Raw genomic sequence first — 288,358 nt, 5'->3', positions numbered from 1 at the left:
GCTGTCTGACGGCCTCTTGCCCTGCTTGGGAGCAGTTGCCGCCCTGGGGCTGGCGAGCTGGCATGGAGGCTGCGGAGCCAGCCTGCCAGCTGTCCTGAGCTGCTTCACGCTGTCGGGGCCGCAGCCTCAGTGGCCCTCTGGCCTTTCCTGTTTGGAGGCTGCCCTGTTGGATGCCCTCCTGCAACCCGGGACACCGTGGTGCCCACAAGGTCCTCAGCTGCCCCCAGCCCCGGCTGTCACAGGGCAGAGCCCCACAGGGCCCACTGCCTCCCAGGTGGTCCCAGTGCCCCGGGGCCACAGAGGTCGGAGGGGCTGCCTCCCTCCCTCTGTCCTTGGTGACCTCCGGCCCTGGTGCTGGCCAGGCCCTGCGTGGTCACGACCCTCCTCCCATGCAAGGCCACTCGGGGTCCCTCCTCAGCCCCCCGAGGCGCCCAGGAAGCCATCCCCGGCCTGTGGGGACAGTTGTCGGCCAACCCCTCCCTCTCCAAAGACCCCCTTCCCAAATTCTCCCCTCGTGCCACCTGACCTTGAGTGATCTTCAGGCAGCCGCGGCCGGGGGCTTGCAGGCGTGCTGCTTGGACCTTTACAAATGCACCTTCCTCCTGGCGCCTTGTTCGAGGGTCTCATTTCTATCTGCTGAAACGGAGTCGGGACAAGCCCCATTTAACACCGTGACCCGCACGGGTTCATTCTACCTTGCTTTGTAACATTTCTTCCTCTCTGTCATCACAGGTCACAAGAATAAAGCCCCTTATATTTAGGGGCCGTCAGCATCCCGCCACACTCCATCCCATCCGATTCCTGGGCACGCCGCGGGGGGCAGGGGGCAGTTACTCTCGTTTCATGGAGAGAAGGGTTCTGGGAGGGGAGTGGTCTTTTCGAGCCCCCAGCTCGTCAGTGGCCCACAGGAGGGACAGGCCTGCAGACACGCTGTGTGGCCACCCCACCACGCCCGCCTGCTGGGGAGAGCCAGAAAGTGGTTTTGGTCAAAATATGTTTGTAATGGTATTAATTACAACAGGAAAAAAGAGTAACCCAAGTGTCCCTGTGGGTCGAGGACACTCTGGGGCTCTGGAAGGATGACACAGGTCAGTAAAGAGCTCTAACGACTTTGCAAAATCATGAGAGATTCTTGCGATGTAATGTGAAGGAAGAGAAAAGAACCCAGAATTCTGTCCATGTGTGTAGCCTAGAAGTTGACCCAGAGGGGAAGACAATCCTGAGGAACAGAGGAAAAATGCACCACAGACCTCGGCCCTGCGGGGCCCAGGCAGGAAACGCCCCCACTCGCCTCCTCCTGAAAGGCACTGGGGTGGGGGCCAGGTACGCGCATCTCCAGGGCTGAGGGGATCGTACCCTGTTTACAGAGGGGAGACTGAGGCACAGAAAGCCTGCCAGCAGCATCCAGTGTCTGACACGCAGCCAGACCAGACCCCGGCGTGCGCAGCGCTGCTGCTTTCCTCCCACACGCTGGCTCCTGGGCTGTGCTGGGGGCCCTGGGAGAGGGGACCGGTGTGGGCTGGACCCCAGGGCTTGAGCTGTGGGGGAGAAGTGCCTGCCAGGAGCAGCCCAAGGGAGGAGGCCCCCCAGGCCAGGCTGGGCACCACCCAGGGCCACCCTCGGGTCTCGGCCCAGGCCCCAGGGCCAGGCTCTTGTCAACTGTGTAGTTGGCGAGGTGGGCACAGGCCTGGGCCCTGGGGAGGCCGGGCAGTGTGGCAGACGGGACCACCTGTTGGTAGAGAGCACCCTGCCACTCTCCCTGTGGAGGGTGAGCTGCATGGGGGCTTCGCCGGCACCCAGGAGCCCTGTGCTGCTCTGAGGACCATCTGCCTGGGGGAGGCTGGGGGTGCAGGGTGAGACTGGGGTGCAGAGCGAGGCTGGCACCCGAGGTAGCTGCCTGCTTCCCTGAGGTGCAGAAGGAAGACCCTCTGGGCCTGGGCTGCTCTCCCCGCTCCCCTGCCTCTCTGTGGAAACCTCAGCCTGGAAAACGTTTTCCAAATGAGAGGCTTGCCCGAGTCAGGGCTGAGGGCCCTTCTGGGCCAGGACGCAGCATTGTCTGGGGCAGAAGCACTTCCTCTTCAACCCCCAACAGTGCCCGTGATGCTGCCCCCCTCGTGGGGCAGAGTGAGGGGTGCTGGGCAGACTGTCCCTCTGGGAGGTCGCCCATGCTGGTTCCACCGCTGGGGGCAGCCCGTGTGGTCTCAGGGCAGGGGTCAGCCGAGGCCAAGCTGGAGCATGGCACTGCAGCGTCTGGTCATTTTGTCCCTGTCTGGGGCTGTGCGTCTGGTGAGGGGGACGAGCCCCCAAATCCCCCAGGCGGGAGCTGTGGCTGGTTTTTCAGTTGGGAACAGGGTCTGAGAGCTCCAGAGAGGAAAGGGCTGGTTCAGGGTGTGTGTGCACACGTGCTACATGCAGGGGTGTGTGTAGTGCATGTGTGTGGTGTGTGCCTGTGTGTGGTGTGTACATGGTGTGCATGTGTGGTATGTGCGTGTACATGTGAGTGTGTGTGGCATGCACATGTGTGGTGTGTGTGCATGTGTGTGATGTGTGTGTAGGGGTGCCCGGGGGGAGAGAGAATGCATCCCAGTTGCCTTGGCTTTGAGCCTGGTCCTCTGTCCCCTTGGGTCCACCACCTGGACACGCTTGGGGAGCCGCCTGCACACAGTGGGGTGCTCGCCTGCTGGCTGGGGCTGCTGGGGAGACTTGGTCTGGGCACACCTGGATCTTGCACACCTGCAGCAAGTTCCCTGCTGGGGCGTCCCTGCCACCCTCGGCCCGGGCACCCCCAGAGCAGCTGGCAGGGGCCTGGGCTCCATGTCCAGCCCCAGTTCTGACTCGTCCGGCCCGTTGGCTGTTACTGTCACCCTGACAAGCCCCCTCCCTAACTCCCTAACCCTAACCCTAACCCTAACAAGCCCCCTCCCTAACTCCTTGACAAGCCCCCTCCCTAACTCCCTAACCCTAACCCTAACCCTAACAGTTGGCAGTTCTGACGCTGCCTCGTCCGGCCCGTTGGCTGTTACTGTCACCCTGACAAGCCCCCTCCCCACCTTCCCTCCCTGTCCCCAGCACCCCTCCTGCTCACTGGCTGCTTGCCGGGAGGTGCTGGTGACACAGCTGTCTGTGACCTCGCATTTGGGGAGGCCTTTCTCCCTCCCCTCCCAGCTCAGCGAGGCCCAGGGCTCGAGCCCCACTTGCAGGACACACAGGCCCCGATGGGCTACGATTCTGGGGCTTCACCAGGCACAGTGGTAAGGACGTTCTTCTAAGACTCAGTCTGACTTGTTGGATGACAATACTAAAAATTGGGCAATAAGAAATTTCATTTGTGGAAACATGACCCTTCCTGCCCTTTTTTAGCTCCCTGAGTCTGGAATAGAGGAGCACCCCACCCTCAGGAGGGTCCAGTAGCCCCTGACCCTCACCAGTACCGTGTGCTCGGAGCTGGTTTTCTCTGGTGGGGGTTGGTTCTGGGTGAGGGTGGGGGTGAAGCTCGTGGTGGGAGCAGGGGTGTGCGGGTGGGGTGGGGTGGTGGTGGTAGTGGGGGGCGTAATGCGGTGGGGGTGAAGCTGGTGGTGGTGAGGGTGGGGGGTGGGAACTGTCCTTGGGACAGGGTCATGGGGTTGGGACAAGTCCAGTTCCCCCAGCAGAGAGCAGGAGGGCCGGCCCCCTGTTCCTGAGCCCCTGGCGGGTTCGGGTCAGAGGCGCCTCTGAACGGCCCCCACGGCCTGGAGCTGCGGCCAGAGCCCCTCGCGGCAGTCACGGGGACCTGGGACCTGCGTCCAGCGCTGGGGAACCCGGCCATCGTCTCGCTGGTTGGCGCCCTCCCGCGCCTGCCGATGGCCATGCATGTCTTCCTCCACAACCTGTCCTTCCTGGAGGTCCTGTTCACCTGGCCTGTGTCCCCAAGACCCCAGCCCACTTGGCCGCCCCAAACCGGGCCGTTTCCTCCGCTGGCTGCTCCGCACAGCTGTGCTTTCCTCCTCCCTGGCTGCGCAGAGCACCTGCTGCTGGCCGTGATGGCCGCGACCCCAGCTGGCCATCTGCGCCCACTGTGCGACTGCCGCGTCCTGACGCCCGGCCCTCGGCGCGCTGGCCCTGGCCCCTGGCTGTCACCGTGCGCGCTGCCCGGCCCTCCTCCTGCGGCTCACACGTCATCAACCACTTTTCTGCGACAAGTGGGCCATGGAGGTGGCCTCCTCTGGCGTCGTCTTCTGCGTCCTCCCGGCTCCTGCGTGGTCGGGCTCGCCTCCTACGCCTACGTCGGGGCCACCGGTGTCGGGGCGCACTTGGCCAGGGCCACCCGGCACAGCCCGTTCTCCACCTGCTCGTCCTCTTTCAGTTCGGCTCCTCCATCTTTCCGCACCTGCGCACCGCCCTGGAGAGCTCGCCGGACGGCGCCAAGCGTCCCCCTCCTCAACGCCATCGTCCCCCGGTGCTGAGCCCCTTCATCTACACCCCGAGGCGCGGGTGGGCGCAGGCCACCCCGTCCCCCTCACCGGGGCTGATCTGCGGGGCTGGGCACACCGCCCTCTCTCCGGTGCACGGCGGGCGCACTCCTGGGCACCTCTCCACCCACATGGCTGAAAGACTTGGGTCTTCCAGGGCGGAGGGGTCGATGGAGAGAGACCGGGCGGCTGGAGCAGAGGAGTCGCGCTGCGCTCTCCGCCGTCCGTGGAGGTCGCCTCTCTGCCTGGTCTCGTGGGAGTTGACCATCCTCCAACAGGCCTTGCCAAGGGGTATCAGGTCCCCAGGGTCCTGGGCATGGTTCTGGAAGAGAAACGGGGACACGCAGCCCTCCGAGGAGGTGCCTCCTTCGCGCCTGAGGACGTCCTCCCCTCACCGAGTCCACAGGCCCTGGGCCAGCCTGGGACCGCCCTCCCCCGCCCCATGGGGTCCGGCCTTCGGGGGTGACAGTTGCCTTGTGGGTTTGAGTGGGCTGCTCCTCTTTCCAGACATCTGTGACTGGCCAGGCCATGTCTCCTGAGATGCCTTGTGGTCCTCGTGCTGAGAGCGTCCCTTGACCCTGGAGGGTGGAGGGTGGAGGCCGGCGGTGTAAGATATGGAGGGCCAGGGAGCGCCCCGCGAAGCCCTTTGCAGTCAGCATGTGGGTTTGTCTCCTGTCCGGCAGTCTCGGAGAACACCGCCAGGGCTTGTGCTGGCCTGAGGTCCTGACCATGACAGGAGTCAGGGGGAGGACATGCTGGCTGTGGGATCTGGGACTCTGGAGGGGCCTGGTCTGACATGGAGATTGCTCACAACAAATGCTACTTATTTTCATAATTTAGTAGATAAAATGAGTCACAGATGGTCCCATAGCCTCTCTCCTTTCGCCTCAAGCACTGATTGGGCAGAACCGATGTGCGTTGCGTCTGTGACCCCGTGTCCAGGCTGCCTCCTGCCCATCCCTGATCCAAGGTAATTGGGCTCTCTCCTGCCAGTGGGATCAAGAATGAGAGGCTGGCACCTGTCCCCTGTCCCCCGGCCTCCCTGTCCCTGTCCCCTGTCCCCTGGCCTCCCTGTGGGCTCCCCATTGCCCTCAGTAGGATCTGACACCCACATGCTTCACTGTTGTGTTTATCGTCTGCTGCCCCTTCCAGAAGGGGAGCCCACCAGGGTGGCTGTCACGGGTTCGTCTCTTTACACCTCAAACCTGTGATCCCCATTAGAAAAGGCCTGAGCCTCATCAGGTCAGAATCAGTCCGTTTGGGCTTCATCAGGTAACCTCCCACCCAATTAAGAGTATAGTAACAGACAGTGGTAAAGAGCACTTAAGACAAGAGTTCAAATTTAATGCATTTTTACTGAAGGCGCACTTAAGGTAAAAGGAACAAGTTTACAATGAAAAATTAATTGATACACTACCAAGTCTGGGAGCCCCCACTCCCCCAGACACAGCTGGACATGGGATCAGAGAGCTCCTCCTTATCTGAGTTACAGAAAATTTATAGCATCTTGATTTAGAGTACCTTTAATTAAGTCATATTCTATTTTTATATTAAATGATGCTTCGTGAACATGAACGACTCACAAAGCGAAATGTCTTGATCTTGAGTGGATCAAGATCAAAGGAGGGTGTCCTCGCTGTCACAGACTTAGCCTTGAATGCCCGTAAAACTCTACTGATAATATTTTTACTAATTAAGCTCTGACTTCTCTAAGCACAATATAACATACTTGGGTAAAGTCTAAAAATTAGAAAAGAGATTACTATTATTTGTTTCCAACTTAATATAGTTTTCTCATTTTATTCTATGATTAGTTTAGCCATTTCACCATATTCATATACACTTGATTAGGACTGTATTCATACTTGCTACGTTATTTATGATTTATTTATGATTAAAATAACAGCTGCAGCTTCATCCTGTTTTCACAGAGGACCAGATAATTTCATGTCATCTGTATCTAAGAAGGTTGAGAAGTCTTTCTGCTTTCTTGAAAATTTTCACAGCTTTTTAAAATGTTTGGCTTCTCCTTCAGTATAATCTTCTAATATGGGACTTGAAGGGTATGAACATCTGTCCCAGTTATTATAGTAAGGCCTTTCCAGTTTTTATCATTTGGAAATTGTACTTGACTGTTTTTAGGTAAAAGTCCTGTTAAATATGGTTCTATAACAGAAGGAATAACTGGTTCTTCACTGTCAGAACAGAAAGCATCAGGTGGTCTATGAGAGCAGCATGGAGAGAAGGAGTCAGTGTCCTCATTATTAGACTCCTTAGTAGAGATAATATCTGGCAATACCCTCTCCTGCTGATTTCTCTCTCCTAATTGTATAGAACTCATTCCATCATTAATCTGATTCATAACTGGATCTTCTTATTTTCCTATGTTCATTCCATAAGGACTACTCAACATTGCTCTCTGAAGTTCTTGCCCTTTCAGAAATTGGCCATTCCTGTGAGTAAGATGTATTCAATTAGGGGCAGTAGCTCATCTATTCAAAATAGAGACTGCATTATCCATATATTTTGACAGTTGAATTTTTATACCTGGATTAAAATCTAAAGGATGTTTACAATATTCTGTAATTGGTTTATCTAATTCAGGGTGATCACAATCCAAATACTGTATAATTGCTTTGTTCCCTTCTTTGAGGAAGTTCCAAAACCAGTAATTATAGTATACGGCAAAACATTGTTTAGTATTACATTTAGATTTAAACTTACCACCACACCAACTGGCATTTTTACAGCAAAGAAAATCAAAGTTCCATGTGTGGTTACAGTCACTGTCACATCCCCAAGCCCCGGTGATTTGAAGGCTATTGAGACTGTCGTCCCGGAAGACCTCCTGCATGGCGATGGACTCGGGACCTCCCGTGTGGCTGCCTACATGTTCTGGCACTTCAGAGTGCTCAGCAGATGCGGTCGCTTGCTTGGCAGAGGAAATGGTGTTGTTGCCAGGATATATGGGCTTGATATCATCGCCAGTCATGCTCGTTTGCAAAGCTCTGTGTTCGGTTGGTTGTCCTCCTATCTCCTAGAACTCTAACTAGAAGGATGGGTAATGGCAAAGCAAAGTGCACATCATGACAATTGATTAAGTGTCTCTTTAACTCTTGAATAGTAACCTGGGTGCTATATTCCATTTTTATTGGAAGGAAGCACTCAGAATTTGGATTGGTATTATAAAACAAGTATTTTTTTACCCAGGAACTCTTCCGTACATATTTTACTCATATATTTCAGACTAAGTTGGTTAGTCTTAGTTACAATAAAGAAACTATTCAAATGATGTATTACATTCCTAACAGTATGAGGAGTGTACAGAGTTAATAGGGCAGATTGAAGTTTCCACTTACATTCTTCACCACTAAGGCCCTGTAGTGAGGTTTTACGAAGTGGCTGTGAAACAGCAGCATTTCCTTGTCTCTCTCCAGGTCACTTACTCTTCCTTCTTTTTCTGAGAATTTGGAAGCCATGTCAGAATCCTGAAAATAATACTGTAAGTACAGTAATAATTATTAGGATGACTATGGGCTTAGCATAAGTTAATATAAAAATCACTCCACCAAAGATGCCTTTGGCAGCAGCACTCACAAAGCTGGCAACTGTTAGCGGCTGAGGCAGCAGCAGGCCAGACGTCCTCCAGTGCTTCTCCTCATTGCTTGATCCGCTCTGGAGTGTCGCCTTCATGTAAATCCAGTCTGAGAAGGTGTTTTATCTGCTCTTCAATGCTAGTCCATGCATCAGTGACCTTGACTCCAATCTTCTTCAGCTTAGCTAAGATTCCAATTAGGAGTGGTGACCTTAGTTGTATTTTTGGTATTTGAAAGTTACCTAAAACAACAATTTGCTCTTTAGGCAAAGGTTTCTTTAATATTTTTGCAAAGCATGTTACTGTAACATTGACATTGACAGGTGAGGATTGATATGGAGGTATATTACAGTCTGTAGTGTCTGATGTAACTTCATAACTGCCTTCTTTAAAGGAATGAGTTCTAAGTAAGGAGATGAAACTGCTTTTCAAGTTACTGGACATTTACTCCCAGTTTTATTGCCACAAGGTTGATGAAGATTACTTTCTTCACAAATAAGATAATCTCTTTCTTCACATCCTCTAGGTTCTAAATAATATAACTCAGAACATTCTTGACTAATTTGGGTGTAAAGTTGGTGTATCTTTATTAAAGGGAGTTGAGTTCCTGTTTTTACTAAATGTCCAACATTTAATACTTGCTAGTTAGTATAGAATACTTTGTTAGGTAGAATTATTTGGTAATAAATCCCTATTTCCCAGATACTTTTATTTGGAGATGTGTAAGTTTTCCTTATATCATATATATTACTGCATGCTGTTCACTTAACTATTTGCATACCATGTTGAGGAATACTAAGACCTTCATTAATCCATGTTCCATTTAATATTCTCCAGTCAATTCTCCCTTCTGTGGAGAGCATTCTGGAATTTTGTGTATGAGATAGTATCAGCAAGGCTGTGGTTAATTCATCCATATGCTGAGTGTCCTCCATGGTGGCTTCCACGAGAGTCACCACATGGTCTTCTAATGTCTGTAATCCATCAGCCGACAGACTCTCATTTATGTCAGAAGGTTTAGACACTGTTGCTATTGAATCGGCCACCATGAGGCTGACTTTCTGAAGTCTTTGAGTGTTGGTGAGGCTTCTTCATCCTTGTTTTAAGGGACAAGGATTTGCTTCCTTTTGTTTACTCTTAATTTGTATATTAGACATATTGCCTTCATTAATCCCCACATCTTATCTTCAGTTGGAAGTTCTTTAATATTAATAGTGTGATTCTCTATTTAAGTTATAAAAAGTTCATATAATGAGTAAACCACATTCTCTATGTGACTTTTTTTTAGCTTCTGCTATACATTTCTGATATAGTGAGTATACCTTATATTTAGGCTCTACAATTTTCCTTTCCTGTTTACATATTGGTGCAGGGAACATTTTAGAATATGCTAATTGTCCCCAATTCCTTTTAATTTTGGAGACAGTCCATTTTGGATAATAAAGGCAGAATTCACCTGGAGAAGACTCTGATTCATATTGACATTTAATTTGTTCTTCCTATATATTGTATGGGTCAGGGAATTGTCTCCAATATTGACATACATAAGGATGAACATTCTTAGCTTTAATAAAGTTAATACATTCAGGTAATATGCTGCTTATATTCTTTTGAAAATATCCACAATCTCCTTCCCACAAGGAATAAGCAGTATATGTGGTATTTAGGAAGTAAATTAACTCAGGATGATTACAAAATTGAGTAATAGTGGGAGCTTTGAATAACCTCCCTGAAGGTTCTCCATTAGAACTATTATTCTTTTTTCCACTCTGAAGGCAGGGCATAATCATACAATGGGCCAGTTACATTATTTTCAGTCACTGGTAATAATTCCTTATTTAGAACTTGTTCTTGTTCAACTATAGTTCCAGCAGCCTGCCACCAACTATCATACATTTAGGTGGAAAAAAAAGATAGCCTGTTTATATGTAGCATTGCCTCCAGGCTTACCATATGCACCAGTTTGTGCATAATTTTGCTCAGCAATAGTCCAATCTCTTGGTCTCATTATTTGTGGTTGAATGTAATACTTCCAGCATTCAGTCTGGTGGTATCAGAGATGCCACTAGATGGCGGCATAAGGCAATGATCCTGGATAATTTCAGAATATGGCCAAATTCTGTCTAAATAATATTTTACTAAATATCAATGCCAAAATTCTTGAAGACACCTCTTTTGTTGATGTTGTTCCTGAGTGCATGGCCGATTTAGAGGTAAAGTAAAAGGCAAGACAATTTCTTGCAATTGGGCAAATTCATTATTAGTTAACGGAGTCAAGATTTATTGTCCTTGAGTGTTTTTTATTTGATTATCTTGTGCCTAACTAGAGGTATCTATCGAGGATTTGTGAGATACCCAGAGTTCATTTCTTGTGTATAATAGGCTTAGGGAATGGTTCCCCAAAACACACCTTGTTAAAGAACATGTATTTCTAAATGAGCTTTCCTAGGAGCAGGAGGGATGGCTCATTGTTCTTGATGATATTGTGTGAGAGCATATCAGTCATGGGTGTGACACGAGTTAAATTCCAAGAGATTATCAGACCAGGGTGATGTAGAGCATTTTTCTATCACAATCTAAACACTGCTGATAGAATAAACCCTAGGAAAAGTCCAATAATTATCAGTCCAAAAAAGAACCGGCAAAGTATTTGTGTAGATGTGACACAAAAGGTATACAAAAAATGTCTGAACCTCACCTGTGCAGTGGGTTTTGAGATTTCTTCACTTTCCCATCCTGGATCCTCTAGATCAATATTGGGGTCTTTCTTCATAAAAATTCTATATTTTTTGCCCTATTCCAAATCACCCAATCCTGTAGATTGAGGACTGGTGTATATCTTTCCATAATGAGCAGTGGGCTTCAGATTATCAATGCTGACCTTTTGTTGTTGGCCAAGAAGGTCCAATATCTCGACAGTATGATCATCAAATACTGTAAGAATTTTAGTGGGCTTTTTCCAATGTGGACATAGGGGAGTAAACTTCTGTACCTTCTCCTGGATGAATTGCCCAGTGAAGGGTTTCAACCAGAAGTGCAGGAGGATGATGCAGCAGGTGCAAGCTCCTCTCTGAGTTCCTGTAGTAAAGATAATTGTTCTTCTCTAGACAAATTGGCATCATCTACATTTGCAAAAGGCAAATAGAATCAACACCAAACATTAACTTATGAGGTGTGTATAGCTACATATGTAAAGGATGAGGAGCAGAGGTGCTGCCGAGCATGTCCCTGTGGCCTCACCCAAAGGTTGATATATAATATCTAAATAATAGAGGTCTGTGGAAACATGGACATAAAACTTAGTGTTCCATATCCTTAGAAACAAAGCATCCTAAATAACACCAAAAACATCATGGGGGAGTCTTGCTTTGGAGACGTGAAGTCTGGCCAGCTTCAGTTTCAGGGGAACACTCTTAATTATGACAATTGTATTTTGAGCTTTAAAAGGGAAAGCCCCTCTTGGATTCCCTGAGGGCCTCACCTGCAAGGTGAGCACACTTTGCACGGCTGATGAATTCCCTTTGGGGCTCCAGGGACCACTCTAGAGTGAAGGGCTTCCAGGCGTCTTGCTTTTTAAACCCGTGGATGTTGCTGCCTGACTGGTGATGTATTCTTATTCTTTCTCTTCTGTTCTATTTCTGTAATGTTTGAGCTAGTCATTTAATTCTAATCATTTAATTTCTTTAATATTTTCTTAATTTTGCTAATATCAATAAAATTAGCTTTTGAATTCTAAAGTAGTGTGAGGGTGTTTATTTCTTTCTTTTGCATCTGATCCTATCAATTAAGCAAAACGGAGGTGTTTGATGCATCTGTGAGGATTGTATGTTATTACTGGAAAGCTGAACAAAAGGGATAAGTGGATACCACTTTCAAGGCTGTCCATACAGTAGTTTAGTTAAGACTCATTTTATTTCACTGTTTTTCCTTTCCACCTTTCCAGAACTTTGGGGGTGGCAGGGGGTGCTAAATTCCAACTGTAGACCTCTGTCCTTGGTCCACAGTCACAAGGTGGCAGAAGTGAATTCTGAGCCTTGATCAGGATGCAGCCCCTTAGGAATTGCAGCACCTGATGAGAAGTTGGGAGCTTTAACAGTTGCTTTAGCACTTTGGGTCTTGGTTGGGAATAACCAGCAGTACCCTGTTCCAGCATCTACAAGAAGAAGAATGTGTTCAGGACCATGAAATAAGGGTAACAGACAGATATAATCCAAATAAAACTTTTCAAAAGGTTTATCAGGATGAATAATTGTTTTTGGAGGAGTAGGAATTTGGGAGGAAGCATTAGTTACTTGGCACACCTCACAACTGGCTACAACAGGTCTGACTCTTTTATTATTAGGCCACCAGTATTTACTTTTTAGTTTAATTAAGATGGTTTCCCATCCTCCATAAATAGTTCCAAATGTATTGTGGGCCTGCTGGGCCAATTTTCCTCTTTCCATAACTGTAGGAATAATCCTTTTCCTTCATCTCATTCAATAACAACATTATCATTTTCCAAGATTATATACATATTTTACAGGGTACCCCATAGAGTTAGGACTCTTTGAGTCCAACACTTTTTCCAGCTCCTTGTCCAGGCTTGGTAACTTTGTAACATTTCCTCCCATATGACTGCCTTGTGATCTGCTGAGAGGTTACCTTCAGTATGAACAGAAGTTGCTTGTTTCTGGTGCCCTGGCTTGTGTACCGTGTGGCTACTGGCTTATTTTGCTTACAATTAGCAATAACTTTCTGTTTACTTATATATTGCAGAGATTTTTTTCTTATTATTAACAAACTCATTGGATATCCAAATATCCAATTCTCCATTAAAGCTTTTGGCTAAATACATGCTGTCTGTAACTATTAAAACTAACCCTTTGTCCATCATAGCTTCTTTGACAGCAAATTCTAGGGCACTTATTTCAGCATATTGTGCAGTATGATCCCCTAAGGGAAACCTCCATTGTTTAATAATGGAGAAATCAGGGTCAAATTTACTTTTCACTATTCCTATGCCAGCAGAATGTGACTTCTGAGGACTAGGATTTTTAATAGCTGACCCATCAGTATAATATACTGCTGTATATGAGGTTAAGTCATTTTTTGGGAACACCTGCATCTTATCATCTAACAAAGGCTGCCATAAATTCTGAATGTCTGGAAATGTAGGATCACGGTGAAATATTAGTTGAGGGTTTTCAAAATGTGTCATCCACGTAATACATTGGGAATGCAAAGGTTTTCTTTCTGGCAAGGTTGTTTTTTAAATATGTGTGGGTGAGGCTAAACTTGAGTAAATATGTACTTGTGCACCTTATGCTGAGTCTAGACCCTTAATTATTGCTTTATGCATTGTTGTGACTAACTTTTCAGTAGACTTAAATGTTATTTTGGCATGGGTAAATATGAAATTAACATATTGAATAGGTTTTTTACCCTCTTCATTATACATTAGAATATATCCTGCTGTTGGTGAACTGTGAAGTTTAATTATTAAGGGTTTCTGAATGTCCCTGTTTTCTAAATAAGAGGCATCATTCAATTTTTAAATTATTTCTTGTAATGCCAACCTTCTTTCTCCATCCATTGAATGTGTTGCCCTTCTGCTCTGCTAATAACCAGATACAAAGTTTTAGTCAATTCAGCAAAATCGGTAATAAAATTGTGAGCAAAGTTAAAAACCCCATTATTCTTTGTAATTGTTTCAAGGTTTTAGTAGCTGAGATATCTAGAAGTTTTTCTGTAAACTCTGCAATTAAACAATGATCTTCCTTAGTAATACTGAAACCAAGAAATGTAACTTCTTCTTTTGCTCTCTCTGACTTTTTAAAAGAAACAGTATACCCACTCTTTAATAAAATTTCAAGCACTTGTTCTAGTTTGAATAAATGTTTTTCTTCTGTTACATTAGAAAAAATATATATCATCCACATAAACCTCTATATCTAGTATTTCTTTTAATATATCCACTACATTAGCAGTATATGATGCTGGACTATTAATGAAACCCTGAGGTAACCTTGTCCACAGTAATTGTTTTTGTTCCCATGTACATGTTGTTAGCCAGTAACTTTCTTTTGTAACGGGATGTGCCCAGAATCCATTTGATAGATCCAGTGTAGTTTTATATCACTATCTCTGCATCTGAGTTATTGAATGTTGGTTTTGAACTGCTATTAAAGGAACAGCTTTATTAACTGCTCTAAAGTCTAAAACCATCCTGTAAGATCCATAAGGTTTGGGGACTGGATAGATGAGCATATTCATAGAACTATTCTGATGGAGTAATACTTCTTGTTTTATTAAATCATTTATCACAGTCTGCATAGCAAGTTTTGCCTTGTAATTTATATGACACTGCTTCTGTGGCTTTGGTGCAATAGTTCCTGTTGCAATGTGATGAAGAGAAATTGTTCTATAACAGGCTTGATTTTCCCACTTTTGACATAAGGAATCATATTTATGTAAAAGTAACCTTAGTTTATCCTTCCCTTGTTCAGAGAGGTTAGAACTCTTAATAATATCAGTTTTTGTATTCCTCAAGTGGTAATTTAATAGTTAAGTTCTACTTCACAATTTGTTAGTTTAATCCAAGGCACAACTTTGATTAGCAGCTATTAAAGCATAATCCAATTCTATGAGGATGACTTGCCCACAACCTTGTCTCCATCCAAAAGATTAAGTAGTACATAGGCATTTTTTGTTTACCATGAATAGTTTGTATTTCCTCATAGTCTACTGGATCATCATAATTTAAAAATTCCTTTTGAAAGCAAGAAACCTCTGCCACTGAGACATAATGTCCTTTAAATATTTTGCCCCTGTGTTGGACCTGAAGTTCCATTACTAAATAGGAGAGGGAGGTGAATGTACTTGTTGCACTAAGTGCACAATCCTATTATTTCCTCCTGATCTTTGGGACTATAGGTTACTTTGAGCTCCTCTGTCTTTTCACTGGTCTTGTGATTTTTGTTGTTCTTGATATTTTCATTGCCTATAGGGATTTGGAGAGCTTCCTGCTGGTCTATCAAACCATCAAGGATGATTCATGTTGGGTCTCAGATTGTAGCATCTCAGCTGTCTGGGAGGATCTTCTCCATGATTCTGAGGATGTTGGTGTTTCTGATCCTTCTCAGTCCTGTTGTCCTCTATTACCTCCAAAGTTCCCTCTAATTCCAGGAAGAAGGTTCTGGAGGCTGTGAAGGATGTTGGGATGGATGAGAGGATCTGAAGCCTCCTCTATTTTGATTCCCTGTTTGTTATTGCCTTCTTCCATTGCCTCCCTGTTGATTAGAACACTGCTGAGGACCGGGTGGAGTTGCATAGGTTGTCCAAGAATGTTAAGTCAAGGGTTTGATATAGTTCAGTGACAATTTCAGGAAAAGCACTTGCTTTAGCATTATCATCTGGAAGTATATCTAATTAGGCTTGAACAGCAACTACTGCTGCTTGCCCCTGGAAGTGATAGTCAAACTATGTCACTAACTAGGGCACAGTCATCATTAGAGAACATCATTCCCATAGTAAGAGTCACTATAACACCATCAGAATTAGCAATATCCTTCAACACTGTGGGCAAATGATGTAATGCCAAAGTTCCATTAGCTGTTTGATAAATAGCAGCTATGGTGCTATTCCAACCCTGTGCTTCTTGTCTGTGACATACAATGTGGCATGTGAGGCTAATAAAGCATTAACAACCCATATTTGCTGAGGTCCATTGTTAATAGGCATTACACCTTCTATAGCCTGTACATTTCATCTGAGCCACAATGGCCCATGGGTTGTTAGGTGTAGTTCCTACAATAGCTCAAAGATGATTCATAGGCAAGGCTAATGCTGTTAGCCAGGAACTCTTTTGTAACCTTCTTTTGTTGAGGTTGTGTAATAACCTGTGGCTGAAGGGGAGGATTTTGTGGCTCAGGTGCCCCCATAGCTTGCCACTGTTGAAATCTACATATTATTTCTCTCAGAAGTGCTACTTCTTCTTGTATCTGCTGGTTATTTAATAGTGCTAATTCAGCCACTGTTATAGGTAGGAAATGATGGCTTAAATAATCCTCTGGTAATCAATGACCAATATGTAATTGTCTATGTCTATATACTCCAGTTAAAAATGGTAATTCCTTAGTTTGGCCATTAATTATGCATAGGAAACATTCAGTAAGATATTTGTAGTTAAATCAGCAGGTCCAGGTGCAGGTGTATTGGTTGATTGTGGTAACTGCTATCTGTTTCCATCCTGAAGATCAATTTGAATCCTAGCAAACCCGCTGCCCACTCCCCATGGCCCTGCATCAGCTCTTACAGTAAGAATATCCCAATGCCCTGGAGTCCTGGCCCCTGACAGGCCTATTAACACTTGTCATTCACAATATCTAATTTTGAGGTTGAGCCATTACTTTACACAAGGCCTAAAGTCCCAAGGGAAAATTAACTAAGGTGGAAAATCAAAATTATTCTTGTCTTGAGACCCACATTGGGCACCAATTGTTATGCATTTGTCTCTTTACACCTCAAACCTGTGATCTCCATTAGGAAAGGCCTGAGCCTTATCAGGTCATGAGTCAATGGGCTCGGGCTTCATCAGGTAACCTCCCACTCAACTAAGAGTCTAGGAACAGACAGTGGTTTAAAAGTAGAAAGAATTCAAGACACGAATTCACCATCGACACATTTTTACTGAGGGAGCGCTTAAGGTAAATGGAGCAAGTTTACAATGTAAAAACTAATTGATACATTTCCAAGCCTGGGAGACCCACTCCTGCAGACACAGCCCAACATGAGATCAGAGAGCTCCCCCTTGTCTGAGTTAGAGAAAATTTATAGCACCTTAATTTAGAGTACCTTTAATTAAGTCATATTCTAATTTACATTAAATGATGGTTCCTGTACATGAATGACTCATGAAGCAAAGTGTCTTGATCCATAAGTGGGTCAAGATCAAAGGAGGGTGTCCTCGTTATCAGAGACTTAGCCTTGAATGCCTGTAAAACTCTACTGATAATATTTTTACTAATTAAGCTATGACTTCTCTAAGAGCAATATAATATACTTGTATAAAGTCTAAAAATTAGAAAAGAGATTACTATTACTTATTTCTAACTTAATATAGTTTCTCATTTTATCCTATGATTAGTTTAGCCATTTCCTCATATTGATATACATTTGATTAGGACTGTATTCAACCTTGCTACATTATTTATGATTTATTTATGATTAAAGTAGCAGCTGCAGCCCATCCTGTTTTCACAGAGGACCAGATGATTGCATGTCATCTATATCTAAGAAGGTTGAGAAACCTTTCTGCTTTTTTGAAAATATTCACAGCTTTTTTAACTGTTTAGCTTCTCCTTCAAGTATAATCTTCTAATATGGGACTTGAAGGGTCTAAATCATCTGTCCCAGTTAATATAGTAAGGCCTTTCCACTTTCTATCATTTGGAAATTGTACTTTGGTGTTTTTAGGTAAAAGTCCTGTTAAATATGCTTCTATATCAGAAGGAATAACCATTTCCTTTCTATCAGAACAGTTGGCATCAGGTGGTGTATGAAAGCAGCATGGGGAGAAGGAGTCAGTGTCCTCCTTATCAGATTCCTCAGTGGAGAGATTGTTCTGCGATACAGGGACTTCCGACGGTTTCCCCCCGTGGTCCCTCCAGTGTCCCAAGCAGGGCTGTCTGCAGGTGCCCCTTGCCCTGCAGGTTGAAGGACCATCTCCCACCAGCGAGGAAGTCAGAGCTCTGGGAGGCCGAGAGAGAGGCAGGCTTTGTTTTTGGACCCGCACACATCTCCTGGTCTCAGAAGTATAGCGAATTACTGTGTGTAGACTTTGTGTCTTTGTGGAGTTACTGTCAAAGTAACCAACTAAGGAACGTCCGCATCAGGTTCGTTTAAGTAGCTTGTGGTGGTAAAACGCACGTAATGTGACACCCGCCGCTTCAGCCCTTCGGTCACCCGCAGGGCCGCCCCGCCAGCACCCCCACCCCGTTCGCGTCCCTTTCCTCCCTCCCTCCCTTCCCTTCAGGGGAGAAGGAGCGCGTTTCCTCATTACACACTCTCACACTCTCGCTCCTTGGGAGGGGGCCCAGAGGGAAGCACACGGTGTCGTCAGTGCGTCCAGGCCGGTTCAAGCGCCCTCCTAGGCCCATCCTCACTGCTCTGGCGCACGTGCCGCGGCACCCCGGAAGTTTGCCGCAGTGTTTCCACCTAATAGTGGAGTATTTTCCGCGTCTACAAATGCACTTCCGAGTCTCAGTTATTAAGAGGCACTTGGCATTTGTGTAGATGGGCAAGCGAGAATTGACTTCGCCAGCTCTCTAGGGCCGGGCCTTTGTGTTACAGCGCCCGAGAGACACCCCTGCTGCTCCGGGCCTCGCAGCGCGCAGTGCGGTGGGTCCACCCCGCCCGGCCCAGTCCCCGCACGCAGAGGCCGCGCTTGGCGGACCCTGCGCCTGGTTCCTCGCACGCGGCCAGGCACGTGCCATCACCGTGCTCCACACACGCGGGACCATCACCGTGCTCCACATGCGCGGGAGCGAGGCCAGGCGGCTGCGGCCACCCACAGCCCCCGTCACCACCGCGCACCCCTGGGTGACCGAGACCGCGGAGATCCGCGAGGACAGGGCGTGCGGAGCAGATGTGCCGACTGGGACCGGGGAGACCGAGAGCTCAGAGAGCCTCCTCCACAGCTAGGTCACCCATCAGCATCCCCTTTTTTTTTTTTTTTTCCTTAATTAGAGAAGTTGTCAGTTTACAACTTCATGCATTGAACACCGAGTTCTGATACAGCTGCTTTATTGTCAACACCTTGCATTATTGTGGTACATTGTTGATGAAAGAACATTTTTATAATTGTATTATTAACTATATCCATGGTTTAAATTAGCATTCACTATTTGTGTTGGTCAGTCCTATGTTTTTTAAAAATTGTATTCCAGTAATGTTTATACAACCTAAAATTTCCCCTTCTAACCACATTCAAATATATAATTCAGTGCTGTTAATTATGTTCATGATTTTGTGTTACCATCACCACTATCCATTACCAAAAATTTTCCGTCAACCCAAACAGAAACTCTTTAAAGGTTGAGTATAAGCTCCCCATTCCCTACCCTCACCCCAGCCCCTGGTAACCCAGATGCTAGTTTCTGACTCCATGAACTTGCTTATTTTAATTATTCCATATGTGAGATCATGCAATATCTGTCCTATCTGTCCTTTTGTGTCTGACTATTTCACTCAACACGATGTCTTCAGGGTTCATCCACATTGTTGCATGCATCAGAACTTCATTCCTTATTATGGCTGAATAATATTCTTTTGTATGTATATGCCACATTTTGTTTATCCACTCATCTGTTGATGGGCACTTGGGTCACTTCCATCTTTTAGCAATTGTGAATACACCACTATGGACATCAAGGTGCAAATATCTGAGTCCCTACCTTCAGTTCTTTTGCATATATATCCAGAAGTGGGATTGCTGGGTCATGTGGTAATTCTAAACTTAACTGAGGAAGCACCAAAGGGTCCCACAGAGGCTGCACCAGTTTACACCCTGTCAGCAGTGAATGAGTGTTCCTGTTTTTCCACATCATCTCCCAAACTTGTAATTTTCCATTTTTTAAATGGTAGACATTCTAGTGGGTGTGAAGTGGCATCTCATTGTGGTTTTGATTTGCATTTCCCTGATGGCTAATGATGTTGAATACCTTTTCACGTGCTTTTTGGCCATTCGTATTTCTTTTTTGGAGAAATGTCTGTTCAAGTATTTTGCCCATTTTTAAATTGCATTGTTTATCTTTTTGTTGTTGAGTTGCAGAATTTCTTTATATATTCTGGATATTTAACCCTTACTGGGTATGTGACTTCCAAATATTTTCTCCCATTGTGTAGGATGTCTTTTCGCTTTCATGGTATCTGAAAGCGTTTAATTTTGATGAGGTCCTATTTGTCTATTTTTAATTTTGTTGCCCATGTTTTGAGTATAAAGTCTAAGAAGCTGTTGCCTAGCACAAAGCTCCAAAGATGCTTCCCTATGTTTTCTTCCAAGAGTTTTGTAGTTCTGATTCTTATTACTAGGCATTTGATCCTTTTTGAGTTGATTTTTGTATATGGTGTGAGGTAGAGGTCCATCTTCATTTATTTCCATATAGATATCCAGCTTCCCCAGGGTCATCTGAAGAAATGAATCTTTCCCAATTGAATGACCTATGCCACCTTGTGAAAAATCACTTGGCTGGCTCCCCCCATCCGGGGAAGGCATTAGGGCCAATAAGGGAACGAGGAGCTTCTATGGCTTTTGAAGCTGCATTTTCTCAATGTGGCACTCACCCAGTCACTGCAACTCTTTCACTGTTTTCTGTAGCTTTGAGGAAGGGTACTGTCCTTAAGATTCCTCTGCTGCTTTCATGTGAGGGGGATTGGAGTGATGGCTGCCCTCATGGCCAGCCCCCAGCGATCTGAAGTGGCTGATCTAACTCAGTGGTCAGTGAACAGACCATGGACCCCTGGAGTTCGGGGGAGTAGTTAAAGCTGCACCAGGAGCAGCTGCAGCCTCACTGCAGTCCCCATTGCTGCCTGGCACGTGGCTGGGGGTGGGGGGTGGTGGCTGCTGCAGGAAGGGTGAAATTCACCAGCATTTACGGCAATTTACCAGTCTCTTTCTCCAGCTTTTCCCTGGATGCTGCACAGTGCTCCACTAGACTCTGGAGTTTCAAAATACTTGATTCAGACACTTTCTGCCAGTTCAGTAATTGTTTTGGTGAGGAAACTGATCCATGTAGCTTCCTACAATCTTCCCACAATCTTCTTATCCACTAGCATCTTTTTTTTTTATTTTGAAATAAATTCAAAGTTACAGGAACAATTGCAAAAACAATACTAACCCCATACACAGAATTCCATCATACCCTGACCCCCCTCCCCCGATAGCTCAATCCACCAACTTTAAGATGCTGTCACATGGCTATTTCTTTCCCTCCCTATCTATCATCCATCATCTGTTGCTCTGTCTTCTGAACATGTGAGCGCTAGCTGCACACATCCTTGAACATACACTGTAATTCACGTATACACTTCCCATGAACAAGAACATTCTTTTATGAAATTCCATTAAGTGAAGCTAAGAAGTACAAGAGATTCAACAATGATACGAAGCTTACATTCTATATTTCCTTTTCCTTATGTCTCAACTGTGTCCTGTTGTGCCACCTGTCCTCTATCCTCCAATCCCATCCAAGTTCATCCTTGGCATTCAATTGTCATCTATTTAGACTGTCTTTTTTTTTTTTTTTCAATTCTGGAGACATATATACAACCTAAATCTTCCCATTCCACCCCCTCCCTAGCCCTCCATTAGTGGGATTAATCACATTTAGAATTTTGTAATGCTCTTTCCCACCATCCATTACTAGAAATTTCCTTCACCTCAAACAGCAACCCTACACTCATTTCTTGACTCCCCATTGCCCCTTCCCCCATTTCTCTTAACCCAAACTCTACTTTTCATCTCTATGGTTATATTCTCTGATAATTTCTTTGTGTTTACTGTGGGGCTTAAAATTAACCTCTTAAACCCATATCAATCTTGTTTTTCTTTGATACCACCTTACTTCAATAGGACACATAAACTATGTTCCTATACTCCTCCATTCCCCCACCTTTATATAGTTGTCTAAAATTACATATTTTACATTGAGTTCAAAATCACTGATTTGTCATTAGAGTTTGTGTATTTTATATCATGTAGGAAGTAAATAATGGAGCTATAGTTCAAAAATTATTGACTTCTATTTGTATTCCATTGTGGTTGGAGAATGTGCTTTGAGTATATTCAATTTTTTTTTTTAATTTCTTGAGGCTTCTTTTATGTCCCAGCTTATGGTCCCTTCTGGAGAAAGATCCGTGATTACTGGAGAAAAGTGAGCGTCCTGGTGATTTGGGATGTAAAGTACTATATATGTCTGTTAAAATTCTCTATATCTCTTTCTCCTTCCTTTGTTTCTCTGTCTGTAGGGCTCCCTTTAGAATCTGAAGTAAGGCAGGTCTTTTATTGGCAAACTCTCTCAGCATTTGTTTGTCTGTGAAAAATTTAAGCTCTCCCTCAAATTTGAAGGAGAGTTTTGCTGGATAAAGTATTCTTGGTTGGAAATTTTTCTCTCTCAGAATTTTAAATATGTCATGTCACTGCCTTCTTGCCTCCATGGTGGCCGCTGAGTAGTCACAGCTTAGTATTATGTTGTTTCCTTTGTATGTGGTGAATTGCTTTTCTCTTGCTGCTTTCAGAACTTGCTCCTTCTCTTCAGTATTTGAGAGTCTGATCAGAATACATCTCATAGTGGGTTTATTTGGATTTATTCTATTTGGAGTTCGCTGGGTATTTATGCTTTGTGTATTTATATTGTGTATAAGGTTGGGGAAGTTTTCTCCAACAATTTCTTTGAATACTCTTTCTAGACATTTACCCTTCTCTTCGCCTTCTGGGACACCAATGAGTCTTAAGTTTGGACATTTTATTTTATCTATTGTATCCCTGAGATCCATTTTGATTTTTTTGATTTTTTCTCCATTCTTTCTTTTGTTCTTTCATTTTCTGTTCTGTGGACTTCTAGGACACTGAGACGTTGTTCAGCTCCCTCTAGTCTTGTATTGTGAATATCCAGAGTCTTTTTAATTTGGCCAACAGTTTCTTTTATTTCCATAAGATCTTCTATTGTTTTATTTACTCTTGCAATGTCTTCTTTATGCTCTTCTAGGGTCTTCTTTATGTTGCTTATATCCTGGGCTGTGGTCTTCTTGATGTCCTTTAAATGCTTTGCCATGTTTTTGTTCCTCAATTGTAGTTCTTTGATTAATTGTGTGAGGTACTCTGTCTCTTCTGATATCTTGATTTGTGTGTTTGGAGATGGATTCTCCTTATCATCTGGTTTTATCATATGCATTACGATTTTCTGTTGTTTTTGGCCTCTTGGCATTTGCTTTGCTTGATAGGGTTCTTTCAAGTTGTAAAAAAAAATATCTAATTTTTCAGAAACACAGTTTGGTGATGTACACTTTCTCTAACTACCCAGCAGATGGCGTCTGTGAGTCACCTGTACCCCTCAAGTCAGTTCTCCACCTTGTCCCTGCAGTGTGTGGGGAAATGATTCTTGTGGGGTTCAGTTGGAGAACTCAGTTTGGGTGTGTTGCTGGAGCTGTCCACCCTGAATGTGGGGCATTTGTACAGGTGGCCAGGGAGGAAGGGCAGTTTTAATGTTCAAATATCCCAGGTTCCCGGAGATTCAAGGCTGCTGCAAGAGTCTAAGCCTTCATTTCATTTCAGCCCTAGACCCTCTCTCTCGCTGTCCCTCAAACCACTGGACTTGGTGTAGTGTCCCTGGGTTTTCCGAATGGGTACCCCCAGCCAGCCGCGATCCTCCAGGACCTCTGCCGAGGGAATGCTGTGCTACATCACCAGTGTGCGCCGTCCCTCAAGGGAAACCCCAGGTTGCCAGGCCGTGGAGGGGCGCTCTCAGCCTGATGCAAAGATGGCCAAATGGGGCATCTCCACACCCCTGTCCTCACACAGTTCCTCCTTCCCAGCTCTAGGACAACTGGCGGGGCTCTGGGCTGTGGGCACGGCCCCGGGCAGGACTTTATCCAGCCCTCCGGGGGCTAGCTGCTAGCCGCGGGGTTTCTTTCTGCTTCTGGATCTCCCCTCTGTTCCCCCAGCCCCGAGGGTATCTGCAATGGGCTATCTTCCAGGCCAGACACCAAGAGACCGGCCCAGCACCCTCTTGCTGTGTTTTACTGTGTGGTTCCCACTATTGCAGCTGCAGCTGCTCCTGGGTTTTTCCCCCGTTTTTTAAAAAAAGAGCTTGTTGGTCTCCAAACGCCAAACCCTGGCTTCCCCAGACTGCCGCTTGGCTGCGGGTCTTCCAGCTAGCTTACACACTCATTTCAGAGTTCAGACTCCCGGTTTCACCAAGTTATATGGCCTCTGTGGAACTAGAAGACCTTGTCCAGCTGGCGCGTCGCTGTAACCAGTATTCTGGGTCACTTTCTAGTTTCTATCTAGTGTTTTTCATGGGGGTGTATTTTTGCCCTGTCTCACCTAGCCACCATCTTAGTTTTTTCCCTCCACTAAATAAAAATCCAGCAATCTGTGTTTTATGGCTTTGATATATCATCCATAGGCTTGTTTTCCTTTAATTCACAGAAGTAGGAAGAGAGAGAAAAAAGGATCACAGTTGCCCAGCCCACTGACCTCTACCTCTAGAAAATAAACAGGGAAATTCAAAGTTAAAACAGTCGAAGGCACAAGATGAAACTTGTGCCCCCACTTGGTGCTGCTCCAGCCTCCAGCCCCCCTCCTGAAAGGGACCTCTGATGTGGAGTGAGAGATTCCCCCCACCATCCCATTGCCCATGGCCAAGGCCTCCACCGCCACTCTACCTGGGGCTGTTGCTCTTTATTTTGTCCCTCAACCTCTCCACCCTCCTGTGAAAGCTCCCCAGGATGGACAGTCTATGTGTGAAGAAGCACAGGGGGCTTTGGAGCTTGTCCAGGTCCCATGTAGGGCATGGGCCCCTGCACTGACCTCAGACTTCCTCAATCCGCTGCTGAGGTCTGCTTGTAGCAAAGGGTCTGTCTTCTTCCTGCACCTGCATCCTGGAATGATGCTGCCCATCCTGGCATCTCTTAGCTTCTTCTGCTCACTGATGACCCCAAAGGCTTCAAGTTCAGTTCCCACCTTTTTCCAGAACCCCAGACTCAGATACCCATCTGCCTAGTGAATGTCCAGTTGGATTTCAATTTCAACAGGTGTGCTGGTTTGAATGTATTGTGTCCCCCAGAAAAAGCCATATTCTTTGATGTAGTCTTGTGGGGCAGACATTTTGGTGCTGATTAGATTTGCTTGGAATTTGCCCCACCCATCTGTGGGTGATGACTCTGATGAGATATTCCCATGGAGGCATGGCCCCACCCATTCAGGGTGGGCCTTGATCAGTGGAGCCATATAAATGAGCTGACTCAAAGAAAGGGAACTCAGTTCAGTGCCACTGTGAGTGATGTTTTGAAGAGGAACAAGCTTGCTAGAGAGGAACGTCCTGGGAGAAAGCCATTTTGAAACCAGAACTTTGGAGCAGATGCCAGCCATGTGCCTTCCCAGCTAACAGAGGTTTTCCAGATGCCATTGGCCATCCTCCAGTGAAGGTACCCGATTACTGATGTGTTACCGTGGACACTTTATGGCCTTAAGACTGTAACTGTGTAGCCAAATAAACCCTCTTTTTATAAAAGCCAGTCCATCTCTGGTGTTTTGCATTCTGCAGCATTAGCAAACTGGAATAGATTTTGGTACCAGAAGTGGGGTGCTTTTGATGCTGAGTCTGCAAGTACCAAACATGTTGCAATGGCTTTTCAAATGGATAAGGGGAAGATTCTGGAAGAATTGTGAGGAGCTTGATAGAAAAGGCCAAAACTGCTTTAAAGAGACTGTTTATGGAAATATGGACTCTAAAGATACTTCTGATGAGGACTTGAGCAGAAATGATGAATGTGTTGTTGCAAACTGGAAGAAAGGTGATCCTTGTTTTAAAGTGGCAGAGAATTTGGCAAAATTGAGTCCTGGTGTCAGATGGAAGGAAGAATTTGAAAGCGACAACCTGGAATACTTAGCTGAGGAGATCTCCAGACTACATGTGGAGGATGTACCCTGGCTTCTTCTTGCAGCTTATAGTAAAATGCGAGTGGAGAGAGATAAACTTAGAACTGAACTCTTGGATTCAAAGAAACCAGAAACTGATGGTTTGGAAAATTCCAGGCTTCCAGGAGGTGGATCCCCAGAAGCTACAGCTCAACATGAGGATGTAACCAAACATGGAACCCAGCCACCATTTCAGTACAAGCCAAGATTGGAGATGGAATTATCCAGAAAGGATCTGTGGAAACTGCTATTGTCTGATGGCTTTGATCCCTGCATGCTTCATACGAAGCCAACAGAATTTTTGCGAGATCTTTACAGACAGAGCCACTGCCAGTCGGGACTGGAGGAGAAAGACAAGGAACAAATTGAAGGAAAAATTTCTTCAAGGACAGAGCCATGGAGGTTGAGGTCTGGAGTCAAGAGGTCTCGGGCTGGGAGAGTGGAGCAGCCCACATGCATGGAAAGGGTGAGTTTGCCCCGAAGGTCGAGGGCGGGCTTTCCGCCTCGATGCTCTGGAAGAGTTTTGCCACCCAAGGTCCCAAAGAGGGTGGAGCACATTCCCAGGGAATTGGGGAGAGCCTGGCTGCCACCACACTGTTCTGAAGGGGTTGAGCATGTGCCCCAGAGATGGAAGGGAATCCGGGAGCTGTCCCGATGTTTGAGGAGGGTGGGGCCGAGAAGGTGGTCTCCCCAATGTGTGGATATGTTGGAGCACTCACCTAAGCGTTTAGAGGGGAAAGGGCTGCAACAAAGGCCCTCAGGAAGGGTTAGGCTCCCGCTCTCTCAAGCCCCAAGGATGCAACATTGTTCTGTAAATGACTCTCAGACTTTGAAATCTAATGGAGTTTGTCCTGCGGGTTTTAGGAACTGTTTTGGTCCTGTTACCCTGTTTCCCTTACTGTTTCTCCTTATGGCAATGGAAATGTTTATCCTATGAATGTCCCTCCTTTGTATATTGCGAGCACATAACTTGTTCTAAGTTCACAGATCCACAGCTAAAGGAAAATTATGCCTTAGGACTGGCCACACCTATAATTGATTTTCATGGGATCTTGTACTTAACTATTGTTACTGAAATGATTTAAGTTTTTGTGATATTGTGATGGGATGAATGTATTTTGTATTTGGAAAGAAAATGTTTTTCTGCGGTCCAGGGGGTGGAATGTGCTGGTTTGAATGTACTATGTCCCCCAGAAAAAGCCATATTCTTTGATGTAGTCTTGTGGGGCAGACATTTTGGTGCTGATTAGATTTGCTTGGAATTTGCCCCACCCAACTGTGGGTGATGACTCTGATGAGATATTCCCATGGAGGCATGGCCCCACCCATTCAGGGTGGGCCTTGATCAGTGGAGCCATATAAATGAGCTGACTCAAAGGGAAGGAACTCAGTGCAGTGCCACTGTGAGTGATGTTTTGAAGAGGAACAAGCTTGCTAGAGAGGAACGTCCTGGGAGAAAGCCATTTTGAAACCAGAACTTCGGAGCAGATGCCAGCCACATGCCTTCCCAGCTAACAGAGGTTTTCCAGATGCCATTGGCCATCCTCCAGTGAAGGTACCCAATTACTGATGTGTTACCGTGGACACTTTATGGCCTTAAGACTGTAACTGTGTAGCCAAATAAACCCCCTTTTTATAAAAGCCAGTCCATCTCTGGTGTTTTGCATTCTGCAGCATTAGCAAACTAGAACAACAGGTCCCAGATGGAATTCACTCCTCCCACAAGTCAGCTCACTCTCCTGCATTCCCAGTCCTCATGACAGCAACCCATGCAGCATGGTAGACTCAGTCATGTGATCAAACATTTTGGTCTGTACTGTGTGCCAGGTGCTGAGTCTGGACTTGGGGAGATCCCAATGCACACATATGTACATAAGATCCAGTGGAAGAGAGACAGGGAGCAATTAGGACAGACCATGGGAGGTGCCAGGACTGACAAAGCCGAGATGCCATGGGGACCCAGAGCAGGGCACACCGTCTCAGTGGGAACATCAGGGAATGTGACATTCCAGCTGGGGCCAAGTGGGAGCAGGGATAACTGATACAGGGTCAGCAGGTGTGACTGTCACACATCTCACCATCTTCATCAGAAGTGCAGGGACAGGTGTTGTTACAGTCCCACATTACAGATGAGAAAACAGTGGCAGAGGTGATTCTCCACAGTCACATGGCCAGTGGGATCCAAGTCCAGGCAGGCAGTAGAGCTCCCTGGAAGCTCCGTCTGGAGTGAGGGGTGGTGGGCTGATACTGCGAGCCTCAGGGAGTCACTGGGTTGAACCTGAGCTCCAAAAGTTACTCTTTCTCAGTCTGGGAGACAGACTCAGGGCTCATGGGACACTGGATCCAGTTAGGAGGCTCCTGTGTCATCGGGGGAATAGGTGTGGCTGAGGCACCCAGGGGCTGCAGCTCTGGCCCATGGCTCCTCTTTCACCCCATGAAGCCTGGGGCTTTGGACCACACTGGTAATTCCCCAAGGACCAGCAGGGAAACGTGGGCTGGTTCCCCTGGATTTGAGAGCCCAGATGCCTGCGTTTACCCCCCAAAGAGCTCTGGAAGTGCACAGCACCTTGGTCTGCTTCTCAGCACAATTTAATGTCCTGCCTTCAAGCTTTGCCACATTCCTCATCCAGGCCCGTTAGACTTCTTGTTAGTTTCTAGCCTAACCCTGGTGTTAGCTGTGGACGCCCCTCTCCTAAAGTCTGTGTGACACTAGCCTTGACCATTCACTAATTCTGGCAACCCTGAACATCCTAATTTTACTTAGGTATTAAGAGTTAGTGAGGCCTTGTCTATATCCCATTATTTTTTCTGGGTATGTTGCTGTGATAGAACTTTAAGTCAATCAACAAACTGTCTTCCCTCAGTGGAAAGGTGAACTGTGGGATTCACTGTGATGCCTGCTGGGCTGACGTCTGGAGCCAGAGTCCACGGGTCACAGGTGGAATGTATACTTCTATTCCCAGTTGCTAAATATCTCTAAATTCAGAAATTCTTATTAAATGTTATTGATTTTTCTATCTATGGCTTTGTGCTTTCTCTTCTTTATTCTGGTTATATGGAAATCTTATTAGTAGATTTGTTAATATAGAATCTTGGCTCTTGGGACAAGCCCAAATTGTTTTTTGTCCTCTGGTATTCTTTTAATATTCTTCTGGGATTCGTTCTCCTTGAGTTATTTGGGGCACCTCTTTGTGAGCAATCACCGTAGGCTAAGTGTGGTGTCAGAGAAGCGTGTCTAACACTGGGACAGAAGTTCTTGCTCCTGTGAAGTCCAATGACATATGGGTGGGGGGCTCTCCTGGGCAGCCTCCCCATGGGCAACCCAGAGGCCCAGGCCCCCCACCAGGGTCACCTCAGGGTTGTCCTACCTGGAAATGTGGGTGTGTGGTGGTGGGAGGGCATCACGGGGCCCTCCAACTAGTGGTGATGGCACCTGGGGCTGGGGAGCATGCACCTGGGGCTCAGGCAAGCTTCCCGTTTGCCTTTTTATCACATTTTATGGCATTGTCATGTTTTGCCACTAGGGTTATGCTGGCTTATTAGACCCCTGCTTAATCTATTGGAACCAATAACTATCAACAATCAAAGTAAAACTTAAACCCCAGCTGAGGGAGGCAGCCCCGGCAGGCCAGGCTACTGCCTGAGATGGCCTGTGGACACTCACACTGGGGGCAGGACTGAGAGATTCCCGACCCTCGGCCACAGTCCTCCTTGCGATGTCTGCCTACCCTATAATGGCTTTGATTTATTGTATGATGTGGTGGACTTGCTGCCTGTGGATGGACGGATGAAGGAGTTAAATCCGGCTTCTCAGAATGAAAAGCTCCAGTGCTAAAGGGCTCAGCCACTCCTGCACAAACAAAACCCAAGCCGGCAAGACTTCAGCTGTAGCCCACAGTCGTCAGGCCTCACGGAGCCTGAGGACAAATTTAGAAGAGTTTGGGAAGCCCTTGCTCAGGGCCCAGACTCAGACAGGGGCTGCCCCCACCCAGGAGCTGTAGAACCAAATCCCAGGCAGGTCCTGCTGGAGAGCAGGGGCACCCTCCCAAGGCCCAGGGGCCTGGCCTCTCGGAAATGGTGCAGCATCTCCCATGCTGAAGACCCAGGTGTTCCGAGGCCTGAGTGTCGATTTGTTCTTGAAAATGAGTGAACAGTTTCTAGGCAGAGTGTGGGTGTGAAGCCCCAAGCCGGGAGAATTTGTAGTTCTCCCCTGGGAGTTGCATGAGGCTCTGGGAGGTCAGTTCTTCCCCCAGGAGGGGAAATGAGGAGCCCATGTCTCCACTTTATGGGATCGGCTTTTATGAAAGGACACCACAGAGCGGTCCCTGGGCCTAGAGGGTAATCCAGGGGTGTCGTTCAAATTGCCTTTCTCTGATCTGATGAGGGAACCGGAGGGCAGAGATGACAAGTTTAAACAGACCCCCTCCATGGGTTTCCCAAAAAGAGACAAGTGATTCATGTAGAAGGCAGGTTGCCTGAGCTCAGGGCCCGTCTTTACTTGTCTGAGATGGAACCCTCCACCCTCAAGTCTGATCAAATCCAGGTTTGTGATAATGGTGGAGCCATAAACAGCCCTAGGGCAGATACTGACAGTTCTCATTTTACATCCTGGGGAAGCAGTAAATTAACTTGCAGTGAAGTCTCTTTTCTCTTCTCTCTGCCCACACTCCCTCCCCTGCCCTTCTCCAGAACCGCTGTCTTCTGGTTTATAGAAACTTGGTGTGACTGCTAGTTTGAGGCAGGGGCTTGGTTTTCTCAGCTCACTTCCCAGTGGCTTCATCAATCCGCTTCTGACAGTGTCTGAACCACACCCAGGGCAAAGTGTGCTTGTTTTTGACAGATTTGCTTTATGGTGGAGGTTGAGGCTGGATTTCAAGCAGAAAGTTGGCATGAAAAGCTTCCAACCGTGGGGCTGTCCTTTGGTACAGAGGTAGAGGGTTAACTGAGGAGAATGGCGATAAAGAGGCCAGACGCCCTTTGAGGGCAAAAGTGGCCCGAGAGTGTGTGGACTAAGCCATGCAGTGGGAAGAAAGTGCCCCTTCCAGACATGGGGATGAGAGGTGTCTGGCTGGGGCTGGGGCCTGCGGTGGGGACAAGCCACTTCCAGATGTGGGGGCTACTGGACGATGGTGCAAGTAACCAGGATGGAATTCAAGAGTTCAGCATAAACAAGCCCTTTTATTTTGGAAATTTTCAAACACGGAAGCAGTGGGAATAGTATAATGAACCCTTTTGTACTCAACAAATCAGCACACACTCAGTCTCCTTTTGTCTATGCTTTCTCCCTCCCACTGCCCTGCTGGCTTATTTTAAAGAAAATTCAATACATACAATGATTTTATCCATAAGGAGAGTACTTAAGAGACAAAGACACTTAGGAAAACATAACCCCAAGTTTATTACACCTAAAATAATGGTCGTCCCTCGGTCTCATCATGCATCCCGTGTCCTGTTTCACTGTCTTGGGATTGTCTTTGTGGTTGGGCCGTTTGATCAGGGTCCAAAGGGGGTTTACATGTGAACATGAGGTTGGAGGTGCTGGTGAGCAACCCAGGGAGGAGGGCAGGGGGCAGGGCCATGTCCAAACTGTGTAACTGTGTGGTCTTCTTGGTGGGGGCTGTAAGAAATTTTGGGGTGCACAGTAACAAAGGGCATGGAGACCAGTCAGCTCCAGGCAGGGAAGCTGTATTCGTGTATCAGCATGGCGGGGGTGTGAAGTAAAGCTTCAGCCCACCCGAGACAAGGGGAGAGCTGTATTTATGCTTTGCTTTTGTGTGGGGGGACTTGGTAAAGATGGACCGAGGTTTAGCTGATGGGTCAAGTGGTGACTGGACCCTGGGGTCTGTCGGGGTGGGAATTGGGAAGGAGTGGAATTGAGCCAATGAAGTGAGTAGTGGGTTTTTATGTCCTTTTAAGGACTTGAATGTATATAGCTGGGAAAGGGGTTTTGGGGCAGGGGGCAGTGACCACAGCATGTTATTCTGTCCACCAGGAAGTTTTACATAAAAATGCCTTGCCTAAAGTGCTCTTTGTGAGAGCCAGTATATGAAATGGAATTTTCCAACATTTCCAACCCTTCATTTATATAAGAAAAAGAAAAAGAATGGGGCAGATATACATTGGGAAGTAAGGATAGGATTTTGGGTGTCAATCTTTTCTGGCTGCTCCCTGCTGTTAAGGGATGGCACAGGGTTTTTTCCCATCTTCCCAGTGTATGTCCATCTGTCCACTTTAACGGCATGGCTGGAGGTGTTGGTACTGAAACTCTCGTAGCAGGAGGATGTTGTCAGCATGTTCTTGAGTGAGGTTCTGTATTGACCTGTGAATGAAGCTGGTGAGAAGCTTAAGGAGGCAAGGCCCTGTAAGCAACACAAATACAATTACTATTAAAGGGGTTGGGGTATAAGGATGGTGCAGAGTGGAAAAACAGCAAGTTTTATTAAGCAATGTACAGGTTTTACCTGCAAGAAAATTTAAGGCTTATCTGTTTTGTAGAACCATGACTTCTAGACTGTCTATGGAATGTTGACTTTCAGGTTTTTCTTTGGCAGACAGCCTATTATTTGGATTTTAGCACCTAATGCTTTTAAAAGATTTCTTCCTAGAAGTGCGGTGGGACACTCTGGTATTATTAGAATTTGATGACTTAAAAAAATACTACCAATTTGGCAAGGGAGAGATGGGGTAAAGGCTTGAGCTTGAGATTTTTTATCCACTCCCACTATGGGACAGGTTTTAGACAAGAGAGGGCTGGAGTGAGAGTTTTAGACAGAATAGGTAGCTCCCATATTAATTAAAAAAATTAATTGTCTTACTTGCCACATAAAGAGATACCTGGGGCTTGATGATCTTGACATCCTTTGGTGAGATCCAGGGAGCAATTTGCCCTGGGCTCCTTCAGTCCTGATCAGGGGCAGACAACAGGGCTTTTGGGGAGGCCTCGCTCCTCCTTGGGGGCTCAATGCACCCTCAGGCTCAGTGTTCTGGCTTCCCACACTGTGGACAGGGCCCTGGAGCCTCTCTCTGTCCTTGGGGCTCCTTTCATCCTTGGGGGCACCCTCATTTCCAGTGCTCTGTCTCTCTGTATTGATGACAGGATCCTGGTGGCTTCTGCCTCCAGGTGATCCTGAGGTGGCTGATTCCCAGTTACAGCTAAAGCTATGAGCCTCGCCTTATTCTAGTCCCTCCTTGCTCTCTCCTCCTCTGCAGTCCAGTCCTGATTATTAAAGACAGAAAAGGCAGTATTTATATGTCCGGCGCCCTCTCGATCTGTCCCGCGCGTCCTGTCCTCGGCCGGCGAGGAGAACAGAGGGAGAGAGAGAGAGACACAGACAAACTAACACTCGAGGCACACAATGGCTGTGAGCGCAAGCCTTTTACTGGAGTCAGGAAGAAACTTTCTCTGTTACATTTCCCACACGAGGCCTCATACCCCGTGGGAGAACAACCTCTGTGCGGCCGTCAGGCACGGCTCCTTGTGGGCTGTCTCCCCGAGGCTAGCCCGGGTAATCTCTTATATACAATAGTCACAACCAATAAGCTGGCACTACGTAAGCGTGTACAATAGGCTAGCAGCAACCGCTGCCTCATGCGTCATATGCGGAAGCAGGATGTGAGCGCCATCTTGGCTCACTCGATGGGAGGGTGTACTCTAGAGCAGGCTGCAGCGTGTCCACTAGGCCCTAACCCGGAAAGCGGCTCTCCACATCTCCCCCTTTTTATTTATTTCAACCCAGTGTCTCCATTGATGAGTGTACTCCCGTGGGCCTGAGTGACCCACTACATGTTTTGGTGCTTTGGGGAGTCTGGACTAGGCCCCTGCCATTTTACGGCGGAACCTCTGGCACCGACCAGAATGCTTACCTCATATAGAGACCGGAGAGCCCGTGAGCTGGAAACAACGTGACTCTCCGTGCAGTACTTTACCTCGCAACTGGGGAAAGACGGTTGGGGCAGGAGAGTGGCAATCAGCGTCAAGGACGTCACTAGGCGTCTCTGTGCAATGGCCAGAGTCCAGTCTGGCCACAACTGGAACTCCACCTAAGAGACTCGCCTGAGACAAAATTTAAGACTGCTGGAGTCATATGCTATATCCGGGATACGGCCATGGACTTTGCTGCGAACCTAGCCCCAGAGCGCCCCACCCCGAGTGGTTGGGATGGGGATTGATCAATATAGAAGCTACTGTCAGGAGTATTATGGGTTGAAGACATAGCCATCATAGCGGTAACGCGCAGTCGCTGCTGTGCTTGAAACAAACGTTCTAACAGGCATTTAACGATTACTAAACCCACCAACAATCCTATAGCGAGGAGAACCCAAGAAGTCAGATTGGGCCATGAAAACCAAGAGGTGACTTGGTCCCACAGATTTTTTACAGTCTCGCCCAGTGTGGAAAGGTCGAAACTAACAGGCTTCAATTTCCTAATGTTCTCAAGTCCCTGAAGGTCGGATTTCACTTGGTCGGAGAGATTGGTGAAGTTGGGGAGATAAGTGTCCTTGAGCCACTCGGCGACATCTTGCTGCTCCTCTGTCAAGTTCACCCTAACCGGGGTGACACAAAGCCTCCCGAATAACCATCGGGTATCACACGTCTGCTGGAGAACTCTCCAGAGTCCATCTATTTCTAGTCCAAGTTCATCTATCTCCGCTAGGAGTTTCTGAATGGCCTGGAAATTTAAGTTCAGCATCTGATTGTGGCGGCGTAGCACGTCTCGGGTAAGGTATGCCTCTTGGACGCCTAGACTTAGAGAAGGGGATATTGTTAAGTGAAACAACTTGAGAAACAGGGCCAACCCAGTCGGTTGCCTTGACGGGGAGCCAGACATAACTTGGGCAATACACTAGGATAGCGGGGCGGCGAGGCATCCGGGTCTTTGGAACGGTTGCAGACTGTAGGAGCAAACCCCGGAAGGAAAAGGCACCTTTGAGTCTCATTTTTACTCAAGATCCCTTCACAAGACTGGCGGCTCTTCCCTGTAACGTTAAGAAATTCAAGCAAGACTCCCTTACTTAACTCGCCATTACCAGTTTCACAAGTAGCATTCGCCGCAACTGTGGTGTTGACAACCTTGACAGAGAGGTTCAGTGTGTCATTGGTGAGGGGGAAGGACTCGTTGAAGCTTGTGGAGGAAATATTTCTGTCAGAAGGCAGGTGGTGGAGACCTAGAGACAGGGTACGAGTGAAAAACACAGGAGAGGCGGGAGACCCAGCAGAGAATGGGGCCAGGGTCGGGGGATGATGCCACAGGCCCCAAAGACCACTCTCCTGCGCTACCACAGTTCCACTAAAAAAAGAAAAAGGCAGATTAGAAGGATTGCTATAGGAGAGCAAAGAACAGAGTTACCGATCCTCTTTTTGGGCAACCGCGGGGTGGTCAGTCCTACTATTATCGTCTTGTCGGTCGTCGCCATCATCAGCAGGGTCGGAGGCTTGGTCTAATGGTTCAGGTTGTATATTCGTTGGCGTTTCTGACAGCTGTTCCTTGGCTTCTTCAGGTGATGTCACGGTTCTCACCAGTCTTTCCGGAACCCACACTGGTTGACGTCCTGGTTCCTGGGGAAAAACACAAACAGAGCCTCTGGCCCAGCTGAGCACCGGGTCAGGGCCTTTGTGGCAACGGCCACACGGCCTGGTTACTGCACCTGGTTCGCCAAACCGTTGAGTGGCAGGGGGCTGACGTCTATTGGGACAATCTCTCTTAAAGTGCCCTGATTGGCCACAGCCATAGCACCCGTTAGACTTGCCCCTAAGGTTCTCGGGCCTTTTGTAGCCACCTGTAGGGAGCTAGCTAGCATGGCAGCTAGACCTGCATTAGTTAAAGGGCTGCCAGTATCTCTACAGAGCCTGACCCACTCTGTCAAATTTTTTGCTCTGTTTTGTGCCAGGATAACTTTGCACTCCTTGTTGCACTGCTCAAAAATCATTTGCTTAACCACAGTCTCTGCTACTCCTGGATCTGAGAAGATTCTCTCAGCTGCGGTTTGCATCCTGGCTACAAAATCCGCAAATGGTTCTGTGGGGCCTTGGTGTATATTGCTGAGTGAGGCCTGAGCCTCTCCCTTACCTGTTAGCTTTTTCCAGGCACCCACAAAACAGCGGAAGATCTGGGCGTAGACCTCTTGTGGGAAACCCGTTTGGTTCTGGGCATGGGCGCCTCTCCCCAACAGCATGTCAGCATTCCACCCGCCACGTCTCCCCGCCGCATTCCTTGCAGCCTGCTCTTCAGCTAACTCCTCAAACCATGCTTTCCAATCTATGAATCGGCCTGACGGCAAGCAAGCACGGGCTAGCTGAAAAATATCTGCGGGTGTATGATTTAGAGCAGAGAGGTTCTCGATCATGTTCAAGGTATAAGGGGCATTGGGACCGTACTGATGAACGGCCTGCCTCAGCTCCTTCAAGAGTTTGTAATCATATGCCTCATATTGGTTGTTGCCTTGGCGGCTAATAATGACCGGGAACATTTCTGTGGTTGATTCAGGCTTAAGCGGTTGATACCCACCTAGTACACCGAAAGGTCTAAAGGTTAAAGAGGGGACCCATTTCCAGAAATGCCTCCTCCCATCTTTTATTGATATGGGGTCTAAGGGGCCTGGGTACTCTGGTGGGGGAAGCAGTTGTGGATACCCCTCCCCCGGCCCGTCTGCAAGGGGTTCCCGGCTCCGCAAAGGTGGATCAGCGAAATTACCGGATTCGGGCACTAGGGGGAGCCCCCGGTAGGAGCCTTTAGCGGGGCCGCTCAACCCGCCCACCGGAAGCTGCGGCGTTTTTTGTGACGCGGCGACAGATGCCGGCGGGGCGGAAGGCCTCGTGGGTGGGGCGGAAGGCTCCTCCCAATCAATTAATGGAGGCGCTTCCACTCCCTCACCGTCATCGCTATCCGATTCTGAGGCAGAGGTGTCCGAGCTACCACCACTCAACTCTGGCTGCTTGCCTTTATGGGAGCCAGCCGCAGATGACACCGACTGGGCTTCCTGGAGAGCGTGCCGCGCCTCTTGCAAGGCGGAAGACGGAGTTAGGCCTGTAGCTGACTCCAGTTCAAGGACCGCGCGGACGGTCTCCCATATAGGGACTAGAATCGGATCTAAGCAAATGCCCGTCTGACGCGCCCGGTCTATATCGCGACCAAGCTTCATCCAAGAGGGTAGACTGAGGCCGCCGGTGGAGGGAAACCAGGGGGCAAAAGTTTCAATATCATCAAGAAACCTCTGTAGGGAGTTTTTCTTAACTGAGATACCCCTCTGCTTCAGGAGGGTTTTTAAAGGAGCTAACAGAGGTGAACTTCCAGACTGCCCCATGCTTGCAGTCGGCACTGTACTTTAACCACTCGGAGAGCTCTTCCGAGTCCCCGGGATCGCCTGAGAACCCACGGGCCCTGACCCTCACGTAAAAGAAACACTCACCCTCTCGCGCTGATCAGGCGCGGGAAGTCCGCTGGTGCCGAGGTCCCCGTACGGGCCACCACTTGTCCGGCGCCCTCTCGATCTGTCCCGCGCGTCCTGTCCTCGGCCGGCGAGGAGAACAGAGGGAGAGAGAGAGAGACACAGACAAACTAACACTCGAGGCACACAATGGCTGTGAGCGCAAGCCTTTTACTGGAGTCAGGAAGAAACTTTCTCTGTTACATTTCCCACACGAGGCCTCATACCCCGTGGGAGAACAACCTCTGTGCGGCCGTCAGGCACGGCTCCTTGTGGGCTGTCTCCCCGAGGCTAGCCCGGGTAATCTCTTATATACAATAGTCACAACCAATAAGCTGGCACTACGTAAGCGTGTACAATAGGCTAGCAGCAACCGCTGCCTCATGCGTCATATGCGGAAGCAGGATGTGAGCGCCATCTTGGCTCACTCGATGGGAGGGGTGTACTCTAGAGCAGGCTGCAGCGTGTCCACTAGGCCCTAACCCGGAAAGCGGCTCTCCACATTTATAAGATAATTCATATGTGTTCGAGGTTCTGAGGATATTTTTGCATTTTTTCCCTTATATCTGAAGCTGACTGTCCTGTAAAGTAGGTTTTTTTTAACATGACTTGATTTTTACCTTCTATTAGGCAAGTAATCATATGGTCCTTTCCTCCAAATTTTATTGTTCCCTCTGATAGTTTTAGACAGGGCCTGTGCTAGGGACAGTTTCAGTCTCGCCCTATATCATATGGGGTGTTTCCCTTGAAGTTTATTTGCATACCCTTGGGCCTTTGCCCAGATCCTCTGCTTTCCCTTGGGAGTGCAGCAGGAGGAAGGAATAACTTGAATGTCTCCCCAAGTAAACTCATAAGTTAAGTCTAGATTTTTGAACTCCTACATAAATTGGGAGGGGTTTTCAGAAAATACTTTCAACTGTCTTTCACACTGTGTTAAGTCTGTCATAGAAAAAGGGGCAAGGATCCTAGTAGTTCCTATACTCCCATTTGCTAATAGTCTGGGGGGCTCAGAGTTTAGGTTTAGAGGATTTTTGTTACTGAGCCTTTTTGATGCTTCAAGTTGTGGCAGTCTGACTACTTGAGATAAAAGGATTTATTTCTTATTTTACCTATAAGATAATATACTTTACAAGCTCCCTTCATGGTCATGCCCTGACAGAGGATTATAAAAAGTTGGACATGCGGAATTTCAGACTATTTCCCTTTTCTTTTGCAAAAAAGATTTAATTGACATATGGTATTAAAGTCAAGAGTGCCATTTTGTGGTTACTTTTCCCATCTTTTAATGAGGAGTTACTGCTGGGGTGTTGGCAGCTGCCCCACCCTCTTCCCTCCTTGGGGGATTGGGGTGTTGAATTTCTGCTGTTATGCACAGCTTTTAAGAATAGCCAGGCATTATTAAGCAGTGATATTGCTAGTTTTTACCATCCTCTAGTTTTTGACCACAGAAATAAATTTCCTTTTCTGCAAACTTTTTGCAACTTTCTGTATACATTTTAGGTTTGTTTTACATTTTTAAAAATAATAACCAGTCATTCAGGACACAACTACTTTCCTTTTTTAAAAATAAAAACATCTCTCATACCCTTTACTTTTAAGTTATTAAAACAATCTTGGAAACTGTTCTTAAGCAAGTATTTCATAACATACTATTACCATTAAAACTAAACTTGTCAGAATAATGCTAAATACGTAAAACACTGTGGTTAATGCCTCATTGAAACAGAAATACATATTTTTTTTTGACAAGGATTCCCAGAATAGGAGTGGGACATTTTGGGGTTATTAAGAAGGAGTGAGAAAAAGGTATACTATGGAGGGCATAAGGCAGTGGAGGGGTTTGTGGGGGCCTAGAGGTTATACCATCTATTCCCATAATAGAGACTGAGAAGTGGGTCAGTAGCTTGGAGAATAAAGGAATGAAACATTTTTACCTGTGATTGAGAGCATTACCCTTGGTTCCATCAGTGTGACTGTGGTGACTGGAGCTTTTTTCAGTACCCGGGCATTTCCAGTTGTCCACGGCTAGCCCCAGGAGATTTGGGAGCTGGAGACGTGGATTGGATTGGCTTTGGGAGTTTGATGTTCTCTGGCTTGGAGGGGCATGAGAGCAGTCAGGCTTTCAGTGGCTTCACTGTTTGCAAGTGGACAGGGCTTGAGGGTTTTTTCCTTTAAGGCTTTTGCTGGTAATTGGCATGCCTGCTTTAGAGAGTTAGTCTTGGCTTTTGTTTTCTCCTGCTTCTGCTGAGAATGCTCCAGGTTTCTATTATTAAACACCCTGAAGGTTAGGTTTTTGGAGCTTGGGGGCCAGAATGTAACTTTTGGAGTTTGTGGTGTATATCAGAAGTGGCTTGAGAAATGCAGTGCATGTTTAGGAGTAGGGCAGCCTCAGACATGTCAGGAAAGAGATTAGCATAGCACAAGAGGGCATTTCTGAGACAGGAGAGAAAAAAGGGTGGGGTTTTTTAGAGTATGAGTCTAAGTGCTATTTAATGTGGGAAAGGTCAGAAGAGAGAAGGGAACATGGATGTGGATGGGCGCCTCTGGTCCAGACACTTCTCACAAGGGGCAGATAGGCTGAGGTTGAGAGGAGCAGGTTTTTCACAGGAAGGAAAGGAGGGTTGAGACTCTGAGGTGGAATTTAGAGATGGGGGAGGGTGTTTTACTGGCTGTAGCTTAACAGCAGTTTCAGCTTGGCTAGGAGAGGCTGCATAAGGGGGAGGAGGAGGAGAATTGTGGTGGTGATGGTGGTGACTACAGCCCTGGCAGGGGTGGGGGGAGGCAGCAGTGGTGGTGTGGAGCTCTGGCAGGGCTGGGCCAGCACTGAGTGCAGCAAAGGCTGGGGGATGGAGCCAGGTGGTAAGCTTTAGGATTGAAGAAAGTGTTGGGAGGAGGAGGAGGAGAAGGATTTGATGAGTGGAACAAGTTTGGCAGAGAGATAGGGGCAGAGAGAGGAAAAGAGAAGAGGGGCACCTGCGCAGGTTGAAAAGGACCTGGACATGTGGGACTTCACTCCACTTGCCGAGACACTGACAATAATTGTCAAGGTTAAAAGAATTTGGGGATCAAGTGTTCCATTTTCTGGCCAGGTTGATCCATTATCTAATTTGTATTGTGGCCATGTGTCCCGTGATTAGAATGAGAGTGTATAGGATAAGGAGAAATCCCAGCTCTCAAGCTTCGGAGCGTTCCCCCTTGAGAGTTCCCAAGCTCCAGTGCAGTGATGGAGGAGCAGATAGTGATACCCTACCCACCTACTCATCCCTAGAGTCCAGGACCCGGCAGTAGCACCTCCTACCTAGTACTAGGATTCCCGTGAATGTTCCTGGACAACACAGAGAGTGCTGGAGAGAGAAGGCGCTTTCCCCTTACCCTGAGGTGATTTTCCAGTGGTGGGTGTTGGAGTCAGGCAAGTGGGTTCCAACTCATCTGATGGATATTTCATCTCTTTTCTCAATCCCATGTTTTGGCACCAAAATGTTAGGTTTTATAATTGAGAAGAGAAGAGACATAAACTCGGTTAAAAGGGTTTTTATTATCTGGTCATGCACAGGTGGGCTGAAGCCTAAGAAAATGGAGACAGCCCTGAGCCAAGAGAACAGCAGGGCTTATAAAGGATGGTTGGTGGGAAGTTCCTTGTCCAGGGATGAGTAGGCCGGCAAGTATAGATTTGCAGTCTTTCAGTGGATACTTTTGGGAAAGGGGGTAGTTGGCAGATTTCCATTGACTGGTTTGAGAGCAGGGGTTTAGGAGTGGGAAAGTTTACAGTTTTAAACTTTCAGGATTCCTAAGGGCAGGGGAGGTGGCTTACTGTGGACCTGCAGTGTTCTTAGGGTGGGGGCTGGTGGTGGCTTTATCTCAAACTCAGAATTCATAAGGTGGGGTGGGTTGAGGACCCAGGGCCTAAACCTAACAGGGGCTGCTGACCTTCCCAAGCTGGAAAATGAGAGTCACTGTCAGCTCAGGTTGTAAAGGGTGCCCAGTGGGCATGGAGAGCAGCCCCCCTGCTGGCTGGATGCCCTCTAGCTCCCCTGGGGCAGCTCCTTCCTCCCTGGCACAGAGGGCCCTGGACACCCCTGAGTCTCCCCTAGGACTGGTTTCAGGCCTTAGAACCTCAGCCTTCCCTGACTGGCCTGCAGCCTTGGCAGTGACTGGACAGTTTTCACCTGGAGGAACCCAAGATCCAAGGTCTTGGCCTGCAATTGCCAAAGCCACCTCTGCTTCCTCTGGGCTGCCCGTCAACACATCCCAGCTGCTCATGCAGCAATGCCTGGAGTCCTCTTCCCTGACTCCTCTGTGACCTGCCCCTCCTGAGGAGCAGCCAGCTTGGCACGAGGAGCGACTTTCATTCTGAGCCCTGTTTCTGAGAAAAAGTTTGTGTTCTGCAGGCAACTGGGGAATAGTCACAAACCTCTTGATGCCCAATCAAATTTCCATTTTATAGATTCCAGCCAACTTTAATGGAAGAAGTTTTTAGTGCTGGGACACCACTGTGCTGCTTCCCCCAGGGCATCATTAGAATGAAAGCAGGAGAGGCCTGGGGGAGGCTGAGCTGCAGAGCCTGGGGAGGCCCCTGGCCAGGCTCCTGATCCATTAAAAAGTTGGGAGGTTCTGGCTCATTAGCCTGCAGTCAGACACAGGGGCATGGAGAGGTCCAGGCCCTGGAGGCCTAGCTCTGATGCCCCTGCCCTGCTCTAGGGTAGAACTTTGTGAAGTCAGTTAACACCATTAAATTTGCCCAGGACATCAGCTGGAGGGGTCATTAATTTCAAACCTGGCAATTAGGTCTCCTGAGGGCTGGGATGCCTGCAGCTGAGGCAAGAGGCAAGGAGACAGTGTCAACAGTGCATCTGGAGCTGGGGCTTCCTCACTTTAAAATTAGACTAGGGTGAGGGGGCTCATGGTGAGGCATTTCAAGACTTTTGCTGCCTCAGCAGCCTCCTGGATTCCCAGGTCTTTGTGGAGTCGCACCAGCTCTGTAGCTTCACCAGAGCACACTTTGAAGTCTGCTTATCTTTATTACATAACAAAGACATGAAACACCCACAGGACCCAGATCACGCCTGGGACATCAGGGTTCCCTCTGCCCAGAGGTCCCTGGCTACAACCAGAACACATTCAAGCCTCGGGAGGGGCTGGCTGGACCTTCCCTGCCTTTGACCTGAACTCCATTATGTGATGTATTAATTTTCAGCCATTTCTGCATCTTGCTCTATCTAGACTTTAAAGGGAGTAGGCCATTTTTTTGTGTGTGTTAATGTGTTATTGAAGTGCAGCACACACATAGAAAGTGCCCAAATCATTAAATGTGTAAGTGGATGATTTTTCAGGAACTGAGCACACCCCTGATCAAGAAGCAGATACTTCCAGAACCCCAGAAGCCCCCAGTGCTCCCTCCACCCATAGCCCCATGCCCTGGCTGCAATCTCCACCACCTAACCCCAGAGAGTGTTTTGCCTGTTTTTTATCTTCATATGAATGGAACCACACAGCATGTGCCCTTCCATGTCAGCCTTTTGTGCTCTCTACATTATGTTTGGAATAAAGTAAATGTTACCTAAGGTCATAGGTAACAATATATGACAAAGATTAAATAAATTGTCACAGCTACTAAGTGACAGAGCAGAGTTTGAATGCAGACTGTCTGGTATCTGAACTCTAAGCCTCTCTGCTATACTGTCTCTTCTCCAGACAGAAGTTGCAAGGGTTGCAGAGATTAAAAATAGCACAAATGTGCACAGCACTTCACAGTTTGCAAAGTGATTTTGATGTATGTGATATCATTTCAGCCCAAGGATGTTGGTGATATTGTTGTTATTCCCATTTTATAATCAGGCAAACTGAGGTTCACTGGAGTTTAATGACCTCCACGGTTGTGGAGGGATGGACAGTAATAAAATGTCAAAGGGAGACAATTAACTTTTGTCAAGTGCCTTCTACATGCCAGACACTTCCAAATATGCATAATTTAATTCTCACAGCAGCTCTGGGGTCTCCAAACACTGCCTCAAGAAGGAGTGAGTGGGAAGTGCTTTTGGTCTCTCTGGGCCATGATGCACCAGGCTGGTTGATAATGTTTGGAGCTGAGTAGCCAGAGCTGCTTCCAGTTAGCGGGACTCGGTGCTGTCCAAGGTGCTGACATGGTTGGCCCATTCTTCTCTGTCCTCCAGGCCATGGGGCTGCACCTTAGTGCTTTCCTTTCACCATTAAAAATAGAATTTCAAGCAAATGTTAAAAACACACAGATTGGAAGGGAAAGGGGCCTGAAATTGCCAAAAACATTCTAAAGAAGAAGAACAAAGTGGGAGGACTTACACTTCCAGACTTGAAAGCCTACTATAAAGCCACAGTGGTCAAAACAGCATGGTACTGGCACAAAGACAGACACATTGATAAATGGAATTGAATTGAGAGTTTGGAAATAGACCCCTTGGATCCATGGTCAACTCATTATTATTTTTTAAAATTCATTTTTATTGAGATATATTCACATACCATACAATCATCTGTGGTGTACAATCATATAGTACCATCATATAGTTGTGCATTCATCACCCCGATCAATTTTTTAACATTTTCTTTTACACCAGAAAGACTAAAAATAAGAATAAAAATTAAAAGTAAAAGAGAACACCTAAATCACCCCCACCCTATTTTTTTGTTTAGTTTTGTCCCCATTTTTCTATTCATCCATCCATACACTGGATAAAGGGAGTGTGAGCCACCAGATTTTCACAATTACACCATCACCCCATGTAAGCTCCATAGTTATACAATTGTCTTCAAGAATCATGGCTGCTGGATTGCAGTTTGATAGTTTCAGGTATTTACTTCCAGCTATTCCAATACACTAAAACCTAAAATGGGATATCTGTATAGTGCATAAGGATGCCCTCCAGAGTGACCTCTCAACGCCATTTGAAATCTCTCAGCTACTGAAAATTTATTTTGTTTAATTTTGATTCCCCCTTCTGGTCAAGAAGATTTTCTCAATCCCACAATGCCAGGTCCAGGCTCATCCCTGGGGGTCATATCCTGCATTGCCAGGGAGATTTACACCCATGGGAGTCAGGTCCCACATAGTGGGGAGGGCAGTGAGTTCACCTGCCAAGTTGCCTTAGCTAGAGAAAGGGCCACATCTGAGAAACAAAGCAGCACTCTGGGGGAGATTCTTAGGCATCACCACAAGTAGGCTGAGCCTCTCCCTTGCAGCAACAAGCTTCATAAGGGCAAGACCCAAGATTGAGGGCTCAGCACACCAAATTGTCAGTCCTCAATGTTTGTGAGAATATCAGTAATAACCCAGGTGGAGACATCCAACATTTCCACATTTCCCCCCAACTCCCCAGGGGTCCCTGGATATATATTTTTATTCACTGCCCAAATTACTTTGGGGTGTGTTGCTATTTCACACTAACCTGTAAAAACCTACCAGATCTCACTTCCTATTCAAAGTTCCATGTAATTTGGTGTTTGAATAAACTGACTGACCAAGTTTAATTATTTAGTGTGCTGTAGAAGATATACATCCTGCACCAAATAAACATCTCTTCCCTTGGTCTCACACAGAGGTTGAAGTTTTAAATCAAAGTCTGTATCATCCTTTACCCATTGGCCTGATTTGCCTAAGTCCTAATCAGTTCTGCTTTATTCAAATCTCTAATTGAAGTCTGGACTCTTTGTCGGCTTTTTTTTTTAGCAGTTGCTGTATGTGCTAATACTGACATTCATATCTGCTGAGATCTAGCTCTGAGTTTCAGGTGTCACACAGATACCCAAAGTTCCAGAGACCAACAGGGTTATACACAAAGGGATCAGCATCTCAGAATTTGGAGATAGTCATTACAACTCAGGAATAGATGTGACTGCTGTAAGAGCTTACAATCTAGGGACCATTACAATAAGCATTCCCCTGATAAGCTGTGCTCTAAGATTCAATTATGAGTTTACACATTGTAGTTAGTCCACATTAGTGAAGAATTGTAATGTTTGTCTTTTCTTTCTGGCATACTTCACTTAAAATGCTGTCCACCAGATCCATTCACCTAGTTGGATATCTCACAGCTTCACTCCTCACAGTTGCCCAATATTCCATTGTATGCATACACCACAGTTCACCACTCTGTTCATCAGTCAATATACTCTTAGGCCATCTCCACCCATTGCAAATCTTGAATACTGCCTCCATAAACACCAGTGTCAAATGTCCATTCACATCCCTGCTCTCAGATCTTCCAAGTATATACCCCATAATGAGGTTGCAGGACCTTATGGCACCCACATACTTAGTTTCTTGCAGAACCACCACACTGTCCTCCAGATAGGCTACACCATTCTGCCTCCCCACCAATAGCAAATAGGTACATTCTTCTCTCCATGTTTTCTCCAGCACTTTTATCCCTATTTATATTTTTTCATACAATTTTATAGAGATGTATTTATATATCATACAATCATCCACAGTGAACAATCAGTTGTTCATGGTATCATCATATAGTTGTGCATTTATCACCACAATCAGCACATGAACAAATTACTATGAAAAATTTTTTTAAGAATAATAAAAAAGATAATAAGAAGAAAATAAAATACCATACAATACAATGTAATAGTAAGGTCAGACAACAACACCACTACCAAGAATCCCATATCGTTCCCTTATATCCCCATTTCATACACATTTAGTTTGGTATATTGCCTTTGTTACATTTAACGGAAACATATTACAATGTTACTGTTGACCATAGACTCCAGTTTGCTTTGATTATGTTTTTTCCCCAATACCATCCCTTTTTCAGCACTTTGCATGGTTAACATTCATTTGTTCTCCCACATGTAAAAGCATTTTTATATTTGTACATTTAGTCACAATCATTAACCACTCTAGTTTTTGCTAAGTTATACAGTCCCAGTCTTTATCATCCATCTTTACCTCTGGTGTCATACATGCTCCCTATCCCTCCTCTTTCAGCCTTACTCACAGACATCTTTGTTCAGTGTACTTACAATATTGTGCTACCATCACACAGTATTATGCTATCTATTTCTGGATCTATACAATCAAACATGTTGAAAATTCTGTAGTCCTTCAGCATCAAATGCCCAATCTCTACCCTCTTTCTATCTCCTGATAAACTGTGTTCCCAGCTTTTAACTCTCAAAGTTTGCTCATTAATGTTAGTTTATATTAGTGAGACTGTACAGTATTTGTCCTTTTGTTTCTGGTTAACTTCACTCAACATAATGTCCTCAAGTTTCATACATGTTATTATATGTTCTGTGACTTCGTTCTGTCTTATAGCTGCATAATATTCCATTGTGTGTATGTCTTCATTGTGTCTTTCATCTCTTGTGTTGTGCTTTTCATTTCTGTAGATTCTGCCAGTTGTTTTTGAACTTTTGATTTCTACCTTATGTTCACCCAGTGTTTTCATTATGCACTTCATTTCTTTTGCCATATCTTCCCTAAACTTTTTGAATTGATTTAGCATTAGTTGTTTAAATTCCTGTATCTCAGTTGAAGTGTAAATTTATTCCTTTGACTGGGCCATAACTTCATTTTTCTTAGTGTAGGTTGCAGTTTTCTGTTGTCTAGGCATCTGGATTCCTTGGTTACCCCAGTCAGGTTTTCCCAGACCAGAACCATCTCAGGTCTCAGAAGGAGGCAATATTCAATATCAGGTTTCCCTGAGGATGTGTCTTAGAAGATTGACACAACCTGTGAGGCCTCAAGCTGCTGTACCTTTCCTAACTTGCCCAGCAGGTTCCACCTGTCAGCCTGTTGCCCCTGACTAGTGTAAGGAGGTGTGGCCCTCCTTTAGTCCTTAGTTTCTGTTTTGGATTTTCTCCCCCAGGCTCTGGGGTCTGGTTCTGAATGGAAGGCTGGCAGTAGAGCTAGGCACCACATCCTTCCTCTTAGGGAAGATACACCCCCTAGGGAATTATCATCTGCATTTAAATAGGTCCTTTTTCTTTCTGACTCTGCTATCTCCACCCTTGTCTGGGTCAGAGTGCTGTGAACTGAAAATGGCTAGGCTTTCTCCACTGAGCCACTCAGGTTGAAAGACAGAAAAAGGCACAGAAAGCTCCCTTTCAGGGCCAGTCCACAACCCACCCACCCAGTTTCACCCATTGGCCAGAGATAGCACCTGGTCCTCTGGGCTCTCCCTCTTGGGACTGAGAAGTCTTCTGTATCTTTAAGGTCAGTCATCACTGAAAGCCTCTGCATGCTTGTTGGGGATTTGTAGTTTGTATTGAGCAGCCCACATTTGTTCATTAAAACCTCAGCTGAAACTGGACTGAGGTATATTCACTTGTTCACAGTGCTGCTTTCTACTACAGTGAGGTTTTGCAGTTTGGGTTGCCATGGGGGGAGGGGGACCCTGGCTCAGGCATGCAGTTTTTACTTACAGATTTTATGCTGTGATCTCAGGCATTCCTCTCAATCCAGGTTGGTGTATGATGTATGGACAGTAATGTTTGTCTCCCAGCAGTTATTCCAGATTATTTACTAGTTGTTCCTGGTTGTTTATTAGTTATTCCAGGGGGACTAACTAAATTCCACTTCTCTCTATGCTGTCATCTTCTTCCTCCCCATTGTGTGTAAATATCACAGTTTGTTTATCCACTTGTCTGTTGATGGACATTTGGGCTGTTTCCATCTCCTGGCAATCATGAATAATGCTGCTATAAACATCAGTTTACAAATGTCCATTCATTTCTTAACTTTTATTTCCTCTGAGTATATACCTAGTAATGGAATAACTGGGTCACATGACAAATCTATACTTAGCTTCCTGAGGAACTGCCACATTGTCTTCCAGAGTGGCTTCACCAATCTACATTCCCATATAGTCAACTTTTTTTTGACAAGGCCCCCAAATCCACTGAACTGGGACAGAAAAGTCTCTTCCACTAATGGGGCTGGGAGAACTGGATATCCATATCCAAAAAGAATGAAAGAGGATGCCTACCTTACACCCTACACAAAAATTAACTCAAAATGGATCAAAGACCTAAATATAAGAGCAAGTTCCATAAAACTCCTAGAAGATAATATAGGACAAATCTTCAAGACCTAATAATAGGAGGTAGCTTCTTAGATCTTACATCCAAAGAATAAGCAATGAAAGAAAAAATAGATAAATGGGAACTCCCCAAACCAAAAGCTTCTATGCCTCAAAGGAGTTTGTCAAAAAGGTGAAAAGGTGGCTAACTCAATGGGAGAAAATATTTGGAAACCAAATGTCTGATAAGAGACTGATATCCAGCAAATATAAAGAAATCCTACAACTCAACAACAATAGTACAAACAACCCAATAATAAAATGGACAAAAGATATGAAAAGACATTTTTTTCTAAAGAGGAAATACAAATGGCTAAAAAACACATGAAAAAATGTTCATCTTCACTAGCTATTAGGAAAAATGCAAATCAAAACCACAATGAGATATCATCTCACACCAATAAGAATGGCTGCCATTAAACAAACAGGAAACTACAAATGCTGGAGAGGATGTGGAGAAATCGGGACTCTTATCCACTGCTGGTGGGAATGTATAATGGTACAGTCACTGTGGAAGACAGTTTGGCAGTTCCTCAAAAAACTAAATATCAAGTTACCCTACGATCTGGCAATTCTACTACTTGGTATATACCCAGAAGATTTGAAAGCAGTGACATGAACAGACATTTGCACACTGATGTTCATAGTGGCATCATTCACAATTGCTAAAAGATGAAAACCATCCAGGTGTCCTTGTACAGATAAGTGTATAAACAAAATGTGGTATATATATGCAGTGGAATACTTTGCAGCAGTAAGAAGGAATGAGGTCTTGAAGCAGGAGACAACATGGATGAACCTTGAAGACACAGTGCTGACTGAAATAAGTCAGACACAAAGGGAGAGATATTGTATATTATCACCAGTATGAACTCCCTGAATAATATGAAATTAGTGTCTTCAGTATCTTATAATGTAGAATATAGGGGACCTAGAGATAGAAGTTAGAGAAGGGAGAATGATTACCTAATATGTACAGACCTATTAACAAGGCTGAACTTAAAGATATGGGAATGGACAGGGGTGATGATAGTTCATTAATGGGACTGTAAGTATCAGTGCGACATGATTGAAGGGGGTTGACTAAAAGCATATATCCCACAGATTAGCACTAAAATATAAATGAGTGCTTGCGTGATCTCCTTCTAAGGTGTGACACTGGTAAGAAGTTAACAAGGGAGTGGTATGTGGGAAAAACTACCTGTTGCATACTATGGGCTCTATTTAATGGGAATATCTTACTAGTACCACACTAATACAAGAGATAAATAATTAGGGGGGTGATAAAAGCTTTGGAGTGTTTTGGGTTATGATAATTATTTAAAATTGGGAGTGATGATGATTGTAACTAAGTGAAGATAATGTGAGGCATTGCATGTTTATTTGGACAGAATATATGCTATGTGAAATTAGGAAACCCCTATTTAATAAGTCAAGCCCTTGAGCTTGAGGCTTGTGCCAGTGAAAGTTATGGTTGTAAAGGGGTATATATAATTATGCCTGAGTCACTTCCAGAGAACCTCTTTTGTTGCTAGATGTGGCCGTTCTCTCTCTAAGCTCACCTCTGCAAATAAATTCATCACCCTCCCCCTGACATGGGACATGACTCCCAGGGGAGTTAGTCTCCCTGGCAACATGGGCCACAACTTCCAGGAATGAGCCTGGTATGGGCATCAAGGGATTGAGAATGACTTTTTGACCAAAAAGAGGGAAAAAAGGTAAGTTTTCAGTGACTGAGTTTTCAATAGAGTCGAGAGGCTATCATGGGGGTTACTCTTATGCAATCTTCAGCTAGATATTCCAAATCACCACAGTAAGCCAAGCTTAAATCAACAGTAATCCTAGAAATCCTAAAAAATGCCCAGGTTCCTATCAGAGACTCTATAAAAGTTTCAGTCATTGAATGTTCCTGTTTGCTAAAGCTGCTGGATATGCAATATACCAGAAATGGACTGGCTTTTGCAATGGGGGTTTGTTCATTCATGAGTTTACAGCTCTAAGGCCATAAAAGTTTCCAAACTAAGGCATCAACAAGAGGATACCATCACTGAGGAAAGGCCAATGGCATCCAGAACACCTCTGTCAGCTGGGAAGGCACGTGGCTAGCATCTCCTGGTCCTTCTCTCCTGGGCTCCTGTTTCAAAATGGCTTCTCCAAAATGTCTCTGGGCTTCTATCTAAGTGTCTCTCTCTCAGCTCCTGTTTGTCCTTGCTTGTTTCTCCCAGGGCATTTCTCTAAGCATCTAAGAGCCCTCTCATAGCTTCTCCCAGGGGCAAGCTCTGGATTACATATTGTTCCGGTTTGCTAATGCTGCCAGAATGCAAAATACCAGATATGGACTGGCTTTCATAAAGGGGGTTTATTTGGTTACACAGCTACAGTCTTAAGGCCATAAAATGTCCCAGGTAATGCATCAACAATTGGGTACTGTGCTGGTTTGAATGTATTATGTCCCCCAGAAAAAGCCATATTCTTTGATGCAATCTTGTGGGGCAGACATATTAGTGGGGATTAAGTTGGAATGTTTGGATTAGGTTGTTGCATCAAAATGCACCCCACCCAACTGCAGGTGATAACTGATGAGATATTTCCATGGAGGCATGGCCCCACCTATTCAGGGTGGGCCTTGATCAGTGGAGCCATATAAATGAGCTGATAGGCAAAGGGAACTGGTGCAGCTGTGAGTGACATTTTGAAGTGCAGCTGAGAGTGAACATTTGAAGAGGAGCTACAGCCAAGAGGGACACTTTGAAGACAGCACAGGAGCTGCAGATGAGAGACAGTTTGAAGATGGCCATTGAAAGCAGACTCTTGCTCCAGAGAAGCTGAGAGAGGACAAATATCCTAAGTGCAACTTAGAGTGACATTTTTGAGGAACTGCAGCCTAGAGAGGAACGTCCTGGGAGAAAGCCATTTTGAAACCAGAACTTTGGAGCAGACACCAGCCACGTGCCTTCCCAGCTAACAGAGGTTTTCTGGACACCATTGGCCATCCTCCAGTGAAGGTACCCGATTACTGATGTGTTACCGTGGACACTTTATGGCCTTAAGACTGTAACTATGTAACCAAATAACCCCCTTTTTATAAAAGCTGATCCATTTCTGGTGTTTTGCATTCTGGCAGCATTAGCAAACTAGAACAGATACCTTCACTGGAGGATGGCCAATGGCATTTGGAAAACCTCTGTTAGCTGGGAAGGCACGTGGCTGGTGTCTGCTCCAAGTTCTCATTTCAAAATGGCTTTCTCCCAGGATGTTCCTCTCTAGGTCACAGCTTCTCTTCAAAATGTCATTCTCAGGTGCTCTTGGGGTGTTTGTCCTCTCTTAGCTTCTCTGGAGCAAGAGTCTGCTTTCAACGGCCATCTTCAAACTGTCTCTTATCTGAAGCTCCTCTCTCAGTTCCTGGGTGTTCTTCAGAGTTCCCTCTTGGCTATAGCAAGCTTGCTCCTTCTGTCTGAGCTTATACAGTGCTCCAGTAAACTAATCAAGGCCCATGCTGAATGGGCGGGGCCACATCTCCATGGAAATTCTTCAATGAACTATCTTGCCCACAATTGAGTGATCACATCTCCATGAAAATATCCAATAAAAAGTCTCCAACCCAATCAACACCAATATGTTTCCTGCCTACACAAGACTGCATCAAAGATAATGTCATTTTGGGGGACATAATACATCCAAACCAGCACACATATCTTAGCTTCTCTCCAAAATTTCTCTCCCAGCTTCTGTAAGCATCTGGGTCTGGGTGGGCTCTCTTAAGGGCTCTAGTAAACTAATTAAAACCCACCTTGAATGAGTGGGATCACATCTCCATGGAAATAGTCTAATCAAAAGTTACCACCCACAATAAGTCTGCTCCCAGATGATTGGATTAAAAGATCATGGCTTTTCTGGGGACATTATAGATCCAAACCAGTATACTGAGTTTATTTTTCAGAAACTTAAATCTACCAGAGTGTTCCCATGCCAGATAAGTCCCAGAATCCAGAGGCAAGAGCCTCTCCAAGAACATCAACCAGATGCAGCCCCCTCCCCATAATGTTGACACCCCTTTTCAATATGAACAAGTTAGGTGGTCACTGCCCAGATACCCCTGAAGATTGAGACAGTGATCAAATGAGAGAGAGGGGTAGTTACTGACAAGATAAGTTTTAACAAAGGATAATGAACACTGAATCTTTATATAATTTTTTTTTAGTCTCTGGAGTATCAGAACAGCTAGAAGGAAATAACCGAATTTGTGGAACTGTAACCCATAAGATTCTTTGAAATTTGCTGTATAATCGCTTGTTAAATTGTACTTTGAAAGTTATCACATTTCTGTATATGTTATATTTCACCATAAAAAATGTTAAAAAAATGAAGGTGAAATAAAGATATTTTCTGATAAATGGAAAAAACCCACAAAGATAGAAACTGGGGTTCTGTTTTCAGTTAACCCTTCAGATTTTCTCTGCATCTGAGAAAACTAGAAAAGCTGAGTAACAACAATGTAACTCTCTGTTGGTAAGACAGTGAATACTTCAAGGCCAAGATCCAAGAGACAGGGAAGCCCAGAGAGGGAATACTAGCATTTGAGGCCATTTGGACCTGAGGTATCTGCTGTTTCTGGTGGAGGCAGCTGAAAATCAAGCAAAGCTTGATTCATGGGTCTGGGGATAGGGGGGTGTTCCGGTTTGCTGATGCTGCCTTTTTGCAAAATACCAGAAATGGATTTGCTTTTATAAAGGGGCTTTATTTGGTTACACAGTTACAGTCTTAAGGACATAAAGTGTCCAAGATAAGAGGGTAACAATACAGTACCTTCACTGGAGGATGGCCAATGGTGTCTGGAAAACCTCTGTTAAATGGGAAGGTACGTGGCTGGCATCTGTGCCAGAGTTCTGGTTTCAAAATGAGTTTTGCCCAGGACATTCCTCTCTAGGCTGTAGCTCCTGAAAAGTGTCACTCTTAGTTTCTCTTGGGGTGTTTTTCCTCTCTTAGCTTATCCGGAGCAAAAGTCTGCTTTCAAAAGCCATCTCCAAAATGTCTCTGTAAGCTGAAGCGCCTCTCTCAGTTTCTGTGCATTCTTCAAAGTGTCCCTCTTGGCTGTAGCAAGCTCACTCCTTCTGTCTGAGCTTATATAGTGCTCCAGTAAACTAATCAAGGCCATGCTGAATGGGCAGGGCCACACCTCCATGGAAATTTTCTAAAGAGTCATCACCTACAGTTGGGTGGGTCACATCTCCATGGAAACACACAAAGAATTACAATCTAATCAACACTAATACATCTGCCCACACAAGACTGCATCAAAGATAATGTCATTTTGGGGGACATGATACATTCAAACTGGCACAGGGTGGGATGCACAAGATTGGATTGAGGGTCTGCCAGGGAGCAGACCCCTGTTACTCAGGCTTTGGGCTGGGAACACAGTGGGCTGTTTAGTTGGAGGGAGGCTGAACTACATGTAGACCAGCTCTCTTGATGATGGGAGCTTTGGGTCATCTCAGCCACTGAAGGATCCCGGTGATCTGGGATTATTTGTGCCTCTTCCAGGTGCCAGCCAGAGGCAAAGGTAAAGCTTCTCTGGAGGACAAACCTGTGATGTGGTCATGAGACGTTGCATCTGGTGCTCTTGCCTGCCTCACACTGTGGCTCTGAAGGGAATTTCTAAGTGTGGGGTGAGTGTGTGGTGCCTCACGTTGCCCTGCTTGACTGGCAACCTCCATCTGGCCCCTGCACGCTGACATTTGTCTTCAGTTTCTGACAACTCTCCATGTGGGACCAAGGGCTGAGCACTGGCCACAAATGCTTGGCCTGAGTACAGAATTCACATGGAGTGAGGTGAGGAGGGACCAGGGGCTTGGTGGGGAGGTGCAGTGGGTGAGCTGTAGATACAGACCCCGAAGCAGCGGTCCCAGTGTGCCCACATGCACGGGCATTCCAGAGGCTGGGCACTCTTGTTGGAACATTTCCAATTGTCCTGTGTCCTCAGGGAGCCAAGTCTCTCTGTGTATGTTCCAGGCTTGTCTGGGAGCCCTTGCACCTGCCACAACCATGCATTTGTTCCCTGCAGGTCTTGTTCATCTCTCTCCATGTTGGGCTGTGAATCTTTCCTTGGAGGGCAGCGCCTGGATCGTTCCTGCTTCACCTGCAAACACGTGGACATGGTCTGTAGAGAGGAGCTACCACCAGGAGGGGTGGACCTGATGTCCCAAGGAAAAGCTCTGAAGAGAAACATTGAGTGGAGAGAACCAAGACATCCTCATTAAGGATGGCCTACCTGAATGTCCTCATGTGGTTATTTTAAAAAGTACTTTTCAAACTTTTTCTAAAATTTTGAGATAAAATATGCAAATAAAAATGCATACTTCATAAGTGCACAACATGACAAATGGTGTTGCAAAGGGAACAGCACAGAAAACACACTCCCAGGAGGGAGCAGAGCACAGTGGGGGTCTCGGCAAGCTTCAGCGTGCTTCCCTGGTTATGACCCCACCCTCTCCTGAAGCAACCACTATCCTGACTTTGTAGCACTGCTTTGATTTTTTAAAAATGCAATTTTATTGAGATATATTCACACACATTATAATCCATCCAAAGTTTACAATCAATGGCTCACAGTTTCACCATATAGTTGTGTATTCATTACCACAATCAATTTTAGAACATTATCATTACTCAACCCAAAAATAATAACAATAAAAAAATAAAAAAGAACACCAAAAACATCCCATATCCTTATCCTCTTGTGCCAGTTTGGATGTATTATGTCCCCCAAAATGACATGTTCTTTGATACAATCTTGTGTGGGCAAATGTATTAGTGTTGACTAGATTGGAATCTTTGGATTAGGTTGTTTCCATGGAGATGTGACCCACCCAACTGTAGGTGATAACTCTGAATTATTTCCATGGAGGTGTGGCCCTGCCCTTTCAGTGTGGGTCTTGATTTAATCACTGGAGTCCTTTAAAAATGCTGGCACAGGCCCAGAAGATAGCTGGCTTAGCTCGGAGATGCTTGGAGTTGTGGACCCCTGACATTGGCTGTAGCTTAGAGAGATACTTTGAAGATGGCCCTTGAAAGCTGACACTGATGTTTTGGAGAACGCCATTTTGAAACACAACCTGGGAGCAAGCAGATGCCAATCCAATCCATTTCTGGTATTTTGCGTAATGGCAGCATTAGCAAACTGGAACACCTCCTCTCTCTCTCTCTCTTTATTTGTCTTTTTATTACTCATCTGCCCATACACTGGATCCAGGGAGTGTCAGTTACAAGGTTTTCACAATCATACAGTCACACAATAAAAGCTATATATTTATACAATCGTCAAGAATCAAGGCTACTGGATTGCAGTTAAACAGATTCAGGTATTTCCTTTTAGCTATTCTAATACTAGAAACTAAAAAGGAATAGCTATATAATGCATAAGAATAACCTCTAGATTGAGCTCTTGACTATTTGAAATCTCTTAGCCAAAAAAACTTTATTTTGTTCCATTTCTTTCCCTGCTTTTGGTCAAGAAGGCATTTCAATCCCATGATGTCAGGGCCATGCTCATCCCTGAAGTCATGTCCCTCATAGGGGAGAGGATAATGAGTTTATTTGCAGAGTTGACTTAGAGAGAGAGGCCACATCTGAGCAACAAAAGAGTTTCTCTGGTGGTGACTCTTAGTAATAGTTTTAAGTAGGCTTAGCACTGCCATTGCAGAACATTGTCTTGTTCTTTTTTTTAAATTCAATTTTATTGAGATACATTCACATACCACACAATCACCCCAGTGTACAATTGTTCACAGCACCATTATACAGTTGTGCATTTATTACCACATTCATTTCTCAAACATTTTCACTACCATACATGAAAAAGAATAAGAACAAAAGTTAAAGTGAAAAAGAATACCCAAAACATCCCATGCTCCCCATCTATCCCTATTATTTCTTTACATTTTGTCCTCATTTTTCTATGCATCTGTCCATACACTGCATAAAGAGAGTGGGAGCCACAAGGTTTTCACAATCACAGAGTCACACAGTGTAAGTATATAGTTATACAACCATCTTCAAGAATCAAGGCTACTGGGTTGTAGTTCAACAGTTTCAGGTATTTCCTTCCAGCCATTCCAATACACAAAAGACTAAAAAGGGATATCTATACAATGTATAAGAATAACCCCCAGAGTGACTTCTCGACTATTTGAGATTTCTCAGACACTGAAACTTTACCTTGCTTCATTTTGCTTCCCTCTTCTGGTCCAAGAAGGCCTTCTCAATCCCATGATGCCAGGGCCAAGCTCATCCCTATGAGTCATGTTCCACATTGCCAGGGAGATCCATACCCCCAGGAGTCACATCCTACATGGGGGGAGGGCAGTGAGTTTACCTGAAGAGTTGGTTTAGAGAGAAGCCACACCTGAACAAAAGAGAGGTTCTCTGGGGGTGACTCACAGGCATAATTTTAAATAGGCTTAGCCTCTCCCTTGCAGTAACAAACTTCATAAAGGTAAGCCCCAAGATTGAGGGCTAGACCTTCTAATTTGGTAGCCCCCACAATTCCACAGGTGGAAAAGTTTCATATTTCCACATTTTCCCCCAGACCCTCAAGGGAGTTTTGCAAATATATTTTTATACTCTGCCATAATTATTCTGGGATGTATTGGAGTTTCACACTAACCTGCACAGACCAACCAGAGCTCACTCTCCAATCAACTCTTCATGTAATTATGTTGCTTGAATAAACTGACCATATAAGTCAAATTATATATTGTGTTACAAAAAATATAGATCTTGCACCTAATAAACATCTCTTCCTTTGGTCCCACAAAGAAGCTGAAGCTTCAAAAATGCCATCAATATCATGCTGACATTCATAGCTGCCAGACTCTGGCTGAGTCTCAGGTATCACACAGATACCCAAAGTTTCAGGGACTGACCAGGTTATACACAAAAAGCTCAGCATCTCAGAGTTTAGAAATAACAATTACAACTCAGGAATAGGTGTATCTGCTGTAAGAGTTTATAATCTAGGAACCTTTATGTTAAGCCTTCCCCTGATAACAGAGGGTGTCAGAAGCTGAGCCTAAGTTGTTTCTGGGTTGTTCCCCCCAGGCCCTGGGATCTGAGTTCTCTGAGGGAGGGCTGCCACTTGAGCTGGGCCCTGCCCCCCTTTTCTTAGGGAAGATAAACGCCCCAGGGAGTTACCCTTTATACTTGAATTCCTCCTTTGTCTCTCTGATTCCCTTAACTCCACCTTTGCCTGGGTCAGCAGTTGAAAATGCCCAAGGCTTTCTCTAATAAGCTGCTTAGAATGAGAGAGAAAAAAAAGGAAAAAGAGCAAAAGCCCCTTTTCAGAGCCAGTCCCCAACTCCTCAGCTTCACCAGTCAACCGGTATTTGTACTCAGTTCTCTGTGTCCCTTTTCTTGGGACACAGCCATTTTCCAGTACTCTGAGCTCAGCTGTTTCCAAAAGCCTCTGTGTGTATATATATGTGTGTTCATATATATATATGTATATATATATATATATATATATATATATATATATATATATATATTTTTTTTTTTCCTTCAGCTCTGCCTCCTCTCTGCTGGGAGGAACATCAAATTTCTGCTTGCTCAGGGCTTATCTGTGTGTGTTGCTTGTTTTTACTAGTCTAAATTTGTTAAATTAAAACTGCAATTGGAGCTTGGTTGAGCTACAATCCCTTGCTCCCAGCAGGGACTGCTTTTTTATCCCACAGTGAAGTTTTGCAGTTCAGCTTGTCATGCCAGATGGAGGGGCACCAGTCTGCAGTTTCACTTACAGTTTTTATGCTGTGATCTCAGCTGTTCCATCCATTCCTTACTGCTGTACGATGTGTGAGCAGTCACAGATGTCCCCCAACAGTTGTTCCAGACTATTTACTAGTTGTTCCTGCCTATTTACTGGTTGCTCTAGAGGACTAGCTAAATTCCACACCTCTTTATACTGCCATCTTGCCCTGCCCCATATTGCCTTGTTCTCCATATTAGCATGAAAGCATTCAGGCTTTCACCATTGTTTGATATTAATTAGACTTTTTGTAGGTGCCATATATTAGATTGAGGAAGCTTTATTGTATTCTTAATTTACTGAGAGCTTTTATCAAGAATGGATACTAGAAGACTGTGGGAAGATAGCATAGTAGGAAGTACCAGAAAACCTCCTTCCACCAAAACAGCTACTGAACTGGCAGGAACTGTCTGAATCAACCACTTTGAAATTCTGGAGTCTAAGGGAACACTCTGCAGCATCCAGGGATGAGCAGAAGGAAGAGGCTGGTAAACTGTCATAAATATCCATGACTTTTACCCTCTCTGCTGTGGCTACCATCTTCCTTCCCCCAGCCTCATGGTCACCAGCAGTGGGGACTGGAGCTCCAGCTCCTGGCACAGCTTGTTGATGCCAGGGTGGGACATAAAGAACTAGTCCTCCACACTCTGGGGATGTATGGTCTGATCCCAAATATCTGCCTTTGATCAATTACTTCAGGTTGCTGGGGGCTGGCGTGGAGGGCACCCACTGTTCCAACCTCCTGGGGCAAAGGTGGCCAAGGAATCTTAAAGACAGTACCCTTCCTCAAAACTACAGAAAAGAGTTAAAGGGCTGCATTAACTGGGCAAGGGAAGAACCAAGAAAACACAGCTCAAAAGTCATAGAAGCTCCTGGTGCCCTTGCTGTCACCTCTCTCACCTGCTCCCCAATGCAGGGTGCAGCCAGCTTTTGCTCTCATTGTGGGTCCCTGGCCCTTTGCCAGAGGGAGCAGAGTGTTTGCTGTGCACATGCTAGGGTGTGTGTATGTCAGTGCCAATCTGTCAGATGGAAGTCTGGGAGACTGAGCTGGGGAAGTTGTCCCAGGCTTGCCCTCCCAGAGTTTTTCCTGAGGGCAGAGAAGCCACTTGCTGACAGCTGGGACAGCATGAGAAACAAGTTGAAGTGGCCTGGGGCAAAGGACTACCTGCATTAAGTCCCTCAAGATAGCACCCAGGAAGGGGAGGAGGTCTAGTTCAGAGGGAGTGCAGCGGGATTTCACTCAAACTTCTGTAAAGTAAACAGGGAATTCCTAGGACCCCTAGCAAGCACAAGCCCAGGAAAAGAAGCAGGTTCTAGGCTCCAGGCAGGCTCAGATAGAAACAGAGAACCCTGCACTTCCCAGTTGCCTCAGGCTGATCTTCTTGATAGGAGGGCAAAGTTCTGAAGGAGACAACCAGCCAAAGCAGAGCCAATTTGCAGAGACAGTTAAAGGTGATTTTTGCTTTGGTTTGTTTTAAATAGCTCTTGGCATTCATGAAAGTCTATGACATATCACCAGCTGGAGACAAACTTAAGGGAGAGTCCAAGGATTAAAGCCCAGAGATAACACCTTACAATATTAAAATACACAGCGTGCAACAAAATAATGCAAGACAAAGAAACAGGAAATTATGGCCCATCCAAAGGAACAAGATAAAAATCCAGAAGCCATCAGTGAAGAGGATCAGACATTGGACATACTAGACAGAAACTTTATAATAATGATCCTTAATATGTTCAAGGAGCTAGAGGAAGGCATGGAGAAAGAACTAAAGGCTATGAGGAAAACAGTGAATGAACAATATGGGAATCCCTCCTGAGAAATACTGGAGTTGAAGAGCACAATAACTGAAATAAAAATTTCCCTAGGTGGTTTCAAAAGCAGATTGGAGGTGGCAGAAGAAAGAATCAGTGAACTAGAAGGCAAGACAACTGAAATGATTCTGGCTGAGGAGCAGAAAGGAAAAAAGAATAAAACAGAGTGACCAGAGCTTATCAGGCCTGTGGGACACCAAGTGTTTCAATATATGTATTATGTGAGTTCTAGAGGAAGAAGAAAGAGAAAAAGGGACAGAAGGAATATTCAAAGAAAAGTCCTCAAATCTAATGAAAGACAAGAATATGCACATTGAAGAATCCCAGTAACCCCAAACAGAATAAACTCAAAGAGAATCGTGCCCCCCCACACAGTGATCACACTGTTCAATGCCAAGGAGAAGGAGAGAGTTCTTACAAACTACAAGGGAAAAGCAGTGAGTTATGTATGAGGGATTCCCAATAAAGTTGTGTGGTTTTTCATCAGAAATCATGGAGGCAAGAAGGCAGTGGCATGGGATATTTAAAGTGCAGAAAGACAACAACTGCCAACCAAGAATTTTATATCTGGCAAGTTTTTCTTTCAAAAATGAGGGCACAATTAAGATATTCCCAGATAAACAAAAAATAGAGGGAATTTATCACCACTAGATCTGTCCTGCGAGAAATACTAAAGGGAGTTTTTCAACCTGAAGTGAAAAGACACTAGACAGTGGATCAAAGCAGCATAAAGAAATAACATCCTCTGGTAAAAGTAACCATATGGATAATTATAAAAACCAGCACTATAGTATTGTATTGTTTGTTATATAACTACACTTCTTGCTTATTAAAGGTACAAAATGCATAGAAAGTATGATAAATTGATGGTTATGGCCTTACAATGTACAAAGATATAAGTTGTAACAAGTTCAAAAAAGGTGGGGGGATGGAAGGGTAGGGGGACAGTATACACACACACACACACACACACACACACACACACATGCTATTGAACATAAGCAGGTATCAAATCATATATGAATGCTATAAATTTAGGATGCTAAATTTTAACCGCATGTTAACCGCAAACAAACTACTGAAAATATATTCAGAAACAAATGAGAAGGAACTCAAAATGGTACAATACAAAAAATCAAATAAACATGAAGTAGGCATTAACAGAAGAATTGAGGGTCAAAAAAGATATAAGACTTACAAACATAAAACAGAAAATGGCAGAAGAAAGTCCTGCATTACTGGTAGTTAATTTAAATGTGAATGAATAAAACTCCCCAGTCAAAAGACACAGATTTTCAGAACAGATAAAAAAGCATGACCCAACTGTATGCTGCTTAAAAGAGACTCATCTTAAATTTAAAGACATAAGTAGGTTAAAAATATACCATGCAAATGTTAACTAAAAGAGAGCAGGGGCAATTACTAATATCATATAAATTAGACTTTTAAATCAAAAGCTGTAATGAAGGACAAAGAGGGTCATTATATACTGAAGGGATCAATTCAACCAGAAGACATAACAATTATAAATATCTATGCACCTAACAGCAGAGCTCCAAAATATATCAAGCTAATATAGAAAAATTTGAAGGGAGAAATTGATGGTTCTATATTAATAGTAGGAGATTACAGTACACCATTTTCAATAACGGATAGAACACGCTGACAGAAGATCAGTGAGGAAATGGAAGACTTGAATGAAACTCTAAACTAGCTAGCCCTAACAGACATATATAGAATACTTCACAAAACAGCAGCAGAAAACATGTTCTTCTCTAGAGCACATTCTCCAGGATGGACTATATATTAGGTCACAAAAGAAGTCCCAATGAATTAAAAATATTTAAATCTTACAATGTATCTTCTCTAACCACAGTAGAATGAAGCTAGAAATCAACAACAGAGGGAGAAATGGAAAAGTCACATATATGTAGAAATCAATGTACTATTAAACAACTTATGAGTCAAAGAAATAATCACAAGGGAACTTAGAAAATATTTTGAGGCAAATGAAAATGAAAACACAACATACCAAAACCTATGTGATAAGCAAAGGCAGTGCTGAGAGGGAAATTTATAGCTCTAAATGCTTACATTAAAGAAACAAAGTTTCAATCAGAGACTTAACCACAAATCTGGAAGAATTAGAAAAAGGAGCAAACTAAACCAAAAGCAAACAGAAGGAAAGAAATAACAAAAATTAGTGCAGAGATACATGAAATAGAGAACTAAAAATAACAGAATCAACAGAAGCAAAATTGGTTCTTTGAAAAGATCAATAAAACTGACAATCCTTTAGCTAGACTGGTGAAGAAAATATAAGAGAGGACACAAATAACAAAAACCAGAAATCAAAAGGAGGACATTACTACTGACCCCACTGAAATAAAGAAGACTATAAGAGGATACTATGAACAATTGTATGCCAACAAATTACATCTACAAAACCTTGATTAAATGGACAAATCCTTAGAAACACATAAACTACCTATACTGACTGAAGAAGAAATAGAAGATCTCAACAAACCAATAACGAATAAAGAGATTGGACCAGTAACAAAAAAAATCTTCAAAACAAAGAAAAGTCCAGGGCCAGATGACCTCACAGGTGAACTTCACCAAACATTCCATGAAGAATTAACACCTGTCCTGCTCAAAGTCTTCCAAGAAATTGAAGAGGAGGGAAAACTCCCTAACTTATTCTATGACACCAACATCACACTCATACCAAAGCCAGATAAAGATACCAAAAGAAGGAAAATGATGAACCAATATCCCTATGAATATAATTGCAAAATTCCTCAAAAATTACTAGCAAACTGAGTCAAACAGCTCATTAAAGACTTATACACCATGATCAAGTGAGATTTATCACAGGCATGCAAGGGTGGTTCAACATAAGAAAACCAATAACAAAACAAAGGAAAAAATACATGATCATCTCAACTGATGCAGAAGAGGCTTTTGACAAAATTCAGCACCACTCCCTGATAGACATACTTAGACAACTAGGAATAAGAGGAAACTTCCTCAAGACAATAAAGAGCATATATTAAAAACCTACCACTGACATTATACTCAATGGTGAAAAACTGAAAACTTTCCCTTTAAGATCAGGAACAAGACAAGTACGCCCACTGTCACCACTGTTATTCAACATTTACTGGAAGTTCTTTCCAGAGCAAATAGGAAAGAAAAGGAAACAAAAATCATCCAAATTGGAAAGGAAGAAGTAAAACTTTCCCTATTTGCAGATGACATGATTCTATGTACAGAAAATCCTAAAAATCCATAAGAAAGCAACTGGAACTAAGTGAATTCAGCAAAGTGGCAGGGTACAATATCAGCAAGCAAAAATCAGTAGTGTTTCTATATACTAGTAATGACCAATATGAAGAAAAAATCAGTAAAACAGATTCCATTCACAATAGCAGCTAAAAGAATCAAATATCTAGGAATAAATCTAACCAAGGATTAAAAGGACTTTACACAGAAAACTACAAGATATTGCTAAAAGAAATCAAAGATGACCTAAATAAATGGAAGGACATTCTGTGTTCAGGGATTGGAAGACTAAATATTGTTAAGATGTCAAGTCTACTCAAAGCAATTTACCAATTCAATATAATCCTAATCAAAATTCCAACAGCCTTTTTTTGCCAAAATGGAAAAATCAATCATCAAATTTACATGGAAGTGTAAGGGACCCCAAAGAGCAAAAGCCATCTTGAAAAAGAAGAACAAAGTTGGAGGGCTCATACTTCCTGATCTTAAAACTTATTACAAAGCCATAGTAATCAAAAGAGCATGTTACTGGCACAAGGACAGACATGGACCAATAATAGAATTGAGAGTTCAGAAATCAACTCTCACATTTACGGCCAACTAATTTTTGACAAGGTGGCAAAGACCACCCTATTGGGAAAGAATAGTTTTTTCAACAAATGGTGCTGGTAAAACTGGAGCTCCATTTGCAAAAAAAAAAAAAATAAGGACCCCTACCTCACACCACATACAAAAAATCAGCTCAAAATGGATCAAAGACCTTAATATTAGAGCTAGAGCTATCAAACCCCTAGAAAAAAATTAGAGAAGCATCTTCAGGACCTTGTGTTAGGCAATGGTTTCTTTGGTTTTACACCCAAAGCACAAGCAACAAAAGAAAAATTAGATAAATAGGACCTCATCAAAATAAAAAACTTTTGTATATAAAGGACTTCATCATGAAAGTAAAAAGACAATCTACTCAATGGGAGAAATATTGGGAAACCACATATCTTATAAGTGTTTAATATCCAAAATATATAAAGAAATCCTACAATTCAGTAACAAAAAGATAAACAATCCATTCAAAAAATGGGCAAAAGACTTAAGTAAACATTTCTCCAAAGGACATAAACAGATGGCCAAGGAACACATGAAAAGGTGCTCAACATCATTAGTCATTTGGGAAATGCAAATCAAATCATGAGAAACCATTTTCCATCACTAGAATGGCTACTATTTAAAAAATCAAAAAATTACAAGTGTTGGAGAGGATGTGGAGAAATAGGAACACTCATTCACTGCTGGTGAGAATGTGAACTCGGGCAGGCACTGTGAAAAACAGTTTGGCAGTTTCTCAGAAAGTTAAGTATGGAATTACCATATGACCAGTGATCCAATCCCTGTACTAGTCAGATACTGCAAAGAATTGAAAGTAGAAACACAAACACCGATGTTTACGGTGGCACTGCCACAATTGCTAAAAGATGGAAGCAACCCAAGTGTCCACTGACTGATGAAGGAATAAATAACATGTAATGGAATATTGTTCAGCTGTAAGAAGGAATGAAATCTTGATCCATGAAACAATATGGATGAATGTTGAACACGTCATGTTGATCGAAATAGGTCAGACACAAAAGGACAGATATTGAATGATCTCACTGATATGAAATAATTAGAATAAGCAAATTCAGAGAGTCAGAAACTAGAATATAGGTTACCAGGGGCCAGGGTATGGGTAGGGAATGGGGAGTTAACACTTAGATTCTACAGTTTCTATTTGGGTTGATTGTAATGTTTCAGTAATGGATAGTGGTGACGGTAGCACAGCATCGTGAATGTAATCAACAGCACTGAATTATTTATTTGAATGCTGTTAAAAGGGGAAATTTTAGGTTATATATATATATGTATATTACTAGAATAAAAATATAAAAAAGAATGGATACTGGATTTTGTCAAATGCTTTTCTGCATCTATTGAGATGATTACATGGTTTGTCTTTTTAAATGTTCTATTATGATGAATGACACTGATTTTTCAAATGTTAAAACTAAACTTGAATTCCTGGGATAAACCACACTTGTTCATGATGTGTTGTTCTTTGTATATATTGTTGGATTGTACATGCTAAAAAATTGTTTATAAACTTTGCATCTATGTTCATGAGAAATGTGCTCTGCAGTTTTCTTGTAATGTCTTTTTCTTTCTTTCTTCTTCTTCTTTTTTTAATCAACCTAATGCTGGCCTCATAGAATAAGCTGGGAAATATTGCCTTCTCTTCAATTTTCCAGAAGAGTCTGTTTAATTGGTGGTATTTTTTCCTTCAATGTTTTGTGGAGTTTTTTTTTGGGGTGTGTGTGTGTGTGTGTGTGTGTGGAGGTTTTTATAGTTTCTGTCCTTTAAGCATTTGTCTATTTAAGAACTTTAGAATATATTGTAATGTCACCTCTCTCATTATTTGATATTGATAATTTGTATCTTATTTCTTTTTTCCTGAACAGCCTGAATAGAGATTTATCAATATCATTGATATTTTCAAAGAATCAGGTTTTGGTTTAATTGGTTTTCTCTACTGTCTTTAATGATTTCTGGTTTGATCCTTATTACTTCCTTTATTCTGCTTATTTTCACTGATTTCTGGTTTGATCTTTATTACTTCCTTTATTCTGCTTATATTGTGCTTAATTTGTTATTCTGCTTTTAGTTTCTTAAAGTGGAAACTGAAGTCTTTGCCTTTTCTCATATAGGTGTTTGGTTCTATAGATTTCCAGGTACCTCACAGCAGCACCCCACCATTTTTGATACGTTGTATTTTCATATTCATTCAGTTCAAAATATTCTCTGATTATCCTTTCGAATTCTCTTTTGACTAATGGGTTATTTAGAAGTGTTTCATTTGTTTTCATATATTTATAGATTTTCAAGGGATCATTTTCTCTTACTGATTTGTAAGGATGTTTGCTTTAGAGCCTGTTTCTGGTAAGTGCAACCAGCATGGTTTTAAAAAATGTATTTTTATGTTGGTAACATATATATATACAATAGAATTTGCCATTTTATCCATTTTTTAGTGTACAATTCAGCGGTGTTAATTACCTTTACGATGTTGTGCTACCGCCACTTTCATCACTTGGAACAAAAACTCTGTCCCGGCTCAGCAGTCACTCCGGGTTCGCGCCCCGCAGCCTGGTGACCCTGATCTACCGTCTGTCTCCATCCATTTGCTCTTCGTAGCTAATCCACGAAGTGGAATCACACGGTATCTGTCCTTTGTGTCTGGCTCATTTCACTTAGTTTTTTCAGGTTCATTCACATCGCAGCGCGAGGGTCTTTCGTCTTGGTAGCGGAATGATATTGCATTGCGTGCACAGCCCGCATTTCGTCCGTCTGTCCGTCCGTCCGTCTTGTTTCTTCGCGCGCCTGGCTTTCTTAGCTCCTGTGTGAGCGCTGCCTCCGGCATCCTCACTCTGAGGTGTCTTCCCCTAGAAGGGATTTGTTTGTTTTCACTCCTCGCAGGCTCGTGGAGACGCTGTTTCCTAGGATAATGTGAATCAAAGTTCAAAGCCTGCACTGGGCTGTTCCGCCTTGAGTCTCAGCCGTCCTGCTCCACCCAGGCTGGGCCCTCCGCTGTCACCCGTTCTCAGGACGGAGCTCTTTGGCCTCCACCCCAGGCGGGGCGAGGGTTTTCAGGGTCTCCGTATTGGCAGGTCCTGGGGGCTGACCCCTCCCTCTGGGAGGCCTCGGCCGGCTCAAGGGGCCCCAAGGGCGGGACTCACCTTACTGGGGACCCCCCGCGTCCCTCCTTGGAGGGAGGGTCCTGGCAGAGGGGCGCGAGCTCCCTGGAGGGCTTGAGGACCTCCCCTGCAGTGCCCCTGGGTGGGAGGACGGGGCCCGACAGAGCCAGAAGGGGATGCCTGGTGTTTGGGGAATGAAGGGGGCGCACGTGGGGGGACTGACGTGGGGCCGCTGGGAGCCGGATCACAGCAGGTCCAGACAGGATTTTGGAGTTTATCCTGCGGACACGAGGAAACCAGTGGAGGATTTTAATCGCAGGACTAAGTGGATCAGGCTTATGTTTTAAACCGATCCCTCAGGAGGCTGCAGGGTGAATTAGTTGAGGCGGGGAGGGGTGTCGGAATCTCGGCCGAGACCAGTGAGGCCGCCACAGCGGCGTCGGGACCGCGGACCCCACGGGCACCGTGCTCCGGGGGGCGCAGAGGTGCAGCCAGCAGCTCGCGTCCTGGGGCGATGCTGAGCCGCGGGCCTGGGCTGGGGGACCGCGGTCCGATGGGCCTGGGGGCCGCGGACACCCGGCGATGGGCGGGAGGGAGAGGAGCGCAGGGTGGACCGTGTGAATTGAGCGCAGCTGGAGCTGTGTTTGGAGCCGGGAGGGGGGTCCCGCGGGGTCGGAGCTCCGGAGACCCCCGCCGCCGAGGTGCGGGTGTAGAACGGGAAGCGCTCGTGGATGTCGCGGAACCTCCCACGTGTGTGAGCAGAGGCGGGACCGGAGGCACCAGGAAGGCAGGAGGGGCCGATCGGGCGACCACCGAGGGACCCCCGGGCTCAGCACGGCGCGGGGGCGGGGCCAGGCGAGGGTCGGGTCCCGCGGCGCCCAGAGGTGCCTTCGTTCCTTCCTCCCTTCTGCGGGTTCCCGTCTCCCCCACCCCTCCTGGGGCCTCTGCGCTGACGCCTCCGACTCGTCTGCCTTCAGCTTCTCTCCTTCACGGTGCCTTTCAGTACCCCAATCCTCCATCTAAATAGGGAACCCCGCGCCCCACCTTTCCCGCTCCTCCTCCGGGCGCGCCCTCCTCCCCTCGGCTTCCTGAGGGCCGCGTCTGCCCGACGTCCGGCAAACCCTGAGGGAACGTCCCCTTCTCCCTCCCGGGCCGGCGGCACCGCGTCCTTTCGGCTCCTTTTCCGAAGGGTGTCGGTGTGCGCCCCTGAGACCTCTTCTCTTCCAGCCCTGCCCCCTCTCCAGGCCTCCCTCGGGCTTCTGACTCTGGCCACCCGCTGAGTTCTCTCTGGAGCTCTAGGCCCAGGTTCTGCATTAGCTCCTGGACATTTCCAAGTCCCCCCCAAACCTTCCCCAGGGACGTGGTCCTCATCCTCAGTGCTTCCTTTTCCTCTCCCGGTGAGCCAGGGAGCTGTGGCTCTAACACCTCCAGATCTGGTATTGTTTCCTCACTTTCCTGGACAAGTGGAGGCACCCCAGCCTCGCCAGGGCGCGGGACCAGCTTCCTGGCTGGAGTTTTTGTTTTTGCTCTTAGGTTCCCACATCCAGCGTCCACTCGGAGGCCAGAAGAATCTCGTAAAAACACAAATATGGTTTTACGACCTCCCTGGGTCTCTCCTGGCTTCCTGCTGCCCTTGCGATGAAGTCTAAGAGCCCCACCTGGGCCTGCCCGAGCCCCACATGGGCCCCGATGGCCCCTCCACGGCCCTCACGGGCTCCAGAGACCTTGGGCTTCCTTCCCACCCAGGAACCCCAGTCAGGATCAGGTGCCATCCCGGGTTCCTGATTGTCACTTCCTCGCACTGTCCCTCCAGTGGCTCAACCTGGCTGCCTCTGCCCCCCACCCCCCCACCCCACCCCCGCCTGGCACCACCACAGCCTTGTCTTCCCCCTCTGAACCCTCATCAAGCTTGTCCCGCATCTCCCTCATGCTCCTCTGGCTCTCCTGGCCACTCTCTTCCAGCCTTCAGAGGTGTCTTTCTAAAATGAAACTTGGATCATGTCATGGCTCTGCTTAGAGACCTTCAGTGGCTTCCAGCTGCTGCAGGAGGAAGGTCAGATGATGTCCGATCTGCCCTGCTGGCCTCCCTGAGCCCCTCAGCTGACTCTGCACCCAGCTCCCTCCAGCTTCAGGCTGTGCCTGCTCCTCTCTGGCTCTGCATCATGGCCGTCCTTCTGCAGAGCGCACATTTCTGCTTGGACTGACTTGCAAACTCCTCGGCATCCCTCAAAAGCCCCCAGGCTGCCTCTCGTGGCAGGCCCCACGTACCCTCCTCTGTTCTCCCAGGCACCTGGGGGAGCTGTTGCGAGGCGGGCACTGTGCTCCAACCACAGCTGAGCAGCACCAACTAATGGAGTAGATTGGGAGCCAATAGCCACACTACACTTTTTTCAATGGTCACTTTACAGAAGTTGGATCTGGAAGTACACTCATTTTGAAAGGGGCACTCCTGTAGCTTCTGATTTCATGCTGCCTGTATCTGGAAACTTTGTTCAATCACCAGACAACTGAGGCCCATCGTTATGTCAGCCCTGGGGAGAGTGGCTGCTCCAGGCCATTTGCCCCAAGCTGAGAGCTGGAGTCTGCCCTCCCCCCACCCCCCCACAGCAATGAGCTCAGTCAGCCCAGGGATAGAGTAGGTTCCCGTGGTCCTGGGCTAAGGCAGACATGACCCCTCCACCCCACCGCTGGTCTGTGCCTCTGCCCCTGGTCCTGCCCCCACCCCTCAGTGCACCCCAGAGACCCTGAGGCTACCCTAGAGTTACTTTCCTGTGAAGCCAGAATCATCATCTCTGGGTCAGGATGACTCTTCCCGTCCACTGCTCTTTTGCTCTTGGGCTCCCACACCCAACATCCACTCTGAGGCCAGAAGAACCTCTGCCATTCACGTCTACATATGGGATAAAACCCCTGTGCCTCACCTGCTTGGGTCACTCATCAGCCAGCACAGAGCCAAGTACACACGTGTCAGCCAGCACAGAGCTGTTACACACCCTCAGCCAGCATGGAGCTGCTACATAACCATTGGTTAGCACAGCTCTGTTACACACCTGTTGGAGTGCACAGAACCCATTACACACCTGCAGTCAGCACAGAGCCCATTACACACCTGTCAGTCAGCATGGAGCCCATCACACACGTGTCATTTAGTTTGGATCTTACTAGAAGCAAGAAGCCATGTTGACCCAAAGGCATGTTGAGCAGGATTCCCTGTGAGAGTGGTGCTGGCTGGGGCGGTGGCAGTGGGCGTGTGTGATGGAGCCTCCCTGTGTGGAGAAGAATGATTAAGTTTTGGGTTTCTAGCTCGAGCACCTGTGTGGATGGTGATGGGCACTGGGTGGAACTTGGAAGAGGACGAGGTTGGGAGTTGAGCTCTGTTTTGGATGTGTTGAGTTTGAGGTAACTTTGAGACGTTCTGAGGACACTTGTTAGGTAGGCAGAGGGGCTCAGAAGAAAGGCAGATGTGGGGGTCACCATCACGCAGACGGCTGCTGGAGCTGTGTGTGTGTGTGGTATTACCTTTGTAGTTGATGCTAGACCTAAAACCAAAAATCAACACTGCATATATGTTATCACAATAAAAATAAAACCCCAAAGCCATAGGACTGTACAACACCAAGAGTGAGCCATGATGTAAACTATGGACTTTGGTTAATAATATAATTCTAATAATATTGTTTCATCAATCAAAACAAATGTACCACACATTGAAAATGCTAATAGGGAAAACTGCATGTGTGTATGTGTATATGAGAACTCCATACGTTCTGTATGATTTTTCTGTAAATTTATAACTGCTCTGAAAACAAAGCAAAATGAAACAAACATAACATAACATGAGGAGCTCCAATATTTAATATCTGGGTCTGTTACCGGTTGAGTTGTGTCCCCAGAATATGTTGAACTCCTACCTCTGGTATTCGGAGTGTGAACTTATTTGGAGATACATCATGGCAGATGGAATTAGTTCAGTCGAGATGCGGTCACAGTGGAGTAAGGTGGGCCCTTAATTCCACACGTCCTTATAAGAAGGGAGACACACAGCAGGATATGAACCCCGGGGTACTGGGGGGACACGTGGGTGGCCCTGCCTGCCACCGGCTCTGGGCGGCGCCGGGTCGGGTGGTGAGGGCTGCGTGGTCTCACCTGACGTCCGTGGTCCCCGACGGACCCGCCCAGACGCAGGGGCAGGACCGGGGTACACGCGCTAGCTGCCCCCACCTCAGCCCCTGAGCCCAGCATCCCCGCGGCAGCTCGCGCAGTTGCTGGAGAGGCGCGGGGCGGTCGGGAGCCGAGGGTCGGCGGGCGAGTCCCCGCGGGGAGGCCCTAGGAGGAGGCCCCCAGGGCCTGGGCCGCCCTGCGCAGCGCCTCCTTCACCTCCTGGTTCCGCAGGCAGTAGATGACGGGGTTGGCGAGCGGCGTGAGCACCGTGTAGACCACCGACACCAGCTTGTTGTACTCGAAGGAGTAGATGGCGCGCGGGCGGGCGTAGATGAAGAGGGAGGCCGAGTAGAAGATGGCCACCACGGCCAGGTGCGAGGCGCAGGTGGAGAAGGCCTTCTGGCGGCCGGCGGCGGACGGGATGCGCAGCAGGGCGCGGAGGATGGCGGCGTAGGAGGAGGCGGTGAGCAGCAGCGGCCCCAGCAGGATGAGCAGCGCCAGGAGGAAGTCCATGAGCTCCGCCGTGGACATGTCCGAGCACGCGAGGTTGAGCAGCGGGGACACGTCGCAGAAGAAGTGGTTCATGACGTTGGGGCCGCAGTAGCCCAGGCGGGAGATGAAGAAGACTTTTCCCAGCGAGACGGCAAAGCCCGAGCACCAGGAGGCGGCGGCCAGCAGGCTGCAGAGGCGCGGGCCCACGATGGCGGGGTAGCGCAGCGGGCTGCAGACGGCCACGTAGCGGTCGAAGGCCATGGCGGCCAGCAGCGCGCACTCGGTGCAGGCCAGCGCCAGGAAGAAGTAGAGCTGCGCCATGCAGCCGGCGAAGGAGATGCGCCGGAACTCGGGCGCCGCCAGGCTCAGCAGCATCTTGGGCTCCGTGACCGAGACGTAGCACACCTCCAGGAAGGACAGGTGGCTGAGGAAGACGTACATGGGCTTGTGCAGCGCGGGGCTGGCGCGGATCACGGCGATGATGAGCAGGTTCTCCGTGAGGGTCAGCGTGTAGGCCAGCAGGAACAGCGCGAGCAGGCAGGCGTGGAGCCCCAGGGAGCCCGGGAAGCCCACCAGGATGAACTCGGTCACCTCCGTGTGGTTGTCCCTCACCGACATGGTCCGCAGCCTGGCTGGAGGGACAGACGTGGGCGTTAGGTGCCGCGGGGTAGATTGGCCTGAGCCGGATCCGTGCAGCCAGGCCTGCTCGGTTCAGCTCCTGTGCACCCAGCGACAGCCCACGGCCAGCCCCCCACCCTGGCCCCCCATCTGCACACTGGGATGGAGAGGGGCCGAGCCCCAGACAGGGCTTGGACTTTGGGTAAACCTGCCCCGTCATGGAGGTGGCCAGGTGCTGTGAGAGCATCTCCAGGATGTGCCAGGGGTGCAGTGGGTGAGTGAGGGAAGCCGAGGTGCCACCACCAGGCACCCCATGGGTGTTCACCGTCCATTCTTGGGGGTTAGCCAGGGAAGGCCATAGCTGAGGTCAGCCTGGTCCAGGGACAGTGGGGATGAGGGTGGGGTGGGGAGTGGCCTCAGGGGCTGTTTTGGGGGCTTCCAGAGCTAGTGGAGGGATCCCAGGAAAGATGGTGAGCAGCTGGCGAGGGGGGTCATAGGACAAGTGAGGGCCTGTGGGTGAGACTGGGAGGGCCTGGGGGAGCTGACCGCTCGCTCTGCTCTGTCTTCCTGGTGACAGGGGGAGTTGCCCGCTGGACCTCGGTTTTCCCAACTGTTCCAGAGATGGCAGGATGTCTTTGCAGCGTATCCTGAGGGCTAACCCAGGCTACGTGGTGGGGGGCACTGCCAGCACCCCAATGACCTCCCTAACAAGGATTCAGGCTCCCAGGGAGTTAGGGCCCCCCCCCCCCGAGACCAAAGGACAAACGAAGATGCCATCCCCTTCGCAGCCGTGCTGGGGGGTTACCCTATCACTGTCACCCCTAGGGAGGCTGAGCCCCCCATTTCAGAATGGATCCTGCGGCTGCCCACCCCCGCGCCACCCTGCCCTGCTCTGTCCGGGCCCCTCCGCCCCACCCAGGCAGGTCCCGGCTGTGCCCTGAGTTGGGGTGAATGCTGGGCAGGGTGGGGGGAAGCCTCCCTGTGACTTTGCTGTTTCTTCTCCTTTAAAGAAGCACTTGTTTTCATAAGGGTAAAAGAGATCATAAAGACATGCAGAGCAGGGAGTGGGGGGAATGGAAGCCGGCCCCACCCCACCTCACCACCTGGGGTTCACTGGCTTAAGGGCTCCAGGCCTCCCCGAAAGTTTCCCGGCTTCCATCCAGGGGCCTCCAGGGGCTGCCAGGCCCCCTGCCCCGTCCTCGCGTCGGCCGTCCTCCCCACCCTGACCCCGGGGTGCTGCCGGCCGCCCTCGTCCCCACAGGTCATTGACCAGCGTCTGTGCCAGCCGTGCCTCAGGCCTGCCCGGATGCACTCTCGGGAGCTGCGGTCCGGATTTGGCCTCCTGATGGCCCACAAGCCTCAAGCAGCCCTCAGTGTGTCCATAGACTCAATGTAAAATAAAATGCTGTCAATTTGCCAAAAGAAGTTGGGTAATTTGGTGAAAATTGTACTTGATCCAGGGGTGGCTGAGAAAAATGTGCTAGCTTTTAATGCAGCACTCGCTTGCCATCACGTCTGCAGACGGTGGCCCCGCCGCTCGGCCTCTGTGTTCTGGCACCTGTGGGCACCAGTGACCAGACAGGCGCGGCATGTTCTTGCTGCCCACGAGCTCCCGAGTCCATCCTCCCACCTGGGCCCCCCAGGGGTCATAGATGGGCGAGTCTGAGGGGTGACTGCTCGGTTCCCTTACTTCTCCAGGAGGCCCCGGGCCTCCCTGAAGGGGGCTTCTGGGGGCTCGGATTCAAACCTGCCTCCCCTTGGCCAGCCGAGTGGCCTTGGGCAGGACACCTGCCCTCTCTTGCCTCAGGCCCCTCAGCTGCAAGACAGGGAGCACAGCAGGACCCTCTGCAGGCCATGGGGACTGGCCAGGACTGGGCAGCCCTCGCCTCACAGCAGGGTGGGGGCGAGAGCGAGAGGAGCTCAGACCGCAGCGTGGCCAGACCCCGTACCTGCCAGGGCACCTGGCGAGCTGGAGGGGAGGAGAAAGGAGGCGCGGCTGTCTGGCCACTTGGGGCGCCAGAGGCCCCACTGGGAGCATGGACTTGCTCCCTGATGTTGTGGTTTGGGGTCACCTGGGCAAAGCAGGTCGAGGCCCTCTGCCACGGGCTTAGTGGCTCACAACAGCAGCGCCTGCCCCACCCACCACTGACCACCGCGGGGCGTGGGAACGCTCATGTACCTCCTCACACCCCACGCCCGAAAGGTGGTAGCGATGCTGTTGTCCCAACCCAGATCGGGTGCTCGTGACAGTTCTTCCTAAGTGGGGAGAAACGAGGTTTCACAGCGGGAGCCCCGAGTTCTCATCACAGTGGGGAGGAATCGGGGGGTCTGCTGGGCTATGGGGTGATGGACTCCCAGCTGCTGAGGGTTCCATGCTCTACACTCGGGGGCCCCAGCCCACACCCTCCTGCCCCACATGCCACCTCTGAAGATGCACACGGCCACACTCAGTGCTCCAAGCTTCCAGTCTTGTGTACAAGTGCACAGTCTCCCCCATACATGCTCCACAAACCTAGGATCATTCTCAGGGGCACCTGGGTTCCCAGCTTCAAAAATACACCCTGCCTCCAAACTTGGACACCCCCCAAATAAATGCCAACACACATGCTCCCCAAACCTAGGCACTCACACTCCCACCAGGCAGGTAAAGTCCACCCTCCCATGCTGCAGATCCATGTGCTCCAAAACAGACCCAGACTCTGCATATGGAGTGTCTAGAAACAGCCGTCATCCCCTACAGATGCACACAGCACTGGGGGTTGTGCAGATACACACCTGCCGAGAGATTGATGCAGGTATGCAGCCCAGCCAGCTCCCAGCCACACGTTCCTCCTCAGAAACAATGGGCCAACATGGATAAACACCCCAAACCCCACTGATGCACGTGTCCTGTGGACACAGACATCAAATCAGAAATTGATGTGTGTTCCTGGACAGGTGCACACTCAGGCACACACAGGTGCACACAGATACACACACAGGGGCACAGTCAGGCACACACAGGAACACAGATGCACATGCAGGTGCAGTCAGGCACATATGGCACACACGAGTGTACACGACACACAGGTATACACGCAGGTGCACACTCAGGTGCACAGTCAGGCACACATAGGTGCATGAAGCACACAAAGGTACACACACAGACACACACCCTCCTTGGCTCGCACCTGTGCAGAGCTGGGTTGGGTCCCGGTTCTGCCCCGCACATGCTCCGGCCCCTCTCCTCACCTGTGACGGGGCAGCAGGTCTGTGCAGGCTCCCCTGGGAACCGAACGCTGTCCCCACACACAGGCTGCAAACGTGGTTTGCTGGCCTTGTGCTCCTCTCAGATCGGGACTCCGGGCTGACGCGGGGCGGGGTGGCTCGCAGGCCCTCAGTCCTAGCTGGAACCAGCTGCGGGTGCCAGACGGTTACCAGGGGCCAGACGGTTGTGCAGGTGGGAGGCAGCTCTGCCCGGAGGGCCGTTCTTTCCAGGGCTGCCGAGTTCACGGGGAGGGCTGGGGAGGGCTGGGGAGGAGTCTGCTCTCGGGCGAAGCAGTTTCAGTTCCCCTGTGACCTCCTCGGTCTGTTTCAACAGGACAGAACTTGGAAAACTGCAAAATGAGACGAACCTGACTGCAAAAGTCCACCTCCCCCAAAAGAGACGCCTCTGCCTCAGAAACAAGGAGTGTACTGTCCAGGACAGAGCTGGCACCCCTGCGATGCTCGGCGACGTCGCACCGTGAGGATCGGGCTACTTGGGGGCAGGAGCGAGGCCCCTGCCCTGCCCTTGGGCAGGTCCTCAGTGCTGGGGCCTCGTCCCCTCAGCATTGTCAGGGCAGCTGGAGCCGAAGCCCCTGCCTCTCCCCATGAGTTTCCAGAATGAAAGTGCCCAGTAGACTGAAGGTCCTTGGAGCCTGCTCATTCGTTCCTCAAGTTAAAAGAACTCACGGAGAGAAGCTGCCCAGGCGGGAGCTGCACCGCGGAGGAGCTGGGCTCTCCCTCCTGGCTCGGCAGGGCTTGTGCAGGAGGCTCCTTCCCGTATCCCATGGTGTCCCCCGGGCCAGCCTTTGCCAGGCTGCAGGACACACCTCCCGGGAGGCCCCATTGGGCAAACTGGCCAGAGTCAGAGGCAGGGGAGGTCTGCTCTCCCCACGGGCTGTCCTCATGGGGTCAGGGCAGGTGCACCCTGGGGTGGGGTGGATGCCCTCCCACCACCCCAAAAGCTGTTCCTGGAGGATAGTGGGAAGCTCTGCAGAGCCGAGAGGGCCCAGGTGGAAGCAGGTGGGGAGTGCTAGGCCCATCCTCCTGCCCCTCCCCGTTCTGTCACTGCCCCCCCCCACTCCATCCCAGAGCACTTGCTCTTGGGGAGGCTGTGTTTGCCTGCTCAGAGGAGCTGTGGCCAAGACCTAGCCCTGCCTCACAGCGAGGTCACACCCCTGCCCTCTGGCCCCCGTGCCCTGCCTGCCTCTGGCTGGCCTGTGATGAGATCCCATGAGGTGGAGTGAGGAAGCCCTGGTGGGCTGTGAGACACGAGGGCCCCATCCTCTCCTGGGAACACGGTGGCCCCCCAGCCTAGCTCAACACTCAGAAGTCCCCCAGCCCAGCCCACCCAAGCCTGGGACATGGTGTCCCAAGGGTGCCCTGTGCTGGCCTTCCCAAGCTCTGCACCATCTGACTGTCCCTCACTCCTAGCAGAGCACTGGTCCCCTCCTTCCCAGAAGACAAGCTGGGGAGCAGGGAGTCCTGGGCTTCCCGCGTCCTCACCATGACCTTGTCTGCATCCTCCGGGGCTGACTGTCCAGCCCTGCTGTGCTCTGGGCCCCGACGGAGGGGTCCTCTGTGCGGCCCTCCTGGGCCTTCTCCCTTTTCCCTCTTCTGGCATCTCACATCGGCAGGGAAACAGGTTCTCACAGTTGAGAAAGAAAGGAAACCCCAGCCTGCTCCAGCTTCCCCTTTGTAGCCGAGTGTCCCCTCGCTCTTGGCACACATTGTCATGTCTGTTCACTGGAGGGTCAGCTTGGGGGGGGCAGGAACTGGGTCCCACCTCCAGGACACCATCCCCCTGCGCCTGGGGCTGGCCCTTAGAAGGGGCCAGTAGACATCTGGGGGGAGGAGGGAATGCACTCCCAAATCCTGCAACTGCTCCCACCCCACATGCCCCCGCCAACAGCCACTTGGAGAACCTCCCTAATGCCTACGTTGTTTTAAAATCCCAATGGCCATTTTAAATCCTTGTAGCTGACTTAGATGGTTATTCTTGCCCCTTTGGATTCCCATGTAAATCTCAGAGTCAGTTTGCTAAGGCCAGCCCCACCTCCTTCTACGGATGAATTTGGGGGAAGTTTACACCTTTGCAATATTGAGTCTTCTGGCCCCCCAAAGGGTGCATTTCCACATTTCCACAGCAGTTCCTCTAATGTCTCTCACTTCTCTGCATAAAGGTTTTCCACGTGTTTCATTAGACTGATACCTAGATACTTGATATTTTTGTTTCTTTCATAAATGACAGCTATGTAAAAGAATTCCTCTTTGTTGCTGATGCAGATGAACAATTGTCTTTTTTTTCTCTAGAGCAGTAAAATTTTACTTCAACTTAAATTCTGACAAAACCGTAAGTGAAATCATGTAGAAAGTCACGAAAGCCTATAGGCAAAGTGGACAGACAAGAGGAGAGCACAAGATCTGCTCAGCACATTACATCTGACCTTCACAGAGGAAAGATGTGCACCCCGCTTTCACCCACAGGCGCTTTGTGGATCTGGGGGTGGGGGCGGGGGGAGTCCCATCTTAAATGCCGTGGATACCCTCCTTCGATCTTGATTGACTCGTTCACGATGCATCATTTACCACTCCTGGTTCAAATGTAAAAATAGAATATGATTTGATTGATTGTACTGTAAATCAAAAGTGCTACAAATACTTTGTAACTGAGACAAGGGGGAGCTCTCTGATCTCATGTCCAGCTGCGTCTGGAGGAGCGGGGGCTCCCAGGCTTGGAAATGTATCAATTAATTTTTATGTTGTAAACTTGTTCCTTTTACCTTAAGTGCTCCTTTAGTAAAATGTGTTGACCGTGAATTCTTGTCTTGAATTCTTCTTACTTTTAAACCACTGTCTGTTCCTATACCCTTAGTTGAGTGGGAGGTTACCTGATGAAGCCCAAGCCCACTGACTCATGACCTGACAAGGCTCAGGCCTTTCCTAATGGAGATCACAGGCTTGTGGTGTGAAGAGACAAACCCATGACAACTGGTGCTCAACATGGTGCTTAAGACAGGAATAAGTTTGATTTTGTACCTTGGTTAATTTTCCCTCCGGACTTGAGACCCTGTCTAAAGTAATGGCTCAACCTCGAAATTAGATGTCGTGGATGACAAGTGTTAATAGGGCTGTCAGGGGCCAGGACTCCAGGGCATTGGGATATTCTTACTGTAAGAGCTGACGCAGGGCCATGGGGAGTGGGCAGCAGGTTTGCTAGGATTCAAATTGATCTTCAGGATGGAAACAGACAGCTGCAGAGAGCAACGACTGCCCACCTGCCTGCCAGAAGCCCAGCGAGCGGCTGCAACGGCGAAGAACCTTCCCAGTCAGGAGAGGAGAGGGGACAACTGGCCCCGGATCCCAGAGACAACTTTTGCAAACCTTTCCTCCACCCAATGCTGCCACAGTGGCAGTAACAAAGGCTGGGGAGGAGAGAGAAAAGGAAGGAGGGATGTGTACCCAGCTTTGCTCACATTCACTTCTTCCACCTTGTGACATGGACTGAAGACAGAGGTATACAGTTGGAATTTAGTACCCCTTACCACTCCCAAAGTAGTGAGAGGTGGAAAGGAAAATGGTGAAATAAAATGAGTCTTAACTAAACTGTTGCATGGACAGCCTTGAAAGTGATATTCACTTATCTCTCTTGTTCAGCTTTCCATCAATAATACACCAGCCTCATGGACACATCAACCATCTCATAAGTTAATGTTTGGTGTTGATTCTATTTGCCTTTTGCAAATGTAGAAGATGCTAATTTGTCTAGAGAAGAACAATTATCTTTACTGCAGGAACTCTGAGAGGAGCTTGCACCTGCTGCATCATCCTCCTGCACTTCTGGTTGAAACCCTTCACTGGGCAATTCATCCAGGAGAGGGTACAAAAATTTACTCCTCTATGTCCACATTGGAAAAAGCCCACTAAAATTCTTACAGTATTTGATGATCATACTGTTGAGATATTGGACCCTCTTGGCCAAGAACAAAAGGTCAGTATTGATAATTTGAAGCTCACTGCTCATTATGGAAAGATATACACCAGTCCTCAATCTACAGGATTGGGTGATTTGGAATAGGGCAAAAAATACAGAATATTTTTATGAAGAAAGATCCCAATATTGATCTAGAGGATCCAGGATGGGAAGGTGAAGAAATCTCAAAACCCACTACACAGGTGAGGTTCAGATGTTTTTTGTATACCTTTTGTGTCACATCTACACAAATACTTTGCTGGTTCTTTTTTGGACTAATAATTATTGGACTTATCCTACGGTTTATTCTATCAACAGTCTTTAGATTGCAATAAAAAATGCTATGCATCATCCTGGTCCAACAATCTCTTGCAATTTATCTAGTGTCACACCCATGACTAATATTCCTGTCACTCTCCCACAATATCACTGAGAAGGATGAGCCATCCCTCCTGCACCTAGAAATGCTCATTTAGAAATACATGCTCTTCAACAAGGTAAGTTTTGGGAACCATTCCCTAAACCTATTATACACAAGAAATGAACTCTGGGTATCTCACAAATCCTCTTGATAGGTACCTCTAGTTAGGCACAAGATAATCAGATATGGTTCACTCAAGGACAATAAATCTTGACTCAGTTAACTAACAATGAATTTGCCCAATTGCCAGAAATTGTCTTGCCTTCTACTTTACCTCTAGATCAGCCATACACTCAGGAACAACATCAACAAAAGAGGTGTTTTCAAGAATTTGGGTGTTGATATTTAGTAGATTATGGCTCAGACAGAACTTGGCCATATTCTGAAATTATCCAGGATCATTGCCTCATACTTCCATCTAATGGAGTCTCTGATACCATCAGACTTAATGCCTGGAAGTATTACATTCAACCACAAATAATGAGACCAAGAGATTGGACTATTGCTGATCAAATTTATGCAAATACTGGTGCATATGGTAAGCCTGCAGGCAAAGCTACATATAAACAGGCTATCTTTTTCCCCCCACCAAAATGTATGATAGTTAGCAGCAGGCTGCTAGAACTATGATTGAATAAGGACAAATTCTAAATAAGAAATTGTTTCCAATGATTGAAAATACTATAATTGGCCTATTGAAGGATTGCACCCTGCCTTCAGAGTGGGAAAAGAAAGAACAATAAGTGACCATGGAGAGGGACAAGGAAATACTGCTGTTTTACAGCATCTCCATAGAACCTCACTACGGAGCCTTAATAAAGAAGAACGTAAGTGGAAACTTCAATCTGCTCTGTTAACTCTGTACACTCCTCATACTGTTAGAAATTTAATATATCATTTTGATATTACCTTTATTGTAACAAAGACTAACAAACTTAGTCTGAAATATATGTGTAAAATATGTGAAGAGTTCCTGGATAGAAAACATCTGTTTTATGATATTAATCCAACTTCTAAGTGCTTCCTTCCAATAAAAAGATACAGCCCTCAGGTTACTTATCCAAGAGTTAAAGAGACATTAATAAATTGTCATGATGTGCACTTTCCATTGCCATCACCCATTCATTCTAGTAAGAGCTCTAGGAGACATGAGGACACCCAGCCACATGCAAATCTTCATGACTGGCACCTGATACTAAGCCCATATGTTCCAGCAACAACTCTGTTTCCACTGATGGGCAATCTACCATATGTACTGAACATTCCGATCTGCCAGAACACCCATGCAGCCAGACAGGAGATCCTGAATCCATCCACAAGGAGGAGATCTTCCAGGACAGTGATCTCAATAGCCTTCAACTCACTGGGGCTTGGGGATGTGACAATGACTATAACCCCACATGGAACTTTGATTTTTTATTTGCTGTAAAAATGCCACTTGGTGTGGTGGTAAGTTTAAATCTTTATGTAACCCTAAACAATGTTTTGCTGTGTACTATAATTACTGATTTTAGAACTTCCCTAAAAAGGGGAAAAAAGCAATTATATGGTATTTGGATTTTGATTACCCTGAATTAGATAAACCAGTAACAGAATATTATAAATATCCTTTAGATTATATTCCAGATATAAGAACTCTACTGTCTAAAACCATCTGTATTTTGAATAAATGAGCTACTGACCCTGATCAAATACGTCCTACCAATGTGTGGGAATTCTGTAGATAAAATATTGTAAACTAAAATGTCTTGCTTTGCTATGCTATGTTCTTACACGTAGTCCATTCCACTCCCAAGGTCAGGCTTATCCGTTATCTACTTGCCTGTTGATCTTTGTGTTATTAAGGTCAAAACATTCTGCCTCCCCTCCTGCCTCTCTAAACAGCCTTGAGTGCCAGCACGTCTCCCTACCCCAAAATCTCAATAAAAACTGAAATGAGAACTGCTTGGGAGGACACTCTCCCTTGGGTTGTTCTCACTGTCGCCTCTCTCGACTTTTGTCTTGAGTAATTCATTGCGTCACTGTGGTTACTGCTGGACAGAAACCACAATTGGTGCCCCGTGTGAGGAATGGTGTCAGAAACCACAAGTGATGCCCAACGTGGGACGCAGTGTCAGGATTTCCAGGTGAAGCAATCAGCACACGGAGGAGGAGAGAATTTCATCTGGACTACAGCTTTCCATCCCTAAAGTAAGGAACAGCGGCGCCCGCTTGGGATAGCTGCCAACGTGCTTAGTTTCAGCGAGAGTTTTTCTTTCCTCATGGGCTCAGGACTTACAAAGGAACAATCTCTATATGTTAAAACCTTACAACAGCTTTTAAAGGCGGCTAACTGCCCTGTAATAGAAACTCAATTACTTAATCTGCTTCAGACTATTCAAGCTTATTGTACTTGGTTTCCTGACCAAGGCACTTTAGATTTGAAATTTTGGGAACTGGTCAGCTACGTCCTTAAGAAGAAACATGAATCAGGAAGCAAAATATTGGTCTCAACCTTAATGACCTGGGGGCTAGTTTGTACTGCCCTATGTCCCCTTCAATTGTCCGTTCAGCCCAGGGCTCTCCCGAGGAGTCTGTAAAAAAAAAAGGATGCAATTAAGGAGAAAGATTGGTCTCCTCTGCCTCCTCTGCCTTTGCAGGATGAGCAACACAAAAAACAAATTCCTATTCCTAACAGTTCTCGACATCCTGTGATGGAACAATGTAACACCTATACAGCCCATTAATCCCTGCTAAAAGATTTATTACTGTTTCAGAATGCATTAACTAAAGTGTTTTGAATGTTCGGCATTGTTCTAGCAAGTTTGATTTTAATGGTAATAGCATGTTGTATAAAAAGTATAAAGAATGTTTTTCTAATTGAAAAGAAAAAGGAAACAGCTTTGTCCTAAATGACTGATTGTTTAAGAATGTGTGATGAAGCCGGAATGAATGCAGGAAGTTGCAGAAGGTTTGTGAAGTGAGAAATTTATTTGTGTAAAGTTAAAAAATAAATAAAGTTGTAAAAAGTTTATAGAAACATGGATACAGAAAGTTGCAAAAAGTTTGTGAAGTGGGAAATTTATTTCTGTAGTCAAAGTTAAAAAATAAATATGGAAAAAATTATTTCTGTGGTCAAAGTTAGGAAATGGTAAAAACTAGTAATAACTGCTTAACAATAGCACCTCACAACTTAAAGAACAAAAAAGTGGTTTTGTAAAACAAAATAGCACTAAATATTCTAACCACCACCTAAAGCAGTAATTAATATTCAATGTTGTATGTATGTGCCTAATAATTCACAAAATATACTCCTGCTGTTTTTCTATCAACCCAGCCACTCTCTTCCTGCTTCTCCTATCCTACTTTTCATCATAATAATTGTATGTTGTAAAACATTTGCTTAAAAACAATTTCCAAAATCATTTTGGTAACTTTTAATATGAAATATTTTTTAAAAAATGTGCTTTTATTAAAAGTTCCCTTAGATTATTAAGGTATTATTTCTCAGTAAAAGGTTATAAAAATGTTTTCCTGAATAATCAATGTAAAAGGCAAAAAATCTGTTTTGTCAAAATAACTTCTTGCATTTCATATTAACTTTATCATGTCCTTGGTACTTTAAAAATATTGTCTTCTCACTTTTAAAAGAGCTAAGTCTTTTCCCTAACTTTAGTTAAATAACAAAAAAAAATTACTGTTTCAAACCTAACAACTTTTAACATTTTGTTTTCTCAAGGTCAAGCCCTAAAAGATATCTTTTTATTCCCAACAGTTACAAAGAATTTGTTCATTCACCTTGAAAAAAAATGAAGTGCTAAAAATGATTAAATTCATGTAATATAAGTTGCAAAAAAAAGTTTAGCCAATGTTATAAAAATTGAAAACCTCTAACCTTCTTTAGTTACTGATGTTGCATAATAGCAAACAACAATATACTACTGCTAGTTATAATTTTAATTATTTTAAAGTGCTATCTGTCACAAAAGCAGCCAAATTTCCTTGTAAATTATATTGTTTTACTCTAATACTTTTCTAAAAGTGCTTGCAATTAGTTACAGTCAGAGCTTCATCTTGAACAGCAGAGAAAGACTTTTAAAAAGAAGCAAGCTAACTCTACCATGCTTTATGAGTAATTGTAGTCAAAAAATGATCTGAATTCTGCCATCAAAGTTCCTTAAAAACAGAACTGTCAATAATCAACACCGTGTCCCAAATTGGAGAAACTGAAGAAAGACTCATCACCTTTTTGCCACAGCATCTGCTACAAACCCTTCTAATTGCAATATAAAATTTTTAAATAAAAAAGGGGGATATGTGGGAATTCTGTAGATAAAATATTGTAAACTATAATGTCTTGCTTTGCTATGCTATGTTCTTACACGTAGTCCATTCCACTCCCAAGGCCAGGCTTATCTGTTGTCTACTTGCCTATTGATCTTTGTGTTATTAAGGTCAAAACATCCTGCCTCCCCTCCTGCCTCTCTAAACAGCCTTGAGTGCCGGCACATCTCCCTACCCCAAAATCTCAATAAAAACTGAAATGAGAACTGCTTGGGAGGACACTCTCCCTTGGGTTGTTCTCACTGTCACCTCTCTTGACTTTTGTCTCGAGTAATTCATTGCGTTATCTTGGTTACTGCTGGACAGAAACCACATTTGGTGCCCCGTGTGAGGAATGGCATCAGAAACCACACAACGGGTATGGCAATTTCTGAAAGGGCAAGAATTTCAGAAACCAATGTTGAGTAGTCCCTATGGAATGAGCATAGGAGAACAAGGAGATCCAGATATTAATCAAATTAATGATGGAATAAATTATGTAGGAGAAGAGAGAGAAGTGAGCGGGAGAGGGTTTTGCAGGATAATCTCTCCACTGAGGAATCTGATAACGAGGACACTGACTCCTTCTCTCTGTGCTGCTCTCATAGACCACCTGATGCTTTCTGTTCTGATAGTGAAGAACCAGTCATTCCTTCTGATATAGAAGCATATTTAACAGGACTTTTACCTAAAAACACCAAAGTACAATTTCCAAATGATAAAAAGTGGAAAGGCCTTACTATAGTAACTGGGACAGATGCTTCAGATCTTTTGAGTCCTACTTTAGAAGATTATACTGACGGTGAAGCTAAACAGTTAAAAAAGCTGTGAATATTTTCAAGAAAGCAGAAAGCCCTATAGAGAACATATAATCACTTGGTCCTCTGTGTAAAAACAAAACAGGCTGGGGCTGCAGCTGTTATTTCATAAGTAATGTAACAAGGCTAAATATAGTTTTAATCAAATGTATGTTTATCAACATGATGTAATGGCAAAACTTATCAAAGAATGAAATAAGAAAATGATATTAATGTTAGAGATAAGTAATGGCAATCTCTTTTCTAATTTTTAGATTTTTATATAAGTAAAAAGTATGTTATGTTGCTCTTACAGAAGTCATAGCTTAATTAGTAGAAATATTATCAGTGGAGTTTTGCAGACATTCAAGGCTAAGTCTCTGATAATGCTGTGGATACCCTCCTTTGATCCTGATTGACTCGTGGTTCACAGCACATCATTTACCACTCCTGGTTCAAATGTAAAAATGCAATATGACTTAATTGATTGTACTCTATATCAAGAGTGCTATAAGTACTCTGTAACTGAGACAAGGGGGAGCTCTCTGATCTCATGTCCAGCTGCATCTGGAGGAGTTGGGCTCTCAGGCTTGGTAATGTATAAATTTATTTTACATTGTAAACTTGTTCCTTAAACTTTAGGTGCTCCTTTACTAAAAATGTGTTGAGGTTGAATTCTTGTCTTGAGTGCTCATTACTTTTAAACTATTGTCTGTCCATATACTTTTGAGCGGGAGGTTACTCGAAGCCCAAAATGATTGAATCACGACCTAATAAGTTTCAGTCTTTTCTAACAGAGACCATAGGTTTGAGGTGTGAAGAGATGACCCCGTGACAACACGTCTTCACAAAATGAAACAGGTTTTCTCCATCCTTCTCCTATAACTTAGGGTATGAGGTGGTTCACTCCAACATGTGCATAACACAATCTGCAGTGTTTGGGGCCTCTGTGGGTTCCTAGGAATGCTTTCCAACTAACCACTAATTAAAAATTTCCGACTTTTTTTGAAAGGTTTCATCATGTCCTGAAAGTTGAACCCCCTCTCCCACATTTTCTGCTAAAAAAGAGCTTACAAAGGAAAGAGCTATAAAATGTAGCAGAGCTCTTAGAGTTACACTGGGAACAAACCTGTTTCATTCTCTGCCCTCCCCGCTTCCCGCCCAGACCCTGTTGTCCATTCCGTGTGCCAAGAGCGGGCTGGAGCCCCGGGTTGTGGTGTCGGTGAGGCATGAGCTTACCGGCCTTTGGCCTGAGAATAAAGCTCGTGTTACCTTTTGGTCCACCTTCCTGTTTTTCAAGGTGTCTTGACTCAGGACTCAAAGGCTGACTTCTGTTAACGAGGCTGCCTAGGTTCTAGGCCCGGCTGGAAGGCGGCTGCCCTGAAAGCAGCGGCCACCCCTGCGCTCGGGCCGGGGGCAGGCAGGCCCCCCGGAGAACAGCTCCTTCCCGAGAGCCTTCCACGCTGGGCAGCAAACGTCTCTGCTTCTCCCGCCATGGAAGTCACCGTCTCTCGCGGCGCTCGGCGGGGATGGAGACAGAGAGGCGAGGGACGCGGCTTCCCCCGGAAGGTGCGCGGGCGCCCCTCGCTCCCCGCCACGCTGCAGCCCACCTCCCGGCGGGGCCGACTGAGCCCCCAGAACCCCTGCGCGGCAGCCGGCGCCGAGGGCCACCCAGGACAGCCCTGCGCGCGGGCGGCGGCGGCTGCGCTCGGAACGGGCCGCTCCACGCACCGGGCCGGGCAGCGGGAGCCGAGGGCGGCGGGTGGCGGGCTCCGGGCTCCTCACGCCGCGCGGGGCACCGGGGCTCGGGGGGCTCGGGGGGCTGGGCGGGGCGCGGAGTCGGCGGGCGCGTCTCCCGGGGGGCAGCGGCCAGCGCGCAGCGCGCGAGGAGCGAGCGGAGGGGGCAAGTGACCGGTTTATTGACTGCATCAGTGAGGCCGCTACACTTGCTGTGATTTCCACTGTCGTCTGTAGCTCCTCCTGGATGCTTTACCTTCCCGAGGGCGTTGTCTATGGCAGTGATGGCTTTGATTCTCGCTTTCCAATCCTGACACCCTTTCTTCTCTTTTAATTCATCGGTTAAGGCTTCCAGTGCAATGTCGGACAGAAGTGGTGAAGCTGGGCATCCTGTGTGGTTTCTGATTTCAGAAAGTAGGACATTTGTCGGTTTTTTTTTTTTAAGATAGTCATTATCAGATTAAGGAAGTTGCCTCGTATTTTCAGTTTGCAAAGAATTACTCCATTTATTTATCATAAATGAATGTTCTATTTTACAAAATATTTTGCATCTCTTAAGATGCTAATATGATTTTTTTTTCCCTTAGTACTTCAGTGTGGCAGATAATAGTGATTGATTTTCTAATGTTAAATCAACTTCACACTCCTGGACAAAGACCAGATTGTGCATAATGTAGTGTAGTTTTTACTCACAGCTAATTCTGTTTATCCTGAGCCTGGAGCTTTCTTTGTGGGAAGGTTTTAAAAAATTGTTTTGTCGAGATATAATTGACAAACAACAACACATAAGCACATAACCTGTATAATTGATTGATTTGACCTATGTAAAACCCACAAAGTCATGACTGCAATCAATATGGTGAAGAAGAATCACCTAAAAGTTTCCTCTTCCCCTTTGTTATCCCTGTCTCTGCCTCTTGCCACTCCCATCTCCCCAGTAACTGTTGATGTGCTTTCTGTCCCCACAGGTTGGTCAGCATTTTCTAGAGTTTTATATAAATGGAATCACACAATATGTGCTCTTTTCAGTATGGCTTCTTACACTCAGCATTATTTTGAGATTCATCCAAGTTGCGTGCATCAGTAGTTCACTCCTTGTTCCTGAGTTGTAACTCTTTGTATGGATACACCATGATTTGTTTATCCATTGACCATATTAGTGGACCTTTGGTTGTTTCTAGTTTTGGTGCTTGTAAATAAAGCTGTTATAAACACTCGGTGCAGTTGTTTGCACAGACGTACACTTTCCTTTCTCTGGGCGAATATCTAGGGTGGAAAGGCTGGATCGTATGGTAGGCACATGTTTACCATGAAACTCCAAAACCGTTTTCCAACGTGGCTGCACCAGTCGACATTCCAACCAGCATCGTGTCAAAGATTTGGTTCCTCCACATCCAGGCCGACATGTGGTATGGTCAGTCTTTTAATTTTAGCCATTCTGGTAGGTGTGCAGCGCTGTCCCATTGTGGTTTTAATTCGCATCTCCCTAGTGACTATCGATGTTGCATATCTTTTCCGGGGCCTGTTTACCATTCCTGTATCTTCTTTGGTGAAGTGTCTGTTCAAATCTTCTGCTCACTATTTTATTGGGTTGTTTTCTTATTACTGAGTTTGAGAATTGCTTTATATCTTCTGAATATGAGTCCTTTATCAGACATAAGTTTTGTAAATATTTTCTCCCACTCTATGGCTTGTCTTTTGGTTCTCTTAATGATATCTTTTGAGAAGTTTTGAATTTTGATGAAGTCTGATTTACCTACTGGTTCTTTTATATTTTGTAATTTTTATGTCATATCTAAGAAATCTTTGCCTAATCCAAAGTCACAAAGATTTTCTTCCATGTTCTTGTCTAAAAGTTTTATGGTTTTGGGATTTACACTTAGGTCTATGATCTTTTTTGAATTACTTTTTGCATATGGTATGAGGTATGGATCAAAGTTTTAATTGATTAACTAATTTTTAGTTTTACATATAGATATTCAATTGTTCCAGCCCCATTTTTGAAAAGGTTACTGAGTTACCTTTGTGCCTTTGACAAAAATCAGTTGCTTGTATCTGTGCGGGTCAATCTCTGGTCTTGCTATTCAGTTCCACGGATCTATTTGTCTGTCTTGGCACTGACATCACATTTTCTTGATTACTGTAGCTTTATGATAAGTCTTAAATTAGGCAGTGTTAGTTCTCCAAATTTGTTCTTTTTTCTGAAGTTGTTTTGGCTAGTCTAGGTCCTTTGAATTTCCATGTGAATTTTTTAATAAGTGCATCAATTTCCACAAAAATGCCTCCTGGGATTTTGATTAGAAATGCAATGAATCTATAGATCAATTTGGCGAGATTTTGAGCCTTCTGACCCATGAGCACAGTGTATCTTTCTGTGATGGTCTCTTTTGTTTGTCTCTGCAGTCATTTGTAGTTTTTATTGTGCAAATATTTCATATTTTTGTTGGATATATAACTTAGTATTTTATATTTTTAGATGACTTTATAAATATTTTCAAACTTTAATTCATGACAGTATGTTGCTATTATACAGAAATGAAATCAATTTTGTAAATTGATCTTCTGTCATGCAGCCTTGCTAAACTCACTTATTAGTTTAAAAATTAAGTAGAGAAATGGAAGGTATAAAAAAAGTTCAAAATCTTACCTTTAGAGATGAAAACTATGTCTGAGATGAAAAATGCACTAAATAGGATTATATATGTTAAAAAATTTATAAGAAAAGTGTGAATTGCAGGAAGATATGGAAACTCTAGAAAAGAAACAAATGGAAATCTTAGAACTGAAAACAATATCTTCTATTAAAAAATCATTGGCCACGTTAACATCAGATAGGACATGAAAAAAGGTAGTGTAGTTAAAGATAGGTAAATAGAATTTACCCAAACTAAAGCACACAGAGGAAAAAAAATTGCAAAACACAAAGTCCAGCCTCACTGATCTGTGGAAAATATCATACAGTTCAGCATAAATATAATAAGGGTCCCAGAAGGGGAGAAAATGGGGCAGAAAAATATTTGAATAAATAATGGCTGACAAGTTTCAAAATTTGATGAAAGATATCAAATCCAAGAACTTCAACAGACCCTTTGCAGAGTAAAACAATGAAAATCACATTTAGGACACCATACTCAAATCTTTGGAAGCCAAACATAAAGACAAATTCATAAAAAAAGATGAAAAAAGATGTATTACATACAGACACTGATGGCTTTCTTATTGGAAACAATGAGGCCAGAAGATAATAGAATTACATCTTTAAGGTGCTGCAAAAAAGAATAGACAAACAAAACCAGATATCATCCTAGAATTCCATATCCACTGAAATATGCTTAAAATAAAGAAGAAGCGAAGAGAACTCATTACCAGCATATCTGCACTATAAGAAATGATAACTAAAGTTCTTCAGCTGGAAGGAAATAATATTAAATGAAGATTTGGATTCATAGGAGAAAATGAAGAGCACTGGGGAATATAAACCTGTAAATATGAGAGTGAATGTAAAAGTCATTTCTTCAAAATTTTAAAGGATAATGATGTTTAAAGAAAAAATTGTAACAATATGTTGCGGGATTTACTACAAATATAGAAATAAAGATATAGGAATGATGCTGTTGTAAGGTTCTTACATTATATGTGAAATACTATAATATTAATTTAAGGTATACTGTTGAAGTAAGGAGTGACCAAGAAATATATTTGAAAAGACAATAGAAATAAAATGGACTACTAAAAAAAAATAAATAAAAAATAGTAGCCCTAAAGAAGTAAGGAGAAAAGAAACAAAGAATAGATGGACAAATAGAAAACAAATAACAAAATGGTTGACCTAACTCTACTGAATCAATAATTACTTTTAATATAAATGGGCTATATAAAGGTCAGACTGGGTTAAAAAAAGCAAGGTCCAATTATATGCTATATCCAAGGGATGCACTTTAAATACAATGACACAATAGGGTAAAATAAAAAGATGAAAAATATATACCCTGCAAACAGTAAGCATACAAAATTTGATGTGACTATATCACTGACAGATAAAATACACTTCAATATTAAAGGTTGTTTTTTTTTTCAACTCCTTCCATGAGATTTTATTTTATTTTATTCTATTTTATTTTTTAATTAATTTTATTGAGATATATTCACATATCATGCAGTCATACAAAACAAAGCGTACATTCGATTGTTCACATACCATTACATAGTTGTGCATTCATCACCAAAATCAATCCCTGACACCTTCATTACCACACACACAAAAATAACAAGAACAAAAATTAAAGTGAAAAAGAGCAATTAAAGTAAAAAAGAACACTGGGTGCCTTTGCTTGTTTGTTTGTTTCCTTCCCCCATTTTTCTACTCATCCATCCATAAACTAGACAAAGGGGAGTGTGGTCCTTATGGCTTTCCCAATCCCATTGTCACCCCTCATAAGCTACATTTTTATATAATCGTCTTCAAGATTCATGGGTATCTGAGTTGATAGTTTCAGGTATCTACTGCCAGCTGCCCCAATTCATTAGAACCTAAAAAGGGTTGTCTATATTGTGCCTAAGAGTGCCCACCAGAGTGACCTCTCAGCTCCTTTTGGGATCTCTCTGCCACTGTAGCTTATTTCGTTTCCTTTCACATCCCGCTTTTGGTCAAGAAGATGTTCTCTATTCCACAATGCCGGGTCTACATTCCTCCCCGGGAGTCATATTCCACGTTGCCAGGGAGATTCACTCCCCTGGGTGTCTGATCCCACGTAGGGAGGAGGGCAGTGATTTCACCTGCCAAGTTGGCTTAGCTAGAGAGACAGGGCCACATCTGAGCAACAAAGAGGCATTCAGGAGGAGGCTCTTAGGCACAATTATAGGGAGATCTAGCCTCTCCTTTGCAGCAATCGTCTTCCCAAGGGCAAGTCCTGTGGTAGAGGGCTCAACCCATCAAACCACCAGTCCCCTATAAAGGTCATTTTATCATGAAAACAGAGCCCATTCACCGAATGACATGATTCACTTAAAGATGAATGCCGCCATTAACAGATTTTCAAAACATATGAAAACTGACATAATTAAGAGTAGAAGTAGACTGAATCACATCCTAGGTGGAGGCTCTAACCCCCTTCTCTGAGTCATTGATTTAACATGTTGAAACGTACTTTAGTGACATGTGGGAAATGTAAATATCACTATCAACTGAATTAACCCAACAAAAAGTTATAGAACATTACACTGAACAGCTGCAGAATACACATTATTTTCAAGTGCATATGGTATATTCACCAAGATGTACTGTATGCTAGACCACATAATAAATATCAATGATTGAAATCATATGGGCTACATTTTGGAACACGACAGAATTAAATTAGAAACTGATACCAGAAATATATCTTGAAATCCTCCAAACATTTGGAAATGAAGCAACACATTTCTAAGTAACCCATGGGTCAAAGAGGAAATCACAAAGGAAATTAGAAAATATTTCAAGATGAATGATGAAGACACAACATATCAAATTTTGGGGGATGTAGCTAAGCCAGTGCTTAGATGGAAATTCATAGATTTGTATGCTTATTTTAGAAAAGAAGAACTGTTTAAAATCAAAGATTTATGTTTCTACCTTAAGAAAGAAGAAAAAGAAAAATGAAAACTAAAATAAGGAAGAGAGGAAATAATAAACAAAATAGACAAAAATATAGAATACCAACAAACTCAAAGGTTGATTCTTTAAAAATCTTAATAAAATTAATAAAGTGCTAGTAAAACTCATTAGGAAAAAATGAGATAAAGCACACAAACACAGAGGAATGGTGCTGTCAAGTTTACAGCTGTTGAAAGATAATATAGGAGCAGTTCAAACAATTTTAATTCAATAAATCTATCAACTGAAATGAAATGGAGAGACTCTTCAGAAATATTGTTTGCCAAAAATGTAATAGGAAATATATAATTTCTATTAAAGAAATTAAATTTGTAATTAAAATTCTTTCCACATGCACAAAAATCTAGATGCAGATGACTTCACTGGTGAATTCTATCAAATGTTTAAGGAAAACTAACGCCAATCACAAAGATTTTACAAAACTGAGGAGAAAACAACATTTACCAATTCTTTTTCTGAGACCATCATAACCCTGAATCAAATCCTGACAAATATATTACAAGAAAAGAAAATTAAAGAACAATATCCTTCATGAACATATGGTCCTTAACAAATATTAGCAATTAGAATTTAGCAACATATAAAAAGGATAATATATCATAACCACATGCAATTTAGCCCAACAATGTGAGGCTAGTTTAGGATCTGAAAATCCTCAAAGTAATTCACCATATTAACAGAAAAAAGGGGTGGTGGTGTGGGAATTATATGATTAACTCAGTTTAGATGCAGAAAATTCATTTGACAAAACAGTCCTATTCATGCCAAGTCTAAGATTTGTATGGACATGCAAAGGACCTAGGATAGCCATAAATATTTTGAAAAAAAGAATGAGATGTCAGGACTTATGCTATTTAATCCCATTGCTCATCATGCAGCTACAGTGGTCGATGAGAACGTGGTATCTGTGTGAGGGCAGGCGACAGAACAAAGCAGAGATTCCGGGAAGGAGCACGTGCAGCCCACTGATTTTCAATCCCTGCCAAGCACTTCATGGGGAAAGGAAAGATGCCACAAATCCACATGGGGGAACAAAAACTCTGCCCCTGCCCTCCACCTCACACCAGATGCAAAAATGAATCTGAGATGGATCACAGACCTAAATATAAAGGCTAAGATGATGAAGCATCTGGAAGAAAACATGAGAGAATATCTTCACAATCTTTGGAAGGCAAAGTTTTCTTAAAGAGAACACAAAAAAGAAAAAAAATGATAAATTGTACTCCATAAAAATTAAAACTTCTGCTCATCAAAAGGCAACATTAAGAAAATGAAAAGACAAGTCACAGACTGGAGAAAACTTCCATGATATATATGATATATGTGATGTATATGACTAAGAACTTATACCAAGAAATTATGAAGAACTCCTATAAATCAGTAATAAAAAGACAGATAAAAAATGAAAAAAAAGAAAAATACAAATAACAATTATCGAAAGAAGATAAATGATTGACCAATATGCACATGTAAAGGTTTTCAACATCAGTCATCATCGGGGAAATATGAATTAAAACCACAATGGGATGCTACTTCACATACACTAGAGTTGATAAATTAAAAAGACTGACAATACCTAATTGAGAATATGGAGCAACTGGAGCTCTCATATATTACTGGTAGGAGTACAGAATGGTACAGCTATTTTGGAAAATGTTTGGCAGTTTCTTTTACAATTAAACACACCTATGACCCTGCAATTCCACTCTTAGGAACTTACCTAAGAGGAATGAATTTGTGTCACAAAAAGACTTATACAAGAATGTTCATAACAGCTTTATTCATAATATCCCTAAACTATAAACAACTCAAACGTCTACCAAAGGCGAAAGGATAAATTATTGTACATTCATGTAATGGAATATTACTTGGCAATAAAAAGGAATAAACTACTGATGCACCAGCAAGAATGAATCTCAGAAATATTATAGTAAGTGAAAGTCTATGCATCAAAGATTACCTACTTATGATTCTATCTACATGATGTTATGATTACATTTATATGGTGTTTTTATCCCTGGTGATAAAAATTACAGCAGAGGCTGCTCCAGGGGTGGGACTGATGGTAAGGGGCAGAAGGGAACTCTCTGAGATGGCGGAAATACCCCCTCTCTTAATTGTGGTGGTGTTTGCATAGGTGTATCAGTGACCAAAACTCATCGATAGGTATATTGAGAGTGGGTATGGTGTTTTAGGTAAAGTAAACCTCAATTAAAAAAATCCATTGTCAGATACACTTAAGTCTATATTTTCAAGCCCCTGGGAATGTTCTCATTTTCTTTTGCTGTTTGTTTCTAGCTTAATTGCATGTAGCCAGACAGTACATTCTGTATGATTTCAATGCTTGGAAATTGGTTTGAGGCTTTGATTTGATGAGATTTTGGTATGGTGAGTTTATTCTTATCTGTGTGAGCTTGAAATGAATGTATATTCTGCAGTTGCTGTATGCAGTATCTATAGAGTCTTTTTGTTCAAGTTTGTTGATTGTGTCCAAATGTTTTAATGTTTATAATTTTCTCTGTGTTTGCTGTATTACTTGCTGATAGATGTGTGTTAAAATCTTCCACTATGACTGTTAATTTGCTTATTTCCTTTTTGTGGTTCTTTCAGTTTTCAACACATTTGCAGATATTCAGGTCATTTCCTTAGTTGCATGTAAAATTAAAATTCTTATCTTCTTAGAGAATTTAACCTTTTTAAAGACATTTTCATATGGTAAAATAATTATTTCTAGTAATGCTTTTTAAATATTTTGCCTGATATTAATATAGCTACACAAGTTATATTTCATTAGACAAGTTAGTTGATCAAATTTTAATATAATTACCAATATATTGGGTTTAAAACTTCCATCTTGCTTTATCTTTGTTCCACTGGTTCTATGTTCTCTTAGGATGCTTTCACTTTATGATGTACTTCTTGATTTATGTGATATTGTCATCATGTATTTTTTAATAGACTTTATTTTTTAAAGCAGTCGTAGGTTTTAGAAAACTTGTACAAAAAGTACAGTTCCCATATGACCCACCCTCACTGCACACACAGTTTCTCCTGTTATTAACGTCTTGTTTTTATGTGATACATTTGTTTTATTTGCTGAGCCAATATTGATACATTATGATTAGCTGAAGTCCATAGTTTACATTAGGGATGACTTGTGATGTTCAGTTTGATGGGTTTTGGCAAATCCATAATGTCATGTTTCCACCAGTATAGTATCAGGCAGAATAGTATCACTGCTTTAACCCACCCTGGGCTCTACTTGTTCATGCCCTCCACCCCAAACCTGGGGTAACCCCTGATCTTTTACTGTCTCTATAGCTTTGCCTTTTCCAGAATGTCATACAGTGGAAACATACACTATGTAACCTTTGCGGACTGGCTTCTTTCACTTAGCAACATGCATTTAAGTTTCCTCCTTGTCTTTTTTTTTTGTGGCTTGATAGCTTATTTCTTTTTATTGCAGAATAGAATTTCATTGTATGGCTGTAGCACCGTTTGTTTATCCATTCAACCATTAAAGTGAAAAATTGATTGCCTCCAATTTTTGGCAATTTTGAATAAATCTGCCATAAATATTTATGTGCAGATTTTTGTGAAGACACCAGTTTTAAACTACTTTGAGTAAATAACTAGGAGTGTGATTGCTGGATCATGTGGTAAGCCTGTGTTTAGCTTTGTAAGAAACTGCCAAAGTGGCTTACCAGTTTTCTTTCTCACCATCAGTGAATGGGAGTTCCTGTTGCTCCAAATCGTTGTCATCATTTGATGGTGTTGGTATTTAGGATTTCAGCCATTCTGATAGTTATGTAGTGGTGTCTTATTTTAATTTTCAATTCCCAAGGACATAGACTTGAGCATTTTTTCATATGCTTCTTTGACATATGTATATCTTCTTTGGTGTGGTGTCTGGTTAAATCTTTTGCCCATTTTTAGTTGTGTTGTTTATTTTCTTTTTGTTGAATTTTAAAAGTTCTTTGTATATTTTGGATAGAAAATGTATGTGTCAGATATGTGTTTTGAAAATATTTTCTCCCAGTCTGTAGCTTGTCTTTTCCTTCTCTAAATAATGTCTTTTGCTGAGCAGAAGTTTGTAATTGTAATGAAGTCCAACTTGTCAATTTTTTCTTTCATGGGTTATGCTTTTGGTGTTGTACCTAAAAAGTCATTGCCAATTCCAAGGTCACCTAAGTTTCCCTCATGTTATCTTCTAGACATTTTATAGTTTTGCATTTTTACATATGACTGTATAATCCATTTTGAGTTCATTGCTGTGAGAGATGTAAGTCTGTTCCTAGATTCATTCTTTTGCATGTGGATTCCCAGTTTTTCCAGCACCATTTGTTGAAGACTATCCTTCTCCACTGAACTGCCTTTGCCACTTTGTCACAATCAGTTGACTATTTGTCTGGATCTATTTCTGGTCTCTCTGTTTGGTTCCAGTGATCTATTTGTTGTTTTACCAAGACCACACTACCTTGATCACTGTAGCCTTATGGTAAGTTTGGAGTCAGGCAGAGTCAGTCCTTTGACTTTGTTCTTCAGTGTTGTGTTGGCTATTCTGGGTCTTGCACCTTTCCACATTGACTTCAGAATCAGTTTTTCAAAATACACAAAATAACTTGCTGGAATTTTGATTGTTGCATCTATAGATAGAGTTGGGAAGAATTGACATCTTAATAATATGGAATCTTTCCATCAATGAGCATGAAATATTTCTCCATTTATTTAGATATTCTTTTATTTCTTTCATCAGTTTATGGTTCATTGCTGGTATTTAGAAGAGCTATTGACTTTTGTATATTAACCTTGTATTTTGCAACCTTGCCACAATTGTTTATTAGTTCTAGGGTTTTTGGTTTTTTGTGGTTGTTGATTCTGTGAGACTTTCTACATAGAAAATCTTATAATCTGCAAAGACAACCTTATTTCTTTCTTCCCAAATGTATGCTTTTTATTTCATTTTCTTGTCTTACTAGCTAGGACTCCAGTATGGTGTTGAATAGAAGTGGTGAGAGGGGACATCCTTTTCTTGTTCCTGATCTTAGGTGGAAAGCACTAGTGCCTCATAGTTAATATGATATTAGCTGAAGTTTTTGAAATAGATGTCCTTTATCTAGTTGAGGAAGAACTCCTCCATTTGCAGCTTGCTGAGAGTTTTTACATGAATGGATGTCGGATTATGTCAGATGTCTTTTCTACATTTATTGAAATGATCATATGATTTTTCTTTACTCTGTTATGCAATGGATTACATTAATTGAATTTTGAATGCTAGACCAGTCTTGTGTACCTGGAATAAATCCAGCTATTGGTTATGGTGTATAATTATTTTTATATACTGTTGGATTTGATTTTCTGATATTTTGTTGAGGGTTTTTGCATCTATGTTCATGAGTGATATTGGTCTATAATTTTGCTATGCTGTAATGTCTTTGTCTAGTCTTGGTATTAGGGTAATGTTGGCCCCATAGAATAAGTTAGGAAGTGCCCCTCTACTTCCATTTCATTTATTTTAATTATTTGCATATTTTAAACCCTACACTGCCTAAGAATTTTTGTTTTATACTGTCATTGTTTGTTTGGACTGACTTACTTGTATACTGCAGGCCAAGGGAAAACTGTGTAAACACAATGTAGGCAATGCCTGAGAGGCAAATAGAGACTTAAGAATATTTACAGCAAATTATACAGGAAAGAGTTGCTGCCTTTTGGTTGCTCCTTCCTCCCAGGCCTAGGTCTCTGAGATTCCTGGTAGAGGTTCTCCCCAGGTGGCCTAGTGAGGGGCGGTGGTCTGTCCCCATTTTCACAGATGAGGGGCTGCACAAACAGCCTGGGCCTTGGCACTGGTCAGCAGTGGCCCGTCCCTCTGGAATGTCCTGCCCTCTGCAGGGGCTGCCTGCCACAGGTCTTTACCACAGCCCAGCACCCCAGTCTCAAGGGCTGGCTCTCACCTGGGCACAGGATGTGGGTGTTTGCTGCTTGGCTCAGCAGTGACAAGAGCCCTGGAGAGTTTAGGGTTCAAACCAGTGTCTTCTCTGGGGATCATGCAGCAGTACATGCTTCTCCTTGCTTTGCCTCAGTGGGGTGGGGTTGAGGGGACGTCGAAGGGCAGGAAGGAGAGGGTGAAAGCAACTCCGGAGAATCAGAGAACAGGGAAGGTGCCTGCTCAGTGGGCACCTCAATTCTCCACCATCACCAGGAGCTCCTTGTCTTCCCACCACCAACCTGAGGCTCCTGAAGGAAAGCTCCAAAGCAGACAGACATGTTTTGCCATGTTGCTTGCTCTATGCACCCAGTCCCCCCTATTATTAGCATCTTACAATGGTTGGTGTGTTGCTGGAATTAGTGAACCAGTACTGATACATTATTATCAACTAAAGTCTGAAGTTAATTTAGATTTCCTTTCATTTTTACTAATGCCCTTTTCTGTTCTAAGATCCCATCCAGAATTCCATTTAGGCATTTGTAGAATGCCTCATTATTGGCATTTGTCTCATGATTAAATGTTGGTTATGTGTTTGGGGGAGGAAGATCAGAGAGGTAAAGTGCTGTTTCAAACACATCATGTCAAGGGTATCAACATGACATATGGTTATAGATGTTGCCCTTGATCGCCTGGCCAAGGTCGTGTTTGTTGGGCTTCTTTGCTGTAAAGTTGCTTCTTTCCCTCGTTTTCCATCCTGTACCCTTAGAAGAAAGTCACTATCCACAGCCCACACTGGAGCAGTGGGAGTTATGCTCCACACATTATTTGCAATTCTTCTGCTCTGGAGATTTGTGCCTTCTTCCCTATTTATTGATCTATTCAGTCATTTGTTTATATCAGTATAGACTCATGGATATTTATTTTATACTTTGGGTTATAATCCAATATTATTATATATATATATATTTTGTGCAAATGTTTCAGTTCTGGTCAAAAGGAGTTTTTTCACTTGGCTCCTGTGTCCCTTTGACATGTCTCCATCAATGTGGGTTTTTTATTTTTTTTGAGAACTTTCTTACTCTCTGTAACTGTAAGATGATCCAGGCTTGTCTTGTATTTTTCCTGCCTGAGTCCTAGACTCAACCATTTCTCCAAGGAGCCCTGGTTCCTTTCATCAGAGAATAGTGTCGGAAACCAAAATCTGGTGGTACCGAGTGTCTTTTATTTCAGACCCTCTCAGCTGACAGAGCAAGAAATATGCATTTGTGTGTACTAAACAGTGTATATTACACTTATCAAGAAATATTTCTATATGTATCCATCTGTATCAGTGTTGAACACAACATGAGTTCTTAAGTTATGTCTACAACTCTAATCCATAAGCACATGGGTCATTCTTGCCTCCTTTCCTTGCTTATCTGTAAATTCTCACCCCAACAGTGAGAAACATGGCTTCAGGAGCATTTTAACTACAAATTCAATTTCTTTAATAGTTATGGCATATTCAGGTTATCTATTTCACCACAGATGAGTTTTGGTAGCTGTGTTTTTTGAGAAATTCGTCCATTTCTTCTAAGTTGTCAAATTTATAAACTTAAAGTTGTGTGTAGCTTTCCCTTATTATTGTTTTAATGGCTGGAGGATATGTTGCAATATCACATTTTTGATTCCTGATATTGGAGATTTGTGTCTTCTCTTTTTATTCTTTGCCAGTATTGCTAGAGTTTATCAGTTTTACTGATTTTTTTTTCAAAGAACCAGTTCTTTGTTTCATTAATTTCCTCTATTGTTTTCCAGTTTTCAATTTACTTTATTTATGCTATTGTCTTTATTATTTCCTTCTTTCTGCATGGTTTGGGTTTGTTTAGTTCTTCTTTCTCTAGTTTCTTGAGATAGGAATTTAGATTATTGATTCAAGTTCTTTCCTCTTTTATTATGTAAGCATTTACTGCTATAAATTTCCCTTTCAGCACTATGTTAGCTACATGCCACAAATTTTGATAAGTTGTGTTTTCACCTTCATTCAGTTTGATGTCTTTTTAAAGTTTCCTTTGAGACTTCATCTTTGACTCATTATTTAGAACTGTGCTGTTCAATTTCTAAGCGTTTGGAGATTTTTCTATTGTCTTTCTGTAAGTTATTTCCTACTTTGATTCCATCATGATCAGAAAACATACTCTGTATGATTTAAATTCTTTTAAATTTGAGATTTACTTTATGACCCAGAATACGGTCTAATTGGCTGATGTTCCATGCGCATGAAAGAGTGTGTATTCTGCTGTTGGCATAGGGCGTGTTCCACAAGTTAGATCCTGCTGGCTCACGGTGTGATTCCAGTCTCTTAGATACGTGCTGATCTGCTGTCTAGAAGTTCTTTCAACTGCTGCGATTGGGGTGTTGAGATCTCAAACTACAGTTGTATATTTGTTTATTTCTCCTTTCATTTCTATCAGTTTTTGCCCCATGTGTTTTGATGCTCTGCTTTTTGGTGTGTACACACTCAGGACTGCTCTATCTTTTTGTGGATTAGTCTTTTTATCCATATGTAATGTCCTTCTTTCTCCCTAGTAATCTTTTCTCTGGTTTACTTCCTCTACTTCTAATATGCACACTTCTACTTTAAAAAAATTAATGTTTGCATGACCTATTATTTTCTATCCTTTTCTTTTCCACCTACCTATGTTATTGTGTTTGAGGTGAGTTTCTTGTCAAGAGCATATAGTTGAATCATGTTTTTAAAATTTCATTCTCCAATCTCTTTATTTTAGTCAGTATATTTAGACCATTTACATTTAAGTCATTATTGACATATTAGGGGTTAAATAAGACTTTTATTTCTTGTTTTCTGCTTGTCTCCTCTATTTCTTATGTCTCAGTTTCATTTTCCTTGTTTCCTTGTAGGTTATGTGTACTTTTTTATGTGTACACTTATGTGTACATTTTTTAGAGCTCTACTATGAGTATATAACTTATATAATCATCTTGATCTATTTATAAAGTTTTGAGTATGTAACTTGTACAATTTTCTTAGTAGTTGCTGTAGGTATTACTATATACAACCAACTTATCACCACTATTGGTGTTGACATTTTACCACTTGAAGTGAAGTATAGAAACTTGCATTTACATTCCTTACCCTTCTCTCTTAAAAATACACTTTTTATTGTAGTGATGTGTATACAACTCAAAATTTACCATTTTATACATTTTTGAGTGTACAATTCAGTGATACTAATTACATTCACATTATTGAACTACCATTATCAACATCCATTACCCAAAGTTTTTCATCACTTCAAACAGAAACTCTGCACCCATTAAGCAATAACTCTCCTCTCTCAACTCTTGGCCCTTGGTAACCTATAATCTAATATCTGTCTCTATGAATTTATAAATTATAGATATTTCATATAAGTGAGATCATACACTATTTTCTTCATGTGTGTGTCTGGTTTATTTCACTCAACATGATGTCTTCAAAGATTATCCATGTTGTAGTATCAGAATGTCATTCCTTTTTATGGCTGAATAATATTTCATTGTATGTGTATGCCACATTTAAAAAATATTATGAAGCACATTTTGCTTATCCATTTTTCTGTTGATGGACACTTAGGTTGCTTACACCTTTTAGCTATTGTGAATAATGCTGCCATTAACATTGGTGTGTAAATACTGGTTCACATCCCTGCTTTCAATTATTTTGAGTATGTACCCAGAACTTGGATTGTTGGTTCCTATGGTAATTCTACGTTTATTTTTCTGAGGAACCACCAAACTGTTTTCCAGCATGGCTGCACCATTTTATATTCCTACCAGCAATGTATGAGGGCTCCTAGTTCTCCACACTCAACAATGTTTGTTAATCTCCATTTAAAAAAAATAGTCATTCTAGTGGGTGTGGAGTGGTTTTCATTTGCATTTACCTAATGGCTAATGATGTTGAACATCTTTTCATATGCTTATTGGCTATTTACACATCTTTGAAAAATGTCTCTTCTATTCTTTTAAACATTTTAAAGTTACATTTAATTTTTGTTGAATTGCAGGGGTTCTTTACATATTCTGGATATAGAATTCTTATCAGAAATATAGTTTCTCCCATTGTGTAGGTTGTCTTTTCAATTTGCTGATAAAATCCTTTGATGTAAAAAAGTTTTTAAATTTTTATGAAGTTCCATTTATCTAATTTCTCTTTCATTGCTCATGTTTTTGCTGTCATATCTAAGAAATCACTGCCAAACTTGAGGTTATGAAGTTTTCTCCCTATGTTTTCTTCTAAGGGTTTTCTGTTTTTAGCTTTTATGCTTAGGTTCTTGATCCATTTGGAGTTAATTTTGTAGGTGGTGTGAGGTAGGGGCTCAACTTCATTCTTTGCATGTGGTCTACCAGTTTTCCCAGCATCATTTGTTGAAGAGACCATTCTTTCCGCAATTAATGCACATGACACATTTCTCAAAAATCAGTTAGTCATAGATGTAGGGGCGCATTTCTGAACTCCTATTGATCTATATGTCTATCTTTAGGCCAGTACCACACTTGTTGATTATTATGGCATTGTAATAAGTTTTTTTTTTGTAATAAGTTTTGAATTAGGAAGTATGACACCTCCAACTTTATTCTTCATTTTCCATTATTGATTTGGCTTTCTGGGGCCCCTTGCACTTCCATATGAATTTGAGGGTTGATGTTTTCATTTCTGCAAAAATGGCTTCTGGGATTTTGATAGGGATCATATTGAATCTGTAGATTGCTCTGGGTAGTATTGATGTTGTAACAATCTTAAATCTTCCTATCAATTAACACATGATATCTCGCCATATATTTAGGTCTTTAGTTTCTTTCAGTGGTGCTGTATAGATTTCAGTGTACAAGTCATTCACCTCCTTGGTTAAATTTATTCCAAGATGTTTTATTCTTTTACATGCCATTGTGAATAGAATTGATTTTTAAATTTCCATTTTGGTTTGATATTTGCTGGTGTATAGAAACAGAACTGATTTTTACAAGTTAATTTTACACTGTAGAACTTTGCTGAATTTGTTTATTAGCTTTATTAGTTTTCTTGTGGATCCTTTGCGATTTTCTATACAAATGATCATGTCAACTGAAAATAGGATAGTTTTACTTCTTCCTTTCCAATTGGGATAGTTTTTACTTCCTTTTCTTGTCTAATTTCACTGGCTAGAACTTCCAGCACAAGGCTGAATAACAGTGGTGACAGGGGGCATCCTTAGTTTGATCTTGATCTTAGGATGAAGGCTTTCGGTCTTTCACCGTTGAGTGCAGTGTGTTAACTGTGGGTTTTCCATATGTGTCCTTTACCATGTTGAAGAAGTTATCTCCTATTCTTATTTTTATGAGTGTTTTTTTTAATCATGAAAGGGAGTTGAATTTTGTCAAATGCTTTTTCTTAGTCAATTATGATGATCATTCTCTTGTTTTCTTCATTTGTTTAATGTGGTGTATTACATTGATTGACTTTCTTATGTTGAACCACCCTTGCATTCCTGGAATAATTCCCACATGGTCATCCTGTATAATCCTTTTAATATGCTGTTGGGTTTGATTTTCTAGAATATTGGGGATTTTTGAATCTATATTCATAAGAGAAATTCATCTGTAATTTTCTTTTCTTGTAATGTCTTTTCTGGCTTTGGAATCAGAGTCATGCTAGCTACATAGAATGAATTAAGAATTCCCTCCTCTTCAATGTTTTTGGAAAAGTTTGAGAAGGATTGGTATTAATTCTTCTTTTAATGTTAGGTCAAATTCACAAGTGAAGTCATCTGGTCCTGAACTTTTCTGTGTGGGAGGCGTTTGTCTACAGATTCAATTTCTATTTTTTTCTTAAGCCAGTTTAGGTAAGTTGTATGTTTCCATGAATTTTACTATTTCCTCTAGATTATCTAATGTGTTGGTGTATTATAATGTATTTCCTTATGATTCTTTTGGTTTCTTCCAGATCAGTAGTAATGTCCCCACTCTCATTTTACATTTTATTCACATGTTCTATCATTTTTTCTTTGTCTGTCTACATGAGGGTTTGTCTATTTTGTTGATCTTTTCAAAGAACCAACTTTTGATTTCATTGATTCTATTTTTCTACTTTATATTTCATTTATCTCTGCTCTAATCTATTATTTCCTCCCTGAACTGGGTATTTAATTTACTCTTCTTTTTCTAGTACCTAAGATGTGAAATTAGGTTATTGATTTGAGAGCTTCCTTCTTTTATAATGCAGGCATTTACATCGATAAATTTCCCTCTGAGAACTGCCTTTGTTGCATCCCATAGATTTTGGTGTGCTCTATTTTCGTTTTCAATTGTCTCTAAGAATTTTCTGATTTCCTTTGCAATTTCTTCTTTTACCCAATTGGTTATTTAATAGTATGCTGTTTAATTTCCACATGTTTAAGAATTTTCCAGTTTTTCTTCTGTAATTGATTTCTAGCTTCTGTCTATTGTGGTAGGAGAATATACTTTGTATGATATCAATCTTTCTAAATGTATTGACTTTTTTGTGTATTCTAAGATATGGTCTATTGCAGAGAATAACTGTGTGCACTTGGGAAGAGTGTGTATTCTGCTTTGTTGGGTGGAGTGTTCTCTGCTTGTCTGTTACATCTAGTTTGTTTATAGTATTGTTCCTCTGTTTCCTTATTGACCTAGTCTCTGGATGTTCTATCCATTATTGATTCTCTCTAGATGTTCTCTTGTTTAAAGTTATGTGTTGAAGTCTCTAACAATTATTGTTGAACTGTTTCTCCCTTAGTTTTATCAAAATTTGCTGCATGTATTTTGAGAGTCTGTGACTAAATGCATATGTTTATCATTATTAGATCTACTCAGTGGATTGACCCTTTTATTAATACCTAGTGTCTTTCTTTGTTTCTTATACTAAATTTTAACTTAAAGTCTATTTTTTCCAATATTAGTATAGCCACCCCAGGTCTCTTTTGATTACTATTTGATTGGAAAATTTTTCAGCCACTCATTTTCAACCTTTTGTATCTTTGGGTCTAAAGTGAGTCTCTTGTGACAACATATAGTTTTATAATGCTTTTTTATCCATTCTTTCAATCTGTATCTCTTGTTAGGAGAGTGTAACCCATTTGCATTTAAAGTAATTACTGATAGGGCAGAATGTACTTCAGCTGTTTTGTCTTTTTTTATTGTACATCTTATACTTTTATTTTGTCCCTCATTTTCTCCAGTGCTGTCTTATTTTATATATAGTTGATCTTTTGTAGTGAAACAATTTGATACCTTTCTCATTTCCTTTTCTGTCAATTTTTAGATATTTTCTTTGTTGTTACCATAGGGTTTATATGTATCATCCTAAATCTATAACAATCTACTTTGAATTTATACGAACTTAACTTCAACAGCATATGCAAACTCTGCTCCTATACCCCTCCATCACCCCCTTTACGGTGTCCTTGTCACAAATTACCTCTTTATATTTTGCGTGCCCAATAATATAGAAGTATGTTTATTTATTATGAATTTATATGTTCTTATTCATTAGATCTTGTAAGAAACAAAAAGTAGAGTTACATACTAAGGATACCATAAAACTGGCATTTCTGTTTATTCATATAGTTACCTTTACTGTAGTTCATTATTTCTTCATATGGCTCCAAGCTACTGTCTAGTGTTCTTTCCTTCTAAACTGAAGAACTCTCCTTTAGCATTTTTTGTAGGGCAGGGATAGTGGTGACAAACTCCATCAGCTTTTATTTATCTGGGAATATCTTTATCTCTCTCACATTTTTGAAGGACACTTGTTGTCAGATACAGTATTTTTGACTGGCAAATTTTTCTTTCAGCCTTCTCACTGCCATGGCTTCTGATGATAAGGATCCCTTGTACAAGACTTCTCTCTTCATGTTTTTAGGATCCTCTCTTTGTCTTTGGCCTTGTGTACAGTTTCGTTGTAATGTCTCAGTGTGGATCTCTTTGCATTCATCCCAGTTAGAATTCATTGGGCTTCTTGATGTTTATATTCAGATCTTCCATCAGTTTTGGGAAGTTTCTGGGCACTGTTTCTTCAGAATTTCTCTCCACTTTCTCTTTCTCTTATCCTTCTGGGACTCCCGTAATGCACATGTTGGTGTGTTTCTTGGTGTCACAGGTCTTGTAGGCTTTGCTCACTTTTTTCATTCTTTATTTCTGCTCTTCACACCAAACAATTTCAATTATCCTTTTGTGTAGTTGCTGATGCTTTCTTCTGCCTGTTCAAATCTGCTGGCAAACCCCCATAGTGTATTTATTATTTTCACTTTTGTGTTTTTCATTCGAAATTTCTGTTTGGTTCCTTTTTAAAATTTCAAAATCCTCCTTTTATTCACTTGCTGTCTTCCTGATATTCCTTAGTTCTCCATCCATGTTTTCCTTTAGTTCATTGAACTTATTTAGGAGACTTGACATCTTTGATTAGTTTTTCCAAATAAAATTTGATTAGCCCAATCTGGGCTTCCTCTACTGTTTTCTTTTGTTCCTTGAATGGGCCATCTCCTCCTGTTTATTTGTATATATTCTAATTTTTTCTTGAAGTCGGGGTGTTCTGGTTTGCTAATGCTGCCAGAATGCAAAACACCAGAAATGGATTGGCTTTTATAAAGTGGGTTTATTCGGTTACAAAGTTACAGTCTTAAGGCCATAAAGTGTCCAAGTTAAGTCATAAACAATTGGGTACTTTCACTGGAGGATGGCCAATGGTGTCCAGAAAACCTCTGTTAGCTGGGAAGGCACGTAGGTGGTGTCTGCTTCAAGTTCTGGTTTCAAAATGGCTTTCTTCCAGGACAGTCCTCTCTAGGCTGCAGTTCCTCAAAAATGTCACTCTTAGTTGCTCTCGGGGTGTTTGTCCTCTCTTAGCTTCTCCAGAGCAAGAGTCTGCTTTGAACGGCTATCTCCAAAATGTCTAAACTGCAGTTCCTCTCTCAGCTCCTGTGCATTCTTCAAAGTGTCCCTCTTGGCTGTAGCAAGCTCACTCCTTCTGTCTGAGCTTATATAGTGCTCCAGTGGACTAATCAAGGCCCATGCTGAATGGGCAGGGCCACACCTCCATAAAAATTATCCAATGGAAGATCTCACCCTCAACTGAGTGATCACATCTCCACAGAAACATCCAATCAAAAGTCTCCAACCCAATCAACACCAATATGTTTCCTGTCCACACAAGACTGCATCAAAGATAATGGCATTTTGGGGGACATAATGCATCCAAACCAGCACACTGGGCATTAAAATATTTTGATGTTCTAACCATGAAAGTTAGAATCTCCTTCTTCCCCAGGGTTTTAGGGTAGATTGGTTCTGTGTTGAGGCCCTTCTTCAATACTTATCCAGTTTATACTGAACTATATGTCAGCCCATGGTGAACACTCAGGTTCTTTTCAGGTCTTTCTGAGCACGTCATGCCATGGGCATGCACAGCAGCTTCAAGAATTCCCCAGTGTGTGTGACTGTTTCTCCTCCCCAAAAGGAGTTTCTCTCCCAGGGTCCTGGGCTGTGCCCTCTGTCTCGGTTACAGTCTTTCATGCCATGGCTGTGTGCAGCTCAGCTCCACCTTTCATGTTGCTTCTCCGACCCAGGTAAATTATGGGTTTACTGACTCAGACACACACCCTGTTCTGGTTTGCAACTGCCAATGGCCATCCTTCAGTGAAAGTACCCTATTGTTGATGCCTTACCTTGGATGCTTTATGGACTTAAGACTGTAACTGTGTAACCAAATAAACCCCCTTTATAAAATCCAACCCATTTCTGGTGTTTTGCAAAATGGCAGCATTAGCAAACCAGAACAGATTTTGGTACCAGAAGTAGAGTGCTGCTGAGTTTGAAAATACCAAACATGTTGGAACAGCTTTTTAAATGGATAAGGGAAAGATTCTGGAAGAATTGTGAGAAGCTTGATAGAAAAGGCCTTGAGCAGAAATGATGAATGTGTCATTGCTAACTGGAAGAAAGGCAACCCTTGTTTTAAAGTGGCAGAGAATTTGTCAAAATTGCATTCTGGTGTTGGATGGAAGGCAGAATTTGAAAGTGATGAGCTGCGATACTTAGCTGAGGAGATCTCCAGACTATGCGTGGGGGATATAACCTGGCTTCTGCTTGCAGCTTATAGTATAATGTGAGAAGCAGAGATAAACTGAGAAATGAAGAAACCAGAAACTGATAGTTTGGAAAATTCCAGGCATCCAGAAAGTGAGGCTCCAGAGGCTACAGCCCATGTGAGGTACAATCCATGTGAGGATTTAACCAATCGTGGAAGCTGACCACCATTTCAGTACAAGCAAGGATTGGAGATGGAGTTATCCAGAAAGGATTTGTGGAAACTCCAGTTGTCTGACAGTTTTGACCCCTGTATGCTTCATGCCAAGCCAACGGATTTTTTGTGAGATCTGTATAAATGGAGCCATTGCCAGTCTGGACTGGAGGGGACAGAGAAGGAACAAATTGAAAGAAAAGTTTCTCCAAAGTCTATTCTGGTTTGCTAATGCTACCATTTTGCAAAACACCAGAAATGGATTGGCTTTTATATAGGGGGTTTATTTGGTTACAAAGTTACAGTCTTGAGGCCATAGAGTTTCCAAGGTAAGGCATCAACAGTAGGGTACCTTCACTGGAGGATGGTCATTGGCATCCGGAAAACCTCTGTTAGCTTGGCAGGCACGTGGCTGGTGTCTGCTTGTTCCCAGGTTGCGCTTCAAAATGACGTTCTCTGAAATGTTGCTCTTTGGGCATTTTGTCCTCTCTTAGCTGAAGCTCCTCTTGAAAATGTAACTCTCAGTTGCTCTGAGATCCCTCTGTTTGTGAGCTCTTTTTTTTTTAAAAAAAATATGGAAAGCTTAGTGAATTTGCATGTCATCCTTGCACAGGGGCCATGCTAATATTCTCTGTATCATTCCAATTTTAGTATATGTGCTGCTGAAGCAAGCACTGTGAGCTCTTTTTATATGACTTTAGTGAACTAATCAAGACCCACCCTGAATGGGCAGGGCCACATTTCCATGGAAACATTCAATCAGAAGGTTCCAACCTAATCAACACTAATGTGTTTGCACCCCACAAGATTGCATTAAAGAATGTGGCTTTTTTGGGGGGACATAATATATACAATCCAGCACACACCCCGAGTCAGTCTTCGATGATCCAATGCACAAGGACAGCAGTATTTTCATTTAGGGGCACTAATAATCTGGCTCAGGGACCTGCACTTGAGTGCTTGCAGGCCACCAAGGTGCTGGGGGTCAAGCAAATGCTTCGAGGAACTGACAGGAGGAGGGCCCTGGACAAAGAAACCTGAACTTTGGATTTCCTACTATTGTTAGGTTTTCTTTACCCTGATTCAGCATTTGTCTAATTGTTGTGTATCTTTGATCATTTTCCAGAGTTTTGGGAAAGTTCATTCTGACAAATTCTGCCCATTATTTGTTGTTTCTAAGGGGGGTGTTTCACCTGGGCACCTTCCTCTGCCATCTGGCTGACATCACTTTCCCACCCTCCCAGCTTCTAAACCTGAATTGTCTAAAGTATTTCCTCTATGTACATTGAGCACCACATCAGCTGGTGTTATAATTTTTCCTTCAAACATAAACTAGGTTGAAGAAACTTATGTTCACTTCTACTTTTACCCAGTTTGTTATTCTTTCCTTTCTGAAACCCCAGGCTTCTTCTGCTATTTTCTTTCTATTGGGAGAGTCTTCTTTCATCATTCTTTAAGGGTTGTTTGACTAGCAAAAAATTCTTTTAGTTTTCCTTCATTTGGAAATGTCTTTATTTCCTCTCCACTCCCAAAGGATAGTATCATCAGATATAGGATTTAGGGTTAATAGTTCATTTCTTGTAGCAATTAAAAAATGTGTTCCACTTCCTACTGGCTTGCATTTGGGATGAGAAATATTCAGTCATGTAAATCAGTGTCCCTTTAGAGTTAATGCATCATTTTCTGTGGCTGTTTAAAATTTTTCTGTTTTTGATTTTCAGAAGTTAACTTATGATGTGCACTGGTGTGGATCTCTTTGAGTTTATCCTTTGGGTTTGCTCAACTTCTTGAATCTATAGGTTTATGCCTTTCACCAAATTTGGCAAGTTTTCAGTCATTACTTTCAATACTTTCTCAGGTCCACATTCTATGTCCTCTCCTTTTGGGACTTCAATGATATGAAAGGTCTTTTGTTATTGTCTCACAGAGCTCAGGGGCTGTTAATCTTTTTTGGTCTATTTCCCTTTGTTTACAATTAATAAATTCTATTGATCTGTTTTCAAGTTCACTGATGCTATCCTCTGTCATTTCCATCCTATGGTTGAGTTCATTCAAGATTTTAAAATTTCAGTTATTATGTTTTATGTCTTATAATCTCCATTTGTTCTTCTTTTTTAAAATAACAACTTTATTGAGATATAATTCATTGTTTTAGTCTTCCCAGCTGCTAAAACAAATACCACACAATGGGTTGGCTTAGGAGTAGGAATTTATTGGCTCATGGATTTGAGGCTGCCTAGGAGAAGCCCAAAATCGATGTGTGATGGTTTCTCCCTGAAGACTGGCTTTCCAGGGCTGGCAGTTGGTGATCCTTGGTCCTTGGCTTTTCTGCCACCTGGAAATGCATATGGTGGCCGTGTCTCCCAGTTTCATTGGCTTCCAGATTCTGGCTGCTCCCTGTGGTTTTCCCTCTCTCTGGGATCTTCCCTAGAAGGTCTCTCAGTTGGGTGACACCTTCACTGAAGTAACGTCATGAAAAGTTCCTATTTAAATGGGTTCACAACCACAGGAATGGATTAAGTTTAAGAAGGTTTCCTGGTGTACGTAACTCCAAGCCACCACATTCACAGACTATAAAATACACCCTTTTGAAGTGTAAAATCTAGTGGTTTTGTTTTTATTATATTCACTGTGTTACACAACCATCACCGCTAGGTAATTTCAGAACATTTTTATCAAAAATTCCACCCCCCAAGCCCATATCCTTTAGCTATCATCCACCCCCCCCATTCCCTCTTCCCAGCCCCTACTTCTGTGAATTTACCTCTTCTGGATATTTCATATAAATGGAAACATACACAATATTGTGCCCTTTGTGTCTAGCTTCTTTCATTCAGCAAAGTGTTTCAAGGTTCATCCATTTTGCAGCATGTGTCAGTACTTCATTTCTTTTTCTTTTTTTATCATCATTTTATTGAGATATATTCACATACCATGCAGTCATACAAAACAAATCGTACTTTCGATTGTTTACAGTACCATTACATAGTTGTACATTCATCACCTAAATCAATCCCTGACACCTTCATTAGCACACACACAAAAATAACAAGAATAATAATTAGAGTGAAAAAGAGCAATTGAAGTAAAAAAGAACACTGGGTACCTTTGTCTGTTTGTTTCCTTCCCCTACTTTTCTACACATCCATCCATAAACTAGACAAAGTGGAGTTTGGTCCTTATGGCTTTCCCAATCCCTTTGTCACCCCTCATAAGCTACATTTTTATACCACTGTCTTCGAGATTCATGGGTTCTGGGTTGTAGTTTGATAGTTTCAGGTATCCACCACCAGCTACCCCAATTCTTTAGAACCTAAAAAGGGTTGTCTAAAGTGTGCGTAAGAGTGCCCACCAGAGTGATCTCTCGGCTCGTTTTGGAATCTCTCTGCCACTGAAGCTTATTTCATTTCCTTTCACATCCCCCTTTTGGTCAAGAAGATGTTCTCCGTCCCACGATGCCGGGTCTACATTCCTCCCCGGGAGTCATATTCCACGTTGCCAGGGAGATTCACTCCCCTGGGTGTCTGATCCCACGTAGGGGGGACGGCAGTGATTTCACCTTTCAAGTTGGCTTAGCCAGAGAGAGAGGGCCACATCTGAGCAACAAAGAGGCATTCAGGAGGAGACTCTTAGGCACAAATATAGGGAGGCCTCGCCTCTCCTTTGCAGCAACCGTCTTCCCAAGGGTAAAACTTATGGTAGAGGGCTCAACCCATCAAACCACCAGTCCCCTATGTCTGTGGTCATGTTAGCAACCATGGAGGTGGGGTAGGCGAATACCCCTGCATTCTCCACAGGCTCCTCAAGGGGGCACTACATCTTTTTTTTTTCCTTGTTTTTTTTTTTTTTTTTTTTAAATTTCCCTTCTTTTTTATTTATTTTTTATTTTTTTTAATCATCATTTTATTGAGATATATTCACATACCATGCAGTCATACAAAACAAATTGTACTTTCGATTGTTTACAGTACCATTACATAGTTGTACATTCATCACCTAAATCAATCCTTGACACCTTCATTAGCACACACACAAAAATAACAAGAATAATAATTAGAGTGAAAAAGAGCAATTGAAGTAAAAAAGAACACTGGGTACCTTTGTCTGTTTGTTTCCTTCCCCTACTTTTCTACACATCCATCCATAAACTAGACAAAGTGGAGTGTGGTCCTTATGGCATTTCCAATCCTATTGTCACCCCTCATAAGCTACATTTTTATACAACTGTCTTCGAGATTCATGGGTTCTGGGTTGTAGTTTGATAGTTTCAGGTATCCACCACCAGCTACCCCAATTCTTTAGAACCTAAAAAAGGTTGTCTAAAGTGTGCGTAAGAGTGCCCACCAGAGTGATCTCTCGGCTCGTTTTGGAATCTCTCTGCCACTGAAGCTTATTTCATTTCCTTTCACATCCCCCTTTTGGTCAAGAAGATGTTCTCCATCCCACGATGCCGGGTCTACATTCCTCCCCGGGAGTCATATTCCACGTTGCCAGGGAGATTCACTCCCCTGGGTGTCTGATCCCACGTAGGGGGGAGGGCAGTGATTTCACCTTTCAAGTTGGCTTAGCCAGAGTGAGAGGGCCACATCTGAGCAACAAAGAGGCATTCCGGAGGAGACTCTTAGACACAAATATAGGGAGGCCTAGCCTCTCCTTTGCAGCAACCATCTTCCCAAGGGTAAAACTTATGGTAGAGGGCTCAACCCATCAAACCACCAGTCCCCTATGTCTGTGGTCATGTTAGCAACCATGGAGGTGGGGTAGGCGAATACCCCTGCATTCTCCACAGGCTCCTCAAGGGGGCACTACATCTTTTTTTTTTTTTCTTATTTTTCTTTTCTTTTTTTTTTTTTTTAACTTTCCCTTCTTTTTTAAATCAACTGCATGAAAAAAAAAGTTAAAAAGAAAACAAACATACAATAAAAGAACCTTTCAAAGAGACCATAACAAGGGAGTAAGAAAAAGACAACTAACCTAAGATAACTGCTTAACTTCCAACATGTTCCTACTTTACCCCAAGAAAGTTACCTAATATAGCAACATTTCTGTGAACTTGTTCCTACTATATCCATCAGAAATTAACAGACCATAGTCATTTCTGGGCATCCCCAGAACGTTAAATAGCTTATCTGTTCTTGGATTATTGTTCCCCCTTCCTTAATTGCTCTCTACTGCTAGTTCTCCTACATTCTACATTATAAACCATTTGTTTTACATTTTTCAAAGTTCACATTAGTGGTAGCATATAATATTTCTCTTTTTGTGCCTGGCTTATTTCGCTCAGCATTATGTCTTCAAGGTTCATCCATGTTGTCATATGTTTCACCAGATCGTTCCTTCTTACTGCCGCGTAGTATTCCATCGTGTGTATATACCACATTTTATTTATCCACTCATCTGTTGAAGGACATTTGGGTTGTTTCCATCTCTTGGCAATTGTGAATAATGCTGCTATGAACATTGGCGTGCAGATATCTGTTCGTGTCACTGCTTTCCGATCTTCCGGGTATATACCGAGAAGTGCAATCGCTGGATCGAATGGTAGCTCTATATCTAGTTTTCTAAGGAACTGCCAGACTGACTTCCAGAGTGGCTGAACCATTATACAGTCCCACCAACAATGAATAAGAGTTCCAATTTCTCCACATCCCCTCCAGCATTTGTAGTTTCCTGTTTGTTTAATGGCAGCCATTCTAACCGGTGTTAGATGGTATCTCATTGTGGTCTTAATTTGCATCTCTCTAATAGCTAGTGAAGCTGAACATTTTTTCATGTGTTTCTTGGCCATTTGTATTTCCTCTTCAGAGAACTGTCTTTTCATATCTTTTGCCTATTTTATAATTGGGCTGTCTGTACTATTGTCATTGAGTTGTAGGATTTCTTTGTATATGCAAGATATCAGTCTTTTGTCAGATACATGGTTTCCAAAAATTTTTTCCCATTGAGTTGGCTGCCTCTTTACCTTTTTGAGAAATTCCTTTGAGGTGCAGAAACTTCTAAGCTTGAGGAGTTCCCATTTATCTATTTTCTCTTTTGTTGCTTGTGCTTTGGGTGTAAAGTCTAGGAAGTGGCCGCCTAATACAAGGTCTTGAAGACGTTTTCCTACATTACCTTCTAGGAGTTTTATGGTACTTTCTTTTATATTGAGATCTTTGGTCCATTTTGAGTTAATTTTTGTGTAGGGGGTGAGGTAGGGGTCCTCTTTCATTCTTTTGGATATGGATATCCAACTCTCCCAGCCCCATTTGTTGAAAAGACCATTATGGCTCAGTTCAGTGACTTTGGGGGCCTTATCAAAGATCAGTTGGCCATAGATCTGAGGGTCTATCTCTGAATTCTCAATTCGATTCCATTGATCTATATGTCTGTCTTTGTGCCAGTACCATGCTGTTTTGGCAACTGTGGCTTTATAATAAGCTTCAAAGTCAGGGAGTGTAAGTCCTCCCACTTCATTTTTCTTTTTTAGAGTGTCTTTAGCAATTCGAGGCATCTTCCCTTTCCAAATAAATTTGATAACTAGCTTTTCCAAGTCTGCAAAGTAGGTTGTTGGAATTTTGATTGGGATTGCATTGAATCTATAGATGAGTTTGGGTAGAATTGACATCTTAATGACATTTAGCCTTCCTATCCATGAACATGGAATATTTTTCCATCTTTTAAGGTTCCGCTTCTATTTCTTTTAGTAGAGTTATGTAGTTTTCTTTGTATAGGTCTTTTACATCTTTGGTTAAGTTTATTCCTAGGTACTTGATTTTTTTAGTTGCTATTGAAAATGGTATCTTTTTCTTGAGTGTCTCTTCAGTTTGTTCATTTCTAGCATATAGAAACATTACTGACTTATGTGCATTAATCTTGTATCCTGCTACTTTGCTAAATTTGTTTATTAGCTCTAGTAGCTGTATCGTCGATTTCTCAGGGTTTTCTAGATATAAGATCATATCTTCTGCAAACAATGACAGTTTTACTTCTTCTTTTCCAATTTGGATGCCTTTTATTTCTTTGTCTTGCTGGATTGCCCTGGCTATCACTTCCAGCACAATGTTGAATAACAGTGGTGACAGCGGGCATCCTTGTCTTATTCCTGATCTTAGAGGGAAGGCTTTCAGTCTCTCACCATTGAGTACTATGCTGGCTGTGGGTTTTTCATATATGCTCTTTATCATGTTGAGGAAGTTTCCTTCAATTCCTACCTTTTGAAGTGTTTTTATCAAAAAGGGATGTTGGATTTTGTCAAATGCTTTTTCAGCATCTATTGAGATGATCAATTGATTTTTCCCTTTTGACTTGTTAATGTGTTGTAATACATTGATTGATTTTCTTATGTTGAACCATCCTTGCACTGCCTGGAATGAACCCCACTTGGTCATGGTGTATGATTTTTTTAATGTGTCTTTGGATTCGATTTGCAAGTATTTTGTTGAGGATTTTTGCATCTATATTCATTAGGGAGATTGGCCGGTAGTTTTCCTTTTTTGTAGCATCTTTGCCTGGTTTTGGTATTAGATTGATGTTAGCTTCATAAAATGAGTTAGGTAGTGTTCCATTTTTTTCAATGTTTTGAAAGAGTTTGAGTAAGACTGGTGTCAGTTCTTTCTGGAAAGTTTGGTAGAATTCCCCTGTGAAGCCATCTGGCCCTGGGCATTTATTTGTGGGAAGATTTTTGATGACTGATTGGATCTCTTTGCTTGTGATGGGTTGGTTGAGGTCTTCTATTTCTTCTCTGGTCAGTCTAGGTTGTTCATATGTTTCCAGGAAATTGTCCATTTCTTCTACATTATTCAGTTTGTTGCCATACAATTGTTCATAATATCCTCTTATAATTTTTTTAATTTCTTCAGGGTCTGCAGTTATGTCACCTTTTTCATTCATTATTTTGTTTATATGGGTCTTCTCTCTTTTTGATTTTGTCAGCCTAGCTAGGGGCTTGTCAATCTTGTTGATCTTCTCAAAGAACCAACTTTTGGTGATATTTATCCTCTCTATTGTTTTTTTGTTCTCTATGTCATTTATTTCTGCTTTAATCCTTGTTATTTCTTTTCTTCTACTTGGTTTAGGATTGGTTTGCTGTTCATTTTCTAGCTTCTTCAGTTGATCCATTAGTTCTTTGATTTTGGCTCTTTCTTCCTTTTTAATATATGCGTTTAGTGCTATAAATTTCCCCCTTAGCACTGCTTTTGCTGCATCCCATAGGTTTTGGTATGTTGTGTTCTCATTTTCATTTGTCTCTATATATTTAGCAATTTCTCTTGCTATTTCTTCTTTAACCCACTGATTGTTTAGGAGTGTGTTGTTTAACCTCCAGGTATTTGTGAATTTTCTAAGTCTCTGATGGTTATTGACTTCTAATTGTATTCCATTGTGGTCAGAGAATGTGCTTTGAATAATTTCAATCTTTTTAAATTTATTGAGGCTTGTTTTATGTCCCAGCATATGATCTATTCTGGAGAAAGTTCCATGAGCACTAGAAAAGTATGTGTACCCTGGTGATTTGGGATGTAATGTCCTGTATATGTCTGTTAAATCTAATTCATTTATCAGATTGTTTAGGTTTTCAATTTCCTTATTGGTCTTCTGTCTGGTTGATCTATCTATAGGAGAGAGTGATGTGTTGAAGTCTCCCACAATTATTGTGGAAACATCAATTGCTTCCTTTAGTTTTTCCAGTGTTTCTCTCATGTATTTTGTGGCACCTTGATTGGGTGCATAGACATTTACGATTGTTATTTCTTCTTGCTGAATTGCCCCTTTTATTAGTATGTAGTGGCCTTCTTTGTCTCTCAAAACATCCCTGCATTTGAAGTCTATTTTATCTGAGATTAATATTGCTACACCTGCTTTCTTTTGGCTGTGGCTTGCATGAAATATTTTTTTCCATCCTTTCACTTTCAGTTTCTTTGTGTCCCTGTGTCTAAGATGAGTCTCTTGTATGCAACATATTGATGGTTCATTTTTTTTGATCCATTCTGCGAATCTATATCTTTTAGTTGGGGAGTTTAATCCATTTACATTCAATGTTATAACCGTGAAGGCATTTCTTGAATCGGCCATCTTATCCTTTGGTTTATGTTTGCCATATTTTTCCCTCTCTCTATTAATATCCTTTATTGTACCCATACCGAATCTCTTTAGTACTGAACCTTTCTCCAAGTCTCTCTGTCCTGTCTTTGTTTCTCTGTCTGTAGGGCTCCCTTGAGTATCTCCAGTAGGGCAGGTCTCTTGTTAGCAAATTCTCTCAGCATTTGTTTGTCTGTGAAAAATTTAAGCTCTCCCTCAAATTTGAAGGAGAGCTTTGCTGGATAAAGTATTCTTGGCTGGAAATTTTTCTCACTCAGAATTTTAAATATATCGTGCCACTGCCTTCTCTCCTCCATGGTGGCTGCTGAGTAGTCACTACTTAGTCTTATGCTGTTTCCTTTGTATGTGGTGAATTGCTTTTCTCTTGCTGCTTTCAGAACTTGCTCCTTCTCTTCTGTGTTTGACAGTGTGATCAGTATATGTCTCGGAGTGGGTTTATTTGGATTTATTCTATTTGGAGTTCGCTGAGCATTTATGATTTGTGTATTTATGTTGTTTTGAAGATTTGGGAAGTTTTCCCCAACAATTTCTTTGAATACTCTTCCTAGACCTTTACCCTTTTCTTCCCCTTCTGGGACACCAATGAGTCTTATATTTGGACGTTTCATATTATCTATCATATCCCTGAGGTCCATTTCGATTTTTTCAATTTTTTTCCCCATTCTTTCTTTTATGCTTTCATTTTCCATTCTGTCATCTTCCAGGTCACTGATTCGTTGTTCAACTTCCTCTAGTCTTGTACTATGAGTGTCCAGAATCTTTTTAATTTGGTCGTTTCTTTAATTTCCATAAGATCATCCATTTTTTTATTTAGTCTTGCAATGTCTTCTTTATGCTCTTCTAGAGTCTTCTTGATTTCTTTCATATCCCGTACTATGGTCTCATTGTTCATCTTTAGTTCTTTGAGTAGCTGCTCTAGGTGCTGTGTCTCTTCTGGTCTTTTGATTTGGGTGCTTGGGCTTGGGTTATCCATATCGTCTGGTTTTTTCATATGCTGTATAATTTTCTGTTGTTTTTGGCCTCGTGGCATTTGCTGAACTTGATAGGGTTCTTTTAGGGTTTGTAGACCTATTGAAGTCCTTATCTCTAATTTATCAGATCTACAGCTTCGTGGAGTACACTTTCTCTAACTAACCAGCAGGTGGCGTCCACGAGCCACCTGTTCTCCACAAGCCAGCTCTCCCCTGCTTAGCCTTTTTTTTGGTGAGTGGGGGAGTGAGTCTTGTGGGGCCCAATTGGTGTACCAAGCTTGTGTGTGTAGTTGGTGTTGCCTGCCCTGTATGTGGGGCGTGTTTCTGGGCAGTCGGGGAGGGGGGGTGGCCCTAACAATCAAATCTCCCTGATGATCCTAGAGTTTTAAAGCTGCTGCAATAGTCTAATCCTTCAGTTCAGTCCTGCCACAGTTTGTCTCTGCCACTGACCCACAAGTCTTTGGTATTGGGGTATGGCTCCTGAGACTTGCAAGTGGGCCCCTCTTCCAGGCCGTGCACCCCGGGTCCTCTGTTGAGGGATGACTGTGGTATGTCACAGGTGAGTGCCGTCCCCCCAGGGCAGTTCTGGGCTGCTGGGCTGTGTAGGGAGGCTCCCAGTCTGCTCAAATGATGGCTGAATGGGGCTTTGTTAATTCACACTGCTCCACCTTCCCAGCTCTGGGACAATCAGCTGAGGTTGCAGGGAAGGCTAATGTCCACGCCCAGTTTTGTGGTGTGTGCCTGTTATTTGAAGCACTTCCGTCACACTGGGTTGTCTGGGGCAGCTCTGGGCTATGGGGCTGGCGATGGGCAGGAGTGTTTCCTGTCCACCAGGATGGTGGCTGTGAGCGGACACCCCCCTTTTCTTGGGAAGTTGTGGTGTTTAGTGAATTTTCTCAGCCACTGGATTATTGCCTTTTGTCTCAGAGCTCTCTTAGTTCTGCTCTTGACTTGATGTGCCCAAATTGCAATTCTTTGAAGCTTTCTGTATTGGGCTTCTTAGAGTAATTGTTTTAGAAAAAGAAAAAAGGTTTAAAAAAAAAAAAAAAAGGGCCCTCCTCAGAGATCTAATGGGTTATTGAAATGCTAACAGACAAAGCAACCAGGGCCATTAAGGAAAGGTCCACAGGGCAGAGAGATCAGCTTTTCTTCGGGATTTGCATATGCGCCTCAAGGCCTGAGCTCTGCCCTTCCCCTTTCTGTGTTCACCAGAACTCCAAAAATCCTCTGCTTTTATTTTGGAGTTTTTCGTGTTGTTTTTTTTTTTTTTTTTCTATGCCTGTCTCCTCTCTGCTGGGCTGGCAGCTCTCAGATTCTCTGGTGTCTGGTCTCAGTCTATCTATGGTTGGAGTTTGAATCAGTAGAATGGGTTTCCAAGAAGGGCTACCACTGCAGTTCTCCCTTCTCCTTCCCGGAGCTGGCAGCCCCTCCTCCCACGGGACTGAGCCTGGCAGGGAGGGGCGCGGGTCCCCTGGCCGCAAAAACTTACAGATTTCGCTGATCTCAGCAGTTTGACATTTTCATGAGTGTTGTATGAAGTATGCCCAAAGACAGATTGCTCTGTGGTGCCCAGTCCACTCAGTTCCTGGCTTTTTACCTACTTTCCTGGAGGAGTAACCAAAACTTACAGCTCACCAGTCTGCCATCTTGCCTTCATTCCTTTTTATGACTGAATATAAACCATTGTATGGATACACTACATTTTATTTATCCATTCATCCATTGATGCACAAATGTCGGTTTCCATGTTTTTATTATGAATACTGTAGTTATGGATATTTGTGTACAGGTTTTCATATGGATGTTAAGTTTTTAATTCTCTTGGGTGTATTCCCAGGAGTGGGATGGCTGTGTCATATGGTGACGCTGTGTTTAACTTTTTGAGAAACTGCCAAAATGTTTTCTAAAGCAGCTTCACCATTTTACACTCCCATCAGCATTGTATGAGGGTTCTAATTTCTCCACACTTCTGCCACTGATTCCTTTTTATAACTTCTATTTCTTTGCTTAGATTTTCTAGTTTTTCGTTTGTTTCAAGAGAATTTATAATTTATTATTGAAGCAGTCTTACGCTGGTCCTTGTCAGATAATTCCAACATTTGTCTTGGAGTTGGCCTCAGTTGATTGCCATTTATCTCAAATTGTGACTTTCCAGATTCTTTGTTTGAAGGGTGATTTTTCAATTTTATCCTGGACATTTGCATTTGGTCATTCTGTTAGGGGACTCCTGATCTTATTTAAATCTCTCATTTTAGTAGGTGGTCACCCTATGTTTAGCGTGTAAGTTCCAGTCTTTTTTGTGGGTGTTAATTAGAATGACAACTCAGTTTACACAGCCCTTGCAAAGCTATTCTGGTCTGTTTGATTTTTGTGCTGCTGAGGCTCTTGCTAAATCCCTGTGGATATGGGGTCGGAAGGTGCTTCTCTGGCTGTCACTGCATCACTGTTTGTGGTGGTGCAGTGGGAGGGGCAGAAGCCACTGAGCCTGGATCTGGGTCTGTCCTGGACTTGGGCTTGAGCCTGGGCCTAGATCTGGATCTGGATCTGGGCCTGGGTCTGGGCTAGGCCTGGGTCTGAGTCTGGCTCTGGGTTGGGTCTCAGTCTGGCTCTGGTCTAGGCCTGGGTCTGGGCTGGACGGGGTCTGGGCTGGCCTGGAGCAGGGAGCAGCAGCAGGGATGACCCCCAGGGTCCTCTAGTTGCCTCAGGTGCAGGTCAGACTGGCTCAGTCCGAGTGGTTTGGGTGATGAGGCCTGTTTTGGGTGGGTTCATGGAAAAGCAGAGGGACTGACTTGGGTGCAGCTTCACGGTGACGGGAGCTGAGGGGAGAGGAGACACGGTGGGGCCAGCTTGAGCACTGCACTGAAGGCAGGATGGGTCAGGCAGCAGGGGCTGCGTGCAGAGAGAGACCAGGGCCAGGGAGTCTCACCCTCGCTGGGACCCCCCTTGGGGAGTGTGTTCTCCAGAAGGAGCTGTGCTGGGAGCTCTCCCCACAGCAGGGCAGGGTCCTCTGGGGAGAAGAGGCTGTGGGCCGGGCTGGGAGGCCCCCCGTCAGCAGTTACCAGCCAGGGAGGAAACCCACAGCGGGGCCCCTCGCAGCTGTGCAGTGGTGCTGAGGGCCAGGGCGGCTATTGGCGCTCTGCTCACCCCCGGGACGGAGCACAGGAACAGCCGGACGGACGCCATGGAGGCTGCTCTCTGGGCCCTGGGACTCGGGTTCCTTCTCACACTCGGGGCACTTCCTGTCAGTGAGTCTCTCCTGCAGGGTCCACGGAGCCTTCGGAGGAACAGCTGTGCGGATACCCAGGCCCGGGGCTGTCTGCCCGGGTCTCACTCAGTTCTGAGGATGGGGGACGTCCGGGGGCACGAGGGCCTGTGGGTCCCAGGGCTCGACCTCCCAGCTCCCTCCTGATGTCAGCTGAATGGCTGCAGCGGTCAGCCGAGTCCTAATTGCCAGAGGAGCCCGGGGCCCTCCAGTCCCTCTGTTCAGAGCCCAGGGTGCCAGAGGGAGGAGGCAGGCCCTGGTGTGGGGCCGTCCTCCTCGTTTCTACAAGGGTGGCAGATGCCCCGCAGTGCAGCTGCACCCAGATTCCCCTGTGGGGCGGGGGGTCTGGAGGATGCAGGGTCAGGGGCAGCGGGGGTGTGAGCCTGAACACCAGGGTGCAGAGGCCGAGAAGACGGTTTGGAGAGGCTGCCTGGGCAGGGAGGGATGAGGGTCGGGGAGTGGAGGGAACACTGCAAAGGCTTGGAGACCCCCGCTGTCTTGAGCAGTCAGGAGGGAGCTGGAAGACTGGGGTGTGGCTGGGGATGGGGCTGGACACTTGACTGATGATTGAAAGTCGGCCGCCTGGCCGTGGGAGGGGGCACTGCGGCAGGCCGAGGGAAGGCAGTGAGCCTCGAAACTCTCCCCGATGCAAGGGGCTCACAGCAGACGGGGTGGGGCAAACAGGGGCATTTGATGACTGGGTGTGGACGGGGGCAGGAGGGTGGTGAGGGGCCTGATGGGTGCTGATGGGGGACACCTGGGCCTTCAGGGGATGGTGGAAATGATGGCAGCAGACGGAGGGTGGGGTAGCCTCCCCAGCTCCAGGCCACGGTCCCAGCTGGAGGAGGAAAGCAGCTGCCCGCCTCCGGGAGCCAGGGAGGCCGCCCCAGCGGCCCAGATGTCAGCTGGTGATGCGGAGTGGATGGGGGGTGTAGGGAGGGCTAAGTTTGTCACCCATGACGTGGGGCTCCAGAGGGCAGGAAGGGGTTGCTAGGGCTTTGGGCTCTGATGCAGTGTGTGTGTGGGGGGGTGTCTTCCCCAGGAGCTGGAGGCCCCTGACTCCTGCTCCTCCGTCACCTGTCTGGCCTTGCTTTGCTTGGAGACACCTGACTTGCTGCCGAGGCCCTGTGTCCCATCTTCCCAAGTCCACTCTTGCTGCTGTATCGTTGCTCTCACTGCCGATCCCCCACAGCAGTGCCCGTTCCTGCCCCCTAAGACGTGCCTGTCTCCTCCCAAGGCAGCCCAGCTGAGGGCCTGAAGCTGGTGTACAGACACAGCCCGTGCAACGGCGTGGTGCTGGTCCAGCACGAGGGGGAGTGGGGCTGCGTGTGCAACCAGGAGTGGACGCTGGCAGAGGCATCCGTGGTCTGCAGGCAGCTGGGCTGCGGCCCAGTGGTGGGCGCCCTGAAGTACGTCCCGCGGCCTGGAGAGATGGCCCAGCCCTGGCTCTACAACGTCTCCTGCAGCGGCAGTGAGTCTGCCCTGTGGGACTGCAGCCACGGGGAGTGGCAGCGGAGCGCGTGTCCCTACGAGTGGGTTGTGGTTGTTCTTTGCGCAAGTAAGTGCGCCTGGGTCTGGGGGCGAGCGGGGTGGGGTCTGGGGGCGAGCAGGCGCAGGCGGGCTGAGTCCGGGTCCCCGGGTCTCCCTGGCAGGAGCTCTGTTGGTGGACAGTGGAAAACAGCAGCTGCCCCCAGGGGGACGTCTCAGTCACTCTTCACTCGTCCCCTCCTTGTGCCAGGCGTCTCTTCTGGTTCCTTCCACCAGCACTGGTTTGCCAGGCCCTGTCCTAGGCTCTGGGGACACAGTTGTGAACAAAGCAGGCAGAGATCCTGGTCCGTGGACTTTACAGGCAGAGAGCAAAAAGTACAACCGAGTGACAGAATGCAGAGAAGCAGGAGGGCGCGGGGCCAGCCGTGTGGTTCCAGAAGGAGAACTGACGCCCAGAGATAACAGCCTTCCCTGAGAGTGAGGGCCCCTGGGCGGGGCCCGGACTCCGCAGACAGATGCTGTCTGTCCCAGAACAGGGAGAGGGCAGTTTGCTTGGCCTCACTGGGAGAGGGACTCAGGGATTGTCGTCGATATAATCACAATTTCTTTCCCAAATGATGGAGAGGCATATCCTTTCCCTGGGCAGACTGTCTTTGGTCACCTTATGTGAGGGTGAGCTTGTGAGGTCTTTCCCTCCCAGCTGCTCGTCTCTGAAGCTGGACACCCTGGCCAAGGGCAAGCATATGATTTGTGGCACCCAGTGCAAAATGAAAAATTTTATTCAAAATTCACTAAGAATTTCGAGGCGGTGACAGCAGAGCTTCAACCAGTTGTGGGCCTTTCTGAGCGTGGCTTGTCTGCTGGAGTGCCCGGATGTCCGCTGCGGAGCTGGCCCTGTGCCCTGCCAGAGCTAGAGCTCCTGGACAAGGAGCAGGGCCTGAGTGCAGCCCCTGGAGGCCCCAAGACCCAAGTGGGGTGCCAGACAGGCTTGTCCCGAGGCAGGGCTGAGGGCTTGCACCTCCTGGCCTGTCATGTGGCTTTGTGACTTTGCAGATGGCACTTTTCGGGAAATTCGTCTGGTGAAGGGCCGCAGTCCCTGTGCGGGCCTCCCCGAGATCAGGAACGTGAACGGGGTGGACTGGCTCTGCGGGCTGCACATGGAGGAGGCCACGGTGTTCTGCCAGGAGCTGGGGTGCGGGCCCGCCCTCCAGGCCTCCCGCGAAGGTCATGGCATTGCCCACAAGTTCCTGGCCTGCAGGGGCACCGAGCCAACCATCCGCAACTGCAGGCTCAACAACAACTTCTGCAGCCACTGCGACCGCCAGCTGGACACAGAGGTCCTCTGAGGGACCCCTGGGCAGCCCCAGGGCAGGACACTGCCCGGGAGAGCAGGAGAGCAGGGCGGGCTGCAGCCGGGGGCCACCCTCTCTGCCTCCCTGGCGTCCCCTCTGTACAGCCTGAGGGGTGGGGAGCCAGAGGGTAAGGTCCTCATGGACACTGGGCAGCTCGTTTTCCTATGGGAAACCGAGAGGAGGCCTGGGAAGGCGAGGGAGAACCAGGGGGAGGAGGACTCTTCTTGGGAAGATCTGATGGTCTGGGGCCTGCGACATTGAGGTGTGGGGCAGAGGAAGGGCTCCAGGTCAGGCTCACCCCACAGATGCCCGCCCTGGGCCGGAGGGTGCAGGGGAGCCGGGGTCTGTGGGCAGCCTGCGCCTGTGTGGGGTGGCGAGTTGCTCCCCCAGCCCCACGTCAGGTGAGAGATGTGCTGTCCCTCGGAGCTGCAGAGTGAACTGTGGTTGAGCACAGGCTGAAACAAATGGCTGGACAGCCCACTGCCCTCTGTACCCCAGGGTGGGCAGCATGCTGTGACCTCACCTCTGAGAATGCAGAGGGCTTCAGTGCCCCACCTTGGGTGGGCAGAGGTCATGACACAGCTGGGCACCTGCAGCAGGTGACCCTGACCCTGACCTTGGGAAGGGGACCAGGAATACCAGCTCTGCTCTAGGTGCAGCTCAGGTGGGCCTCAGGCCACCACCATGTGTCCCCCACTCTGCAACCTGCTGCCTGGATGTGGCGAGCATGGTTTTGATGTTCAGGAGCCACGGGTCATGGCTAAGGCACTCACCTGGGAACACCTGTCTCCTGCCTAGGCAGATGTCCAGGTAGATGGGATTGGTTGGAGCTGGTGGCCCCCTAGCAAGAGGGCCCTGGGGTTAAAGGGTGGCCCAGGCCCCCAGAGGGCACAGGGCTGAGGCTGGGGCTGTCCTCTTCTACCCTGGAGGGTGGGGTTGAGGTGACCCGTGTCTCCTGGGGTTGAGGGGGACCCAGGGCGGGGGTGGGGAGCTCACTGCCCTCCAATGAGTATTTGCTGTTGAATCTCAGGCACCTGGCCTGGGTGGGAGCCAGGACCCAAGCGAGATGCCGAGGAGATGGGAGGGTCCTCCCAGCCTGCAGACCCCCAGGTGCCTGGCTCTGGGACCTCCGGGCTGGGCCAGGCCAGGTAGCACCTTGTCATCTGCAGCCTGTGTCCCCGAGGGACTCGAGGGCAGGGCTGGGGTCAGGCTGTTTCACCCAGAGCCCTGCACAGAGCCTGCCCTGGCCAGGGGGGCCCGAGATGTCTGCCCCTGGGGCCACTCAGCGCAGCCTTCTCTGCCCCAGAGCACACGGAGGCCCGGCTGGTGGGCGGAGAGCACCCCTGCGCAGGGCGCCTGGAGGTGAGGCGTGGGCTGACCTGGGACACCGTCTGTGATGCCGACCTGGACCTGGCCATGGCCCACGTCGTCTGCCGGGAGCTGCAGTGCGGCTCGGCTGTCTCCATGCCTGGGGGCACCCACTTCGGCCATGGCTCTGGGCTTGTGTGGATGGAGGCCTTCCGGTGTGTGGGCAATGAGTCCCTGCTGTTCAACTGCCCCCGGGGGCCTGGGCACCAGGAGCAGTGTGGACACAGCCGGGATGCCGGGCTCAGGTGCTCAGGTGAGGCTATATGTGTTCAGCAGGGGCTCAGGAGGCTGGCACCTGCTTCAGGTGCTCAGGTGAGGCTACTTCCATAACTCCCCTGGGGGCGCTGAGCCCGGCTCACGAGGTGTCTCTGGGCCAGGAGGATGTGTGTCAGCATTTGTGGAAGTGTTTGCTTCTGTTGGTTGGGGGAGAGAGTCGTCTGGTCACGGGGGTGGGGGGTGGTGGTGGTTGGGGGTTGTGAGCCCTGAGGACACAGTACGTAGGCCTGGCTCCCTGCAGAGCTCCCCGGGTTGATGCTGATGTTGGGGGAATGGAGGGGAGAGTTCAGGGTCTGCTCTGTGCCCACCACACTGGGTGCAAAGGAAGTGAGTACCACATGCTGGGTCTGTGGCCGGGAGCCACGCTGCGCCCCTCCCGTCCCCCGGAGTTCCGGCTGGTCAACGGCAGCAGCGGCTGTGCAGGGCGGGTGGAGCTCCAGGTGCAGGGGACCTGGGCACCCCTCTGTGCTGCTCACTGGGACCTCGCAGACGCCACCGTCCTCTGCCACCAACTCAGCTGTGGCAATGCGGTGGCCACACCCGGGGGAGGCCACTTTGGGGGAGGTGACAGTCCCATCTGGCCCGACGTGTTTCACTGTGTGGGGACGGAGCCCCATTTGTGGAGCTGCACACCCAGCACCCTGGGGGCCCCCGCCTGTGCCCCAGGAAATGCAGCCTCTGCCGTCTGCTCAGGTGGGAGCGGGGCAGGGGGAGGGGAGGGCTCTGGGTGGGCCTGGGAGGCTCGGGGTGGGCAAGGGGAGGCCATAGGTGGTCATTCAGGGATGGACAGAGGGTGGGTCACCCAAGAGGGAAACATGGGTTAAGGTGGAGGGTGGGTCAGTGTTGGGAATGGGAGGTGGGTGAGGGGCGGGAGGAGGTGGAGGGGTGCAGAATGAGGAGAAGAAGGGACAGGAAGATAGGATGGACATGGAGGAGGTAGAGAGGGAAGGAGGCACGGTGGAGGGAGGAGTGGACGGGCCTTGTGTGGGGTCTGGGATGGTTCCCGGGGTCCCTTCCTCACCCCTCCCCCACCCCTGCATCTCTCACCCCGCCCCCAGGTCTCCCTGACGCCCTGCGGCTGAGGGAGGGACAGAGCCGCTGTGATGGGCGCGTGGAGATCTCCCTGGACGGGCTGTGGGGCCGCGTCCTGGAGGAGGCCTGGGACCTGCGGGGCGCGGAGGTCGCGTGCCGGCAGCTCCAGTGCGGAGGGGCCGAGCGGGCCTACGACGCCCCTGTCCCCGGCCGCGGGGCCGTCCCTGTGGGGCTGAGCCGTGTGCGCTGTGTGGGCAACGAGAGCCGCCTGGCCGAGTGCGACGTGTCCGCGTCGCGGCTGGTGCCCGCGGGGTCCTTGCGGGATGCGGGCGTCGTCTGCTCAGGTGAGTGCGGCCCTTTCCCTGTCTGGGCTCCCCACCTCCCCGCCCGTGGGCCCCGTGGCCGCCCTGACTCGCGCTCTCCGCAGGGAGCCTCCTCCGTTTGCGGCTGGCGGCCGGGCCGGGCCGCTGCGCGGGGCGCGTGGAAGTGCTCCGCGGCGGCGCGTGGGGCACGGTGTGTGACGACGGCTGGGACCTGCGGGACGCCCACGTGGTCTGCAGGCAGCTGGGCTGTGTCCGGGCCGTGGGCGCCCCGGGGTCCGCCCACTTCGGGGCGGGGTCCGGGCGCATCTGGCTGGACGAACTGCGCTGCGGTGGCCATGAGTCTGCGCTGTGGCAGTGCCCGTCGGGAGGCTGGGGTCGGCACGACTGCAGGCACAAGGAGGACGCCGGCGCCGTCTGCTCACGTGGGTCTGATGCTCACTTGCTTTGGACAAATGCCATTAGCTCCTAGAGGGGCTGTGCTCTCCTGGAGGCAGGATTTCCCACGTGTTACTTACTTTTGCTACCGTGGGGCTCTTTGCACCTGGGAGTTAGTGATCTGCGCTGTGCTCGGCCCAGGTCTGCTCAGGTGTGGCTTGGTCTCCTGTGTCCTCATGGTGAAGGCTCCAGCGCAGGCCACACCCTCTCACCTCACAATGTCGGCTTGAGGTTTCCTGCTCTAAATTCTTAGTTTGGATCCATATTTAAAGGTGTGGGAAAATGTCCCTGGACTTTTTAAAGGCAGTGCATGAAAGACTTTTTTCCCTTTCCTTTCCTTTCCTTTTCTTGTCTTTCTTGCTCGCGCGCTCTCTCTCTCTCCTTCCCTCCACCTCCCTCCTTTTCTTTTTTTCTTTCCTTCCTTCCTTCCTTCCTTCCTTCCTTTCTTTCTCCTTCCTCTTTCTTTCTCCTTCCTCTTTCTTTCTTTCTTTCTTTCTTTCCTTTTTCTTTCTTTCTCTTTCTTTCATCTTATCTTGTGCATATCCAAGGCTTTTTGGTTGCTCTGATCTTGTCTGCATATAAATGTACTTGGGTGACAAGAACCTTATCACGTGTTGTGTGTGTGTACAGGGGCTTGTTCTCAGAAGCCTGTAAGGGAGAGAGGGAAGAAGCCAGTCTGTGGCCTCATGTCCCCGGGGGGGGGGCACCCCTGTCACCCCTGTCACCCTCCAGGCAAGACTGCAGCCCGGGCTATGTCTCCCTCCCTTCTGCTAAGTGTCGGGTCTCCTTGGTGATTTTGGTTCATAGTTTGGTTCTGGGAAAGTTTTCCCCAACCATGTCTTAGATCAGTACATCCTATTTCAGTCACCATATTTCTTACTAATATTATGTTCTCAGCCTCCATCTTTCCTGATCCTTTTTATTATTTTTCCTGTAATTCTTTTATGTCTTGGTTCTTTTCTCATTCTCCCAGGTTGCCTCCCAAATCAGTGATCTCCTTTTCTGTAGTGTCATTTCTGGTCTTTATGTTCTCACATGTGAATTTCCATGTGCCGTGGTATTTTCAGTTTCCTCCAGGTCCTTCCTTATGTTGTTACCCATTTCTATTTCTTGTTTTTTCCACCTTGGCCTGTTTTCTCCTCATGACATTATGCTCTGTTTTCAATAAGGGCCTGATTTTTTGCATCTCAGTGAGAATGGCAAGCCTTTTCTAGAACTTTCTGGCTCCTGTTCAAAACTGTCATCTGCTGCCAGCCTTCCCCTGCATCTTCTGTGATGTCCCTGCTCTCTTGTGCTTTTCCTCAGGTGGCCTCTTTATCTGCGTGCCCACCTCACACTTCGGAAGTTCTGCCCAACCCCAGTACTGGCACACACCCTTGTCAGGTCCTCCCCAGCCAGGCCAGATTGCAGCTCTGCCCTCTTCCTCTGCTGGGGCTTGGGGGAGGGGGCACGTTCCCAGGGAGGGGTGTGCATATTTTAATTATTTATGTTCCTGACAGATGCAATTTATTCCCAACTTTTTCTCAATTATCCAGATTCAGATACATTTTTAGTGTTATGTTACCCTTGTAACAATTCTAAAGGGTTGACTAATACTCCATTATGTGGCAATCTTATAGTCCACTTATTATGTCCCTTTGCTGCTGGATGTTACTTGCCCAAGGGCCACACTGAAACTATCGGGCACTGTCCAGCCAGGACCGATGATCTCGGAGCACAGAGCACAGCTGTGCAGGTGTGTGCAGACTGAATGTCAGCTCCAGGCTAATGCCTGCTTTCTACTTTTTAAGTTGTAGAATCACTGCTACATTCATCATGTTTGTGCACAAGGGTTTTTCTGTAGTTCAAGTAATTTCCAAGGGTGGGATTCCCAGAAATGGAAATTTTGGCAGTGGGCTGACACCTGCTGTCTAAGACTTACAGCCGGGAATGGAGTTCGCTGTCAGCCTGTCCTGCAGGCGGGAGGTTGCTATGGAGACACTGATGGACATGCGGCGTTCCCCGGGCCCCGGGAGTCTATTGCTTTCCAGCGGCTTGGCTCACAGCCTGCAGCCCATCTCCGTGTCTCCTCCCCCAAGATTGTTCGGTGGCTCCGAGGCCGGCGCCTTCCCGAGGCTGACGGTGCTTTTCTTCCAGAGTCGGTGGCCCTGAGGCTGCGAGGGGGCCCCCAGCGCTGTGCTGGGTGGCTGGACGTGCTCTACAATGGGACGTGGGGCTCCGTGTGCGGCAACTCTCTGAAGGAGGCCTCGGTGTCCACCATCTGCTAGCAGCTGGGGTGTAGAGGCGGGGGTGGGGGGCTGGAGAAGGGGCCCGTCCCCGCGGCAGGCCTGGGCATGGCCTGGCTGGACCACATCGAGTGCCACTGCTTGCCCGTCCTGTCCCTGTGTCAGTGCCCCTCAGCCCCGTGGCACCCATTCTACTGAGCCCGCGGGGAGGAGGTCTGGATCACCTGTGCAGGTGGGCCCCGCTGCGTGCAGTCACGGAGGAGGCGGGGAGGTACCGACAGTCATTGCAGGGCCTGCCTCTGAGCCAAGGCTCACGTCCAGGAGGGGTCACAGGTCCCACAGCCGCCTCCTTTACCCTCGTGGTGGTCAATTCTACAGGCGGGTCGGAGAAACAGGCAGAGGCTTCCGCAGAGCCGCCCAACTGCTTGGTGCCGCACGCCTGCCCAGGTATCCATCCGCTCCCCAATCCGGCCGCTGTCGCCTTCCGCTCCGTGGCCCAGCCACCCCCACCCCGCAGTGACCAGAGCCCTTGCGTTTCCAGAGGAGGGGCAGCTGCGCTTGCGCGGGGGTGAGGACGGCTGCTCCGGACGCGTGGAGCTCTGGCACGCCGGCTCCTGGGGCACCGTGTGTGACGATTCCTGGGACCTGGCCGTCGCGGACGTCGTGTGCCGCCAGCTGGGCTGTGGCCCCGCCCTGAGCGCCCTGAGGGAGGCCGCCTTCGGCCCGGGCTCGGGGCCCGTGTGGCTGGACGAGGTGGGGTGCCGGGGCAGCGAGGCGTCCCTCTGGAGCTGCCCTGCGGAGCCCTGGGGACAGGGAGACTGTGCGCACAAGGAGGACGCGGGCGTGCGCTGCGCGGGTGAGTGGGTGGTCTGCCCGGAGGCTGCGGGAGGGGTCCAGGATGTGTCCTTGGAGTATTCCTGGGTTGCTGCTCTAGTCAGGTTCCGGAACACAGGTCTGCGGGAGCCAGTGGGGCTGCCACCCCTGCTGGGTGCTCACGGCACAGGGCGCCTCCAGGGGTCTGAGGGGGTCTGGGGATGCTCTGGAGGGCAGTGGGCTGTGGGCTGAGGGTCTGTGCTGCCCCAGCCCACCCTGAGGTCCTCCTATTCCCCCCCCCCAGGTGACAGGTGGACCACCGCCCTGCCCCAGGCATTGGGTAGGTGATGTCTTAGAAAGCCCAGCTTCCTGCTGTCCAGGAGGGTTCCAGGGGCCCTCGGAAGACCAGGCCACGGCCAGGCCCCCCTCAGACCAGCCGGATTGAGGATGGAGGGCCTGGTGATGGCCCAGCCCTGGCTCTGATGAAAACCCGTCTCCTATCCTGGCTCAGCCTGCGCTGAGAATCCAAGGAGGGGCCGTGGGAACCAACGTGCACCCGGAACGTCTCCAGGGGTCTTTCCCCCTGGAGACTGGAGTGTTGGTCCAGTAATATTGTGTCCTCTTGGCACTGTGGGGCTGTCTCCAAGCAGCCAAGATCAGTGGGCAGTCAGGACCCCAGGAGCTGCCCTCCTGGGCACCCCTCCTGCATTCTCCTCCCTGAGCCCTCCCACCCAGGCCCCCCATCTGCACCCTGACCTTTGCCCCTCCACCTGAGCCCTTCCTCCTAGGCCCTCCCACCTGGGTCTCCCACCTGGGCCTCCCACCTGGGCCCTCCAACATGTACCCTCTCATGTGGGCCCTCCCTCCTGGGCCCCGCATCTGCACCCTCACCTCGGCCCTTCCACCTGAGCCCTTCCTCCTGGGCCCTCCTACCTGGGCCACCCATGTGGGTCTCCCACCTGGGCCCTCTCAGCCCTGTGACTTCCGTCCTGCCTCTCCTGAGGGTGCACAGCCAGTAGTGTCAGCACAAAGGCCCCCCTCGCCTCTGGGTGCTCCCCCCCATCTTGAGTCATTCAATCACAATACCCCAGGCCCACTGGGAAGGCCCCGCCTCTCACTGTCCCCCTCACAGGCACTGCCCCGGCCCCCCCACCCATCCCCGAGGCTGGGACTCTTCCTGTGACCATCTGCTTCATCCTTGGGACCCTCCTGGGTGTCGTCTTGTTGGTCCTGGGGGCTCAGTGGTGTTGCTGCCAAGAGACCTGCAGGGGTAGGTGAACGTGCACTGGGGCGGGTGGTAGGTGAGTGTGCCAGGTGGGTGGGTGTGTGCCAGATAGGTGCAGGTGTGCTGGGTAGGTGGGTGTGCCAGGTAGGTGCGTGTGTGCTGGGTAGGTGGGCAAGCACAGAGTCAGGTGAACACAGGGCCCCATGGTGGGGAGGCCGGGGGAGGGGTGGGCTTGGCTGAGACCCTGGACCCTCTCAGGGCCCCTGTCCCGGTCACTGTCCCACGTGGCACCTTCTCAGTGACCCTTTGTGGACCCACAAAGTGCTGGGACAGGGACCTGGACTGAGCCTTGTTCTGCCCCCAGGTGCCCAGGGGATCTGTGTGTCCCCATGTGCGGTCGCAGTTGACTCGTCTGGGGGAGGGTGGCGGCCGGTTGCTAAATCCTAGGCTCTCAGGATTGCTCTGAGGGTACCGGCGGCGGGGGCTCTTTCCCGGAGGCGAGGGCGAGGCGGGGGACTTGGCCAGGTCCCCGGCGGGAGGCGTGCAAAGTATGGAGGGCGGCGAGAAAGGAACAGGCGGGACACGGTTCTTTTAGGGTGAAGAAACCAAGAGAGAGAGCTTTATTGGGGGAGAGTACAAGCTTATATGGGGCGGTTTAGAGGGCGGGGTAGCTGTAAGGGTTAAAGGCTTGGATTGGTTCTGAGAGGACGCGGAAGCTGTTTGTCACGGGCAGGAGTTGCTCTGGCAACGGTGCATGCGCACTGGCGGTGGGGGAGTTGCACTGGCAACGGGGAGTGTCCGGGCAAGATAAGGGGGTGGGGAAAAGGCGGTTCCCTCCGGCAAGCCTCCCCTAACAGTGGTGTATTTTGGGTGAGGAAATGGGGCCTGCCTCCGGCCTCACTTTCCCAGGCCCGGGGGGCTGTGGAGGGCGCTGTCACCCGTACCCACTACCCTCCCCAGGGGTGGATCTGGTCCCCCAGCCCAGGCCCGCCAAGTTGAAGCACGTAATCAGTGTCCCGCACCCATGGATGGGTGCAGCACCCTCAGGTGGGCTTGAGAGACCCCCAGAGAGCTTGGCCTGGGAGGGGCTTCTTCTCCAAGGTCCTGGTGTGGCCTCTGCAGGCTCTGGAGTGACCGGGAGTGCCCCCTTGGAGGGCGTGTACGAGGACATTGGAGACATGCCCACGAGGGAGAAGGACGAGGGGCTGCAAGGGGCCGGGGACCTGGAGCTGGAGGAGGAGTACGACGACGCGGGGGAGCCTGGGGAGGAGCCCGAGGAGGAGGAGGACGAGGAGCAGCTCCTGAGCCCCGAGGGTGTGTGCTTTTGGGCCGTGGCCTCCGTGGCCCTGTTCCTGCTCTACTGTGCGCTCGCCGACGGCTCTGCTCCGGACACCTCCTACATTTAAGAGTCTGACCGTGGCTCCTGGCCTGTCTGTCTGCCTCACTCCTGTGTCCAGCCCGGGGCTGCTGGGATGTGTGTGTCCTGCAGAGGCGCCGCGTCCCTGGCAGTCTTCTGTGGGTGGACTGGAGAAAGGGAGGGTCCATGTTTATACTCGGTGTGTCTTGCGCTGACCGTGGTTGTCCTCATGCACCAAAGCGCAAACAAGTTGTCCACGATCAGCTGCAGGAGACGGCCTGTGCCGACGGGTGGGAGGAGGACACGGTGTGGGGAGCCGCCCGCTGCTTCCTGGCTTTTGCTGCATCGCGTCTTGCCGTCCCTCTGTGGCTTTGCCTTGCTGGGGGCTCTGAGGTCGCTGAGGGTCCCATTGGGGGTCTCTGTGCTTCCACTGCAGGTGGGGCTGGTCTGGACGGCCAAGGAGACCCCTGCCCAGGAACACGATGACCCTGAGCAGGCACTGGAGAGCCTCAGTGAGGTGTGAGGGCCGGAGTAAAACCCCAGGGAGACCAGGGATGAGTTTGCACGTTTTTAAGAAGAGATATTATTAAAGTCCCCCTTGGCCTCCTTCATGCATCCAGTGGTTCATTTCACAGGCATATTCCAGAGCCCTTCCTTGGCCCAGACCCTGTGCTTGCCCTGACTTCCCTGCCTCACCCTGGTCCTTTCTCTCTGTGGCCGACGCAGGCTTTGCTTCACCCACAGCCCTTGTCTGCACAGTCCTCCTGAGCTGCAGGCTGGGGTCATTCCTGTCCTCTCCATCCGTGTTGAGTCACTCGTTAGCTTATTGGAGGCTGGAGGCCAGGGAGGGTCTGTGCCCGTGGTCTGTGTGCATGTGGGGGTCAGCGGGGAGTTGGCAGCCTGCGTGAGGGCCACCGGGAAAGGCTTCTCACCCATGCATCGGACACGCAACATGAACACTGGGGTTTGGGGCAAAGGGCAGGTTTGGCTTCGTGTCACATGTGGGGTGAAGGGAGAACCAGAGGACTGTACAGGGGTCAGCGAGGAAACAATCCCCTTGTCAGGGTGGAGATGGGATGAGAGGGTTGCCCAGACCCAGAGGTGGCCCTTCCGGTCAGCCCAGACTGGCCTCTTCCTCTGGTCAGCTGCATGGCCGTGTGTCTCAGTCCACCCCAGCTTGGGGGCAGCTCCTGGTGTCCAGGCAGGAGAGGGCAGGGGTCTCCAGATTGGTGCAGCCTCCCTAGACCTGGGCCACGTCTGCTCCAACCATCCCTCCAGGCCAGTTTTGGACCAGCCCTCCCCAAGGCTTCCTGATGGACCAGCTCACAGAGACTTCTCCTCTCCTGGCTTGCTGGGGTTGTGCCAAAACCTCCAACTCTCACAGCTGTTCTGCTCTGGACACAGCTTCTGGGACACTGATGATCCAACCAAACCCTCTGTGAGCTCAGCTCCTGAATACACCCACGACCATGCCCACGGACATTTCCACCGCGACCACGCCCGCCATGCCCACGCCCACAGATACACCCACCCCACGACCACGCCCACGGACACTCCCACCGCGACCCCCGGGACCGCCCCCGTCCTGCAGCCCTCCCACCCACACTCTCTGCCTTAGCGTCCCTGGGCGGCTGTGACCAGTGGCTGCAGCGTTGCTGGCTCCAGACAGCAGAAATGCCTTCTCTCAATTCTCTCGCCGTTCTGGAGGCCAGATGTTGGAAGCCCAGGTCCCGGCAGGGCCGCGTGGTCTCTGCCGGCCCTCGTGGGGTCCCTGCTCCCTGCCTTTTCCAGCTCCCGGGGTGCCCAGCGTCCCTTGGCTGTGGCTGCCTCGCTGCTCTCTGCGTCCGTCTTCACAGGCTTCCCTCCTGCACCGTCCACCATGGGCTCATCTCAGAATCCTTAATTATGTCTCCAATGACCCTTTTCCAAATAGGGTGACACCCTCACGTTCTGGGGATCAGGGAATGGCTATATCTTTCTCAGGGTGACATTCAAGCCACTGCCCTCCTCCCAAAATTCACACCCCCATGTGAAAAATGCGTTCACCCATCCCACAGCCCTCACAAGTCTCAGCCATCCCAGCATCAACTCCAAGCCCAAAGTCTTGCCTAAAGACTATCAGCTCAAGGAGTCCCAAATCTCATTATTTAAATCATCTAAATAGGATATGGGTGAGAGTCTGGGTGGGCCGTTTGGAACTTGATACAAGTTACCTACTCTCTCCAATGGGAGAAAATGGAAGGAATAAAAGGGCTTCTAGTTCCAAACCTTTGCAAAATCCAGCAGGGAAAATTCTGTTGTTTCAGTGCCTAGGAATCACACCCTGTGGTGCGATTCTCTGCCCTCTGGGCCTGCAGAGGCTCCGTCACCTGGAAGGGCAGCGCTGCTTGCCGAGGAGTAGCTTTGTGAACCGGTCTCCCGCCGTGGAGCTTTGGAAGGTTGACAGCCATCTTTCATCTCCTCCTCTCTCCCCTCTGCAAGCTGGCACTGTTTCTGCTGATCCAGCGTTCTCACACGCAGTGTTGGTTTCCTGGGTATATCACGGGGGGGTTCACACATTAGACAAGAGCCCCTCGCCCACCTTCCTGAATGAACCCCCCTCTACTCCTGGTTCTGCAGAGGTGGAGACGGGGTCCGTGCGTGTCTCACGCCATCTCTTCAGCCAAAGGTGGCTGAGTCACACCTCGGCCTTCTCTCCAGAGCGTTTCCTAACAGTGAGTCTGGAAAGGATGAAGATTTACCAAATCACCAAGTGCTGGTTCCTTTTTGATTAAAAGACCCTCCCTCAATCTCACTCTCGCCCCTCACATGCTACCATAAGCAGCAGGAGGAAACCAGGCTGCACTTTCAGCACTTTGCTCGGAAATCTCGTCAGGTAGATGTTTCAGTTCTGTACTTAAGAGCTCTGCTTTCCACAAAATTGTGGGAAGTTCAGTTCAATTTTTTTTAAACTCAGTTCAGCCAAGTTTTCTGCAGCTATATAACAAAATTCACCTTCCCTGCAGCTGCTACCATTCCTCATTTCCTTCTGCCCTCAGCAAAAGTGTCTGTGTTCTCAGGGCCACAGGCCCTTTCTCTACTCAACCTCTCACTTCCTTCTGAGCCTTCACAGAGAGGTGCCATTATCACGTTTCCACCAACAGTTGGTTCAAGAAAATCCAGGTTTTTTTTACTGTTATGCACTCCAGAATTCTCCCATCCTCTACCCATTATCCAATTCCAAAGCCACTTCCAAATTTTCAGGTATTTGTTAGAGCAGCATCCCCATTCCCAGGGTCAAATTCTGTATTAATTTCATAGAAATGCCACAAAATTTTATCACAAACATGGGGGCTCAAAATAACAGAAACTTATTCTCTCACAGTTCTGGAATCCAGAAGTCCGAGACTGAGGTGTCAGCAGGGCCGCACTCTCCAGAGCCTCCATGGAGACCCCCTCCTTGCCTTCTCCAGCTGCTGGTGGCCCCGGGAGACACTGGCCTGGGGGCTCCACTACTCCAACTGCTACCTCTGACTTCACCTGGACTTTTCCTCTCCACCTGTCTCCACTTGACATTGAATTTAGGGCCTGTTCTGGTTTGCTAATGCTGCTCTTATGCAAAACACCAGAAATGGATTGGCTTTTAATAGAGGGGGTTTATTTGGTTACAAAGTTAAAGTCTTAAGGCAATAAAGTGTCCCAGGTAAGGCATCAACAGCTGAGTACCTTCACTGGAGGATAGGCATTGGCATCTGGAAACCTCTGTTAGCTGGGAAGGCATGTGGTTGGCGTCTGCTTGCTTCCAGGTTGTGTTTCAAAATGGTGTTCTCAAAAATGTCAGTGTTAGCTTCCAATGGCCATCTTCAAAATGTGTCTCTCAGGTGCACCTTCTCTCCAAAATGTCACTCTCAGTTGCTCTACTCCTGTTTGTCAGCTCATTTTTATGGCTCCAGTGATTTAATTCACTGGAATGGGTGGGGTAATTTCCATGGAAATTATCAAATCAAAGTCATCTCCCAGTTGGGTACGTCATGTCTCTATGGAAACATCCAATCAAAAGGTTCCAACCCAATCAACACTAATACATTGGCCCCCACAAGATTGCATCAGAGATAATGGCATTTTGGGGGACATAATACATCCAAACCAGCACAGATTCCATGTTTGGTTAAATCCTCACATGGGGCTGTAGGCTTTGGGGTCTCACTTTCTGAAAGTCCAGAGTTTTCCAGACCATCAATTTCTGGTTTCTTTGTACCCAAGAGTTCAGTTCTAAGTTTATCTCTGTCCTGTAGCATTTTACTATAAGCTGCAAGGAGATGCCAGGTTACATCCTTTACACGTAGTCTGGAGATCTCAGCTAAGTATCCCGGCTTGTTGCTTTCAAATTTTGCATTTCATCTGACACTAGGACACAATTTTGCCAAATTCTCTGCCACTTTAAAACAAGGATTACCTTTCTTCCAGTTGGCAATGACACATTCATCATTTCTGTTTAAGTCCTCATCAGAAGTGTCTTTAGAGTCCATATTTCTACCAACAGTCTTTTCAAACCAGTCTAGGCCTTTTCCATCAAGCTCCTCACAATTGTTCCAGAGTCTTCCCCTTATCCATTTAAAAAGCTGTTCCAACATGTTTGGTATTTGCAAACTCAGCAGTACCCCACTTCTCTGGTACCAAAATCTTCATTGGAGAAAGGCCATTGGCATCTGGAAAACCTCTGTTAGCTGGGAAGGCACGTGGCTGTTGTCTGCTGATCCTGGGTTCTGTTCAAGCTCCTCTCTCAGCTCCTGTGCAGTCTTCAAAATGTTGTTCTTGGGGCATTTTGCCTCTCTTAGCTTCTCTGGAGCAAAGTGTCAGCAAAAGTGTGCTTTCAATGGCTGCCTCCAAAATGTCTCTCTCAGCTGCTCTGAGGTCCTTCTGTTTGTGGGCTCTTTTATAGGATTAAATCCAGTGATTAAATCAAGACCCACCCTGAATGGGAAGGGTCCATATCTCCATGGAAATAATCCAACCAAACATTTCACTCACAGTTTATGAGTCACATCTCCATGGAAACATTCAATCAATGGATTCCAACCTAATCAACAGTAATACATCTGCTTCCACATGGTTGCATTAAAGAACATTGCATTTTGGGGGACATAATACATCCAAACTGGCACAGGGCCCCTCTCAGAGCTCAGCTTTGCTCACTCCCATAGGAGTGGCCGCTGCCCCTGCATGCCTGCCCAGGTGTGCTGTGACTCAATGGCGTGACAGCAGTGAGGGCCTTTGAAATCCATACATTGTTACATCAACATACAGGTCACTATTATTGTCTAAGGGTGGAGTCATGGGCATGTTATTGGGTTGTTTTTATTCTTTTGAACTTCTTGAAATTGATGTATAATTCACGTAAATTAAAACATGCATGTTTAAAAATGTGGAAATTGAAGAATTTCCACATATTCATATACCATATAACTACCATTGAGATAAAGGAGTTGTACAATTCCATCATCCCAGTAGGTTTCTCAAGCCCTTTCCCAGCCAACCCCCATCCCATCCTCCCCAGATGCAGGCTCTAAGATGACCTCCATCACCATAGGTGACTTTTACCTGTTCTTGGTCTTCATTTCAGTGGGTTCAGACAGTACCTATTTGTATGCCTGGATTATTTATATTCAATACATTGTTTTTGAGATTCTTCTAAGTTATCGCATGTATCAATTGTTCATTTTTTTATATATATTACAGTGTATTAAGCTCAATTTGTCCATCTGCTCTCCTGCTGATGGATATTGGGTTGCCTATTTTGGGCTCTTGTGAATAAAGCTTCTGTGAACACCCCTGGACATATCTTTTGTGAACATGGGTACTCATTTATCTGGAGTTAATATGTAGCTAAAAGTGCTAGATCATGGGGTGGGCATATATTTAGCCTTAAGAGGTAAATGTCAGTTTTCCAACTTGGTAGAACCAAGTTAAACTCCCACCAGCAACATATTAGAGTTCTGGTTACTCTACATCCTTGTCAACATTTCCTGTTCTCACTCTTTGAATTTGTGCTATCCTAGTGGGCATGTAATGGGATTTCACTGGGGCATTAATTTGCATTTTCCTGATGAGTAAGGTTGTTGGGCACATTTGCATGTATTTATTAGCCATTTGATATCCACTTTTGGGAAATACCAGTACAAGTCTTTTACCCATTTAAATAAATGGGTTGTTTTCTTATTAATTAAATTTGGGAGTACAATATTTGCATATGAGGCCTTTCACAGAAACTGTATTGTGAATATCTTCCTTAAGTCTATGAATTGCAATTTCTTTTTCCATTTTTCCTTATTTCCATTTTGTACATATTTTCTTCTTTCTTTAAAATATTTATATGAGACTTTAAATTTCTTGTCTGCAAGCTCTGATAGCTGGAGCATCTCTAGGCCTGCTTCTATTATTTCTTTTTCCTTTTGATTACTGTTTACTTTCGCCTGCATATTTTTGTAAGTTGCCATTTTGGATTGCATTGCAGACTTCATGTCTAAAAGAATTGTGGAGACTAAGGTTCATGACATTTTCCCTCAGAAAGGCTTGAACCTTTCTTCTGTCCGTCATTTCCTCTGATACTGTGGGAGGCTGATCCCCTGTCTCTAATCATGAGCTGGCTGGATCAGCACGTGCTGTGGCTTTCGTTAGAATTAGTCTCCCTCTGGTTTCCAGCATCTTGGGCGAGACCTGTCACTGTTGCCAGCCCCTCCCTCTGGCAGGACTTTGCCTTCTGAGCACCACCAGCATGTGGAGAGCTTCCTCCACTCCCACCTTCCGGCCCCCACATCACTCCAACTGTCAGCAAATGCCCTTTGGTAACACTGGGGATGCATTTGGGGCTCCTCTAGCGTTCAGTCTGCTCTGCTGGTGGCTGAAGCCATGAAAACCCCCAGAGGTTTCTCCTCCAGGAATGAAAATATCCATCCCACTCAGCTCCCTGAGACTGGGTTTTCTTCTCTGGGATTTTAGTTCATCCAGCCCTCTGTTTCTGAGGGTCTCCAAAGTCTTTAAAATATGACTTTTGCAAATTTGGGGGGTTGCAGTGGGAGTGATGCCTGGCCGCTTTCAACTACATTTGTCCTGGTAACAGAAATTCCAGGTGTATTTCAAACTCCAAATTTGTCTTCCTGACAGACAGGATGGAAGGGAGGAAATCTCACAGATCCTGATACTTCCTATAAAATGGAAGCAGACATTAAGTGTTTTAGCTTCTTTTAATTGGTTTTATTTGTATTTTTTGTGCCTACAAGAACATTTCATTTTTTGTTCAGGAAAACGTCTGTTGAATCACCAAGATGTTTTGACTCTTTCAGATCTTTGTGGCTTAGTCATGTGGCTAACAACATGGTTTTTGGAGTGGAGCAGTCTCATTTCAAATCCCAGGTTTATATCTCATAGCCAAGGCCATGGGTGGTTATGAAGCTCCCAATGCCCCTGTAACAGGAGGATTTTGACAATTCCTACTGCCCAAAGTTCACGTGAGCAGCAGGTGGTAATATGTGTGTGGAGGCTTTAGCACCATGCCCGGCACATACCAAGCTCTGTAACCACTTCCCTAGAGCTCTTCTTACCCAAGGCTTCATCATGGCTCTGTCTCCACAGTGCAGAAGTGGAGCATTTGGTAACAGGTGTTTTCTGAGGGTGGGGTCTCCCAGGGCAGAGTGTGCGACCCTGGGGGTTGAGCCCACCCACAGAGAATGGGGTGGTGGGGTTGAGGAATGGGCTTCCCAGGGTACCTGACTATCAGTTTTCCATGCAATGGATTGGCTTAACAACAGGAATTTATTGGCTCAAGTTTTCAGAGGCTACAAGGCTTGCTTGTACCTGGGGTCAGTATCTTCTGGCTGGTTGGCAACCTTTAGGGTTCCTTGGCTTTTCCTTGCATGGCAATACGCATGGCAGCATCTTTTCCTTTTTCTTTTGGGTTGTGTTGACTTCCAGCTTCTGGCTGCTTCCTGTGGCTTCTCCTTCCACGTCCGATTTCCTTTGCTTATAAGGATTTCATCCATTTTGGATTAAAGCCCACCCTCATTCAGTTTGGGCACCCCTTAATAACATCTTCCAAGGTCCTATTTACGGATGTGTTCACACCTGCAGGACCAGTCAGTGGGACCTGAACATGCCTTTTGCGGGGGACATGATTCAGTCCCCAACAGTCTGCCTTCTGGACTCCCAAAAGACATGTTCTTCCTACATGCAAAATGCACTAATTCCATCACAACATCCCCAAAGTCTTAAGCCATTTTAGAACAAGGCTAAGCACAAGGTCTGATCAGAGTCAATTATGAGTGTGCTCTGTCCTGGGGGACAATTCTCCTCTTCTTGTGGACCTGTGAAACCTAGAGAACAGGTTATCTGCTTCTAATATACAATGGAGGGACAAATACAGGATAAACATTCCCATTCCCACAGGGAGAATTTGGAAGGGAAATGGGGGCCCTGGGTCCCAAACAAGTCTGAAACCCAGGAAGGCAAACTCCATTAGACCTCAAGGACTGAGAGTCATCTTTGGCTAAATTCTTTGACTTCTGGATCCGATGGAGTGGCAGCCCCACCCCTCCCGGTGCCGCAGCCATGCTCTCCCAGAACACTGGGGTGAAAGCTCCACCCTCCCCAGACACTGGGGTGGTGGCACTCTCCCTGAACAATGGAGCACAAAGACCGTCCTCACAAAATGCAGGGTAAACCCTCCCTGTCCACACATGTGGGGTTGGGGGGCTGCTTTCTTAGCCTGAGATCTCTGAGTTCCAGACCTCAGCTTCCGTGGTTCTGCCCTTGAAGTTCTTCTTTCTTTAGTTCATCCCTTCTCTGTCCCTTTCAGGCATTGCTTCTGTTCAAATTTTCCAAAAACCTTATTGGCTTTGGTTGCAGTTCCTATGGGTCCAAATCATCAGAAAAATCTTTCCATGGAGCCTTTCATGGATAACTGCATCTCCAATCCTGACTTCCCCTGAAATGGATTACTGGATCCATGTTCACTTAAACCCTCACATGGAGCCCTGTCCTCTGGGAACTTGCTTTCCAGAGGGAGGTCCCTGACAGTCACTTCTGCTAGTCTCAGAACTCACTGTCTGGATAGGCTGAGAGTTTTCCAAATCATTAGTTGCTGGTTTCCTTGTGCTTAACAGTTCACCCTTAGTTTATCCCTTTCTCTCTTATTTCACTATAAGCTGCAAGGAGAAGCCAGGCTTCACCTTCCACACTAGATATCCAAGTGCATCGCTCCCATCTGACACCAGAACTCAATTGTGCTGAGTTCTCTGCTGCTTTCGAACAAGATCGCCTTTCCTCCAGTCTCCGACGACGCATCCATCGTTACTGTCTGTGCTGCTTTGAAACTGTTACGGACCCCAGAAAAGCCGTTATTGTTTAATCCTATCTTGTTGGTTGGAAACTTTTGATTGGGTTGTTTCCATGAAGATGTGACCCTTGATGGGTGGGTCTTAATTAGATCACTGGAGTCCTTTAAGAGAGCTCATGGACAGAAGGAGTCAGAGAAGCTGGGAGAAACTGAAGAGAAGCTAAAATATGTAATCCAAGGTTGGCCCCAGGAGAAGCTAAGAGCTGACACAGCCCCAGATACTTGGACATGCAGACAGAAGGACATTTGGAGATGCTAAGCTAAGTGATGAAACTCAGAGTTTGCTCCAGAGAAGCTAAGAGAGGACCCCCAGATGCTTAGAGAGAAAAGCTCTGGGAGAAAGAAGGAAGGACTCACAGGAGCCAAGAAAGGGGGGCTGAAACACACCCGGGACCAGCAGACACCAGCCACGTGCCTTCTCAGCTGACAGAGGTGCTCCGGATGCCATCAGCCTTTCTTCAGTGAAGGTGCCTTAGTTTGGACACTTCTGTGGCCTTAAAGCCAATACATTTCTGGTGTTTTGCATAATGGTAGCTCTAGCAAACCAGAACGCCTTCTAAGGAAGTACCTGTAACATCCATATTTCTACACACTTTCTCTTCAAAGCAATCTGGGCCTTTTCTATCAAGCTCCTCAATTCTTCCAGCCTCGAGCCATCACCCAATTCCAAAGCTGTTCCCACATTTTTGGGTATTTATCGTAGTAGCATCCTAACTTTCCAGTACCAAAAGCTACATTAGTTTCCTGGTTGCTAAAATAAATACCACACAGCGGGTTAGTCACCAGAGGTGAGGGGAGGGGAGGTGGGGAGTCGTTGCTTGGTGGGTGATTTATGCCATACAACGGCTTGGCTTAACAACAGGAATTTGTTGGCTCATATTTTCAGAGGCCACAAAGCTTGCTTCCTCCTGGGTCTGTATCTTGTGACTAGCAGGCAGTCTTTGGCGTTTCTCGGCTTATCTGTCACAGGGCCAGGCACACGGCAGCATCTTCTTTCTCTTTTGGGTTGTGTTGACTTCCAGCTTCTGGCTGCTGGCCGTGGCTTCTCCTTAGGGGCCCAATTTTCTTTGCTTATAGGACTTCAGGCATTTTGGGTTAAGGCCCACCCTCATTCAGTTTGGGCACAGCTTAGCTCATAGCGTATTCCCAGGTTCTATTTACAAACAGTCTCCCACCCCCAAGACCGGGGTTGGGGCCTGAACGTGCCTTTTGTGGGGATATGAGTTGATCCCCAGCAATGACCCTCTGCCCTCCCCTTACCTGATCCTCTGCCCTCCCTTTACCTGACCACCTGCTGTCCGTTTGTCTGACTCCCTGTCCTCCTGTCTGTCCCTCAGCTGACACCTCTGGATTTATGGGGACTTGGCAGCAGAGCACAGAGCCAAGGCCTGGTGAGCACTGGACTTGCATGAAGCCACGCACACTCAGTGGCCAGCTGCTGCCGCCTCCCAGCCCTCAGGGTGGGCCTGGAGGTCTGCAGAAGGTGGTCCTGGAAGGAGGCTAAGTCCAGCTGTCCAGCTGATCATCCACGTCATGCTCTCAGTGGCCGGCCCTGTGGAGTGGCCTCCGTGGACTCACAGGCCCTGGCCAATGGGGTGGTCGGGATTCAGGACTTGGAGAGGACCGGTCAGACATCTGGAGGCCAGGAGGGTCAGCAAGGCCCAAAGTGAGCTCTGATGAGCAAGAATGTCTGACCCTGGCCGCGCTGCCTGCCCTGCCCCGCCTCGCAGGCTGTGTCCCTGTCCTCTTCCTGACTGCAGGGCATCAGTCTTGCCGTCCCAGCCTCCTCTCCCAGGCTGTTCCCCTCTTCCCCTCCCTCTGAGTATCCAAAGTCCCTGCAGCACAACTGCCACCAGCTCCCCTCTCTGGGGTTCAGGAAACTTCAGGAAGTTTTGCCAAATGCCTTACAACTTTATCTGTGTGGTTTGAACAAATTCGTTTGCCATCTGGTGGGGAGAATTCACTCTGGGGTCCCAGGAGAGATTTGTGGGCCACACCTGAAGCAGGTGTGGGGCGATGCAGGCGGCGAGGGTCTACTGTGTTTGGGGTCCGTCTCTGTCTCCTGAGAGCCCCTGAGCCCCTGCCTCTGACTTGCACACTGCGCCACCACGTCTCCGTGCCGGCTGACGACCCAGGTGTTTCTCTCTGTTTCATCCGGTGCATCCAGAGCCAGCGTCCCTGTGCACCGCTCAGAAGGGCCTGCACTCCACAGCTGCCGTCTCGACATTCTTCATGATCCTCCTCAAGGGCTCAGCATTTCCACTGGCACTGAGCCCCGCAATGTAGCTGCAAGTGTAGCTAGTCCTGGGTATGTTTTGTTACACTGAAATTATTCTATTTACAATGGTATCCCATGTTCATTGTAGAATATTTAGAAAGTACAGATAAGGCATTGGAAGAAAATGAAAAATCATCTACCATTCCGTGTCCCAGAAATGAACCTTTCTGATGTTATGGTTTATGGCCACTGAGCACCCTCCTTTGCACAGATGCCAGGTGAGAGTGTCCTTTACAGAAGGCATTGCAGCGAGCTTTCGGTTGGTTTGCTGTGTTTTCACTTAGTCAATTGTTCGTATTGGCTTGTCTACCCTTAACTCATTTATGCCATCGTTTTTAATGACAGCCTTGTGTTCCCTGTGTGCATGCTCCTCGATTTATTTAATCTGCTCTCTTTGAATACGTGGCTGATTTCCAGAAGATGGACATCCTCCCAGGGAGAGGAGTGTGAGTCCTCTCTGGCAGCCACAGGACCCGTTCCCGGAGGAAAATTAGGACTTTGAATTAAATTGCTGCGCCTGTCTATTCACGACACACATGAGCTTGGAGCCATCCCGGTCTTGTCAGACCTTCCAGGTGAGCACAGACCTGCGCCGTCCTGCAGCCACAGAGCTGGGGCCTGGCTGAGGACAGCTCACCAGCTTGCAGGAAGCCCACGGCCCTTCCCGCCTGCCTGGGGGTGTCTGGGGAGGGGCTTCCCCCTGCGTTGCAGATGAGGCCTCTGATACACCGGAAGGCGTGTGAGTGCTCCTTGGCTTCCTTCCAGAACATCGGCACAGCTGGGTCACGTCCCCGCCTGTGAGCAGACCCAGGGTGGCTCCAGCAGAGTGTCCAGGGATGGCAGTGTCCCCTCCGCGGCTGTGGCCCCTTCTCCTGGCCTGCTGGACCCTCTGTCTGGGTGAGTGTGTGCTGCAGCCCGCAGCATCCCCATCACCTCATTGCTCGGCGCACTTTTTAAAAAAATAACGTTTCATTTCATTAAAGCAACTGATGCCGCCAAAATGAAAACAATGGTAGGGAAACTTGATATAAAGGTGGGGATTTGCATCGAAGTCAGGCTTAACTTCTTGATCCTCAAAAATTCTGGAAGAAGGTTTCTGCATCTGTGCCCCTTTGCCGTGTCCTTGCTCTGAAGGCCTGGCCGGGGAGGAGTTCCTGCGTGCCCACGGGGGCAGAAACAACTGTGAGGGCCTGGTCCAGGTCGGGCACCGCGGGCAGCAGGGGCTCGTGTGCGGGGACCGCTGGAGCCTGGCAGAAGCTTCCGTGATCTGCAGACATCTCGACTGCGGCACTGCCATGGGATCCCCCACCTACGTGCTGAGACCCCAGGAGATGGAGTCGCCCTGGATGCAGGGGCCCAGCTGCCAGGGCACAGAGGCCTCACTGTGGGAATGCTCACTGGGGGCCTGGGGGCCGCTGAACGACTGCGAGTGCAGGTGTGTGGCGGTGATTGTCTGCTCAGGTAGGTCAGCTGGGGACCCCGCAGCCACGTCCCTGCCAGGGCCTGTGTCCGTGATGCCAGCTGTGCTGAGGGAGCCCCCGGGGAAGAGGGAGGGCTCGGGCCCAGGGGAGACCAGGGCTCAGTTGGGGTGCACGTCTTGCCCAGGTCCCTTTGAGTGCCTGTCCCTTTCAGGGCCTTGGCGTTTCCATCTGTACGCAGGAGCAGGAGAGCTTTTCTCCTCATCCTGCTGGAATGTGCCCCTCATCTGTGTTCTCAGCCCAGACCCCATCTCATTTCCTTTAATGTTGGCACCTGGATTTCTCAGCTCAGCCCCCAAAGCTGTGCTTTCACTTGTCACCACCACTCCCCCATCCTCAGGGCCCCTGCAGGGCACTTGCCCGGGGTCCCCAGCACACCCCAGCTGTGTAAAACCAGGGTAAGTCACTGGGAGCTGCCCATCTAGCTCGGGCATGGCAGGTGACTCTGAGCAGGTCAGGAACCCAGCAGGAGGGAATCTGCACACTCGTGCCAAGTGCCGAGCAGGTGCTGAGCCCAGCACTCACACAGGTGCAGCCGGGAGGCACGGGGGGGCTCAGGTGCAGCCGGAGAGGCATGGAGGGCTCTGTCTCTCTTGTGCCCCCAGGTGGGATCATCTGAGGAGTCCAGCTGAGAGGTGGAGGCAGCCCCTGTGCTGGGACCCCCGAGCTGGTAAATCTGGATGACAACAACGTAATGTGTGAATTGTATAAGGAGGAGGCGAATGTTTTCTGCAAACAGCTCTCATGTGGCCCAGCTGTGAAGTGGTCCGGATCCCACCTCAGAGGGGGCCTGGGGGTCGAGGGGCAGAAGGCTGTGACCTGCCAGGCGACAGATTCCAGCATCTTAAGCTGCAGGTTCAACCTGAACTTCCTGGGACAGTGTGACCTCTCGTTGCACACCGAGGTGGTGTGCTCAGGTGGGGATGCTGCAGCCTGGCCTGTTCCCAAGGCTTGATTTTCTTGTATGAGATTTAGGGGTAACGTCACTGTGCCACTGCCATGGGCTTGAATGGGACCCTCTCTGCCCAGTAAATGGTGATTTCTATGGTTCGCCATCGTGCATGGCCCAGGAGGGCCTGTGGAGCTGTCCCCCGTGTTGCAGCACTTGCAACCTCCCCATCCTGCCCCAGAGGCTCCCATCCAGCCTGAGCCTTCATCATCGTGGTCCCTCCTTCAGGGAAGGTGGAGCTGGTGGCCCCAGGAAGAGAGTCCCAGGATTAAAGGGTGGCCCAGGACCCCAGGGAGCACAGGGCTGAGGCTGGGGCTGTCCTCATCTACCCTGGAGGGTGGGGTCGAGGTTGACCCGCGTCTCCTGGGGTTGAGGGGGACCCAGGGCGGGGGGGTGGGGAGCTCACTGCCTTCCAATGAGTGTTTGCTGTTGAACCTCAGGCACCTGGCCTGGGTGGGAGCCAGGACCCAAGCGAGATGCCGAGGAGATGGGAGGGTCCTCCCAGCCTGCAGACCCCCAGGTGCCTGGCTCTGGGACCTCCGGGCTGGGCCAGGCCAGGTGGCACCTTGTCGTCTGCAGCCTGTGTCCCTGAGGGACACAAGGGCAGGGCTGGGGTCAGGCTGTTTCACCCGGAGCCCTGCACAGAGCCTGCCCTGGCCAGGGGGGCCTGAGACGTCTGCCCCTGGGGGCCGCTCAGCGCAGCCTTCTCTGCCCCAGAGCACACGGAGGCCCGGCTGGTGGGCGGAGAGCACCCCTGCGCAGGGCGCCTGGAGGTGAGGCGTGGGCTGACCTGGGGCACCGTCTGTGATGCCGACCTGGACCTGGCCATGGCCCACGTCGTCTGCCGGGAGCTACAGTGCGGCTCGGCTGTCTCCATGCCCGGGGGCGCCCACTTCGGCCGTGGCTCTGGGCTCGTGTGGACAGAGGCCTTCCGGTGTGTGGGCAACGAGTCCCTGCTGTTCAACTGCCCCCGGGGGCCTGGGCACCAGGAGCCGTGTGGACACAGCCGGGATGCCGGGCTCAGGTGCTCGGGGGACAGTAAGTCTCCTGGATATGGTCTCCCCAGGGTGGATTTGGTCTATGTGGGGTGGGGTCTCCAGGCACAGGAGGACCCGAGGTTGGCTCTGCTCTATGAGGATGCCAGACAGCCTGGTGGGGAGAGCTCAGGTTCTCATGTCCACTGTCATCATTGTCCATCCTTGAGCCAGGGGTAGATGCCCCTTTGGCTACATGCTGCCTAGTGCACAGGCGGATACACTAGTGGACAGCCTGTCCCTTCTCCTATTTCTTCCTTTCTCACTTGTGCCTCATCCCCTCACGGCTGAGGGCACGAGGCCACCTCCTGCTGTGCTGGCCAGTGCTGTGGGGCTGTTCAGCATCTGGCCTGGGCAGGCATGTGCAGAGAATCCTGGGGCTTGTCTAGTGATGAGATGGAGACCCCAGTGCCCTCCAGGTCAGGGCTTCTGAGAGCCCTGGACTCCAGGCAGTGTGTGGAGGTCACCCCCACACCCTGGGGCTCACGACTGTGCTCTTTCGGGCTGTCCCCCCTCCCCTGTCAGGGGTATGGGCTTTGTACCTGGGCTCCCATTAGAGATCATATACTGAGTCCCCTCCCGTCCCCCAGAGTTCCGGCTGGTCAACGGCAGCAGCGGCTGTGCAGGGCGGGTGGAGCTCCAGGTGCAGGGGACCTGGGCACCCCTCTGTGCCGCTCACTGGGACCTCGCAGACACCACCGTCCTCTGCCACCAACTCAGCTGTGGCAATGCGGTGGCCACACCCGGGGGAGGCCACTTTGGGGGAGGTGACGGTCCCATCTGGCCCGACGTGTTTCACTGTGTGGGGACGGAGCCCCATTTGTGGAGCTGCACACCCAGCACCCTGGGGGCCCCCGCCTGTGCCCCAGGAAATGCAGCCTCTGCCGTCTGCTCAGGTGGGAGCGGGGCAGGGGGAGGGGAGGGCTCTGGGTGGGCCTGGGAGGCTCGGGGTGGGCAAGGGGAGGCCATAGGTGGTCATTCAGGGATGGACAGAGGGTGGGTCACCCAAGAGGGAAACATGGGTTAAGGTGGAGGGTGGGTCAGTGTTGGGAATGGGAGGTGGGTGAGGGGCGGGAGGAGGTGGAGGGGTGCAGAATGAGGAGAAGAAAGGACAGGAAGACAGGATGGACATGGAGGAGGTAGAGAGGGAAGGAGGGACGGTGGAGGGAGGAGTGGACGGGCCTAATGTGGGGTCTGGGATGGTTCCTGGGGTCCCTTCCTCACCCTGACCCCACCCCTGCATCTCCTACCCCGCCCCCAGGTCTCCCTGACGCCCTGCGGCTGAGGGAGGGACAGAGCCGCTGTGATGGGCGCGTGGAGATCTCCCTGGACGGGCTGTGGGGCCGCGTCCTGGAGGAGGCCTGGGACCTGCGGGGCGCGGAGGTCGCGTGCCGGCAGCTCCAGTGCGGAGGGGCCGAGCGGGCCTACGACGCCCCTGCCCCCGGCCGCGAGGCCGTCCCTGTGGGGCTGAGCCGTGTGCGCTGTGTGGGCAACGAGAGCCGCCTGGCCGAGTGCGACGTGTCCGCGTCGCGGCTGGTGCCCGCGGGGTCCTTGCGGGATGCGGGCGTCGTCTGCTCAGGTGAGTGCGGCCCTTTCCCCCTCTGATCTCCCCACCTCCCCGCCCGTGGGCCCCGTGGCCGCCCTGACTCGCGCTCTCCGCAGGGAGCCTCCGCGTGCGGCTGGCGGCCGGGCCGGGCCGCTGCGCGGGGCGCGTGGAGGTGCTCCGCGGCGGCGCGTGGGGCACGGTGTGTGACGACGGCTGGGACCTGCGGGACGCCCACGTGGTCTGCAGGCAGCTGGGCTGTGGCCGGGCCGTGGGCGCCCCGGGGTCTGCCCACTTCGGGGCGGGGTCCGGGCAAATCTGGCTGGACGAGCTGCGCTGCGGGGGCCATGAGTCTGCGCTGTGGCAGTGCCGGTCGGGAGGCTGGGGTCGGCACGACTGCAGGCACAAGGAGGACGCCGGCGCCATCTGTTCAGGTGAGCACATCCCGCCCACCTGCTGTCCCCACCCGCACTGAAGGTTGGGCCTGGCTGACCCCTTTCCTCTGTTTGTAGAGTTGCTGGACCTGAGGCTGCAGAACCGCAGCCAGCCCTGCGCTGGGCGGCTGGAAGTTTTTTACAATGGCACCTGGGGGGGCGTCTGCCAGACGCTGAGTGCCGTTTCCCTGGGGGTCCTGTGTGCGCAGCTGGGCTGTGGACCCTATGGGCAGCTGCTGGCTGGGGCTGGGACCGGGCCGCCCCCTGGGGCCCTCTGGGTGGCCTCTGTTCAGTGCCGAGACAGGTATGACAACTCCCTGTGGCAGTGCCCCTCGGACCCCTGGGATCAGCAATCCTGCTCCCACCCAGAGGAAGCCTGGGTGGCCTGTACAGGTGAGCAGGGCTGGAGGAGGGGGCCTGTGTGAGTGTGTGGGCTGTCTGAGGCCACGGTGGCGGGCAGTGCTGGGCCACCCTGTGTCCACTGCTTGGGATGCAGCTCAGGACCTTTTCCCTGTGTGGCTGAAAATTCCCTCTTCCCACCAGATTTGGGTGGGTGACCCTGCAGAGAGGAGGGTCCCACACCCTGAGGCTCAGAGCTGGGCATGGATCATCTGCAGTCCGATTAGACCACCTGATTCCACCACAGAAGGAAAGCTGCCCACTGGGTAGCTTGGGCATCCCCTGAGGGCATTCCCTGGGGAAGTGCTCCCCACGAGAGCACCCACAACGCTCTGTAGAACCCTCAGCCTCTCACTGACTCAAAGTAGAGCATTCACTTTCTGTTGTAAATGGACATTCTGTTTTTTTTCCCCTCCTTCATTTTTGATAGACAATTTTGCCAGATATAAAATTCTTGGTCGACAGTTGCTTTCTCTACAGACTTTAAATATGCCACCCCACTGTTTTCAGGCTTCCATGTTTTTATTTTTTTTTTAAATGAGAAATCTGCTCTTAATCCTGTTGGGCAGCCCTTGAGTGTGATAAGCCACTTCTCTCTTGCTGCTTTGAAAATCCTCTTTGTCATTGAATTTGGACAATTTTTCTATGAGTGGCTTGGTGTATATCTCTTAGTCTATCCTGTTTGGAGTCCACTGAGCTTCCAGGATGTGTATACATATGTCTTTTATCAGATTTGGGAATTTCTTGGCCATTATGTCTTCAAATACTTTTTATGTCCCTTTTTCTCCCATTTGTCCTTCTGGACCTCCAAAGAACTGGATGTTGGTATGCTTGATGGTGTCCCACAGGTTCCACAGGCTCTGCTCATTTTTCTTCATTATTTTTTCATTTGGCTCCTCACACTGGATAATTTCTATTTTCTTATCTTCAAGTTCACTGATCCTTTCTGTTGCCTTTACAAATCTGCTGTTGAATCCATTGAATGAGTTTTTCATTTCCATTGCTGTATTTTGCAGCTCAAAAATTTTGGTTGTTATATAATTTCCATTTCCTTATTTTGTTCTGACATTTTCTTTATTTTTCTCTACTTCTTGTATATGGATTTCTTTAGTTCATAGAACATATTTAAGACAGTCAGTTTACAGTCTTTGACTAATAGTTCCAATATATGAGCTTCCTCAGGGATGGTTTCTGGCAAATTCCTTTTTTTCTGTGAATAAGCCATATTTTCCTGTTTCTTTGCGTATTTTGTAGGAGATTCTGTTTTGCTGTTGTTTTGCTTGCTTTTTGTTTGTTGGAGGGGAAGGAATAGATAGAAAAGGAAAAACTAAAAAAAATTTTCCGAATTTTGAAGTTGCTGAGCCAGGATATACACAGATGTGTTTTACGTTTCCAACAGAAAATGAGGGAGCAGCTACTCAGGGCACAGAGGCACCCCTCAACTGTTCGGCCACTCAGCCCTGCCCAGGTGAGTCCCGACCCTTCTCCGTCCCTGGGTTCCACCTGCCCCACAGTGTCTGACTCTGCCCATTTTCCAGAGGAGGGGCGGCTGCGCTTGCGCGGGGGTGAGGACGGCTGCTCCGGACGCGTGGAGCTCTGGCACGCCGGCTCCTGGGGCACCGTGTGTGACGATTCCTGGGACCTGGCCGACGCGGACGTCGTGTGCCGCCAGCTGGGCTGTGGCCCGGCCCTGAGCGCCCTGGGGGAGGCCGCCTTCGGCCCGGGCTCGGGGCCCGTGTGGCTGGACGAGGTGGGGTGCCGGGGCAGCGAGGCGTCCCTCTGGAGCTGCCCTGCGGAGCCCTGGGGACAGGGAGACTGTGCGCACAAGGAGGACGCGGGCGTGCGCTGCGCGGGTGAGTGGGCGGTCTGCCCGGAGGCTGCGGGAGGGGCCCAGGATGTGTCCTTGGAGTATTCCTGGGTTGCTGCTCTAGTCAGGTTCCGGAACACAGGTCTGCGGGAGCCAGTGGGGCTGCCACCCCTGCTGGGTGCTCACGGCACAGGGCGCCTCCAGGGGTCTGAGGGGGTCTGGGGATGCTCTGGAGGGCAGTGGGCTGTGGGCTGAGGGTCTGTGCTGCCCCAGCCCACCCTGAGGTCCTCCTATCCCCCCTCCCCAGGTGACAGGTGGACCACCTCCCTGCCCCAGGCACTGGGTAGGTGATGTCTTAGAAAGCCCAGCTTCCTGCTGTCCAGGAGGGTCCCAGGGGCCCTCGGAAGACCAGGCCACGGCCAGGCCCCCCTCAGACCAGCCGGATTGAGGATGGAGGGCCTGGTGATGGCCCAGCCCTGGCTCTGATGGAAACCCGTCTCCTATCCTGGCTCAGCCTGCGCTGAGAATCCAAGGAGGGGCCGTGGGAACCAACGTGCACCCGGAACGTCTCCAGGGGTCTTTCCCCCTGGAGACTGGAGTGTTGGTCCAGTAATATTGTGTCCTCTTGGCACTGTGGGGCTGTCTCCAAGCAGCCAAGATCAGTGGGCAGTCAGGACCCCAGGAGCTGCCCTCCTGGGCACCCCTCCTGCATTCTCCCCCCTGAGCCCTCCCACCCAGGCCCCCCATCTGCACCCTGACCTTTGCCCCTCCACCTGAGCCCTTCCTCCTAGGCCCTCCCACCTGGGTCTCCCACCTGGGCCTCCCACCTGGGCCCTCCAACATGTACCCTCTCATGTGGGCCCTCCCTTCTGGGCCCCGCATCTGCACCCTCACCTCGGCCCTTCCACCTGAGCCCTTCCTCCTGGGCCCTCCTACCTGGGCCACCCATGTGGGTCTCCCACCTGGGCCCTCTCAGCCCTGTGACTTCAGTCCTGCCTCTCCTGAGGATGCACAGCCAGTAGTGTCAGCACAAAGGCCCCCCTCGCCTCTGGGTGCTCCCCCCCCAGCTTAAGTTATTCAGTCACAATACCCCAGGCCCACTGGGAAGGCCCCGCCTCTCACTGTCCCCCTCACAGGCACTGCCCCGGCCCCCCCACCCATCCCTGAGGCTGGGACCCTTCCTGTGACCATCTGCTTCATCCTTGGGACCCTCCTGGGTGTCGTCTTGTTGGTCCTGGGGGCTCAGTGGTGTCGCTGCCGAGAGACCTGCAGGGGTAGGTGAACGTGCACTGGGGCGGGTGGTAGGTGAGTGTGCCGGGTGGGTGGGTGTGTGCTGGGTAGGTGGGCAAGCACAGAGTCAGGTGAACACAGGGCCCCATGGTGGGGAGGCCGGGGGAGGGGTGGGCTTCACTGAGACCCTGGACCCTCTCAGGGCCCCTGTCCCAGTCACTGTCCCACGTGGTGCCTTCTCAGTGACCCTTCGTGGACCCACAAAGTGCTGGGACAGGGACCTGGACTGAGCCTTGTTTTGCCCCTGAGTTGGCTGAATTAGGAAGATCCTCTGTGCCCTGATGCCCTGGGTGTGAGAACAGGCTCTGAGAGGCCCCGGGGCCCCTTGTAGGATCTGTGGCTGGAGCTCTCTGGGGGTGCACTCAGGGGTCCCTGTGGCCATCCTAGGACCCCAATCCCGGGTGCCCAGGGGAGCTGTGTGTCCCATGGATGGGTGCAGCACCCTCAGGTGGGCTTGAGAGATCCCCAGAGAGCTTGGCCTGGGAGGGGCTTCTTCTCCAAGGTCCTGGTGTGGCCTCTGCAGGCTCTGGAGTGACCGGGAGTGCCCCCTTGGAGGGCGTGTACGAGGACATTGGAGACATGCCCACGAGGGAAAAGGACGAGGGGCTGCAAGGGGCCGGGGACCCGGAGCTGGAAGAGGGGTACGATGACGCGGGGGAGCCTGGGGAGGAGCCCGAGGAGGAGGAGGACGAGGAGCGGCTCCTGAGCCCCGAGGGTGTGTGCCTCTGGGCTGTGGCCTCCGTGGCCCTGTTCCTGCTCTACTGTGCGCTCGCCGACGGCTCTGCTCCGGACACCTCCTACATTTAAGAGTCTGACCGCAGCTCCTGGCCTGTCTGTCTGCCTCACTCCTGTGTCCAGCCCGGGGCTGCTGGGATGTGTGTGTCCTGCAGAGGCGCCGCGTCCCTGGCAGTCTTCTGTGGGTGGACTGGAGAAAGGGAGGGTCCATGTTTATACTCGGTGTGTATTGCGCTGACCGTGGTTGTCCTCTTGCACCAAAGCGCAAACAGGTTGTCCACGATCAGCCGCAGGAGACGGCCTGTGCCGACGGGTGGGAGGAGGACACGGTGTGGGGAGCCGCCCGCTGCTTCCTGGCTTGCTGCATCTCATCCCTCTGTGGCTTTGCCTTGCTGGGGGCTCTGAGGTCGCTGAGGGTTCCACTGGGGGTCTCTGTGCTTCCACTGCAGGTGGGGCTGGGATGGATGGCCAAGGAGACCCCTGCCCAGGACATGATGACCCTGAGCAAGCACTGGGGAGCCTCAGCGAGGTGCGAGGGCCGGAGTAAAACCCCATGGAGACTGGGGATCAGTTTTCACATGTTTTTGTTGTTGTTTGTAGCCAGAGCAAGCCATTGCATGTTTAATATTTTTATTAATGGTTTTTATTTTTAGTGATGCTTTAGATTTACAGAAAAATATAGCTGTGCCCATCCCCCCTCCTGTCCACAATCTCCCATTTTATTAATATCCTGCTTTAATGTGGCACATTTGTTACTATTGAAGAACCAATATTGATACATAATTGCTAACTAAAGTCTGCAGTTTACATTAAGTTTAACTCTTTGTGTTGTAGACGCCTATGTGTTTTGACAGAGCGTAGTGTACTCATATTACAGGATCATACAGAACAGTTTGTCCTTAAGACCCCTGTTGTCCACCTATTGCTCCTGCCCTCCTCAGCTCAAATCTCAGCCACTGATCTTTTTACAGTCTCTGTTGTGTTCTTTTCCAGAACCTCACTTAGGTGGAATCTTACAGTTTGCAGCCTTTTCAGACTGGCTTCTTTCACTTAGCAATGTGCATTTAAGATTTCTCCATACATTTTGTGGCTTAAGAGCTCATTTCTTTTTATTGCTGAGTTTTCCTTTGTGTGGGTGTTTCTATAGACTGTTTATTCTTTCTGCTGTTGAAAGACATCATGGTTGCTTTTAGTTTTTGCAGTTATGAAAAGCTGCGGTAAACATTTTGCACTGGTTTTTAGGTGGACATCAGTTTCACCTCATTTGGGTGAATACCTAGACTTGCAATTGCTGGATTGTATGGCAAGCCAATGTTTAGCTTTGCTAGAAACTAGGAAAGTGTCTTCTAAAGCGGCTGTACCAGTTTTCATTCCTCCAGCATTGAACACGAGTCCCTGCTGCTCCATGTCCTCGCCAACCTTTGGCATTGCTGCTGTTAGATTGTAGCCATTCTAATAAGGAGCAGGGTGCCTTGTTTTAATTTGCAGTTCCCCAATGACATGGTATTCAGCAGCTTTTCCTGTAGTACCGGGTTGAATCATGTCCCCCATTTGTGTGTGCCAGAGCCTCTCAGTGTGACCCTTGGAAACAGGGTCTCTGCAGGTGTCGTTGAGCTCAGATGAGGCTGTGCTGGATTAGGGTGGGCTCTAAGTCCAATGACTGGTGTCCATATGAGAAAGACATTGGACACACAGACACTGAGGAGAAGGTGATGTGAAGGTGCTCAGGGGGAAGCCCCGTGACCAGGTGGTGAAGCCAGCAAGGGGGCACCCAGAGTGCCTGCAGCCCAGAAGCCAGAGGAGGAGCAGATGCTCCTCAGAGCTGCAGGAGGGGCTGGCCTGGCCCATGCCTTGCTTTTGGGCTTCTCGCTCCAGAACCGTTGAGAATACATCTCTTCTCTTCTCAGCACCCAGCTTTGTGGAATAATTGTTAAGGCAGCCCTAAGAAGCACATGCATGTATGCTTATTTGTTATTGGTACATCTTCTGTGGTTCATCTCCTTTTCCCATTTCATAATTTGGTTGCTTGTTTTCTTATTGTTGAGTTTTAAGAGTTCTTTGTATATTTTGGATACAAGCCCTTTATCAAATGCATGTTTTGCAAATATTTTCTCCTAGTCTGTGGCTGGTCTTTTCATTCTTTTAACAGTGTCTTTTGTTAGAGCAGAAGTTTTTCATTTTAATGAAGTCTAACTTATTATTTTTTTTCCTTTCATGGATTATGCTTTTGGTTTTGTATCTAAACACTCATTGCTAACCACAAGGTCACCTAGAATCTCTCCTATGTTATCTTCTAGAAATTTTACAGGTAGGCGTAAGATCCAGTTGATATTTGTGAAAGGTAGAAGGTCTCTGTCTGGAATCATTTTTTTTTTTTGCATCTGGATATTTCATTTTTTGCATGTTCTAGGATAATTTGTGGAAAAGACTATTGTTTATCCATTGAATTGCCTTTGTTCCTTGGTGAAAGATCAGTTGACTCTATTTGTGAATCTGTTTCTGTGCTCTCTATTCTATTCTATTTATCTGGTTGTCTATTCTTTTGCCAATATCAATGTCTTGATTATTGTAGCTTTATAATAAGGCTTGAAGTCGAGTACTGTCAGTCCTCCAACTTTGTTTTCCTTCAGTATTATGTTGGCTATTTCAGGTCTTCTTCCTTTTCTTATAAACTTTAGAATAAGTTTGCCAATATCCATAAAATAACCCCTTGGGATTTTGATTGGGGTTGTGTTGAATCTTTAGATCATTTTGAAAGAATTGACATTCTAACAATATTGAGTCTTCCTATCCGTGAACAGGGATATCTCTTTATTTATTTAGACATTCTTTCATTTCTTTCATCAGTTTTGTAGTTTTCCTCTTAGATATCTTGTACATATATATTTTTTGGAATTATCCCTATGTATTTCATTTTTGATGTAATGTAAATAGTGTTGTGTTTTTAATTTCAAATTCCAATTAATAGCTGGTGTATCAGAAAGCTATTGATTTTTGTACATTAATATTATATCTTGCAACCTTGCTATAGTGGCTTATTAGTTCCAGGAGTTTTTTGCTGATTCTGTGGGATTTTCTACATAGACAGTCATATCATCTGTGAACAAAGACAGTTCTATAGTTCTATTTCTTTCTTTCCAAATGTATACCCTTTATTTCATTTTCTTTTCTTATTTCATTAGCCAGGACTTCCAATATGTTGTTGAATAGGGGTGGTGAAAGGGGACATCTTTGTTCCCCTAGTGGGAAAGCATCTAGTTTCTCACCATTAAGTATGAGGTTAGCTGCAGTTTTTTGTAGATGTTCTTTATCAAGTTGAGGAAATTCCCTGCAATTCCTAGTTTGCTGAGAGTTTGAATTTGTGTTGAGTTATTTCAAATGTTCTTTCTCCGTCTAGTGATATGATCGTGTGGTTTTTCTTCTTTAACCTGTGGATATGATGGATGTTATTCACTGATTCTCAAATGCTATAGCAGACTTGCATACCTGGGTGAGGGTCACTGGGAAAGGCTCCTCAGCCATGCATCAGACACGCAATATGGACACTGGGGTTTGGGCAAAGGGAGGGGATGGCATGGTGTCAGATATGGGGTGGAGGGAGAACCAGAGGACTGGACAGGGGTCAGCGAGGAAACAATCCCCTTGTCAGGGTGGTGATGGGATGAGAGGGTTGCCCAGACCCAGAGGTGGCCCCTCGGATCAGCCCAGACTGGCCTCTTCCTCTGGTCAGCTGCATGGCAGTGTGTCTCAGTCCACCCCAGCTTGGTGGCAGCTCCTGGTGTCCAGGTAGGAGAAGGCAGGGGTCTCCAGATTGGTGCAGCCTCCCTAGACCCAGGCCACGTCTGCTTCAACCGTCCCTCCAGGCCTGTTGTGGTGGCTTGGAGCCCTGCACTCCAGAAAAACATGTTCTTAAATGTAATCCTTTCCTGTGGGTATGAACCCATTGTATGCAGGGTCTTTTGATGGGGTTACTTCAGTTAAGTTGTGGCCCAGAATGGGTTTTAATCCTATTACCCAAGGCCTTATAGGGAAGGCCAGAGAGAGAGAAAAAGTCAGAGAGAGCAGCCAGAAGCTGAACATCAGCAGAACCCAGATGAGAAGCAGCCGAAGCTGCCATGTGCATCGCCATGTGATGGAAAAGCCAAGGATCAGGGATCACTGGCAGCCAGCCCCAGAGTACCACGGTCTTCTGGTAGAAAGCATTGCCTTGATGCCTTGATTTTGGACTTCTCCTAGTCTCAAAACTGTGAGCCAATAAATTGTTATTGTTTAAACCACCCCACTGCATGGTATTTGCTTTAGCAGCTAGTAAACTAAATCCCTGTCTTGGTCCTACTTTATCAAGACCCCCTTCCTTTCAGCACAACTGGCTCTTCTGCTGACCCACTGTTAGACTTTAGCCCTCCAGCCCTGACCAGAGTACATCCTGGCTGCAGCCATCCCACCCTCATCCTGGTTGAGCACAGCCCTCCTGAACACACCCACTGCGACAGCACCTTCCACAACAACACCCTCCCTGTCCACAGTCTACCCTGACCACCAATGTCTCTGACCATGCCTGTTATATTAGTTAATTCTCTAGGGAAATAGAACAGACAGGAGATATCTGTAAACATGAGATTTTATAAAAGTGTCTCACACAGCTGTGGGGATGCACAGGTCCAAATTCTGTAGGGCGGGATACACAAGTCCAAATTCCATAGGGTAGGCAGCAATCTGGCAACTCTGATGAAGGTCTTCAGTGAACTCCCCAGGAAAGGCTGGCTGGCTGAAGAAGAAAAGAAAGTTCTCTCTCTTTTCCTTTAAAAGTCTTCAACTGTTTGGAGTAAATCCAGCTGATTGAATTCTTTCATTGCAGAAGGCGCATGTAACCAGCCACAGATGCAGTCAATTGGCTGATGATTTAATAAACCAGCCACAAATGTCCTTCCAGTAATGGTTAGGCCAGTGCTTGCTTGATCAGACCCCTGGGTACCATCACCTGGCCAAGTTGACACATGAACTTAACCATCACAGTCCACCCATTTTCAACTTGGCAGCTATACACATCACCTTAAACCACACTTAATCTCTAAATAGACCACAATAACAGACATATGTTTCCCCTAACAGTACTCAGCTGTTCTGCATACAACTGGAAACACACTACATCCCCTCCAAAGAGGGTGCGAGTCCTTGGGTAACATTCACTCTTAAACTTGATATCCTAGAACTTAAATACTATGAAATGAACAATACAACTTATGTCATATAAGGAGATAAGGTAGAGAAGAAAACAAATATATTTGCTTTATGGACAAATACAAACATACTCATAACAAAACAAGGAGGAAATACAAATGCCATCATGATCCTTGTTTCTGTAACTGGTCACGTGGTCATGGTTCATATTTATCACGACCTTCTTCCACTACCCATCCCATGTTCCCTTTACCCTCAGCAAGCACTTCAGCTGGCCATAGTTCTTTGCCTGGTGGGGTGACCCAAACCTTCATTCCTGAAGTTTCTTGGCCATTGGTAGTCCTGCCTGAATTGGGTTGTTGCAGTTTTCCATTGACTTTAATTACAGGACATGGTAGTACTAAGAGACGCCCTCGGGGATCTCTTGTATTCCAAGAAAACTTTTCTTTACTTCCATTGTATAGCTGCAGTGCTATTTCCCCTTGATAGTCAGGATCAATCACCCCAGCCAGTACAGTAATCCCCTTTCTTGCCTGTTGATTCAGAGGCGTAAGAAGCCCAAAGTGGCCAGGTGGCAGTCTTATCTTCCAGTTTAATGGGATTATTGTTGTGTCTCCATGTGGAAGCACTCCTCCTTTTGGAACTAAGACTTGTAGAACAGCAGAGCTTAAGGTTGTAGGGACAGGAAGCAAAAATTTTCCTAGTGGTGCCACTCCAGCTTCCACCACTTGATTCCTGGACCCATGAATCCTGGCTATGGGAGAAACATCACCATAGAGTGGACGCTGATTCAGAGCATACACGGCTTCCTGGAGAACACTGCCCCATCCCTGCAAGGTATTGCCACCTAGTTGGTACCTTAAATGAGTCTTCAACAGGCCATTCCACTGTTCTATCAACCCAGCTGCCTCTGGATGATGGGAAACATGGTAAGACCTGAGAATTCCATGAGCATGTGCCCATTTCCTCACTTCACTGGCTGTGAAGTGGGTTTCTTGATCAGAAGCAATGCTGTGTGGAATACCATGACGGTGGATAAGGCATTCTGTAAGTCCACAGATGGTAGTTTTGGCAGAAGCATTACATGCAGGGAAGGCAAACCCATATCCAGAGTATGTGTCTATTCTGGAAGGAACAAATTGCTGCCCCTTCCATGATGGAAGTGGTCCAATGTAATCAATTTGCCACCAGGTAGCAGGCTGATCACCTCAGGGAATGGTGCCATATTGGGGACTGAGTGTGGGTCTCTGCTGCTGGCAGATTGGACATTCAGCAGTGGCTGTGGCCAGGTCAGCCTTGGTGAGTGGAAGTCCCTGTTGCTGAGCCCATGCATAACCTCCATCCCCACCACCATGACCACTTTGTTCATGAGCCCATTGGGCAATGACAGGAGTGGCTAGGGAAAGAGGTTGATTGGTATTCACAGTATGGGTCATATTATCCACTTGATTATTAAAATATTCCTCTGCTGAAGTCACCCTCTGGTGAACATTCACCTGGGACATAAATATCTTCATGTTTTATGCCCACTCAGAAAGATCTATCCACATACCTCTTCCCCATATTTCTTTGTTACTAATTTTCCAAATATGCTCCTTCCAAGTCCCTGACCATCTAGCTAAACCTTTAGCAATGGCCCATGAATCAGTATACAAATGCACCTCTGGCCAGTTCTCCTTCCAAGCAAAATGAACAACCAGGTGCACTGCTCAAAGTTCTGCCCACTGGGAGGATTTCCCCTCACCACTGTCCTTAGGGACATCCCAGAAAGGGGCTGCAGGGGTGCAGCTGTCCACTTTTGGGTGGTTCCTGCATATCTTGCAGAACCATCTGTAAACTAGGCCTGAGGTTTCTCTTTCTCAGCTTATTGTAATGAACTCCCCAAGAGGCCAAAGCTGTGACTTGTAAAAGAGAAGGTAAGGTGGCAGGAGTGGGGGCCCTGGGCATTTGGGCCACTTCCTCATGTAACTGACTTGTACCTTCAGGACCTGTTTGAGCTCCATCTCGTATATACCATTTCCATTTTATGATGGAGTGCTGCTGCATGCCCAACTTTATGACTTGGCAGGTCAGACAATAACCAGCTCATGATAGGCAACTCAGGTTTCATGGTAACTTGGTGGCCCATGGTTAACTGTTCTGTCTCTACTAAGGCCCAATAGCTGGCCAAAAGCTGTTTCTCAAAAGAGTTATCTGCAGAAGATTGTAAGGCTTTACTCCAAAATCCTAAGGGTCTGCATTGTGATTCTCCTATAGGAACCTGCCAAAGGCTTTAGACAGCATCTCTATTTGCCACTGATGCTTCCAGCACCATTGGATCAGCTGGATCATATGGTCCAAGTGGCAGAGCAACTTGCACAGCAGCCTGGACCTGTTGCAGGGCCTCATTTGTTCTGGTCCCTCAAAACTGGAAGTATCCGGTCACTCAGTGAATGGGCCAGAGTAGCACACTCAAATGAGGAATATATTATCTCCAAAATCCAAAGAGGCCAACTAGGCATTGTGCCTCTTTTTTGGTCATAGGAGAGGCCAGATTCAACAGATTATCCCTCACCTTAGAAGGGATATCTTGACATGCCCCACACCACTGGACACCTAGAAATTTTACTGAGGTGGTAGTCCCCTGTATTTTCATTGGATTTATCTTCCATCTTCTGACACACAAATGCCTTACCAGTAAGTCTGGAGTTGTTGCTACTTCCTGCTCACTAGGTCCAGTCAACATATCATCAATATAATGGACCAGTGTGATGTTTTGTGGGAGGGAGAAATGATCAAGGTCCCTGCGGACAATATTATGACATAGGGCTGGAGAGTTGTATGTACTGTGAGGTGTATACTGCTGGCCTTGCCAGCTGAAAGCAGGCTGTTTCTGGAGGTTCTTACTAACAGCTATTGAGAAAAAACTATTTGCCAGATCAATAGCTGCATACCAGGTACCAAGGGATGTGTTGATTTGCTCAAACAATGATACCACATCTGGAACAGCAGCTGCAATCACCTGGTTTGGACAATAATCCACTGTCATCCTCCAAGACCTATCTGTTTTCTGCATAGGGCAAATAGAGTTGAATGGGGATGTGGTGGGAATCACCACCCCTGCATTCTTCAAGTCCTTAAGGGTGGCATTAATTTCTGCAATCCCCCCAGGAATCTGGTATTGCTTCTGATTTACTATTTTGCTAGACAGAAGAAGTTCTAGTGGCTTCCACCTGGCCTTTCCTACCATAATATCCCTCACTACATGAGTCAGGGAACCAATGTAAGGATTCTGCCAACTGCTGAGTATGTCTATTCCAATTATGCATTCTGGAACTGGAGAAATAACCACTGAATGGATCCAGGGACCCACTGGACCCACTGTGAGATGGACCTGGGCTAAAACACCATTGATTGCCTGACCTCCCTAAGTCCCTACTCTGGTGGACCAGAGTGTTGCTTTGGGTCTCCTGGAGTTAATGTTACTTCTGAGTCAGTGTTTAATAGTCCCCCAAATATCTGATCATTTCCTTTTCCCCAATGCATGGTTACCATGGTAAAAGGCCATAAGTACCCCCTGGTGAAGGCTGGGAGGAAGATTAATGGGGTAAATTTTTGGCAGTGTATCAGGGTTCTTCCCCAAGGACAACCAGCCTTCCCCTAATTCAAGGGCTCTGGGTCTGTAAACTGTCTCAACTCTGAGAATTAATTAAGGGACCCTGACTCTTAGTTTTGTAATTCAAGTTAGACTTTTGTTCACTTGACCTAGAATTCTGCTTACGCAGATCAAACAAGATTTTAGTGGACTGCCCATCTATTTTACTTCTAGGTATTCCATGATCTACTAGCCAATGCCATGTATCTCTGTGAGTCAGATTATTTTGACTGCTGCCTTGAGCCTGTTTTCCAGTATGGTAGCCATGCCCACCTTGCTTTTGGCAATTAACTGCTGCCAGGTGTTTTCTGCCAACTTGGGATCTGATTATCTCCATTGTGCTTAAGGATTGCAGCTCAGTGACAGCAGTTCCCACAGTAATATCTGACCTACAGAGACGGGTGACTACAGAGCTCTTCAGGGATGATGGAGCTAGTCTCACAAATTTATTCCTCACAGCCCTGGTAAAAGGTGTGTCCTCTGGATATTCCTGATGTGTGTGAGCAGGTCTCCCATGATAAATCCACTCTAACATTCCAATCTCTTTAAGCCTTTGCAACCCCTCTTTTACATTATACCAGGGCAGTGCTGGCATTTCAACCTCTTGTAATGTTGGTCACCTTTTGATCCATGTTTCAGCCAACCACCCAAACAAACTGTTAATGTCCTTTCTAACCCCTCAGGCTACAACACTGAATGCAGAATCTCTGCTTAGTGGGCCCATATCAGTAAATTCAGCCTGATCCAACTTTACATTCCTTCCACCATTATCACAGACCCTTAATATCCATCCCCACACATATTCCCCTGATTTCTGTCTTTATAAATCAAGAACTCGTGCAGTTCTTTTAGTATAGGGTTCTGCCTCATGGGTCACACTTTGTACCTCACCCTTTGGGGCCTGTTGGGACTTTAGTTGTAGGTCCTAAAGAAAAAAGTGGTGGTGGGGGTGGGCCATGAAAAGAATTAGAAGTATCTCTCAAGCCATTTACCTCAGGACATTCCATTGTAATTTCATTTGGTGAAACAGGATTAATGTCTCCAGACAGAGGAGTCAGGGCTGTTTCCTGAGGGGAGGTGATTACAGGTTTAGCAGGCACTAAAATGTTAATCTCTTTAGGTGGAGGTTGGATGGCAGGCTCCTCAGGGCAGACTGGAGGTCGGGAATTTTTTTCCTCACAGCAGGCTGGAGGTTGAGTAGCTGTCTCCACAGGGCAGACCACTACAGGTATATCTAGCAAAGACTCAGCAGAGTTCAGTGTTCCAATGTCACCACTGCCATTACTTTCATCCCACATGCCCCATCCCAATTTTCAGGATTCCATTCTTTTCTAATCAATGCCTTTACTTGAATAGCAATCACCCTTTGAGGTTGAGATTTCAGTTTATGTTGTAAATCTGCTACTCACACAATGAGACGCTGGGTCTGGTTTTCAGAGATCTCAAATCTGTGGCCACAGGAAATAAGATTTTCTTTAAGGGAACACATGGAGACCTTTACATCTGTCATATGGCATTTAAGTTTCAAACTGGAAGACTTTAGCTCATCCCTTTCTCTTATAACTTTATCCAGCATATCTAAGAACAACCAGCCAACATCATTATATCTCTATACTCCACAAAACTCTGTTAAGGTGTCAAAAACACTGTCACCCAGAACTTTGCCTCGTATGAGTATGATTAGGAGAATCAAATGGTGACATTTTGCATATTTCCATTGCCAATTCACTCCACAGACTGTCATTATCATCTTGATTATTAGAAATGGAGTCATTAGTGCCTTTGAATCTAATCAGAGTAGAAAACCAATTGTAAAAGCCCATTTTAAGATTCTGTTTCTCAAGAACCACTCCTGGTACCAAGCTGTATTAGTTAGGGTTCCCTAGGGAAACAGAACCAAAAGGAGATATCTGTAAATATGAGATTTTATAAAAGTGTCTTGTGCAACTGTGGGGATGCATGAGTCCAAATTCCATGGGGCAAGATGCATGAGTCCACATTCTGTGGGGCAGGCAGCAAGCTGGCAACTATGATGAAGGTCTTTGAAGAAGCCCCCAGGAGATGCTGGCTGGCTGAAGAAGAAATGAAAGTTCTCTCTCTTTTCCCTTAAAAGCCTTCAACTGGATAAAATCCAGCTGATTGAATACTCTCATTGCAGAAGGCACATGTAGCCAGCCACAGATGCAATCAATTGACTGATAATTTAATAAACCAGCCTTCTGGTTTGCTAACTAGCCCCAAATGTCCTTGCAGCAATGGTTAGGCCAGTGCTTACTTGATCAGACACCTGGGCACCATCACCTGGCCAAGTTGACAGATGAACCTAACCTTCACCCCCATTTTAAACTCAACCCTGGTGGGAATCACCTCCCACTCTGTCCACCTCTCCCCTGACCCCATAAAGACCAGAGTCACCCTGACTTTGCCCTTCCATCTTGGTACCTGGCTCCCTGTGAAAGAACAAGTAGACACACCCTTGTCACTAGTGGTGACCTCATATCCAGGGTCTGCCCAGCAAAACTCACAACTAAGGCCACTCAGGAGAGTATTCTAGTGTCTGGGCAGCCTGCCATAGCCATCCAGCTGGATAGGGCCCCTCCCTAGGACATCTGGCATCTTTCTGTGGCCTCCCATTCCCCAAGGCCCTTTCTCATACCCCCTCCTGGGCTTCCTACTGGAGGCCTCTGCAAGAGAGCTGTTGCTTGAGATAAGGACCACCTAAGGGAGGAACTTTCTAGAGGGCTTCCTCCTTGGACAGGTGTTGCGCTGGTTTGGATGCATTATGGCCCCCAAAATGCCATTTTCTTTGATGCAATCTTGTGGGGTCAGATTGATTAATATTGTTGATTAGGGTGTGACCTTTTGATTGGATGTTTCCATGGAGATATGACCCACCCAACTGTGGGTGATGACTTTTACTGATGCATTCAGGGTGGGTCTGAATTAAATCACTGGAGCCATATAAATGATCTGACAAACAGAAGGAACTCAGTGCAGCTGTGAGAGACATTTTAGAGAGGAACTGAGAGTGAGATTTTGAAGAACAATTGCAGCTAAGAGAGGACAAACTACCCCAAGTGCAGCTGTTCTGGTTGCTAATGCTGCCAGAATGCAAAGCACCAGAGATGGACTGGCTTTTATAAAGGGGGTATGTTTAGTTACAAAGTTATAGTCTTAAGGCCATAAAGTGTCCAAGGTAAGGCATCAACACAGGGTACCTTCACTGGAGGATGGCCAATCTGTTAGCTGGGGGGGGGGGGGGGATGTGGCTCGTGTCTGCTCCAGAGTTCTGGTTTAAAAATGGCTTTCTCCTAGGATGTTCCTCTCTAGGCTGCAGCTTCTCTCTGAAATATCACTCTTGGGGCATTTTTCCTCTCTTAGCTTCTCTGGAGCAAGAGTCTGCTTTCAACAGCTATCTTCAAACTGTCTGTCATCTGTAGCTACTCTCTCAGCTTCTGTGCATTCTTCAAGGTCCCTCTTAGCTGTAGCAAGCTTGCTCCTCCTGTCTGAGCTTTTATAGTGCTCTAGTAAACTATTCATGGCCCCCACTGGACGGACAGGGCCACACCTCCATGGAAATTATCCAATCGGAGTTATCACTCACAGTTGGGTGGGGCGCATCTCCATGGACACACTCAAATAATTACAATCTAAACAACACTAATACATCTGCCCCCATAAGATTGCATCAAAGAATATGGCTTTCTCTGGAGGACATAATACATTCAAACCTGCACAGCAACATTTTGGAGAATGCCACTTTGAAATGCCACCTGGTAGCAAGCAGATGCCAGCCACATGCCTTCCGAACTAACAGAGGTCTTCTGGATGCCAGTGGCCATCCTTCAGTGTAGGTACCTGATTGTTGATCCCTTACCTTGGATGCTTTATGGCCTTCAGACTGTAACTTTGTAACCAAATAAACCCCCTTTATAAAAGCCAATCCATTTCTGGTATTTTGCTTAACAGCAGCATTAGCAAACTGGAACAGGGGTGATGTCCAGAGAGGTCAGAAAAGTCCTCTAAAAGCAGGGGAGCAGTCATGCAGCCAGGTTCTGGGGGCCAGCTCCTGACAGAGCCTGAGGGAGTGAGAAGGGCTTTTGCATGCACACCTGTGATGCCCTGCATACTTGTGCACATGCACAGTTGACCATCTGCTCTCAGGAGTTGGGCACCTGTGCTTGATGGTGTTTGCTAGGCACCCCTGAGGGGACATGGTGTGTGCCGGCAACCTGGAGGGGAAGAGAAGGGTGTGCTGGGCATTGCTGGGGTGGGAGAAAGCTAAGGGGGAAGAGAGGTGACAGAGTATGGGATAGGGGGTCTGAGGTTTCTAATGGGACCTGGAAGACACATGGGGGCCATCAGGAAGCTGTGTGAGGGGTCAGCGTAGCAGTTGGAAAGCAAGATGATCTTGTTGGACATGGAGACTGCACCTCTTCCCTGAGGGTGGGACAGGGAAGCTGTGCACGCTGCTGAGATGCCCTGTCGAGGTGAGGGGTGGGGTCCTTCCTGCTCCTCTGTGGGCATCTACCCGTGGACACCCCACCATCAGGGAAGGTGTGGGGCTCCTTCTACCCTGTAGTGGGATATCCGAGGCTGTGCCCCATGTTTGTGTGTGTGTGTGTGTGGGGGGGTAGGGGGTGGGGGTTGGTGATGGGAGCGGCATCCCCTTCAGGCTGGTTGGGAAGCTCTTTCCAAACATCTCTCAGGCCTTCCTTTGGAGCTCATTGATCAGGTGTCTTGTAGGTGAAGGGCTCTGTGGGAACTCACCTGCGGGAGCAGCAGGGTCCCAGGTGCCCCAGGCTGGGCCCGCACCCCAGAAAGTGGCAGGCAGAGAAAGTGCAGGTGTTCATGACATTCCCTTATTATTTTAATATTTGTGCAGTCATTAGTGATGCCATGCTTTTGTTCTTATTGGTAATTGTTTCTTTGCCCATTTTCTTCTGATTAGTCTGACTATAAGTTTATCAATTTTATTGATCATTTCAAAGAACTAGCTTTTGATTTTATTGATTTTTTCCTATGGTTTTCTGTTTTCTTTTCTGTTGATTGCCACTCTGATTTTAATTATTTCTTTACTTCTACTTACTCCATGTTTAATTTGCTCTTTTCTTCTAGTTTCTTAAGGTGCAAGGTGAGGCCATTAATTTGAGACCCCCCCTTTTTTTTTTTCTAAGAGAAGCATCTGTGCTATAAATTTCCCTCTAATTCCTTCCTCAACACATCATACAAATTTTTGTGGATTGTGTTTTCATTTTTATTTTCAAAGTAATTTCAAATTGCCATTTGATTTATTTGAACCAGGAGCTATATGGAAGCATGTTATTTAGTTTTCAAATACTTGGTGAATTTCCAGATATCTTTCTGGTTTTGATTTCTAATTTTTTCCATTGTAATCAGAGAACATACTATGTATGACTTGAATGTTTTTAAATTTATTGAGACTTGTGTTATTTCCTAGAATATGGTCTATTTTTGTAAAGGTTATATGTGCACTTTAGAAGAATATGCATTCTGCTGTTGTTTGGTAAAGTCTTCTGTAAATGTCAGTTGGGTCAAGTTCATTGATAGTCTTGTACAAACATCCTATATCTTCATGTATTTCTGCCTACTTCTGTTAATTATTGAGAGATGGTATTGGACTATCCTACTGTCACTGTGCATTTGTCTGTTTCTCCTTGCAGTTCTGTCAGTTTAGCTTCATATATTTTGAAGCTCTGTTATTAATAAATGATTAGGACTATTATGTCCTCTTGATGAATTGACTCCTTTATCATCATAAAATTACTTTCTTTATCCTTGATAATATTCATTGCTTGGAAATCTTTTCTCTAAATCTGTTTAGTCTGAAATTGATTAGTTTTGTTTTGATCAGTGGAATATCATAGTATATCTAACCCTATATTTTACTTTTATTTCATTTCTGTCTTTATCATTAAAATACAGTTCTTAAAATAAGCATATGGTTGCACCTTATTTTTATCCAGTCTGATTACCACTGCATTTTAAAATAGTATTTAGCCCACTTACAGCAGTTGTAATTATTGAATAGTTAGGTTTAAATCTACAATTTTTAAATTTATTCTCCTCTTTTTTCTGCCTTCTTTATAATAGAGTATTTTTATGATTCTGTTTTACCTTCTTTATTTACTTCTTAGTTATTACTCTTTGTAGTGTTATTTGAGTGGTTACTTTAGGGTTTATAATATACTTATTAAATAATTAAGTGATCAGAGTCTACCTTCAAGTGTTATTATCACACTTCACTTATAGTATAAGAGCTTTACAAGATTACCCTTTCATTTCTCTCCTTCTCTCCCACCCTCTGTGCTATTTTTTGTCATAATATACTTCTACATATGTTAGAAACTTCTCATTATGGTTTGTGGTAAAACAATTACTTTAAAATATAATTTAAATAATTAAAAATCACATTAACTTGCCTTTTTAATCTTTTATTCTCTTTTAATAATTTTTTCTTTATCACTGACTTTGAGGAGTTGAATATGATGTGCCTTGGTATAGTTTTATTCATATTTCTTGTGTTTGGGGTTTGTTAAGCTTCTTGGAACTTTGAATTTATGGTTTTCATCAGAATTGACAATTTTTTATTCATTTCCTTTTAAAAATTAATTTTATTAAAAAAATTCCAAAATTCATAAACACTGTATACCCATCAAGCAACAGCTCTCCCTCTCCCCCTTCACCTTTCTCCTTGTAACCTCTAATCTACTTTCTGTACCTGGGAATTTGTTATTTCCAGGTATTTTATTTAAATGAGATCATATAGTATTTGTCCTTATATGCCTTTCTTATCTCATCAGCATGTTCTAAAGGTTCATTTATGTTGCTGCATGTCATGGAACGTCATTCCTTCTTAAGGCCAAATAATATTCCATTGTATGTATGTACCACATTTTGTTTATCCACTTATCTCCTGATGGACACTTGAGTTGCATCCACCTTTTGGATATTCTGAATAATGCTGCTATGAACATTAGTGTACAAATATCTGTTTGAGTCTCTGATTTCACTTATTTTGGGTATTGACCTAGATGTGGGATTGCCGGGTCATATGGTAATTCTAAGTTTAACTTTCGGAGGTACTGTGAAACTGTTTTCCATGGTGGCTGCACCATTTTACATTCCCACCAACAAGCCACTAGAGTTCCAATTGCTCTGCATTCTCTCCAACACTTGTTATTTTCCATCTTAAAATAATAGCCATTCTAGTGGGTATGAAATGATATCTCACTGTGGTTTTGATTTGCATTTCCCTAATGGTTAATGATGTTGAGCATCTTTTCATGGGCTTATTAGCCATTTATATATACTCTTTGGAAAAATATCTAAGTGCTTTGTTTATTTTTATATTGGGTTGTTTGCCATTTGTTGTTGAGTTGTGAGTATTATTTATGTATTTTTTGACATTGAACCTCTGTGAAATATATGATTTGCAACTACTTTTCCCCATTTGGTATATTGTATTTTCACTTTCTTAATAGTTCATTTGATGCATAAATGTTTAATTTTGATAAAGTCCATTCACTTTATTATTTCTTTGGATATTTGTGCTTTTGGTATTATATTTAAGAAACCATTGCCAAGTCCAAGGTCATGAAGATTTATCCCTAAGTTTTCTTCTAAGAGTTTTATAATTTTAGCTTTTAAATTCAAGAATTTTATCCATTTTGAGTTAGTTTTGTATGTGGTGTGTCAAATGCTTCAACTTCTTTCTTTTGTATTTGGATATCCAGTTTCCACAGCACTGTTTGTTGAGGAGTCTATCCCCCTCCCCAGATGATCTTGACACCCTATTGAAAGTGCATTGGCCACAAATATATGGGTCTATTTATGGACTTTAAATTCTATTCCTTTGGTCTGTTCATCTATTCTTATGCTAGTACCACACTGTTTTCATTACCATAGAATTGTGGTAAGTTTTGAAATTGGGGAGTGTGAATCTTACAAATCTGTTATTTTTTTTTCAAGTTTGTTTTGGCTGTTTGGGGCCCCTTGCAATGCCATATGAATTTGAGAATTGGTTTTTCCATTTCTGTAAAAGGAGCTGCTAGGATTTTAATATGTATATATATATTTTACTGTATGAGATTCTCATGTAATAAGTTTGAAAATATATAAATTATTATACATATATCTCATTCATAAGGTTTTTCTGCAGTTTGAGTTCCCTCATATTGTCTAAGGTTACAAAAATAAACTAGGGTTTCCCCACATAGATGATATTCTTTTAGTAACTCTCCAGTGTGTTTTTGCTCATGTTTTCTAAAGTCAGAAAAATGGGTGAAGGATTTCCCGCGTAGATAACATTCTTAAGGTTTCTCTATACTGAGTTCTCTCACATTGTCTCAGGGTAGAAGACCGAGTGAAGGCATTTCCCCATAGACGACATTCACAGGGTTCCTCTCCAGTGTGAGTTCTCTCATGTTGTCTAAGGTTATGTTCCAGTTTGCTAATGCTGCCAGAGTGCAAAATACCAGAAATGGATTGGCTTTTATAAAGGGTGTGTGTTTGGTTACAGAGTACAGTCTTAAGGCTATAAAGTGTCCAAGGTAAGGCATGAACAACCGGGTACCTTCACTGAAGGATGGCTGATGGCATCTGAAAACCTCTGTTAGCTGGGAAGGCACGTGGCTGGTGTCTGCTTGCTCCCAGGTTGTGTTTCAAAATGGCATTCTCCAAGTATGTCTATGTCAGCTTCTTGGGATAAACTCTGGGCTAGTACTTCCAAAGTGTCAGCAAAACTCTGCTTTCAATGGCCATATTCAAAATGTCTCTGTAAGTTGCAGCTTCTCTGAGTTCTTTCTGTTTGTCAGCTCTTTTTTATGGCTCCAGTGATTTAATTAAGACCCACCCTGGATGTGTGGGTTAACACCTCCATGGGAATTATCCAATCAAAGGTCTTGCCCACAGTTGATTGAATCACATCTCCCAGGAAACACTAATGAAAAGGTTCCAATCTAATCAACAGTAATACTTCTGGCCCCCTCCCCCAGATTGCATCAAAGAACATGGCATTTTGGGGGACACAATACATCCAAACTGGCACAGGTTACAAAAATAAACTATGGTTTACTCACATAGATGTTATTCTTATGGTATCTTTCCACTGTGAGTCCTCTCATGTTGTCTTAGGTTAGAACAGTGAGTGAACCCTTTCCCACAGAGATGACATTCAGAGAGGTTCTCTCCAGTGTGAGTCCTCTCATGCTAAGGCTAGAACAGTGAGTGAAGGCTTACCCACACAGATGACATTCATAAGGTTTCTCTCCAGTGTGAGTTCTTTCATTTCATCTCAGTCTAGAATAATGGGTGAATGCATTTCCACATAAATGGCATTCATAGGATTTATCTCCATTGTGAATTCTCTTATGTACACTAAGTTGAGAAATTCTGCTGAAGGCTTTCCCACTTAGAGGGTATTCATATCATTTCTTTCCAGTGTGAGTAGTCTTATGTTGTCAAAGGCCAGAAAAATGGGTGAAGGTTCTCCTACATAGATGATATTCATAAGGTTTTTCTCCAGTGTGAGTCTTATGCTAAGGCTAGAAGGGTGAGTGAAGGCTTTCCCACATAAATGACATTGTGAATTCTCTCATGTAGACTAAGGTTAGAAATTCTACTGAAGGCTTTCCCACATAGATGGCATTCATATGGTTTCTCTCCTTTGTGACTTTAGAGTTTGAAGAAAGGATTAACCAATTAGATGACATTCATTTGCTTCACTTCTAGTGAGAATTAGATTTTATTGATTAAAAGATTGCTGGTCATTGACAGCTTTTTCAAAGAGATGCTGAAGTAATCTATGTGGATGAAATCTTCTGGCAATTCACATGTAATTTCATTCTTTTGAGTATTCAATTTCTGCTTCAATGACATGATGATGGCTGGGTATTTCTTGTAGATATATTGTATAGATAGCATTTCTTGTCTTTCAAAACCACCTTCTGTGTCTGAATTCTGGGATTGGAAAAATCCAATTCTTTCTCTTCACAGTTCCATTCCTTGCTCCAACTGGGGACATACAACTGATTTGCAGACCTGATGTCCCACTGAGACCAGATGACTGATATTCTCCAGAAGCACATATCTGAACAGCTCTCTCTGAGATGTGTCCAGCAGGGCCCACCCTTGCTGGGTGAAGTCTATAACTTCAGCTTTCAAGTTCACTAACTCCAGTGGTTTCATTCTCAATAGCTCAGCTGACAACTCTTCCTTTAGGTTTTCACTCAGAACCAGACAAGCAGTAGTTGAACAAAGCAATGACATGGTGGTTGATGTATCCTTCCTGCAGATATTTTGCATGGACACTATTTCTTGTTTTTCAAGGTTTCTTTCCCTGCTCACATGGACACAGCCAGAGTACTCCTGGCACTGTGGGAGCTTCCTCCATGGGTCTTATGGGAATGATGTTCTTGTCCTTCCTGTGGAGGTGGTGCCCTGTTGGGGAATCAATAGGTATTGCATTTAATCTGTAAATTGCTTTGGGTAATATTGGCACTTTAATACCATTAAGCCCTCCAATCCATGATCTTGGTGTGTTTTGCCATTTTACTTAGATCTTTAATTTCTTTCAGTAATGTTTTGTAGTTTTTAGTGTACATGACTTTCACCTCCTTAGTTAAATTTATTTCTAGATATTTTATTCTTTTTCTTGCTACTTTAATTGGAACTGTATTCTTAATATCCTCTTTGGCTTGTTCATTGTTGATGTATAGAATCACAGCTGATTTTTGTTTTATTTTGATCTTGTATCCTGCAACTTTGCTGAATTTATTATCTCTAATGGCTTTCTTATGAATTCATTGGTGTGTGTTTGTGTGTGTGTGTGTGTTTGTGTGTGTGTGTGTGTGTGTGGAGAGAGGGGGGAGGGAGAGAGAAAGGCGAGAGCATCATCTGCGAATGGAGATAACTTTACTTCTTCCTTTCCAATTTGGATACTATTTATTTATTATGTATTTATTTATGTCTAATTGTTATAGATAGAACTTCTAATATAATGTTGAATAGATTTGGTGAAAATGAGCATCCTTTTCTTGTTCTGATCTTAGGAGGAAAGCTTTCCATCTTTCATCATTGAATATAATGTTAGCTGTGGGTTTTTCATAAATGACCTTCATCATGTTGAGGAAGTACCCTTGTATTCCTAGCTTTCTGAGTGTCTTAATTCTGAAAGTGTGTTGAATTTTGTCAAATGCCTTTTCCATGTCTATTGAGATGATCATGTGGCTTCATTCCTTTGTTCTATTTATGTAGTGAATTATTTTGATTTTTGTATGTTGATTCACCCTTGCACACAAGGGATATATACCATGTGATTGTAGTGTGTAATCCCTTTAATATGCTTTTGGATTGGTTTGCTAGTATTTTGTTAAGGATTTTTACATCTTTATTCATAATTGAAATTGGTTTGTAATTTTTTTCCACGTGCTGTCTTTATCTGACTTTGATATCAGAGCAATGCTGACATCCTAGAATGAATTGGAAAGTGTTCCATACTTTTTAATTTTTTGGAAGAATTTGAGAAGGATTGGTGTTAATTCTTTAAATGTAGAATTCAATAGCAAAGTCATCAGGTCCTGGGCTTTTCTCTTTTGGCACAGTTTTGATTACTGAGTCCATCTCTTAACTTGCAACAGATTTGCTCAGATTTTCTTTTTTTTCTAGAGTCAGTTTTGGTAGTTTATATGTTTCTAGGAATTTCCCCATTTCATCTATATTGTCTAATTTGTTGAACTACAATTTGTTCATGGTATTCTCTTAAAATTCTTTTTATCGGTTAGACAGAAGTGATATTACCACTTTCATTTCTGACTTTACTTCTGATTTTATCTTTTTTCTTTATCAGTCTAACTAAAGGATTGCCAAGTTTATTAATATATTCAAAGAATTTATTTCAGTTTCACTAATTCTATTGTCTCTCCATTGTTGTTTTTTTACTAATTCATGTTTTCACTCTAATCTTAATTATTTCTTTCATTTTGCTAACTTTGGATTTACTTCTCTCTTCTTGTCTAGTTTTTCAATATGTGAAGTGAGGTTATTGAGTTGAGTTTTTTTTTTTTAATATAGGCATTTAAAACTGCAAGTTTTCCTCTGAGCAAGGCCTTCATTGTGTCTCATGCTTTTGTATGGTGTGTTTTTGTTTTCATTTGTCATAAGTATTTTCTAATTCTTCTTGTGATTTTGCTTGTAATCCATTGATTAAGATTTAATTTACACATACTTGTAAACTTTTTAGATTTCCTTTTGTGTTGGTTTCTAGCTTTATTCCACTGTGGTTGGAGAAGATCCTTCATATGATTTCACTTTGTAAAAATAAATTGAGACTTGTCTTGTGCCCTAACATATGATCTATCTTGGAGAATGATTCTTATGCACTTGAGAAGAATGTGTAATCTGCTACTGTTGGGTGTAGTGTTATATACATGTTTGTTAGGTCTAGTTGGTTAATATATTGTTCAAGTCCTCTACTGCCTTGTTTATCTTCTGTCTATATGTTCTATGCAGTATTGAAAGTGACATATTGTAGTATCCAACTATTATTGTAGAACTATCTATTTCTACCTTCAATTTTGTCAGTTTGCTTCATATGTTGGGGCCCTGTTGTTAGGTATGTATATGTTTATATTTGTTATATTTTCTTGTTGAATTGACCCTTTCATCAATATATAATATCCTTCTTTGGAACTTGAAACATTTTTTTGACTGAAAATTTATTTTGTCTGATGTTAGAATAGTCACCCCAGCTCTCTTTAGATTACTATTTGCATGGAATAATTTTTCCATCCTTTCATTTTCACCCTATTGTGTTTTTGGATCTAAGGTGAGTCTCTTGTAAAACAATATATAGTTGGATCATATGTCTTTATCCATTCTGCCAGACTCTGTATTTAATCCATTTATATTTAAGGTAATTACTCTTAAGGCAAGACTTACTTCTGTCATGCTGCTAATTGTTTTTATTTATCTTTTACATTTTTGTCCCTTTTTTTTTTCATTACTACCTTCATTTTAATTTATGTTACAATGGGGATTCCATTTAACTTCCTAAACCTAATACAATTTAGTTTGTATTTATATCTACTTAACTTCAGTACCTTCAAATGCTCTGATTCTATATTCCTCCATCCCTCCCTTATATGCTGTTTTTGTCCTAAATTTCATCTTTATATATTGTGTGCCTAATAATATATGTTTATGATTTTTTTTTAATGCACTTGTGTTTTCAACCATGTCAGAAGTAATAAAGTGGCAATGCAAATAAGAATGCAATGATTCTGGCAGTTGTAAACCCATATGGTTACCAATATAAGAGGTCTTTATTTCTCCACACAGTTTCAAGTTACTGTAAAGTGTCCTTTCCTTTCAACACAAAGGACTCCACTAACATTTCTTGTAGGGAAAATCTAGTTTATACAGAAAACTCTCAGCTTTTGTTTATATGGAAATGGCTTAATTTATCCCTCATTTTTGAAGGACTGTTTTGCCAGATATAGAATTTGGTTGACAGATTTTTTTCTTTCAGCCCTTTAGATATGTCATCCTACCATCTTATGGCCTCCAATGTTTCTGGTGAGAAATCAGTTGTTAATCTTAAGGCTCCCTTTTGTGTGATGTGCCAATTCTGTCTTGCTGTTTTCAAGATTATTTCTTTGTCCTTGACTTTTGACAATTTATAATGTGTCTCAGTGTGGATCTCTGAATTTATCCTCTTGGAGTTCATTGAGATTCTTACTTTATCAGATTTGAGAAGTTTTTGGCTATTATTTCTTCAAATATTTTTTCTGTTCCTTTGTCTTTTACTTTGTGTGTGTTGACATGCTTGATTTGTCCCACAGGTCTCTCAGGCTCTGTTAATTTTTATTTATTCTTTTTTTTCCTATCCTCGGACTGGATATTTTCAGTTGTTCAAGTTCGCTGATCCTTTTTTTTTCTGTGCCAATCTGCTGCTAAAGCCCTCTATTGAATTTTTTTTTTTTTCATTTCAGTTATTGTACTTTCTAGCTGTAAAATTTCCATTTGGCTTTTCTTTATATTTTCTATATCATTATTGAAATTCTCATTCTGTTAATATATTGTTTTCCTGATTTCCTTTAGCTCTTTGTCCGTGCTTTCCTTTACTGCATTCATCCTATTTCAGAGAGTTGATCTGAGATCTTTGATAACAATTCCATCAACTCGGCTTCCTCCAGGATAGTGTCTGTCAAAGTCTCTTCTTCTTGTGACTGGGCCATACTTGCCTGTCTCCTTGTAGATTTTGCATTTTTTCTCAAGAATTGAACATTTTGAGGATTATATTGTGGTCACTCTGGAAATCTAGTTCTCTCACTTCTCAGTCCTCAGAAATTTATGATCTTTATTTGTTTAGGGCTGGAGTCATCCATTTTTTACTTCTTTTCTTCAGGGATCTGCGAGGCCTGAATAAATAAGTAAATAAATGGAATAAAAGGGTGCACTGCTTCCCCATGCCTCCTGATAGATACTGATGGGAATCTACTGCTGAGAGAGGGCCAAAATGAGGCCAGTGTCTGTGTTGGTCCCACAGGGATCCACCAGATGAAGACAAATGGCACACACACACACGCACACACACTCACACAGAGAGAGAGAGAGAGAGAGAGAGAGAGAGAAAGAGAGAGAAAGAGAGAGAAAGAATGAAAGACAAAAACCCCACAAAAATGTGTGCTGCCTCTTCAATCTCCCAACAGACGTCAGCAGGAAGCCAGAATCTGCTGCTCCTTAGAGGGCCAAAACTGAGGTTAGCACCCCTGCTGGTCCCTCAGTGAACCCTCAAACCAGAAAGAGAAAAACAAAACAAAAAACGAAACAATACTTTCCTTGCCTTTCCAAGTCTCCCGGTAGATGATGGTGTGAAACCAGAAGCTGCTGCTGCCCAAAGTGCCCAAACAGAGCCTAATATCTATGCCAGTCCCTCAAGGATCCAGCAGGCTGACCTCAGTTTGCATGTCCAGCTCTTTGGAGGATGAGGTTTACTCTGGCAGCCCTGCTCCCCACACTGGCCCCAGAATCCAGGCTGCCGCTTCCATGACTCCAGCTCAGGCGAGCCCTCACAGAGTCCAGCCCAGGCGAGCCTGCACAGGAGTCCAGCCCAGAGGAGCCCGCACAGGAGTCCAGCCCAGGCGAGCCCGCACAGGAGTCCAGCCCAGGCGAGCCCGCACAGGAGTCCAGCCCAGACGAGCCCGCACAGGAGTCCAGCCCAGACGAGCCCGCACAGGAGTCCAGCCCAGGCGAGCCCTCACAGGAGTCCAGCCCAGGCGAGCCCGCACAGGAGTCCAGCCCAGACGAGCCCGCGCAGGAGTCCAGCCCAGACGAGCCCGCGCAGGAGTCCAGCCCAGAGGAGCCCGCGCAGGAGTCCAGCCCAGAGGAGCCCGCGCAGGAGTCCAGCCCAGACGAGCCCGCACAGGAGTCCAGCCCAGACGAGCCCGCACAGGAGTCCAGCCCAGACGAGCCCGCACAGGAGTCCAGCCCAGAGGAGCCCGCACAGGAGTCCGGCCCAGACGAGCCCGCACAGGAGTCCGGCCCAGGCGAGCCCGCACAGGAGTCCGGCCCAGACGAGCCCGCACAGGAGTCCGGCCCAGACGAGCCCGCACAGGAGTCCGGCCCAGACGAGCCCGCACAGGAGTCCGGCCCAGGCGAGCCCGCACAGGAGTCCGGCCCAGACGAGCCCGCACAGGAGTCCAGCCCAGGCGAGCCCTCGCAGGGGTCCAGCCCAGAGGAGCCCGCACAGGAGTCCAGCCCAGAGGAGCCCGCACAGGAGTCCAGCCCAGAGGAGCCCGCACAGGAGTCCAGCCCAGAGGAGCCCGCACAGGAGTCCGGCCCAGACGAGCCCGCACAGGAGTCCAGCCCAGACGAGCCCGCACAGGAGTCCAGCCCAGAGGAGCCCGCACAGGAGTCCAGCCCAGACGAGCCCGCACAGGAGTCCAGCCCAGACGAGCCCGCACAGGAGTCCGGCCCAGACGAGCCCGCGCAGGAGTCCGGCCCAGACGAGCCCGCGCAGGGGTCCGGCCCAGGCGAGCCCGCGCAGGGGTCCGGCCCAGGCGAGCCCGCGCAGGAGTCCAGCTCTATGCACTCTCTGACTGCAACCTTGTGGGAAACCCCAAGCAAGAACAATCCTGCTGAGCCTAGTCAACCCACAGGACTTTGAAAGATAATAAATTGTCATTTTAAGTCACTAAGTTTTGGGGTGTTTTGATATATCAACAGATAACTGGAATATCTTCACAGATTCAAATGAGCACAATCCCCTAGAAACCTCAAAAGCCTACTTGAAAGAGTTGTCTGTATTTGTCTTCTTCAATCATTTGCCTTCCACTTGAATATGCTCTAGTTAGGTTTTCTCTCCCACCACTCCTTGTAATCGTGTGGTCAGTCACCTGAGATTTGTAGCCGGCTACGTTGGTTTGTCCTCACTTTATTTGACAAGTCAGCAGCTTTTCACCAGTTCATTCCATCTCCCTCATTGAAATATTCTCCAGTTTTCTGCCTTTTTCATTGGCCATTCTTCCTTAGGCCATTTTGCTTCTTCCAGTCTCCTCCAGGACTTATCTTATATCTTCTCTCTTACCTCTATCTTCATTCCTTAGGTGATCTTATCCAGCTCCCAAAATTATATCTGCAGCCAAGACTTCTCCCCTGAACTCCAAACTCATGACCACCAGCCTATGGGACATCTGTATTTGGATGTTTAACAATACCACAAACTTAAATGATCTTATCTACATATTTAAGCAATCTATAAAAATTCCAACTGCCCTTTGACAAGCTGATTTTAAAATTCATACAGAAATACAGAGACCCAGGAATATGAAAACAATAGAAAAAGAACAAAGTTGGAGGACTTACACTTCCTGATTTCAAAACTTCCTACAAAGTTACAGTAATCAAGACACTGTGATACTGGCATAAGAATAAACATTTAGATCAATGGAGTAGATTTGAGAGTCCAGAAATAAACCTATACATCTATAGTTAATTGATTTTCAACAAGGAGGCCAAGACAGTTCAATGGGGGAAGGAATGGTCTTTGCAACAAATGATGTTGGGACCGTTGGATACCTACATGCAAAAGGATGAAGGTGGTCTTCTACCTGACCCTATATTAAAGTGAATCCCCCCCTTTTTACCCTGTGTCACCCTTGCTCACCTATAGATTCTGGTTACAACACCCCCTTCCTCACCAATTGCCCACCCATAATTCAGGAACTCAGGGCATCACAGGGTCTGCCTGGGATGACTTCCCACTTTGCTGTAACAGCAGAGCTCTGGATTTTGGGTTCCTTTGCCCAGCTGCCAGCCCCTGGTATAGCACAGAAGCTGCTTGCTGATCCCCACCTGAGTACTGTGTGCCCTGTGCTGCCACAGGTGCCCCTGAACAGCCCGCTGTACCCTGTACTGCCGTCCGCACCACACACCCTGCACTGGCCTGGGCCGGGAGGCACCACACACTCCAAGACTCTGGGTCTAGAGGCCCCTTCACCTTTTGGGCCCTAGTGGTGTGGTCCCTGGACGTCCCCAGCCTGCACCCTCAGTGGTGCTTGCATCTCAGAGTGCCACATGCCAACATGCAGCACAAATGCCCCAGTGACCGAGGCTGGGGGCTACACGCTGAGCTTCTAACCTAACCCGCGAGGTTCTCAGCAGCCAGCACTGCCCGCCCCAAGCTGCACACACTCACATGCTCTCTCACATGCTTGCACTCATACTCATACATGCTCTTTCACACAATCACACTCTCTCACATGCTCACACTCAGGCTCACAGGGAAACACACAGAGCCACATGGGGGAGGGGCATGCTGGCTCTGCTCCCCTGTCCCCTGCCCTAGTGCCAGGCTGCTGGGAGAGCCTCGAGGCAGGAGGGCAGTGTGCAGCAGGGCCTGGGGGAGCAGCCTGCAGCTCACCACCCGGAAGGAGCATGTGAATATGTGTGTGAGCATGGTTCAGAGCATGCATGTGTGAAAGGGCATGTGAAGGGGTGTGTGAGCATGTGTGAGTGTGTGGTTGGGTAAGTGTGCATGTCTGTGTGTGCATGTGTGAGTTGTATCTGAGTGTGTGTTTCTATGTGAGTGTGCGTTTCAGTGTGTGTTTGTAGCATGAGTGTCTATGGTATGTGTGAATGTATGAGTGTGGATAAGCGTGAACATTTGTGAGTGTGTAGGTGTGTGTGTGTGAGCAAATGTATGCATGTGTATGTGTGTGCCAGCATGGTGAAAAAGTGTGTGAATGTGTGTATACTTTTGAGCATGTGTGTGAGCATGTGTGCAAGTATGTGTGATTATGTGAGTGTGAGTGTGCATGTGGGTGTGAATCTGTGAGTGTGTATTTGTAAGTGCTCACGTATTTGGGTGCATGTGAGGTGACTGCACATGTGTGATTGTGTGTGGGCCTGAGTGTGCATGTGCACATGTGTAATTGAACAGGTCTCTACGACCACCCCACGTGCTTCCTCTCCAGCCTCTGCATTTTGCCCCGTGCCCCCTCACTCACTCCCGGTTCCCAGCCTTGCATGTCCACATCTTGCCCACTCCCCATGTGGCTTTAGAGGCTGCAGGCTGGGGGTGTCTCCTGGCCCTCCTCCTCTGAGGCCCCCCACCATGTGGCCACTGCCTGGGCCTCCTCTTATCTCCTGCTCTGAGATCCCTTGGAGTGTAGGGCCATATCCACGGGGTGGGGAAGGGTGGTCCTGAGGTCGGCAGCAAGGAATGGGGGTCTTGTTCAGAGGTTAGGTGGGAAGGAAGCCTTTGGCCTGGAGCTCTGGAGCCATGATGTGGGGGGTGAGGTGGGGGACACGGGTGCAGGGCAGGGTCTGGAGGGCCATGTCAGGGGCAGGAGGAGCCAAGCATGAACTAATGGAGAGGAACTGGCACTGCAGGGTCAGCACTGGGCTGGCCAGCATGGTCTCCGTGGGTCACCCCTTCCCTGCCAGGAGGGGTCTTTGTTCTCACCCTGACCCTGCCTGGTCTCAGTGGGGAGGGGGTGGTCCACCATGGGGGAGCTGAGCCTCTTTCTGAGCCCCATCCACTGCAATGGCATCTGACCCATTGCCCGGCACTGAGCACCGACTCCTGGAGCTCCGCAGAGGCCTCCGTGGTCTGCAGGCAGCTTGGCTGCAGCTCTGCCCTGGGCACCTCCAGGGAGGTCCTTAGCCCTGAAATCCTGGCCCAGCCCCAGCAGCATGGCCTGAGCCGCAGGGGCAAAGAATCCTCCATCCAAGAGTGCTCCCTTAGGGAATGGAGCCCACGGAGCTGTCCTCATGCCTGAGTGCCGGCTGCGCTGTGCTCCCATAAGGGCTGGCCCTGCTTCATCCCCACTCTCTCCATCTCATTCATTCCAAAAGCACTAATAACCTTACCCTGACCAGGGGCTCTGAAAACCTACACAGTCCCTGTCCCAGGGGAGCCTCAAACGGGTAATGTGACCACAGGATGTGGGTGCAGAGAGGGTCCGGCCTGCAGGAGAGAACATCTGGCTATGACAGCATTGAAGCCGTAGGTGTGTGCAGGTGTGGAGGGGGCACTGGCAGAGGCCATGGCTTAGAAGCTTCCCAGGGAGCATCCACTGAGCTGAGCCGAAGGGCAGAAGTGACTGCGTCGGCTTTGCCTTTTTGAGATTCCTCTAACCTCAAGGGGAGGAGCACTTTTCCATGTGAGAGGCATGAAGGCTGGAGCCAGGGAGGTGGTGGGGAGAGAAGAGGCAGATGCAAGAGATATGTAGAGTAGACAGATGTTGGGGCGAGGGAGGGGATGGTGTTCTGGGGTCTGCCTGGGCTGTGGGGTGGCCGGGAAGCCTGGCAGGACAGGTTGGGAGAGTGGATGTGAGAGAGTGGGGAGCCTGTGAAATGCTCCAGTGAGCATGTCAGATATAGATTTTGATGCTCAGGTCTGGAGGTCGGGTGAGGGGGTTGGCAGGGCACATGGGTTTGAAGTTTGTCAGCCCATAGAGAACAAGAGAAGCCATGAGAATAATGCAGTCTCCCAAGAGGGTTTGGACTGGGGAGAGAGGCTGCCCCGGATGGAGCACAAGCAGCAGATGGAGGAAGACAAGCAGGCAGTGACTGAGAAGTGGGAAGGAAACCTGTGTGGCTGCTCAGGAGCCCAAGAGAGAGTGCTCCCAGATGCCTGAATGTTCAACAGCATGAACGCAGAGCAAAACCCAAACAGAAACAGGTCTGTGGGTGTGTCAGAACACGGATGCTTGGTGGAGAGGCAGAGCAGGAAGCAGGAGTGGGAAGAGATCAAGAATCTGGGAGGACTTGAAGGCAGATACAGACAATGCACCCCAAAGCAGGGAATCTGAGGTCTCCAGGCTGGAAAGATTTCTTTGCAAGACCAAGTGAAATGCAAACTTTCTTTCTCTGAAACTCAGACTCCTTCTTGCAGGGGCCATGAAATGGCAGTGAAGCTGATAGTCCCTGTGCTGGGGTCTGCGGTACTGAGCACCCCAATCAGACGTTGACATTTTATGAGCAACAAGTAGCAGAGGCCTCAGTGCTCTGCAGAGACTGGGGTGTGGCCCAGTGCTCCAGGAAGAGCTGGGAAGGGGCAGGAGCTCCTTGTCGGCCAGGGTGAGTCAACCCTCCTGAGTGGCAAGGCCACCTGGCAAAAGTTTAAGCCGAGTGCCTCAGGTGATGAGGGTCTGTTCAGGGAGGACAGTGCTGCCTCTGCTGACACACTCCCACACTCTCTCAGGACAGCTAAGGCCCTGGACACAGGTGCAGGGCCAGGGCAGCCACAGCACTCACCCCAGGACTGGGCCTTTCTGGTCACTGGCTCCCGCCTCCCACTGGATCAGCTCCCTGATCTCTATGGGCAGAACAAGTCCCCAAAGTCCAATGTGTCAGGGATATTCTCTGGGAGATGGTGCCCCAGGAAATGTGAGTCCCACCTCGTGTCACCAGAATCAGGGTTCTCAGAAACTTGGCTTCAAAATCCAGCTTGCAAAGGGGTTTTCTTGGCAAAGTTAGCATGTTGCAGCAAGGAATCTCGAGTGAGGTGCATGTAATCCTGCTTCTGATACAAGGATGAATGTAGGTGCACTGCTCTCTAGGGAAATGGTGCAGGAGGGGGTGACCCCACCTTGTTGATGTTATGAAGCTCCAGAGAGCACTGGGTGGCTGAAGAGCCAGGAGACAAGGAGAGAGATGAGGACAACTCTTAAGAGCTCAGGAAATAAGGGGGTGGGGAAGAAAGAGGTAAGGTTTCACCCAATTGAGAGTGCTGGGCCAGGAGGGTGAAGGAGTGAAGGGTGAGGGGGTGAAGGAGTGAAGGGTGAGGGGGTGAGGGGATGAGGGTGAGGGGGTTGAGCTCTGTGAACTGGTGAGCTGGGTGAGGAGGTGACAATTTGGGGTTGAGGTGAGTGGGGGGTGTGAGCTCTGTGGGTGTGAGCTAATTCTGTGTGCTCACTGGGGTGGCTGAGTGTGTCCTGTGAGGTCAGTAAGTTTGGGGTTGTTTTTTTCCCCTTCACTCTAATTAGTGCACTGTGTGGCACTGATTGATTTCCCCACACTGAATCACCCTTGAATTCTTGGAATATATTCCATTGATCTTGGTGTATAATGTACTTAATATGTTGATGGACATGATACGTTAATATGTGTTGAGAACGTTGGTGTTCTGGTTTGCTAATGCTGCCATTATGAAAACACCAGAAATGGATTGGCTTTTATAAAGGGGATTTATTTGGTTACAAAGTTACAGTTCTGAAGGCCATGAAAATGTCCAAATTAAGGCATCGACACACGTATCCTTCAGCGAAAAAAGGCCAATGGCATCTGGGAAACCTCTGTTAGCTGGGAAGGCACATGGCTGGCATCTGCCGATTCTGAATTGTGTTCCAGCTCCTTTCTCAGCTCCTGTGCATTCTTCAAAATGTTGCTCTTGTGGTGTTTTGTCTTCTCTTAGCTTCTCCAGAGCAAACACTGGGCTAGCATCCTCAAAGTGTCAGCAAAAGTCTGCTTTCTGCAGCCGTCTCCAAAATGTCTCTCTTAGCTGCAACTGCTCCTAAGTCCTGTTGTTTGTGAGTGTTTATAGGGTTCCAGTAATTAAATCAAGACCAAAGCTGAATGGGTGGGGCCACACCTCCATGGAAACAATCCTATCAACAGGTGACACTGTAATCAAAGATGTTACCAGTCATATCTCCATGGAAACAATCAAAAGGATCCAACCTGATCAACTCTAATACACCTGCCCCCACAAGATTGCATTAAAGAACTTGGCATTTTGGGGGACATAATACATCCAAACTGGCACACTTTGCATTTATATTAATAAGTGATATTGGTCTGTATTTTTTTATGTCCTTGACTTCGATATCAAGGTAATATGGCATCATAGAATGAGTTAAGAAGTGTCCATTCCTTCTCTGTCTGTTAGGTGAGTTTGAGAAGGATGGTGCTAGTTCTTCCCAAAGGCTTAGATGAATTCAGGAGAGTTTTGATTATTGAGTCAATCTCTTAATGTGTTACAGGTCTTCTCAGATTTCCATTTCTTCTTCAGTCAGTTTTGGTTGGTTGTGTGATTCTAGATTTGTCCTTTTCATCTCAGTTATCTAATTTGTTGGTGTACAACTGTTCATGGTATTATCTTATAATTTTTTATATTTTTGTAAGGTTTGTATTAATGTTGCATTTTCATTTATGATTGCAGTTATTTTTGTCTACTCTTCTTTTAGTCCAGCTAAAAGTTTGCCAATTTTGTTAATATTTTCAAAGAACTAACCCTTGGTTTCCTTGATTCTTTTTATTTTTTCTTATCTTCTTTTTCGTTTATCTCTAATCTAATCCTTATTGTTTCCTTTCATTTGCTAGGTTTGGGTTTAGTTTTCTCTTCTTTTGCTATTTTCTTAAGGTGCAAATTAGATTAATTTTTTGAGATCATTCTTTTTTGATGTAGGCATTTAGGTCTATAAAGTTCTCTCTGAGCATTGCTTTCACTGCTTTTCTTAAGTTTTGGTATGTTACGTTTTGTTTTCATTCATCTCAGAAGACTTTTGAATTCCCCTTGTGATTTCTTCATTGACTCCTTGGATTTATAATAGTCTGTTTAATTTCCACACATTTGTGAATTTTCCAGTGTTCCTTTTGTAATTAATCTCTAGATTCATTCCGTTGTGGTTGGAGAACATTCATATGATATAAACTTTTAAATTTATTGAGACTGGTGTTGTGGCCTGATGTATGTTGTATCCTGGGGAATATTCCATGTGCATTGAGAAAAATGTGCATTCTGTTGTGGTTGGTCAGGGTTTTCCATATATATTTGTTGGTGTAGAGTGGTGTTCAAGTCTCTATTTCCTTATTGATCTTCTATTATTGAAAATGGAGTATTGAAGTCTCCAACTATTACTCTGAATCTGTACATTTCTCCTTTCAATTCTGTAAATTTTGGCTGACTTTATTTTTGACCTCTAGGTATTATACACAAATACATACATATGTGTATACTTGTTATGTTTTCTTGATGGAATGAACATTTTATCAATATTAGTGTCCTTCCTTGTCTCTTGTAACAATTTTTGACTTAAAATCTATTTTGTCTGATATTAGTATTGCCACTCTAGCTCTCTCTTTGTTACTATTTTCATAGAATATCTTTCTTCATGTTTACCTTCAACATATGATATAAAATGAGTCTCTTGTAGACAACATATATTTGGATTATATTTTTAATCAATTCTTCCAATATCTGCTTTTTAATTAGAGAGTTTAATCAATTTACATGCAAAATAATTGCTGATAAGGAAGGACTTATTTCTGTCATTTTGCTGTTTGTTTTCTATAGGTCTTAAATAGCTTTTGTTCCTTAATTCCTCCATGATTGCCTTCTTTTTTGTTTAATTGGCATTTGTTTTCAGTGTACAATTTTGAGTTCCCTCTCCTTTCCTTCCCTGTATTATTTTAGTTATTTTGTTGGTGTTGTTGAAGTTCTTAAATGTATAGATTTACATCTTTCAAAAGATTATTTCTTCTAATGTTCTTTATGTCCTGTGATGGTTAGGTTCATGTGTCAACTTGACCAGGTGATAGTACCCAGGTGTCTGGTCAAGCAAGCAGTGGCCTAACCATTACTGCAAGGACATTCATGGCTGGTTAATAAACCAGAATGATGGTTCATTAAATCAACAGTCAATTGGCTGCTTCTGTGACTGATTGCATCAATGAAGGGCATGTCTTTCACAATGAGAGAATGCAATCAGCTGTATTTAATCCAATCAGTTGAAGACTTTTAAGCAAGACAGATAGAGGACCTTCACTTCTTCAGCTAACCAGTGTAGCATTTCCTGAGGTGTCATCAGAGTTGCCAGTTCATTTCCTGAGGAGTTCATTGAACACGTTCATCAAAGTTGCCAGTCCACTGCCTGAGGAGTTCATCGAACATCACTGGAGTTGCCCGTTTGCTGCCTGCCCTATGGAATTTGGACTCATGCATGTCCACAGTTATGTGAGACACTTTTATAAAATCTTATATTTATAGATATCTCTTGTTGATTCTGTTTCCCTAGAGAGTCCTAACTAATACAACTTGGTACTGGGAGTGGTTCTTGAGAAACAGAATCTTAAAATGGGCTTTTACAATTGGTTTTCTACTCTGATTAGATTCCAAGGCACTAATGACTCCATTTCCAATAGTCAAGATGGCACTGACAGTCTATGGCATGAGTTGGCAATGGAGATATGCAAAATATCACTGTTTGATTCTCCTAATCATACTCTTGTATGAAGCAAGGCTCTGGGTGACAGTGTTTTTGACACTTCAACAGAGTTTTGCAGAGTTAAGAGGTATAATGATGTTGGGTGGTTTCTCTTAGATATGCTGGATAAGGTTATAAGAGAAAGGGATGAGCTAAAGGTTTCAAATTTGAAACTTAAGTGCCATATCGCAGATGTAAAGTTTTCTACGTGTGCCCTGAAAGAAAATCTTATTTCCTGTGGCTGCAGACTTGAGATTTCTGAAAACCATATGCAGACTCTCATTGTGCAAGTAGCAGATTTGCAACATAAACTAAAATCTCAACCTCTCAGGGTGTCTGTTGTTAAAGTAAAGGCATTGATTAGAAAAGAATGGGGACACAGACCTGGAAACTGAAAAAGACTGGGGCTTTCTCCATTGAGCTGAAAAAGAAACAGACAGTCTCCTTCAGACCCAGTCCAAGGCGACCCTCCGGCTCTCCAAGAAAACCCTGACCCAGAAGTCATGGCAGCCAAACCCAAGCTCTACTACTTTCATGGCCGGGGCAAGATGGAGTCGATCCGCTGGCTGCTGGCTGCAGCTGGAGTGGAGTTTGAAGAAGAATTTATTGAAACAAGAGAACAACATGAAAAGTTGAAGAAGGAGGGGCGCCTGCTTTTCGACCAAGTGCCTTTGGTTGAAATGGATGGACTGCGGCTCACACAGACTAGAGCCATCCTCAGCTACATTGCTGCCAAGTACAACTTGTACGGGAAGGACCTGAAGGAGACAGCCAGGATCAATATGTATGCTGATGGCACATTGGAACTGATGATGATGATTGCATTGATGGCGTTCAAACTGCCTGAGGAAAAAGAGGAGAGCATTGCTTCAGTCCTGAAGAAAGCTAAAAACTGTTACTTTCCCGTCTTTGAAAAGATTTTGGAAGACCATGGAGAGGATTTTCTTGTTGGCAACAAATTCAGCTGGGCAGACATACAACTGATAGAAGCTATTTTAATGGTGGAAGAACTCAATGCTTCTGTTCTTTCTGACTTCCCTCACCTACAGGCATTTAAAACCAAAATCAGCAACATCCCAACAATTAAGAAGTTTCTGCAGCCTGGGAGTCAGAGAAAGCCACCCCCGGACAGCCGCTATGTTGAAGTCGTCAGGAACATTTTGCAGTTCTAGTGACCAGCAGACTTTATGGCGCCAACAGTGGTGATTCAATGGCACCATCGGCACACGCCATCTGTAGTGGATAACTAAAGCCAATGGTAGATACTAGGGGTAGAGCATCTGAAAAAAACAAGAGCTGGCTGCCATCAATGACAAATGCCAATTAAATGTAATATAAAACCATAAAAAAAAAAAAAAAAAAAAAAAAAAAGAAAAGAATGGGATCCTGAAACTTGGGATGGGGACATATAGATTGATAATAATGGCAGTGAGAACATTGGAACCCTGGATTCTGCTGAGTCTTTGTTAGATATACCTGTAGTGGTTTTCCTGAGGAAACAGCTCCCCAACCTCCAGTCTGCCCTGAGGAGCCTGCCATCCAACCTCCACTTAAAGAAATTAACCTTTCAGTGCCTGCTAAACCTGTAATCACCTCCCCTGATGAAGCAGCCCTCCTCACTCCTCTGTCTAGAGAGATTAATCCTATTTCAGGAGACCAAACTGCAGCAGAATGTCCTGAGGTAAATGGCTTGAGGGATACTTCTAACTCTTTTCATGGCCCACCCCCCCACAACCAGTCTTTGCTTCAAGACCTATAACTAGACTAAATTCCCAACAGGCCCCAAAGGGTGAGGTACAAAGTGTGACCCATGAAGAAGTATGCTATACTCCAAAAGCACTATATGAGTTTTCCAACTTACATGGATAGAAATCAGGGGAATATGTGGGGGAATGGATATTAAGGGTGTGGGATAATGGTGGAAAGAATATAAATTTAGATCAGGCTGAATTAACTGATATGGGCCTACTAAGCAGAGATTCTGCATTCATTGTTGTAGCTCAAGGGGTTAGAAAGGGCATTAACAGTTTGTTTGGGTGGTTGGCTGAAACATGGATCAAAAGGTGGCTGACATTACCTGAGGTTGAAATGCCAGAACTGCCCTGGTATAATGTAGAGGAGGGGATTAGAGAGATTGGAATGTTAGAGAGGATTTATCATGGAAGACCTGCTCGTACAACCCAGAAACATTCAGAGGACACACCTTTTACCAGGAATGTGAGGAATAAATTTGTGAGACTAGCTCCATCATCCCTGAAGAGCTCTGTAGTCACCTGTCTCTGTAGGTCAGATATTACTGTGGGAACTGCTGTCACTGAGCTGCAATCCTTAAACACAATGGGGATAATCAGATCCCAAGTCAGCAGAAGCCACATGGCAGCACTTAATCATGAAAGACAATGGGGGCATGGCTGCCATAATGGAAAACAGGCTCAAGGCAGCAGTCAAAATAATCTGACTTGCAGAGACTTATGGTGTTGGCTAGTAGATCATGGAGTATCTAGCAATAATATAGATGGGCAGTCTATTAAATTCTTGTTTGAACTGTGTAAGGAGAAGAATTCTAGATTAAGTGAACAAAAGTCTACATTGAATTACAGAAACAGAACATCATGGCCCCTTAATCAATTTCCAGACTTGAGAAAATTTACAGATCCAGAGCCCTTAGAATGAGGGGAAGTTTGGGTATACTTGGGGAAGGACCCTGTTTCACTGCCAAGAATTTTTACTGTTAATCTTCCTTCCAGCCTTCCCCAGGGGGACCTATGGCCTTTTTCCAGGGTAACTGTGCACTGGGGAAAAGGAATGATCAGATATTTCAGGGATTATTAGACACTGGTTCAGAAGTGACATGAATTCCAGGAGACCCAAAATGTCACTCTGGTCCACCAGAGTTGGGTCCTATGAAGGTCAGGTGATTGATGGAGTCTTAGCTCAGGTCCATCTCACATTGGATTCAGTGGGCCCCCAGACCCATTCTGGGGTTATTTCCCCAGTTCTGGAAAGCATAATTGGAATAGGCATACTGACCAACTGGAAGGATCTTCACATTGCTTTCCTGATTCATGGAATGAGGGCTACTATGGTAGGAAAGGCCAAGTGGAAGCCACTAGAACTGCCCCTGCCTAGCAAAATAGTAAACCAGAAGCAGTACAGGATTCCTGGAGGGATTGCAGAGATTAATGCCACTCTTAAGGACTTGAAGGATGCAGGGGTAGTGCATCCATTACCAGATGCACCATTAAGCAAAATACCAGAAATGGATTGGCTTTTATAAAGGGGGTTTATTTGGTTACGAAGTTACAGTCTTAAAGCCATAAAGTGTTCAAGGTAACACATCAACAATTGGGTACCTTCACTGGAGGATGGCCAATGGCATCCAAGAAACCTCTGTCAGCTGGGAGAACATGTGGCTGGTGTCTGCTCCAGAGTTCTGGTTTCAAAATGGCTTTCTCCCAGGATGTTCCTCCCTAGGCTTCAGTGCCTCAAAAATGTCACTTTTAGTTGCTCTTGAAGTGTTTGCTCTCTCTTAGCTTCTCTGGAACAAAAGACTGCTTTCGGAGGCCATCTCCAAAATGTCTCTGTAAGCTGAAGCTCCTCTCTCAGCTCCTGTGTATTCTTCAGAGTGACCCTCTTGGCTGTAGCAAGCTCGCTCCTTCTGTCTGAGCTTATATACTGCTCCAGTAAACTAATCAAGGCCCATGCTGAATGGGCAAGTCCACTCCTCCATGAAAATTATCCAATGAAAGATCTCATCCACAGTTTAGTGATCACATCTCCATGGAAACATCCAATCAAAGTCTCCAACCCAATCAGCACCAATACATTTCCTGCTCACACAAGACTGCATCAAAGATAATGGCATTTTGGGGGACATAATGCATCCAAACCAGCACAGGTGGTGATTCCCACCACATCCCCATTCAACTCTCCTGTTTGGCCTGTGCAGAAAACAGATGGGTCTTGGAGGATGACAGTGGATTATCATAAGCTTAACCAGGTGGTGACTGCAATCGCAGCTGCTATTCCAGATGTGGTATCATTGCTTGAGCAAATCAACACATCCCTGGAGCCTGGTATGCAGCTATTGAGCTGGCAAATACATTTTTCTCAATAGCTCTTAGTAAGGACCACCAGAAACAGTTTGCATTCAGCTGGCAAGGCCAGCAATATAAATTCACTCTGCTACCTCAGGGGTATATCAACTCTCCAGCCCTATGTCATAACATTGTCGGCAGGAAACTTGATCATTTCTCCCTCCTACAAGACATCACACTGGTCCATATATTGATGATTTCATGTTGATTGGACCTAGTGAGCAAGAAGTAACTACTACTCTAGATTGGTTGGTAAGGTATTTGCATGGCAGAAGATGGGAGATAAATCCAACAAAAATACAGGGGGCTTCCACATCAGTAAAATTTCTAGGTGTCCAGTGGTGTGGGGCATGTTGAGATATCCCTTCTAAGGTGAAGGATAATCTATTGAATATTGCCCTTCCTGTGACCAAAAATGAGGCACAATTCTTATTTGGCCTCTTTGGATTTTGGAGACAACATATTCCTTATTTGGGTGTGCTACTCTGGCCCATTAACCAAGTGACCAGAAAAGCTTCTAGATTTGAGTGGGAACCAGAACAAGATGAGGCTCTATGACAGATCCAGGCTGCTATGCAAGCTGCTTTGCCACTTGAACCATATGATCCAGCTGATCCAATTATGCTAGAAGTGTCAGTGGCAAATACAGATGTTGTTTGGAGCCTTTGGCAGGCTCCTATAGCAGAATCACAATGCCGACCTGTAGGACTTTGGAGTAAAGCCTTACAATCCTCTGCAGATAACTACTTTCCATTTGAGAAACAGCTTTTGGCCTGCTATTGGGACTTAGTAGAGAAAGAATGCTTAACCATGGGCCACCAAATTATCATGAGACCTGAGTTACCTATCATGAACTGGGTGTTGTCTGATCCACCAAGCCATAAAGTTGGGTGTGAACAGCAGCACTCTATCATGAAATGGGAATGTTATATATGAGATAGAGCTTAGTGGGTCCTGACGGCACAAGTCAGTTATATGAGGAAGTGGCCCAAATGCCCATGGTCCCCACTCCTGCCACATTACCTTCTCTTTTCCAGCCCACAGCTGTGGCATCTTGGGGAGTTCCTTACAATCAGTTGACTGAGAAGAGAAAACTTGGGCCTTGTTTACAGATGGTTCTGCACAATGTGCTGGCACCACCTGACAGTGGACAGCTGCAGCACTGCAGCCCATTTCTGGGATGTCCCTGAAGGACAGTAGTGAGCAGAAATCCTCTCAGTGGGTGGAACTTTGAGCAGTGCACCTGGTTGTTCACTTTTCTTGGGAGAAGAACTGGCTAGAGATGCATTTGTATACTGATTCATGGGCTGTTGCTAATGATTTGACTGGATGGTCAGGGACTTGGAAGGAACATGACTGGAAAATTGGTGGCAAAGAAATCTGGGGAAGAGGTATATGGATAGACCTTTCTGAGTGGGTAAAAAACATGGAGATATTTGTGTCCCATGTGAATGCTCACCAGAGGGTGACTTTGGCAGAAGACTTTAATAATCAAGTTGATAAGATGACCCTATTATTGCCCAATGGGTTCATGAACAAAGTGGTCATGGTGGCAGGGATGGAGGTTATGCATGGGCTCAGCAACATGCACTTCCACTCACCAAGGCTGACCTGGCCACAGCCACTGCTGAGTGCCCAATCTGCCAGCAGCAGAGACCCACACTCAGTCCCCGATATGGCACCATTCCCTGAGGTGATCAGCCTGCTACCTGGTGGCAGGTAGATTACATTGGACCACTCCCATCATGGAAGGGGCAGCGATTTGTTCTTACTGGAACAGACACATACTCCAGATATGGGTTTGCCTTCCTTGCATGAAATGCTTCTGCCAAAACTACCGTCCATGGACTTACAGGATGCCCTATCCACCATCATGGTATTCCATACAGCATTGCTTCTGACCAAGGAACACACTTCACAGCCAATCAAGTGAGGAAATGGGCCCATGCTCATGGAATTCTCAGGTCTTACCATGTTCCCCATCATTCAGAGGGAGCTGTGTTGCTAGAATGATGGAACGGCTTGTTGAAGACTCAATTATGGTACCAACTAGCTGGCAATCCCTTGCAGGGCTGGGGCAGTGTTCTCCAGGAGGCTGTGTATGCTCTGAATCAGCGTCCACTCTGTGCTGCTGTTTGTCCCACAGCCAGGATTCACGGGTCCAGGAATCAAGTGGTGGAAATAGGAGTGGCACCACTCACTATCACCCCTAGGGATCCACTAGGAAAATTTTTGCTTCCTGTCCCTGTAACCCTAAGCTCTTCTGGTGTATAAGTCTTAGTTCCAAAAGGAGGAGTGGGTCCCCCAGGAAACACAGCAGTAATTTCATTGAACTGGAAGTTAAGACTGCCACCTGGCCATTTGGGATTCTTATGGCTCTGAATAAACATTTAAGGAAGGGGATTACTGTACTGGCTGGGGTGATTGATCCTGACTATCAAGGGGAAGTAGCACTGCAACTGCACAATGGAAGTAAAGAAGAGTTTTCCTGGAATACAGGAGATCCCCTAGGGCGTCTCTTAGTACTACCACGTCCTGTGATTAAATCAATGGAAAACTGCAACAACCCAATCCAGGCAGGACCACCAATGGCCAAGAAATTTCAGAAATGAAGGTTTGGGTCACCCCACCAGGCAAAGAACCACGGCCAGCTGAAGTGCTTCTGAGGGCAAAGGGATCATGGAATGGGTAGTGGGAGAATGTAGTGATAAATATGAACTATGGCCACGTGCCCAGTTACAGAAACGAGGACTATGATAGCATGAATATTTTCTCCATGTTTTGTTATGATATTTAAGTTAAAGGAAATCAATTTTAAGAGTTAATGTCACCCAAGAACTTGCCCCCTATTCTGGAGAAATTTAGTGTGTTTCCGGTTGTACACAGGACAGCGGAGTACTGTTAGGGGAAACATATGTCTGTTATTATTCTCTACTTAGAGATAAAGTGTGGTTTAAGGTGATGTGTATAGCTGCCAAGTTGACAAGGGGTGGCCTGCGATGGTTAGGTTCATGTGTCAAACTGGCCAGGTGATGGTACCCAGGTGTCTGGTCAAGCAAGCACCGGCCTAACCATTACTGCAAGGACATTTGTGGCTGCTTGATAAACCAGAAGGCTGGTTCATTAAATTGTCAGTCAATTGGCTGCAGCTGTGACTGATTACATCAATGAAGGGCATGTCTTCCACAATAAGAGAATGCAATCAGCTGTATTTAATCCAATCAGTTGAAGACTTTTAGGTGTGACAGATAGAGGACCTTCACTTCTTCTTTGGCTAACCAGCAAAGTGTTTCCTGAGGTTCATCAGAGTTGCCAGTTCACTGCCTGAGGAGTTCATCGAACATCTTCATTGGAGTTGCCAATTTGCTGCCTGCCCTACAGAATTTGGACTCTTGCATACCCACAGTTACATTAGACACTTTTATAAAATCTTATATTTATACATATCTCTTGTTGATTCTGTTTCGCCAGAGAACCCTAATTAATACATGTCCCTTTCTGTCTTTGCCATCTGGGACTCCCACAATGTGTGCTTTATGGTGTCCCATAGTTCTCTTAGGCATTCTTTATTTTACCTCATTCTTTTTAAAATATCTGCCTATGAGACTGGACATTTTTTATTGATCTATCTTCAAGTTTTCTGTTTCTTACTTCTGTCTGCTCAAATCTGCCATTGAAATCCTCTAGCGAATTTTTGCTTTCAATTATTGTAAGACTTTCTCTGTGATTCCTTTGTATACTTTGTATTTCTTTATTGTCTTTCTCCATTTGGTGAAAACATCATCTTCCTGGATTTTTTAGTTTTGGCCTGTGGTTTCTTTTGGCACTTGGAACATATTTAAGACAGCTAATCATCGTCTTTTCCTGGTAAGTCCAATGTTTTGGCTTCTCAGGGACAGTTTCTATTATTTCCTTTCCCCACTGTGAATGGACCATATTTTCTTGTTTTTTGCATGCTTCATAATTTTGTGTTGAGGGTACATATTTTGAGTATCATAACATAGCAACTCTGGAAATGAGATTCTCTCCCCTCAGGGTTTTTATTGTTTTTGTAGGTTTCAGTTGTTTATTTGTTAACTTTTCTAAACTATTTTTTGTAAAGACTGTGTTCTTTGTTGTCTGTGTTCACTAAAGTCTGTGTATCACTAGCATAGTGGTCTGTTAGTGATTTGACAGAGATTTCCTTAAATGCCTGGAGTTAAAAAAGAAGAAAAATGCTCTTTCATTCTCTCCAGGTTGTCTCTGCTTGGGGCCTCTCCTTCAAAGCTTGGCCAGGTGTTTACTGTGTCTTAGCTTTGACTTCCTGCTTGCCTGGAGCCTACAGTTCAGCCAGAGGGAAAGTTTCAGGGTTTCTCAGCCTTTCCTGAGCATGTCTGGCCCTGGGCATGCATATGTGGGAGATATTCAAAGCCCCTATGCCCTCATGCATCTCCATCCCAGCCTCTTCCTTCCAGGCTCTTGTCTGTTTACTGTTTGCCCCAGCTGTTATTCCTTGCTCCAGCTGGCTGTGGCTAGTATATTTGCCTCGAAATGTTTTCAACAGTTGTCTCCTGGGAGGCCACTTCATCCCTGAGAAACCTCTGATCAGGCAAAAGCCCTTTAGCTGGTCCCTTACAGAGCCACCAGAGCAGTCAAAACACACAACCACAATTCTTTGAGAACAGTCTGTGTGGGTCTTTCTGGGGCCAGCTAGCTTCTCTAGGAAATTGGGCCATTTTTTCCAGGGTTGCTGCCAAGCTGGGGTGTGGAGGATGATATACAGTTAAAATGTCACAATGCTTCCTGACCAAAATCCAGCAGCTTCTTTCTTCATTAAACATTCTCCTGGCATTGTAAGCTTTTCACTAGTTCTAACGAGTTTATTCTAACAGTGTTCCAGCTTGGTCATTGCTTTAGTGGAGGGACAGAGTTTTGGAGTTCTATAATCTGCTATTTTTGACATCATTTAGTAGTACCCTTTTTTATGTGTATGTGAGTAGTCACAAGAAAAAAATTATTTTCTTTCAAAAGGAGGAGAGAAAAGGCCACTAGATGAGGACTTTTCTAATTGTAACATGTGCACAAATCACCTGGGAATCTTATCAGATCCAGAGGTCTAGAGGGAGGTGCTCTGATTCCTAAGCAGCTCCCCGGAGATGCTGGTCTGAGCGACGCTCTGGGAGCCCCTGCTCTGGACCCCTGGCTGCTCTGGGAGGGCCCCTCATCCCTGAGCCCAGATCTCCGTGGGGCTGGAGCTGAGCTCCAGGGGTCAGGGGCTGGGCGTGGTTTTGTGGACCCTCCACAAATGTGTGCAAAGGAGCAGAGAGAGGAGTGGGGCTAAGAGCAGGGGGGCACCTTTATTAGCCCCTTCTGCAGCGAAGGAAATGCAATGAGCACATTCAGCGGCTCTCAAGGCTTTTTCCTACTGGGGCCCCCTGGGAGCTCCTGGGACACATCCCTGCCGGACCCCAGGGCGGGGCCATCAGAACCTTTGGTAGCGATTTCAGTGCTTCCTCATGTGAATCTAACATGCAGCCAGGTTTGAAAATCTCTGGGCTAGCCTAAGCTAGAATTGGGATTTACTGGAAACATGTGGGATAATTTACAGAATTAAGGCAATTGGCTAAGGCAGCAAACAGCTTCGAGGTTCTTGAGAGTCTGGAACTGGACACGGAAGTGGCCGTCTCCCTCTTCCCCAGCCGCCCTTGCCCATAGGGTGACTTGCTGTGGTTTCCGTCCTGCGGATTTGCAGGATTCGTGGTTCCAGATCACCTCATTTCTGAGACAGGGGCAGAGAGCCGGTGGCCATGGAGGGAGCACGGAGGCGAGGGGGAGCCGTGGATGTTGCAGGAGGAGACAGAGGACGCGGGAGGAGGCTCCCAGACCCCGTGTGGAGTGTGCTTTCCTCCGCAGAGTCCAGGGAGGCCCAGGGGTCTCCCCTGAGATGATCCATGAGCAGAGCTTCGTGGGGTGAGGGCCTCTGATGGGTGAGTCTGGGGCTCTCGCACGCTCTGCCCACACCCCGACACCAGGGGAAGGCAGATCCTGGGTAGAGCCCCCGGGGTGGTCTGTCTGCTGCCAACTCATCTAACACACAACCCACTGGCCCCACCTCGTGCAGGCAGCACGGTGTCAGGGATGTGCGGAGAGAAGGCTGGGGCAGGGGGTCTCTCAGTGAAACAGTGGGCAAGCAAACAAGGGAAGAGTCCACAACGACAGGTGCCGAGCAGAGGGCTGGAGTAGGGAGAGGGGGGAGAACCAGCGGCTGAGGTTGGCACCTCGGTCCTGTTGGTGACTTTTACACCAGACTTCATCAGCAGGAGGACCGGCCAGACAGATGCCCTGAGCAGCAAGAAGATGGAGGCAGGGACAGGGGTCCAGGTGGTCAGCAGGACCAGCTCTAAGGACTTGTTCAGCTGCTGCAGGGATTCAGGAGACCAGCTCAGGGGCCGAGATGGGACAGCCAAGGGGCTGAGAGAGGTGGTCAGGGGTCTCAGTGGGGCTGGCAGCAGGGCTGAAAGGGCGCAGCTGGGTGGGGAACTGAGAGGGGGTGGCTGGGGGTTGAGGGGTTAGCTGGGTTGGGGTCACCACATCCCTGATCCCCCAGCAGGGCTGGGCATTGCTCTCCTGACTGGTTCTAGACAGTGCCTCTTCCCATGCCCCCAGGCTGCTGGGGAGGTCATGGCCGAGGGGTCAGCCTATTCTCCAGGGTAGCTTTTGGGCCAATCCCTTGAGACAGCCATGACTCAGTTTTGTGAGCAAGTCAGATTTTGAATAAAGCACGGGCGCTTTCCTGTGGCATAGGCTAAATCGCGGCTGACTTCACAGGCCGAGTGACCATCCACAGCCATTTCATTCTGTTAATGATGTCATTCTACAGATGCTCATTGACCCTTGGCTGTGTGGGGACTGGAGGGGAACCAGGGAGGAGCCTGAGGCCCAGGGGAGATTCTGCACCCCAGGGGAGGCCCCACACCCCAGGGGAGACCCTGAGCCCTGAGACCCTGAGCCCTGGGAGACCCCAAGCTTAAAGTAGATAAGGCCCTGCCTGGCTCCCAGATGGACAGTTTCCCACAGTCAGCACCATTGGTTCTTTCCTCCCCGCATCCATGTGTTTTTCACTCAAACCCAGCAGGTGGTTCCGTGGGGAGAAGGAAGCATGCCCTGGGTCTCCACACTACACTGGACATGTGGCTGAGCACTTCAGCCTCACAGCCTCATTTCCCAGTCACCCTGAGTGAGGCCCGAGGCCTTTAGAGACCAGGAGTCAGGGAGAGAGTTTACGTGGCCCAGTAACCAAGGGCCAGGTTGGAGCCTGGAGCCCGGAGCTCAGAGCCTTTCCACTTCCAGCCTGCACGGTGATGGCCAGTTGACCCAGTGACCACAGCAAGGACGACTTGGAGTAGTCAGCACCAGAGGGGAGCATGGGGCGGCCATCATTTCTCAAGCGTCAGCACCCCTGTGACGGGCACCTCAAGGTCAGCACCCTGTGATGGGCACCTCAAGATCAGCACCCTGTGATGGGCACCCTCCTGCCTGTGGCTCTGTCCTCCCTCCAGGGCCTGAGCCTGAGCCACGAGACACTCACAACACCACGGGTGAGGGTGGCCTGGGACCCTGTCCAGTCTCTGACCCCGGGGAAAGTGGCCGGCCCTCTGTCCTCCACAGTTGTGCTCAGCTTCACCCATGACACCGTGACCCTCAGTGAGGCTGGAACATCCCTGGGACCAGATACCAGGTAACCTGGGGCCCTTCCCACCCCCAGGTGTCCTTCCCTGCTGCACTGCAAGAGGGCACCTGCTCCGCTGCAGAAGAGCCCCCGCCTGCTTGGGAGCACTTTTGATGTGGCGGCCACAGCGTGTGCAGAGCTTTGAGAGAAGTGCCATCTTCTCTGGGTCACTGTGTTTCTTCTGCAGCGTGTTCAGGTTGAACTCTGGCTTTCACCAACAGCCCCTCAGTTCCCAGCCGGTCAGAAAGGCTGACCCTTTGAGCGAACGACAGCACCAGTGCAGCCTGGGCGGGGTGCAGGGCATCTTTGGGGGGTGGGGGATGGAACGAGGCTTGCAAATTGGCTGCTTTCCTCCACCAGAGCCTTTCCCGAGGCACATCCCCAGGCCTGGCCCTGGGGTCTCACCCAGCCAGTCTCGGAGGAGGCCTGAAGGCACATGTGGTTTCATCAAGGACAGTGTCCTCCCACTCTCTGCCCGCCTCGGGGCCCCGAGACCCTCCACCACACACGTTTCACTCACATTAAGCCCAGCTTCTGGTGGGGACTGAGCCCCTTCTCCCCTCCCAGGAGGCTGGGAAACCCTGACTCTTCCCATGAACCACAGTCCCCTGTGCGTGATGGCTCCAGTTTTGAAAGTCAAACAAACATAATCTGGAAGTGTCCATGGTGTTTTATTTTTTCACTTTCAGTGGCAGTTCTGTTCTTATAAACAAGATGGTCTTTGGAGAGAATGTGTAAGATGGAGGGAGGCTGGTGGATGAAATAGACAGTGCTGCCCATTTGAGCAAACACAGGTGACAGCTGCTTTCTTTCAAAAAGGGTTTTGGAAAAGCATTAAGGTGTTCACATGAATGGACACGTTCAGTCCATGCAAAACATAATAAGATGATTGAAAAGTTGTAAGACAGCAGGAAAGGGGAAGGGGAGCTAATGAAATGAGCCCTTGAAGCTAAATGCAATCAAGAGCAAACCTCAGAAAGGATCAACAGGATTCCCTAGAAAAAGTAAAGATGTGTACACCTTAAAAGCTGTGAAGAACTTTGCAAAGCTGGGACAGACACCGGAGGGGCCCTTTTCCCTGCCCCACCTCACCCTGTGCCGGGTCCCGGGTTCACCCAGCCCCTAGGGCTGCAGGCACAGCCCCAGGGAGCTTGTTGCCCAGCTGCTCAGGGTCTTCACTGGACGCACCCTGAAGTTTGGGGGCACTGTGTGCCAGTTTATGAATTTATGTCCCCCAGAAAAAGCCATATTCTTTAATGCCTTCTTGTCAGGGCAGGCGTATTAGTGTGGATTGGGTTGGAACCTATTGGTTCGGTGTCCATGGAGATGTGACCCACCCGACTGTAGGTGATGACTCTGATTGGATAATTTCCATGGAGGTGTGGCCCTGTCCATCCAGTGGGGGCCTTGATTAGTTTACTGGAGCACTGTATAAGCTCAGACAGAAGGAGCTCACAGCTAGCTGGAGCTGAGACAGACATTTTGAAGACAGCTGTTGGAAGCTGATGCAGACATTTTGGACAATGCCATTTTGAAATGCAACCTAGGAGCAAGCAGAAGCCAGCCACGTGCCTTCCCAGCTAACAGAGGTTTTCCGGATGCCAATGGCCTTTATCCAGTGAAGATACCCTTTGCTGATGGACACTTTGTGGCCTTAAGACTGTATCTGTGTAACCAAATACTCTCCCTTTTATAGAAGCCAATCCATTTCCGGTGTTTTGCATTCTGCAGCATTAGCAAACTGGAACACACTGTTCTTATGTGGGGTCCTTCACCTGGCTGCACTTTCGAGTCACCTTCGAACTTTAAAACTGAAATGACTGAGACGACCTGGAGTGGTGACACCAGAGTCTAGGTTGGTGGAGCACTTATTGATCAAAATCTCCCAGTGGTCCTCACACGAGCCCTTGGGCTCATGGGAGCCCTTGGCCATGGCACCCTGGGTGAAGTCCTGGACACTCAGGGGGCTGGGTCTTCTGCCCACCCACTGGGCACTTGAGGGTCATGTCTGCTGCCCACCTACTGGGAACTCAGTGGGGCTGGGTCTGCTGGCCATCCATTGAGCACTCAGGGGGCCTTGTCTGCTGCCCACCCACTGGGCACTCAGCAGGACTGGGTCCCCTGCCCACCCACTGGCACTCAAGGAGCTGGGTCCACTGCCCACCCAACTGCAGGCCTGTGGGGGGCTGCATGCCCCCTGCTCTTTGGGGAAGATAGTGCAGGGTGGTGCTGGATGCCTGTTTTCCTGCACACCCACACCCGATCTTCTACTGGAAGGAGCACTGATATTTGGGTTTCCGTCTGTTTTAGTCCTGCTTCCGTATCTCAGTTCCTTTTCAACTCTTTCTGGGAAGAAGAATGCTTTTTATTGGGACTCAGTGCCTCAATGCTCTGTGCTGGCTGTCCTTGCAGAGCCCCTGCTCTTGAAGGGGGGTCTGTGGCTAACTCCCAGGCCTTGCTTTACCCTTCCCTTCTTCAACAAAGAAGAGAAAATGGGAGTCAGAACTTTACACATAGTGAGAACTTCATAAAGGCACAATTCTCAGAGATCAATGTCATTGACATGAAAAATTAAGGAAAACATTTACAAGTCTAGTTTATTCACTGTCTCACTGTTTTATACATTTTATCCTATTTCCCTGTGCATCCTTTAGACCATGGCTCTTTGCAGGTTAGGTAACTACTCTCCCTCCAGTCACCCAGGATCCCCTCTTCTAGCCTCGATTGGTCACAAGCTGGCCAGTGAGGCCCCTGCAGATGCTGCTTCCCCTGGGGCCTCCCAAGGGGTCTCTCCACAGGGGCTTCCCAGCCTGGCTCCTTCTAAGAGACGCGCCTCTCGGCCTGAGGTTAGGCAGCCACTGCCAGACTCCTTTCCTGTTTTGGGATAAGTCCCCGAGCCGGTGCATAAGACAAAAGGCTCTGCATGTCTGGAGCATCCAGCTGAGCATCTGACAAGGTTACGTGTTAAAAATGGGTTCGGCAAATATTTACTGATCACCTGGTAAGTGCTGGACCCTTGCCAGCCTTAGGGTCACCACGATGCGAAAAACAGATGATGCAGTGAGAGCCACTAAGCTGGGTTGTCCTGATAGGACGTGTGATAGAATGTTCTAGGGAAAGACTCCATGGCTCACCCCAACAGCTCACCTTCATTCGGACTTAGTCACGGTTTTACTGTTAACTTGGGGGCGGGGATAGATGGACACTTTATATGTCAGGGATTCAGAGCTGTGCCATCAGCAAGGCAAGTAAGAGCAGCTCATCTAATCCCAGGGTGCAGGGACCCTTGGCTTCCCCAGTTTACAGGTAGAGAAACCAGGGAAGAGGGACATCAGTGGACTGGGGCCCGGGAGCACAAGTGGCAGGACTGGTTTTCCAACCCCTCCTCGCCAGCGGCCCTCAGACACCGGCTCCCGCAGAGCCCGCATTTGCAGGTGAGCAGACCGAGCCCTGCCCCGGGCACAACACCACCACGAGGAGGAGATACTACTGGAATTCTGTGACACTCTAAAGTTTTGGTTTTATGGTAAAACCAATGTGCTCGCTTAGTTTGGAAAACAAAGTAGGAACAAACCTCAATTATGGTCCTACAGGTGCTGGCTGCTGCTGTTTTGACACGCCCTTCCTGACCTTTTCTGGGCCTCATGGCCTCACTCTGTGTGGCTCTAGGTTTCACACCGTGGAAACAGGGTTGTGCAAACACATCAGTCACCGTGTGACAAACTCTTTCCACATGGTAACACAGGTTTGGGGAAAAACAAAGTAGTCTAGGCTCTGTATGTCTGTGACAGGCTTGAAGAAAGCAGATGTCAAATTTGAGAGAAGCAGAAAGAATGAACGAAAAGTGGGAAATTCCATCAGGCTGAGCCCCCGTGGACTCATGCTACCGACAACTGCGCACCTGGTAAAAAAAGAAGGATGTGGTCATATTGAGTTTACAAATTACCAGAAAGGCTTCAGGCAAGACCGAAACAGACACAACTAGGAACAGTGGGGCAAACAGGAAGCACCAGCGAGACTGTGGAGACCGGGGCTTGCTGGGTCCCCCCGACTCTGGGAGGAGGCAGAGCTGGGAGGAGGAAACACGAGTGACATGAAATTGTTACAGTGTTGCTAGTGAGCGTGGTAAGGACTGAAGTGCTGGCGGTGGTGAGTTCTCCACCAAGGAGACGTCTTTGAGGTGGTCGGAGGGCCAGTGAGGAGGGCAGGGCGGGGGCAGCACCAGCGTCATCAGGGAAACCCAGGAGGAGGGGACAGCACAGCCACCTGCACCTGACAACTTAGTGACATTCCAAAAGCTCACTTTCTAAGTCAGGTGTGTGAAATCCTTACCTATGTTATAATTGCAAGGATGCCCTCTTCTCTATTCTTTTATTATAAATCTAAAGAGGGTTTCAAAATACTTTTTATACTTTTTTTGTCTTTCATATTTGAGTTTTAACCCATTGGGAATTTATTTTTGTTCACTGTTGTGAGTTAATTTCTTTTCTTCCAACAATTGTCTCCTACATTTATTGAATGGCCCAAACTTTTGTCTTGGTTTATCAAATTAAGGAGGTTCTCTCCTAATCCTGTTTTGATAAATCTTTATCATGAACAAGTGTTAAACTCTACCAAATGCTTTTTCAGCATTTACTGAGAAGATCATAAATTTTTTCTCCATTTTCTGTTATTTTGACTAACCACATCAATTTTCTAGTGCGCTTCTGGAATAAGCAAAACTCATTTCTGATATTTCCCTTGTAATACATCACTTGATTTGGCATCCTATTATTTTCAAAGGACTTTTGCATTTATGTTCATGTTTGATGTTCTGTCATTTTCTTTTCCTTCTTTCTTTGTCTTACTTTGTATCAAGGTAATGATGGCCTCTGTTCTAGTTTGCTAATGCTGCCAGAATGCAAAACACCAGAAATGGATTGGCTTTTATAAAAGGGGGTTTATTTGGTTACAAGGTTACAGTCTTAAGGCCACAAAGTGTCCATCAAGAAAGGGTACCCTCACTGGAGAAAAGCCACTGGCATCTGGAAAACCTCTGTTAGCTGGGAAGGCACATGGCTGGCATCTGCTTGCTCCTAGGTTGCATTTCAAAATAGCTGTTCTAGTTTGCTAATGCTGCTGGAATGCAAAACACCAGCGATGGATTGGGTTTTATAAAAGTGGGTTTATTTGGTTACACAGTTACAGTCTTAAGGCCATAAAGTGTCCAAGATAACACATCAGCAATCAGGTACCTTCACTGGAGGATGGCCAATGGTGTCCAGAAAACCTCTGTTAGGCACATGTCTGGTGTCTGCTCCAAAGTTCTAGTTTCAAAATGGCTCTCTCACAGGACATTCCTCTCTAGGCTGCAGTTCCTCAAAAATGTCACTCTTAGTTGCACTTGGGATATTTGTCCTCTCTCAGCTTCTCTGGAGCAAGAGTCTGCTTTCAATGGCCATCTTCAAAATGTCTCTCATCTGCAGCTCCTGTGCTTTCTTCAAAGTTTCCCTCTTGGCTGTAGCACCTTGCTCCTTCTGTCTGATCATATATAGTGCACCAGTAACTTAATTCAGACCCACCCAATGGGTGGGCCAACACCTCCATGGAAATTATCCAATCAGAGTCATCACCCAAGTTGGGTAGGGTGCATCTCCATGGAAACACTCAAAGAATTTCAATCTAATTAACACTGATAGGTCTGCCCACACAAGATTACATCAAAGATAATGGCCTTTGGGGGACATAATACATTCAAACTGGCACATTCCACCCCCTGGACCCCAAAATGACATTATCTTTCCATGTACAAAATACATTCATCCCACAACAATATCACAGAAACTTAAATCATTTCAGTAACAATAGTTAAATACAAGATTCCATCAAAATCAATTATAGGCATGGTCAGTCCTAAGGCATAATTTTCCTTTAGCTGTGGATCTGTGAACTGCTTCCAATATACAAAGGAGGGACATTCATAGGATAAACATTCCCATTGTCATAAGGAGAAGGAGTAAGGAAAACAGGGCTAACAGGACTAAAACATTTCCTAAAACCTGCAGGACAAATTTCATTAGATTGCAAAGTCTGAGAGTCATTAACAGAACGGCGTTGCATCCTTGGGGCTTGAGAGAGCAGGAGTCTAACCCTTCCTAAGGGCTTTTGTGGCAGCCCTTTCCTCTCCAAATGCTTAGGTGAGTGCTCCAACATATCCACACATTGGGGAGACCACCTTCTCAGCCCCACCCTCCTCAAACACCGGGGCAGCTCCTGGATTCCCTTCCATCTCTGAGGCACACACTCAACCCCTTCAGAACAGTGTGGTGGCAGCCAGGCTCTCCCCAATTCCCTGGGAATGTGCTCCACCCTCTTTGGGGCTTGGGGTGGCAGAACATTTCCTGAGCATCGAGGCAGAAGGCCCGCTCTCAACCTCCAGGGCAAACTCGCCCTTTCCATGCATGTGGGCTGCTCCTCTCTCCCAGCCCAAGACCTCTTGACTCCAAACCTCAACCTCCATGGCTCTGTCTGTGAAGAAATTTTTCCTTCAATTTGTTCCTTGTTTGTCTCCTCCAGTCCAGACTGGCAATGGCTCTGCCTATAAAGATCTCGCAAAAATTCTGTTGGCTTCGCATGAAGCACACAGGAGTCAAAGCTGTCAGACAAGAAGACTTTCCACAAATCCTTTCTGCTTAACTCCTTTTGTAATCTTGGCTTGTACTGAAATGGCAGCTGGGTTCCATGTTTGGTTACATCTTCACGTTGGGCTGTAGCTTCTGGGAATCCCCCCCCACCCCCGGAAGGCCATTACTTTCTAAGCCATCAGCTTCTGGTTTTTTTGAACCCAAGATTTCAGTTCTAAGTTTATCTCTCTCTGCTCACATTTTACTATAAGCTGCAAGAAGAAGCCAGGGTACATCCTCCACATGTAGTCTGGAGATCTCCTCAGCTAAGTATTCTAGGTTGCTGCTTTCAAATTCTTCCTTCCATCTGACACCAGGACTCAATTTTGCCAAATTCTCTGTCACTTTAAAACAAGCATTGCCTTTCTTCCAGTTCACAATAACACATTCATCATTTCTGTTCAAGGCCTCGTCAGAAGTATCTTTAGAGTCCATATTTCCACAGTCTCTTCAAAGCAGTTTTGGCCTTTTCTATCAAGTTCCTCACAATTCTTCCAGAATCTTCCCCTTATCCATTTAAAAAGCTGTTCCAACATGTTTGGTATTTGCAGACTCAGCAGCAAAAGCATCCCACTTCTCTGGTACCAAAATATGTTCTAGTTTGCTAAAGCTGCAGGACTTTTGTTTATGTTTTCCCCAATATTTCATTTTGGAAAGTTTCAAAATACAGCAGAGTTGAAAGAATTTAGAGTGAATACTGCAAATACTATTTGGATGCTGTCAGTGGTTAAGGTGTGGCCATGCTGCATGGGAGCGGGCCTTAATCCACAGCTGAAATCCTTACACACAAGGAAGTTGGACACGGAAAGAGAAGCCAGAAGTCAGTGGAAGCTGGAGAATAAGGCAGAGCACCGTGCGATGGAGGCTGACGCAAGCCAGGGAGCCCAAGGAGCCAGGACACTAAGCTCCTTCTATCCTCCCTACTGTGAAACGATTAATCCCATTGCTTAAGCCAACCAGCGTCTTGTGTTTTTCATAGCAGCCCTGGCAAACTAAGACACATTGTATGACAATACCACAGTTTGTTTATCCATTTTCCTACCAATGGACACTTGGGCTATTTCTGCTTTTTTGGTTATTATAAATACATCTGCTCCAAACATTCTTGTACAGCTCTGTCTTTGGGCATATATTTTAATTTCTGTCAGGTGTGGAGTGGGAGTGCTGGGTCATGGGGTAGGCATATGTTTGATTTTATAAGAAACTGCCAGGCCTTTTCCCAATGTGGCTCCACCAGTGTCATCTCCATCAACCATGAAAGGGTCCCAGTTGCACCCCATGCCCACCAACAATCGTGTTCCCAGTCCTCCTCCATCACTAACTACTCTAACCTCCATCACTGGGGTTTTAACTCGCTTTCCCCAGTGCTGACTGAGCCGCAGCAGAGCTGCCGAGAGAGCACAAGGTGGGGGCAGACCTCAGAGCCACCACGGCTGCTGCTGTGGGCTTTATCTCTTTCCAGCCTCTCTCCTGTTTTATTTTGGTTTGCTCTTTTGTTATTTTTTCTGTTCCCTGAGTTAAATATTTAGTTCATTTACATATGTGTATCTATTTCAAAAATAAAAGCAGTTAAAGCTGTAGAATTCCCTCCAACATTGGTTTTTGGCCTTGCTCCACAGTATTAAGTAATATAACTCAAAAGCAGTAAAAACTAAAGGAGAATTATCCATAGAATTGGGGATTTTGCCACACCTTTCTCCAAATTCATGTATTAATGATTGTTCTACTTTGCTAATGCTGCCGGAATGCAAAACACCAGAGATGGATTGGCTTTTATAAAAGGGGGTTTATTTGGTTACACAGTTACAGTCTTAAGGCCATAAAGTGTCCAAGGTAACACATCAGCAATCGAGTACCTTCACTGGAGGATGGCCAATGGCTTCCGGAAAACCTCTGTTAGCTGGGAAGGCACGTGGCTGGTGTCTGCTCCAAGTTCTGGTTTCAAAACTTTCAAAACTTTCTCCCAGGATGTTCCTCTCTAGGCTGCAGTTCCTCAAAAATGTCACTCTTAGTTGCTCTTGGGCGTTTTTCCTCTAACAACTTCTCTGGAGCAAAAGTCTGCTTTCAACGGCTATCTTCAAACTGTCCCATCATCTGCAGCTCCTCTCTCAGTTCCTGTGCTTTCTTCAAAGTGTCCCTCTTGGCTGTGGCTCCTCTTCAAAAGTTCACTCACAGCTGCACTGAGTTCCCTCTGCCCATCCGCTCATTTATATGGCTCCACTGATCAAGGCCCACCCTGAATGGGTGGGGCCATGCCTCCATGGAAATATCTAATCAGAGTTATCACCTACAGTTGGGTAGGGCACATTCCATGGAAACACTCAAAGAATTCCAATCTAATCAGCACTAAAATGTCTGCCCTACAAGATTGCATCAAAGATAATGGCATTTGGGGGACATAATACATTCAAACTGGCACAAAGATAAAAAGAAAATATAAAGTTTAAGTGTTACAATGTACCAAGAACTGATCTAAGAACCATATGTATATTAATATAAAATGTCATTTTCCCCCAAACTTGGTAAAGTATCTCCAGTTACCTCCAGTTTCCAGGTAAGGAAATGGTGACATGTAGGACTCCCCTAAAGCACATGTAATATATTATTCCTATGACTCCAAGGGTTAATGCTCTTTTCCAATGTCCAGTGAACACTTGCAAAACCTGATCATGTTTATCTGAGAAGGATTAGGTGAAATGACACTTGTAAAATGTTCAGAGCATTGGATGGCTTGTGGTACAGTCTCTGTAACTCTTGAACATCAACTTTGTCTTGCATTAGTATCACAAGGTTGCACAGAGCACAAGGAAAAGGTCAGTAAGTTTTGAAAAGTAAACCCTTTATAGTAGTGTCCTTTGACCACGAGTGAATATAGTTAGGACTGATAACAGAGCAATAACTTTTATAATTAAGCACTTGGAGAATTTTTAAAAATTGATTAAAATGATTTGGGTTTAAGTGGAAGTCAACACCGGGATTCTGGCCCACATAGGGATTAAGGAGAACCGGGTCACCGTCCCTCGGTGTGCGCGGTGTGTGGTTGACTGTCCGACGCATCTCGCTGGCCTGAGGGTGGGTCTGAATCTGAGCACCGGGCCCGGGCAGGGCCTCCCCTTCTGGTCCCTGCTCCTTGGCAGGCTTCAGACCCAGGGGCTGGGCTCTCTGCTCCCCTTGTCGGAAGGCGGTTCTCTCTGGAAATCCTCTCTGAGCGCACTCATTTTCTGACTATGGACTTAACGTCTGCTTGCCTAAATGCCTTAGATTGATTAAAATGAAGAAACTAGAAAACAACACAAAAGATTGCCAACTTTTTCCAACGGTGAAGAAACCATTCCACTTCTTGTGAAATGTTGGCCACTTGATATGTGCCGTTTTAAGTTGATAGCAATGAGAGGATTTTTGGGTAGTTCTCAGCCTCCGCAATACACGGACATTCATCTGGGGAACTTTAATCAGCAAAGATCCTGGGCGCCGCAGGGATCGGCTGGTCCGGCTTGGAGCGTGGTTGTAATGTTCCGTCAAGGCTAAGAACCACTGCTCGGGGCGGGGCCTGGTGTGGGGAACATGTTTTAAGGGGGCCAGCTCCCGTCTCCAAGCGTGCCTGCTTGTGCTTGGCAGATGGAAGCGCTCCTGGTTGGCAATGCCCTTCGACAGCTGAGCACCCAGCCCTGCAGAGAAAACCGGCCCCTGAACCCAGGGCAGAGCTGAGCTGCGGGAAAGCCCGAGGCCGGGGTCCCCTGGGGTAGGCTGAGCTTGGGAGGAGTGGGACAGGGTGCGACTCTGGGTGACCGCTCCCTTCTCAGAGGGAGTTTAGGAATCTCCCTGGTGACTCTAGCAGGTTCCCTGGAAGCCACCACCAAGGGGGCGTGGAGGAGCCTGAGCCCCCTCCCCAGGGGTCTGCCGGAAGGGCACTGGGTGCGGATGGCTCGGGTTTCTGTGATCTGAGGGTGGCGGGAGCCGAGACTCGCTGCTTCTTCCTTTGCTTTCATCTTGACCTTGTTTTATATCCAGGGCCAGGAAACACCTGCTGCCTTGAATTGGTGTGACCCAGTTGACATTTGAAGTCTTTTTAAAGTGGTTTCCTGGAAACGCCACTTGATCTTTATCTTTCCAGAGTTACCCCAGGTGCCACCGAGTTCAGTGACCAGCTCACATGGGAAGCTGCATTTATTTCAGCATTTTATTTAGTAGAGTCTGGGGTTCAAGGAAAGCACAGGCAAAATCAGATACTACTTTTTTCAAAACTTCCGAGTGAAGAAATTTTGAGAAATGCAGCAACAAAGCGGGAAGTGGATGCCTTGTGTGTCAGCCTTGCTTGTTTCCTGTGATGACAGAAATGCAGGGGCAGGTCCTGGGTCCTGCTGCAATGTGGTTCACTCCATCCTTGCAGCGTCCCAGGTGACCCAGGAACCCACCCAGGCTCAGGAGGGCGCAGGTTACCCTCTCTCCGGCACTCAGGGCCCGATCCCACCACTCGCCCTTTGGACTTCCACATATTTGCCAAAATGAACCCGCAGGAGTGATGGGGCCTCAGAGGAAGCTGGCACCCTCGGCTGGGAGGGTGGGGGTTGGGGGGACAGAGAGGGGCCTTCTGGGCACCTCGGAAACCCCAGGGTCTGTGTCCCTCAGGGTCGGGTGTAGCAGGCAGAGCTGTTGGGCAGCCTGCTTGACCTCTGACCCCAGGCTCTTTATCCATGGGATGGGTTAGTGAAAAGAGCAGGAATTAAAGGGAGACTCACCCAAGGGCCCCATCTCAGCCCCAGTAAGAAATCAGCCAAGGACACCTTGGTGATCTGGAGGCTCCTCTGAGGACAAGCAGGAGGATCTGGAGCTGTGCAGACACCGGGTTCACTACTCTTCATCCCCCAGCCCCACCCTGAGCCCAGGACCCAGCCCCAGTACCACCTGCATAGCTGGATAAGTAGAAAAAATACTTAATTTAGTTCTTTAGCTGGACAATGCTTAGTATAGTCTTTAGCAGCCAAACAAAAACAAAAACAGAACAAAAAAAAAACATGTTTATTAAGATAACTTCACTCTAGCAGCCTTGAGTTTGTCTAAGCATAAAAAGCCATTGTTAAAATAACTTGCCATTAAAATAACTTGTTGTAAGTGATTCCCCCTTAATTTTTCTTAAATCTTTATTCCTGCTACTCCATTAGAAGATGAAAAAAGAAATAAGTGAGAAATTAGCTACTGATGAAACACTCAGGAGCAGCTGATCATGCTGGACTGGAGGGACATGTGCTCGAGGTTGAACTTTAATGTTGCACCCATTTCTTACAGTGATTTCCTGATGACATTTCCCCAGGTTCAAAAAATAAAGTAAATGTATCAACATCTGAAAGTGCCTGGTGATGGAGCGTTGGTGGGTGTCTGGGTCTCAGTGGGTGCAGGTGGCAGACCCAGAGGGTGGTTGAGGGGACTTGGACAAAGGGGCTGTTTCTAAGGCAGGGGCAGATGGAGCCCACCCGGGAGGGGCCTGGGGCTGGCGACAGTGGGTGTCATTGCAGCAGGGGCGAGCAGGAGGTGCTGCTCCAGGAGGAGCTGGAAGCTGAGGGCAGGAGCCCATGGACACAGCCCAGGTGGTCATCCCCTGGCACAGCTGTGGGCAGGGCCGTGATGAGGGAGGGGTTGCACAAAGACCTTCACTTCCATGAATGATCCATGACTTGGATTCTCACTTGATGCCTCCATCTCCCTGGGCTTAAGGAGTGAGCCTCATTGGAGAATCTGGATTTATTATGGTGTAGAATGTATTGAAGTCATTACTGCATTTTGACTAACATAAGGAACAGAATTAGCCTGATTCTCCTATTTATCTCCTCTCATTCTCTAATTCTGTTTTTCTTTAGAGTATAACTAAATGGAATCCCAGTGGGAATTTAATGTCTAAAGTGTTACATGCGGAGAGACTTAAGTATGAGTGGAATAAATCCAAATTGGTCCCAGTGGACCAAAAATTTGCTTTGTCCTTGAGCCACAGTCAGCTTCCCAGAACACCCAGCAGGCCAGCTCCACCAGCTGTCACACAGGGGCAGACTCCCGTGGAGGCATCCTCAGATGACACTTAATACTCCCCAGCAAAGGGAAGTGTCTGCGGAGCAAGAGTCTGGCTCTTGGGGTTGAACTTGGTAGGGGGAGAATCCCCCAACATTCCCAGCCTGGTTCTTTCATGGATGCTCCAGGAGGTAGAAGGGTTTCTAGATCACTCAGAGAACTCTCACTTCTCCTTCTCAGTTGTCCTGGACAGAGAAGAGCAGCAATCAGCCCATGATGGGGGGCGTCTCAGAGGGAGAGCCAGCGGGGAGTGTGGCCCAGGGGCCATTCAGCCTCCCCCAACCCCAGAGGAAGGAGAAGCAGGAGCAGACACCACCTTTGCCTGTGGGCTCAGCCCCTGTTATCCCACTTTCTGGTGTCTGGTATCTTCGTTTATGCCTCCTTGGGGTGTGTCCTTGGGAAAATCTCTTGATTCCGTGTGCCTTGATTTGCATGTCTGTAAAATGGTTTAGTAATAGGACCAACATGAAAGGGTTGTTATTTGGGTTGAGTTGATGGGTTTAAAGTGCTTAGAATAATGTCTGGCATGTTGTAAACACCATATGAGTGGGATTATCTTCTCATTAATACTGTAATTACCATTATTCACATATTGCTATTTACATTTTTTGCAAATGATCCTGAGCGAGGCTCATGGTTGGAATGAGGTTTGGTCCAGACCAGTGACCCTCCAGAGAGGAAACAGGAGGCCTGGGAAGCTCCACCCAGCACCACACTGAGGGTCCAGATGGATGTGGGGTCTATGTCCTCAAGGACATGGGTCATAAATACCATTTCTTCTGCAGAAACCAAGCACATGTATCATTTACAATGATGGTGACCTGAAATGAAGGATCATGGGGTCAAATGGGGGAGTATGGCCATCTTAGCAACAGTAAATTCAAATCCATGAACATGGGATATCTTTCCCTTTATTTAAGTGTTTAATGTCTTTCAACAGCATTTTGTAGTTTTCAAAACTACGCTTATTGTGTTAGATTTATTCCTAAGTATTTTATTATTTTTGATGCTATTGTAAGTGGATTTGTTCTCTTAATTTCACTTTTGGATTGTTCATTTCAAGATTATAGAGATAGAACTGATTTTTGCAAACTAGTCTTGCAACCTGCAATCTCGCTGAACATGCTTATTAATTTTATTATTATTTTTAGTTGATTTCTTAGGATTTTCTACATACAAGTTGATGTCATCAGTGAATTAAGGTAGCTTTACATCTTCCTTTCTATCTGGATTTTTTTTTTTCATTTTCTTGCCTAATTACTCTGGCTAGAACCACTACACAATGTTGATTAGAAGCATGTTGTTGCTGATCTTAGGGGAGGAGTTTTCAGTTTTTCATCACTGCGTATGATGCTAACTGTTGAGTTTTAGTAGATGTGCTTTATCAGCTTGAGGAAATTCCCTTCTATTTCTATTTCCTTGAATGTTTTTATCACAGGAAGGTGCTGGATTATGCCAAATATTTTTTCTCTGTCTATTGAGATGATCATGAAGGTTTTGTTTTTTATTCTATTGACATGGTATGTTTCATTAATTGAATTCTGATTGTTAAACCAACCTTGCACTTCTGGAATAAATCCCACTTGCATGGTGTATAATCCCTTTTTTGAATTGACAGTGTTTTGTTGAGGAAATGTGTATTCTGTTGTTGTTGAGTGGATTGTTCAATATATGTCTGCTATGTCTAGTAGGTTTGACAATCACACTGTCACCTCTTGTAAGCTACATTGTTATACAATTATCTTCAAGAATCAAGGCTACTGGGTTGCATTTTAATAGTTTCAGGTATTTACTTCTAGCTATTCCAACACATTAAAACCTAAAATATGTTATCTATATAGTGCATAAGTTATACAATCAATATTTTCCACCAAAGTGACCTCTTGACTCCATTTGAAATCTCTCAGCCACTGAAATTTTATTTCATTTCATTTTGCATCCCCCCTTTTGTCAAGAAGATTTTCTCAATCCCACAATACTGGGTCCAGATTCATCCCTGGGAATCATATCCTGCACTTCCAGGGAGATTTATGCCCCTGGGATCAGGTTGTACATAGAGGGGAGGGCAGTGAGTTTGCCTGCTGAGGTGGCTTAGCTAGAGAGAGAGGGCCACATCTGAGCAACAAAGAGGTACTCAGGGGGAGACTCTTAGGCACAATTATATGCCTGTTTATTCTCTCCTTTGCAGTAACAGACTTCATTAAGAGCAAGTCCCATGATAGTGGGCTCAGCACATCAAAGTGCCAGTCCTCAATGTTTGTGAGAGCATCAGCAACAATCCAGGTGAGGAAGTCCAACATTTCTGCATTTTCCCCCAGCTCTTCAGGGGGGCCCTGCACATATATTTTTATTCTCCACCCAAATTACCTTGGGATGTGTTGCTATTTCACTCTAACCTATACAAACCTACCATATCTCACTTCCTATTCGAAGTTCCAAGTACTTGTGGTGTTTGAACAAACTGACTGTAAAAGTTATACTGTTTAGAAAATATAAACCCTTTCCTTGGTTTCACATGGAAGTTGAGGTTTTGACACCCAGTCAGTTTCAACCTTTACCCTTTGGCCTGATTTGCCCTAGTCTTAACCAGGTCTGCTTCATTCATATCTCTAATTGAAGTCTGGGCTCTTTTTAAGCTTTTTAAAGTTTTTAGCAGTTGCTGTATGTGCTAATCCTGACATTCATATTTGCCAAGCTCTAGCTCTGAGTTTTGGATGTCACAGAGATACCAAATGTACCAGAGACCAATCAGGTTATACACAAAGGGATCGGCATCTCAGAGTTTGGAGACAGCCATTACAATTCAGGAATAGATTTGACTGCTATAAGAGATCACAATCTATGGACCATTACAATAATCATTTCCCTGTTAGACTGTGCTCTAGGATTCAATTCTGAGTTTACACATTGTAGGTAGTCCATATTGGTGAGGCATTATAATGTTTGCCTTTGTTTCTGGCATACTTCACTCAAAATGCTGTCCACAGGATCCATTCACCTCGTTGCATGTCTCACAGCTTCACTCCTTCTTGTAATTGCTCAATATTCCATTGTATGCATGCACCACTGTTCACCATTCTGTTTCTCAGTCAATGTACACTTAGGCCACCTCCACCCATTGCAAATCATGAATACTGCCTCCATAAACATCAGTGTGCAAATGTCCATTCATGTCTCTGTTCTCAGATATTCCAAGTTTATACCATATAATGAGGTTCCAGGATCTTATGGCCCCCACATACTTAGCTTCTTGTGGGACTACCACAGTGACCCCCAGAAAGGCTACACCATTCTGCCTCCTCATCAACAGTAGATATCATCTACATTTTTGAAGGATGATTTTGCCAGATGTAGGATTCTTGGTTGTTAGTTTTTCTCTTTCCGTATCTTGAATATATTATGCCACTGCCTTTTGCCTCCATGGTTTCTGCTGAGAGATTTGCACATAGTCTTATTGAGCTTCCTTTGTATATGATGGATTGCTTTTCTTTTGGTGCTTTCAGAATTCTCCCTGTTTCTGACATTTGAAAATCTGATTTGTAAGTGTCTTGCAGGATGTCTATTTGGATCAGTTCTGTTTGGGGTATGCTGTGATTCTTGGACATTTAATTTTATGTCTTTCATAAGAGTTGGGAATTTTCATTGACTGTTTCCTCTATTATTCTTTCTGCCCCCTTTCCCTTCTCTTCTCTTTCTGGGACAACTGTAACATGTATATTCATGTACTTCATGTTATCTTTCAGTTCCCTCAGTCCCTGTTCATATTTTTCCATTCTTTTCCCTATCTGTTCTTTTGTGTGTAGGATTTCAGAAGTGCTAGCCTCTAGTTCACTAATCCTCTCTTCTGCTTCTTTAAGTCTGCTGTTGTATGTCTCCATTGTGTTTTTCATCTCTTCTACTGTGCCTTTCATTCCATGCATTCTGCCATTGGAATTGGATTTTAAGTGGAGAAGAGTATATTTCTGGAAGAACTGTGAGGAGCTCAATAGAAAAGGCCTAGTTTGCTTTGAAGAGACTGCTTGTAGAAATATGGATGCTAAACATACTTCTGTTGAGGCCTTAAACAGAAATGATTAATGCGTCATTGCCAATGGGAAGAAAGGCAATACTTGTTTTAAAGTGGCAGAGAATTTGGCTAAATTGTGTCCCAGTGTTGGACAGAAGGCAGAATTTGAAAGTGACAACCTGGGATACTTAGCTAAAGAGATCTCCAAGCTACATATGGAAGATGCAGCCTGGCTTCTCCTTGTAGCTTATAGTAAAATGTGAGAGGAAAGAGATAAGCTGAAAAGTGAACTCTTGGGTACAGAGAAACCAGAAATTTCTGGTCTGCAAAATTCTGGGCTTCCAGAAAGTGAGACCCCAGATGATAATATCCCATATGAGGATTTAATGAAATCTGAAAACAGCCAGCCATTTCAGTAAAAGCCAGGATTTGAGATGGCATTATCCAGAAAGAATTTGTGGAAAGTCATATCGTCCGATAGTTTTAACCCATGTACACTGCAAGCTAAGCCACCATTTTTTTTTGCAAGATCTGTATAAATGGAACCATTTCCAGTCTGGACTGGAGGGCATGGAGAAGGAACAAAATGAAGGAAACATTTCTTTAAAGACAGAACTATGGAAGCCGTTCTAGTTTGCTAATGCTGCTGGAATGGATTGGCTTTTATAAAAGGGGGTTTATTTGGTTACAAAATTATAGTCTTAAGGCCATAAAGTGTCCAAGATAGCACATCAGCAATTGGGTACCTTCACTGGAGGATGGCCAATGGTGTCCAGAAAACCTCTGTTAGCTGGGAAGGCACATGGCTGGCATCTGCTCCAAAGTTCTGATTTCAAAATTGTTTTCTCCCAGGATGTTCCTCTCTAGGCTGCAGTTCCTCAAAAATGTCACTCTCAGTTGATCTTGAGGTGTTTTTCATTTTTTAGCTTCTCTGGAGCCAGAGTTTGTTTTCAATGGCTGTCTTCAAACTGTCTCTCATCTGCAGCTCCTCTCTCAGCTCCTGTGCATTCTTCAAATGTACCTCTTGGTTGTAGCTCCCCTTCAAAATGTCACTCAGCTGCAGTGAGTTCTTCTGTTCATCAGCTCATTTACATGGCTCCAGTGATTTAATTTAGACCCACCCTGAATGGGTGGGACAACACCTCCATGGAAATTATCCAATCAGAGTCATCACCCACAGTTGGGTGGGGTTCATCTCCATGGAAACACTCAAAGAATTACAATCTAATCAACACTGATACTTCTGCCCACACAAGATTACATAAAAGATAATGGCGTTTGGGGGACATAATACATTCAAACCAGCACAGAAGCCAAGAAATCTGAGGCAGGGAGAGCAGAGCATGTGGAAAGTGTGAGTTCACCTCAGAGGCAGAGGGGGGGCCTTCCACCTCGATGCTCAGGAAGATTGCTGCCACCCTAGGCATCAGAGAGTGTGGAACACATTCCCTGAGGATTGGGGAGAGCCTGGACACCACCCCACTCTTTGGACAGGGGTGAGTCTGAGCTCCAGCAATGGAAGAGAGTCTGAGTACCCCTCTGATATTTGAGGAGGGTGTGGCTGGCAGAAGGTGGTCTCCCCAATATGTGGATATGTTCGAAAACTCACCCTGCAGTCTGGTGAGAAAAGGGCTGTGGCATAAGCCTTTGGAAAGGGTTGGACTCTTGATCTGTCAAGCCCCAAGGATAAAACACTGTTCTATAAGTGACTCTCAGACTCTAAAATCTAATGAAGAATATCCTGTGGGTTTTAGGAATTGTTTTGGTCCTATGAACCCTGTTTTCCTTTCAGTTTCTCACTATGGCAATGGGAATATTTATCCTATGACTTTCCCTCCTTTGTATGTTGGAAGCAGATAACTTGTTTTGAGTTTTACATGTCCACAGCCAGAGGAGAATGATAACTTAGGACAAACCATGCCACTAATGGATTTTGATAGGTCTTTGTACTTACGTATACTGCGATGGAATGAATGTACTTTTGCATTTGGAAAGAATATGACTTTCTGGGGTCCAGAGGGTGGAATTTGCTGGTTTGTATATATTATGTCTCCCCAAAAGCCAAATTCTTTAATGCAATCTTATGGGGACAGATTGATTAATCTTTTTTTTTTATTAAACATTCTTGATTGAATGTTTCCATGGAGATTTAGTCCCAACCATTCCAGGTGGGTTTTGATTAGTTTACTTGAGTCCTTTAAAAAAGATTTGACATAGACCCAGATGCTGGTGATGCTTAGAGATGCTTGGAATTGTGGACAGATGGATGTTTGGAGATTCTAAGCTAAGTAGGCACAGGAGGTAAGAGAGGACAAAATGCCCCCAGAGCAGCAGAGAGAGATATTTTGGAGATGGCCCCTGAAAGCAGATGCTTAGAGAAATTTGGAGATGCTAGCCAAGAGTTTGCTCTGGAGAAGTTAAGAGAGACAAGCCCAGAGATATTTGGGAGAATGACATTTTAAAATACAACCCAGGAGCAAAGGAAGAGCTGATGCCAGCTACATGCCTTCCCTGCTGAGAGGTGTTCCAGACACCAGCAGTCACTCTTCAGTGAAGGTATCCTCTTGATGCCTGTTCTGGTTTGCTAATGCTGCCGTTATGAAAAATTCCAGAAATGGATCAGCTTTTATAAAGGGGGTTTACTTGGTTACAAATTTACAGTCTGAAGTCCGTGAAAATTTCCAAATTAAGGAATCAACAGAAGTATACCTTCACTGAAGGAAGGCCAATGTCATCCAGAAAACCTCTGTTAGCTGGGAAGGCATGTGGCTGGCATCTGCTTGCTCCCAGGTTGTGTATCTCCAAAATGCCAGCATCAGCTTTCAATGGCTATCTTCAACATGTGTCTCTAAGCTGCAGCACTGTCTGGGCCTGCATGGCTCTTTTTAAAGTACTTCAGTAAATCAATCAAGACCCACCCTGAAAGAGTGGGGCCACACCTCCATGGTGATAATCTAATCAAAGGTATTACCCACAGTTGGGTGGGTCACATCTCCATGGAAACAATCAAAAGATTCAAACCTAATCAACACTAATTTCTCTGTCCCCACAAAAGTGCATTAAAGAACATGGCATTTTGGGGGACATAATGCATCCAAACCACCATAATGCCTTAATTTGGATACTTCTACAGCATTAGAACTTTAAACTTGTACCCGAATAAATCCCCTTTATAAAAGCCATTATATTTCTGTTATTTTGCATAATGGCATCATTAGCAAACTGGAACAATCAATGTTTTATAGTTTTCAGTGCACCTGAATATTTTGTTCTTTTAGATGCTATTGTAAGTGGAATTGTTTGATTCATTTCTTTTTCATATTGTTCATTATTGGTATATGTGGGGACTGAGCTTGTGCCTCGACTTACCAGGCCTGGGCCAGGGGACCTGATCACCCCCTGGGGAGGGTAGTAGGTACGGGCGTGAGTGCCCTCTGCAGCCCCCCCCGAGCCTGAGGAGCGAGGTCAGGGCAGCCCCCTTTTCCTCACCCAAAATGCCACTGGCAGGGGAGGCTTGCCGGAGGAAAACGCCTTTCTCCCAACTGCCCTTTCCCCACTTCCTTATCTTACCCACTCACTCCCTGGTGCCAAGGCCACTCCTGCCACCGCCAGCGCGCATGCACCGTGGCCAGAACAACCCCCGCCCGCTGCAACGGCTCCTGCGTCCTCTCAGAACCAATCCTAGCCCCTCTCCCTTCAATATTGCCATTTTAGGCTACTTCACCTCCTTTCCAGCCCTGCCCCTCTTACCAGCCTATATAACCTGTAATCACCCCTGAATAAATCTCTTTGGCGCATACTCCTACTGGATGAAGAGTGTTTTTGTCCTTATCGCCGCCCTCCACACCTTGCACGCCTCTCGCCGAGGACCCTGGCCACGTCCTCCGCCTCGCCCTCGCCTCCGGGAAAGAGCCCCCGCCGCCGGTACCCTTTAAGCAGCCCCGAGAGCTGAAGGCTCGGCTACCGGCCGCCACTCCCCCTAGAAGCAGTAACCCCGACCGCAGGTATATAGAAACCCAATTGACTTCTGCATGTTCATCTTGTATCCTGCAATGTTTCTGAATTTATTTATTGGTTCTATTGGCTCTTCTGTGGATTCTTGAGAGGTTCTATACATAGGATCATGTCATCTGCAAATATAGATAATTAGACTTCTTCCATTCCAATTTGGATTCCTTTTGTTTCTTTGTCTTGCCTGAGTGTTCTGGCTAGAACTTCCACTATAATGTTGAATAACAGTGATGACAGCAGGCATCTTTGTCTTGTTCCTTCCTGATCTTAGATGGAAAGCATTTAGACTTTCACCATTGAGTATATTTGCTGTGGCTTTTTTATAAATGACATTTATTATGTTGAGAAAGCTCCCTTATATTCCTAGTATTTTTTTAGAGTTTTTTGTCTTGAAAGGATTTTGGGATTTGTCAAATGCCTTTCTGCATCAATTATGATGATCACACATTTTTTCCTTCATTCTATTACTGTGGTGTATTACATAGATTTTCTTATGTGGAACTATCCTGCATTCCTGCAATAAATCTCTCTTGGTAATCATGGTGGTTTGAATCTGCTATGTTCCCCAGAAAAGACAATGTTCTTTTAATCCGTTCTTGGGGCTGACCTACTGTGGGTGGGACCCTTTGGTTAGGCTATTTCAATTGAGATGTGACCCAGCCCGTACAAGGTGGGTCTTAAACGTTCACTGGAGTCTTTTATGAGAGGATAAAAGGCAGGTAAAGCAGGAAAGCATAGGGAGAAACACCCAGAGACATTTGGAGTCAGCTCTTGAAACCAGAACCAGAAGAGAAGGACCAGCAGACATCGCCATGAGCCTTCCCATGTGACAGAGGAGCCCCGGATGCCAGCAGCCTTCACCCAGAGAAGGTTTTGTCCTCTTGGTGCCTTAACTTGGACATTTTAATGGCCTTAGAATTTGTATTTGTAACCTAATAAATCCCCATTAAAAAAGCCAGCCCATTTCTGGAATAATGCATTCCAGTAGCTTTAGCAAACCAAAACAGTCATGGGGCGTAATCATTTTAATATATTGTTGGATTCAGTTTGCCAGTATTTTGTTAAGGATTTCTGCATGTATCTTCATAAGACATATTGGTTTGTAATTTTCTTTTCTTGCACTGTCTTTATTACTTGGTATCTCTGTAATGCTGTCCTCATAGAATGAGGAAGTAATCCCTCATATACTATGTTTTTGGAAGAGTTTGAGAAGGATTGATGTTAAATCTTCTTTAAATATTTGGTAGTTGTTTCAGTTTGTTAACGCTGCCTTTTGGCAAAACACCAGAAATGGGTTGGCTTTTATATAGGGGGATTATTTGGTTACAAAGTTACAGTCTTAAGGCCATAAAGTGTCCAGGATAAGGCATCAACAATCGAGTACCTTCACTGGAGGATGGCCAATGGTGTCCGGAAAACCTCTGTTAGCTGGAAAGGCACATGGCTGGCATCTGCTCCAAAGTTCTGGTTTCAAAATGGCTTTCTCCCAGGATGTTCCTCTCTTGGCTTCAGCTCCTCAAAAATGTCACTCTTAGTTGCTCTTGGGGCATTTGTCCTCTATTAGCTTCTCTGAAGCAATTGTCTGCTTTCAAAGGCCATCTCCAAAATGTCTCTGTAAGCTGCAGCTCCTCTCAGCTCCTGTGCATTCTTCAATGTGTCCCTCTTGGCTGTAGCAAGTTTGCTCCTTCTGTCTAAGGTTATATAGTGCTCTAATATACTAATCAAGGCCCATGCTGAATGGGTGGAGCCACACCTCCATGGAAATTCCCCAATGAAAATTATTACCTACAGTTGGGTGGGTCACATCTCCATGGAAACACTCAATAAAAGCATTACAATCTAATCAACACTAATATATCTGCCCACACAATATTGCATCAAAGATAATGGCATTTTTTGGGGATATAATACATTCAAACTGGCACACTCCATTCCCTGGATCCCAAAATGACATAATCTTTCCATATACAAAATACATTCATCCCATCACAATATCACAGAAACTTAAATCATTTCAGTAACAATACTCAAGTACAAGATCACATCAAAATCAGCTACAGGTGTGATTGGCCCTAAAGTGTCAATCTGTGAAACTTGGAACAAATTATCTGCTGTGGATCTGTGAAACTTACAAGTTATGTGCTTCCTATATACAAAGGAGGGACAGTCATAGGATAAACATTCCATTGCCATAAGGAGAAACTGAAAGGAAAACAGGGTTAACAGGACCAAAGAGTTCCTAAAACCTGCAGCTCATACTTCATTAGATTTCAGAGTCTGAGAGTCATTTACAGAACAGTGTTTTATCCTTGGGGCTTGAGAGAGCAAGAGTCCAACCCTTTCCAAAAGCTTCTGCCACAGCCCTTTCCTCTCCAATTTGTAGGGTGAGTGTTCCAACCTATCCACACATTGGGGAGACCACCTTCTGAGCCCCACCCTCCTCAAACATTGGGGAAGCACCCAGATTCTCTTCCATCTCCAGGGCACACATTCAACCCCTTCAGCACAGTGTGATGTTGGCCAGGCTCCCCTCAATCCCCTGGGAATGTGCTCCACCCTTTCTGAGGCCTGAGGTGACAACATTCTATGGAGGTGGAATGCCCACCCTCAACCTCCAGGGCAAACTCATCCTTTCCATGCATATGGGCCACTCCACTCTCTCAGCCTGAGACCTCTTGACTCCAGACCTCAACCTCCATGGTTCTGTCTTTGAAGAAATTTTTCCTTCAATTTGTTCCTTGTCTGTCTCCTCCAATCCAGACCAGCAGGGGCTCTGTCTATAAAGATATTACAAAAATTCTGTTGGCTTCACATGAAACACACAGGGGTCAAAGCCATTAGACAATAGGACTGTCCACAAATCCTTTCTGGATAACTCCATCTCCAATCTTGGCTTATACTGAAATGGTGGTCAGGTTCTATGTTTGGTTAAATCCTCATGTGGGACTATAGCTTCTGGGGTCTCACCCCCTGGAAGCCTACAATTTTCCAAACCATTTGTTTCTGGTTTCTTTGAACTGAAGTGTTCAGTTCTAAGTTTATCTCTTTCTGCTCACATTTTACTATAAGTTGCAAGGAGAAGTCATGCTATATCCAAAACTTTCAGTTTCAAAATATCATCATCCAAGTAAGTATCCCAGCTTGTTGCTCTCAAATTCTTCCTTCCATCTGACAACAGAACACAGTTTTGCCAAATTCTCTGCCACTTTAAAACAAGGATTGCCTTTCTTCCAGTTAACAACAACATGTTCATCATTTCTGCTCAAGGCCTCATCAAAAGTATCCTTAGAGTCCATATTTCCACAGTCTCTTCAAAGCAGTTTAGGTCGTTTCTATCAGGCTCCTCACAATACTTCTAGAATCTTCTCCTTGTATGTTTAAAAAGCCATTCCAACATGTGTGGTATTTGCAACCTCAGCAGCACCCCACTCCTGTTACTAAGTTGTATTAGGGTTCTCTAGGGAAAAAGAATCAACAAGAGATGTCTAGAAATATAAGATTTATAAAAATGTCTCACAAAACTGTGAGTATGTGCAAGTCCAAATTCCATAAGGCAGGCAGTAGACTGGCAACTCCAATGAAGATATTCAATGAACTCCTCAGGCAGCAAACTGGCAACTTCAATGAACTCCTCAGGAAACACTTTGCTGGTCAGCTGAAGAAGAAGTGAAGGTCCTCTATCTGTCTCACTTAAAAGTCTTCAACTGATTGAATTAAATCCAGCTGATTGCAGTCTCTTATTGTGGAAGACATGCCCTTCATTGATATAATCAGTCACAGCTGCAGCCAATTGAGTGATGATTTAATAAACCAGCCTTCTGATTTATTAACCAGCCACAAATGTCCTTGTAGTAATGGTTAGGCCAGTGCTTGACCAGACACCTGGGTAGCATCACCTGGTCAAGTTGACACATGAACGTAACCATCACAGTTGTGAAACCATCCAGCCTCAGACTTTTCTTTTTTGGGAGGTTTGATTACTGATTCATTCTCTGTACTGTAGAGATCTTCAATTTCTTCTTTGATCAAGTTAGGGGATGTATGCATCTCTAGGAAATTATCCATTTCATCTATGTTTTCCGATTTGTTGTTATATAATTGTTTATAGTAACCATTTATAAACCTTTTATTTCTGTAAGTTGTTAGCAATGTCCCCATATTTATTCCTCATTTAAGTTACTGGTGTCTTCTCTCTTTCTTTGCAGTCTGGCTAAAGCTTTGTTTAGTCTATTGATCTTTTGGATTTGGTTTCTCCAATTTTTTTTTTCTTGGCTCAATGTTTCATTTTTCTTGGCTCAAATATTTAATATTTCCTTCTTTCAACTAATTTTGGGTTTAATTTGTTCTTGTTCTAGGCTTTAGTTGTGAAGTTGGGTAATTGATTTGGGATCTTTCTGTCTCTTTTTTAATTGCAGGCGTTTAGAGCTATAAATTTCCTTCTGAGCATTGCTGTGATGGTTAGATTCTCTTGTCAACTTGGTGAGGTTATGGTGTTCAGTTGTTTTGTCAGTCATGGACTGCCCTGAATGTTAGCATGAGGACATTGTGTGAACTTATATGATCAGTAAGTTGATTGCATGCATGGCTGATTATGTCTACAATCAACTGAGCAATGAGGGATGACTCATCCAATCAGTTGAAGTCTTTAAAAGGAGAAGTGATGCTTTCAGCAGTCAGTGGAGAGATTTTCCATCTCTATTCCAGCCAGCTTCTCCTGGGGAATTCATCAAAAACCTTCATAGGAGTTCCCAGCTTGTTGCCTGCCCTATGGAATTTGGACATTTTACAATTCTTATAAAAATGTCATAATATTTACAGATATCTCTGGTTGGTTATGTTTCTCTAGAGAACTCTGACAAATACAATTGCCTTTACTACATCCCAAAAGTTTTGGTATGTTGTGCTTTTGTTTTCACTCATCTATATATATTTCCTAATTTCCCTTGTGATTTTTTCTTTGACACATTGGTTGTTTAATAATATCATTTAATCTCCACAAATTTGGAAATTTTTCAATTTCCTTCTTCTGCACATTTCTAGGTTTATTCCATTGTGGTCTGAGATGATAATTCATATGAATTCAATATTTTTAAATTTATTAAGTTTTGACATGTGGCCTATCTAGGAGAATGTTCAATGTTCACTTGGGGAGAAGTTGTATTCTGCTGTTTTGGGGTGGAGTGTTCTATATATGCCCATTAGGTCTAATTGGTTAATTTTTTGTTCAAGTCCTCTCTTTCCTTATTGATTTTCTGTTCAGGTGTTCTATCATTATTGGAAACAATATACTGACATCTCTAGCTATTATGGTTGAACTGTCTATTTCTCCCTTCTATTCTGCCCATTTTGCTTCATATATTTTGGGCATCTGTTGTCACTTAAAGTTTATTTTGTCTGACAATAATATAGCCACCCCAGTTCTCTTTTGATTACACTTGCATAGTGTTCTGGTTTGCTAATGCTGCTGGAATGCAAAACACCAGAGATGGATTGGCTTTTATAAAAGGGAGTTTATTTGGTTACACAGTTACAGTCTTAAGGCCATAAAGTGTCCAAGGTAACACATCAGTAATCGGGTACCTTCACTGGAGGATGGCCAATGGTGTCCGGAAAACCTCTGTTAGCTGGGAAGGCAAGTGGCTGTCATCTGCTCCAAAGTTCTGGTTTCAAAATGGCTTTCTGTCAGGACATTCCTCTCTAGGCCACAGCTCCTCTCCAAAATGCCACTCTCAGTTGCTCTAGGGGCATCTGTCCTCCCTTAGCTTCTCCAGAGCAAAAGTCTGCTTTCAACAGTCATCTTCAAACTGTCTCTCATCTGCAGCATCTCTCTCAGCTCCTGTGCATTCTTCAAAGTGTCCCTCTTGGCTGTGGCAAACTCACTCTGAGCTTATATAGTGCTCAAGTAAACTAATAAAGGCCCATGCTGAATGGGTGGGACCACACTTCTATGTAAATTATCTAATCAGAGTTATGTACAGTTGGGTGGGTCACATCTCCATGGAAACACTTAAAGAATTACAATCTAATCAACACTAATACATCTGTCCACACAAGATTGCATCAAAGACTATGGCTTTTTCTGTGTGACATAATATATACAAACTGGCACACATGGAATATCTTTTCCCATCTCTTTGTCTTTGTACCTGAGGTGAATTTCTTGTAGACAAAATATTGAAGGATCATGCGTTTACATCCAATATGCCCATCTTTGGCTGTTAATGGGGAAGTTTAATCCATTGACATTGAAGGTAATAACTTTGAAGGAAGGATTTACTTCTGCCATTTAGCTATCTGTTTTCTGTGTGTCTTGCATGTTTTTTGTTCTTCAAGTAGTCCATGAATGTCTTTTTTGTATTTAGTTGCTTTTCTGTAGGGTATCATTTTGATTCCCTTCTTTTTTTCCTTTTCTGTAGTTTGTCATTACTTTCTTAGTGGTTTCCTTCATAATTACAATTATCTTAAGCTAATAACAATATAGTTTGACTAGTACCAGCCTAGTTTCAGTAGCACACAAAGTCTCTACTTTTGTATATCTCCATCCCTCCACTTTTATATTGTTAACTTCTCAGATTATGTTCTCATAAATTGCCTTCCCATTAATGTAAATTTAAAATATTATTTTATACATTTGCCTATTAGGTTGTATGTGGGAAAGGAACAATCCAAAATTACAATAATACAGAATTTTATATTTACCTATATAGTTACCTTACCAATGTTCTTCTTTTTCTTCTTATGGTTTTGAGTTACTGATTAGTATCTTTTTATTTAAGTTGAAAGTCTCCCTTTCTTACAGGGTGGATCTTCTGATAGTAAATTATTTCAACTTTTGATTATCTGTGAATCAAGATACTTTCTCCTTCATTTTATGAGGATAGAATGCTTATTGACAATTTTTAAAGGACTTCAAACATTCAAACCCACTGTCTTCTGGCCTCCATGTTTCTGATGAGAAATCCACTGTTAATCTTATTGGGGATCCCTTGTATGTGACAAGTCACATTACTCTTGCTGCTTTCAAAATCCTCTCTAATGTTGCATTTTGACCATTTTGCTGTAATGTATATTGTTGTACATATCTTAGAGTCTGCCCTGCTTGGGGCTCCTTGAGCATTGTTGATGTGCTTATTCACATCTTTCATCAGATTTGGGAAGGTTTTGGCCATTATTTCTTCAAATATTTTTCTGCCTCTTGTCCTTCTGGAAACCCAGTGATGGATCTGTTGAGACACCTGATGGTGCCCTATAGAACCTTCAGATTCTGTTCATTTTTATTCCTTTTTCTTCTTTCTGCTCTTCTCATTGAATACTTTCCTGTCTTCAAGGACATTGATCCTTTCTTCTGTCTGTTCAGGTCTGTTTTTTATTCCCTCTGGTAAGTTTTCATTTCAATTACTGTTCTTTCCAGCTCCAAAATAGCTGTTTCATTTTTATAATTTCTATCTCTTTATTTTGCACAGATCTTGTCCTAATTTCCTTTAATTCTTTGTATATGGATTCCTTTACTTCACTGAACTTCTTTAAGATATGTGATTTAAATTCCTTGAGTAATAGTTCCAAAGTATGAGCTTCCTCAGGGAAAGTTCTGGAAAATTCCTTTAATCTGGGGTATGGCCTATATTTTCCTGATACATTTTGTGTTTTGTAATTTTTTTGGTGAGCACTGGGAATTCTGAGTGTTTTGTTTTTATAACTCTGGAAATCTAGTTATCCCACTGTCATGGCCCAAAAGGGCTTTTTTAGCCAAAGGGCTAAAGAAAGCACCAGACACCTGAGACATGAGCTTTTATTATGGGGCTTACCTACAGGTGGGGAAATCAAGTCACATTGCTCTGAAATCAGGAGCTTCTCTGAGTGGATTCAGGAGCTACTCTGAATGGCGGCATGTTCAGAGCACAATGCGGAAATAGTCTGCACTTTGGTGGGCTGAGTAAGCTGGTTATAAGGGCTTGACATTCTAATGGGTGTGAGAGCATAAGGCAGGGGGTGGAGTTGTTCAAAATAGGGAGGGTTTGATTATAATCAACAGGGTGGAGGGGAGGATTATAGAGATAACAATATCTCAGGGAGTCTCAGGGAAGGGGTAGTTTCGGGTATAGATTACAGTTAGCACCTGATATTACAAGGAGAATAGGCCAAACCTTAACTGTCCTAGGTCAAGCAAACTGCTGTGGGCAGTCTTCAAGCCACCTGGGGGCCAGGGGCTCCCACAGTCCACCCCGATGCAGTGATTTGTGTTGACCATAGGACAGACATTGCATCTATAATTCTTAGTAACAATACAGTGAACAACAGAGTACAAGTAAACCAGTACATATGGACAGTAATCCTACTAACATGTGGCACCATGGCCAAGTTAAAGAATTAAACCATTTGGACAAAGGGTTATCAGATAAATGTTCAATATTTTGTATATGATCTGGCATGTGATCAAGAGCTTGTGTTACATTTTGTGAATTATTGGGTGCATACATACAGCATTGAATATTAATTAAAGCACAGGTACACCTGGGGCTAAAATAGCTAAAGCATAAAACTACCATTTCCTAACTTTGACCACAGAAATAAATTTCCCTTTCTGCAAACTTTCTGCAAGTTTCTATACCATCCAGGTTTTATCACTCTGAAACAACCATTTAGGACAAAACTGCTTTTCTTTACCTTCTCATATAAAACATCCTTTATAACTCTTACACCTAAGTTACCAAAACAATTTTGGAAACTGTTTTCAAACATTCTACAGCATACAATTACCACTAAAATTAAAACTTGCTAGAATAATGCTAAATACTTAAAACACTTTAGTTAATGCATTATTGAAACAGTAACATACAATTTTTTTTTTAACAAGAATTAGTAGCACATGTAGGAACAATAAGCATATATAAGCTGTGTTTTCATTAGTGGATAGAAGTGTTCCAGGTGAGAGGGTTTTTAAATGCCATATTTTTCTCCTCTTGTGGGGAGCCCTTTGGGGTCAGATCATACAGTTCCCTGGGGGATGGGGGGTCCCAAATGTGGAATACATATAACCTTTGGCATAATACCCCATGGGCTTAGGATTCTCAACCAGCTTGGCTGCACAGGCCAGAACCAGAGGCAATTGATCTTATTTTCCCCAATTTCTAGTGTTTGTGGCACAGGCAAGAACGGGTTATTATAGTTACCTCATTGTGGCTTGAGGACAGCTGGCCCCCTTATTTGAATTCATAAGGCTTGCACAGGTCACACCATTACCTTTCCCACAGGAGCAGGAGCCACTGCTTTGGGTCTGGAATTAATGCTAGTACAGTCATGGTATCCATTGTTGTAAGGAATTTCTATTATCCTTAAAGTGTTGATCTTAAAGGTCATTCATTCTTTCAATTAACCCAGTCACCACGGGATTATAGGGCAAGTGAAATGTCCAAAGGACATTATGTTCTGCAGCTCAGGCATGGGTTAACTGCCCAGTGAAGGGGGTCCCCCACCACTGTCCACATGTGTGGGGACCCTTAAAAAGGTACTTAATTTTTCTAAGTTATGTATGGTAGCTCTTTAGTTGGCCTTGCCCACTGGGAAGGCCAGCAGCAGTCCTGTAGCTGTATCTGTGGTAGCAAAGGCAGGTTTTGCCTCTTTGGACAGAGGAAGGGGCCAAGATAGTCTACTTTCTACCAGGTGAGATGGCTCTTGTCTCAGCCTATATGGTCAGGTGATAGGCAGCTGACACTGCTGTGCCGGCTTCCACAGGGTCTGGTACCCTCGGTGCTCAGTTTTCTGATGCAGCCATTCAGTCACTTCATGCATCATCGGTGTTAGGCTGCAGAATTTCGCTAGGGCATCTGCTTCTGCATTACCCAGCAATGAATTAACATTATGGGCAGAAATACGGAAAGCAGTTACCTTACACTTCTGATGGGCCATCCAGATGTCTTCCCACAGTTCCTTCCCCCTTAGGGGGTGGTTGACCACTTTCCATTGCTCCTGCTTCCACGTGGCCATCCATACTGTTAGGCCTCGATGTACAGCCCAATTATCTGGGCAGACAGTCAAGATGTCTCCTGGTTCATGGAAAATTATGATTCATACAGCCTGCAGCTCAGCTCACTGGCAGCTTTGCAAAGTTCCATTCTCCCACCAGATGATGTCAGTACTTGGGTGGACAGTCAGAGCCATCCAAGTAGCATGTTGCTGAAGTGCCAATCCATCAGTATACCATGAAGAGTCAGGTGTACTCCCTTGTCCACCAACAGTGGGCATGAGAGGAGCCACCTTGGGAGGATCAACAGGAGGCAGGGCATCCTACTCTTCCACCTGGGAGACTGGTCCTGAAATTTCATGCATCTCTGCACTCACAGGGCTATTGTTAAAATTCTGCATTGCAGGATGAAGGCTTTCCATTTTGTCAGTGTGCTTAGCTGAACACTCCCTGAATGGGGCTTGTTTATAGTCTCCTGTTTTCACCCCTGTATGGGTGTGCAATCTGTAAGGTTACTGGGCACCTTTGCATTAAACCTCTGATTTGTAATAGAGCATTATAAGCTGCACACAATTGCTTTTCCAATGGGCTATATCTGAGTTCTGTGCCCTCCCAAAATTGGGACTAGACTCTAAAAGTTACACATTCAGCCTGTTGCCTTTGCACAAACCCCACCCAAAGCCAATACTGGAACTGGCCACATCCAATTAACAGGATATATCAGGGTCCACCCCCCTTAAAGCCTGTGCTTGTGTGATAGTTTGCTTAGCTTTTATAAACACAGCCTGCCATGGAAAATCCCATTCCCATGCTTTTCATTTTCTAATTAGGGTGTACAAAGGTTTTAAAAATTTTAAATAGAGTATAAACAGTTTCCAATAACCTAATAAACCAAGAAAAGCTATTACTTATTTAGGAGTTAGCAGTATAGGGTAACATTGTATTTTAACAACAATAGCTGAAGGAATAGCTTTAGTTTTACCCAACCTAGACAATACCCAAGAACTTGATAGCATGTCCAAGATCTTGTAATTTGTTTTGATTTATCACCCATCCTTGACTTTCAAGGTGGGTCACCACTGTGCTAGCAGCGATTCCTGGTTCTGGAAAAGAATTACTGGTTAGCACATCATCATTATAGTGAAACATAGGGGGTGTCCATTTCTTTAAATCTTGTGCTACCAGTCCATGGCAGATGGTGGGACTGTGGAGGTGTCCTTGTGGGAGCACAGCAAGTGTCCATTGTTGGTTTTCCCATGTGAAGGTGGGCGCAGTCTGGCTGGAGGGACCTAAAATACTAAAATAAGCTTTGACAAGGTTTAACACAAAGTGAAATTGGCTTAATTGAGTACTCATATCCTGCCACAAGGTAGCTATATTCAACACAGCTGCAAACAAAGAGGTTATTAAATTAAGTTTGATATAATTAATAGTCATTTGCCAGGGGCCATTAGTTTTTTTCATTGGCCAGACAGGGCTATTAAATGACCCTGGTAATTTATACTGATCTATTATCACAGAATGTCTGGGGGAAGGCAACCGCTATTGGACCAGGGATGCACATGCTTACTTCCCTCAGTTTTAATTCCCAGTTGGACATTATCTTTTGATGAGGAATCAACAGGGTCCCAGACTTTAGGGTTCCAGTCAGGGGAAGCTAGGTTAAGTCTAACTTGCCCTTTGGGCAGCTCATGCTCTCTTACTCTAATATACTGGCATTCCAGTATTTCTAAACTTTTATCCAGAGCTTCTTTCAATTCTGCTTGGGTCAATTGTATATTCGTTTCTAACTTCAATTCTTCTTCTAAGTGGCAGACTGCCACATCAGCCATTAAGGCCTTTTCTGTAGCTGCACACACAGCCCCCAAGAACAGCCATGTTACTGCTGCAGCAGCTGGGCCACTTTCCTTTTTCTCATGAAATCCTACTAGTCCTGTGGCCTCTTGCAGGAGGGCTAGTAGTCCAGCTGGGGAGTCATATGCATGTCCATACTCCCTTGGCAGACCCCATTCATCAAGGAGGGTAGCCACCCCTCCCCACATAAGTGTCACAGGCCACCCCAGTATCCCACCCGGGGACTTCCCTTTTCCCTTCCCCAAGTTCATGTCATCAGTGGCTGGGATTTCTTTAGTCTCCAGGCCGGCTCACAAACTGTCATGGCCCAAGAGGGCTTTTGTAGACAAAGGACTAAAGAAAGCACCATACACCTTCTGAGACACGAGCTTTTGTTATAGGGCTTACCTACAGGGTGGGGAAATCGAGTCATGTTGTCCTGAAATCAGGAGCTTCTCTGAATGGATGCAGGACCTGCTCTGAATGGTGGTGTGTTCTGAGCACAATGTGGAAATAGTCCGCACTTTGGGGGGCTGAATAAGCTGGTTATAAGGGCTCGACATTCCAATGGGTGTGAGAGCATAAGGAGGGAGCGGGGTCCTGCAACATAGGAAGGGGTTGATTGTAATCAACAGGGAGGAGGGGAGGACTATAGAGATAACAGTGTCTCAGGCAGCCTCAGGGAGGAGGTAGTTTCAGGTATAGATTACAGTTAGCACCTGATATTACAAGGAGAATAGGTCAAACCTTAACTATCCTAGGTCAAGCAAACTGCTGTGTGCAGTCTTCCAGCCACTTGGTGGCCAGGGGCTCCCACAGTCCACTTCTCCGGGATTGCTAGAATTTTGTTGTTAAAGGCTCAAGCCATCAAATTGTGATTTTGGAAATTATTTTTTCTCCCAAATGTGGAGTGGAAAGAAAAGACAGAAAAAAAGTACTGCCTCTTTAAGACTCTTCTGCTGCTTTTGCTTGAGGGAGTATTGCAACAGCAGCCCCCAGAGCTGCCCCCACCCCACAGTCATCTTAAATACCTGATAAAAATCAGTGATCAGCATAAGATGACAATCACCAAACACCCCTGGATTTTGGAGGACCAGGTACTCATAGTCCACCCTGTCTGTCACCTGCCCGAGCTGCACCAGGATTCCAAGCTGCTTTTCCCCCTACTGCCTGAATGTGGTAGGGGTTTGGGGATGGTGGTCACAGGACAGAGGGTGAACTTCAAAGATATTTACAGTAATTTACCAGCCCCTTCTGCCAGCTCATCCTGGATGCTGCCCAGTGTTCTGCTAGACTCCAGAGTTTCAAAGAAGTCGACTCAGACACTGCCTGCCAGTTCAGGAGTCATTTAGATGGAAGGACTGAGCCATAGGACTTTCTGCTCCACCATCTTCCATGAATCCTCTACCAATTTTTGATAGTGAGGTGTGGATGTATACAACTATTATTCTTGAATTGTTTATTTCTTCCTTAATGTCAGAGGATTTGACAGCAATGGAGACTTGAGATTAAAGAATCATTTGTCATTGTCCCAGTCCCCCTCCTCACATCCTCCTTCCCAGCCCTGCACACCATGCACCATTTCTGGGGTGGGATCATGTGGGGAGCCCCCTGCAGGAACTTCTAAATCAGAGACAAAGGCCTGAGACCAGAGCCCAGGACAAAAGTGCCTCCTGTCTCTGAGGCCTTCCATCAGGGCTCTGGTCCACTGCAAGGGGGGCAGAGGGTCATCCAGAGGCTGGGCCATCACAGGAGATCCCATTGTCCCTGGCTCCATATTCCTCTACAGATGGTCACCTTGGCCTCTGGGTGCTAATTCCCCGACCTGGTGTAACCTACACTGCGGTCGCAGTTGATTCGTCTGGGGGAGGGTGGCAGCCGGTTGCTAAATCCTAGGCTCCCAGGATTGCTCCGAGGGTACCGGCGGCGGGGGCTCTTTCCCGGAGGCGAGGGCGAGGCGGGGGACTTGGCCAGGTCCCCGGCGGGAGGCGTGCAAGTATGGAGGGCGGCGAGAAAGGAACAGGCGGGACACGTTTCTTTTAGGATGATGAAAACCAAGAGAGTTTATTAGGGGAGAGTACAAGCTTATATTGGGCCGTTTAGAGGGCGGGGTAGCTGTAGGGGTTAAAGGCTTGGATTGGTTCTGAGAGGGCGCGGAGGTTGATTGAAAAGGGGCGAGAGTTGCTCCCGTAACGGTGTCCGGCAACAATGTATGCGCACCGGTGGTGATGGGAGTTGCGCTGGCAACGGGGAGTGTCCGGGCAAGATAAGGGGGTGGGGAAAAGGTGGTTCCCTCCGGCAAGCCTCTCCTAACATTTGGTATATTTTGGGTGAGGAAATGGGGCCTGCCTCCGGCCTCACTTTCCCAGGCTCGGGGGGCTGTAGAGGGCGCACTCACCCGTACCCACTACCCTCCCCAGGGGTGGATCCGGTCCCCCAGCCCAGGCCCGCCAAGTTAAAGCGCGTAATCAGTGTCCCGCATTTCCCCCTTCTTTTCTAATTAAAGGAAGAAGCTTACCGGAGAGGTCCGCTAAGGGATGAGGGAAGGGGGGAGGTCGGGGAGGGGAAAAGGGGTTGACGGTGGCTCAGCGAGGCTGGAGCTCGGCGTTGGTGTGGCGCCCGGGCGCTCGACAGGGGCCTTGCTGCTTGCGGGATGGACGAGGGTGGGGGGTTTAAAGTTGGAGGTTCAGAGAAGCTGGAGCTCGAGGTTGGTGCGATGTTCAGGCGATCGAGAAGGGCCTCGCGGTCGGCGGGTTGACCGGTGGCGGTGAGGTCGCGGAGGGTTGGTTGTCATCTCGGAGTAGGGAGCGTCAGAGGTGGCGAGTCGCTGGTACTGGACTTGCACGAACGAGGAAAAAATAGCATCCGTTTGTTTCCTTACAAGCTGGACAATTCTGCGGATAATGTAGGGTCCTAAGGTGAGAGCTAGAATAATCATTAGTAGGGGGCCGAGGAGAGGGAGGAGGTATGGGAGGAGGGGGGTAAAGATGTGGGACCAATAGCTGGTGGCTACACGGTCTCTTTTGCGTTGTTCTAGTCCCTCTCGGACCTTCTTTAGGCTGTCCTCGGTGAGACCTGTGGAATTGGCATATACACAGCACTCTTCTCCTAGGGCGGCGCAGAGGCCTCCTTCTTTGAGGAGGAGAAGGTCGAGACCTCGGCGGTTTTGGAGCACGACCTCAGAGAGGGAATTGACAGAATTTTTAAGATGGGAAATAGCGTTTTGTAGGTGACGAATGTCCTCGTCAACAGCCGCCCGGAGGTGAGTTAGGGCGGAGCCTTGACTGGCTAATGCAGCGATTCCGGTGCCAGCGCCTGCAAGACCTAGGAGGGAGGCAATCGTGAGGACGGTGATGGGCTCTCGCTTTTGCAGAGGAGCAGGGGCTGCAGTTCTTTCCAGGCGGAGGAAGAAGTCTTCCTCGCTGTGGTATAGGACCCTAGGGATAAGGACAATTAGGAGGCAAGTTTCATTAGTTGTATTGAGGGTTTGCACGTTAAGGCAGGGGGTAAGTCCTGTAGAGGAGCAGAGCCATTGAGAGGAGTTATGAGGAATGAGAAATTTGGCAGAGCTGCTGGGAGATGAGTAGCTGGCACAGGCAGTGAGGCTGGGAGAGTTACTGGAGCGAGGGCGGATGCACTTTCCTGTAAAGGAGACTGAATGAAAGGTTAGGGGGACGGCAGAGGTATTCCAAATACATTTCGAGGGGCTGTCCTCTGTGTTTTCTGAAAAGGAGAGGTTGGAGGCGACTGGCTCATACAGGGAGGAGGAGGTGGAGAGGCAAAGCCAACAGGAGGAGGTAAGATTGGGGTTGGAGGAATTCACTGAGGTGAAGGCCGCTTGGATAAGGCCGAGGAGGGGAGAGGAGTAACGAGAGGGGGGCAGAAAAGGTTGGGGTGGTGGGGTTGGCGATGCGTTGTTTGCAGCTGAGGTGCGGCTGGTTGGAGCTGAGGTGCGGCTGGAGAGCTGTGGAAAAAGGGGGTTAATGACTTTATTGGGACCAATGCCAGAGGGTGTTTTTAATGCAGTATTTTGGCCTGGTTGGTTTGCAGCCTCTTTTTTTATGAGAATAAGTGATCCTGGGTCGGTTCCGTCCTTATAGATTCTAAAGCCCCAAGTTCGACCGAGTAACCAGGAGGGATTAGTGGGGAGTTGCACGGTAAGATTAAGGTGAGTGCAGGTACCTGTGGGTGGAAGGTGGGAACTGTCGTCCGTGCTGAAATAAACAGGCTCATCACGGGGTTTGCAGTTCCAGGGGGCCCAGCGTAGGGTAAGATAGTGATCAACGCTAGACGGCTTCCAACCAGTAGCTAGTGTCTCGCAGTCCCAATAGGCACAATAATATTGATTGGGGGCATTGCAATACGATTTTTCAGGGTTGGAGGCTGGGCACCTATAATATTGGTGTTCATTACTGCTAATGGGAGGGTTGGGAAATAGATTAGAGGCATTGACGAGAAAAGAAGGTTGCCCTGCTGTAACATGGGTTTGTATAACTGTGGAATCTTCCCACCGTGCCAAGGTCCATTTCCAAGGCTGGTGAGGGGAGTGGGGCTGGTAGACAGCCTGGGTAGAAGAGGCGAGAGCCAGCATGATCGTTAGAAGGGAAGCAATGCTCGGGTGGGGGTTATGGAGGTGTAGGGGGCTGGCTTTTGCCCGTCTATAGAGGCATATAATTTCTCTGATTTCTTGTTTCTCCGGGGTTTCACTCGGACTGGGGTCCAGGCTCAGGTGTACTGTTGTCATCTGGTGCGTTATGCTGCGGAGACGGCGGCGTTCTCGTCTCGTTAGACGTGTGGTTGCTGGTGGCGGGCCGGATTGCCCTTCCTGGGATCCAGATTGGTTGTGCTGCATCATCTGGGAAAACACAAGCAAACCCGCGCCCCTGGGCGAGGAGTGGGGAGGGACCCTTCCAGGTATTATTCTCTGGGTCCTTCCAGTAGACCATCGGGGCCTGGGTGGGCCTATACGAGGGCCCCCAATGTTTATGTAGGGGCGAAAGCCCTTCTTTATTGAATGTGAGTAGATTAAGGTGAATAAGGGCTGCTATGATAAGGTCCCCTGGAGTTCCCTGGGGGAGCATTGCCCTTTCTTTTTCAATTTGTGTTTTTAAGCGGCGATGGATTGCTTCCACAATGGCTTGCCCCTGTGGATTATAGGGGATGCCGAAATGATGGGTGATGTTATATAACTGAAGAAAGGCCGCAAAGGAGGCACTGCGATAGGCAGGCCCATTGTCCGTTTTCAGGTCCCAGGGGACTCCCATGAAGAGAATTCCCTGTCTCAGGGCCTTGATACAGTGTTTGGCCGTTTCCCCGGCGAGGGGGACTGCATAACACATGGCTGAGAAGGTGTCAATCATTACATGTACATACTTGAGGCGCCCAAAGGACGGAACGTGAGTTACATCCATTTGCCATCTAGAATTGGGTTTTAGGCCTCGTGGGTTGACTCCCTGAGGTTGCAGGGGGCCAAGCGGCGCAAAGGGCGCACAAGTTGCACAATTGCGGACAAGATGTTTACAGGTATCTAGGGGGAGGCCACATAAATGATGCAACGACGTAGCCGAAAAGTGAAACCTGGAATGCAATAACTTGGCCTGGTTAACAGCGTCTCCCGGAGGGGCCGCTGTGTGAGTTAGCATAGCTTGGGTAGTCTGAGCTGAGACTGCTTGGTCTACTATACTGTTGCCATTAGCCAAGGGCCCCGGGAGGCCTGAGTGACTACGAATGTGGCTAACGAACCAAGGATCCTGTCTATGCTCTAAGATGCTTCTGAGGTCAGAAAGTGCTTTATCGATGGCCGAGTTCCCGGGGAAAAAGGTGGAAAATGCAAGGACTCGGCAGACCTGATACGTGTAGAGGCTGTCAGTGAAAATGTTTACTGGGTGGTTGCAGTGGGCGTTTAGCGCGTATGACACTGCCAGAATTTCCCCCACTTGGACTGAATGAAGGTTGACATAACTGAATAGGCGGGGTTCCGGATGGTCCTGCGAATAAGAGAGGAAGGCGAAACGGGTTTTGGAGGCGTCAGTAAAGACGGTAGTGGCACCCGGGATGGGTGCAGAGGAGGGGAAAGGATGGAAGGGGCTGCGGAAGGGAAGCTTGGCGAGTCCCTGTAACAGCCGATGGCTAGGATAGTGGCAGCTGAATTCCCCATGAAATCCTTCTAAAAGGATTTGCATGTCCAGGTTGTCACGTATAAGCAGGCGGGTTTGGCCTGCGTCTAGGGGCCAAACAATTTTTTCTGGCGGCTCTCCGAATACATGAACAGCCAGGGTGACTAGATCTGAAGCTAGGCTGATCCAGAGCCGTACTGCGGGGCAAATTTTTCTAAGCCGGCTTTTAGCAGGGTGCACCCAAAGTAGAGGGCCTTCCTGCCACAGGCAGCCCATGGGTGTGCCGGCCGTAGGAAGGATGAGTGCTATAAGATTGCCCTCTTTAGTGCTGAACCTGTTGAGACAGCAGGCGGCGAGTGCCTTGTTAATTGCGGCAATGGCTTCCTTTGCCTCCTGGGTGAGCTTAATGCGCCGGGAGATTGCTAGCGGCGGGGCTTCAGGGACACTCAGCAGCATAAAGAGTGGTTGGAGCTGGGCGGTGGTGATCGGCAACGCAGAGCGGAGCCAATTGATCTGACCGCAGAGCTGTTGAAGCTCAGTGATAGTGACCCGATCCGGTATGTCCAGCTGGGGAGCGGACGGGGCAATGGTTTTATCAATACTAAACCCTAAGAAGGCTAATGGTGGCACAATTTGAACTTTTTCGGGCTGAACCGTAAGGCCGAGGTCAGCTAAATTAGTGGTGAGGTCTTTAAGGATTAGAGGAAGCGCCTCGGCGTCCTCAGAGGCCACCAAGATGTCATCCATGTAATGGATGAGCATGGCCCGCTTTCGCAGGGGGGCCACTGCGTGATTAACATACATTTGGCAGATGGCCGGACTGTTACGCATCCCTTGAGGGAGGACTTTCCATTGGTACCTGCTAGCCGCGCCCGCGTGATTGGGGACGGGAACTGTAAAGGCAAAGCGCGGGCGGTCTTGCTCATGTAGCGGGATGGAAAAGAAACAGTCTTTGATGTCAATGGTGGCTACATGATAGTGGGCCGGGATGGCCACCGGATGGGGGAGGCCAGGCTGCGGGGAACCCATGGGAAGAATATGCTTATTGATTTCCCGCAGATCATTGAGGAGCCTAAATTTCCCTGTGGCTTTTTTATGAATAACAAACACTGGCGAATTATAGGGACTAGTAGAAGGCTCTATGTGGCCAGCGTCCAATTGTTCTTGGACAAGGGCTTGGAGTGTTACTAATTTATGCGTGGGAAGGGGCCACTGCTCCACCCATATAGGTTCCTCAGTATCCCACTGCAGAGGAACGGGCGCTGGAGGTGTTAAACGAGCAGTGGCGCACATTATTGGGGGAGCTGCTGGTAAGCACTGCCCCAGAGGTGGCGAGGATGTCACGGCCCCATAAAATTTGGTCTATGGTGTGTAGAAATAACGGGCGGAAGGTGCCTGAGTGGCCCTCTTCATCCTCCCACTTAATGGGCCCTATGGCCTGAAGAGAGGTGGAGGTACCAGTGGCTCCCACTACTGAGGGACCATCGAGAACCATGCACATGGTGGCATACTGAGCGGGCATGCAAGAGACCTCTGCCCCTGAATCGAGCGTGCCCGTGTACCATTGCCCCTCTATTCTTAACTTACGAGTAGGCTTTTCTGGGGTGATAGGGACTGTCCAGAGAAGCGTTTTACTGCCGGTGAAGTGATTAGCTTTATTAGAACCGGCCGGCACGCTGCCTCTTAGGGGCGGGGCTGAGGCTTGCCCCGCTTGGAGTTTAAAGCTTGCTCAGTGCCCTGGCGCTGACTGCCGTCAGGGCACCAGGGATAGCAGAGGTTTTTTAAGCTATTCTTGCTAAGATCTCTGGGGCTGCTCTTGCAGTCGCGCGCCCAGTGATAGCCACGCTGGCAGCGTGGGCAAGGAGTGGGAGGGGGGCGCCCATTACGCTGCATGAAAGGTAGGCGGTTGATTTCTGCATTGGGGCACTCCCGTGCAAAATGACCGCTCTGCCCGCACTTAAAACAACCGGTGGTGGCGGCTAAGGCGGCAGTGACAGCGCCAGAGACAGCCTGGGCTAGGGACGCGGCAGCTGGGTCAAAGGCGCTGCAGGTGAGAACCCAGTCATCTAGACTTTTTTCCCTCAAGGGGAGAATGGCTTGCTTACAGGGGGGGTTAGCCCCTTCTAGAATGAGTTCTCGGGTGAGAGCTAGCTGGGCTTGGGGGTTGCTAACTTTTCTAGCGCAGGTTTCTTCGACTCTGGATACGAAGGTGGCGAAAGGTTCGTTTGGCTCCTGGAGGAGCTTGGTAAAGCTGTCAGGTCGACGGGCAGAGCAGTTGGCAAACGCGCGTAAGGCGATGCCTCTGAGGATAGTCCAGAAGGTGGCAGGGACATTAATATAAGCAGACGCATTTAGAAATGCTCCCGTGCCTAAATAGGCTTCGGGGGGATGATAGACTCCAGTGGCTGCGTCTTGCTCACTTTGCTTAGCTGCTTCCGCCTGGAAGTGAGCACGCCAATCAATAAACTGGCCGGGGTTAAGAATGGAACGGGCAAGCGAGGCCCAGTCTTGGGGGATGCAAAAGTCCATGCCGAGATCCTGCAGTATTTGGGAAGCGTATGGGCTACCCAACCCGTCCTCCTTGACGGCCCTGCGAAGCTGCTTAATAGTATCAGAGTCAATGGGATACCAGTCATACGGTTTCTGTGGTGTGGGGGTAAGGTTAAGAGGAAAGCAGCGAAAAGCACGAAAGAAAGGAGGACGCGCTTGCAGAGAGCTTGGCGCGGGAGTGGGGGTAGGGGGAGCGTTGCCCCAAGGGTTGCCTTGAGGTGTAGAAGGCAGCCAGGGGTTGTTAGTCGGCAGGGTGGGAGGAGCGGCGGCAGCTGCCGGTAGCGGCTCCGAGGGGGAGCTCGCCGGAGGGGGAGGCGGAAGTGGGAGGCCCCAAGCGTCGCAAGACGGCGGCACGGTAGGCGTGGCTAAGACACAAGATGGTGGACTAGCCCCGTCCTGTGAAAGGGCGGGGTCTACACCCACCTGGTCCTTGTGTCTCCTTCTGCCAGGTGCCATCTGCTTCCCAGGAACCCCTGGAGACCTTCCCTACCCAATGGCTCCAACCAACCTCACGGCCGTGGTGGAGTTTGTCCTGCAGGGCCTCTCAGAAAACCCCCAGCTGCAGGGTGTCTTCAGTGCTCTCTTCCTCCTCCTTTACCTGACAGCTCTTGCAGGGAATGGCCTCATCCTCATGGCCATCTGCCTGAACCTGGGGCTCCACATCCCAATGTACTTCTTTCTCACCAACCTGGCCATGTTAGACATCATCTGCACGTCTACTGTTCTTCCCAAGTTGCTGGAGATCCTGATGGGTCAGGGCAGCACCATCTCCTATGGAGGCTGCATGACCCAGCAATTCTTCCTGACTTGGATCCTGGGGGCTGAGCTGCTGCTGCTCACGGTCATGGCGTATGACCGCTACGTGGCCATCTGCCGGCCCCTGCACTACCACACACTGATGAGCAGGCACCTCTGTGTCCTGCTGGCAGGCAGCGTGTGGGCGGTCAGCGGGGTCAACACCTGTGTCCAAACTGGCCTGATGGCACGGCTAACATTCTGTGGCCTCAATCAGATCCATACCTTCCTCTGTGAACTACCCACACTGCTGCTGCTTGCCTGTGGTCCAAAGAACCTGAACAACATCATAATGGCCATTGCAGCTTTTTACATTGGTGTGGTCGACTTCCTGCTCACCATGCTGTCCTACGCCTTCATCATCTCCAGCATCCTGCGTATCCGCTCAGCTGAGGGCAAGCGCAGGGCCTTCTCCACCTGCTCCTCCCACCTCCTGGTGGTCTGTCTGTACTACTCCACTCTCATCTACACCTACTTGCTCTCAGGGTCTGAGTCCTCCATGGAAAATGGCAAAGTGGTCGCCATAATGTACACAGCAGTCAGCCCCACCCTGAACCCACTTATCTACACTCTGCGCAACAAGGATGTAAAAGAGGCCCTCAGGAGGGTGCTTCCCACATTGAGTAAATGAAAAGAAATGGCCAAGTGTAATCTTGAAATTCATATAATTTCAAAACTTGACCCTGGGTATCTAAAGGGTTGAAGGTACTTCATGTGATAGATTTATAAGCAATGTCCTCTGCCAATGGGAACTGGACATCTTTATGGGGAACTTTAAACTTTCCAAGAATCTAACTGTGGATACTCTCAGGCTTCAGGGGAGCAGGATGTGAGGGGGAAACATGGGAGAGCCAGTGTCCAGGGGGAACAGCAGGAGACACAGGAAGGCACATCCTCCGTGTCCTAACTCCAGGACCTCCTGACGTTTTCACCGATTCATGAGCACCGGGGACAAGGTTGTGTCCTTCACATTTGGTCACCATGGACCACTCTCTCTTTCAGAGTGGGGTCTCGGGTTCTGCAGTGAGGCCCTTAGGCTCACTGCTTGGTGCATTTTCCATGGGATCTCTCAGTATCCTGATTTGGAGAACCTCACCTGGACCCTGGTTATCTGACCCACCTCCTCCTAGCGTGAGTTTGGGGAAGACACAAGATTCCCTGCTCCTCACCACATCTGTGGCACCACAGAGAGGAGGGCAGATGGCATTAGGCAGCTTTCCATTTTACTGACCTGCAGAAAAAAGGTCTATTTTCATATAATTTAGTTTTCAAGAAACAGGCACCATGAATCTTTAACAAAGATGCTTTGTCATCATCACAGGAAAGAGGTTTTCTTGGCAAAAGCTTCTCCAACATTTCTTTTATGGATTCAGTTTGTTCTCAATGTCATTTTATTAGTATTGATATTAATTACTATTATTATCAGCCTCATGCGCTTCTTCTTGCCTTTAAATATTTGTATTCTTCACTGCTTTAGCCTAGACTCTCTTCTGGTAATTGCATCTTGTCCACATCTGCATTTATCTTTAATATTTGCCAGAGATACCCACATTAATAGCTGCAGTCCATTCCTCACCTTCAAACCCAGATTCATTGATCTAACTGCAGAGCTAACATAGCACTTGGCAGTTTTCCAGGGATCTTACTCGACAGTCTGCATGTATGCTCATCAGTCCCCAATTCCCATCTAACTGTCAGAGTCATGATCACTGAAGGATTCTCAGCCTCTTTCCCAGCCCCTGTCTGCAAAGCCTCCTCACGGGTAGTGATTGAATCTGAGAACCTCTCACATCTGCTTCTCCCTTCTCTAACCCTCACCCGCAGATGCCAGAGCGTCCCTGCTGGATGTCTCAGCACTGCCACCTGGTCTGTCCACATCTATCCTTGACCTCCCAGTATCAGGTTTCTGCCCTGAGTTCAGAGTATAAATTTCATAACATTTCATAATGTAAGGTTTCAAGCATATAACAAATTTGAAAGAATTTTACAGTGAAGACTTATTTGCCCATTATCTAAATTCTACCATTAATTGTTCCTACCATTGTATTGTTACTAATCCAACATTCCATCAATTCAACTTGTTCTTTATGAATTTCAAAGCAAGTTTCAAACATTAGTACCCTTTCCTTAAATATATCTTCTTGATTATTTATGATTTGGGTTCAATGTTTGTTTAGTTTCTTTGCCCTTTGATGTAAAAATTTCAATGAAATGTATAAACCAGCATGCACATTTTCTGAGTTTTGATAACACTCACAGTTGCGTAACACACAACTGTCAAGGTATAGAATGTTTTTCCCACCCCAGAAGGTTCCCTCTGCCCTTGTCCAGTCGATCCCCACCCCACTCCTTTCTGAAGTCATCACTGTTCTGTTTTTTTCCACTGTGGGTCAGTTTTTCAAGTCATAGAATGTCATGTAAATGAAATTACAGAGTGCACAAGGCCTCTTTCAGTTAGCTTACTATTTTTTTTTTTTTTGAGATTCATTCATGTAGTTACCTGTATCATTAGTTTGTTCCTTTTTCTCCATTAGTATTAAATTGTATGAACATACCACATTTAATTTATGCATTCACAAGTTGATGGACATTTTTTCTGAGTTTTGGAGATTATGAATAAAAATGCCGTGCACATTTGAGTACATGTCTTTCTGCAGACCTGTTTTTGTTTTTTTTTGTTTAAATGACTAGAAGTGCGATTGCCTGGTCTTAGTGAATGTGTCTGTTTGATTTCGTAAAAAGTGTCAATGTTTTTCCCAAAATGGTTGTACCATTTCACAGTCTTGATAGCAATGGGTTGAGAATATTGGTTCTCCACATCCTCACAAACAATTGGTGTTATACAGAGAAGTGCTTTACAAATTGAAATCTATGCTATTTCCTCTCTTAAAGTCATTGAGTAGCTTCCTATTGCACATGGGTGAAGTTAGAAATTTTATAGGATCTGTCCTGTACTTTCTTCTTTTCTAGTATAGGGGTGTAGTGCTGTAAACTTCCGCTTAAGTACTGCTTTAGTGGCATCACGCAAAATCTGACATTCTGTGCTATCATTTTCATTAAGTTCAGAATGCTTTCTAATTTCCTTTGTGATTTCTTATTTGAACCATGTGCTATTTAGAAGTGTGTTATTTAGTTGCCAAATATTTCAGTATTTTCCAGTTTTCTCCATGTTGATGATTTCTAATTTAATTCATTTATTATCATTGAACATATATTGTGTGGCTTGAACCCTTTGAAAACTGTAAGACAGCTTTCATGATCTCATTTATGGTCTTTCCTGGGAATGCTGTTGAATGGGGAAGAGGGAGTCATAATCTACAGGGTTAAGAAAGAGGTTGGAGATCAGCAAACTGTTGCCCTGTAACGTCTCTCCTTTCCCTGCAGCTTCATTCAAAATGCAGGCTGTGCAGTTGTCTCTATCGCACTCCTTACAGGGTCTCCAAGGTCCCTGTGATCTGGCTCCAACCCCCATCTTGCTTCCCCTCTCCCCTCACCCCTGTTCCAGTCCCAACATCCAGCTCTCCATCTGTCCGTCTGCTTGCCGGCCCCTCCCTTGCCTCTGTCACTTCACCTGCCCAAGCGTGTTGGTCCTGCAGGTCTCAGATGAAATGCCACCTCAGAGAATTCCTTCTGCCACTTTTTCTAAAACATTTCCTCCAACTAGTCACACTGTTATTCTGCTTATTTCCTTCAAAGCATTTATCACTATGTGAAGTTATCATGTTTATTATTTAGTCATTCATATTTTATTCAAATATAAGCTCCATGAGGGCATGGGATTTGTCTGTTCCACTGCTGTGCTCCTAGTGTCCAGGACAGTAACTGGCATGCAGAAGTTACCTGTTGAGTAAGTACCTGTGGAGTGAGCGAATGCCTCCCCACAGGGGAAGTGAGTCCCAGGAGTGTGAGGACCCTCTCTGCCTAATTCAAGCTGAGCATGAAGCAGAGTGCCTGGCACAGAGGAGGTGCCTGAAAAACACCTGTGGAGTGAATGGCACTCCATGTCCTTCTGGAGAGCTCTGTGCTTGAGTACTTCTTGTAAATATGATCTTTGCAGGAGTCTTAGAACTGCAGCATTCATCTGTGTGATGTTTTATGACCACGGAAGTCAGCTTTCACTGATGACTAGAAATCAAAGAAGCCAAGTGGCAGAGGTGTCTAAAACCTGCACTGTGAAGCAAGCATTCCCCCAACTGCTCTCCAGGAGACCTTCGCCCAAGAGGCTGTAGTGGACAGGAGAGAAAGATGACGGCATGGGAAGTCAGGGGCCTTTCTCTGATAGAAGGACTGAAAAAGCACGTGCTTCCCTCTAATGGGAATTCTTGGAGAGGTGAAATGTGCAGATAAAATGGGACTTGTGTGAAAGTGCAGTGAGTAAATGTGGTGCAGGAGGCCCCTCCCCTCCAGAAGTGCCCATTTTGGGGAACATGAGTTCCCCGTTGACCACCCTTTCATCTGAACCATAAGGGTTTTCTCTGCCTGAGCACTTGTCATGCAGCCAGCATGGCCGGTGGCAGGCTGCCCTCAGAGAGGTTTCCTAGACACTACCCTGAGATGAGTGCTCCATGTCAGTGATTTATCATGGAGATGCTCCAGGAAAGCCAAGGGGTGAAGGGAAAAAGTCAAGCAAGAGTGTTACTCCACATTGTGTCCCATCCTCAAGTTGACCCCACATCATTCTCTGAGGCACAAAGTGACCACAATTTGCCCACCTCAAGACAAGGGAGTGGGCATCCATGCTCCCACCACAGCCAAACACTGCCGTGGGCCCTGGTGGGAACGTGAGCCTGCAGCACCCCTGCTCTCTTGCATTCAGCGATGTGGATGAAGGAGCCGACCCTAGACATGGGGCTTACATGCAGTTGCAAGCTGTCAGCAGGATGTGTGAGGATGCTGGGGGCTTAGAGGGTTGGGCCAAACCCCTGTTGCATCCAGAGCAGGGAGAGGACAATCCTGTCCTGACCAGAAGCAGTAGACTGGACTTTCAGTAAGACGGCAGTTTAGGAGAGGCAGAGCAAACTACTTTGCCATGAAAAAAGCTGGAGTTCCAGCAGCTGAGAAACAAAGAAAGGAAAGAGAGTTCTGGAGAAGGGCATGGAGCTGAAGAATATTAGTAAGGGTAACTTAAAGGAAAAAAAAGAGAGACAGAAAGAGAGAGTGTGAAAAACAGATCTGACAAATAAAAACTAAAGGATAAGATGGTTGATTCAAGAACTGTCTTCACAGAAATACTTTGAATGTGAATGGATTAAACTTCCCAACTAAAAGATGCAGACTGGCAGAATGGGTTAAAAAGTATGATACATCAATATGCTGCCTACAAGAGACTCATCTTAGACTCAGCCACACAAAGAGAATGAAAGTGAAAGGATGGATAAAACCATTCCATGGAAGCTGCAGCCAGAAGAAGGCAGGCATAGCAATACTAATGTCAGACTTCAAATGCAAAGATGTCATAAGAGTCAAAGAAGGACAACATATATTAGTGCAAGGGACAATTCACTAAGACAAAATAACAATCATAAGTGTCTATACACTCAATCAAGGTGCTCCAAAGTATATGAGAAAAACATTGCCAAAGCTGAAGGAAGCAATAGATGTTTCTGCAATAATAGTGGGAGACTTCAATACACCACTCTCTTCATAGATAGAACAACCAGGTAGAGGATCAATATGGAAATTGAGTACCTAAAGAATGTGATAAATGAACTTGACTTAATAGACATATATCAAGTGTTACCCAAATTACCAGAATATATATTCTTCTATAGTGCTCATGAATGTTCTTCAGATTAGATCATATGCTGGGACAACAAAACAAGCCTCAATAAATTTAAAAATATTGAAATTATTCGAAGCACACTTTATGATGATAATGTAATGCAACTAGAAGTCAATAACCACCAAAGAACCAGAACATTCACAAATATGCTGGGGTTATACAATACACACCTAAACAGTTAGTGGGTCAAAGAAGAAATTGTAAGAGAAACTGGTAAGTATCTAGAGATGAATGGAAATGAGAGCGCAATATATCAAAACTTATGGTTTTGGGAGCATTAGCAAACTGGAGCATATTACCTACCTCTATGAAGCTAACCCCACTCTAATACCAAAGCAGATAAAGATACTACAGGAAAGCAAAACTGCAGACCAATATACCTGATGAACATAGATGCAAAAAAATTCAGTAAAATACTTACAAATCTAATCCAAAAAAAACATTAAAATAATCATACATTATGACCAAGTGGGATTCATTCCAGGCATGCAAGTGTGGTTCAGCATAAGACAATCAATGTGCTACAACACTTTAACAAATTAAAAGGGAAAAAAATCAAATGATCACCTTGACAGATAGTAAAAAGGCATTTGACAAAATTCGGCATTCTTTTTTGACACAATCATTTCAAGAGGTAGTTATTAAAGGAAACTTCCTCAATATCAAAAAGGTCATAAATGAAAAGAGCATTCCAACAGTGAGAGATTGAAAGTCTTCACCTTAAGATCAAGGATGAGACAAGGATGCCCACTGACAGCTCTATGATTCAACATTGTGCTAGAAGTTCTAGCCAGAGCAATACAGCAAGGCAAAGAAATAACAGGCATCCAAATCGGAATGGAAGAAGTGAAACTGTCTTTATTTGCAGATGAAATGATTGTATATTTGGAAAATCCTGAGAAATGGACAACAAAGCTACTTGAGCTTATAAACAAATTCATCAGTGTGGTGTGTTATAAGTTGAATGCACAAAAGACAGTAATGTTCCGATACAGTAGCAATGACCTCACTGAAGGAACACTTAGGAAAAAATTCCACTCCCAATAGCAACTAAAAAAATCAAGTACTTAGGAATAAACTTAACCAAGGATGTAAAAGACCTCTACACAGAAAATTACAAAACTTTACTAAAAGATATCAAAGAGGACCTAAATAAGTGAAAATACATTCTGTGTCCATGGATTGGGAGGCTAAACATTGTTAAGATATCAATCCTAGCAAACTGATGTACAGATTCAACACAATTCCAATCCCAATACCAACAACCTATGTTGCAGACTTGGAAAAGCTAGTTATCAAATTTATTTGGCAGGGAAAGGGACTCAAATTGCCAAAAATGTCCTAAAAAAGAAGAACAAAGCCTACTATAAAGCCATAGTAGTAAAAAAAAGTATGGCACTGGCAAAATGATAAACATATTATAAATGGAATTCAATCAATAATTCAGAAATAGACCCCCAGATTTTTGGTTGACTGAATTTTTGATAAGGCCTCCAAGTCCAATGAATTGGACAGGAGAGTCTCTTCAACTAATGGGGCTGGGAGAACTGGATATCCATATCCAAAATATTGAAAAAGGACCCCTACCACACACCCTATACAAAAATTAACTCAAAGTGAATCAAAGACCTCAATATAAGACAGTACAATAAAACTCATGGAAGACAATGTAGGGAAACATCTTCAAAACCTATTAACAGGAGGTAGCCTCTTAGACTTTACACCCAAGGTGTAAGCAATGAAAGAAAAAAATAGATAAATGGGAACTCTCCAAAATCAAAATCTTCTGTGCCCCCAAGGACTTTGTCAAAAAGGTGAAGAGGCAGCCAACTCAATGGGAGAAAATATTTGGAAACCATATACCTCATGAGACTGAGCTGCATCACATATTAAGAAATCCTACAACTCAATGACAGTAGTACAGACAGCCCAATTACAAAGTGGGCAAAAGATATGAAAAGACATTTTTCCAAAGAGGAAATACAAATGGCTAAAAAACACATGAAAAAATGTTCTTTACTAGCTGTTAGGGAAATGCAAATCAAACAGTGAGATATGATGCCACACCAATAAGAATGGCTGCCATTAAACAAACAGGAAACTACAAATGCTGGAGAGGATGTGGAGAAATTGGAACTCTTATTCTTTGCTGGTGGAAGTGTATGAATGATACAACCACTGTGGAAGACTGGTGGTTCCTTAGAAAACTAGATATCGAGTTGCCCTATGATGCAGGAATTCCACTTCTCAGACCATACCCAGAATATCTGAAAGTGCTGAATGAACAGACATTTGCACATCAATGTTCATCGTGATATTGTTCACAATTGCCAAGAGATAGAAACAACCCAAACATCCTTCAACAGATGAGTGAATAAACAAATTGTGGTATATACATATGATGGAATACTGTGCAGCAGTTAGAAGGAATTTGGTCCTGAAACATATGACAACATGGATGAACCTTGAAGACATGATGCTGAGTGAAATAAGAGAAAAAAGGAAGATATTGTATGTTACCACTACTATGAACTCCCTGAACAATGTAAAATCAGTGTCTTATAATGTAGTATACAGGTAAATAGAGGTAGACTGATGCTATGAAGGGATAATGATAACCTAATAAGTACAGACATGTTAATGAAGGTGAGCTTAAAGGTATGAGAATTAACAGGGATGATGATTGTTAGTTAATGGGATTATAAGTTTATACATTATGTCCCCCAAAATGCCATGTTCTTTAATGTAATCTTGTGGGGGCAGATATATTATTGTTGATAAGGTTGGAATCCTTTGATTGAGTGTCTCCATGGAGATGTGACTCAATTAACTGTTAGTGAAACAGTTGATTGGATTATTTCTATGGGGATATGGACCCTGCCCATTCAGGGTGGGTCTTGATTTAATCACTGGAGTCCTATAAAAGAGCTCACAAATGGAAGGACCTCAGAGCAGCTGAAAGGGACATTTTAGAGATGGTTGTTGAAAGCAGAGTTTTGCTAGCCCAGAGTTTGCTCCAGAGAAGCTAAAAGAGATGAAGCCCAGAGTTTGCCCTGGGATGTGCTATGACAGGATCCCTAGGCACCTAGAGAGAAACTTCTTGGTAGAAAGAACCAAGAATGCACAGGAGCTGAGAGAGGAGCTGAAACATTACCCAGGATCAGCAGACTCTAACCACATGCTTTTCCAGCTAAGAGGTTTTCCAGACACCATCGGCCATCCTTCAGTGAAGGCACCCTATTGTTGGTGCCTTAATTTGGACATTTTCATGGCCTTCAGACTGTAACTTTGTAACCCAATAAACCCCCTGTATAAAAGCCAATCCATTTCTTGTATTTTGCAAAATGGCAGCATTAGCAAACCCAAACAATAATATTAGTCCTGCATTGAAGGTGCACATGATCAAAAGAGGTTGTTTAAAGGCATGCATCTGACTGATTAGCAATACAAATAAAAATGCTTGCATGATATACTTCTAAGTCATGACAGTGGTACAAAGAGTTAGCAACGGAGTGGTATATGGGAAATGCTACCCATTGCATGTTATATGCTATATGGAATAAGAATGCCTTATCAGTACTGCACTAATACTAAGGATGACGAATTAGGGGCTGATAAGATCTTTGGGGTGTTTTTTGTTATGATAGTTGTTTAAAATTGAGGGTGATGAATAACTGTACAACTAAGTGAAAATAATGTAAGACACTGTTTATCTTGGACAGAATATATGCTATGTGAAATTAGGAAATCCCTATTTAATAAGGCAAGCCCTCAATCTTGATACTTGCTCTTATGAAACTTATGGTCCTGTAAGGGAGGATAAGCCTACCTATAATTATGACTAAGAGGCATCTCCAGGGAACCTCTTTTTTTGCTCAGGTGTGGCCTTTCTCTCTCGAAGCCCAACTCTGCAAATAACATCCATTAACCTGTCCCCTTCATGGGACATAACTCCCAGGGGTGTGATTCTCCTTAGTGACACAGGACAAGACTCCCAGGAATGAGGCTGGCCCTGGTATTGAGGGGTTGAAAATCCCTTCCTGACCAAAAGGGGGCAAAAGACAGGTAACAAAATAAAGTTACTGGAGCTAAGATATTTCAAACAGAATTGAGACTCATATCTTGGAGGTTACTCTTATGCAAGCTCAAGCTAGATAAATCAATTAGCCATGGTATGCCAAGCTCTAAACAACAGTAGTGCCAAAATACCTAGGTCCCTTCTGATACTCTATAAAAGTTTCTTTCCCTAAATTTATTTTTCAGAAATTTAAATCCTTCAGAGTGTTCCTATGCCAGATATGTCCCCAAACCCAGAGGCAACAGCCCCTTCAAGAACATCAACCAGATGCACCCCCTTCCCTAAATGTCAACACACATTCTCAGTATGAATAAGTTGGAGTGGTTACTGCCTAGACATCCCTGAAAATTGAGAAAGTGATTAAAGGAGAGGAAGGAGTAGAAACAGAGTATATAGGATTTGACAAAAGATTACTAATTCTGAATCTTTATATGAAACTTTTTTTGGTGCTAGGATATTAGAATAGCTAGAAGGAAATAACAGAAATGATAGATGTATAACTCATAACATTCATTCAAATTTGTTCTATAGCTATTCACTAAATTTTACTTTGAAAGTTATAATCTTTCTGTATATTTGTTATATTTTGCAATAAAAAATGTAAAAAAAGGCAGCAAATGATTAAGGTATGAAGCCCCTTTACTGAGTCAGTGGTAGGGGATTTCAAGATAAGAACCAACCAGGCAGTGACCAGGAGCTGAGGTTGTCCACCGGAGGTCAGCAGTTTGGTGGGTCTGAGGAGAGCTCCTGCCCCACCAGACACTGCTTCATGCACCAAGTGGCCTGGAATCCTGACAAGACTCCGGCCGATGAACCCTTTCTAGGAGATGGGATGGCTCAGACAGGTCTCATACAATCACTGACTCTGCAAATGGGGATTCCAGCTCCCTGGAGATGAGGCAGCAAAGGCAACGCGAGGCTCTAAACCTTCCTTGGCCACGTAGGTTTTGCTCAGTGTCTCTGCCGGGCAGTGGGATAGAGTGAGGGCTGGTATGCATTTTCCATAAGGGTCAGAGAGTGAATATTTTGAGGTTTGTGTGCCATGAGGTCTCTCTTTGGAATACTCAACCCCAATGCTACAACAATAAAGCAGCCAAAGACAACATGAAAAAGAATGAGCAAGGTTATGCTCCAATAACAGTTTATTTTTGGACATGGAACTGTGAATCACATATAATTTTCACCTACCCTTAAATATCATTGTTTGTTTTTTTCAAGTATTTAAAAATGTACAAAACTTTTTAGCTTGTGAATCCTACGAAAACAAGCAAGGCTAATTTGGCCATGGGCTGTGCTTCTGAAATTGGCTAAGCAGCCTGAGGCACATTCAGAGGAGCCTGGACTAGCTTGTTTTGTGAAGAAAGCAGCTACAGAGCAAAATGCTGAGGTCATGCTAGTGAGCAGCCAGGCACATGTGGCCCTCAGTGCCTCCCTGAAGCTGGACCTGGTGAAGCAGGATGATCAGCTGCCCAGCTACCCAGTGTGTACCTCCATCTGAGATGTGGGGTGTGTCAGCCCCAGGAGAGTGTGTGTGTGGGGCAGTTCTCCAGTTATTTTATTGACTCAGAGCATGAGAACCTCACTGTATGACCTGCCATTCAGGCCACAGGTCCTCTTGTACTTGATGCTGTAGGACACCAGTGCCTGGATATTGGTTCCCTAAAGCACCAGCCCTATTCCAGCCAAGAAGCCACCTGCAGGTGCCCAGAATGTCATCAGTTACAACTCAGTGATGAGATCTGACACTGAGACCTGGACAACTTCCCTGGTTCTTTCTGATCAAGGTGAACAAGTCACTAACTGTGAGTGTACATCCCTGGGGTGATTTCAGCTGATACAGGGACTCTCAAACCATTGTCACAAATCTACAGTTATTGTTGGGGCTGCAGAGAGGGAGTGCAAAAAGTGACATACGAATTTAACTTATAAATAAATCAGATGACCACTGGGAAGGGAGAAGCCAACATACACAACTTTGGAAAACAATGTTATGACTCACCTTTTAAGGCTAACAGCAAACAGAACTGCAAACAAACACAGTACTCCAGTTGGTAAATTTGCTTCTTATTGGGTGCAGTGTAGCATTTGAGCAGCTCGTTTTTTTGTACATGAGGGTTGAGCAAACTGTAAATTTGTAATAGACAGAGTTGGGTGTCTCACATATTGGGGGAAGAAATTACATGTGGACCTAGTGGGGGTGAAGGGCAGAATAAACCCTGTGGTGTTGGATTAGCAATGGAGGTATTAATATAGACTCTTGTTTTCAGAAAATATTTGTGGGTAGTAATAACAACAGATGAGTTTTGTGTCTGGATTTTAAATGTGCATTTGCCAGCTGTGTCCACTGCAGAGACTTGAGGCAGGGACAGGGTAATATCAATAGACAGATCCATACTCAGATCTAGGTTTGTAAAGAAAATTCTCAAATGAAAGGAGTTGATGTTCCTTGAAGAGTGATTGATTCCAGGGCTGGGGCAGGGAAAACACCAGAGGAGCCAGGAGCATGCCTTGAGGAGACAGAACAGAAGGAGATGGTGGGGTTCTCTGAGCACAGTGCTGACACAGTCTCAGTGCTGGGCCATGGAGCAGATCTCCCAGTGGTGTTCATGTCTTCCTAGGGTTACATCACACAGCCAAGTCTTCTCTATATAAACCAGGTTTTCCTGCATCATATCAGGAGCCTGAGAAGTGATACCATGCCATGCTGGAGAGTGCTTGGTGTCAGTGTGACTAGGAGAAGCCTTTTTCCTGGGTAAAGGACACTGATACTTGTCCCCACTGTGTTGAGCAAATCCTCAGTGAGTGCATGTGAATATGCATTGGCCATCACAGAATTGAATTGCTTAGGAGCTTATCTGAACTATTTTGCATGTTATGAAGGGCCTTTAATGTTCATCATGCAGTTTCCAACATCCCATCTGCACGTTTGAAGCTTGTAAGTCATCAATCCCATCCTAACATTCAGGAAAAAGGTGGACACATTGACAAACATCAGCTCTTCTTAGATTCATCAGAGAATTGAGGCCACAGGTCAAACCATCTCCCCACAAGCATGAGAGAGGTGAGGAGAGGGCCAGGGACTGGCTCTTGGCTGCAGTCAGCACTGGTAGGAATGCTTGACTGTAATTGAGCTGTGGGAGGCACTGTTTGGACTAAATTGAGAGATAAAGACTTCAGGGGATCAGATCAAGGGGAGGTCACAAGAATTCCAGAGTTTTACCCCTGTGAGCCTTCCAGGGTCTCACTGTGAAGAGGGGAAGAAGTTCTCCTCATGGGGCCAGTAGTGGCAGGGTCAAAGGAACCACTTCAGAATCTGCCCAGGGTGGCTGGTCCTGCTTACCAGGGCAGTGGCTCAGAGTTACTCATTTACCAGACCCTGACTGTTGGTGAGAAAGCAAAACACTCACTTCCAGCCCCTCCATCATTTGATGAGGGGTAAGGAAAATACCCAATTCCAGCCACCCCTAGACCCCATCTGACCCAAGGAGGTGGGTAGCTGAGAATCATTTGTAAATATTATTGCTCAGGGGCAAAGGTCTAGTAAAGGACTGTGACCAAACTATAAGCTTATAGAACCACCCCCAAGTGCTGGCATTAGAGCAGAAGGAACTGAAAGTCTTGGACCTTATTTATGAGAATGCTAGGGAATGTAAAGACAATAGGGGATGCAGAAACAAAGAAATGAGAGTGCATTTTGTGATTAACTCTTGCCACTTATGCCTAGCCATGGAAATATTGAACCTACCATTGAAGGTCAATTTATCTCTGTCCTTTTACCTGGTACATCATATCTAGTGTTCAATAAAAAATTATACAACATACCCAATGAAAAATACAGTAAAGAGGGAAAACAACTGTCGAAATCAGACTCAGATATTGAAGAGATAGTCAAAACATAAGGTAGGGAATTTTAAATAACTATGATTAATATGCTAAGAAAAATGGGAAAGTGGACAGCATGCAAGAACAGACTGGCAAGGTAAGCAGAGAGATCAACACTCTAAAAGATAATAAAATGAAAAGCTACAAATTGAAAACACTGACAGTATTGAAGAATGCCTTTTATGGGCAGATCAGCAGACTGGACACGGCCAAGAAAAAAATCAGTGAACTTGGATAGGTGGAAGATGGCAGATTAGGAGAGACAGGGCAAAAATATGTCTTTATGAAAAATATGAGATAAAAGACAGAAAGTGCCCCAGAATACCAGTTCCAGTGATGCACCTGCTGGTCAAGATCTGCTAAATCCACATGGACTGTGCACTTGCTGAAACCAAGAGTCTGTGTTCTGAGACAAGTGAGTGAGCCAGCTGGAGAACCAGCAGCCATGCCGCAGTTGGGAGAAACCAGGGGTTGGCATTTGGAAACAGATTAGCTTAAAAACCCCAAATGGCTGCAGATCTGGAAGTGAGAAGTGCACAACCCAGTGTGGCAGGAAGTCCTTCCTGGAAAACATGCACATGCCTCAGTAGTGAGCATGGATGGAAGACTTTCACACACCCACAGCTAATTGTCCCAGAGCTAGGAAGGCAGAGTTCCACAAAAAGGGGGAAATTACCACACCCCATACAGCCATCTTCTCGGCAGGCTAGAAATGCCCCTGCAGGGTGCCATGGGCCAGAGTTATGCCACAGAGCCCAGTGCCACAGGAGGGCTTCCCACAGACTGCACACATGCTCCAGTATCTGGCATGGGTGATAGCTGTCAGCACACCCGCAGCTAAACGTCCAGGAGCTAGGAAGGCAGAGGTCAGTGAAAAGGGGGACATTACCACTCCCCATACAGCCATCTTTTCAGTGGGCTGGGAATGCCCCTGAGTGATGCAGCAGCCCAGGGCTTCCTTGCAGCCTGCACTCACCTGTGATGTTGCACTGTCTTCCCTGTGCAGAGGCCCTTGGAGTTGGGACCACACAGAAGTCCCAGGGACCATGCACCAATACCAGGGACTTGTGGGTCTATGGCTTGACAGAAGAGACTGAACTGAAAATTTGGACTCCAACAACAGCTATTAGTCTCCAGGAACACCTGGGAGATTTGATTATTAAAGCTACTGCCCCTTCCTAACTGCTCAGAAACACCCCCTGCATTCAGGGCAGGCAGCACCAACTGCACATGGCAATTTGGTGGACCAATTGGACCCCCACAAGATTCAGACCCCCACTCACCACCAAGGCAAAGTTGGGGAGAACTGGCTTGAGGAGAATAGGTGGCTTGCAGATGCCACCTGCTGGTTAGTCAGAGAAAGAGTACTCCACCAAATTGTAGCTCTGACAAATTAGAGATAATTGTTCAAATAAGCTTACATATCCTAAAAGAACCCTATTAAGATAAGCAAATGTCAAGAGGCCAAAAAAAAAAAAAAAAAAAAAAACAGGAAATTTTAAAGCACATGAGGAAACCAGAAGATATGGATAACCCAAACCCAAGCACCCAAATCGAAAGATCAGAGGAGACACAGTACATGGAGCAATTAATCAAAGTATTAATGACAACTAGATCATGGCACAGGATGTAAAGGACATGAAGAAGACCCTAGAAGAGCATAAAGAAGAATTTGCAAGAGTTAAAAAAAAAATATACGATCTTATGGAAAAAAAGAAACTGTAAATCAAATTAAAAAATTCTGGATACTCACAGTACTGGATTGGAGGAAGCTGAGCAGCAATTCAGCAAGCCTGAAGCAGACAGAATAGAGAGTGAAAGAACAAAAGAAAGAATGGGGAAAATCAAAAAAGTCAAAATGGATCTCAGGAATATCATGGACAACATAAAATGCACAAATATAAGAATCACTGGTGTTCCAGAAGGAGAAGAAAACGGTAAATGTATAGGAAGAATATTCAAAGAAATTGTTGGAGGAAACTTCCCAAACCTTCTAAAAAAACATAAATACACACATGATAGATGCCCAATGAACTCCAAACAGAGTAAATCCAAAAAAACCCACTCCGAGATATATTCTGATCTGATTGACAAATGCTGAAGAGATGGAGCAAATTCTGAAAGCAGCAAGAGAGAACTAATTCACCACTTACAAGGGAAATAGCATAAGACCAAGCAGTGACTACTCAGCAGCCACCATGGAGGTGAGAAGTCAGTGACATGACATATTTAAAATTCTGAAGGAGAAAAATTGCCAACCAAGAATTCTTTATCAAGCAAAGCTCTCATTCAAATTTGAGGGAGAGCTTAAATTTTTCACAGACAAATGCTGAGATAATTTGCTAACAAGAGACCTGCCTTACTTGAGATACTAAAGGGAGCCCTTCTGACAGGGAAACAAAGAAAGGAGAGAGAGGTATGGAGAAAGGTTTAGAACTAAAGAGATTCAGTTTGGATACATTAAAGGATATTAAGAAAGATAGGGGAAAAATATATCTGACAAACATAAGCCAAAGGAGAGGATGGCTGATTCAAGAAATGCCTTCTCTGAATAACATTAAATGTAAATGGATTAAACTCCCTAATTAAAGAGATGTATTGGCAGAATGGATTAAAAAATATGAACCATCAATAAGTTGCATACAAGAGACTCATCTTACACACAGGGACATAAAGAAATTGAAAGTGAAAGGATGGAAAAAATATTTCATACAACCTACAGCCAAAAGAAAACAGGAGTAGCAATATAATCTTAGATAAAGTAGACTTTAAATGCAAAGTTGTTCTGAGAAACAAAGAAGGCCACTACATACTAATAAAAGGGACAATTGAACAAGAAGAAACAACAATCATAAATGTTCATGCAGCCAATCAAGAGGACCAAAAATACACAGGAAAAGCATTGGAAAAACTAAGGGAAGCAATAGACATTTCCACAGTAATTGTGGAAAATTTCAATATATCATTCTCTCCTATAGATAGATCAACCAGACATAAGACCAACAAAGAAATTGAAAACCTAAACAATCTGATAAATGAATTTGAATTAACAGACATATATAGAACATTACATCCCAAATCACCAGGATACACATCCTTCTCTAGTGCTCATGGAATGTTCTCCAGAATAGATCATACGCTGGGCCATAAAACTAGCCTCAACAAATTTTAAAAAATTGAAATTATTCAAAGCACATTCTTTGATCACCATGGAATACAATTAGAAATCAATAACCATCAGAGACTTTGAAAATTCACAAACAGCTGGAGGTTAAACAAGACACTTCTAAACAATCCATGTGTTAAAGAAGAAATAGAAAGAAAAATTTCTAAATATATAGAGATGAATGAAAATGAGAACACAGCATATCAAAACCTATGGGATGTAGCAAAAGCAGTACTGAGGGGGAAATTTATAGCTGTAAATGCATACACTAAAATGGTAGAAAGAGCTAAAATCAAAAAACTAATGGAGCAACTGGAGAAGCTAGAAAATTATCAGCAAACTAACCCTAAACCAGGTAGAAGAAAAGAAATAAGAAGGATTAAAGCAGAAATAAATGACATAGAGAACAAAAACCAGTAGAGTATAAATAACACCATAAGTTGGTTCTTTGAGAAGATCAACAAGATTGACAAGACCCTAGTTAGACTGACAAAATAAAAAAAGAAAAGACCCAAATAAATAAAATAATGAAGAGTGAGGTGACATTACTGTGGATCCTGAAGAAATTAAATAAATTTATAAGAGGATACTATGAACAAATGTATGCCAACAAACTAGATAATGTAGATGAAATGAACAATTTCCTGGAAACACATGAACAACCCAGACTGACAAGAGAAGAAATAGAAGACCTCAATCCTGCAATCACAAGCAAAGAGATCCAATCCATCATCAAAAAGCTTCCCACACATATATGCCCAAGGCCAGATGGCTTCACAGTGGAATTCTACCAAACTTTCCAAAAAGAACTGCTACCAATCCTACTTAAACTCTTTCAAAATGTTGAGGAAAATGGAACACTACCTAACACATTTTATGAAGCTAACATCACTCTAATACCAAAACCAGGTAAAGATGCTACAAGAAAGGAAAATGACAGGCCAATCTCCCTAATGAATATAGATGCAAAGTTCTCAGAAAAATACTTGCAAATTGAATCCAAAAACACATTTAAAAAATCATGCACCATGACAAGCGTGTTTCATTCCTGGCATGCAAGGATGGTTCAACATAAGAAAATCAATCAATGGACTACAACACATTAAGAAATCAAAAGGAAAAAATAAAATGATCATCTCAATAGATGCTGAAAAAGCATTCAACAAAATCCAACATCCCTTCTTGACAAAAACACTTCAAAAGGTAGGAATTTAAGGAAACTTCCTCAATATGATAAACAGCATATATGAAAAACCCACAGCCAGCATAGTACTCAATTGTAAGAGACTGAAAGCCTTCCCTCTAAGATCAGGAAAAAGACAAGGATTTCCGCTGTCACCACTGTAATTCAACTTTGTGCTAGAAGTGCTAGCCAGGGCAATCTGGCAAGACAAAGAAATAAAAGGCATCCAAATTGGAAAGGAGTAAGTAAAACTGTCATCATTTGCAAATAATATGATCTTATGTCTGGAAAACCCTGAGAAATCGATGACACGGCTACTAGAGCTAATAAATTTAGCAATGTAGCAGGATAGAAGATTAATGCACATAAGTCAGTAATGTTTCTATATGCTAGAAATGAACAAATTGAGGAGACACTCAAGAAAAAGATATCATTTTCAATAGCACCAGAAATGACCCATCTGAAGAGACACCCAAGAAAAAGATACCATTTTCAATAGCAACTAAAAAAATCAAGTGCCTAGGTAAACTTAACCAAAACTATAAAAGACCTATACAAAGAAAACTACATAACTCTACTAAAAGAAATAGAAATGGATGTAAAAAGATGGAAAAATATTCCTTGTTCATGGATAGGAAGGCTAAATGTCGTTAAAATGTCAGTTCTACTGAAACTCATCTACAGACTCAATGCAATTCCTAACAAAATTTCAAAAACCTACTTCACAGACTTGGAAAATCTAATTATCAAATTTGTCTGGAGGGAGAAGGTGCCTCAAATTGCTAAAAACTTTCTAAAAAAGAAAAATGAAGTGGGAGGACTTACATTCCCTGACTTTGAAGTTTATTATAAAGCCACAGTAGTCAAAACAGCATGTTATTGTCATAAAGATAGACATATTGCTCAATGGAATCAAATTGGGATTTCAGAGATAATTCCCCAGATCTACAGTTGACTAAACTTTTTTTTTATTAAATTCAGTTTTATTGAAATACATTCACACACCATACAATCATCCATGATATAAAATCCACTGTCCACAGTATGATAACATAGTTATGCGTTCATCACCACAATCTATCTCTGAACATTTTCCTTACATCAGAAAGAACCAGAACAAGAATAAAAATTAAAAGTGAAAAAAGAACACCCAAATCACCCCCTCATCCCACCCCATTTGTCCTTTAGTTTTTATCCCCATTCTCCACTCATCCATACACTAGATAAAGGGGGTGTGATCCACAGGGTCTTCACAATCACACTGCAGTTGACTAAACTTTGATAAGTCCCCCCAAACCACTGAACTGGGACATAACACTCTTTAAACAAACGGGTCTGGGAGAGCTGGATATCCATATCCAAAAGAATGAAAGAGGATCCCTACCTCACACCCTATGCAAAAATTAACTCAAAATGGACTAAAGACCTCAACATAAGAGACAGTACCATAAAACTCCTAGAAGATAATGTAGGGAAACATCTTCAGGACCTTGTATTAGGAGGTCACTTCCTAGACCTTACACCCAAAGCACAAGAAAAAAAAGAAAAAAAAATAGATAAATGGGAACTACTCAAACTTAAAAGTTTTTGTACCTCAAAGAAATTTGTCCGAAAGGTGAAGAGGCAGCCAACTCAATGGGAAAAAATATTTGGAAACCATGTGTCTGACAAAAGACTGATATCTTGCATATATAAGGAAATCCTACAACTCAATGACAATAGTATAGAAAGCCCAATTATAAAATGGGCAAAAGATATGAAAAGACAGTTCTCTGAAGAGAAAGTACAAATGGCCAAGAAACATGAAAAATTGTTCAGCTTCACTAGCTATTAGGGAGATGCAAATTAAGACCACAATGAGATACCATCTCACACCCATTAGAATGGCTGCCATTAAACAAACAGGTAATTAAAAATGCTGAAGAGGATGTGGAGAAACTGGAAATCTTATTCATTGTTGGTTGGACTGCATAATGGTACAGACACTCTGGAAGACAGTCTGGTGGTTCCTTAGAAAATGAGATATATAGTTACCCTTTGATCCAGCAATTGCACTTCTTGGTATATAGCCAGATCTGAAAGCAGTGACATGAACAGATATCTGCATGCCAATGTTCATAGCAACAATATTTACAATTGCCAAAAGATGGAAACAACCCAAATGTCCTTCAACAGATGAGGGGATATGTAAAATGTGGTATATTCACAGAGTGGAATACTACACAGCAGTAAAAAGGAATGATGTCATTGTAAAGCATATGACAACATGAATGAAACTTGAAGACATAATGCTATATGAAATAAGCCAGGCACAAAAAGAGAAATACTATATGTTACCACTAATGTGAACACTGAAAAATGTAAAATAAATGGTTTTTAATGTAGAATGTAGGGGACCTAGCAATAGATAGCAATTACTGAAGGGAGAGTGATAATCTAATAAGAACAGATAGGTTACTGTGGGTAAATTTAATGTTCTGGGAACACTCAGGAAAGACTATGGCTTGTTAATTTCTGGTGGATATGGTAGCAACAAGTCCACACAAATGTAGTTATCTTAGGTTATCTGTTTTTTTTATTTGTTTCCTGGGTTATAGTCTGTGTATTTTCTTGGGGTAGAATAGGAAAATGTTGGAAGTAATGTAGCTATTCTAGGATATTTGTTTTTTCTTATTCCTTTGTTTTGGTTATTTTTGAAATGGTTTTATATGAAATGGTTTTTTACTGTCTGTTTTTTAATTTTTTGATAAAGTTAATTAAAAAGAAACAATGAAAAAATATGCAGAGACCCCATGAGGAGCTGGGGGAAAATGCAAAGGTGTGGGGCTTCCATTCCTGGATGTTTGCTGATGTTCTCACAAACATTGGGGACTGGTGGGTTGATGTGCTGAATTCTCTATCATGGGACTTGTCTTTAGGAAGCCTGTTACTGCAAAGGAGAAGCTAGGCCTGCTTAGAATTGTGCCTAAAGTTCTCCCCCTGAATCTCTCTTTGTTGCTCAGATGTGGCCTCTCTCTCTAACTAGGCGATCTCAGCAGGTGACCTCACTGCCCTCCCCCCTACATGGGACCTAACTCCCAGGGGTGTAAATCTCCCTGGCAATGCAGGATGAGATTCCCATGGATGAATCTGGATCCAGCATCATGGGATTGAGAACATCTTCTTGACCAAAAGGGGGATGCAAAATGAAATGAAATAAAGCTTCAAGGGCTGAGAGAATTCAAATGGAGTCAAGAGGTCACTCTGGTGGACATTCTTATGCACTATATAGATAACTCTTTTTTTGGTTTTAATGTACTGGAATAGCTAGAAGTAAATACCTGAAACCATCAAACTCCAACCTGTGGCTTTGATTCTTAAAGATGAATGTATGACAATGTAGTTTACAAGGGGTGACAGGGTGATTTTGAAAACCTTGTGGATTGCACTCCCTTTATCCAGTGTATGATGGATGAGTAGAAAAATGGGGCAAAATCTAAAGGAAAAATAGGGCAGGGGTGGGATAATTTGGGTGTTCTTTTTTCACTATTTTTAAAATTCCTATTATCACTTTTTCAGGTACAAGGAAAACGTTAAAGAATAGATTGGGGTGGTGAATGAACAACTATATGATGGTAATGTGATCAATTGATTGTATGTTTTGGATGATTGTATGGTATGTGCATGAATCTTAGTAAATAACAAAACAAAACAAAATCAGTGCACTTGAAGATGCCTCAAAAGAAACTCCCAAAACTGAATTGCAAAGAGAAAAAAGAATGAAAATGTTGGAACAGAAGAGCCAAGAACTGGAGGACAATTATAAAGGGGAGAACATGTGGTAAATGGGAATACCAGAAGGAGGAGAGTGAGTGAAAGGAAACAGAGGAGATGTATAAAGTCATAATTGCTGAGAATTTTCCAAAATTAATGGCAGATATCAAGCCACAGATTCAGGAAATGCAGAGAGCATCAAGTAGTATAAATACCACAAATCTACACTTAGGATCATCATATTCAAACTGCAGAAAATCATAGAAAAAGAAAAATTTGAAATGAGACACAGGCAAAAAACAAAAACAAAAACAAAGAAAACACATTCCTTACAGAAGAACAAGGATAAGAATTCTCTTCCAAAACCAAACAACCGAGAAATGCTTAGAGCAAAATATTAAAAGTACTGAAAGAAAAAACAAGCACACTAGAATTCTGTATCCAGAAAATTATACTTCAATAGAGAAGGAGAAATAAAGATTTGCTTGGAAAGCAAAAATTGGGTGTATTTGTCACCAGTTCTCCTGTGTCACAACCCAGCTCTTGAAAGGCTTGGGTAGGTGCAGCCCCAGGATGAAATAACTTGCCAGGCAGAGAGTCAGACATAGATTTTATTAGGACTAGTGAACAGGAGAAGATTTTTCCTGGTGGCAGCCATCCAGAAAATGGAAGCAGCACTCCACAAAGGTGGGAGTGCAAGGGGCATCTTAAAAGGGTTTACAACAAAGACATTCCATAGAGTGTGAGAACGGAGGGTTTACAGGGGGTCATGACACAGGGGTCTGGAGTTTTGTTATCAACAGTGATCAGGGGAGCAGAGTTTCAATGCTTTACAAGATAAGTGGTTTATGCGACCACTTGAACATTCTCCTCCCACCCTGTGAAGTCTGATGAACTGTAACATCTGTACTGGTCACGTAGTTGGCTCAGTGCAATAATTCACTTTCACTGTAGAGAGGAGGGGGCCTGGGCCCTGGGTCCCACAATCCACCCCCATGCAGCCAAGTGACCATAGCTCAGACATTGCATTCATATTTCACAGCAACGGTGCAAGAGGAGACAGAACATTAGGACACCGTCAACAAGATAACACTCTACAAAGAGATATGCACCATGGCCAAGAAAGGGAATTAAACCATTCAGACAAGGGGTCTACTCACAAGTGATGAATATTGTGTTTGTGCTTGGGCATGTGATTAAGACTTGTGAAACAGTGCAAAAATCAGGACTATAAACACTGCACTGCACATGAATTAAGGCACAGGAGCCGCCTGTGCTGCAGTGAGGATATCTATGGATATACTCTTTTGCAAAACTCCTTTCCTAAGCTGTGTGGCTTGATCATTTAGTGAGGATATAGCTATTTTGCAACCATTAAATGCTTGGGCAGAGTGATTGGCAAAAGCTGCCATGTATTTCAGTCACTACTGCTGCTCTACTTGGTGCAAATGTGTCTAAAGGATAATACCACCAGGAGTGCATTTTACTCTGTATTTAGCTTTAACCATTTCCCAGATTACTAGGCATATGGGGCAAAGAGTCATACAAGTTATTGGGGACATAGATCTTTCCCCTCATACAGCATCTTGTCCAGTTATAGGGTAAATAGGGCCACCAAATTGCCCACAGATCCTTAGGGGAAGGATATGCCCTTTATTAGTTGCAGATATCTTTCCAGTGGGCAAGAGTATTGTTTGGTTGCTTAACAGTAAAATTACACAATTTGGGGAGTAGACACACCACAAGATGAATTCCATCAAGTTGTTCTATACAGACAGAGGCATCAGGGTCCACTGTTACAGCTTCTGCCTTCAGCCACCCTAAACCATCATACGCAGCATATCCCAATACACATCAGGGCTTGTTCACTGGTCCCATACAAGATGGAAGCTTCAGTCTCATTGAAGGATGGTAGTTGGATTTCAGTCTTAAATGAGAAGATTCTTTTCCAGATTTTCCAAAGTGTTGAATTCTGCCAGGCCAGCAGGGTGCCCCACACAGTTTAATTCACAGGGGTTACAGTTGAAGAAAAGGTGGTGGTGCCTGAAGTTGGCAGGTCCAGGCAAACACAACATTGGGTTCAATTGTGGGCATGAGTTACTGCTGAGGTCCAGTGTAGGAAGGTGTGCTGGTTTGGATGTATTATGTCCCCCAAATGACATGTTCTTTGATGTAATCTTGTGGGGGCAGATGTATTTAGTGTTGATTAGATTGGAATCCTTTGATTGAGTGCTTCAGTGGAGGTATGACTCAATCAACTGCAGGTGATAACTCTGATAAGATAATTTCCATGGAGGCATGGCCCTGCCCATTCAGAGTTGGGCATTGATTAGTTTGCTAGAGCACTATATAAGCTCAGACAGATGGAGCAAGCTTGCTACAGCCAAGAGGGATGCTTTGGGGAGCCCACAGGAGCTGAGAGAGGAGCTGCAGATTATAGAGACATTTTGAAGATGGCCATTGAAAGCAGACTTTTGCTATAGAGAAGCTAAGAGAGGAAAAATGCCCCAAGAACAACTGAGAGTGACATTTTTGGAGAGAAACTGCAGTCTAGAGAGGAATGTCCTGGAAGCAAACCATTTTGAAACCAGAACTCCAGAGCAGATGCCAGCCACATGCCTTCTCAGCTAACAGAGGTTTCCTGGACACCAGAGGCCATCCTCCAGTGAAAGCACCTGATTTATGGCCTTGGGACTGTGAGTGTGTAACCAAATAAACCTCCTTTTATAAAAGCCAGTCCATTTCTGGTGTTTTGCGTTCCAGCAGCATTAGCAAACCAGAACAGAAGGTGGCTGCTAGGGCACCATGGGTGGAAATGAAGTTTATTGGGAGCAATAAGGGGTAATTCCTGCTGATCTTACAATATACATGTTAGAGTTCTATTGGTAGATAATAAGGAACCAGGTAAAGGAATGTTATGGGGAGGTTTTTAATAACAGATATTCTCTCCCTACAAGTTTTAAGTGTTCTCTACCATTACAGCAATTGTCAGTCTGGGCATAAGAAGGATCCACATACTCATGCATAAGGATCTTGTGGTAATAGGAGGCCCTGGATTGGTGATGAAGATTTTGACAAACAATTTCTCTATCAGGTGTGGACTTATTGCCATATTTTTTGTGATTCCTATTCCCCAGGGACTTATAATTCCTATCCAACACAGCTCTATTAGCCAGTGCCAAGGTCAATTGACTTAATTTCCTGTTTTTTATGGTCTGAGGCACAGGCAACTGCAAAGCATTATTTCCCCCTTTAGGCTGCAAAGCACTGGGTCTTTGACTTGTATTCTCAAGGCCTGCATCGTTCCAGCCACCAGCATCTCAACGGTGACAGGTGCAGCAGCCGGCAGCACTGCATTCAGGGGAATTAAGGCCTGATAGAGCTTCTTAGTCCACTTCTGCACAGAGCTCTTATCATTCTTTAGCTGTTCCATTAGTGAACCAATCATTCTTTAAATAAGGCCTGCACCTGTGGGATTGTAGGTCAGATGGAATGTCCGCATGATGTTCTGTTCCATGGCCCAGGATTGGGCTATTTGCCCAGTGAAAGGGGCCCCCTGATCACTGTCTACCTGCCTAGGGATGCTATAAGGAATGGTCACCCTTTCCAAACAGTGGATGATGACCCACTGATTTGCCTTCCCACCTGGAAAGCTAACAGAGTTCCCGTAGCCATGTCCATGGCAGTAAAAGCATACATCACCCCCTCCAAGAACAGAAGGGGGCTGGTTTAATCTGTTTGCCACTGGGTCACTGGGATTTGTGACCAGCTGAGGTGTCCCATATGTTGTGGTAGCCTATGTGCTTGACACAGAGAGCTGAAGGGCATGCTCTTCTGGTGTCCACTTGCTGTTGATTTGTAATTGACAACAGGAACTGCTGGTCCTGATGCCATAGGGTTTGATACTCAGTGTCCACTTTTCTGATGAAGCCATTCCACTGCTTTCCTGGTTTCAGCTGGCTGCTGCAAACTTGTGCGAGTGCATCTGCTTCCACATTCATGGGTAATGTGTTGGGAGTGTGGGCAGGGACATAATAGTTACCTTTCATCATTGGCAGCCATCCCAGATATCTTTCCATAATTCTTGTCCCCAGAGGGGATGAACTATGACTGTCCATTGTTCCTGCTTCCAGGTTGCCATCCAGGTCATGAGGCCATTTAGAACAGTCCAGCTTTTGGAACAAACAGTTAGCATGTTTCCTGGTTCATACACTATAATCATCCATACTGCTCTTAACTCAGCCAATAGATTGCTTTGCATAGTGCCAGTCTCCCATCATATAATGTCAATACTGGGTTGCATCACTACAGATTTCCTTGTTGGAGGCTGCTCACCGACAGATTCATCAGTATACCAAGCAGACTTGGCAATGGTGCAAGTGCCTTCTATAGTGGGCATTTTAACAGCTATTTCAGATGCAGTGACTTCAGCTTTTGAACCTTATATATAGGAAATGGGTCCAAGAATCTCATGCATTTCTGCACCCAGAGGGTGGGTATTGAAAATGCTGCACTCTAGCAGGTAGGCTTGACATTTGGTCAGTGTGCTTAGTTGGGGACTGTCAACCTGTGGCTTAGAGGCCATGTCAGTTATTCACCCCTGTATAGGGATGGCAATTTTCAAGGTGACTGGGCATCTTTGCATCAGTTCCTCACCTTGCAATAAGACATTATATGCAGCACACAATTGCTTTTCCAGGGGTCTGTGTCTCAGTTCTGCCCCTTTCCATAATTGTGACCAAAAGCCATGCAGAATTCATTTAGAATGTTGCCTCTGCCACAGATATCACCCAAAGCCAATATCAGTGCTGGATATATCCAATTGACAGGGCAGGTCAGGATCTATGACCCCCAGTGCTTGTGCTTGTTCTACTGTCCCCTTTACCTTTTCAAAAGCAGCCTGTTCTGAGATATCCCATTCCCAGGGATGATCTTTTCTAATCAAAACATTCAAAGGTTTTTACATTTGGGCTAAGTGAAGAACAAAATTCTCCAATACCCTAACAACCCCAAGAAAGCCTTTAGTTATTTGGCATTTGCAGTATGGGGAAACATTACACTTTATCAATTAAAGCAGAAGGTATAGATTTTGTCTTTCCCAACTATGATATCCAAGAATTTGACGGAGCAGCTAGGGTCTTCCAGTTTGCTGTGATTGACTGCCTGTCCATGACTCTCAAGATGAGGGATCCATGAGCCTGTGGCTTCTCTTAATTCTGAGAGACAGTTACTGGTTAACATGACATCATCATTCTAGTGAAATCGAGTTACACTTATGGGAATTTTCCACTTAGTCATATCCTTTTGCCATGAGAGCATGGCAGATGGTCAAGCTGTGTTCACAGCCTTGGGGAAGCACAGTAAAAGTTAATTGGAGATACTAATGAAAGCATTAGCAAGATCCAATACAAAATGATAGTCACACAATTGGGTACTAATTTCTTTTAATAAACCGGTGATATTCAGGACTTTGGCACACAATGGTGGTTTAACCCCTGATAATCTACTGTTATATGCCACATTCCATCAGGCTTTCATGCTGGCCATACAGGACTACTGAAGGGGCTATGCGTGGCTATTATCTCCATCCACTCCAACTATTTGATAGTGGCTGAGATTTATTGGTGTCCTCCCTTAAGTTTATATTGTTTTGTAGGCATTACACTCTGAGGCAGGGGAAATTTTACAGGGGATCATTTTGCCTGCCCCTTTAAGGCCATTTTGTTCACTCCACACTTGAGGTGGAATTCCCCTACAGTGGTCAGCAATGTAGCTTTCTGTAGGAGATAAATTCCTAAAATGTATTCTTGTACAGGGGAAATACATATCTTATGCACTTAGGGGAATTTCCCAGTTTGAAAAGTTAGACTGTGCCACTCTGCCTGGACTTTTTCCCTCCATAGCCATCCATAGCCAGTACTGGCCAATGGAATAGGGCTACATTCCCAATTAAGGCACATTTGGGTCCTGTATTTATCAGTGCTAACACTTGCTGCTGTTTATTAAGGACCAGCAAATGATTAATTCTACATGTTGCCTCCAAACCCCAGAGTCCCTGGATATTGTTCACACCCAGGGATCTCCACCTCCCCCTTACAGAAGAGGGAAAGGGCTTCCAATATCTCCTCCAGGGGAGTAGAGGGCTCTTCAGTTCAGGCTCCTAACAGAGGTTCTTTCCTGACTTCCTTTCTCCATTGGAGCATTTGGAGCTCAGTTTAGTAAATCTTTGGTCCTTAGGCAGTTTGCTCTATAGTTTTACCAGGACTGCATTAAGTTTCTTATTTGTAATTCTATCTCTGTGCTTGCAATAATGAGATCCACTAATCTCTGTCTGCTTGCAGGATACCCAATTTGGGCTTTGTGCTTGTCTGAAACTATTAAGTCCTCCACAAAAGCCATGTTCTTTAATGAAATCTTGTGGGGACAGACTTATTAGTTTTTTGATTATGGTGGAACCTTTTGATTTAGTGTTTCCATGGAGAAGTAACCCAACTAACTCTAGATGATACCTTTTGATTAGATCATTCCCATGGATGTGTGACCCCACCATTCTGGGTGTGACTTAATTAGCTCACTGGAATCCTTAACAGCTGAGAGCCCATACAGACCCAGACACTTGGCTCTCAGCACATATATCCCAGTGACTCCAAGTCCCTGGGATATGTCTGGAGATGTTAAGCTAAGAGATGAAGTCCAGAGTTGGCCCAGAGAAACTGAGAGGACTCCCAGATGTTTAAAGAGAAACACCCTAGGAGAACCAAGCAGAGAGAAGCTAAGAGAGATGGAAGCCCAGAGACATTTTTGAGGAAGCCATTTTGAAACCATAACATAGGGGCAAAGGACCAGTAGATGCTAGCAATGTGCCTTCACATCTGATAGAGTTGTCCCAGATGCCATCAGCCTTCCTTCAGTGAAGATGTCCTCCTGATGATGCCTTAGTTTGGACAATTTTATGGCCTTAGAACTTTAAATTTGTGATCTAATAAATCCTATTTATAAAAGCCAATCAATTTCTGTTATTTCATGTAACAGTAGAATTAGGAAACTAGAACAGGTTGTGGTACCAGAAGAGTGGAATGCTGCTGAGTTTGCAAATGCCAAACATATTCAAATGGGTAAGAGGAAGATTTGGGATTAATTGTGAGGAGCTTGATAGAAAAGGCCTAGAATTCTTTGGAGAAACTGTTGGTAGAAATATGGACTCTAAAGATACTTTCAATGAGGAATTTGAGAGAAATGATGAATGTGTAATTGCCAACGGGAAGAAAGTTAATCCTTTTTTTAAAGTGGCAGAGAATTTTGCAAAATTGAGTCCTGGTGGTGGATGGAAGGCAGAATTTGGAAGTGATGAGCTGGGAGACTAAGCTGAAGAGACCTACAACTAAATATGGAAATTGTAGCCTTGGTTCTCTTTGCAGCCTATAGTAAAATGTGAGAGGAAAGAGATAATCTGAAAATTGAACTCTTGGATACAAAGAAACCAGAAATTGGTGTTCTGGAGAATTCTGGGATTCCGGAAATTGAGACCCAGGGGAACCAGCCAGCCATTTCAATATAAGCCAGGATTGGAGAAGATGGAGTTATCCAGAAAGGATTTGTGGAAAGACCTACTATATGACAGTTTTGACCTTCACATGCTGCATACCAAACCAACAAATTTTAGCAAGATCTGTATAAATGGAACCACTGCCAGTCTGCACTAAAAATGGCAGATTGAAGGAAAAATTTCTTCAATGACAGAACCATGTAAACTAAAGTCTGAAGCCAAGAAATCTCAGACCAGGAGAGGAGATATACCCCTACATGTGGAAACAGTGATTTTGATCTGGAGTCAGAGGGTGGGCCTTCTACCTTGATTCTTAGGAAGTGTACTGCCACCCCAGGCCTCAGAGAGGGTGGACCATATCCCCCAGAGACTGGGGAGACCCTGGCCACCACCCCATTGTTTGGAGAGGGGAGAGGATTGGCCCCAGAGATGCAGAGTCCAGGTGGTGCCCTGATGCTTGAGGAGGGTGGGGCTGAGAACAAGGTGATCTCCACAGTGCATGGAGATTCTGGAGCAATCACCCCAATGTTTGGGGAGAACACAGCCAGTGTGAAGGCCCTTGGAAAGAGTTGAATGGCTGCTTTCCCAAGCCCTGAGGATAGTATATCATTCTATAAATGACTCTCAGATTTTGAAACCTAATGAAGTTTGCTCTGTGAGTTTTAGGAATTGTTTTGGTCCCATGAACCCTGTTTTGCTTTCAATTTCTCCCTATAGCAAGGGGAATGTTTATTCTTTGACTGTCCCTCCTTTGTTTATTGGAAGCAGATAACTTGTTCTAAGTTTCAGAGCCAGAGGGGAATTTTGCTTAGGACAAACAATGCTTGTAACTGATTTTGATAAGACTTTATACTTATCTATTGTTACTGAAATTATTTAGGTTTTTGTGATATTGTGATGGAATGAAAGTATTTTTGCATTTGGAAAGAACATGTCTTTTTGTGGTCCAGGGGTGGAATGTGCTGATTTGAATCTATTATGTCCTCTACAAAAGCCAATCTTGTGGAGGCAGACTTATTAGTCTTTTAATTAGGGTGGAATCTTTTGATGGAGAGTTTCCATGGTGATGTGACCAACCCAATTCTAGGTGAGACCTTTTGATTAGATAATTCTCATAGAGGTGTTACCCCACCCATTCAGGGTGGGTCTAAATTAAATCACTGGAGCCATATAAATGAGCTGACAATCAGAAGGAACTCCGTGCAGCTGTGAGTGACATGTTGAAGACTGAGAGTGACATTTTGAAAAGAAGCTACAGCCAAGAGGGACACTTTGAAGAACACACAGGAGCTGAGATAGACATTTTGAAGATGGCCATTGGAAGCTGATGTGGACATTTTGGAGGATGCCATTTGGGAACACAACCTGGGAGCAAGCAGATGCCAGCCACGTGCCTTCCCAGCTAACAGAGGTTTTCAGGGAAACCTTGGCCATCCTCCAGTGAAGGTACCCAATTGTTGATGCATTACTTTGGACACTTGATGGCCTTAAGACTGTAACTGTGCAACCAAGTAAACCCCCTTTTATAAAAGCTGATCCATTTCTGGTGTTTTGCGTTCCAGCAGCATTAGCAAACAGGAACAGAGTCCATATTTCCACAAAGCAATTTAAGTCTTTTCTATCAAGCTCCTTACAATTATCCATTTAAAAAGCCATTCCAACATGTTTGGTATTTGCAAACTCAGCAGCACCCCACTTCTCTGGTACCAAAATCTGTTCCAGTTTGCTAAAGGTGCGGTGTTTACTTGGTTACAAGGTTACAGTCTTAAGGCCATAAAGTATCCAAACCAAGGCATAAACATGAATACACCTTCACTGGAAAGAAGTCACTAACATCTGGAAACTTCTGTTAGCTGGGAAAGCACGTGGCTGGCATCTGCTTGCTCCCAGGTTGTGTTTAAAAACAGCATTCTCTGCATCAGCTTCAAACGGCCATCTTCAGAATGTCTTTCTATGCTGCTCTGAGTTCCTTCTGTTTGTCAGCTATTTTAAATGGCTCAAGTAATTTAATTAAGATCCACCCTGAGTGGGTGGTGTACAACCTCCATGGAAATTATCCAATAAAATGTGTTGCTCACACTTGATTGAGTCACATCTCCATGGAAACACTCAACAAACATGTTCCAACCGAATCAACACCAATATCTCTTCCCCCACAAGATTGCATTAACGAATATGGCTTTTTCTGGGGAACATAATATATACAAACCAGCACAGCCTCCCAGCAGTGAGAATTTAAAGCAGAGGAAAAGGACCATAAAGAGATATGGAAGCATCCAGACTGTCATGATATGCAGAAACCCCCACAAAATCATGCCTCTGCAAAGTGTGTTGTTTTCACATCTGACGTCATGGGAAAATGTGGGTTACCATTGATGTCCCCTCTGCCTGTGTGTGCCCTGAGCTCTCTTCTAGGGATAGGAATTGGTTTCCTAGGAACCTGCTGTCATTCCTCTCCTGCCTTATCTCCAAGACTTTCCAAATTGATACCTTCACCTTATGTTTTGAATGCAAACAATGCACCTGTTCCATTCTATTACAAGCCACATTAGTTGATAAGGGATGAAGCAAAGAACCTGAAGAGAAAAAGCAGAGGAACTTCTCCCTTGGCTTTCAGATATCCCAAGCCTGGCCCTGTGACTCACCTCCCTCTGCTCTTCCCCCATCCCTGGGCACTCACACCCTCCAGCTTACCCTGATATCAGCCTTTTCTTCATCAGCACATGGAGGAAGGTCACAGGTGGAGTCTCTACTCCCATCCACTGAAGGGACCATTTACACCAAGAAGCCAATGACTAAAAGCCTTCTAATGGGCCATCAATCCTGCAAATCCTCATCTGCAAAGCAAAGGAATGAACTGAGCAGGGGGTCAGAATGGGTTGCAGAAACCTTGGATGGCCTCTTTCCCTCCTTCCAGATCCATACTGTTCTTCCCCTAATCAGCTTGTGGCTCCTCAAGATCTGACATTCCTACAACATGGAAACAAGAATCATCCCTAACTAGCAGTACTATATGTACAACATTTAACATAGATGACCTGCTTCTGCAGACATCAATCTTGGTCAAAAGAGACACTCTAGATCTTCATTCTATCAACAAATGCCCCCTAGAGTGATGCCATGTTTTCAGACACTGGCATGGGTGATGGGGGTGGGAAGATGTGCAGATTACCCTTGTTCTGAGGCTGGGGTCTCCTTGAGGACAGGCTCAAGCCTTGGCATCTCCACAGTTCCAGTGTGTAATGCAGAACCTGACTCAGAGTCTGTTACTAACAATTAAATGGTGTAATAGAAGGAGCTTTAATATTAACACTTTCAAACACAAAATTTAAGGTGTGAGCTCTCCCAAAAATTTTCAGACACAACTTGAATACTGGATGATTTAGTACAAGCTCTTAAACCATTAGAAAGGCTACCTTTGGATTAACCTAACAAGTTGACCCAGAGATGACTTACATCAAATTAATTTATGCTTCCACAAAATGAACAGAATCAAGTTTTCAATCTTGGATATTTCTAAAATACTCAAATTCATTCACTCTTTCATATGATGAGTTTTCTAGATAAACAATCCCTTCACATTTGCATTGTTAATTGCCAATTTTAAAAGTAATGCCATATTTGTTTTCCCACTAATTGTTACTTCCGCGAATCCCAACAAGAGATGATGAGGTATCTGTTATCAGTATGGAGTAACTAGTAATTAGCTACATGGATGCTTTCTGAGAAAGTTAGAGGTGCTGGGGTGTATCATGAATCCCGTGAGGCCCTGGGGGCTGTGCTGCAAACGGAGGCCAGTCCTCACCTCACCAGAGACTCACCAGCCCTTGTCCGACAACTGCAGATGAAACCTCCCAGTCCAGCCTTTCATGGCAACACCCCATTCAGGTGCCATTTCCATTGGGGTATTCCTGCTGGCACAAGGCAGGGGTTTCTTGTGTTGGAATACATTTGGGTCTGTGTCAGGAAGGAGAGATTCAGGATGGGTCCAGGTGACCCCTCCAAGGGGAGCTGTCCCTCTTCTTCTCCAGTGGAGCCTGGGTTTGCAGACCCCTCCTCAGTCCCTAAAGACCAGGGCTGAGAAGGAAGCTCATCCTCAAATGCTGCTCAATCTTGGATGAGGACTGAGCTGGTTCTTCCCTGGAGTCCTAAACACTTTCTTGCAGTACCTCATGCGTTAGCAGAGATCAGCCATTTTTAGGGCTATGGAATGAATTTTGTGGATCACCCAAATTTTGTGTCATAGTTCTGTCAGTTTCCTCTCTGGCACCAGGAAACCTAGGGCATCTGGGGAGCAAGCTGGGTGTCCAGCATTTTGAACTGGGGCTTATGAGTAAGCACATTTAAAGTAAGTCGGTCAACTCTGTCTCTTCTCCCACCACTCACTTTTTTTTTTTCTTTTCAATTTTAGTCGAATGGAAATCAGATTATACTGTTGAAACAAAAAAATCATTTTGGGTAATGTGTGAGGTTGCCAAACATGGCAGGACATCATGAGGGTGTGTTGTGCTGAAGGGACAGTTTTATGTGGGATTGTGATACTAATTACGTGGTCTTTTGCACTGGTCAAAATCCACAGTTTGGTAGGTTCAGCACAAGGAGTGAATGTTGGGTTGGGGAGAGATGGAGTGCAGACTCTGACAAATGAACCTAACTTGTTACAAAGAAATCTATTGGTCATTAAAAGGGGTGGCAGGAAAGGATCTCACCAACATGAGTTTGGAAAACTATATTTTGACTGGATTCTGTAAAGCAGACTGCAAAAAACTGCAAACGAACATAGTGCTCAAGTTGATAATATTACATTTCACTGGGTACAGGTTAACAATTCAAAAACCATTTTATTTGTATTTGAGAGTTGTTCAAATAAATACATATATTGCAGGCAATGAGAGCTAGGTCTCCCACTTGTTGAAGAATGAAATTATTAATGGGTCAAAGGCAAGCAGGATAAACCCTGTAGTATTGGATGCATCACTACAGATTCAGGTTTTCTTAAAAATTATATATGGGTAGAAAGATATAGCAATAACTATAGATGATTTTTACATGTGGATTAGTGTACATCCATAGACAAACTCTGTCCAATGGGGGCACCCCAATATCAAGGGGGCAGTGTGGCACTCAGGTCTCATTCTGTAAAGAAAATTTTCAAGGTAAGGAACCAGGGCTCCCCTGAAGAGTGGATTAATTCACAGCTGGGGCAGGGGAAATAAAAGATGAGCCTGGAGCAGCTTGTGGTGCCAGAGCACAAGGAAATACCAAAAAGAAGTAAAAGACGAAGGAGGAGGAGAAGGAAAAGTAGTAGAACCAAAAAACAGGAAGACATTTGTCAAGGTGATACAGAATCCACCTGAAGGTACTCCCAACGGCCAAAATTCTGGTGATTGGAACAAGAGAATAAATCATGGTCATGTCCAATTATAGCCCAAATAACGAAAGGAATACCTACGAGTCCACACTGATGTAGACCCTTGCCTCTGTCTGTCTCCACCTGAGACCTGGATGCTGTGACCTCAGCTGGAGCTTGGGGCAGGAGCTCTTCTCAGACCCAGCAAACTGCTGACCTCTGCAGGACAACCTTGGCTCCTGGTCACTCTCAGGTCGGGTCTGATCTGGATGTCCCCTCCCCCCACTGACTCGGTAAAGGGGTTTCGTGCCTTAATCCTCTGCTTCTTGATGTCAGGACAGGAGTGGCCTCTCCATGATCTGAACGTGGCAGCATCCTCTGAACCCCCAGCATCCTCACGCGTACTGCTGGCAGCTCACACCTGCATGTATGTCCCAGGACGTTGCTGAATGCAAGAGAGCAGGGGTGCTGCAGTCTCGTGTTTCCACCAGGGCCCATGGCAGTGTCTGGCTGGGGTGGGAGAATGGATGCCCACTCCCTTGTCTTGAGGTGGACAAGCTATGGTCGCTTCATGCCACAGAGCTCCCAAGGTGTCAGGCTGAGGCTGGGACCTGACCTGAAGTCACACTCTTGCTTTGCTTCTTCAGTTACCTTCTTTGCTTCCCTGGAGCATATCTAATAAATCACTGACATGGAGAGCTCATCTCAGAGTCAACAACTAGGTAGCCTGTCTGAGGGCAGCCTGTCTCTGGCCATGCTGGCTGCATGAGAACTGCCCATTCAGAGAAACCCCTTACAGTTCAGATGATCGAGTGGCCAGTGGGGAGCTCATGTTCCCTGAAATGGGCACTTCTGGAGGGGAGGAGCCTCCTGGGCCACCTGTCCTCACTGCACTTTCAGAAAAGTCCAATTTGATCCTCACAGTTCCACTTCTCCTGGAATTCCCTTTAGAGAGAAGCATGGGCTTTTCCAGTCCTTCTTTCACAGAAAGGTCCCTAACTGTTTTCCCTCCCACACCACCATCCTTCCCTCCTGTCCACTGAAGCCTCTTGGGCACAGGCCTCCATCTGGAGAGTGGGTTGGGAAATGCTTGCTTTGCATTGATGGTTTTGGTCTCCTCTGTCAGTTGGCTTCTTTGACTTCCTAGTAATCAGCAAAAGCTGGCTTCTGTGGTCAGAAAGTATCACGCAGATGGGTGGTCCAACTCTGTCTCCTACAAAGATCACATTTACGGGCGACACTCAAACACAGAGTTCTCCAGAAGGACATGGAGTGCCATTCATTCCCCAAGTGTTTATCAGGCACCTCCTCTGTGCCAGGCCCTCTGCTTCATGCTCAGCTGGAATTAGGCAGAGAAGGTCCGCACACTGCTGGGGCTCACTTCCCCTGTGGGGAGGCATTCGCTCACTCTACAGGTACTTACTAGATGTCTGCTGCAAACAGGTTACTGTCCTGGATGCTAGGAGCACAGCAGCGGAACAAAGAGAGAAGTCCCAAGCCCTCGTGGAACCTATATTAGAGTAAAACATGAATGACTAAATAATGATCAAGGTAACTTCACATAGTGGTAAATGGTTGAAAGGAAATAAACAGAATAACAGTGTGACTGTTTGGAAGAAATGTTTTAGAAAAAGTGGCAGGAAGAATTCTCCAAGGTTGCATTTCATCTGAGACCTGCAGGATGGACGTGTTCAGCCAGGTGAAGGGGCAGAGGCAAGGGAGGGCCTGGCAGGCAGACAGACAGACAGACAGAGTCAGATGCTGGGACAGGAAATGGGGTGAGGGGAGAGGGGGAGTTAGATCAGTGGGTTGGAGCTGAATCACGGGGACTCTGGAGCCCCTGTAACAAGTGTGATGGAGACCATTTCACAGCCTGTATTTTGCATGAAGATATAAAGGACAGAGGTCACTGGGCAGCATGCTGATATCCACCCTCTTTCTAAACCTGGTAGGTTATGATTCCCTCTTCCCCATCTGACAGCATTCACCACGAAAGACAAAAAGCAAGACCATAAAATCTGTCTTACAATTTTCAAAGGATTCAAGTCACACAATCTATGTTCAATGATAATAAATGAATTGAATTAGAAATGAACAACACAGGGATAGTTGGAAAATACCCCAAGATTTGGAAATCAAATAAAACACACTTCTGGATAGCACATGGTTCAGATAATAAATCACAAAGGAAATTAGAAAGCATTGTGAACTTAATGAAAAAGACAATGCAACATATCAGATTTTGCATGATGCTGCAAAAGAGTATTAAGGGGAATTTTCGAGCACTATACCCCTATACCAGAGAAGTGGAAAGTACAGGCCAGATCATTTGGAATTTCTTACTTCACTAATGTGCAATTGGAAGCTACTCAATGACTTTAATCAGAGAAATGGCATAGTTGGATTTCTATTTTAAAACACTTCTCTGTATAACACAAGCTGTTGGTAAGGATGTGGAGAAACAGAATGCACACTAATTGCTGGGGTGAGTGTAAAATGGTACAAATGTTTTAGGAAAAACACAGTTTTTTGTTTTTTTTTCAAAAGCAAACATACACATTTCCTAAGACCTAGCAACGCTCCAAGTCATTTAACAAAGAGAAACAAAAACATGTCTGAAGATGGGCATGTGTGCAAACGTGCATAGATTCTTTCTTCATAATGGACAAAAGTTAGAAAAAATACAAATGTCCATCAACAGATGAATGGATAAATAAAATCTTGTATGTTCATAAATCAAGAAAAAGGAAGAAACTAATGACACAGGAAACCACATGAATGAATCTCAAAAAACAGTAAGCTAAGTGAGAGGACCTGTGTACTCTATAATTTCATTTATATGAAGTTCTAGGACATGTATTTCATACATCAGTTCATTAATTTAAAGTGTACAAGTCAATGTGCAACACTTGCCACTTCTAATTCCAAAGCACTTTCATCAGCCCCAAAAGAAACCCCACACCCTGTACTCCCCCACCCAGGCAGCCCTGAGGAATCACCAATCTACTTTATCTATGGATTTGCCTATTCTGGATATTTAATAAAAATGGAATTATACAATGAAAAAAATCTCAGAAAATCTGCATGCTTCTGTATACATTTCATTGAAAATTTTACATCAAAGGAAAAAGAAACTAAAGAAATGTTGAACCCAAATCAAGGATAATCATGAAGATGTATGTAAGGAAAGTGTACTAATATTTGAAACTTGTTTTGAAATTCATAAGAAAGAAGTTGAGTTGATGGATAGATGGATAAGTAATAAAACACCTGTGGGAACAACCTAAAGTAGAATGTAGATAATGGGCAGATGAGTGTTCACTGTAAAATTTTTTCATCTTTGTCATATGCTAAAAACCTTACATTATAAAATATAATGAAATTTATGCCTGATCTTGGGAGGTCAAGGATAGATGTGGACAGACCAGGTGGCAGTGCTGAGACATCCAGCAGGGGCTCTCTGGCATCTGCAGGTGAATGTTAGAGAGGGGAGAAGCAGCAGATGTGAGAGGTGCTCAGATTCAATAAGTAGGTGTGAGGATGTTTGGACACTGAAGCTATGAAAGAGGATCAAGAATCCTCAGCGATTGTGACTCCTGACAGTTAGGTGGGTGCGGTCGGGGTTACTGCTTCTAGGGGGAGTGGCGGCCGGTAGCCGAGCCCTCAGCTCTCGGGGCTGCTTAAAGGGTACCGGCGGCGGGGGCTCTTTCCCGGAGGCGAGGGCGAGGCGGAGGACGTGGCCAAAGTCCTCGGCGAGAGGCGTGCAAGGTGTGGAGGGCGGCGATAAGGACAAAAACACTCTTCATCCAGTAGGAGTATGCGCCAAAGAGATTTATTCAGGGGTGATTACAGGTTATATAGGCTGGTAAGAGGGGCAGGGCTGGAAAGGAGGTGAAGTAGCCTAAAATGGCAATATTGAAGGGAGAGGGGCTAGGATTGGTTCTGAGAGGACGCAGGAGCCGTTGCAACGGGCGGGGGTTGATTTGGCCACGGTGCATGCGCACTGGCGGTGGCAGGAGTGGCCTTGGCACAAGGGAGTATGTGGGTAAGATAAGGAAGTGGGGAAAGGGCAGTTGGGAGAAAGGCGGTTTCCTCCGGCAAGCCTCCCCTGCCAGTGGCATTTTGGGTGAGGAAAAGGGAGCTGCCTTGACCTCGCTCCTCAGGCTCGGGGGGGCTGCAGAGGGCACTCACGCCCGTACCTACTACCCTCCCCAGGGGGTGATATCAAGTCCCCTGGCCCAGGCCTGGTAAGTCGAGGCACAAGTTCAGCTACCCGCAATTCCCCTTTCTTTTCTAATTAGAGGAAGAGGCTTTACCGGAGAGGCCCGCTAAGGGTGAGGGAAGGGGGAGGTCAGGGAAGGGAAAAAGGGGTTGACGGTGGCTCAGCGAGGCTGGAGCTCAGTGTTGGTGTGGTGCCCGGGCGCTTGACAATGGCTTCGCTGCAGCGGGCTGGGCGAAGGTGAGGGGTTTAAAGTTCAGGGGTTTAAAGTTCAGGGGTTCAGAGAAGCTGGAACTCGAGGCGAGAGCGATGTTCAGGTGATTGAGAAGGGCCTCGCGGTCGGCGGGTCGACCGGTGGCGTTGAGGTCGCGGAGGGTTGGCTGTCATCTTGGAGTGGGGGGGCGTCAGAGGTGGCGAGTCGCTGATACTGGATTTGCACGAACGAGGAAAAAATGGCATCTGTTTGTTTTCTTACAAGCTGGACAATTTTGCGTATGATGCAGGGTCCTAAGATGAGAGCTAGAATAATTATTAATAGGGGGCCAAGAAAAGGAAGGATGTATGGGAGGATGGGAGTGAAAAAACTGGACCAATAATTGGTGGCTTCACGATCTCTTTTACGCTTTTCCAGTCCCTCTCGGACCCTTTTCAGGCTGTCCTCGACGAGACCTGTGGAATTGGCATAAACACAGCACTCTTCTCCTAGGGCGGCGCAGAGGCCTCCTTCTTTGAGGAGGAGAAGGTCAAGACCTCGGCGGTTTTGGAGCACGACTTCAGAGAGGGAATTGACAGAATTTTTTAGATGGTAAATAGCGTTTTGTAGGTGACGAATGTCCTCGTCAACAGCCGCCCTGAGGTGAGTTAGGGCGGAGCCTTGACTGGCTAACGCAGCGATTCCGGTGCCAGCGCCGGCAAGACCTAGGAGGGAGGCAATTGTAAGGACGGTGATGGGCTCTCGCTTTTGCAGAAGGGCAGGAGCTGCAGTTCTTTCCAGACGGAGGAAGAAGTCTTCTTCGCTATGATATAAGACCCTAGGGATAAGGACAATTAGGAGGCAAGTTTCTTTATATTCGCTGATGATATTCGTGCTGAGACAGGGGGTAAGTCCTGTAGAGGAGCAGAGCCATTGGGAGGAGTTATGAGGAATGAGAAATTTTGCCGAGCTACTGGGAGATGAGTAACTGGCACAGGCAGTGAGGTCGGGAGAGTTACTGGAGCGAGGGCGGACGCACTTTCCTGTATAGGAGACTGAATGAAAGGTTAGGGGGACGGCAGAGGTATTCCAACTGCATTCCGAGGGGCTGTCTTCTGTGCTTTCTGAAAAGGAGAGGTTGGAGGCAACGGGCTCGTACAGTGAGGAAGAGGTGGAGAGGCAGAGCCAGCAGGAGGAGGTAAAATTGGGGTTGGAGGAGTTCACTGAGGCAAAGGCGGCTTGGATGAGGCTGAGGAGGGGAGAGGAATAACGAGAAGGGGGCAGAGGAAGCTGGGGTGGTGGGGCTGGCGATGCGCTGTTTGCATCTGAGGTGCAGCTGGTTGGAGCTGAGGTGCGGCTGGAGAGCTGTGGAAAAAGGGGGTTAATGACTTTATTGGGACCAATGTTAAAGGGCTTTTTTATAACAGTATTTTTCTTTGGTTGGTTTAAAGCCTCCTTTCTTATTAGAATAAGTGATCCTCGGTCGGCTCCTTTCTTATAGATTCTGAAGCCTCAAGTTTGACCGAGTAACCAGGAGGGATTAGTGGGGAGCTGCACTGTAAGATTAAGATGTGTGCAGGATCCTTTACTTTCTTGGCCGAGCCAGTTAACTGTAGGGAGTTTGCACCCTGTAGGGGCCCACTTTAGGGTAAGGTAATGATCAGGAACAGGAGGCTTCTAATTAGTGGTTAGTGTTTCACACCCCCAGTATGCACAGTAGTACTTGTTGGGGGAATTACAGCACGATTTTCCAGGATTTGAGGATGGGCACATGTAATATTGGGCCTGGGGATCACTTACCTTTTGAGCGCAGGTTTCTTCGACTCTGGAGACAAAGGTGGCGAAAGGCTTACTCGGCTCCTGGAAGAGCTTGGTGAGTTTATTAGGCCGACAGGTAGAGCAATTGGCAAACGCGCGCAAGGCGATGCCTCTGAGGATAGTCCAGAAGGTAGCAGGGGCATTAAGATAAGCAGACGCATTTAGAAATGTTCCAGTGCCCAAATAGGCTTCAGGGGGATGATAGACTCCAAGGGCTGCGTCTTGCTCACTTTGCTTAGCTGCTTCTGCCTGGAAGTGAGCACGCCAGTCAACAAACTGACCGGGGTTAAAAATTGAACGGGCAAGCGAGGCCCAGTCTTGGGGGATGCAATAGTTCATGGCGAGATCCTGTAGTATTTGGGAAGCATATGGGCTACCTAACCCGTCCTCCTTGACGGCCCTGCGAAGCTGCTTGATAGCATCTGAGTCAATGGGATACCAGTCGTGCGGCCTCTGTGGGGTGGGGGCAAGGTTAAGAGGAAAACAGCGAAAAGCACGAGAGAAAGGAGGACACGCTTGCAGAGGACTTGGCGCGGGAGTGGGGGTAGGGGGAGCGTTGCCCCAAGGGTTGCCTTGAGGTGTAGAAGGCAGCCAGGGGTTGTTAGTCGGCAGGGTGGAAGGAGCGGCGGCAGCTGCCGGTAGCGGCTCCGAAGGGGAGCTCGCCGGAGGGAGAGGCGGGAGTGGGAGGCCCCAAGCGTCGCAAGATGGCGGCGCGGTAGGCGTGGCTAAGACACAAGATGGTGGATCAGCCCCGCCCTGTGAAAGGGTGGGGTTCAAGGCATAAGATGGTGGACTAGCTCCGCCCTGTGAAAGGGCGGGGTAAAGCGTATGCGGTTTCCGGCCCAGCTTAGGGCTGATGTCATCGCCGGAGCATTTCCTCCCCTCGATGGAAGAAGAAGGAGGAAGTTCGCCATCTTGGCGTGGCGCAGTGTTATTTTGCTTTTTGGGAGTCACCTCGAGCGCGTTGTTAATCTGCTCGACTAAGGACTCCGTGTCCGAGTCATGATTTGAATTAGTATCGCTATCTGAGTCTGTTGGCTGGGTTGATAGGGCCTCTTTGGATTTAACGGGGCCTCTATCAGGGGGGAGGGAGCCTTGAAGGCAGGAGCGGATGGTTATCAAGGTGGGGAGCAAGCCGGGAGGGAAGCGCTTGCTCTCATGTTCCATGGCATTAGTGACTCGATCAATAAGGCGATCATAAGTAACAGGGTCCCAAAGATGGCAAGTGGTGAGCCATGGGTTAAAGGGCAGCAGGAGATCCCAGTATATCTGCAGCTGCCGGACAGACACTTTACAGCGATGCGTGTCTAGGAGACCCGCTAGAGCATGAACTTGAGGTGCCTGACATGTAGATATACGATTACCCATAGCTGAGGGGAGAGGAGGGGGAGTTGTTCCCGAGCCGGGCCGGCCGGCTGGCGGGGAGGAGGAGGAGGAGTAGTTTACTGAGCAGAGAGAATGAGATAAACTGTGGCTGCAAGGCCGAAGGAGACGGCGAGAGCAGAAAGCAGTGCCCTTTGGCAACGAGAGCAGTCAGGGGGGGGCGGTTGCAAAGAGGCACACGGCACCAAATGAGGAAATAAAGATACAAAGAACTACAGCAAAGTAATGGAGGGGAAGAGGGAGAGCGTTAGGAGGAACGGGGGTCATAGAAGTGCGCATACAAGAGGACGAAGAGAGCGTGGGGGAAGGGAGGAGTTCCTACTGGATGAAGAGAGCGTGGGGGAAGGGAGGAGCGGCTTCGGAGCAAGGAACCTCCCACGGCTCCGGAAGCGGCGAGGGAGAGGCGGCCCTTACCTTGCAGGCGAGGAAATGGGAAGCTGGAGGGGCGTCCGGGCGAGCGGGTGACCTGCCAAACTGTCGTGTGGAGACGTTCCTCACACGGGGCACCAGTTGCGGTCGGGGTTACTGCTTCTAGGGGGAGTGGCGGCCGGTAGCCGAGCCCTCAGCTCTCGGGGCTGCTTAAAGGGTACCGGCGGCGGGGGCTCTTTCCCGGAGGCGAGGGCGAGGCGGAGGACGTGGCCAAAGTCCTCGGCGAGAGGCGTGCAAGGTGTGGAGGGCGGCGATAAGGACAAAAACCCTCTTCATCCAGTAGGAGTATGCGCCAAAGAGATTTATTCAGGGGTGATTACAGGTTATATAGGCTGGTAAGAGGGGCAGGGCTGGAAAGGAGGTGAAGTAGCCTAAAATGGCAATATTGAAGGGAGAGGGGCTAGGATTGGTTCTGAGAGGACGCAGGAGCCGTTGCAACGGGCGGGGGTTGATTTGGCCACGGTGCATGCGCACTGGCGGTGGCAGGAGTGGCCTTGGCACAAGGGAGTATGTGGGTAAGATAAGGAAGTGGGGAAAGGGCAGTTGGGAGAAAGGCGGTTTCCTCCGGCAAGCCTCCCCTGCCAGTGGCATTTTGGGTGAGGAAAAGGGAGCTGCCTTGACCTCGCTCCTCAGGCTCGGGGGGGCTGCAGAGGGCACTCACGCCCGTACCTACTACCCTCCCCAGGGGGTGATATCAAGTCCCCTGGCCCAGGCCTGGTAAGTCGAGGCACAAGTTCAGCTACCCGCAGGTGGGAGTGAAGGGACTGATGAGCATGCACGTAGACTGTCAAATAGGATCCTTGGAAAACTGCCAAGTGCCATTTAGCTCTGCAGTTAGATCAACTAGTCTAGGTTTGTAGGTGAGGGACAGTCTTCACTAAAGTGGAAGGCTCTGACACCATCTCTCATCCCCTTCACAGCACAAGGCCACAACACTCACAGTTGTGGTGAGGAGCAGTGAATCTTGTCTCTTCCCAAACTCTCACCAAGAGGAGTTAGGTCAGAGAATCTGGGTCCAGGTGAGGCTCTGCAAAGCAGGATATTGAGGGACCCCCTGTCAAATGCACGAAGCAGTGAGCACAGTGGGCCTCGCTCCAGAGCCAGAGACCCACCATGAAAGAGGAAGTGGCCAGTTCCCAATACGGGAGCACTTTGTTTTTAAGTCTGTCACATGAATTACCTTCTACTCCTTGACACTTGTACCAGATATCAAATGTTATTTTTTAGTTAATTCCTTAGCATCTATAAAAAGTCACCTTGGCTTTTTCCTTTCATTTACTGAAGGTGGGAAGCACCCTCCTGAGGGCCACTTTTACATCCTTGTTGCGCAGAGTGTAGATGAGTGGGTTCAGGGTGGGGCTGACTGCTGTGTACATTATGGCGACAACTTTGCCATTTTCCATGGAGGACTCAGACCCTGGGAGGAAGCAGGTGTAGATGAGAGTGGAGTAGCACAGACAGACCACCAGGAGGTGGGAGGAGCAGGTGGAGAAGGCCCTGCGCTTGCCCTCGGCCGAGCGGATTCACAGGATGCTGGCGATGATGAAGGCGTAGGACAGCATGGTGAGCAGGAAGTCAACCACACCAAAGTAAACAGATGCAATGATGATCACAATATTGTTCAGGTTCTTTGGACCACAGGCGAACAGCAACAGTGTGGGTAATTCACAGAAAAAGTGATGGATCTGACTGGTGCCACAGAATGTTAGCCGTGCCATCAGGCCAGTGTGCACAGAAGTGTTGACCCCACTGACCGCCCACACGCTGCCTGCCAGCAGGGCACAGTGGGGTCTGCTCATCAGTGTGTGATAGTGCAGGGGCTGGCAGATGGCCACGTAGCGGTCATATGCCATGACTGTGAACAGCAGCAGCTCAGCCCCCAGGATCCATGTGAAGGAGAATTGCTGGGTCATGCAGCCTCCATAGGAGATGGTGCTGCCCTGACCCATCAGAATCTCCAGCAACTTGGGGAGAACCGTGGATGTGCAGACAATGTCTAAGATGGCCAGGTTGGTGAGAAAGAAGTACATTGGGGTGTGGAGTCCTGGGTTCAGGTAGATGGCCATGAGGATGAGGCTGTTCCCTGCAAGAGCAGTCAGGTGAAGGAGGAGGAAGAGAGCACTGAAGACACCCTGCAGCTGGGGGTTTTCTGAGAGGCCCTGCAGGACAAATTCCACCACGGCCGTGAGATTGATTGCTGCCATTGGGTGTGGAGGGTCTCCGGGGTTCCTGGGAAGCAGCCAGCACCTGGCAGAGGGAGACACAAGGACCAGGTGGGTGACATGGCCTGTCTGCACTCAGGTCCTGCTAAGACTCTCAGGGATGAGTGTGGTGGAGCCTCTGCCCTGGAAGCACTCAGCAAAGATGTTAACATATGTCCCAGCACTAAGGGAGATGATCTGAAAGTTAACTCTCCCCTCTGGACACCCCGAATCCCCAGAACCTCTATGTTAGGCCAAACTCCCCACCCCCAACATAACCCCCCTGATGTTAATCCCTTGTCTTACCCTGAACACCCCTGATATCAACTCCTTATCTTACCTGACATGAACTCCTCAGCTTACCCTGGAGCAAACCAATCCCCTGATGTCAACTCCTTACTTCTCTGTCTTACCCACCAACAATTATTCCCCCGACCCCCTCCCAAAAAGCTATAAAACTGTACTCTCACCTTTGTTCTGAGCTGCTGCCCTTCTTAGGCTTCAGCCCATCGGTGCATGGCTACAATAAAACTTTCTCCAATTGAGCTTTGATCTCTTCTCTTCTGGTCAAAAAACCTAACACCCTTCCAGCTCTCAGAACCACCTCCCATGACAGCTTCTCTTTCTGGGTGGTGGCTGGGGCAACAACACTCAGTAGTTTTCTTAGAAAGTGCAGCATGTTTTTAGGTTAATTGTGAATATTTCCTATATTAAAAGGAAATGTGAAAGTGACTTGGAGATGGTTCATGGAGCTCAGAAGACACAGATGCCCATCTGGATAGCCCAGGGGGCTCCAGGCTTCTGTTCTTCCAAAGAGGAAAAACCATCTCACCTGGGGACTGGGTGAGGCTTCAGGGAGAAGATTGCTTCAAAGACAGGATGGAATTCTCACCTGCAGAGGGGGCAAGGTGGGCAGGACTGATGGCTCAGGTGGGGATTTTGAATGTCATGTGGGAACTCACAATCTGGGGTGCACCCTGGCAAGTGGTCATGGCTCCAGAGGAGTCCAAGTCTTGGAGTGCACCCCCAGGCTTGGAGCAGGCAGGGGGCACTGTCAAAGCTCATGTGCATTAAC

At 45.9% G+C, this 288,358-nt stretch overlaps 5 protein-coding genes, 1 non-coding gene and 1 pseudogene across 14 annotated transcripts; 4 read left to right on the top strand and 3 right to left on the bottom strand.

Annotated features, from left to right (window-relative positions):
- Positions 1-70,613: 70,613 nt before the first annotated feature.
- On the bottom strand, positions 70,614-86,457 carry LOC119530994 (olfactory receptor 226-like). 8 transcript variants are annotated; one of them, XM_037831642.1, is made up of 4 exons: positions 75,337-76,366; positions 74,881-74,994; positions 74,285-74,361; positions 70,614-72,119 (listed from the first exon to the last, which is right to left on the bottom strand). In XM_037831642.1, the coding sequence occupies exon 4, from the start codon at positions 72,103-72,105 to the stop codon at positions 71,161-71,163; it is 945 nt and encodes a 314-aa protein (XP_037687570.1). In that variant the 5' UTR covers positions 72,106-72,119; positions 74,285-74,361; positions 74,881-74,994; positions 75,337-76,366; the 3' UTR covers positions 70,614-71,160. The 8 variants fall into 8 exon arrangements, with proteins under 8 accessions (XP_037687570.1, XP_037687567.1, XP_037687568.1 ...); XM_037831639.1 differs by lacking the exons at positions 74,285-74,361; positions 74,881-74,994; positions 75,337-76,366 and adding exons at positions 76,855-77,942; positions 86,114-86,457; XM_037831640.1 differs by lacking the exons at positions 74,285-74,361; positions 74,881-74,994 and adding an exon at positions 76,855-76,984 and having other exon boundaries at positions 75,337-75,701.
- A 215-nt stretch (positions 86,458-86,672) lies between these two features.
- Positions 86,673-126,031, top strand: LOC119530995 (scavenger receptor cysteine-rich domain-containing protein SCART1-like). 2 transcript variants are annotated; one of them, XM_037831649.1, is made up of 3 exons: positions 86,673-86,992; positions 122,979-123,212; positions 124,283-126,031. In XM_037831649.1, the coding sequence occupies exons 1-3, from the start codon at positions 86,938-86,940 to the stop codon at positions 124,573-124,575; spliced, it is 582 nt and encodes a 193-aa protein (XP_037687577.1). In that variant the 5' UTR covers positions 86,673-86,937; the 3' UTR covers positions 124,576-126,031. The 2 variants fall into 2 exon arrangements, with proteins under 2 accessions (XP_037687577.1, XP_037687576.1); XM_037831648.1 differs by having other exon boundaries at positions 86,684-86,992; positions 122,979-123,299; positions 124,283-125,560.
- LOC119533518 lies at positions 109,002-109,108 on the bottom strand. Its single transcript, XR_005216648.1, has one exon. It is a non-coding gene; the product is annotated as a U6 spliceosomal RNA (small nuclear RNA).
- Positions 126,032-126,429: 398 nt separating the features above from the next.
- On the top strand, positions 126,430-200,936 carry LOC119530962 (antigen WC1.1-like). Its single transcript, XM_037831614.1, is given in 29 exon segments — positions 126,430-126,918; positions 127,284-127,601; positions 127,685-128,002; positions 130,152-130,511; positions 130,619-130,687; positions 130,782-131,096; positions 131,358-131,393; positions 132,186-132,323; positions 133,401-133,592; positions 137,000-137,147; positions 144,549-144,631; positions 145,832-145,858; positions 146,049-146,180; positions 146,418-146,744; positions 147,367-147,678; positions 148,428-148,748; positions 149,335-149,640; positions 150,006-150,323; positions 150,407-150,721; positions 150,800-151,114; positions 152,520-152,588; positions 152,659-152,973; positions 153,235-153,270; positions 154,064-154,201; positions 154,741-154,932; positions 155,402-155,481; positions 198,366-198,564; positions 199,928-200,055; positions 200,343-200,936. Coding segments are annotated over 27 exon segments (5,787 nt in total). The 5' UTR covers positions 126,430-126,497; the 3' UTR covers positions 198,552-198,564; positions 199,928-200,055; positions 200,343-200,936.
- LOC119530996 (glutathione S-transferase A4-like) lies at positions 188,885-189,813 on the top strand. The gene has a single exon (XM_037831650.1). It carries the CDS (start codon positions 189,005-189,007, stop codon positions 189,671-189,673), a length of 669 nt encoding a protein of 222 aa, XP_037687578.1. The 5' UTR covers positions 188,885-189,004; the 3' UTR covers positions 189,674-189,813.
- A 41,062-nt stretch (positions 200,937-241,998) lies between the features above and the next one.
- On the top strand, positions 241,999-242,931 carry LOC119530961 (olfactory receptor 13A1-like). The gene has a single exon (XM_037831613.1). It carries the CDS (start codon positions 241,999-242,001, stop codon positions 242,929-242,931), a length of 933 nt encoding a protein of 310 aa, XP_037687541.1.
- A 43,422-nt stretch (positions 242,932-286,353) lies between these two features.
- LOC119530959 lies at positions 286,354-287,286 on the bottom strand (annotated as a pseudogene).
- Positions 287,287-288,358: the final 1,072 nt, after the last annotated feature.

Source organism: Choloepus didactylus, chromosome 4 (assembly GCF_015220235.1).
Source record: "Choloepus didactylus isolate mChoDid1 chromosome 4, mChoDid1.pri, whole genome shotgun sequence".
Lineage (NCBI taxonomy): Eukaryota > Metazoa > Chordata > Mammalia > Pilosa > Megalonychidae > Choloepus > Choloepus didactylus.
The sequence above is the reverse complement of the archived record's forward strand: the minus strand, read 5'-3'. Positions and strand labels throughout refer to the sequence as shown.

Excerpts from the sequence above, each read along its gene's own strand:
- LOC119530994 (XM_037831639.1), bottom strand. The coding sequence starts at position 76,972 with ATGCCAGAAGAGGGAAAAGGGAGAAGGCCCAGGAGGGCCGCACAGAGG. Across the intron at positions 72,120-76,854 it reads AGGATGCAGACAAGGTCATG|CCAGGCTGCGGACCATGTCG; the intron begins GTGAGGACGCGG and ends CTGTCCCTCCAG.
- LOC119530995 (XM_037831648.1), top strand. The coding sequence starts at position 86,938 with ATGTCGGACAGAAGTGGTGAAGCTGGGCATCCTGTGTGGTTTCTGATT. Across the intron at positions 86,993-122,978 it reads GTGGTTTCTGATTTCAGAAA|GCAGCCCAGCTGAGGGCCTG; the intron begins GTAGGACATTTG and ends TCTCCTCCCAAG. Across the intron at positions 123,300-124,282 it reads TGTGGTTGTTCTTTGCGCAA|ATGGCACTTTTCGGGAAATT; the intron begins GTAAGTGCGCCT and ends GTGACTTTGCAG.
- LOC119530996 (XM_037831650.1), top strand. The coding sequence starts at position 189,005 with ATGGCAGCCAAACCCAAGCTCTACTACTTTCATGGCCGGGGCAAGATG.
- LOC119530961 (XM_037831613.1), top strand. The coding sequence starts at position 241,999 with ATGGCTCCAACCAACCTCACGGCCGTGGTGGAGTTTGTCCTGCAGGGC.